Raw genomic sequence first — 277,847 nt, 5'->3', positions numbered from 1 at the left:
GAAAGCAAGTGTCTGTGCTTCGAGTACCTTTGTATGTAGTTGTAATTGTTTCATAGTATAAATTCATGATAATTTTGCACCACAGAGGAAGCGGGGGGCCGACAATAACTAAGCCTAGTTGGGTTTTTTTACTATGCAGATGTCATTTGTTCATTCGAAATATGTATCACGTTTGAACTTGTTTGGCTTTGAAAATGGAGGAATAAAAATCCTAGACTGCTGAGGATGAGCATCATTCAGTGTCCCTAATTTATTCCTCTAACTGTAGGTGTCCTTGCTGGGCAGAGGATGAGAGCATTTGTGCCCGGAATGTAAACAATGAAGTGCACTTCTTTGAAAACAACAACTTCAGTACGCAAGTATTTCTGTACATCTCCCTGCGTTCTACAGAGGCACCTTCTTTTGGGGGGGGCGGTTTCTTCTGAATCTTTTCCTCATTTCTTCTTTTGCTTGCTCTTTATTTTAAATAATGCCTACATTCTGTTTGAGCTTGGAATTCAGAATTGTTTAATGAAGTATGTTTTCACTTTCTTCTTTATCTTTTCAGTGACTTATCTAGTATGAAATGCATCTAATTTTCAGTTAAAGAGGCCTGATTCTGTATTGTTTCTCATTTAATGAGATCCAGGAAACTGTCAATAGAGAACGTGATCTATGATTACTTCTTTGGGTTGTGTGTCTTCTGTCAATGAACTGTTAAAGTGTCTCATTAGGAAATTTATATTGATGGCAGAAATGAAGTTGTGAAGCTAGAGCGGTTTTTTAAAGGAAATTTAATACTAGTAGTAGAATGTTTGGCATCCATAGAGGTTGAAAAGGGAAAGGGGGAGAGAAGAGCAGGAAGATAAAAATCAATTAGAACAAAAACTGAAAGGAATAAAAGGAAACTGCTGGGGGGTGAACAGTGGTGTGTGGTTTTGGTGGGGTTTTGTTTGGGGTGGGTTTTTTTTTTTAAATATAAAGCTGATACAAGAATTATTCTGGGAGCTAAAAATGCAGCGTGTGAGAGGTGCAGTTTCCTGAGGGTTAGCCCTGCTGATGTTAACGAAGCCATACTCGGGAAGCTTGGAACGTCTGTTCAGCACGAGGTCTGCTGCCCAGCGGGGCCTCCTTGCTGCAGCGAGGCTGTGGGTTGCTGCTGTTCGTTGGCTCTTTAAATACACCTTCTGTGTAAAGGGGCAACGTTCAGCACAGAACACGCCTTTACAAACGCTTCCTACCGGGAAGGATCATCCGCTGAAGTTGCGAGGGGAGAAGCCCCGGCTCTGTGGGATGGACATGACTGGCGCTGCTTCCTCTGCGATCAGCGCGGAGAAGATGACGAGCGCTGCGCCTTGCTTCAGACGCGAGTGGTGTTCCCCTGCGGTTCAGAGCCTTCCTTGGTGTTTGACCTTCCAAGTACTAAATACCGGATTTCAGACCAGTTGGTTTTGTAAATAAAAATGTGTGACGAAATAGGAAGGTAGCGGTTGTTGGCCTAGTGAAAGAAGTCCTTTGTCATTGTGTGGGCTGTTCTTCATCATCCACAGTGCAGACCCGTGAAATGGGATAGCTAAGTGATCCGGGCTGGCGTCGTTTGTCACTAACGTCATCACGTCTGCGACTTTGTTTTGCAGATACTATTGCAAATAAACTGCATTTGCAAAAGGTTAACGATTTCGTGCTATCTCCAGGAGCACAGCCGACCAAGGTACTTCTGATGTTGTTTGAAACTTTTTTCTTAGTTTTCGTCAAAAGATCCCTGTGATTTTAGTACAAGGTACTAGTAGTGAATAGACACTGTGCTACCGAGAGGATCACTTGCAGTGAGATCTCCTGGCTCTGTTCTAGGTGGCTGTGTACGTCCCGGGCAGCAAAGGAGCGCCGTCGTTCGTTCGGCTCTATCAGTATCCCAACTTCGGTGGCCCTCAGTCTGCACTAGCCAATAAGAGTTTCTTTAAAGCTGACAAGGTGACAATGCTGTGGAACAAAAAAGGTAAAACAGATGTATATTTAAACTTTTACACACCACCCATTTGGGACTTAATGACTTTGTTTGCTGCATGGGTTTTGCGTTTAACCTGCGTGCGCAGGGGAATGCTGAAGGTGGCCATTGGTGCCGGTGCCGTGTCAGCGTCGCAGTTCCGAATACCCCAAAGTGCTCGTAGCTTTCCTGTCTTGACTTCTGTGGTCAGTATATTGTAATCGAGAATATTCTACGTGTTGGTCAGTTTTGCAGTTGAACAGCAAATTCGCGTTTGATTTTGCATTCTGTGACGGTAACGTCTTTAGACTGTAAACGTACGATTATACCAGAGCGTAAGCTGTTCTTAGATAAAATCGTGTGCACACAGGTGTGTCACTTGCACAGTCCCCTGTGTGCTTTGCTGTTGGTTAGCAATGAGCTGCTTCAGCATAATTTTGTAAAAAAGTTTTACTTGAACCCACGTTGGAATACAGGGAAGGCCTTAACATACGTGTAGAAACCATGTGTGGGCACGCAGTTTTGGTTAAAATAGGTGTGCCTACAAAAGCTGCTGATGAAATGCTTTGTTCAAGGACTGATCAGGGCGCTGGGTTTCTGCCTTAGAGGAGGAGTATCTTTATGATGGCTGCAGAAGCATATTCACTTCCTCGTAATTCAGCGGTGAATGAATAGACTTTGCTTGCGCTTGTTGCCTGCGGAAGGCAGATCCCTGTTCTGTTTAGGAAAGATGAAGCGCAGAAGAGAGCAGCGACAGCGCTGTTAGGCGAGCAACTAACGAGAATTCACAATCAAACTGCTTTCTCCTTGTCATGGTAGTGTGTGGGATAGTTTATGTAATTTGCAGTAACTGCACTGAAATAACTGTGTGTCTGTTCTGTCAGCCACTGCTGTGCTCGTGATAGCGAGTACAGAGGTTGATAAAACAGGTGCTTCCTACTACGGAGAGCAAACCCTGCACTACATCGCCACAAACGGGGAAAGCGCCGTCGTCCAACTGCGTAAGTAGCTCTTGGCTTTTTTCCTTGGCGTTATAGCTCTCGGTAGTGGGCTTTGCTGTGTCACCAGCTTCTGTGTAATGTGTGAGGGGGTTTTGTTAGTCTAAGGAAGTAATTAAAAAATTAAGTACTCTTAACAGAAAAAATCCTTCAGCAGATTTTTTTTTTTTAAATCTGGAGTAAGGGGTGTTTGTTTTTTTTTGTTTTTAACAGCTGAGTTGTCTTGCCATCTCTGGTACACTTGTCTTAATGTCAGTGGCAGAGGGCACACGCTTTCAGTGAATATATACAAATAATTTGCTTGGGAGGGTGCTCACGTGCGCAGAAAGGGCGTTGTGTGTGTTTACTGAGGAAACACCTGGGCAACGGAGAGTCTGGAATGGGCAGGAAGGTGTGTAACCACGCAGAATAATCCTGCCTGTGCCTTTAGACATGCAGCTGATCCTGTCACACAAGGAACTGGGGCAGAGTGAGAGCAGTTTTTTGAAGTGTATTGGGAAATAGAAGTCCTTTATTTTGTGTTGTAAAATGGAAAGTGTTCCAAGACATAAAAATTACGTGTTGGGGAGAAGCAAGTGGATGTGCTTAATTTCAGGGTTGTCTGTGCACTGGAAATCCATTCATTACTTTCCCCTTGGTGGTGTTTGTTCGTTATCTTGAGGTGTTGGTGTTTGTGTTAAGCGCGTGTCCTGTTTGGGACTGTCCCGAGGGTAGCTTGTTGTGCTTCAGAACTTTGGGGATGGGGTGACGTAGACTGTCGATGCTTGAGAGACTGTGAATATGTTCTCTTCAATACTGGTGCTGGCTGGGAGAACGTCTCCAGTTTGCTTTTTGCAGCAAAACTTGTGGTATCAAGTACTGTGCCCCATTTTCTTGTGCTGCTGACTTCTCTGGGGAAAAATAATTTGGATTATAACTCGGTGTCTGGAATCTCTCTGGGAGCAGTTTCCTAGATTGAGAACACGAGTTGTTTAATCACATGCTTATCAAAACCTTCTTTGCCTTTTGCAGTTATTTTTTTCTGATGCATCTTTGTTTAACAGGAAGTTTATCGTTAATTTTCATTTAATTTAGCTATTCTTTTTCAAGGAAAAAACCAAACTGGTGTCTGTTTTGTAAAACTCCTTTCCCACAAAAGCAAGCGGTGGGCACTTGGAGCGAGCGGTGCCTCCTCTCCTGTGGGTTTGTGTCTTCTGATCGCTTCTGAGGTCCGGTTTCGAAGCTCTGGTCACACTGGTGTTTGCAGAGGGTTTCGGTTCTGGCTGGCGCGCGCTCACGCTGCCACCTTTGCCGTGGCTGCTGGCGCCCGCAGGAGCCGCCCTCCTCCCTCCGCCGCCCGCTGCCGTGACACGGGCAGACACGTGGCTTTCTGCCGCAGCCCGTCTGCGGTGGTGTCTGGTTAGTGCCTGGACAGCATGGTTGCACGGCCTGGTTTGTGGAGGTGACGAGGCTTTAGAATGCCAGCAGGAGTGAACAACTTGAATCTGCTTGGTGTTTTGGGCCAACACCTGGATTTAGGAATTGGCAGCAAGGCACTTGGTGTTTGTCTGAAATCGAGGTAGAGATATCCAGACCATGAATAGTTGTAACGACCCGTGTGCCCTTTTACATGAGTTTCCATCACTGATTTGTCATTCTTCAATATCTCCTAATGTTCTAACTCCCAGAATGGATTCTAACTTTATTGAGTTTTAATCATTATGTGTAAAACTATTTTTTGTGCGTTCTCTCACTTTAAAATCTGCCTTGTAAAATACCGTGCGTGAGCACGGTCCAAAGATCACTTAGGTCAGTATTTCTCAGCTCTGCAAAGCTGAGCTGTGCACTATGTCGTAGATTTAAGAAAGAGGGTCTAGTACCCAGCTAGTACAAAACTCCTGGGTTTGCAGGTTTCCAGTGGGACAGTTTCAGAAGGTCCTGAGAGATCATACTTGAATAACGAGGCGGGGAATAAAAGAGGGATTTTTTTTACATGAAAAAAGTATGCTTGCTGTTACCGTGCTGACGCTGACCCCGCAGAGGTAATTTGGAATGGCTGCAGTTATTGTTGCAAACCCTAACTAAAACTATCAGAAGATAACACGTTGTTCCTGCCTCTGTTGTTAGCAGAACTCATTTTCAGTGTCAGTAATTAGGTCACAGCATTTTAGCAAAGCGTGACGTTAAGAACTGCCATTGATTTTGGCTTTGCTTGCACTGGAAAGACACACGCTCCTACCGACAGCTGCCTGTTTTCCTCTTCCTTTTAGCAAAAAACGGCCCTATTTACGATGTTGTTTGGAGCCCAAATTCTGTTGAGTTCTGTGCTGTGTATGGGTTTATGCCTGCCAAAGCGACAGTTTTTAATCTGAAGTGTGACCCTGTGTTTGATTTTGGAACCGGTCCTCGCAATGCTGCCTACTACAGCCCCCACGGACACATCCTGGTGCTCGCAGGATTTGGAAACCTCAGGGGACAGATGGAAGTGTGGGACGTTAAGAACTACAGACTCGTTTCCAAACCAGTAGCCTCGGATGCCACGTACTTCGCTTGGTGTCCTGACGGGGAGCACATTGTCACGGCTACGTGTGCTCCCAGGCTGCGCGTCAGCAACGGGTACAAGGTATGGCACTACACCGGCTCCCTGCTGCACAGCTACGAAGTGCCGTCGAACGAGGAGATGTGGCAGGTTTCCTGGCAGCCCTTCTTGGACGGAGTGTTCCCGGCGAAAGCAGTGAAGTACCAGGCCGTGCCCAGCGAATTGCCCAGCGCCGAGCCGAAGCCTGCCCAGGCGTACAGGCCCCCAGCCCTGCGAAACAAACCTGTGACGAGTTCCAAGCTTGTAAGTGGCCAGTGGCACAGAACCACCGAATGGTTTCGTAGATGACCTAAAGCGTGCTGTTCCGTGGCTTTGCCCGTCTGTATTTAGTGAGAGACGTTGGAAGAGTCATCAGACTGGTGACAGTGGTGCGGTGGGTGTGGTGAGAGGTTTTCTCGGTAATCCTCTTCGACACTTGGCTCGCCGCTTGCAGGGGTGTGTGCTGGAAGGCAAACCTCTTTGGTCCCAGCACTCCCCTTGCACAAAGTCATTTGCAAACTTCAAAAACGCTCTGCACGGCGTGCGCTGGAGCAGTGACCCGTAAATTTGGTTTGCGGTGAGATTGGATACGCAAGGTAGAAGCCCCTGATGTGAGTGACCCGCCTCGCCAGTCTAGACCCAGCTAGGCAGGTGCTTGGCTGTCCTCCCAGCAGCTTTGTTGGGTTGCTTTTTAGGTGAGTTTGCTCGCTAGGAGGAGATTTGATTTGTTACCAAGTCAGCTGTAGTTGAACAGGTTTCAGTAGAGCGACCTACTTGTCTAAGGAATTTCTTCTCTGCAAGTTTTCAAAGTGGGCTGAGCAGCGACTAATTGCATTTAACAATTGTGCCCTTGATGTTGAAGTCTTAGCTTTGATTTTGGGCCTTGTGCTTCTGAAGGAAAGGCTGCTGCTCGGCTGGTGAGGAATCTGTTAATCGTGCTAACGGCTGATTTTGCAAATGACCAACAAGCAGAGGTAGTAGAGAAAAGATCTGTTAAGTAAAATAATTCCTATATATATGGGCAAGAAATCTTGTCATATGCATTAAAACAATCTAGCTCCCCAATTAAGAGTTACCTTAAAAGACCAAAAGACGAAAGAACCCCTCCTTTTCACCCCCACCCCCTCCCAGCAACCCTTTTTTCCTTTCCTGTCACTAGGAGTTTCAGTTAAAAAGCTGTCAACAAAAGCAAAATGCCGAGCTTCAGTCATTTTGTGCCGGTTTGTTCCTCTTTGATTTTATTTCCCCCCTGAGATGGAGAACATGATGATTTTGTTATTTTATCAGAAATCCATGACATCTTTAGGACATACAGGATAGTCACATCCAAACTTGGGCATGGATGAGTTGGAAACTCATTCCACGCTGTCTTCTGCTCCTCGAAAGGGAAAGGGCACATGCACATACTTCTTTTTTTTTTTTTTTTTTTTTCCCTCCTTTCTTTGTTTTTCCTTCCTCTTTCTTTATGGTTCACCTTTGCACATGCTGGTCTTGCCGTAAGGAGGTTTGGGGGCTCACTGTTGGGTGTTTGGTACCAACGCACTTGCCAACGTGGAACGCGAGTTTCATAACTGTTCGTTTTGCGTGTCCTGCAGCATGAGGATGAGCCACCTCAGAATATGAAACCCCAGTCGGGAAGCGGTGATAAGCCACTCTCTAAAACAGCTCTCAAAAACCAAAGGAAACACGAAGCAAAGAAAGCTGCTAAACAGGTACTGCGGGAGCGCTTCGTTCGGGGATCAGTTAATTACTTTTCACCAGCAGCACTGACCAGTCTCAGAGCAGCGACCGTTGGGTGCGCTGAGAGCCCTCCACACGTCTTGCACGTGAATCTCAGCTGAAATCGGTGTTAGGACTAAGAAATTCCGACTTTTCACCTTCAGGCAATGCGCACAGTTGTTCAGCGTTGGGTGAGGGGTGAGAACGGACGTGGCGCTTCGGTGCGTGTCCCCAGCTGGTCGGGGCTGAGGCATGTTCCCAGGGCAGACCAAAGACAGCCCGCTCCGTGTCGCCTCTCTGCTTGCGGCTCTTGGGCTCGGTAGATAAAGATCAGCTTTTGATGTTAGCTTTTCAGATTTCTGAAGCAATCATTTCTTAAAATAAGATTTTTTTGTTTTAATTTCTTACACTGGTTTTGGGGCCTTTTTTTTACTTCAGAGAGAATGACCCACCTCCACTTTGTAAAATATTTGTGCCTGTTTGTCATGTCATACTCACTGAGGTTTCCCTGTGCTATGTATGGTTGGTGTCTTGAGGAGGTAGAAATTCAACAAAAAACAGCATGTGAGTGGTTATAGATAACCCCTTTTTTTGTGGAAAGCCCATATATAGGTAATGCAGTACATCAAAGCAAGCCACTTACGAGTTTTGGAGTATACCAGCCAACTAGTGAAAGCAGACACATTAAATGGGTCCCTGAAAATGACTAAAGACATTCCTTAGTCCCTTTGTAATCACAGGTATTTTCTAGATAACGTGTTTATTTTATTTGTCTCCAGGAGGCCAAAGCTGATGTGAACCAGGAATCTACACAGTCCTCGGCGCCACAGAACGCACCACGGAGTGCTATGCCTGCCGTCACATCGGGAGACCCCGAAGTTGACAAGAAGATAAAGAATTTAAAAAAGGTGAGGGGATTCTTTATTTCATTTTTTTTTTTTAAAAGCAGATTTCTCTAAGAGATGGTCTGTACGATCCAGTCTGATTGTAAGGTGACTTGAGCCCGGGAGGACAGCATTTACACGGACGGCACCTTCCTGAGTTTGTGACCCAACTTTGCTTTTCCATCTTGTGAGACAGTCGAGGTCGTTGCTTGCCAGGACGCTGGAAGCTCTGACCAGAGCGGCGTCGGGCAGCACGGCGGCCACTGAAGGCGCACAGAGAGCGTTCCGGTCTCCTGCTGGGGGTGGTGGTGCTTGTGCGCCCGCCGCTGAGGGGGGGGGTACAGCTGAAAGGTGCTCGTGGGCTGCTTGTTCACTGGGCCTTGGAGCTGAGAAGGGAAGCGCGCTGTGCGGGTTTGGGTTCTTCTCTGGCTTCTGCGTGGTAGGAGTGCAAAGTGTGCTGCCGATCTGGGAAATCCTTGGATTAAATAATTTCGGAATGGAAGTTGTTTGGTTCAGGGTAGAGAATCTTTCCCGTTTCTGCGTAACCCATCAGGGCTTTTTTCTCTTGGCTGCCTCCTGCTTCCCGTGGTCTCCGTTGGGGTTAATGCTCCCGGCTTTCTGGGAAGAGGGTGGTGAAGGGGGACAGCGGTAGTGGAGGAGCCATTTCCAAATTTGGACCTGGCCCCTCAGTGAGATAAGGCATGGTGTTTGTGTTTCAGAGACTAAGAAGTGCTTCTGTTCTCTAGGTTTTGTTCTTGACAGAAATGTATTTTCTTGGTGGGAAATTCTGGACTGAGCAGCTGGAGATGCTTAAATGAAAAGTGCTCTCCACATGGAGACCTGCCTCCTCGCAAATCGGGCACTGGTGGCTGCAGGAACTTCTAAGACTGTTTTTTATCTTCTTGGTTCACCAGTATTTTTGTGTTAGTGTGGTTTTTTTGTTTGTTTTCACAGAAACTAAAGGCAATTGAGCAGCTGAAGGAACAAGCAGCTGCTGGCAAACAGCTAGAGAAAAATCAGGTACTGTTAAGATGTGTGCAGTTTATTCAAGTTTCGTTTTATAATAAGGTACATCTGTGACCTCTTGTGCTTTTTTGTTCTAGTTGGAGAAGATTCAGAAAGAAACTGCTCTCCTTCAGGAACTGGAGGACCTAGAACTGGGTCTGTAAAACTTCACGGAAATCCAACACGGCGTTAACACAAAGCTAATGAAAAATGTAGTTCGTATTAATTTGAATGCAGTAAAACGTTCCAGCACATGCCCGAGGATGCAGAAGCCTGCAATTCGCTGCCCCCCTGCCTTGGAAAAGCTTCCCTGAAGGGTTTGTGCCCACGAACAGCTGTAAACGAGTCCGCCGGTCAGCCCAGGGACGCGCTCGCGTTGCCTCAAGACCGGGAGGGGCCTCTCGGTTTCCCCTCTGGTGTGGGGGGAGGAGGGGGGCGATGAGCTGTACCCCGGGAGGGCCTGGCTGTGTTCAAAGAGGCGCGTGATCCCCCTGCAAGGGCGGCGTGCGGGTAAAAGCAAAGAGCATTCAATAACGAAAGTGTTTCTGTTCTTCTGTGACGCGGGCGGAGTCGCTAAAGCAACGGGGCCGGGCCGCCGCCTGCGGACGCGGTTCGCCGCTGGGTTTTGCTGCGCCGCCTTTCCCGGTTCCCCCTTCCCGGCCCCTCCGGGGACCGCTAGCCCCGGAGCGCGGCGGCCCCGGCCCGGCCCAGGCCGCTCCTGCCTCCCGCAGGTAAACCCGGGCCTGGCGCCGCGCCCCAAGCCCCACCGGAGCGCGGACGCGGCGTAACGGGGACCCGCCGGGACGGACGCGCCGGGGGCGGGGCCTGGCGGGCGTCACGTGGCCGGCGGCGCCTGCGCGGAGCGGGGCGGCGCTCGCGTGACCTTGGTGCGGCGGCTGGCGCGCTTCCGCGGCGGCGGCGGCGAGATGCGGGCGGCGGCGGTGGTGGCGGTGCTGCTGCTGGCGCTGGCGGGGCCGGGCGGCGGCGCGGCGGAGCAGGGCGGCCTGCCGGCCAAGAAGCTGCGCATGGCCTACGCCACCGGGCCGCTGCTCAAGTTCCAGATCTGGTGAGGGCCGCCGGCAAGATGGCGGCGCCGGCCGGGCCTGCGCCTCCCGCCGCCTCCCCGTCCTCCCCTTAGCGCTGCGGCGGCCGGGTCCGGCTTCGCTCGCGCCTCCCGTCCGCGGGGGAGCGCCCCGGGCGGGCGGCCGAGGCGCCGCGGGCCGCCCGACCCCGGCTGGGGCGCGGGATGCGGCCGGGCCGGCCCTGCTCCGCGGGCGGGGCTGGCGGCGGCGGCGAGAATCGGGAGCGGGGAGGCGGTGGGGAGGCGGGAGCACCGGCCCTCGCTTCCCGGGGCCGCGGGGTCCCCTGCGCCGGGGCCTCGGGCGGGCTGTGGGGCGGCGGCGCTCCCCGGGCAGGAGGGCAGGACTCGGGGAAAATGGCGACCCGCGATGAAAACGCTCTTTTCGGGCCCTTTTAACATAAGAGCTGGCAGTTCAGTGGCTTGAGGTTGCGTTTAGGAGGAGTTGATATGTCAGCAGAGACTGTAATGAAGGGTTTTGTTTGTTTCTTTTTTTTTTTTTTTTTTTAAAGAGGGCGTTGCTGGCGGTCGGGGGGATCAGGCGCCTTTCTGTCGCTCTGAGAGCAGCGCGGGTGGTGTCAGCCGCTCGGAGCGGAGCGGGAGGAGGGAGGGGTGGGGCAGGTCCAGCACATGCAGCTTGTTGGCGGGGAAAAAAAAAGCTTTCAGCGCCTGTCAGCCGTGTTCGTGGGGTGCTCGAGGGCGGGGGGGGTTGGGGGGGTGGGGCAGCGCCGCAGCCGCCCCCAGAGCTCCGTGCACCGGGCGGGAGCGACCCGCCGCGGCTCCGGGGCCTCGGCGGCGGGGAGGGGACGAGAGTATCCGCTGCGGTTCCCGGAGCAGGGCCTGGTCCCGGTTGTGTCCGGGGATCTGTGGGCACGGCGAAAGGCCTGAGCAGTAGAAAGGTCTTGGTTTGATCCTTGTCTGCGAGCTGAGGGTCAGTTACGACAGAGGCAGCTGGTAGGAAGGTGAGCCGAAGCACGGCTCTGTGGCGCTTAACTCCTGCGTGGGGGGTCTGGAGAGAGAACTGGGAGGCGTTACCTGGCGGGGGCAGTCCCAGAGCGAGTTAGATTGAACGAGTGCGGATCGAAACGGCATTGTGAAACTACTCCTTTTGGACACGGAGCAAGGTGAAGTTTACGCTGACTTTCTGACTTGGCAGCTTTTTAGGGAGGAAAGAAGTAATTCCTTGCTCAGTGGACTTTACCGAAACATCGTGTCCGCACTAGCACGCGAGAGGTGTGCATAAATCCAAGGGCCTGGCCAGCTCCCTGTGGCGTGTAGCTCAGCTGCGCATCAGTTGTCTTCCTCGGCACGAAGAATTTTAGTTTTGTTTTGAACTGGGGGGGTTCTGAGCAGCGCGGGTACCGGTGCTGCCGGCTGAGCAGCGGCGCTTGCATACAGCGCTCCAGATTCAGTGACGCTCCCTGTCTGCCTTTAGTGTCTCCTGAGGCTACAGGCGGGTGTTTGAGGAGTACATGCGGGTTATCAGCCAGCGGTACCCAGACATCCGCATCGAAGGGGAGAACTACCTTCCACAACCTATATATAGGTAAGCAAACGGCTGACAGTGCTGGTCATCTTTTTTCCAGGAGGTGCGCTCAGCGTGGGGAGCAGTGGAGGTGTGCATTTACACTTAAATAATATTGAAAATGGAAGGGATTTTTCCGTTACGGTTACAGACAAGCTTGGTTATCCTCTCCCTTCCAGAAAGCCACCTTCGTTTACTGTGCAAGTATTGCCATTCGGGTGTCTGTGTGATGAGGCCTGTCATGTTCCCATCTAAACTAAATGATGTAATGGACTTTTTTTCACGGTGGATGTTTCCAGCTTTCCTTCATGATGTGTCTGGACATAAATTCACATTTGTGGCTCAGGGTTACGCACTTAGTGACAAATTCCTGTGATAGTTTAAGGTTGCAGAGGAGGGAACAGGGTTTTTTTAACACCTAAGTCAGGGCAGAGCTAACCTCACCAGGGAGACCACCAGGAAGGATGTCCTTGACTGCAGTTTGGGGGTGGGTGGGGAAGCCCAAGGAAATCTGGAGAAACAGAAAACACAAAGCTCCTGTTACTTAAACCGTTGTGTACGTGCTAGAGAGTGATGCTGTAGTTACCATGGTGGCTTCTGAACCACTTCTTGACCCAATTACTGCAGTAATTACAGTGGTAAGAATGATACAGGTTGGAATACCTCAGTGTTAATTTGCTCTCTGGCCATAGGTTTAATTCTTACAAAAAACTGGGGTTTTCTGCGTCTGCTGGGAAGATGCTTCACGAGGAAGCAGCGCATGTCAGTGAAACACGTCTATAACACAGAACAACTTCAGGGAACTGAATGCATTATCCAGCTTAGTCACGGATAAGTTGAAAGCAAATTTCTATTTGAGGCCTGCTTAGAAAAACCCACACCTGCCTGCAGGGTGTGCAGGAATGGCGTCCTGCTGCGGAGGTGGGCTGTTGTCGGTGTGGGCGGCTGGTTTGGCTTGGTTTTGCCTTTTGTTTTACAGCGAGAGAAACTTGCTGAAAACTTTTGTATTTCCTCTGAAACACTTGATTGTATACTGTTAAAATTCTTCTAATTAGATGAATTATAGCTGTATAGTGGTGGTAACTGAACCTTCTAAGTGACTTTTATGTGTTGTCTTTTGGCAGGCACATAGCATCCTTCCTGTCCGTCTTCAAACTAGTATTAATAGGCTTAATAATCGTTGGCAAGGATCCATTTGCTTTCTTTGGCATGCAAGCTCCAAGCATCTGGCAGTGGGGCCAAGAAAATAAGGTAAACGGAATACTTTCCTCTTTTACTTGGAAAAAGCAGTTTTCGAATGCCTTCCTGAGAGTCCTCCGCGAGCACGTCGCCACTGTTATGGGTGTGGCTTTCGGGCGCTGCGGCCTTGACACGACCTTTAGGCTTCTCTGACTAAAGATACCTGAGAGTTTTAGCGTAGCCCAGTTGTTCTTAACAGTAGTGCTTCATGGTTTTGACAGGCCCAGGTTTGATTCTCGACCCCTCTCTTCCCAAGCTGATCATGCTGCAGCGGGACAGCCAAGGTTAACGTTACTGACAAAGATGATAAAAGATGTCTGTTGTTTGTTTGGGTTTTTTTAGGGCTTGAGAGTAGAGTTTCAAGCCGGTGTCATTGGTGTTAAAATTACAGCTTCCCTTTTCTGTTGTCTCGTAACTATTTTGCAGTTGTTGCTTTTAGCAGACTTTTAATAGATTAGCCATGCAATTAGATGGTGGTTAGAAGAATCAAGCTGAAACTTTGTGGGTGTTTGTGCAGAGCATATTCAGGCACGACAGACTGTGCCATGTGGAATGAGTATCCCCCTGCAAGCCAGTACTGGTGGTGCTAACAGATGGGTGGTGTCATGCTCCGACTTACAGTAACCTTATTCCAGATTTATTTTACTAACCAAACGCAATTTATAGGTTTTATTACCCTGTTTTATCGCTGCACAGACCCTCCAACTGAGCTAGCAGCGTGCTGGGTCTCTCACCAGTCAGTCTGGCCGTGCAGAAGCTGTGATATATCCTGTGTAATTCAACGGGCCGGGTATGCTGCCGAGCTGGGCTGGCCGCGGTACGCCTGTGAGCTGTGGCGGTGCGAGCGGCGAGCGGCCCCCCATGCTAAACGCTCCGGTGTTGCAGTAACCCTGTGCCTGTGCCCCTGCGCCTGCGAAGGGGGTTACAGAGGTGCTGGCGAGGGGCGGGGGGAGATGCTGCGTGCCTGGAGATGGCGTCATTTCATCCCGATAGGGCACCAGTTGGGAGGCACCAGAGCACAGCCAAATCCGGATGTGTACTGTGAAGAAATGCTGGCGGGTGGGCAGCTCCTGCGGGCCAGCGCGGTGCGGCTCGCTGTGCTGTTTGTGCCGAGGGCTGCGGCTCTGACCCGAGGCGTTCCTCTGGCCGTGTGCAGGAGCGGGTGTGTTCCCTCGCTGTCCTGCAAGGGCTGTCACAGCCGCATGCTCCTGCGGGCTGGCTGCTGGGGCGGGCACCGACTCGTGGAGGAACGGAGCGGGAGGTGGCACGTGGTGTGAGTTGGGTGGTTTCAGAGCTGTTTTGATACCTACCTAGGGAGGGCGACGTGCACAGCCCTCTGAAAAAGAGGGCGAAAAGAGCGTGCTGGTGCGGTTGGGAGAGCACTTGATAAGCTGCAGAGGGGAGTTCAAAGACACCCGTAAACTTCCAGAGTGAATAAACAAAGTTGTGGCTCGTGTGGCTGAAGTGTCGGGGATTCTCTCTGTTCTCTTCTAGGTTTATGCTTGTATGATGGTCTTCTTCCTGAGCAACATGATTGAGAACCAGTGTATGTCAACGGGTGCATTTGAAATCACGTTGAATGGTGAGCCGAGAGCTTTCTGTTTAAGGGGCTCGCGTGGCGTTGCATGGGTGCAGACAGATTTGTGGGAGCTGTTGTATGTGGGGGGGGGGTGGTGGCGTGAGGAGATGTGGTGTGTTTCAGAATCTGGTGGTGTGTGGTAGCTGCTGTGCGGTTTGAAACTCCAGGTGTTAGATACCACAACAAATGACAACCATAGAAGTCTCACAAGGCAGTTTACACAGATGCCAGTTCCGTCTGTTTTAAAATAGCTGCATAAAAAACAGCTGAGAGGAATGCTTGTTACTTGGAGTACCTGTGTTACGTCCTTTCTTTGCATGGGGTGTGCATTAGGAAAGAAATGATCAGTTAGGGAGGCGTACTCTCCAGTTAATAGCTGCTTTCCCTGTCGTGTTTCTGATGTGGTTTAGCCTCAGAATCCTATTGCATCCGTGGCTGCTCCCAGATTTTCGGTGCCAGTGGGCAGCAATACTGATTTTTCAGGTTAAGAGTGTGGACCTTTTGCCTTCAAATAATTTTATGGTTTTACAGATGATGTAAGCTTGATGGAGTACAGAATTTTCCAGGCACCGTGTACGAGTATGTGATGGGCTCTGCGCTCTAATCTGTATTTATGATGGTGCAGGGCGCATTTCGGTAGAGCGCTCCAAGTCAAGCCGTACGCTGCAGAACCTTTTAAAGGCTGGCTGTATCGCATCGGAGTACTTGAACACGATGCGCTCCTAGTCCTCAGTCTCAGGTTAGGGTTGGCAGCAGAGCCTTCCTGGGGCTGAACGGTCACGCCTGGACTTCTGTAAGTTCTGGTTCATGTTTTGGGCAGCGTGGTTCCAGCGTGGCTTTTGTTTTGTGGAGGTGTTTTTCAGTGTGGGTTCATGAAGTGCTCTAGTAGTGAGGGACATTGAGGGAGTGTCTGTCAACGTCAGACCTGAACCTGTGTTTACCCTGAAGGACTCCTGGGCTGTGCTGCCTTTTGTATTGCCAGGGTGGGGGGCGGGGAGCAGAATAATGGTTGCAGCTGCTCGGAGTGGAACCTTCCAAGGCAGATCTTGGTAAGCAGAACTTTCAGGGGTCAGCCTTGGATGAAGATGAGCGACACCCACAAGTTTCAAAGATTTAGCAATGATTTAAAAACTCTTGTGTGCTCTTCTGCCGCTCACTAATCTTATTTTTAGACATTCTGTTAATGGATATTTTGAACCTCTAAATCCCTGTGGTGTACTTCTGAATGGAAGCATCAGCCTCTTTGTGCTCCTAGTCGGACTGGGTTTTAGCATAGCCAGAGGCTTTGAGCATTGCTGACCCAGATATTTTCCTCCATATAAAGCAGTACTGACTTGCATAGCTTCCTAGATCTTTCAAGTTTCATGTTTAAAGTAGCCCGACGTGTTTTCTGACTCTATCAGTGTAACGGTGCTTTTCTCCCCTCCCTGTGTTTTGTGATAGATGTTCCAGTGTGGTCTAAGCTAGAGTCTGGCCACCTTCCTTCCATGCAGCAGCTTGTGCAAATTCTTGATAACGAAATGAAGCTCAATGTGCACATGGAGTCAATGCCTCATCATCGATCATAGCCCCATCTATCAGCACTGAAACTTCTTGTAAGTCTTCTTCCAGCTACCAGCGGTCCATTGACTCGGATGTGAAGGGCTGTGTGTTCCAGGTTGAACACCGTAATCCTGTATTTGTCCATTTGAAAGGGTGTTGCTGGAGAACCAGCTCTAGTGACTTGAAGTAAATAGGCCTGTGTGATTTCACAGGTACCGTTTTGGTGGGAGGTTTTGGTTTGGGGCTGGTTCTTCCTGTTCCAGCGCTGCACGCTGGCGTTCCCTCGGGCAGAAGCGACGTGTCCCTGCATGCAGGAGGCCTTAAGCTAGGGAGCCGTGTTGCGTGGAGATCAGCGAACTCGCTGCCTTACCTGCCGTAAAACGGCCTGTGCGTCAAGGATTTCTCTGTGACTCGTCACCTGGTTGCATTGCACGGCCCTCAAAGCGGAACGTGTCCTCGCTCCCGCCCGTGTGCGATGCTGCTCTAACCTGTCGCAGCGCTCCCTGACCGTGAGGAGCAGAGGGTTCGCATCCGTGCTTGGGTGTTTTGTCACAAACTAATTCCATGTTCCCACGTCACCTGTGGCTTCCAAAACACTGAGCTTGGGATTGTTCCCAGGAACACGGATGGGCTACAGGCAGGCTGTCTTGGGCAAACAGGGGCAGTTGATGCTTGGGAGAGCACTTTAGCGAAGCCTTGATCTGCTGCGGCGCCGTTCTTGGCGCAAGGACCCTTTGGGTTGAGAGGCCGGTTTGTTGGCGTTACCTTGCCGCCAGACCCCCCCCAGTCTGCAGTGGCAGACCCCCCCAGTCTCCCGCACAGGTTTCCTTTGGGGCGCCCTTTAACGTGGTGCAGCCTCTGCCAGTCCGTGTTTACATTAGCGGGGACGTGGCGCACGGTGGCGGGCGCTGGGGTGGCCGGAGCTCCCCCGCCGTGCCAGGCAGTCTGGCTGCCAGTAGGAAACCCCGTGCTGCGCCCGGGGCTCGCTCTGCTGTTTCTTGCTGCTTCAGGGCTCGGGCTTCCCTTTTTCACCCTGTCAGTCTCTCCCTCTGTTGGCGCGCCGGCGGCTCCCTGGAGTGGGGAGAGCAGTTTGGAGAGATCGCTGCCTCAGAGGGAATGTGAGGGACAGTTGACTTGCAATTCCTGCAGGCGGGTCCTGTCCGTTCAGTTAAATCTGGCTTGTCCTAGGAATTCAGCGAAGGTCATCTCGTTTGTGACATAAGTTGTTTCATATTTTTAAAATATTATTTAGTATTAAAAAGTTTGGTGCTTCCTGCGCTTCTCAGATGGGCTCGCTGAAGCCCAACACCCGACGCGTATGGGCTTGGGGGTCTCGGGCGGTGTTCTGTGTTGCGAAGTGGATTGATGTCACTTGTGAGCTCACAAAGCGCGCTGAGCCTGTTCTACGTAGAACTTTCCTTAGTGGGATAAGGGTTGAAAAACAGCATCAGCCCCCATTCGGTTGCGTTCCCATCCACGTGGGGAGTAGCGCCGCGGGCAGGAGGGTCTGACAGTGAGACTTGGTGACGTCACGTTTTAACGTCCCCTTGGGTCGGTTCATGCCAGCGCACCGTCCCTCCGGCGGTGTCCCCGTCGGCAGTCGCCCAGAACAGAGTAGGAGCAGCGCGCTCCTGCCACGAATTGCAGCCTCCCGAGAGACAGGGCTCGTCGCTGGGGTCTCGCTGCCCGGTGCCCCGCTGTCCCCTGGCAGGTCCCTGCCCCGGCGGCGCTGGAGCTGGTTGGCTCGCTTGGCGCGGGAGCCGTCGCCGACTGTAACGCTTGTGTCTCCGTTTGCAGGCATTAAGTGGCGGTTTCCCAGGGCCACGCGGCTCGGACCCATGAAGGCCTGTACTGAAGACAGCCCGCTGTTAGTACAGACTGGATGCTTCTCTCGCAGCCGCGTTGGGCCTCCTGAAAAAAACTTAATGAAAGACCCCTTTCAGTGCTGGCGCGTTCCCAGATACTGCACAGCCATGGAGTGCAATAATACTGTATAGTTTTTTTAAGATTTCATTCGACCAGTTCATAGCTCAGCAATGCAGGCATTACTAATTGTAACTTATTTTATATTCATGTTTCACACGATGGCAGATTGAGTTGATACCTAATTTTTCCTTGGAAAAAAAAGTTTGTTTAATCCGTTGTATTTTCTATGAATTTATGTTCTTTTTGTAGTTTAAAATGAAGTTATAGGAGTGTCTGGTATTGTCCCAAACTGTTAAGTAATTGACAGCTGTCTGTCGGGTATCTCTGATGTGGTTAAAGCAGGTTTGTATATTTTTCAAAATCTATGGCAGAGTTGAACAGTGCATTATATACTAAATTATATAAACAAAATTATATGCGGAGTAGTTACATCGTTTTGTGACTTCAGTGAGAATTAAGATCAGCTGCTCTTTCAGTTGTGCTGGCCCGCTCAAGGTTTGTCCTTGACCGCTCTGAAGAGATGAAAAGCTGGGCCTTCCTACTGTCTGAAAGAGAAACCAAGAAAGTTAATTTAAATAAAGGGTTCTCATTAACTGTGTGAAGTACCTTGTTTGAGTCGCTGATGGACATTCCTAGAACTGCAGTTGAAAAAAATGCATAAAACGCCTACTTTCCAAAGTCATCGATCCTGTGTTTGTCTTGTCTGAGGCCCAACAGCCTCCCTTTGCTTGCTGCCCCTCCCCTCCCCATGGCCTGTCGGAGTGCGAGTGTCCCTTAAAGGCACCAGAAGGTTTTTGGTTGGGGCGCAGGCTGGGCAGCGGTTTGGTCCTGTCCGTGCTCGCTCCGGGGTGTTGGCTGGGCCGCACGGGCTTGTTCTGACGGGCTGGGCTGAGCCCCGCAATCGCCGTTCATGGAGCACTCCCAGCCCGAGGAACGGAACGGTGGTGTGGAAACGGAGAGCCGCGTGTTGTCTGGGACTTAAAATTGCAGCTTTTTGCGCTCCCCTCCTGTGCGATGCTACTTCATAACTGAAATGAAGGTGTAAAGACCCATTTATCCACAAAAGCCCCGTTTGAACACTTGATTGATTCCACCGGCGTGCAAAATGGATACTAAATAATGAACCTGAGGGGCAAATTCAGACTTGTTGGTCTTGGCTTGTTAAGCACAAGGGTAGATGATGCCAGTCTGGTGGAGTTGCTGTGAGCTGGGCACGGACTAGGGGAGGACAGAAAAGGGACTTGTTTCCCACTGCGAGTGCAGAGAAACGGGCTGTTACACATAAGCCGTTTGCAGCAGAGGTCTGTGAGCAGGTCTTGTGTCGTGCTGGTGTAAATCACATGTAACCTGCTTATAACCCTGCTAAAAACCGGGATTGCAGTGGCATACAGGTCAAAATCAGACTCGCAGGTGTGATTTAAGTCTTTCTAAATCAACGATTTAGAATCTAGAAGTTATTTAATCAAAGATTTTTGCCTGAACCTGCAGTTTCCCAGGAGCAGGGCCGTGTGGCAGCAGGACGCTGCTCTGGTGTGGGGGGGTCTGTCCTGCACTCCAGCTTTTGGAAAGCTCTGAAATCGCCTGGGCACGGAGTGGCGAGGGCAGGGCTGTGTGCTGATGCCCCGCTGCTTCTGATCGTTTTAGTACATGATTTGGCCCAGCGGACTGCGTTACAGGCTTTGGTGTGGATCTAAACCGCAGTTGTTCCGTTGAATGTCCAGTCTGTGCCCGTTCCCCAAGGCCCTGCACCCCTCTGACGCGCCTGTGGTGAGACCAGTGCGAGCCCAGTGAGCAAGCTGGACCCATCCCCTCCACCGCCCCTCTCCTGGGGATGGGGTGTCTCTCGAGGCTGGCAGGTGCCCTGCAAGGCTGCCTGGCTGCGGCGGCACGGCACGAGCCCCTTCCCAGTGGTGTGTGCCGTGCTATGAGCAGAGCCGTCATGCTGCTCATTAACAAGTACCTGCAAGTAGTGTCTGTCTTGGACTGGTAGACTTCAATTCCCAGTCTGTAATAAATGTGAACTTAATGAATATAGCACGTTTAGCCAGAGCCTAATTTGACATGAATTGGATTTAATTTTTTTGGATTTGTTTACTGTGCAACTTCCTACTAGTGTTGCGGTTGCAGCTGTATAGAGTAAAAGCCTTTTTCACGTGTGCTTGCTGACCTGTGGCCAGGAGGACCTGAGAGAAGGTGGGACAGCGAGGAACACTCCAGGCATCGCCCTGCTCCCGTGCTCCCTCCAGTCTGCCCTGACTTCCCATTGCCTGAGCAGGCCGACCTTCAAGGTTTTCTGCACCGGCCAGGGCAGCGCTGCCCGGCTCCCCCTTCCCCAAGTGCTCCCATCCGTGAGCAGCGTTGGAGGCTCCGAGGTGTCCCCGCGCGCAGCAGCCTGGGCAGAGGGAGGCTGCTCACAAGCGATGCACTGACATGGTGCTCGGGGTTACTCTGCCCCGAGCAAAGCTCCTCTTCGTGCCTCCGTGGCCAAGATGCGCTGCAGTGTGGGCTGACAAGAAAACGTGGTCTGGTACTCCTTGCCCCGCAGCCCCACTCGTGCTGAGCGAGACCCCCTTGGGGCGGGATGGCCCCAGGAGAGGGGCCGTGCAGGACGGACACGGGCTGCCCTTTGCTGTGCACCGCGGTCGGGCAGGGCTGCAGGTGAAACCTTGCTGGGGGTGTGCAGGTGCTGCAGTGTCAGCGAGCGTCTCTGCCTCATTTTGGCTTCACACCCCACACGTGCTGGTCAGACTTGAGCATTTACTATCGCCCTGACGGAGCTGCGTAGCTCATCGCTTATGCCAGAGGTTGTGCAGAGCTGTAAGATCTTTAAAGTCTGTGTGATGAGGTATGCTGGTGGCTTGATTTTGTCCCGTTGCTCATTGGAAGGAAAGTTTAAGCATCCACGCAGTCTGTCAAAGAGCCGCAGGATCCTCACCCTGAAGGCAAGCAGCAGGAGCTCGTCTTCATCCAGCTGGGCAGGGGCAGGCAGCCGCCCGCCGTCACTGACCTGGGGAGCGGAGGCAAACGGTGTCAGCAGAGCCACAGCAGCGTGGAACGGGGCTTCGGGGCTTTGGTCTGTCCCCAGCAGACAGACCTGTCCATGGAGGAAGGGAGCTGCCACGCACCCTGCCCACATGGATCGCAGCTCTCCTCCCACGGCAGAGCCAGGGTGACCCTCGGGGATGCAGCCCGGGACACCGGGGACCTGGCCGGGACTGCTTCCCGTCCTGCGCAGCCCCTTGCAGAGAGCCAGGGCTGCGGGAGCAGGCGAGCCCCGATCTGCGTGGGGCCAAACGTGGGTACATCGCCAGTCGCTGTTGGGGGGGCAGGACTGTGGGGCAGCACGGGAAGCACTCACCGCAGGACGAGTTCTCTTCCCCACGGACGGGAGCGTCCCTGGCCGCCCCGCTCCCGCTGTGGGGAGCGGCTTTGCGTGGAGCTGCCTGTGCCCTTCAGAAATACCTGCACTTTGGTTCCCACGTTGAATTTGGCTTGTTGCCCTATGGCGAGGAAGGAAACGACGATCTTGTCCTGGCCCAGGATCCTGACCCCCACGTGCCGGTTCAGGGAGATGAAGATGGGGCTCAGCGGGACGTGGGGTCCTGATGACGTGATGCCGTTTGGCCACATCCACCTTCTCACCCTGCTGCCTGCCTGGTCCAAATACTGCCCTCCCTGAATACTCATGGTTATCCTAAAAGAGAGGAAAATCAAAGCTTTGCACCTGGCGGCTCCCATGGCCAATGTGTCTCGTTCCCCAGAGGGGAAGGACTGAGGCACAGCTAGTTTGGGATCTAACCCCCCAGCTCAAGACACAGCTGGGGTAGCCTTGCTCCCCTGCGAGGCACCCGAAGCAGGGCCCACGAGCTGCTATATTTGTCTTTTCATTTTTGCTATTAAAAATACCCTTTAAGATCTTTGACATTTAAAACGCGCAGTGGGGAGCAAAACTGCTCTGACCAGCCTCAACGTACCACTCGGCTCCGTTCGGGTAATAGCAAGTACTTCTGCCGTTGGACTCAAACACCGCGCGTACTTTGGAGTTACTCGGCTTGTCTTCCTGTACTATGCAAGTGAGCTGGTTTTTCTCTCGTATGACAATGATGGCCAGATTTCCAGACGGATAGCTGTCGTCAGATAGGTGTTCGTAACCCCTCGGGTTGGGCGGTCTGTTGTTACACACTAAATATTTCAGAGCCCTCTCAGTTTGTCCCTGCACCCGGTACATACTCCTGCCCACAGGACAGAGCCGTCAGCGCTGTGCCGGTGGGAAACGTTGTGCTGGTTTGTCCCCAGGGGAAGAACAGGGCTGAGCGCTTTCGGAGCCCACGCTGCAGGGACCCCTCGGCCAGCAGCGCCCTTCCACGGGCGGCCAGAGCTCGGGAGCGGGTCTGAACGCTGGGATACCACGTTCCTAAAGACACAAGGGCCCGTCCTTTGTCGAAGCTACTGGCTGATGTGAAAAACTTCAGACCAAGAGCTACGTAAGCGGTTTCACTACTGCTTTGTTTTGGACTCTGAAAGCGAGTCTGAGCAGAGGACCGGGTTAGGACACCCTTACGATTAGTGACAGCCCTGGGCAAATGGGCCCGTGAAGGATACAATAACTGCGCTGTTCCATCTGGAAGCATGGTGAGGAATTTCCCTCCATGTTTGTAGTATTTTTCCAACAATTCGTTCTTCAGCCCCTAAGATTGGAAAAGAAGCGGCACAACGGGTGAGAGCCGCCCCGCACCAGCTGCCGGGGACGCGGCGGAGGCGCAGCCGTCGCCATCAGGCCGCAGCTACTCGCCTGTCGGCCCACGGGGACGAAACCGCAGCAGGCGACGCTGCAGGAGACGGGCTGCTCCGAGGGCTCTGCCGCACTCTCACCGGGCACCAGCGTCCAGCCCGCTGGCGAAGGGGGCTCCCGAGAAAGCAGGTAGGAAATGGTGCCGGCGCGGGTGGAGCCTGGAGAGCGAAGGGAGGGTTGGTGTGCGGTGGGCAGGGCTGGCAGCGCCGGTGACAGGGCTGCCTGGCTCCTCTGCAGGGGAGCGGGAATTTCTGGCTGAAATGCTCCATCCTGGGAGTCCGTCTTGGGGTATTTTCTGTCCGTAAGGACAGTCGAAAGTGTTCAGCTATTTCAGAGAACAGGATTATGACAAAAGATGCATTTATTTCAGTTATGTGTATAGGCACATCTGTGTGAGGGAAGAATGACTTTTTTTGGGTAGCATTTATGGCTCCATGCTCTGGAGGACTGACGATGTGAGATCCTTAGTGCTGCAAAAGCCTCGGTGCCCTGCCATCCTCTGGGAAAATATGCCCATATTGTAAATCTAGTTCCTCTGTTCTTAGTCAAAACACCTTTGATTTTATAGCTAGATCCAAAGGGCTGCTCAGTCATCCGCAGCCTGGGCTAGGAATTAGTGGAGTGTTCCCCTCATGAGGCAAAACACTGATCACCCTCATTCTGGCAGTTCCTACCTTCCAGGGGCTTGGCTTTGCCAACTCACTGCTCTCTAAGGTTGGTTTCTTGTGTCTCAGCTGGAATGTTCAGATATCAGCCCTGAAAGTCACAGCGAGGAAATCCTCTCTGTATCGCACAGGGAATGTAACTGCTTTGGTTTTCTCATGTGAGGGGTTATTTAATACGGCAATATCTGATTTAATGGGATTGCACACTTGACAATGAACTAACACTCGCTGCCTAAATCCTCCTGTTCGGTTAGAGAGCATTAGAGACAAGCGATTCCACTGAATTCATTGTTGTGGTAAATAGACAAATAAATACATAAGGAAATGCAAACTCACGTTCAGCTGCACTCGTCGGCTCTGCTGCCAGGAAAGCCAACTGTCTGGCCATTTCTCTCTCCTGCTGCCTGCAAAACGGAAGCGTTCCTGATACACATTTCATATGTCCTGTTTTGAAAGCTAGAAGGACTGGACCTCCTCGCTGTAGGAACACAAGTTTCTGAACCTGTTTTTCTTTCCACTCACACAATTGCAAATAACAGTTAGAGGCAACAGAATAGCACCAAAATAGAATATCTCAGCAAAAAGGAATTGCTCCCATACAGAGGCTTCAGTGAACAGACTGCAGTTGCAATGGCATCAGCTCTGCTGACAGCAGAGCAAACGTGTAATGGATTTTGTATCAAGATTTTATGTAAAAGAGGAGAGCTGCCCACGAGATCAAGAAAACAGCTAATCTCCAAGAATATTTTCACTGTTTTTCTTATCTAGCTTCCTCTAAATTTGACCGTGTCTGACAATGGCTTCAGTTTATGCTCTGTATGTAATACGAGGTACTCACGCCATCAGACCGCAGAGGATCTTCAGGGATCTATCGATTTACTTCCAGATTGCTGATCTACTTTTCTTTGAGCCTACGCCATACGCTTGGATATTTGTATAAGCTTTGGGGCTCCTGCTACACAGCCCAGCAGAAGCCAAACTGGCAGAGTTCTCGTGACTCTGGAAATCGGAATCCAAATACGTGTCACAGTTTGTGCAGCAAAACAGAGCTTCGTTTCAGCACCTGAGGTAAAGCTAGACCCAAACACCGTCCCCCCACAGCTGCAATTACGGTTTTGGCTCTGTCTGTCTCCAGGTATTACGTCTGTCAGCAGCAGAATTGATGCTTTAGCACATACCTCGCCACCTTCTCGATCAGCCTGATCAGAGAAGAGCCGAGAGGGTCCAGACAGAATATGAACTCGTGTTGCCTAAAGCAAATTTTTTTCTTCTTTCATTCCCTCTTGCTGCAGTTCCATTTTCTGAACGCGTCTTTCCCCTCCCAAGTCGCCTGTTGTTCCTACACGGGCCCATCCCCCGCTCCCCTGTACCACTTCCCGGTACCTCCGGTACGCTCTCTCCTCTGCCAGCAGCCCGTCAGCACCGGGGCCGTGGGACTCGCGGGGGCCCGCAGCCACGGGGACGCTCCGGGCCCCTTCACAGTTCCTCCTCTCGTTCACGATGAACTCGTAGAGGTCTCGGTTCCGCTCACAGCAGAACTGCTGAAAGGCAGGAGAGCGGTGCCAGGAGCGGGCCTTTCCGCAGCCATCCGCTCCTCGCCTTTCCCACCGCCTTACGGATTGGTAATCCTGTGGTGGCGGGCAGACGTCTTCGAGCAGGGGGAACGGCTTCAGCAGGCTGCCGCAGTACTCGCACCTCGGAGCAGAGTCCTCCTCCGTCTGCAGAGGGGGGGAGAGAGAACACGGGGCGGACAGAAACACGGTATCAGCAGGCAAATCCTTGGTTTAGCTTGGGGAAAGAGGGCTCTGCTCAAAATGCGATGCTACAGAGCACCGAAGAGCGCTTAAACCAGATCTGTGTCTGTAATGTCTTGGAACGACTTAACTCCAAACATTAGGTTCAGGACATGGCCACAAAGAAAAGCAGCCAGTAAATAAATAAAGACCCTCAGAGAAATGGAATGGTGGTAGTACTTAGGAGACCCATTCCTTCCAAGGGAAGGCTTCAGAGCACGCAGAACGCTATAGTTGAGTGCTCTGATGCACAAGCCCTTTCAAATACGTTGCCTGGGGCTTCAGAGGGAAAAAGCTGCCAGGTTGTTGCACTGCTGATAGTAGGAAATTCTGTGGGGAACATGATGAGGGACCACCAGCAGACTTGTTGACAAAAGAGCTGAGCATATGCGACCAGATGCAGATCAGGGCTGCTCCAGGATATATTTTGAGGACGGATACTAGATATTCTGAAGGAATATCTATTTTTTTAAAACATTTTGGAACATAGTTATAGAAGGTGCAGCTGCCAAGAGGACACTGCTGAATTCCGTGCCCAACGCCTCTGCTGCCAAGGGCAGAACACCCGGCTCAGCACTCCTGGGGGAGACGGCAGCCACCCCGCCGCCGCCGCAGCGAGGGGTGAAGGGTGCGTGCTCCGGGCCCTGAGCTGCTGCGCTTTACTGTGGTACGTGTTTAGCACTCTAATTCCAATCCTTTTCTGAACGTAGTAATTTGAAATACTTGGTTTCTCTGGAGCAGTTTCTGGAAATTCCCTCGCTCCCTGCCTTGTGCCTAGGATTAACTCTCTGTGATGACTTTACTCTGCTAGGGCTTGTGGGGAACTCTATGCTCTGCTTCTATTCTTTGACTGCACGCCTAGTATTTACATAAATTTTGTACCCCTGTTTTAGCCAAAGGGCAAAGTCTTCTGCTCGGAAATTCTCGACACTGATGCAGTGGGGGGGAGGAGTTGCAGAGCCTCTTGCTGTTTAGGTGTGCCCAACAAGCGTCGTTTCAAAAGGAAACCCCTTTGATAACGGAGCACCTGCACTGGCTTGGCAAAGGGCATTATTTTGATTTTTTCTGCATGGGAATCGTAGGAATTAAAGTCAAGAAAAGAAGCCAGGCAGCAGGGAACACCCACCGCCGACTCACCTCAATCTGTACATTCTCTCGTGAGGAGTCCCGTCTGTAGGCCAGAAGGGTGGGCAGGCCCACGGAGGGGAGCGTGCGCAGCGATTTCTCGAACAGCTTCACAAAATCTTCTTTGAACTCGAAGTGGAAAATAGCAAAAGCAATGTGGAGTCACACCTTTGTTCAGGGGTAAAACCCTTAGTCACAAAATGTACACATGCAGCCCGGGTGAGTCCTTACCTCCATGTCGCACAACACATCCAAGCTGCCAAACTCTTCCGACAGGGCTGCAAGGAACAGCGACAAGGAGAATTACTGAACAGCAGCGCCATGTTCTCAGACAGCTCATCTTCCAGACACCTCTGGTTTGCTCCTTTTTCAGCGCGCCAGCCTTTCCCCACCAACTACATCGGCCGCCCGAGACCTTCTTGCCGGACTTGGCCCTACGCTTTCAGAAGGGCGGCTCTGGATCTGCGCAACACCCTTCCCAAATGCCTGAGGGGCTGGAGCCAGGCACTGACCCCGCATCAGGGCTTTACAAAGCCGTCCCACTGAAGTCACGGAGAGGGCTGGTTGCTTAGGGTCAGTGGCTGGTAGCACTAACCTAACATTGCATTATCCTCTAAAGCATTTCCAGCCTCTCTTCCCCTACAAAGAAAGAGCTGTAGAGGTGAGGGAAGTTTTTTCTCATTGCCAAGCACAGTCCGTGCCCCGTGAGTGCCACGAGGGTTTGTTGGCCTCTGGGGCAACAGGAAACACCTCAGATGACCGGGTGACAGTCGCTGTCCCCAGCGGTCCCAGGTCCCTCTCGGCAGGCAGCGCTGCCGACACCCAGCTGCCCCAGCGCACAGCCGCGAGCTGCCCCGCGTGCACCACCGTCGGCTTGAACGCCCGCAAACTCGGCGCGTCCCCAGCTCTTTTAACCCTGAACGTCAGGGCCCCTTGTTGCCACCCGGTTTGCCTTGCCCTTCTAAGCTTGCCCTGCTTCCCAGAAAATACTCAGCCAGGTGAAACTCTGGGCAGGCTGAAATACCAAACCCTTTCCAAGTCCTTCGCTTGGAAAGTATGAAAAAATGAGAACATGTGTTTTAAAAGGATAGGGTAAGAATCACGACAGCCCCGGCTCAAACCCCAGCTCCCAGGGCTGCTGTGGGAACCACAGCTCGGGAACGCGCCTGGGGGTGAACGCACCAGCACAGGAGGGGGAGAGCAGAAGGCGATGCTACGGGAGTCACTTACACTTCTAGACGGCTGAATGATGCGGCTGCTGGTGCGCTTGAACTTTGATTTTTACATTGCAGAGGTGTAGTTATTGCCCTCCGCAATCCAGCGGTGTCACACAGAGTAACTGATCGTAAACCCCACCCAAGAGGCCATGCAGGGAGCGCACCAGCGGGGCTGCGCCGCTGGGGCACGGCTACGGGTGCACCGTGGCACAGGGGACGCAGGGAAGCCTGGCAGCCAGGGCGCAGTGCTCCGAGTGGGTGGACATGCTGCCCTCCCTAACGCCCTTCGCAGCTTCTGTATCGCCTCTATCTGCCACTGCTGCCTCCAAACCCAGGGAGATGATTTACCACCGGCACAAGCGTGGTTGTTCTGTACTCTGACAGTCACCCCAGGGACTCGTGACGCTCCACCTAAAGCACAAAGCCTACGATGTTTTCGTCCTGCCAACACACTTGCAGTGCGTTTCCAAACAAAGGAAGAGCGCGCCCTGTATCTGTCCTGGGCTGTCCGTGGCCCCTGTCTGTTACAGAATCACAGAACGGTCAGGGTTGGAAGGGACCTCTGGAGATCACCTAGTCCAACCCCCATCTCGCCTCCCTTTCTGTTGGGAGGGATCTGCACGCAGCTTCCCCAGTACCTCCAGCTGGTGTGCTGTGTTTTGTGTCCCGGATCGCTCCTCCTGCTCCCAGAGGCAGGTGAGATGTGGGAGACGTTCTGCTACGGAGGAGGGCTGCCTGGCATTGAAAAGGGAGCACAAAGGCTGTTCGATGTGCTCAGAAGGGGTGGGATCGGGCACCAACTACCACGAACATGCCGTGTGCTGCGGCACAATGCTGTACTTCAGCGGGCAAGTGATGGAGCGGGTTGCTCGGTCAAGTGCCAGGGTGACTCAGCTGAGCAGGGGGAGAAAAAAGGTTGATGATTTTCAGCCTTCCTTAGAGGCTTTGCCAGTACCTCCCGCAGGAACACACTACGCCATTTCTGCCACTGCTGAGCCCCCCTACGCCGGCTGGCTGGCAGCGCATCTCCACATGCGTAACGGGGACCCAGCGGCTCGTTTAGAAGCGGCTCTGCAGAGAAGCTGACGAGGGGACAGCAAAGGGGGATTCCTGGGGGCTGCTCCCGGGATCTGCCGCCACTCTGCAGAAGGATCTCCAGGAAACTGCGAAAGTCACGCGTTTCCTACGAAAGACACGGGGGTACGAGGCAGCTGGAGCGAAAGGCAACGCGAGCGAGCAACCCCGTTCTTGAGCAAAGCTGTTCCTTACTTGGTTTTCTGGGGGCGCGCTCCTGAAGCCACCCAGCTCCTGTCGGCACCGGCACCTCCCGTGGCGCACTGGGCTCGACGCTGCCCGACGTTTCCATTTCCCCTGATTTAAGGCGCAACCCCCCGTTAGTCACACGCGATGACTTTGAAGCACTGCCCGGGCCCGTTACACGGACGAAGGGGGCTCTTCCAAATGCGTTCCACCGACAACCCCAACACCTCGGCTACGGCGAGCGGGCCTTGGCCGCCGCCTGCCTCCTCCCGGGCGGCCCCGGCCCCCGCCCGCTCCCCTCCCCGGCTCTCGGTGGCGGGGCCGGGGGGTCGCTGCCCCGCAGCCGGCGCTGCCGGCCCGTCCGGCCTCTGCGGAGCGCCGAGGGCCCGTCTCCAGGGCCAGGCCCGTCTCCAGGGCGACGCGGCGGGCGCGGGGGCTGCCGGGGCGGCGGCTCCGCCTGAGGCGCGGCAGGGGCGGGCTGCGGCGGGGCCGGGGCTCCCGCCGCGGGGCGGTGGGCGCCCAGGACGGCTGGGCCCTGGGGAGGAGCAGGGGCGGCTGGCGGGAGAGCCGCCCCGGCGGCCGGGCCTGGGGAGCCGAACTGGGCCTCGGCGGGGCCCGGGGGCTGGAGCAGGCCGCGGCCGTGCCCCTCGAGCGAGCGCCCGGCCTTCGTCCGGCCGCCTCCTGCCCGCCGCTGCGCCGAGCGGGGCGAACTCCCGGGGACGGGCTGGGGGCCTTGGGCGGAAGGTGGGACACCGGTCACAAACCCCGGGCTGAGGCGCCTGCTTGGGCGTGAAGCACCTGCACCCGAAGCACCTGCCCGACAGATTTGGCGGCTGTGTGCCGTGCTTGTCACGCACCCGCGGCTGATGTCTCCTGTAGGACCCGGTGCTGTTGAACCCCTCCGAGGAATTTGCCTGGAGAATAGAAGCAAGCAATTTTCTTCAGGTACGTCCTTCGCAAGCGAACACAGGCCTTAGGGTCGCCTTAGGACAAGGCGCGTGTGCTGCGGTATCAGGACTTGGTGTCAGGATTGGCAGTTGTCTGACGAGCACATGAGTTCCACAACAAAATACCTAAGTCCTACTCATTTTTAAACATGGAAAGAGTATATTGAGGCATAGCCCGTGGTATTAGTGCAGCGTTTGGACACGCTGCTCAACTGGTGTTGGTGCTGGTAGCACCAGGGTCCTGGGGAATGGCTTCCGTGGCGGGTTGGTGCAGGCCCTGGCATTGCCAGAGCTTTGGCTTCTGGCTGCGGCGCAGCTGGTGCTGCGGCACGGGTGGAGGCGAGCGCCTGTCCTACAGCACGCGGCCCAGTGCCGGCACAGCCACAGGCGGGAACCGCTCGGGTTGTGCCGTACTCTTGCTATAGAGTCCCCGGTCCCTAGGAGTTTTTGCGGTTTTCTTTGTGCTTAAAAGTGGAAATTGTTTTTAGGGAGAACAGTCAAAACTATAGCATAGCGACTCAACACAAAAAGTCCTTCACAGGCACAGCTCTTGGTCGCTCATATCACCTTCTGCGGCTGACCGCTCCCAGGGGTGCTGGCGTCGGCCAAGCTGTGCCGTCTGTGGCCACCTGGCCGGGCGGCAGGTGAGCTCCCTGTGGCAGGGACCTCGGCCTGCTGCGAGCTCTCGCTGCTGCCGGCTCCCAGGCAGAGTGCTCCCGGGGCGCTTCACTGTCGTTTCGAAGTCAGGTTGCTTTGTTGGTGGTCAGGAGTTTCGTTAAGAAAACCAGGAACGTTTTCCTGACTATTTTGAGGAACTTTCACACATTTACTGATGTGCTGCCACTTGCCTTGGCAAGGTGCTGGTGCCCTGCAAGCCTCTCCTGCCTTTGGCCCTCGGACATCGCCCTCTGGAAGTCGTACCAGCTGTGTGGGGAAGAAAACCTGAAACGCTTTGATTGAGTGCAGGAACAAATGTCACCTGCTCGTCGCTGACCTGAAGAGGAAACACATCACTTCTTGGCAGTACCAGCTGAGGTATTTCTTATCCTAAATTCAGTTTCAGTCAGAAGATACCGGGTTCTTTTGGGGTTCTTTTGCTGTGAGATACAACAAAAGTTTGCCATTCCTTCACAACTGAGTGGTGCAGAAAGGCCTAATGAAATAATGTGTGTTAATCTAATGTGAGTTATAGGCAACACTGGAGTAATTAATTTCATTAATCCTGCTATAATCAAAGACACGCTTCAGAGTTTTGTTTTACACAAAAGATCTTAGTCCCAACTGTCAGTAAGAAAAATTATCTTCCACTGAAAATGTTGCTGAAATATGGGAAAATGAATCAAATCCTTAGGGAATTCTTGCTTAACAAGTTCTGCTGAAAGCACAGGTGTTAACGCCTGCCAGAGCCAGAGCCTGACTTTGATCCTGCTTAAGCAGGACTAAATTAGTTCGCTTGGCTGATGCCACTGGAGTTCTGCCAGCACAGTGTAAATGAGATCAAATGTAGGCTCTTTATAGGAACGGGATACAAAAAGATTAATTCATTGGGAAGCTTTTCTCCATGGTCACTTCCAGATTCTCAGGGCTGGAACAAGCTTCCCTTTGCTGATACGGTCCTTGTCATTCTCTTGTGTGCTTTTCTGGGGACTGCTACCAGGCAGTGGGTGACATTTGCGTAGGACTCTGTGTCGTAATTCCAAAGAACTTTTCCCTGGAGGGATGCAGTTAGGACTCTTTTTTCCTCCCTGTGTATTATGTATATTCACACCAAGCTTCAGCTGTCACTTCACATGTAGTTTTCCACTATCGTGAGGCTTCCTACCGCTGAGTAACTCGGCAGACTTGTATCACCCCACAACTCGTTGCCTCTTCCAAATGGCAAACATCTTAATATTCAGCAAAGCCACACGCGGAGCCAGCATTTTCCGTGAGCGATTCAGACAGAAGGCGCTGGTCGCAGAGGGGCAGCTGCAGGCAGGTTCAGCTTCGGCAACAGACTGTGATTTTGGTTGCACGAGTCGGGCTGTCGCCCCTGGGACTCAAATCCCCACCCGGTTGTCCTGCTCGTGCTGCAAAGCGGCCCTCTCCGGCAGCAGGGCTGGGCGGCGGCGGGGGCGAGCGCCCCTCGGGCATCCGGCCCCTCGCCTGGGCGAGCTGGCCCACGCTGGGGGAAGCCCAGCAGACCCAGTGAGGCAGGGCGTGCAAAGTCACCGGGAAGCAACAGCCGGCGCCACGCACATGTGTGTTAGCACAGCACGCTACGCAGCGTAGTTTTTGCAAAATATTTATTACAAAATAAAAGTAAATATGGCAACGAAACTTAAATAGCAAATGACGCAACACTGGCCATAAAGCTCTTGCTATAGCATTAGTCTTTTACAATAATCAATAGTCAAGTATGTCTCCAAGGGAAGCTGCATGTGGACAGCTTGAGTATATTTCTATATTATTGGGTCTAGCTGTTTGAGATACATTAGAGGTGTGCCTCCTGCTTTCACCTGTACCGGGCTGTGCGTGGTTGTGCCGTGTGCTGGGCTCACTGATGCCCCCTAAACGGACAGGAGCCGGCAATTCCCAGGCCCTGTGAAACCTGCCGCGCTTTACCCCAGCCCCTCCTCCCTTTCCCTCTTTTAAAACCACAGCAAGTGATCCAACACCCATCCCTTTTCCCTAAGGTCGCAGGAAATGGAGTATCAACACTGAAGTACCTGTTGTTCTCCTTTGAGTCACAACTTCTCTGGAGAGAGGTTGCTTGGGTTTCTTTCCTTTCTCGCCTACTAAAAACTGTTACCGAAGCTCCCCAGCGAGAGAGCAAGTCTGTGTTCCTGCTGAAAGGGCTTTCAGGTGCGCTCCAACCAGGAATGCGGTCTTTCAAGTCTCTTAAGCCACATGTCTAATGGAAGCACTCTTTAAATAAAATATAGTTAAATTAAAAAAAGGTGACTGTGTGTGGGGAATCTTCCTAAGGCACCCAAGAATTTAAAAAGACCTTTTCCCACTCATTACTTACAGGACAGTCTTGTTCCTCTTCTCTCCAAAGTTAAGAATGTTGGCTAGTTAGGAACCTTAGCATACACGATGACATAGTTGAATATCTTTAAAAAAGCCAGAACAAAAAGAAGACCCTTGCTGAATGTAAAGCACTATGTCCAGACAGCCTAGGTTTCGCTAGCTACGCAACTACGTCACGGACAACACGTAGAAATTGTCACGTTAATGCCGAGGTTTCCGTTGTCAGCAAAAAGGTGTGCTATAGCCGTATCGAAAACTAGGCAGTCGCTGTTGAGAATGGCCGCAGCCACCCCGTCGTGGATGGAGCGGGGCGTTGCCTCCCAGGTCAGCCGGCGGCGGTTGCCGTTCAGCTCCAGTCTATACGCAAAGTTCTCCGCTTGCTTACGGGTGCCGATGAGCAGCACGATGGCAAAAAACTGCTGGTGACCCTCATACTTCTCTTGTTTCTCCAGCACCAGCATGAAGTGGTGACCGAAGCACGACTGCATCATCACCCAGTCAACCGCCCCCGGGAGGTTAATGTCTGTGGCAAGAAAAACGATGTCTTCTCCCTGAAGGGTGGTAATGCTTTTGTGGGCGTGCATGAGGTGGGACATCACGGCTTCCAGGGATCCCTGCCATTTACAGGAGGCACCAGGGCATGGGCAGGAGTAGGGACGATACTCACAGATGTCTTCGTGTTCTGGCTTTTCTGTGTGATGGAGTGTCAGAGAGCAGCCTGTTGTGGCGTACTGGAAAAAGACCAAATACAAGCTGTCAGGAAAGGCACCAGCACTAGTGTTCGCCGCTTCCACCTGCCAACTGGAAACTCTGGTGATCAACCAGAACTCTTGTTCTCATTGCATATTTTACATTAGATATTTCTATTTAGCCCTGGATTCAGAGCTGAGCTTTACTTATTTTTGTTTCCACTTATGGATTCTTCTTGTCTTTTGTGGTTGTTTTTTTTTTCTAATGCAAGCACTTAGATAAAACGGACTGTAAGGCTGAGTTGGAATTAGATTTGCTGTTGTAGTTAGATCTGATCGGTCCAGATCAGCTGCAGTGGTCCTGGTTTGGATTTTTCTTTTCTTTAAAAAGAACAAAGGATTCTAGTTTCAGCAAATAGCTACTATAGAGTGAAGTATTTTAATAGATGTACCTTATTACCATCACAGAGCAAAGCACTCCCATTAAATTCAAATGCAGATTCCCCACAGCTTTTTTTTTTAAACGCTGGAACAGTTTCAGCACTGCAATTGTGAGAAGCGGAAAGAGAGAGCACGATTTTTCACTGAGCACAAAGCTGGCATAGCACGCAGAAAAGTACCATCTGACTTCTCTTAATGTCACTGGGCAACTTCAGAGGGTTAATTTGCCTTAAACAACTAGGGACGCTTTTCCTTTTTCTACAGTCATAGAATCACAGGATGGTTTGGGTTGGAAGGGACCTCAAAGACCATCTGGTTCCACCCCCCTGCCATGGCAGGGACACCTCCCACCAGACCAGGGTGCTCAAGGCTCCATCCAACCCGGCCTTGAGCACTGCCAGGGATGGAGCATCCACACCTTCCTCCGGCAACCTGTGCCATGTTCAGTCAGTTCAGTTGTCCACACTGACCATGTTGCTTTCACGCTGCCTCTGTAGAGAAAGTCTCTCCAGTTCTCCCCAAGAGCCCAGCTCCCCCAGCCCGTGGGTACCTGTAGCGGTACCAACGCCGCTGCTGGCACTGTCACGCAGGTTACAACGTGCATGTGTGGCTGCTGACAGATGCCACGACACTTCCTTGAGGACAGATATAACCAAGGAATAAATTATTATTTCTGGGCTAATATGTGCGCAAGAAGTGTCAGCTCAAAGGCTGAAACGCCCAAGATGCAAATCACTCACTGTGCAACACCGCGCTAGGAACGCTGGGACAGAAACTCGACCTTGTGCTTTTGCAGGAGCTTCTTTTATCAGCCATAAAGAGTTAACACGAGCCTTCGCTCACCGTGTCTGCCCCTGCTGCGTGATCCTCCGCGAACGGCTTTACTACAGGGCGCTGCAGTGGAACAAGGCTTCCTCCTGCCAAAAGCAGGGGCCCCACCACGGCACGCCGGCGCTCTGCCACGCCGCTGCCCTGCCGCACGATGCAGCGACCCAGGTATGTGTGGGGGTACTGGTACGCGTCCAGCCCCGCCGGCCTACTGGCGCTCCCCACGCTCACAGCCCCGTTAACGCTGCAGTCGTGCCAGGTGTTGAAGAGCGGCCCCGAGTCTGACCTCTTTAACACCAGTAAGCACACAGGAGCTGCTGATGGGCCGAAACCAGCCATCTACACAAAAGCGACCGGTGGCGACTACGGAAGCGAGAGCGTAAGAACGAGACGAGCAAATGGTGGTGGCTTTGCCCGTCACCGTGACAAGGAAGGACCTGCGCTCGTGTGCTCCCAAACCCATCGCGGCGGGTTTCGCTTGGTGAGGAGCCCTACCAGTGCCCATGATGGGCGACCGCGAACAGCAAAAACTGACTTGCCATCTTCGTGCTGCTTGGCAAATGTCACTGATTGCTATCAGAGCCCTCAAAAGCTGCCTCGCCTCTCCCTGTGTACGGGTTCTACAACACCTTTGAGCTACTTGGCCTGTGCACCTTTTCCACCTCTGCCATGTCCCCGAGCCAGGGCTGCGCACGGTGTTAACCTTGCAGGCGTGCCACTGACACCTGGGCTGGCGTGAGTCTTTTCAGCTTTTTCATTGCCCTTCTCCTCATTTCTAGTAAGCCGTGCTGGAAGGCATTACGTACTTGTTTTCACAGTCGTTTGTCTAGCGCTGTATTCTCTTTCCTCAGAGGAAACAGTCAGCTCAGAGCTCATCACCATATACACCACTTAACGTGCCGTGTTTTTGCCACGTATGTCACTCTGCGTGCGCTGCTCTGAACTTCACTTTGACAGGACAGCTTTCTGAGCGTCCTAAAGCATTTGGAAAACATCGGTTAAGCTTGAAAGTGCTCAGCAGAGGCAGGCCAGCATTATAAGCCCTGTAAATGAAGGCAGGCAGGGACACAGGATTAAAGTCACTTGTCTGAAGCCACATGGGAAATCAGTGGCAGAGCTGGGAATAGACAGCCAAGGCCAAATCCCTCCTGCTCTTGCCAGCAGGCTCTCCCTCTAGTATACAAGTCATTGGGACACAAATAATGCTTCTGGAAAGAAGAGCCCTGCCTGCTCCTCTAGGTGTGCCAGCAGCGTTCAGGGACCCAGCGAGGACCAAGACCCTCTCGTGCTTCTCCCTCCTCCAGCGCTTTGTAAAACGGCTGTCCCTGCTTTTAAGATCCCTCCAGCCTGCCGAAGCACTCCCTGAAGCTTGGGGGCTGAGCATCTGGCGTACAGCAGCAATCCCAGGGAGCTCCCCCGGGGACGCACGGCGAGGTCCAGCCCAGAAAACAGCGAGTGTCTGTGCCTTCCGGAGCCTCGCACCGGTGAGGAAACCAGCTCTGGCCACAGCCAGCTGCCCGGCAGGGCGTACTGGGAACCGCTCTGCCAGCAGCGCTGGCTCTGCTCTTATGGTCCCTGGGCAAGGACCAGCGAGCGCTGGGGCGTTTCCCACAAGCTCTCTGCAAGCGTGCAGGCAGGGTGATGTATGCGGAGCTCTGTCTAAGGCATGTCTGTTCAATTAAAAATAAAATAAAATGCATTTTTGTCAGGAAAAAACCTCACTGCTTTATTGGAGTCTACTATATCTTGGAAATAGGAAGTGTGACCTTACCTAGGTTTAGTGTATTTGCTTAAAATCTTTAAAATGACATCATTTTTTTAAAATTAAAAAAAAGCTTGGAAGAGGCTGTAGAGTCAGCATTGACAGTATGCAGGGGTAAGTTTCTAGACAGTAACGTGAATCTGCAGTTTCGGTTTGCAGGTTGCTTACGTGGGAAACCTGTTGTGCTTTCCCTTGAGCTGACGGTGTAGCAGCAGTGCTCTTAAGGACACAGAGCAGTTCTGCCTGCTCCTAGCACCTGTCCAAAGAAAGTGATTAGTCTGGTATTATTTAAGACTAGTTAGTTTATGTACAGTCTCACTATGCTTTTTAAATGCAAAGTGTTGGTTGTGAGGTGCAGAAAGGCTCTTTGGCAAAGCAAAGCGTAAGAGGACAGTACAATGAATTTACTGGGTTCCCTTGTCTTCAAAAGGACCAGACCACCTGGAGGCTCAGGAGCGTGGCAGTGTCTCCAGTTAGGGATGGCTGTGTTCAAGGATCTTGGAAGAGTCTCTTCATGCGAGGGGTCTGTCCTAGCTTCCACGATGCAGAGCATCGCCACTCCTAGAAAAGCTGGTAAGAACGGGGTTTCAATCCCCTGAAAAATCAAGCCCCATGTACTTAGATTTTTTTTTTTTAATGTATGTAGTAACTAGAAAAGTAATTTCATTTATTATAAGTAAAATTTATTGTTAGGTTGAATTAATCACAGCAGTGAGAATTCACTGGTGTACCTATGCAGGAGTTGGGGTTTGTTTTTTTCTTTTTGCTTGTCGTGCCTTGCTAAATGCCATCCATACAGCTGCCCAACCGGGCTGCTATCGGCGGGTAAACAAACGCTGAATTTGGATATGCTTTCCTTCGTGCTGGGCTAGCTTTTGCCCGTGTATGTTGGAGGTAAGTTCTACTCTAAATTGAAATGCAAGCAGGAACCGCCTACATTTTTACACAGGGCACATGAGGAGTGCTGGGCCCACATCATTTCCATGGCCATGCCAACACCACTCAAGCATGAACGTCTTTGTTTGTCAAGTCCCACCACAAAAGGCTAGCAAAACACGGCAGGGCGCAGATCTCGGCTAATACTCGTGGTTACACACCGAACGCCGTTCTGCCGATGACAGCAGAGAACACTCAGGATTCCACTTGTTGTCTCGTAGCCTTTGGATGAAGTGGTTAAATCGAGAAACGCCTCTCCCGCCCTATGCTGCTCAGTTGGCCAGGTCACAGTTCCGAGTTTAGCAGCTATCGATCACAGCGTACCGCACACAACTGCTGTGAAAATGCATTCTGCTGTCTGTTCAGGAAGCTTCCAATTGCTAAGATTTATTTTCTCCCGGAGCCAGTATGGGACAAAAACCCCAAAGTGACGGAAGAACCTATATTCAAATTAAGTCAGCTTCATAACTAGAGAGCACCTTTGTATTATTTTCCACTTGCACTTATTTAAAAGATGAAAGAAAACAACTAATTCCTTTTGACAGTCATTAATTAGGAGTTCAAGGTGTTCATGATGTGCATTTTGTCTTCTGCAGATGGCTTAGAGCACCAAAAGGCATTTTATATTTTAAGTAACTTTACTGTGACTTTAAGATTTAAATCCTCCTATGGATATTTTTCCAGAAGCCCTGTAAAGTGCAGAGATGCAATAACTGTAATTCTTTCTCAAAGCATTTTAAGAACAGCTATAGCAAAGCAGCTGTAGCCATGGGCAGCACCAAATCCCCATTTTCTGTTGGCTCTATTGTGCCTCAACCCTGCTTATTTCCAGCACTGTTCACAGCTGGCTCCAGAAGGGCAGGGACCTCCTCCGGACAGACCACAGTCTCTGTCCTTTCACATTTTCTGCAGCTCAGACTTTCCCCGCCCCCCCCAAAGCTTACGTCAGGTTCCCTTCACGTGGTGAAAACCACCGGCGAGCGGGACCAGGGCCGGGCCCTGGCGCGCGGTGAGCTGTGGCGCCCCAGCTGCAGAGCGGGGTGGTTCTTGCCGAAACCCCTGGTGCTGCTGCAGCCCCCGACGGACGCCCACCCCTGAGGGGCACGGTGGGCCACCTGCCCGCTGGCTGCCTGTGACCTTCCTAGCACCGACCGAGAATCACAGCCCTGACGGCGTGTTGCTGTTTCTGGGCCCAAGAAGCGAGAGTGAAAAGCATGAACGTGGGCCAATTTCGCTTCGCAGCTCCTGGGAACAGTGAAAGCAGCAGAGCAGGAATTGCTCACGGCAGAAAAAATCCACATAAAAGAGAGGGCGTGTGAGGGAAGAGGAGCAGAGACTCGCTTACGCCTCTGCGAGGAACTTCTGGGTGCCCAGGGAGCGGAGAGCTGGCGAGCGGACACTGGCGTGCGGGGAGAACGCACGCTCCCGCATGGGTCGTACCATGGCACGTGGGGCTCCACGAGCACCGTGTTTTCGGGTCTGAGCTAGGCAACTCACAGGCACACGCGTGAGCGTGCTGTGGGGGAACTCTGCATCCTGCCGGCACCGCCACCCCCTGTGCTGCCCCAGCCGCCCCCTCCCATGCACCGCGGCCCAGCGCTCCTGCCTGCACTCACATCTCACCGGGCAGCTGCGAGGTGCGGCACGCCGGCCGGCTGCTGTCAGTTCAAGTCACTCTCCAGCTCTGAACCAGCTTGCAGGTGCTGTACCGAGAAACCAAACCAAGCCCCGACCCAGAATGATCCCAGTCCCCGGCCTCCTGCTTGCTGCAGCCTCTGACATGCCGACCGGCACAGACCCACACCGTGGGTTATTGCAGAGACCACCAAACCACTGCCGGGTCGGAGTCAAAGCTCTCCCAGTCCCATAACCAAGACATTGGGCTGCCTGATCCCCAGCGCTTGCTCCAGCCGTTGCAAACCTCACCAGCATCCCTCCTTCTCCGAGTCGCCGCTTCAACGAGTGCGGCCTCAACCACAGGAGCGATAACCCGGAGGAACCTTTGGAAATGCTGTTTTCTTGACTGGCTGCTGCCTTATTTTATATCTAGAGAATGTCCAACTGGAGAAGCGTTTCCAGCTGATACACCTCAACCAGAACTTGCCCGACAGACGCAGCCGTTGCTGTTCAGTTCTCCTGGGAGGGACATAACTCCTCTAACCGCGGAGCGAGCAAAACATCAAGGGGAAGATCCCATCCTTAAGATCAGAGGGCAGGGGGATGGGAGTTCCCCCCCATCCCCCTGCCAACCCCCCTCCTCCTCTTACCTTGCAGGGGAAGAGCACGGCCGAGGCCACCTTCTCCATGGCCAGGTTCCTGATGCTGGGGGTGAGGGAGCCCCGGCAAGTGGGGCAGAGGCTCAGCTTCTGCCGGCATTGGTTGCAGACCAGGTGCCCGGCCTGGCACTGCAGGATGGGCGGCAGCACATAGTCGAAGCAGACGGGGCACTCGAAGAGCGAGGTCAGTTCGTGATGCTGCTGCTGCGGCGGCGGCGGCGGGGGGGGGGGAGGAGGAGGAGGAGGGGGCGGAGGCGGCGGAGACGCCCCGCCGGGCCCCGGGAGGACGGCGGCGGGCACGGCGGGGGACGGGGCGTGCTGCTGCTTGCCGCAGGGCTTGCTAGCGCCGGGGCCGGCGGAGGACGGGCGGCTCATCGCGCCGCGCCGCCGCCGCCGCCACCACCATCGGGCCGCCGGAGGGAGGAGGGAGGGAGGGAGGAGGTGGCGCTGACGCAAGCGGCGGCTGCGCGCGGCCTCCGCCCCGGTCCCGGCATGCTCCGGGCGGGCGGGGCCTCCGCCGAGCGGCGGGAGCGCCGGGGGGGGAGCGGGGCTGCCCCGGGGAGGGAGCGGTGCGGTGCGGCGGGGCGCGGTGCGGCGGGGCGCGGTGCGGCGCGGCTGTCGCGGCTGTCGCGGCTGTCGCGGCTGTCGCGGCTGTCGCGGCTGTCGCTGTCGGCGTCGTTATGTGGCGGAGGGTCGCAGTCACGGCAAACTTCCCTGCACCGCTGCAGAGCAGCCGGCACTTGTGTATTGCAGCGCTGGGAAGCACGGGGGATGGCTCCTCCTGACGCGCTTCAGAGTTACATTAAAAGTCAGCATTTTTATATCCTTTTTCTCGATCTTTAACATATTTTAACATAAACGTGCATGTTATGCCCGCTATTAGTTTTGACATTTACAGTGATTGGTCCACCCTATTAGATGACTTTATTAATACTCCTATACTACTATAATCATTGGTTATTTTACTGATCAAGATCTCTGATATACAAATCAGGGTGGGGAGGATGGGAGAGTCTTCACAGCAACATTCCTTTGTTTCTATGGTTTCATCTCATAAGATAAGATAACTAGCTGAGAATGTACAATTTCACTGCCTGTACCTGTCTCCCTGCCTCCCTGTTCTGTGTTCTGTACAATTTCACAATCCGCAGCAGCTCTAGCTTTGGCCATTTTCATAAGGCTTGCATCTGCTGTCTCTGAGCATAAGTGAGGTTTTGGATATTTCTTACCATAATGTAAATTGATTGAATCAGGAAATAGTTAAATATAAGACGTTAGTTGTTCATTAAAAACAATTAATTATCAATGAAAAGTAATTAGCTATTCAGAATTCAGATCTGATTTTAAGTTAGACACGTGTCCCTGTCGGTCATTAAACAACACCTGTCCCTGTCGGCGGTTGTTGGACACGTGTCCTTGTCAGCGGTCACTGAGCGCATGTCGTTGTTGGCGGTCATTAGACACGTGTTGCTGTCGGGGGTTGTTAAATGTGTTGGTTTTGTCAGTCGTTCAACATGTGTCCTTGGCAGTCACTGAGGGTTTGTCCCTGCCGGTGGTTGTTAAACACGTCCCTGTCGGTCATTAAACAACACCTGTTGTAGTCAGCGGTCATTGGACGTGTGTCCCTGTCGGTGGTCACTGAGCGCATGCCGTTGTTGGCGGTCGTTAAACCCATGTTGCCGTCAGCGGTCATTAAACGTGTTGGTTTTGTCAGTTGTTCAACATGTGTCCTTGGCAGTCACTGAGTGTGTGTCGGTGGCAGTCGTTGTTTAACACGTGTCCTTGTTGGCGGCCATTAAGCACGTGTCGTTGTTGGCATGTCCTTGTTGGTGGCCGTTAAACACGTGTCCTCGCTGGCAGTCACTAAGCACATGTTGTCATTGACATGTTGTTGTCGGTGTCCACTGAGCACATGTCCTTGCTGGCGGTCATTAAACATGTGTCCCTGGTGGCAGTCACTGAGCAGGTGACATTGTCGACATGTCACTGTCAGTGATCACTGAGCAGGTGTCGTCAGTGGTCATTAAACACGCATCATTGTCGGCGGCCGCTGAGCGCATGTCCTTGTTGGCAGTACTTAACCACGTGTCGCTGTTTGCGGTCACGAAACACGTCTCATTCCGTACCCAAACCCTTCCAGCCAGCGGAAGGTGCCTGGCAGGGGGGTGGGAGGTGCGAGGGGCGTCTCCCCTCGGGGCTCACACTGGACTTCGAGGCGGGCAGGTCATGGCCACAAGAATGACCCCACCGGTGTGTGTGCAGAACAGCCAGCGGGACCAACCCGGGGTGACGGGGGTGAGGGCTGCAAACGCCAGTGTGCGTTGGGAGGGCTGGGCGCAGGGCAACGCGATGCTTACGGGTGTTCCGGCAGTGAAAATGTGGGAAAGAACAGTAAAAGGTGTTTGGGGCTGGTTTAAAATGTTGTTTAGAACAAGATACTTTCTTCGTTCTTGTTTTACATGGGGGACCAGACAAGGAAGGAAGTCGGGCTGTTTTCATTCCCCAAGTAAAAGAAGTTTGGGGGGAAAAAATGTGCGACTTTAACCATCTTCTGTTTCAATAACACCGGAGAAGTGAGGACCCTGAAGCCTCAGGGCAGAAATCTTCCAAAATCCCTTTCCTGCCGTAGCAAGATGTAGGAGCGAAGAGGAGTGGCCGCTCGCAGGTGATGGCGTTACCGTTGAGTAGGTGTGTTTGTGTACAGGCGTGTGGTGCAAGGCTCTGCTCGCCTTGGCCGTGGCTGTGGTTCTCACCTCCTCGGTGCCAAGCGCTGCCCGGTGCCCCTGTGCAGCGCACCCGGTCAGGGTGACCCGCCGTGAGCTCTGTCACACAAGGTCACTTCCCATCAGTAAAACGGGCGGGTTTTTCTCGCACACATTATTTTTCTCAGAGTTCTCCTTGCAATTTGGCTCTGAGGCTTGTTGTCCTTAAATGAGCAATGCTTTCTTCCGAGATACCCCCCCGGGGCATTTTTAACACTTCACTGCGGTGGTGTTGCTGTCAAAGATCCATCAGCATGTGCCGCTGCGTGACTCACGCTTGACTCCAGCCTCCCAAACTGATAAACTGAGCAGCTGTCTGTACTCCATTAACAAGAAGGTGCCTTATCAGCTGAAGTTGGATTTTTTCCTCATGTTTGTAAAGTTCCACTAAAACTTGCAAGATGGCACAGGCCAAGAAATGAGAAAAAATCCTTTTGCATCCAGTTCTCCTGCCAGACCATGTTACAGGTTGTTTTCCTCTACCAGTTTGAGAAACCATTCAGTAGTGTCCCGTGCATTCGGGTGTGATGAAAAGGCCTTGCGCTTCGTCAGGTACGAAGTAACAAGATCATGGGCTGGACCTCACTGGGCGAGTTTTTACCAGGAGAGCACAAATGGGAATGAACATCTGCATTCTTGCCGGATTTTCATAGGGCCCAAGCGCTGCACGGAGTGAAGCCTGTGCCAGCCGTCCCGCCATGAGCCCTGGCAGTTGGGTGGCACTGAGGAAAGATTTGTGAGTTGCACTGAGTGGTTTTAAAAAAAGAAATCACTCTCAAAGAATGATGGTCTCAGAATAAAATTAGGCTTAAAATCTTCACCAATGGTTTATCAAACTGGTTCCAATTAAAACAGAATTCACAACAGAAAGCCAAACTCTTGATCACTAACTGCTGGGGAAAAAAAGGTGGTTTATAGATTCAGACGTTGCATGATTCAGATGATTGTACTGTTTTCTCTAGAAATTCTATGGCCATACAATATATAGTCTAAAAAAGGCTACCAAGTTATTGAGATTTTGAGAAATTTCCTTCCATCTTTTTTTATCTATAGGTTTTATCAAAACAAAGCAGAGAACTTGGGTTGTAAAAGCTGTTGAGAAACTTTGCCATAGGCATATGAGCATGTCTTTTTGAGACTGGAGAATCAGAGTTACTAGGGCCTGAGATTCTAATCTCCATCCGGGAATGCCGAGCCCTTTCCCCCCTGATCCCGGGTCTGGTGTGAAAACAGGGCCAGAACAGTCCTGTGGTCTGGCAAAGACCTCTTCCTGGGTTTGGGGTTAATTGTGTTCTGTGGTATAGGGAAGAGGGAAAGTAAGAGCCTCTTCACAAATAGACTGGAACTGGTGCGGGTGTTTCTACAAATAAAATGTGATTTTTTTTCTGCGCTTTCAGTAATACAGGGTAATTTATAAACATGTTATTTAAGCTTTATATATGTATATAATTATTTTTTCAGATGGCAGAATGTGGCCATCCCCCTTTTTTTAGCAGCCCCAAAGACTCCTCTTAAACAAATTAAGTGTGAAATAGTTTTTGGAAGGTTGGTGTCTGGTTTAAAGATACTCTGAACATCAGAGTCCATTTGTTCTGCATGGGCTTAACGGGAAAGCAGAGGTCGGCCTCTGAGCTGGTCGAACAAGTGCCGGAAGGGTCTGAGGCTGCCACTGCCTGCCCCAGTTATTGCTCCTCTGCTAACAAGGCACAGGTCATTGGAGATAACCATAGCCCAGCTCCCTCCAACGCCGTAGCTTACCGTGTCTGCGCCAGAGGAGTGATTGTTTGCAGTTTGCAATTTATAAACCAGTGGTAAATGGAGAAATGAGCGCAGGCGGCAGGATCCTAAATCAGCATTCCACGACAAGTGATTTAAGAGATTTGAGTCACTCATCTGCGACATCGAATTACACAAGGTGCCAAAACGTGGCATGAGTTTTGTTTGCGTGTGTCTGGATTTGTTGCTTGCGTTCCTTGCCAGCTAGCCCCTGATCCCCCCAAATATACCTGTATTTCAGGGCATGACAGCACCCCTGAGTGTCTGTGGGATGTGGCTGGGGGCGATTGCAAGGTTTATTGATCTCTGCAAAGGAATTTCCAAACTAGAAGTGAAAATCTGTAGCTCACGAGGACACAGCTTTCTGAGGTGCCAGAGCTGTGGGAGTTTTTCAGACAAGGTTGACTAATAGCCAGGTTGTGTCATTAATGCTTCTTATTTTTAAAGCATCCATAAGCGTGATGCTGCCTTGCAGAAGTGAGCAAGGGCTTTGTTCTCATTGAGGGAAATGAGCAGCTTAAATTTAGCCCTGTACTGCCAGAAGGTTATAAAAAGACATGGAGACGTGGGGGCAGAAGGATGAAAGCCCGAGGGAGGTGGCGAGGGCGTGCGTTCCTGCAGCTGGGTACAGCACACTTTCTCTTCCTTTTTCTGTCCTGAGCGATCGGACAGGCGTCTGCTGCGCCCGCTTTCGTGGGCGGGACGGGGAGCAGCAGGGTGTGGGCGAGAAGGGGACAGGGTGCGAGGTGGGGGGGTCTGGGGGCGACGGCACGGCCGAAGGCACGGGGGACCCTGCTCCTGATGCCCTGTCCCGCTGCCCGCGCTGGGGTGGCGGGAGTCAGCGGTGCGGTCATGGCGGGGTGACGGGCTGGCGCAGGCCTGGCAGCCCTGGGGCTCCTCGAGAGCCGGCGTAGGCAGGGCCGCACGCGCTGACCGTCCCCTCGGCCTGCGGGAGCAAGAGGGAGGCCGGTCTCTGCGCCATAACCCGCTGAGCTGTTGCACGGCAGGCATGGCCTCGCAGCGCACCGCCTTGCGCTGGGGGCCCAGCTGCGTTAGCATTTACCGCGCCGCTTCCTTCGGTCATTATTGATTAATTCATCGTTTGCGTCCGCGCACGCCGGCACTGCCCGGTTAAAGTCCGCGCTGTCCTGCGGCGTCTCGTTGCAAGGCCCCTGCCTTGGCGCGGGCCCTTCTCCACCCTCCTGTCCCCGGCTCCGATGCGCAGCCCCGGGTGCAGCGGGGCCTCCCCCGTCTGGCAGGAGGCTCTGGTGGGGAGGGGGCACGGGGTGCCCTCCTGCCTGCAGGCAGGCTGCCTGTCACCTGCCAGCACCCTCTGGCTCTGGCTCGTGCGGGCAGCTCCGTGGCCAGTGCTGGGCGCTGCTGTCTCGATAATGCCCCCCAGGTTTTGGGTGCTCCCGGCCGTGCCCCAGCCCTTCTGCACGGTGCCTGTGCCTGGGTGGTGGTGGCACGCCTGCCACGGTGTCACCGGCGCTGCGGGCACCCGGGGACTGCAGCTCTTCGGCTGACTCGCAGCTCTGCAGTGGGGATGGCAAGTGCTCGGGGGAGCGCTGAATTGAGCAGAAATTGAAGAAGGGGCAATGAGGAGTGCAGGCCCCAAGTTAGCTTGCCGGCCAGGGGGCTCCTTGCCCTGGCTGGGCTGAATCCCAGGCTGGTTGTGACCACTTCTTGTCTTTTTTTTTAATTCAGAACATTTAAACCAAACTGCTGGGTCACTTGCAGAAAGGTTTATTGTTCTCAGTACAGTTGTCATTAGCAACACACATTTTGGTATGACTCACAGGTCTTTTGGGGTGATGTCTATAAAAAAGGAAGTGGAAGGTGGTTAACGTGAGCGACAAGGACATGCCCTGCCCGCGCTCACCGAGCTGCTGCAAGGTGCCAGGACTTGGCCGCGCTCAGAGTCAGTAAAATCACCGCATTCACAGCGAGGAGCACCTCGTGGGACTGCCCCAGTCCCCGTGTAGGAGCTGTGCTTCCCCGCCGACATGCAGGGTGCAGGGCAGCTCCGTGCCCTGCAGGATGCAGGGCAGACCCGGTTGCAGAAGTCACAGCTGCAGAGAGCTGGGAGGAAGCCTTACGCGTTGCAAACAGCTAAATTAGTTGCTCACACTAGATTAAATGAATCAGATGCACACAGTATTGTCAGCGCTTTATATTGATTTCACTCGCACTTTTAAGATAAGACACCTTGATTTCTTTGCCTGGCACAGGAGGAAGGCAAATTGATGCCCTTTCCTTTCTCTGCCAGCTGTTGTGGGAAGCAGAACCTGCATCTCCCACCACCTGGAAGATGTGTACAGTGAGGCCGTGTTGCTAGCGACTGTTCCTTCCACGGCTTTCACCGGGGGTGTGATGCTTTGCTGGACAGGGCGTCCACTCAAGGCACCAGAGGCTGTTTGTTGGTGAAACTGTTTTTACTCCTCCAAACCGCAGTGTTTGGTGGAGTTAGCAGCCAGTGGGAGTTGTGGGGACCCCTCAAAAGAAGGGGTTTGTCCTGTTTGACCCCTCAGAAGAAGGGGTCTGTCCCGTTCCAGCTGACGGTCGCACCTGCCCACTTGGTCCTGATTGCCATCTCCATGGCTGGACGTCTCCTCCCTGGGCTGCTTGGGTCTTCACTTCGGTCCTCTTCCCAGTGGTGCGAGTGAGTGTCTGAAAAGCAAATGCAATTATGAAAAAAGGTCTAAAAAACCCAAAAAAGTTTTAGACAAGGTTAAAAGCCGAACTGGCTGGACTGCAGGTGTGCTGCCCGCCCTGCCCCAGGAGGGAGCTCGGTGCCTCCCCAGGCTGGTGGGGGCTCCCCCCGGACTGTGCAGCCCCCGCCTTGGGAAATTCAGGTGCTATAAATGCAGCTCTTGACTCATCGTGGCCTGTGTTTGCATATTGTTTTTCTGAACAGACTCGCACATCTTTATCTGCGGCCACGCTGCATATCATGACTGTGAATCTCGGTTCACCCTTCTTTCCTGCAAATTTAGCCTTTAGTGTGGTGTTTTCAAGTTTCTTGCTTTACCTTAAATGCCATAGTGAAAGGAGAGGGGGGAAAAGGGGCTGGGCGTTCAGAAAGTGAAGGTAAATGGTGTGCAATGGCACAGCAGAACAAGAAAACCTCATCCTAAGCGTGCAGCCTGGTTTGCAACCCGTTTGATGTTTCAAGTTGCAGCTTACTCCTCCTGGTGTGGATTTAAAACTTGAGGGGGAATGCGGGGGCCACGGTGGCACCTGGCTGCTGGGCAGGAAAGTATCAAGTCTAAGCTAGGTGCCAAAACCAGGCTGTTAACCCCTCCTGCATGCCAGCATCGCTGCCTTCGAAATAGGTTTATTCAAAATTGTGAATTAATAGTGAAACAATTCTGCTCCGTTATATCTTAACCTTGCAGTTACAGGAGCATTCTGTCCCGGGGTTTGTCCTGTGGGAGGGGTGGGTGTCTGTGGGTTTCCCTTCTCCTACTAGTTGTTCTAGGACACCTAGTCAGCAGGGCATTCGTACTGGACTGGTGGGGGCTGAACAGCAACAGAAGAGGAAACATGGTTTTAAACGGAATGTCCGTATTGAGTGTTTAACACAGAAGCCACAGCTGCATCTTGTATCCTGAAAAACTGTTTCTTCTCCAGTAAAAACTCTTTGGCCACATCTGGGAATAGGGGAGAAAATGGCCAAGTCCTGAGCAGCCCCTGTGCTGGGATGAGACCGTGAGGTCTGTGCTCGGGGAGTGAGCCCGGTGGCCATCCCCGCTGCGTGCTGCGTGGCTGGGGTGGACCCTGTCCCGCTGGCAGCTGACCCGGCGCCTGCCCGCCGGAGCCCCGCTCAGCCCCTGCGCTGGGGAACAGCATGGCCTCGGCTTCGCCCAGTGCCCAGCACCCCCGTGCCCAGGGACCAGCGGGGGGCTGGGGGGTCAGCGCGCCGCAGTCTGCGCAGGGGCTCAGGAGTTACTGCTTCTGCAGAAAATACTCGTACAGCGCTTCCCAGCGAAGAGAGCGTTACCCCTTCCGAAACGGTCGCGGCCTTTCAAAGCCGCGTTTTTATTCGCGTCTTTCACGCTGTTGTTTGGCGTTGGCTCCTCGTGTGCCGCGAGAGGTGGATATTCCGTACCTTGCCTGCGTGTGTGACACACAGAACGTTGAAGTGGCTGTGTAAGTGGAGCCCCTGGCTATAGACACGGGCGGTTCTCTGCGGGGTCTGCGTGTGACACCCCCCCGCATCCCTCCCGTCGCGCTCGGGCCGTACCTATGGTCAGACGGGCCGTTTCGGTCTGCTCCCGCTGCCCGCTGTAGAAGTGCAGGTGGAACACTCTCTCCCTTTTCCAGTCGGAGAGGAGCAGGCTGTCGGTGCCGAAGAGAACGCCGTGCCTCCCGGGGAGCCCGCACAGCCAGACGGGCAGCCGGGGCGTCCTCAGCTGGGGGCACACCTGGGCAGGGGGGTCAGCGCTGTCCTTGTCCCCGCGGCCCTGGTGTCTGGCGCGTGGGTGGCAGGTAGGGGCCTGCCGGCCGCGGGGCTGTGCCCGCTCTCACCTGCTGCTCTGCCGGCCCCCTGCCCCAGCGCAGGTAGCCCACTGGGCCCCGCTGCCGCCATGGCTCGCCGCCCGTGCCGCTGGGCCCCGGCTCCCGGCCGCCGTCCAGGTCGCACGGGCTCGCTCGGCCCGTCAGGAGGAGGCTGAGCACGGCCTGCGGGGACACGGCGTGTGGTCATGCCACAGGGCAGCGCAGCAAAAGCCCTCTGCAAAATGGCAGCCGGTGTCCCGTGCCCAGCTCCATCATGCCTGCCGTGAGCAGAGGAACGCCAGGCTACCTGCGGCTTTATTATTATTGTTGTTATTACTGATATTGTTGTCATCGTCATCCGTTTTTTGAAAGGACAGCCGTGATTAGAATTTGCAAAATATTTCTCTATGGCCTTATGCTGTTTTTTTCATGGGGTTAACAAGTGAGAATTTTTTCCTAAATCAAATGTGGGAATAATAAGAAAACTTGAGACGTGAGGCTAATCTCACCTGTGTACAGGTGATGTTTCCAGCACTGAATTTTAACAGAGGAGTTGCTGTGCAGTCCAAATCTTCCTGGACCCTGTAAGAACAAGCACAAAGTGTTACGGTAGTGCCTGGCTCGGTGCCTGAGGTGGTGGCTGTACATCCCTGTCTGATTGACAGGAAATGGGGAGAAATCCCACAGACTCCCCTGTTTCCCTTTGCTTGTCCTTTTGCAGTGCTATCCTGACACCATGGTGCTATCCTGACACCACAGTGCTGTCCTGGCACTGCGGTTCCATGCTTGGATGGAGCTCTTGCACTTCAGATCTGTTCCTATTAAAATTCCAGCTCAGGGTCCGGTTCAATCCCCTGCAGACAGAGCTGGCGTTTCCCTTGGGGCAATTTCTTCCGAACAGCCTCGGCGGCCCCCGGGCACAGCCTGAGCACAGGTACGTGAGGTCGCAGTGCCATTTGTTGCTAAATAGCTATCGTGGCATGAGTATGTTTTATATTGGTGTCAATGTGCCTCTGTACCTTTCTAAAGCAGCTTTACCCAAGCCCAATGACATCGGGTTTGGGAAGACCCTGTCGTTCCCGCTGCCGGCACAGTCCCCCTGGCACAACCCTTCTGTGTTTGAATAAAGTTCTCGATATTTTCCCGTCGGAGCGTGGCTGGCTGTGCCAGCGCGTGCTGCTGTCAGCGGGTGACCCCTGGCTCTGCACGGTGGTGGCTGTGGCTGGGTGCGCGAGGGGCCTCTCTCCTGCTGCTGCCCCTCCCAGGTGCGGGAGGCACTCGGGGGTGCAACTCCCGTGGGGCACGGCCAGCGGGTCTGCGTCTGCCGCTGGGGCAGCTGCTTCCCCACGCTCGACTAAGCGTGGACACTCAGGTAAAACAGGAAGACCGTTTCAGAAGATGTAATTAAACTAGAGGAGAATGTTTAAAAAACGAAATATACCTTTCCAGTGTCCTAGAGAAAAGTAAACTGTATAAAAATAGGATCACTCCGTGGCTCCCTTCGCCTTTGAACTGGAAAGAGAAATAAGTAATCACAGGGGAGGAATTGTGTCAGGTATAGGATGCTTAATTAAAACAATCCCTCTGCTTAAATACAACTTTAGGTGAGTATATTGAGCCAAACGAGTAAGGTGTTATTCTGGCAAGATTTTGTAACTGACTTGGTTGAATAGGATCAGGTGAAAAAAAAAGAAAGAAAAAATTTCCACATATTGACTAAACTGGGTTTGTACTCTTTTTTCCCCAGATTTTTGCTAAAGTTGCAAGGAACAGTATTTTAGATTTGAGTGATGTACAAGATGCTGCCCCTGTTTCCCAGCGTTTGTGGACTGAGAGTGCTGATGTCAGTGGGTAAAGTCCCAGGTATTTTAGTGGGAGCAGGATCTTTTCCTGTAGGAAGGTTAGAAATGATCCATGAACGAACGGTACGTTCACAGTCTGAGTGTCCTGCTGAAGGTGATACTATTGAGCTCTGTAAGGTCCCCCTTTGAACGGCAAATAAGACATAAGCAAGCAACAAAATAGCTCAGAATACAGCAAATATCCCATACTTACACAGTTTATGTGGTCAAAGATGAATTCCTGAGCTGTTGCTTTCTCGGAGAACTCAAACAGCTGAATCTGCCGGGCACAAGCGCAGGGGAAGACGTTGAAAAGGAGACATTAATTATATCAAAAAGCCAACCTTTTTCATCCAGTGTTTCCTTTAGACAAATAAAAGAATAATGCAAGAGTCTGCTCTGCCCCTTCCTCAGCTGAGGAGTTCAGCTCTACACAAAGAGTCAGAGGAACAGCTCTACGTTAACTGGATTCTCCTTTTTGCAGGAGAAGAGAGGTCAGCTGTTAACGAAAGGGAACGGCACCTCTGGACCCGCCCGAAGCCCCTACGAGGAGGCAGAAGTGTCTTACAGGCTGCGGCTGGGACGTGGGTCTAAAGTGCTCACAATTAGTGGTGCGCCCTAAGTCAGGGAACAGGCTTAGGAGGTTTTACGTTTCTTGTCTTTAAAAATTTCAGGCCAAATGTGTCTTTAAAGAAAATCCTCTTTGCAGAAGGCGTTTTCATACTCACTCTTTCCGTGAAGCGGTCGGCTTTGTAGTCTCCGCTCGGCACGATGTGGAGGGCTGTGGTGACGAGGCAGATCACGGCTCTCCCACCTCCGCCCGCTGCCCACAGGCGGTCTGCCAGGGCCGCGGCCAGCGCCTCCCCTTGCTCCTGCCGGCTCACCCTGCGCAGCCTGTGGCGGGGACAGGGGCCTGGGGGCTGTGCTGAGGGTCCATCCTCGGGGATGCTGAGAGCCCCCAGCCCCAGCGAAACGGGCCCCTTCCCAGCGAGGGCTGGGTCAGCCCTGGAGCTCCTACCCGGCCTGAGCGACCCAGTGGCCGGGAGGGCTGTGCAGCCACCATGGGTGGGAGTGCAGAGACCCTCCACCTGAGGGGCTGGTGGAGAAGGCAGCTGCACGTCGAGCCGTGCCCATCGTCCTTGAGATTTCCACCCTTGGCTCAGCGCCGGCGCCACTGCTGGTGCGGACGTGTGTGCTGTGGGGGCTGTCATCCCGGCCGGGGCTGCCGTGTGGATGTCGCCGGCACCGAGGGCTGAGCTCTGCCTTCCCCCACCCCACGCTGCCCACGCTGCGCTGGGCACCTGGGGCTGGCGTCGGCCGGAGCGGCCGTGCCGTGCCGACACTGCCCGTGTGCTGCTGCAGGCTGTGACTGCGGCACCAGGGAGTGGGATGAGGGAGCAAGTGCCACCGTTAGAAAAGTAAAAGTTTTGGTGGGAAAAAGCCTTGCCTGGGAGTCAGCCGAGGCTTTTCTCCTGGGTGCAAATCCCCACCGGTAGCTGCGAACCTGGACAGGGGTCTAGTTCGGTTAAGCCCAGAGGTTGGTGCTAGTCTGTCTTGAGTCCAACTAGTGCGAGGAAACAGTTTCCAGATGTCCCACGGGCAGGCCTGGCTGCTTACCTCTCCAGGTGGGTGTGTTCCGTGTTTCTTACGAAGAGCAGGTATTTGATGATGTGCGCTTGTACAGCCATCAGGATGGCTCCTGTTCCCCCCTGGAAACAGAAGGACAACACTGCCCAGTGCGAAGGAGCCTGGACTAGCGCGTGCTGTGTCGAGCTCCTGGAGCTCACAGCAGTCCCTGGCCAGTGCGAGCCTCCCCCTGCCACTGCCAGGAGGGGCATTTGTCTCCGCGCCATGGGAATTCAGAAGCGCCGCTGACAACTCTGGAGGTAAATGGAAAAGTAAGTTGAAAAAGATCTTCTCTGCCTAAAACTGAGAAGCCTTTGTGCAAGCAAAGGCTCCGGGGTAGCCCTGGCTGTGTGCTCCCAGGGAGGGAAGGTCCTGGGCGGGGGTCCCTCCCTTGCAGCACTGCAGCCGCAGGGAAGGGCTCCGAGCTCCAGGTACCACGTGCCCAGGTGCACCACGGCTTATTTTTTCTCTCCTCCAGCCTCGCAGCAAAGGGATGGGGGGCTCGAGGCAGCATGGGGCTGACGGGGGGCCGTGCACAAGGGTCACCATGCCTGCTACCCGCCGTGCTGGCTGCACGTGTCAGGGCTGTTGTCCTCTCTGCAGTCAGAGCCTCTGAACTCGGAAACTTCCCCCCACATTTGTAAAAAGCATTTAACCTCCTGACAGATTACGGATATTTGCAATTCTAAGTGTATATCTTGGTCTGCTTTTTTGGGGGTGGTATTATGGTGGTGAGTAAGGAAAGAGAAAACCTTCCCCTTTCAGTAAATGAAATGTAGGTAAATTCACTGAACTGATTTCCAGGTGGAGCCGTAAGAAGCGGGTAACTCCAATTCCCCCCAAAACCGGGCAAGTACCACCTATTTGTGCCCACCTACAAGAACCTGCTGCTTCTCTCTTGAGCCTTCGCCTTGGAAGCATTTCATATTGTGGTGCTTAACGTTTGTGCCTGCAGCATGCTGCTGGGTCAGGACAGTTCATCCCACTTCCAGACACGCTTCAGCATCTCCACTGCGAGGACAGCCAGAGCTTCGCTCGGGGCAGTGGGGGAGCGTGGCTGCGGTCGGAAGCCCCCAGGACCTGCCCTGCGGAGCAAGCTCAGCCCGGCAGGCTGCAGAGCACAGGGCGCAGGCATGCGGAGCGTGGAGTGCAGGTGTGGGGTGCAGGCGTGCAGAGCACGAGGTGCAAACGTGGGGTGCAGCTGTGTGTGCATGCAGAGTGCAGGCTGCGTGTGTGCGGGGTGCAGGCGTGCAGAGCGCAGGGTGCAGGCGTGTGCACTGCTGAGGCACCCAGCGCTGGCTGCCAGCTCCCGTGAGCGGGTGGGACACTGAGCAGATGGTGCCAGTCGCTGCGCCGAAACATTTACCTTTTCTGCCTCCAAAGCATAGGCCAGGTCTGAGTACGGCTTGCGAAACCTGAAGTTCGCTTTTGCCCATTCGCAGCTGAAGACGTGGAACACGTTTCCAAACAGCAGCTTTCGCAGCCCCTGAGGAGGAGGAGAAGGACGGGGTGGGTTCAGCTCCCTTCGCGTCCCAGCATCATGGAGGACCTTTAACATCAGCAGGGCCTTGGGATGCAGGTTCAGCATGTTTGCTCGCAGCCAGAGCAGCGTAAAATCACCCGCTGAGATCAGGCCCCGTAGTTTAAAGCACAGGTGATGTTTGTGGTCAGTTCAGGGGCTGGCTTCGCTCAGCATCCAGCCACTCCTGTGAGGTACAGTTGTGGTGCGTAAATAATTTACGTTTGAGCACGCTACGCCTTTCAGGGAGAGACCTGGGCGAGGCGCTCGCTGCCGTCAGCTGCGCCTCTGGGGACAGAATCAAACATCTGCGTTTCCCCGTGCAAACCCCCTCGAAAGTGCCTGTGCAGCAGTGGCCGGGGCGGTGCTGGGGAGAAGCAGAGGAGGGGTCCCCTGTGGCCTCCCCCTCAGAGGGCCGGCATGGCCATCGCTCAGCGTGCCCGTGTCCTGGACCCCTCCAGGCATGCACTGCCAGCTGTTGGGTTGGCAGCTCCCGGCACTGGTGCTCCCAAACCCGGGTGTTTGGGGGAGAGCAGAAGTTCCTCACTGAGCGCCTGAACTTCAGCCTCCCGTTCCGCCGCTGTTCACTAGGGAAGCGCCGAAGAGCGGGGAAACATTACACTTTGTCATTTGACCTATTGTCTAATGAGCATTATAGTATATCAGTTTCAAGGTTGTGTTGCAACCCTGTTCTTTAAAAGCCTCATAAATAACTCATTACGGCTGTACCCTTCTGTCACAGCTGACAGCGGGCTGCAGCCGGCAGCCCAGCCGAGCCGCCCGAAACGCCGGGTGAGGTTCCCGAGTCTCTTTCTTTCAACGAGGTTAAATTACAGCTCGTGCTTAATTCAGCAGGCCTGCTCACCAGGGCCATTTCCAAGGAGATGGGCCGCCCGCCCGCGTCTGGAGGGACCAGGAGGGGTTCGGGGACGGCGGAGGGGGGCTGAGGCAGCTGCGGCCCCGCTGGCTCTTCAGCTCCGGGTGGTCCATCGCCCGCGCTGCCCTGGCCTCGCTGCATGGGGAGAGGAGCGTCGGTGCGTCATCCCACGGCTGCTGCCTGCGCGCGCCGAAAGTCGTCGTCCCTCTCCCCAGCGTTGCCAAGGGGGGCTGGGCAGAGCGACCTGGCGATGAGCTGCCGGAGGGCAGGGGACTCCCTGGGTGACCCCAGCTCGTTTCAGTCGTCCCAAATGAACCCCTGCCAGCTGGTGGTTGGAGTATGTGGTTGTCTGAATTATGGGGAATGAACTTCAGTGCTTTTCAACCAAAGGGCACAGGAGGTTTTCCAAGTAGTTATATTTAAGAGATTAATTTGTTATGTTTTTTTTTCACATGTTCTAAATTTGACCATAAAAACCATCACTTTTAGACAGAAAGGTTAATTTATGTGGGACTACTCTGCCACTTTGATTTAGACCAGGAAGATGTTCCTTTAGAATATCTGAAGAAAATGCGTATTTCTTAAAGGAGGAGCAGGAGAAATAAATCTCCACAAAACTGTCTGCTGTGCTGCCTATATAGATGTGTGATTTCCTTGACGGGCTAACCTGGCAGAACAGTCGCAAAACCCACTAGATAAATACAGAATATTACCTTTTAGAGAAACAGTTACCTGGTGAGTTGTACTACTGATTTCCAAACTGAAAAGGGAAAATAAAATAGAAATTAAAAAAAAAAACAACAGAGGCATATCTAACAAACAAAGAAACAGACAGAAAACAACCCCAAAAGAAAGGAACAGTAAAAGCTGCAGTACCTGAGTTACTGAGTACATGAAGACCTTTTTCCATGGTCACAGAAGTGTTGCAATAAAACATAACTTAAAAAATTATATTAAAAAATCCCACCTGGAATGAAAAACGTGATAATGAAACAGCATAAAAATCTTACCTGTGGAAACTAAAAATTTCTCTCCATTTGTTTAGATCTGAAATTTTGGTGGCGATCTCCTCTAGCTCTGTCCGTGGCACGGTGTGCTCAGCCTCCCGGTCGCCCATCTCCAGGCGATGCTGAGGGATGCGGGCACTGGGGTGCTCAGGGTGGGAGGCAGCCGAATCCCCTCTGCCTGCCACCCCCGGGGCTCGCTGTCAGCTCCCACCCTCACCCCCCTGTTAAACTGTCGTCAGAGCCCGTCATGGTCTGTGTTTTCTGTTTGTCGAACAGGGAGCATGAATGTTTAATGCCGGGCACGGGGCTGGGCAGCTGACCGCAGTGCCGTGCCCGCTCCGAGGGCGGGCTGCAGGCTGGCGCAGAGCAGGGGGGTTCCAGCAGCAGGGTGCAGCTCCCGCGGCCCCGGGTGCGAGGGCTGGGTGGGAAGCACGTAGCTCAAGGCAAAAAAAAAAAAGCAGAGTTAGCAGATGTCTGTAAAGTCGTGTAAGTTCGCTGGGGAGATGAGCCAGAGAAAGGCGAAATCCGCGCAGCGACGTTCCCTCGACTTCTGCCGCTCGCTGTAGCGCGGCTGGCATGGGAGGGCACGGGTCAGGCACTGCGGAGCTGAGCGGGGTGAAACCCCCTGGTTTGGTGCTGCCGGCGCCATGGAAATCTCATGGTTTGTTTTCGGTCTGTGAGATCACACCGACCGGGGGTGTCTGTCTGAGGTTCGGTAGAAAAAACGCGAGGTTGAGCTGGTGTTAATGACCTGAGCCTGGCTTCCCGTTGCGCACCGGGGAGCTGCTCTGGTGTGTCTGAGCTGGGTCCGGCGCAGCCATGTGGTCCGGCTCTGGCGGCTTTGGCCTCTCTGCAGGGTCGTTTGGAACAGCTTGGCTCAAATCTTGGTTTATGAAAAGGGAAACTACGCAGGCCAGCCTGCGCGCAAGGCATCAAATGCCCGTTCTTTTTCCTCCAGCTGAAGGAGCCGTGGCTCTACTTGGTAAAAACAGCTGCTCTCCTTTTTGGCTGCGCGGGCTCCAGTCTTTCAGCTTCCTAAACACTGACATAGAATCCCTCATCCCCTTTGCCTCTATTGGAGCAGCACTTCCTTACAGACAGGGTGGAGCATCCACTGGGTTTCCCAGCAAAGTGAGCTCCGTGCCGCGGGGTCTGGCCGGCGTGCGTCCGTGCGCGGCTGCGCTTCATGGCACTGCGTCTGCCGCTTCCAGCGGCAGTGTTTCGCTCCCGCCGTGCAGGGAAGTCGACTGGTTCTGTTGCTCATGCTGTTCCCGAATGATGAATGATCTCTGCCTGGGGTAGGAACTTTGACAAGAAAACCCATTAAGGGGGATGTGCTCTAGAAGGGTCCGCTGTGGGAGCAGCAGTGCAACCTCCAGGATCCCTGCCCAGGGCGGTCACAGCAGCGGGCTGCAGCACGGGCCCAGAGAGCACGGTGAGCTCCACGCCCACAACACGATGCTCCTCTGTTTGCCCCACCATCAGCATCGTGGGCCAGTGGTCTACGCCAGGGACACTCCCTTGTATAGGTGTTTGTATTTACACGCATGCGCCCTGCATGCACACACACACACACACACACACACACACATACTAACTTTTTATTGGGATATGAAAAAAATCCAATTTTTCAAGAACCTTCAAAATATATTTATGTATTTCTTCTCAGTATACAATTTTTGTTATTTTTTACATCATGAAATATGCTAGCCTAGAAATGGAACAGGGCAAAACGTCTTCAGCTGATGCTCACGGATTACGAGGGAGCCACAGGGCACGTGCTGGTGCTCACCCAGCAGTGCAAGCCGGGCAGGTCCTGCTTGCGCCGTTACTTTCAGCTGGTCAAGCACACAAATACGGTCTCAATTTTGTTTTGCTAGTAAGGAGTTGTTACGTTTGCCTTGGGAAATGGATGTGAATGAAACTAATGCTGTCCTGGTGCTGGTGAGTGGGGTGGGTTGTGGGGCGAGCGGTGGAGCCGATCCCCCTGTGAAACCACCCAGACCCCGAGCCAGGGGCTGCTCCCTCCCGCACAGCAGCAGGGATGGGAACGGGTTTATCCTCTGTGCGGAGGCAGGTCTGGGCAACTCTGCATTTTGCACACATGGGCCAGCTCCTTCTCCAGGACTGGCAAGGGTCGCCCAGGGCGGCGCAGGCACACGGGCAGTCCGTGCGTCCGAGCCTGGGCGCTGCTGATCACCAGCGCTGCTGCAGAGCTGCGACACGGAGCAGCTTCCTGAAACGTCGTGAATAAGAAGGATGAAACATCGCTCCTCAGTTTTTGCTGTGTAGTGAACGCTGCCATGAGATGCAATACAAATGATGCATTAAGAAGGTATGTTAAGAAGATACATTAACGTTGAGAAGAATATGCGTGTTAATTAAGAAGAAAATGATGCAAAAAAGTTGGGGGCCGTGGCAACTTGCAGTAGCCCTTACACGTCGTTAAAGTCTAGGGAGGCAGGGTACCGTGCGGGAAGGCAGAGCTGCTTTCTGAAAGGGTTTGTGGAGTAGGGGCACAGTCGACAAACTTTTTACAAAAACAACCCATCAATGTTTTGCCATTCAGAGTATAAAAAATGGCGTAAGAGTCAGTGAGGTCTCACAAGCTGCTGGAGCCTGAAGCATGCGCTTTCCAGAGGCGAGTCCCAGCAGGGACCTGATGCCTGACCCAGCAGGTGCCCCGAGGGGTGCGGGTGGGATTGCTCCTCGCCCGCGGCTCTGCGGGAGCAGGCTGCAGCCCCTGCAGACAAGTGGGCGGCTGAGGCAGCGGCTGTGCCCCCCTGCACCTCTGCTCGTGCTGGCTCTCCTCAGCGTCCCTTCCGTGTCCTGCAAGGAGCGCCTCGTCACCCAGGCACCCACGTAACCCGCGGAGGTTCTGTTTGGAGGCATAACGCTCTTTTGAGCGCTCTGCCTGTAAGGGGCTGGCTGAGCTGTGCCTGGGACGAGCGGTCCGGTTGCTCCAGCTGACCGGCAGAAGTTGAAGGGCGCCGGGGCTGATGTGTTCCTCCGTTCTGGCTTCCTGCACGCCTCGGGGCAGAGAACCTCAGGCATTTCTTCATCAGTCTCTGCTGGGCTGCAGCATGCCTTGTAAGCCCGTCCGCTGTGTTACTCCGTTGCTGCCCCTTGCCAAAGGTTTTGACTTTGTTTATTTGTATTGTTTGACGAGAGAGAGGCTGCAGGGCTGTTTTCTGGGCAAGGTCCTTGGTGCTGCTGACCGTGAGGCTTTGGGAGGGTGCCGTGCCACGTGTGCCTGGCCTCGTGCCTGTTGCTCTGCTCTGGGAAATGCTCCTTGCCTTGGGGTATGGCAGAGGGGCTGCTCGGCAGCGCCAAGCCGGGCTGCCTCCCCCCGGCAAGCAGGAGGAGTGTGTTCCCTCTCCTCCGCACCCTGCTGTGCTGCGCGCAGCCTTGAGCCGAGATCGCGAAGCCCCCAGCTACAGTGGTCGCACTGGGAAACGAGGCCTTTCGGGACTTTGGGGTCAAAGAGCTGCGCTAAACAACCCAAAAGGGAGCTTTATGGACAGAAGTGACGACGCTGCCATGCGTGTGGTGCCGGGTGTGATGTTAGTGGTGGGCTCAGGTGTTTGGGTTTTGTCCCTCGAGTGCTTGCTGTAGCGCCGTGTTCCTTCAGAGCACGAGGCTTTTGAGACGGAGCCTGACGGGTGTTACGAGCAAAGCCCGTCCGTTTTCTTCCCTCTCGTCTGATGTCTGTAGATCCTTGTTCCCCGCTGCCCTGGCGTGGTAACAACTGCATCCTCCCCTTCGCAAGGGACAAAGGGCAAAGCTGCTGCTGGTGATAGTGTGTGCCTCTACTGCAACCCGTTTGTTTTACCTTCCAGATCCAGTTCAATGATATTGATATTCCTAGTTTTCCTCATACCAGCTACTTTTCAAATAACTTACTGGAAAAAAGGCAAATGTCTCCATAAGGTCTTACCCCAAGAAAGAGAGAGGATTTTGATCTAGGCATTACCAAACAGCATGTCTCCTTTTGTTTACTGCATGTGCCATATTGATGTTTATTTGAAACCTTCACTTCTTTCAACTTCTTTAGAGCTGACCGTTTACAAGTTAGTGCAGCTGGTGGTTGTTGAACGCAGTAGTGATGAGCCTCTTTGCTTGGAATGTCCTTAAATTATGTGATTCTAATACATCAGGTCAACCGCTCCAGTGACCGTCCCTGAATCTTTTGATTTCGAAAAGGGAAATTCAAATCCAGCAAACCGTATCAGCAAGGCATTCAGGAATTGCACCAGGGAGCAAACCAGGATGATCCAGAACGAATTTGCAAACTGTTCACTGTGAGTCTTGAATGTAAAACTTCCCTCTTTGAAATTAGCAATTTTCTCTGAAAGGTGGTGGATTTTCACTTCTGAGGAGAAGAGAATCATGATGAGGCAACCGCAGGAACCTGAAACGGAGCGGGAGATGCTCATCATAGACAGTCCCTGCAGCAATGCCACGTGATGTACATCACAACCCAATGCCATAGCGATAGAGTTATTCTGGCCACTCTAACTTAGCTTTACCAGGGATTATTTTTAGAATCCAAGCCAACAGCTAGTGAAATTGGTGAGCTTTTCTAATTGCATTTGGCTTAGGACCAGTAATATCTAGCACGGCTGCTTTAGTGCCCTTCTCCAGCAAAGTGTCTGTTCTCTTTTTCGGCTTTAAGCTGCTCATTGTCTCACTGAACGCAACTAAACTGTCTGCATGTTCAAAGATAAATATGTGCTTAAGTCCCTTATTAAATTATGATTGTAATACCTTATAAAGTAACGGTAAATCTCCTGTCAGCCAAGGCAGCAACACAGAGAATGGGCTTTACCCCCTCTAAGTGCCAGAGGGACAGGCTGGTCTGTCATCCCCATTGGCAGTGTTTCCTCAGAGACTGCTTTCACAGCAAGTTGCTGTCAGTCTCTCCCCTCTGCTCCCCGTTCCTTCCTTCCTTGAGGAAGTCGTGCTGGTGTAGGTGGTGATCCCGCTTACATGACTGGAAACTTCCTGCCATGGTGAATACCAGCAGCTGCATCACTGACATTTGGATTTGGTTTGGGGTTTTTTTCCCTCCTTTTCCCCCCTTGGTGTGATTCCCAGTTCTGACCGTGTGCTGTGTGTCCCTGATGTGGCCCCAGCTCTGGGCCTCCGGGCCTTGTCGGCACCATCCCCTTATTCTGCCAGCTCACGCAGGAGGGCCAGGGGCAGCAGGGCTGCCTGCGCCCGCACCCATCCCACTGCCCACCCTTGCAGAGGATTTCGGCATTTTATCTTGTAACTCCAAATTGGGAAAACCAGGTTTTGATCCAGCAAAGCTGCCTGCCTTTCTGCCTAGCTTTATTTTGCCAGTTTAGAGACAATGCAGCCACAGTCCTTGGCACAGTCTCCTACGCCTACAAGTCGGTCATCGCGAGCAGCAGACACGGACGGGCACCAGCCCGGTGAGCCGAGGCGGGGGGGCACTTACAGGCGATGAAGCTCCAGAGGTACAACCCGACGGGGCCGTGCAGAGTTTCGTAAGGGCTGCCAAAAGCATTGAACATGAAGAAACCGGCTCCCACCAGAGCAAAGATGAGAAGTACTGTGCAGAAGAGAATGACACTAACGTGGATACTTGCAGGGATAACTTTGAGCAAATCTGGAAAAACTAAAAACAAAATGAACAGAACATTATTATACAAATTAGGCAAAGTTCTTTCAGAAGTCGGGCCAGGAATTTCTTGCTGGTTTGTGGTAATTGTTTTAAATCCTGCTCTTCCAAGTGCAACCAAAGATGAAAATGAAGTTATTAACCAGAAACGGGTTTTCATGGAGGCTTGGAAGCAGAAGCCTTTAGTGGCACTCGGAAGTGTAGACTGGCCAGGAGAGAAAGATCAGTGCCAGGGAGCTGAAAGGCTGCATTTTCCTGTGGAGAAGCAGGGACTCGTTAGTGGAGCCGCAGCGCTGGGTGCGGGCAGGTGAAACGCGCGGTGCACTGCGTGTTGCCAGGAGACATTCCAGGCTCCAGGAACATACGATATCTGGGGAGGAGAAGGTGTGGAGTTGTTTACGGTATGGAGACTCCCTGTGAAAATCCATCAACAGCTATTGAAAAGAGAGCTATGGACACCTAAAAGGATCAGAGGTTTCCTACCTCTTATCCTTTGGAATTTTTCTATTTTTAGAAAATAGAAAAAAATCGGTATTTTGAAAAAAATCCTTAAAAATAGAAAGGGCATATATTTCTGCACATATATTAATCTCAAATTATTTTTAAAATGAAATACAATACTAAAGAGGCAGAAATTCATAAAGGTTACATCAAAGAGTTATTTGCAATGAACTCTCTGAATGAAATTTTGAGAGATAAGCGCAGAGCTCTGCCGGACGGACTGTCGGCGGCGCGGGGTTCGGCCATGGAACGGCCGGTGTGCCTATGTACACAAAAAGTTGAGAATGCTTCATTTCAAACCATCTTATGCAGCTTTTTAGCTACGATTTCAAATTGTGATCCTGCTTAGCGAGGGCACAAGGGGATAGTCAATCAGGCTCGGTATGAGAGAATAATTTTTAATTATTCATGTTTGTTTGGCAACAACGGGTATTTTAGAAGGAATCATCAAATACGCTTAACTGCTCCTGATCCACAGGGGCACAATTAAAGCGGGGGTAATAACGCCTCGGCGCTGCCTCGCTGCAGCTGTAACGTGCAGAGAGTAAAAAAGCTTCACATAAATTACTCTACCTTGTAAAATGTTTACAGCAAACAGTGCTGCAGCTTGCCGTGCGGTAAACACGGAGAGGCAGGTAAGGTGGTGTCAAGTCAATCTATCCCCCTGGCTAAATGAAAGGGAAATTAATGAAGCAAGTGTTTGTGAACTGTTCCTGAAGCTGTGTTAAACAGACACCACCTCTTGTGCTGTTGCTGGCCGGTGGGGAGCAGAGTGGGCACCCGGTGCCCAGGGGGGACCATGGCTCGGGGACCCTCCCCAGGCGCAGGGGCAGGAGGGGCGTGCGAGAACCCGCCTACAATAAAGGTAGCTGCTGCTGCTGGCTGCTTGCTGTCCAGTTTGGCCACTGGTGCTTAAATTCCTTAGATCACCCTAGTAAAACGCAGAGCGTGTTTTGGAAACCAGCCCTTGTGTCCATTGGACGTAATACCACCTATTTCACGTGTTTACGGACACAAGAGGCAGTTGTGCTGTTAGTGTGGCACAAGGCACAATTTTGCTGGTGTGCCAGTCAGGTTAGCTGGGGAAAAGGCTGAAGAGTCCCAACACGTGCATAATTTCTACAAGGAAGAGCATCAGCTCTTGCAATGCTCCTTGATTTTTCGGGAAAACATGCAAAACTGTGTGTTTAATAATAAAACTTTGCACTGTTTATTTTAAGAAAACACGTTGCTGCCTTGTGTTGAATCTTCCCCTTGGGCATCTGCATTTATAGTTGTTTATGTCATTAAAATTTTATATGTGACATATCAGGAAAAATTAATTCCAGAAAAGCATTCCTTCGTTGCAATGAATGAAATTGTGTTAGGTATGCATGCCAGTGACCTTTAGAAAACGAGCTGCTGACCCAGAAACTGATGAGAATCAGCAAGAGCAAATGAAGCAGAAGGCTTTCCCCAGCTGAACTGGGTTTGCTGGCAGACCAAATTCATTTTACAATTAAAAGAGATATAGTGGTCAGAGGGGAGCATTTAACAGGAGAAAACACAAAACTAAATCATTTAGCCTATTTTCCGTGCCTTTCCTTCTCAGACGTGCTGAAGCGCACCTCAGTGCACTAAGCTCTGGCTGTGCCCATTGCACACGGCTGTCCTGCTTCCCGGGGTGCTCCCGGCGAGTTCCCAGCTCGGACGGGACGGGGCTGCTGCAGCCCCAGGGAACGTGCACCGGGCTCTGCTTTAGTAGAGGCATGTTCTGCCAAGCCACCCAACCATTGTTTCTGAATATAAATCCTGTCAAAGTAAGTGCTGCGTTTGCTTTTTAGGCTAAATAAAAGATGACCTGAGAACGCTTTGTGAGGCGGACGGCAATGCTGCCAGCCTCAGCTGCCGGTGGAAGCTGGCGGGAGCGAAGCCTGCCCTGCGGAGTGCCGTGGTCGGTACAGCTGGGCTTGTGGGAGAGTTTAGGCTGCAACGGGGCTGTGTTGGAGGTACACGCGGTGCCAAAGATCGCCTCGCAGCGTTACCGTTCCACAGTGCTAGGTACAGGATGCCAGTGCAGGCAAACAGGAGGGGCTTGTAATATTGTGAGTGCGACCTATTGAAGGATTTCACTGCTAATGCCTTGTTTGCACAGGAGAATAAAAGGCAGAAAATGCTCTAATAAGCCAGCCTGGGTTCAGTTTCAGGTCGGTCGAGGCTCTCGGGTTGTGTTTCTGACCCTGGTGCTGCAGCCCGGCGAGCTCTGCTACTGCGGGCGATGATCTGCTGTGAGCGATGCCCCACGGGCTGGGAGGCTGGGAGACGGGGAGCAAGGCTGCTCTCCAGGGAGGGATGCTGCTCCAGCGCGGCTCGTCAGCAGCTCCGCTTCTGACTCCAGGAGTCTCGGGCATAAGATTAAATCCAGCCTTGGTTTCAGACCCTGGGAACAGGCATTAAAGCACATGCTTCAAACCTCATTTTCTCTCTCTGAAAATGAGAATGGTGATATTTACTGGTGTTGAGGGAATTACGTTTTCAAGGTTGTCTTCTTTATGCAATTCCTGAAAGCCTTGGAGTTCTCTGAAGATGCACGTTAGGCACTCACGTTAAAGAAATTAACTTTTAATATTGTCCTGTGCAGTAGGATTCTGCAGCTCTGTATGAACACTCAGGTTTTGTTGGTTTTTTTACCATTCCAAAGGGGGTTGCTTAGCTGTGACTAATTAAAACCGTCACATTGTATTATTTCTGTTCTTTGGTTACATTCGTGTTTATGTGCTGCATTGAAATCATGTGTATGAACGCAGGCTTGGTAAACATTTGGGTAGGAAACTTGGTTGTGTGAGGTTTCCGTGAGTGTGGATAGAACGTGTGTGGCCATAGTGAGAGCAAACTCTATAACCCTGGAGTGCTGTTGGTTGAAAGTGCTCTGCAGTACTTGTGCAGATCCAGAGCTTACTTGTATGTGGCACCGTGAGATATTTAAAATACACGATGATTGATATTATCAAATCATCACAAACAAGCTCTGCATTTGTATTCTCTCTGGTACCTCTCATATTAATTCACACCGCCTGCAGAACTAAAATCCTTTCAAAACCATTGCTGCAATTGCATGGTCATATGAGAGTATTTTGGCCATAACCAGATGAAATGTGCCGGCGGGAGCCTGAACACAAGCCACGTCAATGAAACGGCTTAAAAGTACCTAAGGAACAAGTATGCGGCAAGAAAACGGCTGGAAAGAGAAGCCAAGGGGCTGCCTCGGCCGGGGCTTCTCTGGCACGGGGGCGCCTGTCGTGGCGGGGTTCAGTCCTGCCTCATGCGCTGAGCCGGTTCAGAGGGGAGCGGGAGGGGGCTGGTGTGACCCCGGGGCTGCGCAGCCGGGCTCCGTCCCACGGCCGGGGGGTGCGGGGATCGGGGTGCTCCCCGGGCAGGGGATGGCTCCGGACGCGGGCTGCAGCTCCGTCGTGTCCTCGTGCTCCCGCAGCCCAGCGGTGCCCCCCAGCTCTGTCACTGTAAGGACCCCGGGCCCAGGGCTGCTGATGGCCAGCGGCTCCCTCCGCTGCGGCGCCCAACAGCCGCGCCTACAGCAGAGGAGGAATTCCTTGGGACTTAGCAGAACCCTCTGAAAATTCACCCCAGCCTGTAACCTGGTGGAATAGCTGCAGGCTGTGACGGCAGACACAGCAGAACTTCAGCTGTATGAAGGGACTAGTGATGGAATTCAGTTAGAGACGGCAAAACATAATATTATGTTAAGTTAATTTGGTCTGCTACTTTGGAAAAATATTACATAGCGAATGATTTCTGGTACCTGATCTGCTAACCTTACCTTGCCTTAAATGGCTCACGTAAGCAATTTACCAGTGCTGTTCTAGCAGAACGCTCCTAAACTGTGTTTTGTAATAACTTCAGGTGGAATATTGTGTGCATAACAAATGGCTGTTTGTTATTATCTGTTTAATGTGCTGCTATCTATAAACGGTGTGTTCACTTGATCATTTTATTGATCTTCTCATCCTTGAAGATAAATACGTTATGAATATTACATGTAAAGCAAAACCATCGCTAACAGTCTTTGATAAAATTCTATGTGTCAGATGCCGAGTTCGACTTGCAGATCAGCCGGCTGAGCCTCAGCTAGCATCACCCAGCCGTTCTTCCAGCTAATGCAGCAGGTTGCCAGCCTTCTGGCTGCTTCGTTTCTCAACAGCAGCCAAACGTACCTATCGGCTCTTTCGTGAGATTTCTGCTAGTTTAGTGCATTCTTTCATGATGACACAGAGGACACAATGTTCACACACATGCACACACACACACACACAAAAGATGACAGACTGATTGAAAACCAAAAATACTCTTTTTTTAAAGTAGCAGTATAAATCTTCTGAAACGTAGATATTTGTGTAACTGAAATATAGATTGTTGAAAATGTTAGTGTGTCTTTATCAGAAAATGAGTTATTTGAGCCTGAAGATCAGAACACTGTAAGGGCAGCATTTGCTTTACAGTATTTCATGCCTGTTAGGCTCTGTGTACAAGCAAGGGGACACTGGGACAGCTACCCCCGACTCCCCCAGCTGCCCGCAGCACGGTGTTAAATAATTCAAATGCCATTGTTACTCACATGAAAACTGGAAAGGTCTCCCCCCGAGCCCGCACTGTCTCACACGCTCGCCGTACAAAAGCCCGTACTGGATTTGGCCAATAAACTTCTCCAGCTCCTGGCCGGTGGCGTTGACGAGCAGGGCTCCCGTCTTGCAGAGCACAGTCCCCTTCACCCACAGCTGCGTGCCGATGGCCGCCGCCGTCCCCAGCGCACAAGCGAAGCTCAGCACCCCGGCTACGCAAAAGATAATTTTCTTCTGCTGGGCTGGCATGGCGGCGTGCACCGTCCCCCGAGGGACGCAGCGCTCAGCCAGGCAGCGACGAGGTCTTCATCAGCCCCGTGGCGAGGAGCCGAGCTCCCCGGCGAGGACCACGGGCACCCGGCCAGCCCTCTCCTTGGAGAGCTCCAGCAGCGAGCTGCCGCCAGGCACCCTTCCCTGAAAGGTGCGGGAAAGGTTTTTCTTCCCCGTCCCCTTCCGTATCGCTCCAGCTCGCACGCTGATGGTTTAAACCAGCTGGAAAACAGAGCAGTCGGTGGAGTGCTCCAGTGCATCCTCTGTCACTTGATAACAAGGGTTTAAGGTGACGGAAGGAGCCTCTGTAATTCGATGAGTGCTCTGCTCTTCCCAGCCCCCGTCTGACTGGGCGAGCGAGGGATTTCAGAGGCAGGCTTGGCTGCCGCGTCCGATACCTGCTTTCCAAAAGGGCAGTTTTCAGAGGGTCTTATTTTGCTGGGTTTGCCTCTAAAGCCAGCAATGTCGAGCTGCTCTGTTCTTTATATATTTTTGGAGGGTTTGTTTTTCTTTTTTTGTTGTTGTGGTTCCTAATGCAGAGGCACAGGTAGCACCCAGCACCCCGCTAAGGCAGGAGGTGGGTTGCATCTGGGCACTTGCCCTGGCAAGGGCAGCGTGTCTGTTACACGTTGTGTTCTTTTGGCTGCAACGTGTAGATGCTCAGACAAACATCTCAGTACGCATGAATATGTTTCTTCTAACCCCTTTGCAGAAGGCTCGGTCTGCCCTGAGCTCAGCGGCACGCCGGCTCCCTGGGGTTCATGCAGGAGGGGCACCGCTGGGCTCCCGCTGCTGCCAGGACCGGCCTCGCTCTGCCTGCGACCCCAAGTCACCGGCATGAGACAGCCCGTCCCCTGGAGCGTGGCGAGCTCAGGGCCTCGGCCAGGGCCCGCAGCACAGCCGTTGGCATCGATCGGCCTGCCGGTGATCTCAGCAAACACGTGGCTGGGGTTTTTTCCTAACCAGTTCAACTTGGGAAGTGGTTTGTTAACTGGATGCATACCCATTGCAGGAGAACTCCTCAGTTGGCTGAAGTATCAGTCAAGCTTACTGCCTGAGTCTGGTTTAACTACGTAGCTTTTAAGACAACCTTGGAATTAAAATGAAGCAAGGCTGTGTACAGACAAATGATGATGGTTTTTTTAAGCTACTGCTTAAACAAAGCTGCTGTTCGTACTGCGATCATCGTACGTAGCCAAGAGATGGCAGACTGCTGTACCGCTGGGGTCCATTACCACGGAGCTTGCACTGCACACCGTGCTGAACACATACAGGTTTGGGAAAATGCTTATTTTTAAAGATGGTTTTGAATACTTTACTTGAGCAGAATCAATTTATCATTCCCTGAAGGAAGACTGTAATATTTTAGTATGAGTATCACCAGCACAACAGCAGTGAAAGGAAGAGACTTGAACATACACGTGTAAAAGTGACAATGCCCTAGGCAGAACTTGATGGGAGAAAAACAAAAAAAATAATTGCATTTATCTCTTTTGGTGACTATTTTTTTCAAGAGTTAGCTTTCTGATAGTCTTTTCATATGGAGCAATAAACCATGGAAAATGATGTAGTTTTCTGAACGAGCTAAGGTGTTTCAGAATCCCTCAGAAAAGCAGAGGTGGTGCTACCGGAGCTGCCGGCACTGAGGGGACTCTGCCTCGGTTGGGCTGTACCTTGCAGTAGGCTGGGCAGCGTGAGGGTGGGCTGCAGGTACCGCTGTGCAGGGACAACCTAGAAACGAGAGTGAAGACTTGGCCTGGAGTTTGCCCTGGACTAACTTTTTCTGGGAACGTTTGCTATCAGCTATGGATCCTGACTGCGTTTGAAAACAGTTCCGTCAGCGCGTGCCTTGGCAGACAGCACAAGTCGCTGCTTAACTCCAGCTGTGAATTCTGCAGCGAAGCTTCGGAGGCATCTGACAGGGTCTATCTGTTTGCGTTTGCACAGCAACACAATGTCGCTTTCTGGGCAGTTAAAATAATATTTTCTGGTACCTGGGGCGCTGTGTTTATCAAACAAGCACAGGGGAAAAAAAAAGCTGATGCTCTCTGATGTTAAAGATTGGCAGTTTTAGAAAAGAAGGTCTCCTTCAATGAACTTTTGACAGGTTATCGTAACATCTTCCCTCTTCTAAAGCATGTGAAGCAAATAAAGGTTTATTTACTGAATGGATAATTATTGGGTTATTTACTAATGGATAATTAACTGAAAAAGTGAAGCTGAAGTATCTGATGACCACAGAAAATATTTTATTGCAAATGCTGGGTGCCTCACCACAACAAATGCTGCTTTGAATGTATGACGAGAGCAAAGAGGATGCACCGAATTGCAAGATAAAAGGGGGAAACAGAAACATTGGTTTCTTCCCTCGGAAGCGTTATGGCTTCTGTTTGGAAGCTTCATTCACCAGAAGCTGGACTTCTGCCGACGCCCCGATTCCTGTCCCGCTCGGCCGATCCCCCGGGAGCGGCGGATCCGCCTGGGTGGCGCAGACCGGCCCCCGACCCCCGGGAGCCCCTCCGGCAGTGGCGGGCGGCGTGCCTCGGTGCCCGGGGCCGGGAGAGGCAGCGGGAAGGAGACGGAGCCAGCGGGTGCCCAAGGGCCACCCAAGGCCGCAGCCCCGGGGGGACGGGGTCAGTGCCGGCGGAGCGGGCAGCGCCTCCCCGCAGCATGAGCGCCTCGGGGAGCGGGGTCGGGATGTCTCTGAGCCCCCAGGCCGCAGAGCCAGAGGGAATGGGTGCCCTCCGCGCCTCTGCTTGGGCTGCGGCAGGGTGAGGGGCTGGCCTGGAGAGAGCGGGGGGTGGAACACGGCGGGAGGCTGTGCTGCACCCTCCTCCTCAGGTGCCAGCTACGGGCCTGGCCCTCCTCCCGGGAGGACGAGGGACTGCCGGTGCCTCTGGCGCAGCCGGGGAGGGCCGGCTGGAGCGGGGCTGTGCGGGAGCGCTGCCGGGGGCGGCTCGGCCGGGTGGCGGCCTCTCGGGAGCGGCCGGACCTGCCTCGTCCGCAGCGGGCCGTTGTTCTCCCGGGCGAATTATGTACCGGCTGAAATGAGTGGTGTTAAAAACGGGAACGGACGACAGGGCGGACAGGCGGGCGCTGTGTCTCGGCGGCTGGAAGGGCCCTGGGGGAGCCCGGCCGAGCGCTCCGCTCCCCGCGGAGGACTGTCCGCAGCGCCTCTCCCCCGCCAGGCCGGGCGGGCAGCGCTGCCTTCCCCGCGCCCCAGCCCCTCCTCGCCGTCCCCCTGCGGCAGCTCGGGGGTCCCCGGCCGCTGCTGCCGGCTCCCAGCGCTGAGCCCGCCGCGGCGTTCGGCCCCGCTGCGGCGCGGTGCGGTGCGGTGCGGTGCGGTGGGCAGCGCGGGGGCCGGGCCGCGGCGGGGAGGGCTAGGGGCGGCCCCGGCCGGCACCTGCGGCGGGAAGGCGCGGGGCGGGGTGGGCCGGGGTGGGCCGGGCCGCGCCGCCCCCGCGCCCGTCCGCCGCCGCGCCGCGCAGCCCGCCCCCGGCGCGGCGGGGGTGAGGCGGGGGGCGAGCCGCCGAGTGCTGCTCCCTGGCGCTCGGAGCCCGCTCCAGCGCCCGCCCGCCGCGCCGGCGAACATGAGCGATCATGGCCGCCTTCGGGCTCCTCAGCTATGAGCACAGACCGCTCAAGCGGCCGCGCCTGGGGCCGCCCGACGTCTACCCGCAGGACCCGCGCCAGAAGGAGGTGAGACCGCCCGCGCCGCGCCGTGCCCGCGGCGCCGGGGCCCGGCCGCCAGCGCCGCGCCCGCCCCCCGCCCGCGGCGGGCCGCCGCCCTCGCCTCCCGGCCCGGTGCCTCCCCCGAAACTTTTGAGCGGCGCCCGGCGGCCGCGGAGCCGCCCGCTGACTTGCATTTTCTGCGGCGAGGCGGGGGCGGCGGTCCCGCTCACCGCCATCGCGGCCTCGGCGCCCTCCCCGCCGCCCGGCCGGCACCTGGGCTCGCCCTGCGGGGTGGCGATGAGGGCAGAGGGGCCGGGCCGCCAGCCGTGAGGGTCGTCCCCGGCCCATGGGGGCTACAGCCACCTGCCATGAGGGTCGTCCCCGGCCCATGAGGGGCAGGGGCCCATGAGGGTCGTCCCCGGCCCATGAGGGGCAGGGGCCCGTGAGGGCTGCAGCCGCCTGCCATGAGGGGCACAGGCTGCCTGGAGGGTGAGAGGTGCTGCTGGCTGGGGAGAGCGTGGGCCTGCTGAGCTGCCCACCCGTGTTTCTGACCTGACAGCAGGCACCCAGGGTTGGAGGAGCGAAATGGCTGGAGGGGTTTGGAGGTCGGGAAGTGTGTCCGAAAACACAGGGTGGAGGCGAGCGAGGCTGTAGCTTGTACTCTTGCGTCAGGCTGTGGCTGTCCTACTCGTGGGTACCACAACCAAGCCCGCGGAGACCTGCCGTCGGTTGGTGCTGGGGGCGAGCGTGTAGCTCAGGCAGGCGCTGTGACTTGGCGGGCACGTCTAGCAAAGCTGCGGGGTTGGTCGTAGACTCTGCCCATCCTGGCTTCCCAGTCTCGCTTCTGGGCCACCAGCCCTCCAGAGGCGGGTGGAAGAAGCCTGTGGTTGGCTTTTGTGAACGGAATGTCTCCCAGCAAAGTCAATGGGTCTCTCTGAGATTGGCCTCACGTGCTGGGTTGTGACTCGTACACAGAGCCGTGTGTGCGAGATCCCCCTGCCTCTCGCATGGTTGGTCTGGGCTGTTGACTTCTGGTGTTTCTGGCTGTCTTCTGTCCCGGTGAATTCGGTACTCGTAGAAGTCATCAGTTTGCCATGTCTGGAGGCTGAACTCCAGTGAAACTGAGCAAGGGCAGCCATGCAGCGTTCTTCGTGTGCTCTTCCTCTGTTGTTTTCTTGTGAGGCTTCCAAAAAGGGACTAATTAAGGGTAGTTTGTTAGCTGTGTGTGAACGTTATCATCTGGTTCACGTAGGCTGGCAAGCGCTTGTCAGAATGACTGTTGGTCATGCTGGTTGAGAGGGGCTTGGACAACATGCAATAAAAGATGCGTATTCAAGTCCGTTACTAATCCTTTGAGACGCATCTCAATTTTTTGACCTCAAGCATCTTTCTGTCTTTTCACCCTTACGCCGCTACTCGTCATGCTTACAAGTGTGATGGTTATGGTAAACTAGAAATACTTCTTTAATGTGTATTTTTTATGTGCGATTGTGACCAGGCTTGCAGGACTGCATCTGAACTCGGCTATGACAATGTATGGACGTGAATTTTTAGCTCTGGACTGTTGAATGTTTTTAGTCAGGTGGTGGATTGATTATTGCAGACACATTTATAAATATGCAGCCAGTTACAATACGAATGGAAATGGCAAGTGCCTAGATGGTTAATATTTAAAATATCTTACAGGGTGCATTAGTAAGTAGAAAATAACTGCAACAGGCTCACTGTTATTTGCCATAACATAATTGATTGAAATGTGGCTTGGGGAAAGTCTTCGTTCCTCATGTGTACCGTGGTGTTAGTGTGTTGGAAGGGGCGCTGACAGGACACAGCCCTGTGTTGTTCCCGCCTTTGGGTTGGTGAAGTCTGTCAGCCGTTTGAAAAAGGAGACAATTGCGGAGTTACAAGTCCTCGTAGAGGTGGGAATGGGCTGTCTGGTGGTGTTGGTGTTGCCTGCTGCTGCCCTGTGCCTTTCTGAATTCCCTCTGCTAGGAAGGAGCTGGCAGCTCCAGGGCCCCTGGGCTCTCATGCTCCAGAGCCTGCTCACCTGAGCGTTGGGGGAAGTCTGCATCCTTCGCAAGGTCCCCTCCGGAGAAGCTTGGGGGAAGGCTTAGCCCCTGTGTGTGCCCTGCGTGCAAGATCCTCTCTGCAGAAATAAGGGGGTGGCGGAAGGGAGATCTTCAAATTGCCTGGCACATGGCTGCTGCTTGAATGCAGTCACCTGCTGGGGCTGCTTTTAACACCTGGTACTGCTCTAAAAGAGAAAGATGAGGAGGAGTTAGCTTTCCTTGTCTTTCTGCAATGTGTTTTCTTTGAACCTTCGACAGTGCTTTGCACATACTTGCTCTGTGTAACTGCAATCCCTGTTGCTGATTGTGGAGCAAAAGGTAGGTTTGGAGATCCTGCCCTGCCAGGAGCAGCTAAAGGCAGGTGTTAAAATCAACTTTTTTTGCAACACTTCCTGTGCTCTAAATTGTTACCATCTCCCTAAGATGGATAAAATACAATGTAAGTTGTGTTTATTACAAGCCAAAGATATGACCACTGAATGTACCATATCATCAGGGCCAGAGCCTGACGATTTTGCTTGTGAGTAATGCTTTTAACTTCAGTTCAGTTCCATTTCAAAGCACAAAAAAGCCCCATCAACATCATTTTATGCTGAGAATTAGCTTTCAGACAGAAGAAATTTCGTCGCCTTCTCTGCACATAGTGCACAGGATTTGACCTCTAAGGCTCAGTTCTCTGTTGTCTACAATCACCAGTAGCCCAGGCTGCCTTTTCACTGGTAGGATGGGTGAAGCAGTTGAAATTTCTGTCAGAGAGGCCTTTCCAGTATCATCCCCTTTATGCCAGCTGGGAGTCTTTCTGGGCCCTCTCAGTATCTGTTTGTAACAGTGTCTTGGCTTCCTGGTCTCTGGTGAAACTGCATTTGCCTGTGGTTGGCTGTTGGGTATGGCTCATCCTTGCTTGTGACTTCTCAGCCATTCATTTGGAGTGGGAAATGCTCCTCTACATACTGTCATTGCTCTCTTGATCATGAAATATAGCTTGTTTAGTAATCTATAACTGGCGCAGTGTTTTATACTGTGTCTTTTAGGGAGTTATTTTTTGATCTCGTCATTCAAACCAAGCCTGAGATGTGTCGTGTAAGCTGAGCGTGAGTGGAAGGCTTATGCTGCAGCAGCTACACCAGAGGCTGAAATCTTGGACCTTCCTGCCGAGGGTTTGGTTCTCCAAGCTAATGCTGTGGTTGCTCCAAGCTGCTGAAAGTAGGTGCCCTGTTGTGAGAAAGAGACGTGAAGCTAAACATGAAGCATGTGAGAGGATCTAAAAGTAATGGCTGGTTAAAAAGATTTGTTTTGTTGCTTTTGTGAGTTTAAGATGGAGTTCTTTTAAAATTCTCTTCTGAAGGAAATCTTTGAGGTCAGGGAGAAAAAGAATGTCTTGCAAAAATTCTGTGGTTTTGACTGTCAAATAGTTCTGGTATAGCTCTACACATCGTCTCTTTGTTCCGAATAAACCGGCCAGTTCCTGGTTTTGAAAAACCTTTAGACATCATTAGCTTTCTGCTTTTCTCTCACTGGCTTGGTGCTGCAGTAAGCAAGTGTTACTGCAGCAGTAAGGAAGCAGGAGAATGCTTAAGTTGAAAGAGCTCGTTCCTATTAATTAAAAGCAAATTAATCTGGAGTTATACAGTCCAGAACACCCAACAATAATGCCTCAATGCTTGGTCCTGACAGTCGGTTAATTTGTCCTGGGTCCAGTCTGAGCGCCCTGGCTGCAGCCGGCTGGGTGAGGGCGGCCTCCTCCAAACAAGCTGTGCGGGAGCCAGCGCTGCGGCGGGGCGCGGTGACGCCCGAGGACCTCGGCTGGGCTCTGCCTTCTCGCTGAGCAGCCGCTGCTCCGCTTCTGGGAGCTTTTGCCTGAACTTGCCGCCTTTGTTTCCGTAGGGATCCCCGGCCGGCCGCCTTGTGCCCACAGACGGAGCGCAACGGGTTCATCCGTGGGACTTCAGTACCCCGCACAAAACAAAAAACTCTTTCTGAAACAGATTCAGGGCCTGAATGTTCATTTGGCTATTGAAAATTGAGAAAGGGTTTTCAGCCTTGATTGGGCTCGCTTGGGGCCCTGCTTGACATTTTGAAAGGCAGCTTGACATCCCTGCGGGAGCCCGGAGGATCCGACGTGCTGCGGCACGGCGTGCGTCACGTAGTGACAGCAGCGTGCGGGGCTGGGGGCCTGTCGGTAGGAGAGGGCTTGCAGACCAAGCCGAGGGGAAGCGGGCTGAGCCCTGGGGCGTTCGGCATCGTACCCCTTGGCTGTGCTGGCTCCTGCCTGCGTGGCCGGGCAGCTTCCCCTCTGCCAGCGGAGAGCTCTGCTCTGAGCAGATGGCCCCGAGCCGTTAACGGGGCTGGCGTGAGCCAGGTGTAACGAGAGCTCCGGTGGACACCCATGTGGTTGTTAATTTGTTTGTCGAGGTATCTCTGTGCATTGTGTTCACAGACAACGTGTCTTTTCATTTCTTGTCGGTGTTTGATTATGCAACTGTGCTGTGTTCCCTGTTTAAAATTTCTGAACTACTGCTGAAGGCAGGGAGAAATCTGAGCTAATAATCTGAGCCAGACAAAACCAAAACACTGATGTGTTTGTGTTGTCAGTCCGTCCGCAGCTTGTTCCTACAGTAGTGGTAGATAAGCAGTACAACATACGGTTCTTAGTTATTTTCAGCATAATGACATCTAGACAGCTTTTTTCGAAGGAGAAGTTTAAAGATTTCGGAACTGGGGTCATCTGTGGAAATGGCACTAATGGTAACATAGAGCTCCATCTGTTTGCCATTTACCTTTTATTTATTTGCTTATAATAGGTTTGATCACTTTCATCTCTGCCTTTATTTGTGTTTTCCAGGCTGTCTGGGGGATAGGGTGGGTGGAGGAGTGTTCCAGCACTTCGTGTTGATTTCATTTACAATTCAGATAAGGCTTGCTAACTTCAGAAACCCTAGAGAGCTTAGATTTCTTCTAAATACATTACTGTCTTCTGTGTTACTCCCAAACTTTGCGGAAATACTGAAAAGCAAAAAGGCATTGCAAAGCATAAGAGAATAAACCGAATGGAAGCTTCTGGGTCGCTGTTTTTGGGGAGGCATGCTGCCCAAAATCTTCTAGTAAAACGATGACATTCTTAACTATTTTCTCCTATTTTATTTGCTTCGTTGCCCAGCAGTTGCTCTTTGGTTTGTATGTTGTTTCACAGTCATCTCGGGATTGTTCCAATATCTCGCCCACTACCAGTGGTCCGTGGACCGCTTTAGCTTGCGTAGCGTACCTTTGGGGGCAAGTCACTGATTCGTTGGGGGGCATCTGTGCCTTCTCCTCAGAGGGAGATCAAGAAGAGCAAACAAGCCAAGTTCCCCTTCGTCTGGTTGGGTAAACCTCAGTGTGACAGGCATGTGATCCTGTGTGAGTGAATAACCTGCACAGCCTCTGTGGAAGAGTGTTAACTTTGTTGGAGATAGGGAGTGAAGGCAGGGGAGGGAGGGCTCACTTAGGAAGTAATAGTTGCATTCGTGAAGACTCGGGTATGTGTTTGCACCTAATGCTACTGACCCCGCTTCTGTCTGTTCTGTGCTCCTGCTGCAAATGTGATCCAGCCAGGCTGCTCAAATACTGATCAGCAGCAAAAGGAAGGTGTGCTGATAGTGTGGTAGGAGACTTTCCACCGCAGAAGTAACTCAGAAGGAGTAGGTTTAGTTGCAGCAGGGACAGATGTTCCCTTGACTTTGTTTCTGCTAGAGGTGGTCTGTTTCTTATTTCTGCAGATATTCTCACGTGGTGGTTGTGGGGCCCCAAACTGAAATAGTATAATTTTAAACTTCGACAAAACAGTGATGCCAACATGTTTTTGTGCTGGGGGGAGGGACACGTAGGGTTCTGGTGGTAACGAGGGGGGTGTAGCAGTGTTCTGTTGTGGAGCGGTGGCTGGTTCCAGCGATCCCAGTGTATCTGGAGGAGAGGGGGATGTGCTGCTCTCCCTCCACTGGTCGGGATGGCTGGTGACTGGCACCACTTTCACGAGGAAGGTTTAGGGCTGGGTGCGGGGGAGCACTCCGGGTTTTACAAAGGCTGCCAAGGCCTTGTTTCCCGCTACCCTTCTCACGGGCAGCGATCCTCTTTTGGCAAAACAAGCAGCACCCTTATCAAGGAATGGCCTTGGAGCCTGTAGTGAGGTGAACGCTTAACGGGGACTGGAGGGTGGGAGTGGCTTTATGCTCCCCTTCGCTGAAACCCCATGAATGTGCAAAGTGCTTTGAGGGTTCAGGGGAATGCAGAGTGTGACATACTAGCAAATACATACATTTTGTTTATAAAAACATGCTCCTCCATGATGCGACTTGTTAAATTGTCATTTCATTTTTTTTTTCCCTTAAAACGCCCGTTGCAGGATGAACTTACTGCAGTGAACGTAAAGCAAGGCTTCAGTAATCAACCTGCCTTCTCTGGAGATGAGCATGGATCTGCTAGAAATATTGTCATTAATGCCTCAAAGGTAAGGCAGGGCTTTTCAGTCGGAGTGTGCTCGCTGAAACTGGAAACAAGCTGGCAGTGGTTGTGCTTGGTTCTCGACTGCTTTGCTTTCTAGTCTGAAGTCTTCGTATTTAAGTTAATTACAGAACGAAGGTAATGCTGAGCTGTGTTTCTGCTACCTACTGTTACCAGTCTTTAGAGGAAAACATGGATGCCAAGAACAAAATGGAACTAGCGCACTTCATTTGAGAGGAGACATTACTTTTTGTCCCTGTTCTTTTGTTTGCTTCACTTACAGAGACGCTAGTGACTCCCTCCCTGGAAGTCCCTAGCATGCGCACATCCTCCGCTTGCTTTGGTCTTGTATCAGTTTCATCAGGCTGTTTTCTGCCAGGAGAGCCTGGTCACTGGGGTCCAGGCCTCTTGGAAATTCCTGGATTCTTTAGTGAGATTTAGCTTAGCTCTCCTGTGGGGGGTTTTTTTGAGAGCCATAGAAGTGTGAGATACAAAAGAACATTAAAATCACTAAGAAGTTAGTTACTATCCTCCAAATGGAAAATAATAGCTGTTTAGAAAAAAAATTTTTTCCTGTATTTCTCTGAGGGATCTGTCCGGATTCATGTGCTCTCTTTTTTTCCGTTGGGAAAGGAGGAGGAAACTGTTTTGAAAGAGAATGTTATCAAGAAGCTTATAAAAATATTTTCAGACAAAGTAATTTTCTACTGTTTGAGTTTTAAAACATATAACTTCTGCGGCTGATTGGAAAATGTGAATTTACTTATACAGTGATGGTCTTTTATTTTAACAGAAGAAGAGATACAAGTAAATGGCAGGGTTGCTATTGTTGAAATGTTCAAGGTTTTCCTATTGCATTCTTCTCGTTTTGTTTTCTATAATTGTTCCCTGCAGGTGCTTTCTGTCTTATTTCTTAATTGTGTTTTGGCTATTGAACATAACTGTTTGAAAAGTGTAACAGAAATTCACGTGCAAGTCCTTGGAGTTATTTGGAGGGCTTAAGTGTAGAGTTAGCAAAAGCAGCTCAGTATTTCCTAAAAGCTTTTCATATATTATAAAATTACCCAGCTATGAATATATTTATTAGAAAATCAAACATCTTATTCTTACTGACAGGCCTAAAGATTAATTTCTATTACAGTAATTTTGAAAAGTAAATAAGCTTACATCAGAAGTAAGAGCTCTATTGGTGGGTTTTTTCTGCTGTTTTGGGATTGAAAGTACTGGGGAAGCAAATCTTGCAAAGCTTTTAATTCTGGAGTATCAAGTGGTAGCGGAGGTGTTTTGAATAGAAGTCAGAACACTTCCTGCCTTCCCCAAATCTTTGAAGTTTTGCTTGCTGTAACTGATGACGGAAAGACAATGAATGTGGTTCTTGTGATGGAGCTTGTTCTAAATAGAAGTGAAAAGCGTGTATTTACATGCTTTGTGCCGTGCTAAAGCGTGGAAGGGGAGGAATGTTCTGAGAATACACTGAATCGGGGCATAAAGCCGAGACACTTGTCTGCTGGAGACACGTTCGCAGCGACCCATCCTAAGTGGCAGCTGCATCCTGGGGATCTCTGAGGCCTGGTCGTCTTGGCTTCGTTTTGCTGACCAGCAGCTTCCACAGTGGTAATGCAGGAGTGTTGCACGGGTGCTTAACGTCATGAATCCCCATCTCCTGGCTGCAGGGCATTAAAGTGTAATCTTACTGGATTGATACCCTGGACCAGAGTGATGACTGCATCTATTCAGGTGGAAATCCTCTGTGCGTTAATGTACGGTAGATGTTTACTTGCTGGGTTGTCAATATGTTTTGTTTTTCTTTCCCCACCAGATTGGCGCTTACTTTAGCAGCATACTAGCGGAAAAGCTAAAGCTTAACACTTTCCAGGACACAGGAAAGAAGAAACCACAAGTAAATGCCAAAGACAACTACTGGCTGGTTACTGCTCGGTCTCAGAGTGCAATCCACAACTGGTTCACGGATTTAGCAGGAAGTAAACCATTGACTCTTTTAGCTAAAAAGGTACCAAAACACTCCCTCCTCTGTTTCTTGGATATTGGACTGTACTGGATTGGGCTGTAACAATAGGGCAGTATTTCTGAACGTGCTGGATGTGGAGCGGTGCTGGAGGCAGCCGCTGCTCTGCAGCGTGTTCCCTCTATGTAAGGAGGGTACCTGGGCGAAGGGCAACTTCTGATCTAGCTGGTAAAAAGTTCCTTTGAATGACTGCATTTCAGCTCAGGCATGTTTATCTTGTTGACAGCCAGATTCTTTGCCTGTACAGGTCACTTCAAGGGTCTCTTCCTGAAGCAAAGGAACAGTTTACAGAAATTCTCCTGTCTGTCACGGAGATGATCGGCTAGGAAGCCAGTGCATTCTTAAAAGAACCTGCCTGCTAACTCCAACCCCTTTGTGTGCTCTTCACATTTGAATTTGTATTTGTATTAACAATCTTTGTTAAATGGTCTCATTAGTTGCATTCTTGTTTAAGTTTCCAATTAAGGAGGAGAATTCTTGCTTTGTAGCAGTCTTTGTATAACTGGAAAAGGCCGTTCTGAGGGTACAGCAGGCTAAGAACAGCAGTACAAGATAAATTTGAAGTGGTCTTTAAAACTCATCCAAGGTGGTGTCTAGAACACGGTGACAAAGGTGCTTTTCTTTCCTGAAGCTCTGTGTACAAGCAGCTGATCTTGCAGTATCTGGGAGTTGTTCTGAGTATAAATTAAACTGAAGTAGGGAACTCTTATTCTAAGACTATTAAGCATAAATGAATCGAAATAAACAGAAGGTACAAGTTTCACCAGTTTTTGGTCTGTTGCTATGCAGTTGGTGAAGAATGTGTGCTGCTTTCCCACCAGTAGAGTCACCAGAAAAAAGAGCTTTGCTATGGCAAGCATGCCACCACCTTAGGTTTCCACCTAACTTTGAGACCTTAACTTTGGGACCTTGTTAAGAATACTGAAACTGATTCTGTAGAGTCCCTGGACTGACCCCTGAAGAGCATGACAGGAAAGGGGCAGTGCTTTGTTTGCTGCTCTCTTCAGCATTGATGCGCCTCTGTTCTCCAGGCACGTTGTTAGAAAGGTGGAGTACCTGGAAGCGTAGAGAGGACATTTTGGTAGGGGATAGTAAATGTAGCATTTGTGCCTCCACTTCCTTCTGTCTCCACTGGGTATGAAATGTCTTGTCCTCGTATACGTTGCTTTAAAAATGCATTTCAAAGTTATTCTGCCTTCATGCAGAAAGGTGTAAGGATTGCTGTGACCGAATAGGGTGACTCTTTACCTGGGATTCTTGTGGGACCAGCCCTGCTGTGTGTGTGGCCAGCGCAGGCAGTATTAGCTGGCCAAGCTGTGTTTCCCTGGTGTACTCTGGTTGTTACGGACTCCTCTGGACCAGAGGCACCCGTGAAACTGGCAGTGTCTGTGTAATTGAACCGTTACCCAAACCCTTGATGTATCTCCATTTTCCAGAGGTTCTGAGGATCAGCTTGCGGGGCCGTTTCTGCACTTTGGACATTTTTGGCTGTGTTGGAAGTTTTGCTAGTGGCCCTGTAGTAATCTCTGAGCCAGGGGAGGATGCTCCTAGTGAAACCTGGGGGAAGTGTGGGGCAGCATTTTTTTTTTTTTTTTTTTTTTTTTTTTTTTGGTCAAGTCTCTTCATTTCTACGTGTCTAGACAGTAGGTGTTGTCAGCGTAGTGGGTCGCTAGGTTGGGGAAGAGGAGGCAGTGCGGCGTTGAGCAGAGGAGGCCTGGGCTAAGCTGCAGGTGCTGTTTGGGCTGTGTGCTGTAACTTGCTTCCTGTTTCGTTTCAGGTTCCTATTCTCAGTAAAAAAGAAGATGTTTTTGCTTACTTAGCAAAATATTCTGTGCCACTGCTGCGAGCGGCATGGCTGATCAAAATGACATGTGCCTACTACGCTGCTATTTCCGAAGCTAAAATCAAGAAACGCCAGGCCACTGACCCAAATATTGGTAAATGGACATCTCTACTGTCTGAATGCATAATAACTGCTGAAGGGGTCTGCTCCTCCTGTTCATGGCTTTGGTGTTACAGGCGTCCAGAGAGGAATCGTTGTAGTGGGAGGGGGGATAAAAATTCCTTTAAATCAGTTTCACTTAGAAATGTGTGTCAAGAAATACAAAGAGCCATGCATCATAAATACTGCCCTGTTGGCTGCTTCTCCTCCCAGCTGATTCCTCCCTAAATCTCCAGGCACAGCATGTGAGGAGTTGACTGTGCTGCACCGTCACCACCAGCACCGGTCTCTGTGGGGTGGGCAGGCGTGGCAAAGGCTGCGCGAAGATCGGTGTTACCAGGGAACGAACAGAACTGCTAATTTAGACAGCCTGGAATGAGATGTGAATTTCAAATGATTTATCAGCACATAGGTGGCAATGGATTTAAGTACTAACCTTAAATGACGCTGTCTGGCACCAAGCCGGTGGGCCAAGCAGTGAACACCTTTAAGGTGTTCAAAGGTACTTTAACTGTTATCAAAGCTGTAGTTTTACTCGCTCAACTTACGTACGCTACCTACAGCTCTTCTGCTGTCTGCAATGAACGTTTTTCTCCTTTGTCCTCAAAATAACTGTGTTCAGAACAGACAATTTCACTGCTGTTTAGTGGCATCTCTGGACTGCTGTGAGAAACGTTTCCTTCTTCCTGCCAACTTCTTCTGTTGTTTCTTTCGAACTTTGCTTTGTGGTTTTTCTTTTTTTATTTGCAGACTCGTAACACACATTTTCACTTTGAGTTCCTAGTTAAAGCCCTAAAAGTTTATTTTCCACTTTTTAGTAAACATCCTGTGTGTGTTCTTTGGTGATAGTTTTAAAAATGTTTTAAAAAACAGTCTGATTTTTAGAGACAGAGAGCGTGTGCCTGTCAAGGAGAAGAGACACACCTGCCCAGATAGCAAGTCAGGTTGGTGCCTCCATTCGTGTATGAACTCTGGGAGGCTGCTGTGCTGGAGTTAGCTTTGCTGTAGTGAGGTCAGTGTTGTTTTGGTGGGAGATTAGCACAGTTCCCCACTCATACTTCTGATATCGGATGGGTTCAGGCTCCTTTGAGCTGTTTTGGTGCTATGGAGCAGGGATGGTGACTTGCTCCTTCCTTCTCTCAGCTTCATCTTCTATCCTTCACACCAAGGGATGCTAAACCAGCCCCTTTCTCCAGCCTCTCAGGTTGTCTTCCCTTTTCTCTTGCATGCTGTCAGCATTTTTGGGGGTAGACACTAGCAGGAGGCTCGGAGCAGGCAGCGAGAGAAGGCTGATTGCTTTCCTAAGCTGCCCTGAGTCCCTCTGCTAGTGGTAAGAGGGCATCTGTGGCTCTCCTGGGGAGACTGAAGTGGTGATGCTGTGCACCAAGACAGGGGATGTTCCTCTGCTTGGGCCGCATACTTGTGAGGGTGTAGTTAAAAGAAACGCCCTCTTTCTTGGTTGTCTGGGAGCGGGGGAGAAAGGGGAGTGAGGAGGAGGTGAGGAAAACTAAGGTTGTCCACTCTGTTGGTGATAAATTGATCTAGGCTTGCTCTGGCTGGGAGTAGTAGCTCTTTAAAATAAAGGTGTTTAGAGGTGCGAGGCGGTGGTGTGCGCAGGGGGACAGGCAGGTGCTTCTGCTCTGGCTCTGCTTCAGGCTGGCACCTGGTGGCACCCGCTTCACAGCGAGGGCGAACGAAGCCAGTGTCTGTGGGCTGAGGTGCCCGTGACTTTCGTCAGCGAGTATTCTGGGGTGGGGTACTGAAGATTTTTTTTTTTTTTTTTTTTGGCAAAGGTTGTTGAGAACTTTTTGGGAAGTAGTTTGTTGTGTGTTACTGAGCAGCCTTTGACAGTTCCCAAATGTTTTATATCTGTGCCTCAGGTAACAGAAAGACGATTGCATTGTTTCTAATTCAGTGACACAGGGATACTGGTAATTGCTTTGGGAAAATTATTCTTTCATACTGTTACATGAAACAAGTTTGAAGTAGTGGATTTGGAATTGTTTTTCTGAGTGAGTGAATGTTTGAAGTAAATGTAGTTAAACTGCTCTATGAAAACACCAAAACCCACTAGCTTCATACGGAAATTTCAGTGGGTTTGGATGGAAAAGCATTCAACATATAGTCTGTATATGTTGACAGAACTGCCAGTTACAAATGCAAAGGGAAAAAAGAATGAACACTCTAGCTGAAGTCTGAGGTGGGTAGTAAACAGCGAATATAGTTGTATTTGAGAGTGGTAGTTCCTGTAACTGACAGTAAACAGGCTTTGGTTGTCAAAGCAACTGCATTATGTATTCATAAAAGAGTGTGCTCTTCTAAAACATGCTGCATGCTGATTAAATACAGCTCTGTGAGATGTTTGTCTCTGAGATACTAACAAATACCCTTGGTTGTTCCAGTTACTGTTAAAAGAATGCCTTCCTTACAATTGCTGTTTTCCCAAGGCTTTATCTATATGACCAGGCAAGTTTGCTTTTGTTCACTAGTTTCTCCAAGTTATACTAAATAGAGGACTGCTGCTGAAGGAGAGAGAAAAGCTGGTGATTTTTAGTAGGTAGTATCCTACTGTAGTGTATAGTAGTGTATTTGCTGGACAGCACCTACTGACTTACCTAGGACAGAGGACGGATAATCAGTCTTCCTTGCAGACCTCTGCACTGTGCTGGTCACTCTGACCGAAGAAACTGCTCCTGAGCTTTTGCATTCTTGTCAGAGTAAAAACCTGGAGGAGTTGTTTGTTTCAGAGGGGCTGTAGAAAGAACAGTTTTGTATTCCATTGCTTGTGCAAAGTCTCTTTGAGTTTTATGTTGGCTATATTTGGAGGGGGAAGGAAGAGGGGAATAAAGGTCCAGATGGAAGGAAGTAATGAAGTGTATTTATTTTATCTATTTCAAGGCTGTTTTGTGGCCGAATGCTGAAATCTGGTGAGTGGGAAAGGTGATTCCTGAAGGCATACCTTGTGTCAGTGCGTTGTACGTCCCGCTAAGCTGGCAGGCTGCTTGCACACGTGGCAGTGTCTGTCCTTTCAGGCCAGGGCACAGGAGAGGCATGTAAGAAACCCATTAATTCACGATAGGTGCTGCATTGTTCAACTGGGGGTTAATGTTTTGGAGACGTGTTTTTGATGACAAAGGCAACATAAGTTCGCTTCAGTTCTCACTGTGGAAGAAGCCTTTATCACCTGGAGTGTTCTAATTGTAAACTTATTTTGTAGAATGGACTCAAATTGTGACCAGATACCTTCGAGAGCAGCTGGCAAAGGTTGCGGAGTTTTATCATGTGACTTCCAGCCCAGGCAACAGCTCTGTGGCCATGCCTCAGGAGATGGAACAAGCCCTGAAGCAGTGGGAATATAATGAAAAATTGTCGTTTTATATGTTTCAGGTAATACTTCAAGAAGTGCATGGATTTTTTTTTTTTTTTCTTTTTTGTGGTTACCATTCTTGGAAAGTTCAATTTTAGAACTTAGTGGTAGCTTTTGTCATAAGACTTGCATAAATTGTAAATGCTAATTCATTTTAAAGACTTGCTAGCTGAAAAAGCTTATGATTTGCTTGGCATGCTTGATTGCGATTGCAGCAACATACTCAGGTTTTTTTCTCTTCTGCATTATCCCATCTTTTAAGGGTGTTTTTAATGATTGTGGATCAGGCCGAGGTCACTGTGGCAGGCGAAGCCGTGGCCGTTGGACTGGTGGCCTGGCTGTTCAGTTCCACACGGTATAGCCCAGAATAACTCCCCAGTTGTTTCTACCCGAGGGTGGAAATAGCAGAAGGGCTGCCGGGAGGGAGTGTGCCGGTCAGCGGCGAGCTGGGCAGCCCGCTGGAACTGCCGCTGTCACTGGTGCTGCGCACAGCTGCGTCCCTGTCCCCAGGGCTGCCGTGATGGGCGCTGGGCCCCGCGTGCGCTGTGGTGGTTGAGGGCCTCGGTACTCGGTCCTGCCGTGGGTAGCGCCAGCCAAGCCAGAAATGGGATGGAACTTGTGGTTACACACCGGCTCCTTTAGTGCTCTGGGGTAATGTGTGATGTGTTATTTTAAATCCTTTAAGGAAGGAATGCTTGAGAGACACGAATATTTGACATGGATACTGGACGTTTTGGAAAAAATCAGACCCACTGATGATGATCTTCTGAAGCTTTTGTTGCCTCTGATGTTGCAGGTACACGCATGGTTTAAAGCCAAAATGAATGTAAGCTTAAATGATTTTAATATTTGTGGTGGTAAAATCTATATAAACATTTTTATTTTGGACATTTAGGGAAATACATTGCATGGTACATGTTTGGAATTTGTGAACACCTTTAAGATATTCATGCTTTATAATCCTTAACTTGAATTGGTAGAAGGATTCTGTTACTGTCCTGGAGGGCAGATGAAATTTTTCAGAGACAGAAGTATAGATTTGCATTTAGGCTGCTCTTTTCTTTTTATTTAACTACTGGACTCTTAAATACTGGAGGTAATCCCTTCTAGTTTATGTGTGTTCAATGTTAGATTGTTAAAGAAAATGAATAGATGGAGTAGACTGTGTAGTAAACTGTGCATTCTTTTTAAATTTCAGTATTCGGAAGAGTTTGTTCAGTCAGCTTACCTATCCCGTCGCCTTGCTTATTTTTGTGCCAGACGTCTGTCCTTACTGCTAAGCGATGGGCCTAACCTTGTAGCTGCGCACTCGCCTCACATGATTATCGGGCCAAGTAACCCTCCTCTGGCAGCCCCCAGTCCGACTGCCCCCGGTCCCGTGGTGAGCCCGGTACAGCTGGCCTGCTCAGATTTCCTCTCCTGCCCTCAACACCGTCCGCTGGTGTATGGACTCAGTTGTATGCTGCAGGTAGGCCGAGGTTCTGTTGCTCGTTGCCTTCAAGGCTGTGACCTTTTGACTGGGAGCAGGAGGGTGGGTTCTCTGCACCGGCTGAGGCGCGAAGGTGGAACCACCTGGAGAAGCTTGTGCCGTCCGTGTGTCTGTCCGCATCTCTGCTGCGGGAAGGAGCGACTGTGCTGGCAGGGGTGGCCGAGCCTTTCCTCTGTGATGGCGCGTTTCTGGTTGCACCATACTGAGTCCTGCAGGCTCTAACCTTTGAGGATTTCCTTGCTTCTTCCAGCTTGTCACCGATGCTTGGTGCCACTGCAGGCTGGTTCATTTTGATTTTGTCAGAATTAGGATCAGTTTATGTTGCTTTATCAACTTCCACAGTTTTTAAAACTGTGGAACAGAAGAGACTGTTGACTTGTGCTTGTTGCTCGGCAATAGCAGAATTGTCAAGAGAGGAATTATTTTCTAAAAAAGGGCTTGTATGATGAGCTGCGGTTGTTTGCCTTCTTGGGTGCTGACCTGGTGAGACTTCCTCAAACCCTCCTGCTGCTGTTGTCTGTCTCAGAGGGTTGCACAGGCATGTCCTGGTGGTGGTACCAGGAGCATCCTGGTGCTCATGGGATCCCAAAATCACCGAACGGGGGAGGTTGCCAGGGATCTCTTCAGATGATGTTGTCCAGGTGCCTCTCACAAGCTGTTCTAAAAGGACTGTTTTGAAGCCTGTCGATGCGAAGTCTTTCTTTTGAAGTAAATCTTAAGTTCATGGTGCGTTTCAATGTGTGCTTGTGCTTTAAAATCTTGATGGGTTAATTTTAATTAATTTCTTAAAATTTAATTTTTTACATGTAGCTTCTTTCTGTAAGCCGAACACCAAATTGACTTCTTTTTTCTAAAGCCCATTCACATTTCACAGAAAGGATCTGACTGAAATTAACCTTTGGTGATGTTCTTTGATGGCATTGTGAAAGCAATACGAATGGGAATTGAACACGTATATATTTAAATAATTTTTTAATAATGAAGCAGGAAAATAATACAGTAGTTGAATTTCCTCAAATGGATGTTTTAAAGTAGTTGTGCATAGGCCTGTCTCTGTTTCTTTCACTGTAGTGGTTAGACCAAAAGTGATTCTAGTCTCATGGACTCTCTTATTGTTGGTATTGTCTGTCACATGTATTTAGAAAAAGAAATTACTTCTGTTTTGTGCTATTGCTTGCAGACTGTAACTCTTTGTTGCCCAAGTGCCTTGGTGTGGAATTATTCCACAAATGAAAATAAGAACGTTAATCCAGGCTCACCTCTGGATTTACTTCAAGTTGCTCCATCTAGTTTACCTATGCCGGGTGGAAATTCAGCATTTAATCAGCAGGTAAGCTTTTTTCGTTGTCAGGTTATTAAGATCTGCTTTATATCCCAAATAGTGATTTGTGATCATTAGGACTACAGCCAAGTTCAGAAACTCCTGTACTCTAGTTTCCAGACCAGTGTTGTGCTAGTTTTTGATGACCTTACTTTGTACTGATTTTGTGAAAATATCAGGGATTTATTTATGTTCAGATATTTTATGTTATTAAACTGAAATTACGTCAGGGTGTACAATGGCAGGTGAGAGGAAGCTTGGTGTATTGTGAGGTGCGACTTCTCAGACACGCTGAAAGTTAACTGTTGCTGGATTGAATGTGAGGAGATGATGTTTTTCTGGTACAAGATGGTTTGTGACAGACAAAAACATTTGAACAGAACGTACTTCAGTTTGTTGTTCCCAAGTGTAGGGAGTGCTGTGGAACACCGTAGGGTACCTTGCTCCTGCTGAGAAAGCTGTCACAAGCTTGAAATGGAAATTGAGACTTCCCACCCCTAACTAATTAGCAACTCTCTTTTTTTGCAGGTTCGGGCAAAGATTTATGAAGTAGAACAGCAGATAAAACAAAGAGGTCGTGCTGTGGAGGTGCGGTGGTCTTTTGACAAGTGCCAAGAATCAACTGCAGGTAAGACAAACAAACATTGGGAGCTTTAGGTTTTACATCTGTTCTTCTTCTTTCAGTATAATCCTGTTGCACCATGATTAATTCTGGTAATAGATTTGACAGATGGATGTAATGCAATGTCTTCCTGTGCAAACCTTTTTTTGTTCTTTTTCCTTCCCTCCTCTCTAACTCCCATCTCTAGGGGTGACCATCAGCCGAGTTTTGCACACCTTAGAAGTGTTGGATCGACATTGTTTTGACAGATCAGATTCCAGCAATTCAATGGAGACACTTTATCATAAGATTTTCTGGGCAAATCAGAATAAAGATAACCAAGAGGTAATGCCTACGTTTTCCTCTCCCTCCATAATCTGTAGAAAACAGATTTTACTTTCACTTATGAGCATTGTGTTTATGTGTATATCTGATAGACAAGCTCTGTGGTTTCTTATTGTGTTTTTTCTTTACTAAGTGACTTTTGGTTTATTAGCAGAAAGCAGCTCTTTGCTGCTATAGTTGAGTTCTTCAGTTCTGTGTACTGTAAACCTCATTTAGAAGAAATGATCTATCAGGGTTTTGTGGGGTTTTTTTGAGTGCTGGCAAGTAAAATTCTGGATGATTGTTTGCTAACAACTTTTACATCTATTGTAGGAAGTAGTAAATTAATAGGTTTCTAAGTGTAGTAAAGTATTCTAAAACTACATACTCTTGTGTTTTTTGGTATTTTACCTGTGCTCCTAGAACCATTTTCAGAGATCCTGAAAAACTGTATCAGAAGTCTTAACATTTTACTCTTTTCCTTTTCTTTTTCTTTTTTTTTTTTTTTTTTTTTTTCCTGTGTAGTGCAATTAATAATGTCACTGGGCCTGTGTATAATGTCAAACTCTTGAGTTTCCTTGGAAAGTGTCTGGGGAAAAGAAGTAGCCGCCAGCTTTAATGATACACTGTTGAAGTAAAATTTTAAAGTGGAAAATAGTAGTGAATCTGTCATAGCTGCTCATGTTAATGTTCTAAAAACTTTTGTGCAAAATGGCTCGTTTTTTGAATACGCCTGGTTTTTGCTTGTGACTATATGTTCTCGGCGATTGATGGTCACAATTCAACACCCTTGTTGCAGGGAAGTACTGCATAATAGTTGTCAATCGGTGTTTTAGTGTCTTTGCAGTAAACAAGCAGAATGTAGTGTGGGGCGGATAATGTCTCTGGAAGTATTTCCAGAGAGAGATACCTGCCAACAAACTCTGCACATGGAGCTCGGAACCAGTCGGTAGGATTGAGGTGCTTGCCAGGGTTGTCTTTGTATTTCAAGTACACTGTTATGGCAGTGAGAGAGAAACAGAGGGAGCAGAGCTGTAACAGCAGGCAGAGGGAGCTGCTGAATGTTCTTAACCCCAGTGCTTGGATGAAACCAGGAGCTCAGCACACAAGTGTTTCTGTATTTGTAGAAGGGGTAAGGTGTGATACGCTTTATCGTTTGAATGCTGCCTCTTTGTTTTCATCTGCTGTTGCGGTCAGGTGATGTGGTTCTGTGCTGTTGCCCTTCTGCACTTATATTTGGTTGTTTTGTTTTTTTTTTTAACTCTCCTCACTGTGTGCGTTCCAAAAAGGTTTTTCTGACTTCCAGCTACAGTTGTACTAACAAACTATTTCTTTGTGTTTCAAAAGGCAGTGTTGGTAGGGAGACTTCTGAAAGTAAGGTGATTATTCTGCTCTTATTGTAGGTTGTCTGCTATTATTGCCTTTGTTTTATCGGACTTTGACTTGAGGTTGGGTTGCCTTGAAATCATGCCTGTTTTGGCCACTAAATAGCTCTCTTAAAGATGTGCTGCCCTGTTCTGGGTACCAAACATTTTTATGAAGGTCTGCCTAGTTGATTTGCAGGGCTACCTATCCTCTAGTGGCATAACATTTTACTCTGGGATGAAGAATGCTGAGTAGGAGTAAAGCATTATCATATGTAAGTGCTGATGTTCACGCAGCAGTCACAGAAGGCTGTAGGGAGAGCAGGAGCAAAGGAGGTGCTGGCTTCTTTCTGAGAAAAGAAAACTTAACTTTGGAAGTTTCAGTCTTGCCTTACTCGGTCTGGAACTGGTGTGAAATTGAATTATCTGCAGCTTCTTAACCTGCTCTGGCGTTTTCAAGACTGTTAGTTGTTGCGTGGTTTGAGCTTCACTTTTGGCAGCTAGACAGGAGCTTGCCTTGGGATGCTGAGTGCCCAATTGATGGTACTTGTGCATTTTGATATTTGAACTTCCGAAGTTACATTCGAGGCACCAGTGTGGTGTTTAGCTGCTGACCTCCTGGGCAGCCTGGTGGGGAGCGCCGGCGGTGGGTGAAGCCCTGCCCTGTGCCCTGGAGAGGGGCTGCGGAGCCGCTGGACGGCCGCTGGATGTCGGTGCCTCCCCACACTGACTGCGCATCGTCTGCGGCGCTGTGAGGTTAAGCACGCCAGGATGTGGCCACATGTGATGCTGTTTGTCTCCCTTTGTCTCCATTTCCTTCCCCTGTAATGAACTGAGGCTGATTTTTTGTCCCAGAGAAGGCCATCAGTTATGAGGTCATGTACATTCCCTTTTCAGCTGGCAGCTCATGTAAGCCTGTAGGGACTTCTGTAAATAAGGTGTCTGTCGCTAGGATGTCTGCCTGCTGATACAGTTATTTAAAGCAAGATGTACTTTGAGGGATGCCTGGCGTGGCTGGGACAGAGCCCCAGCCCAGCCGTGCCCGGCAGGCCGTTGGCAGGGCCAGCCAGCCAGGGCAGCTGCCCCGAGCGAGCTACGGGTGCAGCCCGTCCCGTAATGTCACGGTCAGCACGGAGGGGGAAGGTTTGCTGAGGAGAGGGGGAGTTCCTGTGGGAGTTCTGGCTAAGGTTCTGGCTGGGGTTCCTCCTGCTCCCGAGGACTGTGATGGCCAGACATCCCAGGCTGAGTGTAGCTTTGTATACTTTATTTGTTTTGCTGTTCCGTTAAATCTGTCATTGCTTTTCCCTTCGGATCTCCTCGCCTTTTCCCGATTCCTCTTCTCAACTGGAAAGGGATCATCGGGTGATAGAATAACTGCTATAATTTAGCCCCCAGTATGGGCTAAACATAGACAAAGGACAGCTATCTACTACCCCTGTTTTGATGTGAGCCGAACAGGAACAGGTTTAGAGCCTATTTCTGTCCATTTTTCCTGCTGGATTGCAAAATGTTGCCATGAAGACGGCGGTGATGCCAGTGCAAGTGTCTGAGTGGTGCTCCAGAGCGCTGGGCATGTGCTGGAATGGAAGGAAGGTGGCCCCTGCTGCAAAGTACTTGCGTTCTGAGAGAGACTGAAAACAGAGAGATGTGCTCAGGTTGCTGCTTTTATACACACTGTTGAATTTTCAGCATTGTTGTAGTATATAACTCATGACTTCCCCCCGCCCTGCGGGGGGGAAGCGTTGCTTTTCATCCCACGGGGAGAAGCAGAGGGATGGTGCTGAAGGCTGGGATCTGGTGATGTTGGTGACAGAACATGAGAGCGCAAAACGGACTAAAAGGTGGAGCGAGGGGCTGCGCTGCGGCCGTACGTTGAGTTTGAGTAGGACCCAGAGGGCAGGTGGACGGCAGGCAGGGAACAGAGCTCGGATTGTGAGTGTCGTGGTGCGTATCACAGAGGTGGCACACTGAAGCTGTGTGAGAATGCGGTCTTAAATCCACATTTTGACCAGGCCCAGGACAAAACCTCCATCTTTGACGTCAAGAGAGGCCACACAAGTGGAAGAGTATCTGGCACTTCTCCAGTGACTTGGAGCAGACTTAGCATGGAAGAGCACTAATTGCATTATTAAATGCTGCATTATTAAGCAGACTTTAAATAGGAGATAAGAATTGCATTGCAGTTGTAAACAGGACATCGACTGTCCCTGTGTAATCCCATGGGAGTAGCTTCGTCTGAGCCTTAATCAGGGATCACAGCCCGGGTGCTCCTGGGCGCGTAGGTCTCCTTCCAGGCCCGGGGCTTTCATCAGGCTCTGTGTGCAACCCAAAAAGTAGCACTTTTTACATCTGTCCGATGCTCAGCTTCTTATCCATGAAGTTCCAAATGATAATAACAGTTGTTGAATTCTTTTGGTGGGAAGGTCTGACAGCCAATAAAAAGGTAATATCACAATTGATCTGGTAAGAACGATGCCGCCTTGTGAGTATGACCGTGTGCGCAGTAGCACAAATGACCCTTCACTTCTCATTCTGCTGCTCTGACTTGTGTAGAGGTTCTCAGTAGATTTGGCTGAGTGGGAGGACTTGAAATCTAGAGATCTGTGACATGGTATAAAGCAGTAAATTTGCTTTCATTTGAGATGGTATGGCAGAGAAAACTACTGGCCTTGTTTACAGCTGCAGGTATTTTCCATCTGACATTTCCTTGACGCAGAACTCTCGTGCACAGCTCCAGAATGATTGCTGCTGTGGGGGTTATTGTGGAGGTTTCTTTGAATAAATAAATCCAGTAAACAGTTTGTATTGCTACCACACAATTTTAAATTAGAGTCAAATTGTGTTGCACTCATCCAGAGTGGGAACGCCTCTGATTCCTCTCCACCACCTTTTGAAGGTCGCTCCCTCTGAAGGCGTGAGCCAGGGAGTGCAGTAGCGACTGGTTAGCAGTGTCTGCGAGAACTCGTCTCCGAGTTCACCCCTCAGTTTCCTGGGGCTTAAACCCTCTCCAAACTCACCTGACTTTGGTCTGCCAATATTTTATTATCTGTCGTAGTCTTTCGCAGTTCCAGCTAAAGAAGGGAATTGAGAGAGGATTTTTTTTTTTTTCCCTCTAATTTGTTTTGTTTTAGAATGGTTGGTGAGACTTTTTAACTTGTCAGTCTCCTGTGTAGAAGAATACAATTTGGTTAAGCATAGCTTGACATGCAGCTCAGCAGTGGGTACTGGTAAATGCAGCTTCATGCCAGTATTTTCTAGCTAGTATGCAGTAGTGAGTGGATGGAAGGAGAGCACGCTTGATTTTTGAGGACTGATACTGAATTTCTTGAAATCATTATGTAAAGTCCTGAAGCTTCGTGGATGTTTGTGCACTCGATTGCTTTTAAAGTTTAGGTCTCTGAACTTGTATTTAGGTCTTGCTTCTCGTGTTGTCTTTGAAGTCCGACTGAATTCTTATGATGCCAAGAGATGTTTTTAGTTTTAGAATGAAAATGTCCTGTTTTGAACTTGGTTCTCACGAATAGGGCTTGTTACAAATGCAGAGAGTTAATATTTGTCTTTCTGAGATCACTTTGCTGGAAATGAAGCAAACAAAAAAACCCCAAACAACCCTGCTGTGTCTGTGGGAAAGGAGGGCTAAGGACGCCTTTCGGGTTAGTAAGCTGCAGTTTGTTACTGCGTAAGGGACCTGAGTCTGCCTACATGGGGGTGCATGACGGGTAAGAGACAAGATGAGCAAAATAAAATGTACTGAAATATCTGTGGAATCAGACTCTGTTTCCACAAACACTGAGAAAACAGAGCGTGTTCTGAGCATTCTTGTAATATTTGTGATAACGCAGTTCTCATTAGTTCAGTTGCTCGAATTGCTTAGTTATCTGAAGGTTGTTTGGGTGGGTGTTTTCACCATTTTTTATTTCACTGAATCCGACACCACATTCCTGCTCACCCAAGTGTCTGAGGGAGTTAAAGTACAAAATCTCTCAGGATGGGAAAAATTCATTCTGTGGCTTAAATACCTGATGGGGTCCTTAAAAAGAAGGCGCAATTTGTTTTTTATGTTGGACAGCTTCAAAGTGGAGGTTAATACTTTGTTGAACGTCATCTCATGATTTAAAGCAACATGCAAATTGCTTCCAATAAAAAGACGTTGTCTTGAGCTGTTGTTGGTGCTCTGCTGTGTATGTAGAGCTTGCCCACCCCCTTGTAAGGGCTCTGTCCCCCTGGGGCTGGGTCAGAGGCATTTCTTCATACTCCATGTTTTAGTCTGCACCACTAGTGTCAGTGCATTTAGTGGATTTAAAAAGCCCAAACTTTTGAGGACAGCTTTTCCACAGAGAGCAGTACACGTGGAGAGCTCCTTTGTTATGCCTGGGCTGATGTGTTTGCAAACGGAACGAGCTGTCCTGTTTCTGTGAGTGGAGCTAACTTGTGTGGGTTTGGGATTCTGAGCCAGGCGTTTGTGGATGGCACAGGCCCATTTTTCGTACAAAAATCCGATAGTGCTCTTGCTCCTGGCACTTGTCTTCCTTCCTCACCCATTCTCTTTAGAAAGGTGCGTTCTACTGATAAACCCTGCTGTGTTGTACCCCTTCTGTGCCTCTTTTAATGAAAATATGGCTTCTGAAAACCCTTTCTTGTCTTCTTTCCCGTGTTACTAACTGTGGTGGTTTTGTTACAAGAGTTGGTTTGGTTTTACTTTTTTCTTTTCTTCACCCACCTTCTGCCCCTGTTATAAATTGCTGGAAATGAGGCCTTTGGCTTTCTCTGAAAGGGTCTGACTGGTGGCTTTCGGAAGGTTACAGCTGTTCTAGGTCATGGCTAAATGACAAATGTGAGTTGTCTGAACTTGAAGTCTTCCTTCAAAGGTGTGTGCTACCTGGTGTAGGTAATATCTCCCATTTGATGCCACCTTGAAGTGTTCTTCTTTCACTGGGACTTGTGCAAGGTTTGTGAATCTCAAGGAAAGGTCTCGTCTGTGGGAGAGCCCACGGCCCGAGGGAGTTGCAGTCCCTGCTTACCCATGCCTGTTCTCTGCTCTGCCACCTTATGTCTTGTCTTCCCAACAAAGCACAGTCATTAAGTAACTTGTGAACTGAACTTTTTGTTTTCCTGCCCCTGAAATTTTGAGGGTGCAAATGCTATCAATATGCTACTCTTGAAGGCAGTAGTTAGAGCCCCTCTGAAACATGGTCTGTGCTTTTCCAGGCCAGACCACCTGCAGACACAAGACCCCCAAACTAGACAAATCCAGACCCTGATTATTCTGAGGCGTCACTTAATTGTGTTCTCAGCATGTTGAAGTAGACAGGGCGTCGGGAGGGAGGAAGCCGTGAGGTGCAGCGATGGTGAGCGCGCATCGGGAGGAAGCAAGCGGTGCGGCAGGGCACTGCGGCTGCGCCGCGGGGCAGGGAGCCAGCGCTCGCGCTCCCACGCGTGTTACCGGCCTCCTGGGCTGCTGCCGCCCCGGCGCCCGCAGCAGCACCCCCGTCCGTGCTCAGCCACGCAGCGAGCACTCGGCGCTGGGGCTTCCCGCGTCGGACTGGCTCATTTCCCAGTGGGTGGCTCTGCAGATGAGCTGTGGGTCGGCAGCACAGTCTTCCCCTGCCCGTGTACTGCTGTAGAGGTGAAATCACTGTAGGGGTTTGGGGTAATCGTTTATGTTGTGGGGACTTGATGCAGCTTTCACATGTGTGCATTCTTTTCAGACAAAATAAATGAAGTATTGGATGGTGAGACACTTCACTTCTCTCAGTGGCTGCAGGGCCCCGTGTTCCAAGAGCCCACGTATGGGAATGGCTCTGGTGATGCCAACTTGCCCAACGAACGTCTGCGTCGGAGGGTTCGAATACTTGCCTGCACTCGGACTGCTTTTTTTTTTTCTTAGCTGCTGCACGTGTCAGTTCTTGAGAACCAAACTTACTGGTTTTAGGCACTTAGAAGTGGTGTGGTTGAAATTCTTAGGATAAACACCTTGATTTTTCAAGTATTTATGGTGGGCTTTCTTCACTTCAAAAGACGTTATGTGCTGCGTATATGTGAAACTGCACAACCAACACTGATTTTTATGGTGCATAATCACTTCTAGGTGTTTGATTTGTGGTGATGGATTCTACGTGTCTGAAAATGTGGTTCTGCCTTTTTTAGGCTTAGAATTGGGGAGTTATTTTTATATTTTTGCACTAATAAATATCACAGTGTTAGTAGATGACTCTTTTAGAAACAGAATTAGCTGTCTGCATCTTCTTAACTGTAGAGCTGTCTCTTTCTAGTTGTTTAATTTTAACACCACCTCCACCACCCCCACCTGAAAAAGACAGATTGTCCCTTGAAAATAAGCTTCTTGAACCACATCAGTCATTCTGTGAAATCTCCTGAGGTTCAGGTAGAACAGATGAGGAATTAATCTGTAGTTAATTTATGTAGACCTCAATGTGGTCCTGACCAGCGTGATTTCACGTTACTTCCTTCTGAGTTGCACAGATATTTATCCCTTTTGTTAAGAGAATTTTAATACAGAGCTACACATGGAAGTGCTGTTCAAAAGTAAGAATTCATAGCATTTCTTGAAATAACTGAAATAACATCCAGCTTTAACAGGAAAGGGTCGGCATGCTATGGGTTTTCTCTTCTCTTTGGGCTATCAAATAAATAATTTATGCAATATGTAGTTTAAACAAAAAAAAGACAGCTGGCTTAATCTCTAAAATTCTAAATATGCTGTTGATCATGACGGTATTTAGTTTCCACTGTGCTCACTGTCAGTGAGCTTCACGAGGGGTTGTAAACCAGCCAACCAAACATGAAAGAAGTGTCTTGGGTAGATAATCTTAGCCCTTGATGGTAGACAGCTGGGTGTGCGATTCGAAGGAGGTACCCTGTGAATTACAACCCGTAAGTGCAGACAATGTGTCTGGTAACAAATGCTCGTGATCTTCTGGCCTCTGGCTTTGTAACCTGGGGGTGCACCGGCTCTGGCGAGGGTGGGAGCCCACCCAAGGTAGGTCGGGCTCGCATGACCTCCCTCCCTGATGTGCCCGTTTAGGGACTTGCGCGCTGGGGCACGGCGCTCCCGTGTCACTAAACAGAGCGGTGGCCGTCGGGGCCTGGAAGGCTCGGCAGCGGAGGTGAGCTGAGCCCGGCCCAGTCTTGTGTTCATAGTAGTCAGTGGTAAGTGGCACAGGCACGAGGTTGCAAGTCATACTCACTGGGACTCCAAAAACACAGGCACGTGAAATTTGGTTTGAATTTTGTTTGTGCCGTTCTTGCATACGGTGACCGGAGTCGTACGTTGGGCTGTTCTCACGTTTGCCGTAAGACTGGCCCGTCTGCTCCCCTGAGCAGCGGGAGCAGCTGCAGTGGAAGCGGTTTGCTCGCCGGCTGCAGGCTCCGGTGGCTTTGTGTCGCAGCGTGCCTGTAGGTGAGCCTAGTGCTGGGGGCAGTTGAGTAACAGGCTGATGTTCTTGGCTCAGTACCTCAGGCAGTGTCTGAAGGAAGTCCTTGTACGTGTGCCCATGCACAGGTATGCCTCGGTGGCTGTCGGCGTGCTGGCCGTGTGTGTACAGCGTGCGTATCCTGTGGAGGGAGAGCACCTCCTTTCTCTCAAGTGGAAAATAATTGAAAGCCAAAAATTTGTCTGGCTTCTGCGATTTGACATTTCCCCAGACAACCTAAGCTCTCTTTAGGTCAGAACAAAAGCACGTAGGAGCACTTTTATAACCATGTTTGCCTTCAGAACTACCCCACGTAAGCCTTCCTGTAAACCTCTCTGGCCAGGATTTCCCTCTCTCTGTTTGCCCCAGCACAGGGAGTTCTGACCTTAGGTGTTAGTGCCCCAGTGCTCTTCTGGGCTTTGCTTCTTTACAGTTCTGAAGGGATTCATCACCTGCTCCTTGTTTGAGAGGATAAGCTGCTTGGCATTCCCTGTAAGAAAGGGCGAGGGAGGTGCTGTGCTGCCGTCCCTGTGATGCTCAGGATGCGATGTGGGTGCAGCTTCAGGGAACAGGTGACCTGACGTGCTTTGCCCCAGCTCTGAGTTGGTGTCTCCTGCTTGAGGTACAGAAGCACTTTCTGGTTTTTTGTTGGTGGGGTTTCTCTTGTTAGCAGAAAGGTAAAGAAGTCAGTGTGAAGATCAGACTCTTTCAGGTATTCTGCATTGCATTCAAAAATATATAGTACCTGCAGTTCTGTTGTTAGCTGACTGTATCGAACCGCCACAGTGGTGACATTACCATGTCGCTGCATTTGGGTAAGAAAAAAGCGTTTTCCCCCCTGCCCCCCACTCCCCCGGCCCCAGTCATTTAGTATCTCTTGCTCACTCGTTGCAGCGTGGTTACAGGAAACTCCTTGGTGTGGTGTGTGCGCACGAACACACTGGCCTTGCTCAGCGTTCCGTTGGTTTTGTATTTCTTGGGGAGGCTGATGGGGATAGCTTTGGCATGGGAACTTTCACGCTTGTGGGTCTGTGATGCCTTGTCGCTCTGAAGAAAGTACCGACTTTCTGAGGGTGCTGTGCTTGGCTCTAGCCCTTCGGATGTTTACTTGTAAGCGTAATCTTGGGGAAGGAAGAAAAATCACATCTGTTTAATTGGCAGGTCAGCCTTACGTTTAAGTGTTCAGAGACGGGAGCGAGCTGGGGCGGGAGCGAGGAGGTTTGGCAGGTCCAGTTCAGTAGCACACAAGAAAAATCCTTCCAAAATGTGGAAACAGAGGTTGGATGAACACTATATCCCATGGCTTTTCTGTAAATACAGATTTTCTAAAGACATGTACTGTTTCTTAAAAATGTCTCTGTTGGGTCAGAAATAAACTGAGCTTTTGGGGAGATTTTTAACTTGGTTATCTTGTAGATACACCTTTAGAGGTTAGAGGTTTTTTTTTAATGTGTCAGTGGGATGCAAGTAATGGTCTGGAAACTGGCAAAGGAGGTTTGGAACAGTTAACGTAAGGGAAGCGTAAATTCTGTGTGGTTAATGGGGTTGAGAGGCTCTGTGTCATCTGCTTTTCCTGTTTCTCTTGCTCATAAAGTAGATCACCCTTTTCTGTTTCTGTGAAGCAACATTAAAATAAAAAGAAAATTTTATTTGAGTATCCGCAATGCCAGAACTGGGTTTTCCCTCTTGGCTACCAGATTATGTTTCATTTGACAGCACTACAAATAAAGCAAACGTGTGCATCTGTCAGTAGTAAAGAACAAACCCCAGCTTTTGTCTGCGTCCCCCAGAACGCTGGCTGCTGCAAGCTGTTTGCTCAGAAATGAGCCTGTGGGCTGTGTGGGTGATACGGTTTTCTGTCTTTGTTCTTGCCCTGAACAGGTAGCCCCAAACGACGAAGCTGTGGTAACGCTGCTCTGTGAGTGGGCTGTGAGCTGTAAAAGGTCCGGTAAGCACAGGGCCATGGCTGTAGCCAAACTCCTGGAGAAGAGGCAAGCAGAGATTGAAGCAGAAGTAAGTTATTTCTGCTTCTGGAATACTGTGAACAGCATGTGTAAAAAGTATGCAAATTGCGGGAATACTATATGCATTTCTGTGTAGATAACGTGCTTTTTTATTTATTTATTTAACTGTGCAGAGGTGTGGTGAATCTGAAGTCCTAGATGAAAAGGAATCTCTGTCTTCAGCCTCCTTGACAGGTTCCAGTCTTCCTGTTTTTCAGAATGTCCTGCTAAGGTTTTTAGATACACAAGCTCCCTCATTATGTGAGTATTGACTAATTTATATTCCAAAGTAGGTCGGAAGCAACTGGTCTGCTCTCTGGCTGCTGAAGTTATTGTTCTGCTGTAGCGGGTGTTTCACTGTTTCTGTGATTACATGTTCTGTTTTCATATGCACTTCTTTTTTTTTTAAGTCTCCTGCCTTGTTATAGGATCTTTCTGTGATTTCTATCCTTTCTTTTCACAACAGGAAAATTGGCAGAGACTATGTTTATTTCTGTTTAAGCTGTAAGAGATTTTGGGGAAATTACTTGCACTCTATGCATATTTAACACCAAACACTCGCCTCCTTTTGACACATCCGTATTTGAAGTGACTGGCTTGGAAATTACACACGAGTGTTAACGTAGAAAGCTGTTAGCTGACAAATAGGTGGATTGAAAAAAGGATCTTTGTTCATTGTAGGTTGTTCTATGAAATGTCTTGGTCTAATAAAACTGCCTGATACTATAGCTCATGTTTCTGGTATCCTAAGTACTCCTAGGTAGTGCATTTTTTTTTTCTGGGGCCCTTAAAGCAAAGGAGATTTTAAGTCATTTGAAACATGATACTGAAAACTCTCAACATCCGAAAAAAGGAGAAACTTATTAAAAATTTGTTACAGACTCCGAGGTACTGGCAGTGCTCTATTTTCGTGCCAGTGGTGACCCTGACTTTCATAAACCATCCAGACTATTTGCATTATTTAGACTTGTGTTTCTGATGTGCTTGGTTCAAGTGCGGTGTCGTCGTCCTTCACCCAGGTAGCTCTGCGAGGCAGGGCAGGGAGAGCAGCGGGGAGCGTTTTCCTTGCTTGGGATATTCTGTGGTATTTTTGAGCGTGGGACAAGTTCTGCGGTATGGTGGTGTTTTCGTGGGGCTTGGGCTGCTGTCTCTCCAAAGCTGAGAAGCACGTGGCTGCTGTATCGCGAAGGAGGGCAGATCCCCCCGTCTGCCGGTGTGTGTTTTACCGCGCCCCGCCACGCAGCACCCGGTCTGCCTCGCGCGTGGAGGGGTGGGTCGCGGTGGGCAGTGGGACCTGGGGGCTGCGGAGGGGAGTTCTGACCCGGGACTGGCGTGCTCTTGGGCTCGCTGTTGCTGCTCCTGTGCGACAGTGTAATGAGACCTTCGAAACAGAAGAGTGTGATGTGTTGAACTAATTTGGGCTTGTACGCACAATTTGCTTTTAAATAAAAGTTGATGATCTGATTTGGTAGTTCTGTGGCTGGAGGTTGTTGCTCAGTAGAGTTGGTGTGGTACGAAGCTATTTTCTGTTAACTGCAATGTTGCAAACTGCTCTGTGGTACAGAACAAGTCAAATTAAATATAGCTGTGATAAGTGGAAACTTAAGAACAAAGTTTTGTGTGTTGTATTTCTCTAGGCTTTGTATTGGCACTGGCAAAATAATGTGGATTTATTTTAGTAAACGCTTCCTGATGTGCGTAAGCACACTTGATAGATACAATACACTACGCTGTCAAGCTTTAGTGAAGTATGGCTTTTACATCTTGGAGGCCTGGCATGCAGAGATCTTGAGTTCTTTCAAAGTATTTTAAAAGGTTTTCTGTTATGATTACAAAAGTGCTGTGGATAAGACATTAACATTTACTATAGTAATGTAATTTGGGAGGAAAGGACAACCGTTGGGTGTTCTGTTATAATGCAAAGCTTCAGCTTTAATTTTTCTTCAGGCAAGGAATGTCTGCACCCTCTTCCCCCTCTTTTTAATTTTTAGAAGTATTTGGACATTGCACTTAACTGCTGACCCCCCCCCAACCGGGGCAGGTGTGCACGGGGTAGGATGCTCTGGAATCCACCGCTCTCTGAAGTCTGTCCCGTCTCTGGAGCTGATGGGAAATGTTTACACTCTGGAGACAAAGAAACCTGTGCAGGGTGCCTGAGACGTTGTAGTCGGCCTTTAAAATTAATTTGCAATTTGTCTAGTTGAAACCCAAATATTTGTAAGTTGAAACTACAGTGTAACTTTTTTTTTTCTCCTCCCCTGGGTAGCTGACCCAAATAGTGACCACGAGAAGACAGAGTTTGTGAATCTGGTGCTGCTTTTTTCTGAATTCACTCGACATGATGTTTTCTCCCACGATGCGTACATGTGCACTTTAATATCACGCGGGGACTTGTCAATCACTGCAACTACCAGACCACGTTCACCTAGTGGGGAAACTGTGGATGAACACTATTCGAAGGACCATGATGTGAAACTGGAGGTAACACTTCATGCTATTTCTCCCATGTTTGGTACTCTGTTTCGTTAAATGTAGATTTTCACCAAAGCGTTAGTATTTCAGGTAAGAGATACTAAGTTTTTAAACCTGTGTCTCCTCGTCTCTTTCTCTCTCTTTGAAAAGACCAAAAGTGATCCATTAGCTTCATTCTTGTTTATAGCTGTAAATATTGCTGGGTTGGTGCAAGTATGCTGAACTGACGGTTGTCTGGCGAGCTAAACTTGGGACTTCTAAATGTACCAGTGGAAACACTTACTTGCAGCTGTGCTTCAGTGAAGAGAAGGGAGAGCTTTAAGCAGGAGGGGTCAGTGGAGTAAGCGCCACGTCTCCTGCGTGGCATGGGGCGTGCTGGCCCAGCACGGGCGTGAGTGAGGCGCAGCCTCGTAGTCTGCTCGCAGACCCTCGGGAGCTCACTGTGTGCCCCGTGGCCGCCGGCTGCCCACTGTGGAGCCAAACAGCTCGTACGTGTGCGGTCCAGGCGCCATCCCGAGTCTTCCATCAGATGGGCGGTTTGTAACCTTTTCTAAAACTAGTGCAAGAGGAAAGCAACTTTAACCTCAAGGCTGCAGACGATGTTTGTGCTTGTGTGGTGAAAAGGAGCCTGTTCTGCTGCACAGTCAATGCGGAGCCTCTGGGCAGCTAAAGCATCCTCTTATATTTCTTTTTGATTTTTTTTGTGTATCTCTTATGTTGGTCACGTGGTCAAATTTGCCCTGAAATATAGGGGGTTTCTACAAGTTGCCTTTCGTGGTACAACAAAGTAGGAAATAACTCTTGGGAAGGTACAGGAGTCAGCTTCCGATTCTGTAGGTGTCCCTGGAGCAGAATGGCTCATGGGGATATACTGTAAAGTTTTGTTTTCCCCTTTGGCTCCTGCCCTTTTCTGCGTTTCTGTGGATTTAGGCTTGAGAAATACTTCTGTGAATTAAGGTTTATCATAAGGATTAAAAGTCAGTATCTGAAAACTTGTTACCATCATCACGCTTTTCTTAATTCTTAGGCAGAGCGCTCAGGTTTACCTGTGATCAGTTAGGTCGGTCTTCAGTACAATCTGGCTGATCTTTGTTTTTCTCTCTGGCAATTATTAGGATCATAGTATTATGGAACATATGGGCATTGACTCAGGAACCACTAGTATTTTTGATGATGTAGACAAGAGTGACTTTAAGGCAGATTTTGGTTCGGAATTTCCAGTAGGTTTAACTTTCAATTTTCTGCATGCCTATGCCTGTGTCTGCTGCTCGCGTTGGCCGCTGCATGTCTCCCCGTGCCCCTAGCACCATCCTGCTTCTTCCATCGACAGCCGGTGTCCTTTGGTATCTGCTCCCTGCTGTCCCCTGTGTCTGTGCGTCACCTCCCTGCTCTGCCTCTCTGCTGTGCACAACTTGCTGCTCTCCTGTGCTTCCCCTAGTTGCTGCCTGCACACTCGCACGCACGCTCCGCTCTCCCTCCTTCCCTTCCTCCCCCGTGCCCCCAGCATACTCAGAGTGCTGTGGATTACACTTAAGCATGAATAAATACGCAGAGCTCTCCACTACTTTGACATTGAGGAACTCCATTGAGACCATTTGCTTTTCAAGCGACTGTTCTATGTTTTGTCGCCGTCTTCTAAATCTGTTTCCCCCTCTCTTTCCTTACTGTTAGCCTCATTCTCTGTTACTCTTGAGTATCCTAGTTTCTTCCTTTGGACTGGTCCTCGTTCTGCATCCGCAGATCCACTTGCAGGATGCTGGGACCCCCGTTTCTGCCTGACATCTGTCATGTTGGTGGTTTCAAGCATATTCATGCCTGCCTACAAGTGTCTCTTGTCACCTCCCACTTCACCCTTTTCATTGTTTTACCTGAATCGGTGGAATATCTCATCGTGGTTTCTGTGTCACAGCAGCATAAGAAGTGTGGAGATTGCTCTGAATCGTAATGCTTTTTCTCCTGGCTGAATGCCACAACTGTAATGCTTGTCTAATAACAATGGAGATGTGCATGGAGATATAATGTGTATGTGTATCTTAAATTTCAGGCTTGGTTATCATTGCCCTTGCTTTGTCTATCTTTGGAAAACCTCAGATGTTTAAAAAGTAACTGTAAGCAAGAACGAAGTCGTATCTCTGAATGCAGTCGCTGAACGTCGAAAGCTAGAGGTTACACTTACCTTAAACATTTGTTTTACATGACTTAGATTTTTTCTCCGATGCCTGGGGAGTCTTGTGAGAATGTGAACTCTTCTTTAGACAGAAGAATTTCAGTTACCAGCGAGAAGTCGGTCAAGAGGGAAAGACTGAGAGACCTGATTTTTCCATCCAATTACGACCTCCTTCGCCATTTGCAATACGCGACGCACTTCCCTATCCCTCTGGTGAGTGACCCCTCTGCTCGGGAGCGCAACGGTGCTGCCTGCCGTGGCAGCAAGGCACGTGAAGGGAGGGAAGCTCGCCGTCCGAAGGGCGCGGGGCTGCATGACCCCTGCCCGAGGGCTCCGGCCGGGTGGCGCGACGCTGTTGCTGCCGGCGTGCCCGTGCCGTGCGCTGCGGGGTGGCTCTGGGGCAGCGGCGGCACCTCTGTGTTACCGGGAGGGGGCTGGCTGGGAGAACGTGTGAGAGGCACGGTGATGTCTGGTGGCTTACTGGGGTTAAGGAGGTGGGCACCACGGTAAAACCACCGTGTGCCAGGGGCTGATAAAAGTCTGCTGAAGAGAAAAGGTGCTGTTGTAGCTGGACAGCCAGATGGATACTGAAATGTCTGAAAGAGATAGTTCTGAAATGTAAGGGGCAGAACGGTGTGATTTCCTCCCACCCCCTCCGCGCTGTTTCTAGTGTGGATTTTTGGCGGCTGCTGCTGTCGTGTTTGTCTGTAGGCTCGTGGGAACTGAAGAAAGGCCCATGAATAACATTCCAGATCCCAAAGCCTCATTCAGATGACGACTTCTGTTTTCTGCTGTGCTGGAAAAAGGGCCCAGATACTGAACAAGCCTCAAACTGGAATGTATCTACTTGAGAATTATTATTTTTAAAACAGCAACAGTAATGACTTTTTAACAATATTAAATTCTGTCAATACAGGAAGTGTCCTGTGAGAGCATGATGCGATAATCACAGTTTTCTTTGCTTTAAATTTCTTACTCCACAAAGTTTGGGTGTGATTTATTGCAGGCGAATTGTTATGAGAATACTGAATGAGCTATTTCTGTTCAGGACGGTTTTGAATGCTTGTTTAAAGCTTGATTCGTGTTTTGCCCATTTAAAGGATCAGGAAAAAAGATAACTTGGTTTGGTTTACTTTCTGAAATATTTTTGATTTACAGATGGAGCTAATCCAGGTAGCTGGATTTTCCCTATGCAAATTGATTTTGATTATTGATTATTCTACATATGCATTATCTTTTTGGGAAGTAATTGTAAATTGGAATATTAATAAACTTAGTTGCTGTTCTATAAATTTTTATAAAAAGCCCAAAGAGAACTCACTGGATATTTATATTTACTCTTTATCTTAATTTTAAAATTTCTTTGACTTGTTGTTAGCTTTTTCCATACTCATGGAAGCAGCAGCAAGGAAAGGCAGTGGAACTTGGTAAGAACAAGAAATTTATTTATGAAAACTGCAGGTGTGATGCAAGCAGATACAGTAATTTTTAATCGATGCAGCTTAGAATCACTTTCTGGAGTAAATAATGCCCTCTAAAATGTGTTGGGGTTAATTGTGTATGTGAAAACTTTGCAGCTGAAAAACTGCTATTAAATAGTCTGTTCACTTGATTGCACCAAGTCATTTAATGTAGTAAGTATACAATATTTAACTTAGAAAAGGGGAGTTCAGGTGTTTACCATAAATAATTATACGGTATGTTTGAGTCTGAACGTGTTGTGTTCTTACGTGTTGCTGATCCCTGGTGGGTCATCGCTGGTACGCTGAACTGTTTCCGAAAGGCCTTATCGAACGCTCTGCTAGCTCAGACCTCCTCTGTGAGCGTGTAACAGGGCGATTGGCTTTGTTGAAATGTTTCTCCTTTTGCTTGGGCTTTCTTCAGCAGGATCCCGCTATGATTCAGTAGGAACGTTGCTGACCGCAGTAGTCACGCTCGCGATTGCACAACGGCCGTAAATACCGGGGGTTTGCACGCTCTTCTGGTGTGTTTTTAGAGTCACTGCATCTGCTGTTCACTTCTGTGTTGTGTCTCTTGGTCTGGGAAAACCTTCGCCTCTCTGTGTGCTGCAAAAGTCTCAGTAAATTTCAATTTGAATGATTTGGAAAGGTGGTAATACAGAATAGGGTCAAAACAGAGGTTTGATACTGCAAACAGCAAGGTAGATTCTTTAGCTTTAAAGAGAGCTTGTTTCAGAGAGCAGCTGGTTATGGTTTCGCTTTGGCTCAAAGTGTAGGGGATACGAACGATGTGGTACGGAACAAAGCACAGCAGGTAGGCTGCAGTTACCAGCAGTATGTTGACCAGGGCTTTCTTCACGTTTGTGTAACTCTCGCTGTATTTGTTTCGGTGGAGTTGTCTGACAGCGAGGAAGTTGGAAATCAGTATCACAGCTGAAAAATTCAGGAATATTGCTGTGCATATGAAGTTGGTAAAGACGTGCCAGTCTCTTCCAAATTTTGTTTTGAAATCAATGCATCCTGCCCCAGGTCTTTCTTCAATGGATTTTATTGGAATAGCCATGTTTGGCACTGTTATAAGGAGAACCATTGCCCATACGACTGCAGAGAGCACCTTGGCGAATCCAGGCTCTTGAATGCGGTAGATCTTACAACTGTGTGTGAGTTGAAGGCAACGGTCCATGCTTACAAATCCCAAGAATATAATTGATAAATACATGTTCAGGTAGATGAAACAGGCTGTAACTTGACAGTGGAATATTCTCAGTTTCCACGATGCAACTCCCAGGTCAACAACAATCTTCACTGGCAACGCCAAAGTCAACAAAAAATCCGCTGTCAAGAGGTTAATTAAGTAGATGCTCATACACTTCTGTTTCTGACCTTTTTGCGTGAATGCCCATAGTGCGAAACAGCTTCCAATAAATCCCGTAAGAAAAATCAAGTAGTAAAAATAGGTAAAAGGTTCCATTTCTTCACGGACATGGCATTGTGAAACATTGCCTGGCATTGTAAACTTCTTGCTCAAGTTGATTTTGCTGCTAGGAGATATCAAGAACCTAAAAAAAACCCAAGACGACGTGAGTGACATCAGCTTTTCCTGAGCAACAGTAGTTACTCTCTGAGAATTTTGTTTGATTAATTTCATAGACAAAATGCAATTGGGAAGAAATATTTTTCTCTCTCTTCATGCTGCTTCACAGATATTCGAGTGGGCTTTGTTCTCCTGTCAGGAAAGTTTGGAAATGTGTTGGGATTTGTTTCTGAAAGCATGTAGACTGCTGAGACACTTCTCTACCAGACCAGTCTTTCTGAGTAAGTGCTTGGTTCGAGTCCAGCTGCCCAGCCAACCAACCGAAACACCAGAGAAAGGTCTGAATCTGTTTAAGCTTCTAGTTGATAGTGGTCATACTAAAACGTCATAACTTTTGAATAGTTGAAACTATGCCTAAAAAAGGGTAATATTTGTAGCAGTCTTGTTCTGTAGAGGTGTATTAGGAGTTTTGAAGTTAATTCACCGTCAAACCGGTATGCGGATGTGTTGGATAGATGAGCAAATAGTTCTAATCAGTCAGAAGTTTTTTGCAAACTGTTCTCTCTTCCTACTTGGAACAGAGGATACATTAATCGCATATTTTAAGCCTTCAGAAAAAGCACATTTTGAAAGAAGCAGCTATTAAATAGTTCTTCTCATGTCCTTTTTAGACTTTGCTATATATATAGAAATTATAGGGGAGAAAAGTAGAAAATTTTGGTCTTATTTTAACTAAATATACTACTCCGTGACCAAGGGTGTGTTGTTTGGGTTTTTTTTTGGGGTGTTTTTTTTTCTTTTGCTACGCTGTCAGGCAGCTGCATAGAATGTCTGTGGGAAAGGAGATGTGTTGGTTAGACTCTCTTGGAATGTAAAACAATGAATAGTATCAGACTGCAAAACTTTTATTTCATTAATTGTTCCTAATTTTAATATACAATGTAAGCGAAAGGACTGCGTTTGCACACTTACTTTCTGCTGTGAAGTATGCATTCGCATGTGCGTAATTTGTAAACCGAAATGGCTGCAGATACTGCAGTGGTTTAAAATGGGGGAAACCCCAGTTTGTTCTTGCAGTTGGCTCTCTGGAGGTGGTCCCTCTTGTCCTGAAACCGTGTGACTCTGTTGAATTCAGTTTGGGGTCTGCGCAGCGTGGCTGCGGAGCGAGCAGGGCTGCGGGAGCTGCTGGGCTTGCCTCCGCGGTCCCGAGGCGGTGGGAGCCGCGGGGCGAAGGGCGGCCCGGCAAGCCGAGCCCTGGGAGGCTGCGGGAGCCTCCGGGGGTGCAGCGTGGCCGCAGCCAAGCGGCACTGCCCACAGGCAAAGCAGAGGCTGTTGTGCAGAATACCCGAGCCTGGCGCTCTGTGGGTCTGGCACAGCTATTGATCCAGGCGGTGCGTTTACGTGGATCTAGACAGGCTGGAACAGAGGAGGACTAAAAGCACGTACCTGTCTTAGTGCCCTCTGGGGTCTTCTCAGCGTTAGTCGGCGAAGGTCTGATGTCTCTCGGCGACCTCTCGCAGTCCGCTAGCTTGTTGATCTTTTCCTCTGGCTGCGCCTGCTGGTTTTTTTAAAATGGGTCTGTGGTTTTTAAAGGTGCTGATTGACGCAGTTAAAACCAGCATTCAAGTAACTAAACCACGTGGAACATAGCTAGAAGAGCGGTGACAGAAACACGTGAGTGTTGGCGGAACAGCCCGGAGAGACCTCTCTTTCCTGTGCTGGGGCAGGAGCTGGCGGCTGGGCGGGAGCACGCCGGGCTGTGCCCCTGCCCCTCTGCCCCGCGCCGTGCGGCGGCGAGCTGCCCCCCAGGCACTCGGGGCTGTGCAGGACGACAGAGCGCGATGGGGAGGAAAAGGGCTGCAAAAGAGCTGAGTTAGACACGGTGGTGTGGCCGGTAGCTTGGATTAGTACAGTTACTGCAATTCAGAGTATGTTTTTGTGGAGGAAAGACGGTCAGAATCGCTTGACCTGACGGCATCAGCGAGCCGACGGGGCTGCTGAGGGGCGCTGGGCGCGGACCTGAAGGCAGTGCAGCTGTCACTCTCTCCGCCTAGCTTCAGGCCTCAAGAGCTACGTTTAAGTGTTCACCGTGTGTTCCTGTGCGAAAGGGTGACGAGAGCTGTATGGTGTGGTCAGCCCCAGCCTGTGGTCTTTTTCCTGTAGTTCCTAAAACGTCATCAGGTTAGTCCCAGATTCTTGACCTGAGGCTGTAGATGTGACATGTCAGTGAGTGTTTCTTTGCTTTTGTTTTTAAAGATCTGGAAACTCTCTTCCCCCACTGTATGCCTTGCATTTAAAATCTGCCTGGAATCAGGGTTTTTCAGTGTAGTTGGCCCCCATTCTTGATAATATTCTGGCATGGAATTCCATTTTTTTTTTCTAGAGTTGCAACCTAATTTGCAGATTTAAAGACACACAGGGATTCTACTGATAGCAATTAAAATTCTAAACCTTTGGACATTGGCCAAGCACTATTAAAAAGCAAAATGACATGGTAGGGCTGTGGGAGAAATGTTTGTAAGTAAGCTTTTTCTTTTTAAGAAGTGTCTAACATCAGGCTCGGGGGCTGAGGTACTGACAACGATACCGAAACCCCAGAATGGTAGCACTTGGTTGTAGCTGAGAATCCACAAGAATTTACAAATTGCGTACCACAGCTTTGTGAAGAAACAAATTGAGAATGTCTGGTTTTAAGTTTAGTCATAAACTTAAAGTTCAGACCATATTTGTCAAAATGTTTGCAAAGCTTCATAATCTGGAATGATCCTATGTTCGGTTTTGAGCAAACATGGACTAGTTTTACGGTGTTACGCTCATCATGCAAAACTGATCTTTCTGTACTTGTATTTTTCTTTGTTTTTTTTTTTTTAAACTTGATCTCTAGCATTCAGTCAGCTTTTTCAGTGTGTGTGTTTGTGTCTCCTCTTTTCTATAGAGTCGGTTTACAGCTCAGAAAACTTTTCCAGTTCTGAAAAGACAAGGTGATGGTTAGGTGCTGAAAAATGCTCTACGCTTCCTACAGAACTGTTTAGGGAGGAGATGAAACAGGAGAACGTGAGTCTACGGAGCCGTAATTCAGTTTTTATTGTGGTTCGGTGTCATCCTCTTCCCTTGTCTAGATGTCTAATTTAAAAGGCCATTTTAGTTCCTAAATTACAGCTGCAGGTGGTAGATTTTGCTGTAATTAAAGTTGCTGAGCACTTCTCATCACAAACCCCCATTTTTCATGTTTTAAACTCTGCTGTGTTTTTTACTTTTGGTTTGAAATTTTCCATGATACATGCCAGCTTAGGCTGACTCCTGGGCTTGGGGCGTGCTGTAAGGAAGGGAAGGGGTGCCGCTGGGGGTGGGAATTCAGCAAAAATGATTTAATCATTCCTGAGAACAAAGCTAGGAAAATCAACATCTAAACCTTAACCCCTGCCCTAAACCTGATGAGCTTTAAAAAGGCATCAGGAGCTTTGTGTTTTGAGTTGGGCACACCAAAGATTTGTGTGGGTGTCAGGGTCACTTTGGATACCTCTCCACGTTTTGCATATTCATTTGGGGAAAGGTTTCACATGCAAAAACTCTCCAGAGGCTTTCTGGAGCTCTGCTGTTACCAGGCTTTAGCCCTTTCTTTTCTTCCGAGCGCCCTCCGCTCCAGGTGTGGTCCTACTGCTGGCTCCGAGCAGGGAGCAGTGCCCCTGGGGAGGGGGAGCCCAGGGCTCTGGCGTTGCAGAGGAGCGAGAGGTGGGACTCGCTCCCCAGGGCTGCGGGCTCGGTTATCCACAGGGATGCAGACGAGCTGTGAGAAGGGGAAGGGTGGGAGAGCAGCCAGTGTGGGTGGGGAGGGAGTTTGGGTGAACCTCAGAGTCCTTGTGGGTTCTGCTCACCTGGGGTTTGACTCTGTGAAACGCTCGGTCGCAGCGTTGCGTGCAGGGAGGGTTGGGGCTGTGTGGGGCGGTGCTGCCCCACACGTGGGGGAGCGGGCGTCTGCCCGGCCGGGCTCTGCTCGCTGGGGATGGACGCGGTGCGCAAGGCTGGGTGACATCCCCGGCACGCACTCGGGGCCTGCTGGTGCTCGGGTTGGCTGACGATTACCCCAGGAGATGCCACTTTCTGTTTTCTCCTCCCCCTTCAGCAGGTCGCTTCAGAGCTTGTTTACTTGAGGCTCCTCAGGTAACAGTCCTGTGGGACTTATTCAGGATTAAAGTTAGCTACAGATGCACTGTAAGGGGTGGAATTAAGTTTAAAAGGACAACTTTCTTTGATTTTGTGTTGGGGGAGCACAGACAGGATTGCAGGCAGGTGCATTTGCAGTATGTTTGTCCTTGCTCCTGTGGCTGCCAGGCGGGTGCGGTTACGGCGAGGGGATGTCTCGGAGCCCCTCGTTTTCGTGTGCGGTCCTTGCCATCAGTGCTGGAGAACACTGAATGTTAGCAAGCGCTGGCCAGGCCTGGGTGTTCAAGGCTCTGTGGGATCTCCTCTCTGTAAGTGAGGAAAATACATGACGGCTTGTTAGTCCGTCTGTTAGGGAGCTAACCTTTGAATCCGTATCGTTCCTATCCCTGTGTCTTTTAAATTGGGAAGGTTGTCAAGCTCAGAGTTTCAGAATTCCTTTCTATACGGTTTCTGAGCCTACTTTCTGTGCGGTTACAAAAGGAAGGCTTATTGCATGTGGTGCCCACATGGGTGCTCTCTGTCAGATTCCCCAGCGTCGGGTGCAGTGGGAGAAAACAGGGAGAAATTTTGCCTGTGCTGCGGTGGGGAAGGCAGCTGTAAGCTGCCTGCGGCGTGGGACACTGCTCGGGGAGCAGGAGACCTTCCCTCTCCCAGGAGGAGCATCCTTGCTGCCGCTGGGTGCGAAGCAGCCCAGGAGCAGGCTGCCGGCGGGAGGGGGTCGAGCCCTGCAGCCCCCGGCGGGAGGGGGGCCCGGCTGGGCCCCCGCAGGGTTCCTCCTCGCGGTGCCGGCAGCGACGCGCTCTCCCGCGGGCAGGTCTCCAGAGGCCTGGGCAGGAGTGGGCTGCGGTGGGAAACCTTTTGCGGGGGTTTATTGCGTGCGGGATGTGGCTCTGCCAGGTTTCGCTCTGTGTAAATGTGCCGTCACCGAGATTTGGGTTGTGATTTCTTCAGCGTGTGTTTATGTGCCTGCGCAAGCCAGGCAGACGTGCTCGGGTAGAAATTCTGCAGCTGATGTACGATAGAGAACTGATGGGAAACCCTGTTTTTATCGTGATTTTGTATCATTTACATGGTGGTAGACAGGAAAAAACAACCACCACGAAAACCCACTTGCAAACGGTTAATTTTCTTTCGGCTTATCTTCAGTTGTGAGAGAAGCATTCAGAATCAACGTCAGGCAGGCACAGCAATGAGCAGATGGTACAAATTAGTCCTGGGGGAGCTTTCCTCTCTTTCTGTGCGGGGCTCTCGCAGTCAGTTTTGGTATCGAGGTGTGTCTCTGAGGAGCAATCTCTGAGTGGGGTCTTTGCCATCCTTTAATCATGTAGCCAAGACGTTATTTTCACGTACAAACTAGCAATTTCAGTATTTTCTCTTGCTGCTTTTCGTGACTTTCATTAACAGATCAAAATTTTTCTATCCCGTTGTAATGTCTGCATTGTAAATGGAAAATAGGAGTGATCTTGCCCCAGAGTGGTTATGAATTCTGAGCAGAAATAGCTATTTCTGAAGAAAAAGCCGATTCATACATGTGAGCGTATGATTCAAGTGTGTGAGCATGACACCTTTTCTGTGCAAGTGTGTGTGTGTGTGTGATGTCTCTCGTCAGCCTGCGATGCAGGCTTGTTCTTCCCAGGGGTGCCGTGCCTTTGCCAGAGGTTCCAGGTTCAGCTGAATAACTTCTTTCTCCAAAGAATAAACAGACCAAACCCAGCTTCTTGTTCCTGCAGCGCCACGGAGGGAGTCCTGAGTAGGTCAGGAGGATGCCCTGCTGCTGGGAACTGGGTCACTGTCGAAAGGGAACCTTGTTTAGCTCTGGGTTACCTGTAACTTCCACTGCAAGAATTTTAGGGAAGTTCTCCAGGTGGTAGGTTGACAAGGCACGAGCTGGTACTTAGTGCAACTGCAACACTTCTGGGTGTCTGAGGAGCTGGTGAGGTTTGTCTGAGGCATCATGTGCTGGGAAAGGTGCGAAGGAATTAACTTAGCCTGGTGCAGGAAAAAAATTGTCCCCATCCCTTTCCCTCCCAGTTCATATAGCAAAGTAAAGAGCAAGGTTTGGGAAGTGGAGCAGGAGCTTGCTTTCATAATGGCGTTACCTGAGACTTGTCACACACGGGGGGGCAGATTGCAGTAGGGCCGGGGGTCACAGGAGCATTTTCTGGCTGCTGAAGCTATTGGAGGAAGACTTTTTCAAAGCGAACCAAAAGCGAGAAATTTAGTGTCACCTTTGAAAAAGTGTGTTGGTCGGCATCCTTCCCCCGGGTGCCTGTGTGAGGATTTTTGTTGTTCTAATACCAGTTATCTGGTGGGGTGAGGAAACAATTTTACAATGTAAATAACTTCAAAGCTTGCAAAGTAATTAAAAAATTATACAAACATATATTGTGAAGTGTTTTCATCTCTGTATGCCAGTGTGTTACCACAGCTGCAGTTCTTTAGATTCGCGTAGGCACATACCAGGCCATGCCATGTAAGGAGCTAAATGTTTTTGCCATAAATGACAAAAAAATCTCTCACAAAGCAACGGATTCCCTTCCCCAACAAGCTGTTTCCCTTGCTTGGAGGGAAGAGCCTGTGGAGTCTCAGCTTGTCAAGTGTCAGGGAGCTCTGAAAGAACTGTATAAATAATCTTTTATGTATTTTCTTTAAAAAACACAACCAAAGAGCCACTTTCTCCGGTAGTCCCTGAGGGCTGGTTTGGGCTGAGGGCCCCCCAGCCCTTGCAGTGAGACCAGCGTCCAGGCTCCCCTGGGTGTCAGGTGCTGGCTGCTTCGTGGGTTTGGGCAGGGCCTGTTCTTCAGGCAAGCGGCAGATAAATGGAGGTAAATACACTCCACGAAGGTGTGTTTAAACTCGGCAGGGTTGCTGGTCCTGTAGTGGAAATGTCATCCTGTGTGACGGGAGAATACTGTTGCTGTAGGTCGGTGGTCTTGGACCAAGAGAAGTTACCCACAGCCTTGGAGAAGGTTCAAAGACCGTATGTTTAAAAATCTTTCCCCCTGAGAGATTACTTGTTAGGACTAACATGAAACACAGTGGCAGAAAGGTGAAGCACATGTTATTTCTGTTTTCTGCTCCTATACTTTCTTTCTTAAGTGAAATGAAAGCATTTGGCTTCCAGAGCCACTGCCTGAAAGCTTTCGTGGATACTTTGTGCTGCGTGTTTTCCCTGTACGACAACAAAACCAATAAATAAATAAAAAAACCCTTCACTGAAAAATACAGTTAAAAAAGAGATGATATATAGAAGGTTGGTGGCTTTCAGCTGTTACCTGTGTCCAGAGAGAAATGCTTTGTCATCGTGCCAAAAGCATGGGAAAACCAACAAATCATTCTTTCTGGGTGTAGATGTACCGCGGAGTTTCTGGACAGCTGTATGTGTGTGTTGTCAGATGGCTCCTGGTGTGTTCTTACCTCCTGCTGCAACAACAGCAAGGGAGTGACTAAAATCTCAGTAGTTTGGTATGAACATTCGTGGTGTACACCGTGTTCTTTCAGAAAAGTCCTGAGGAATATAGTACAGGGTAGCTGTGGTTTATAGAAGGATCCTCTTTAAACCCTTCCTGATATGGAGCATCACGTTTTATAGAGATATTCTGACATTTGGTGCCCAAGGGTGACAAATAGTCATGTTTAATTCTTAGTTTTGTAGAATGTTTCCCTTAAGAAAACCTATATATACATATGGGGGGTTTTTAAATTATTTATTTTACCAAGGGTTTTTCAGGCTCTGTGAAGATCTTTGAGGATTTGATGTGTATGATTTCCTTTTTTGTTTTCCTTATCTGTTTGCCCTCAGTTGTTGCTGGAATAGAGCCCTCCTTAAGCTGCACGTTGCCTTCAGCCCTTCGCTTTGTGAGCTGGTAAATACAGGCAAGCACTTCCCTTCGGGGTCTCAGTCCCCTTTTGTGGGCTGGCGAGGCCAAGTCAGAGAGGCTCGTGCTGAACTTCCTCATGTTGCCCCTGAGGGGTCTGCTCCAGCCCGGGTGGAGCGGTCGGCTGCTCCCAGCCCCTTCAGGCTGGTTTGTGGATCGTCCCGTGTGTCGCGCCTGGCTTCGTGAGAAGCACCACCAAGTCAGTTTGATTATTGGGTCTGTTGGAGAATCCTCTCGGAGAACCGTGCCCTGGAGCTCCAGAATGTGGTGTTCCAGTCACTCCTCTCTCTTCTTTCGAGATCCAGCTAGGTTGTGCCACGCCACAATGCAATGACGCCATCAGCTGAAATAGCAGGTAGTAAATGTACTGGCAACATGCAATAGTGTTTTTGTACAGAGAAACACCACTTGGTATTTTGTGCTGAAACCCTTTTTTCTGTTTTATTGCTGTTCTCATCTGTTCAGTTTCCTTGAGACATTTGCGTTCTTGAATAACTTTCTGAAACATGCATTATTTTACAGACCTGAACCTACACTGTGTTTATACTTTCCTGAAGGGATCTTCTGGATTTTGAAATTTCAACCTCAGATGAAGTTTTCAGCTTGAGATGCAGTTTTTGATACAGCTTTTCTTTAAAGGGGAGGCAGAGGAAAAAATAAATAATGGGATCAAGGCACACATTTGCAGCAGACAGTGCAAGAGTAAACTCCTTTGCATAGAACAGGTTTTTTTTTGACTGGCAGTTGAATTGTGAGCTGGTTTGGCTTAGGGTGTACGGTATTCTGCAGAGGTGATAGGGTACAAAGCAAACTACAAATACAAACATGATACTGAATATGTTACGGCTGGTTTTTCTCTTGGTCATATCTGAGTTCCTTCTGAATTTTTTATAAGAGCTGTATATTTTTTTTGATATAGAAGTGTAAAAAATGATTAGCAGAAGAAAAACAACCCAGAAAATCCCTGTGCAAATATAACTGGACGCCTTGTGCCACTGTCTGCCAAGCTCACTTTTAAGACCTATACATTTCCTGGAGTAATTTTCTTCGGTGATTTCAGTAGTTAAAATCGTATTTGGAAGTGATATAAGCATTAACAGTAACCATATGATTATAGAGACCACCTTACTGTAGTGAACCGTGTGAACAACAGAGGTGAATAAAGGCTTTACAATTTTGTAGTATCTGTCAAAACCTATGAGGCCAAAAAATGTTATCCCAATGTACATGTTGGTATAAAAAACGACAGCGGAGTATCTGCACACGAACGTGTTGAGCTGTGGAGGCGCAATTTCTGAATCAGCAAGAATTTTGAAAGGAAATGTCAAGCTCATTAGGAGATCGGCGACAACGATGTTTTTGAGATAGACGATAAAGCTCTTTTTGCTGGAAACATACAGAAAGATCCACGCTGCCACGCCGTTCAGCAAGAGCCCTACTGTGAAAATTAAACAGTAGAGCAGGGGAATGACTGTCTTGGTTATCACTGTGCTGTGACTGCAGTTGCTTCCCGAGGAGTTTGTGCTGGAGTTGGACATCTTACAGTGTCTTTGTTCCTAGGACAGAGAAAGATTATCTCAGTAAGATAAAACGGTGCTGTGCTTTCCATGAATTAGTGCAAGGTTTGTACTCTCACTTCAGAGTGAGCTCGGCATACTTCTCAGACATCGCCACGTTATCATTTCCAGCAGGGATGCATAGTTAGTGTTTTCCAAGTGGTGCCATCTCACTGCTTGATGATTTTCAGAGGCATACTGCTGTTTTGAACAGAGAATCCATTTGCTTTTCTGTTTGACTTTAATCCATTGTCTTCAAGCCTGTGCTGCCCCTTTCCTGGGTGTATAAACCTGCGAACTAGGAGGGGGACTGAGCTGTGGTGGTTCTGTGACTCTAAATTCATCTCATTAACCCTTAAGGACCAGTATGTATTTTTAGCACTGGTTTACCAGGAAGCACGTGAGGGATATGAGTATTCCTTGCACAAGTGTTCTGTTTTGTATACAGGCATAGAAAACACTCCTGCGTTAGTCAGGGGTGGAAATACCGAGCGTATGCCAGTATTTTCTAACGTTCTCTTGAAAGAAAGCCTCACGGGCAGCTAGCGCAGTTTGCTTTAAACTTTTACTTTTAGTAGCACGACATACAGGGGTGCGTCCGTGTGTTAGCAGAATGTAGAAGCTAGAGCTGTCCTCTCAAGACATGCAGATTTAAATTTGAGAGGATCTCCCAGAAGAAACCGTATCTGCTGTCTGCTTTTGACAGAATGTTTACAGGGGTGGATTGTTCTCTGTGGGGAGGACAGACCAGATATAGATACAATGCTCCTGTATTTGGCAAATGAAAACCTAGGCAACTGGAAAACACATGCCATGGAGCTGGGAAAAAACCCCACCTCGTCTTATAGAAAAAACTGTGCTTATTGCCACAGTTCAGAGTCGGTATCCGATGCCTCGGTGTAGCAGATTGGAACCTGAATGCAACCTTGCAATAACTAGAAATGGAAATTTTTCTTTTAAATAGGTAAAATTGTTTCCTTTGGTGTATTGTTTTCTGTATCTCGTTTGCAGACACCAAAGGCTGACCAGCTTAGGTGCTGTTCTGGAGCTTGCGTGGATAAGTGGAGCAATGGGGCAGGTTTACCCGTGTTCACAGCCAAAGCCTGCAGTTAATCTCTCCCTGGTGGTTCTCCCACGCGAGGACCTGCCATCCTATCTTCATGTTTAAGCTCTAGCCATCGAGGCATTTGTTCTTGTTTGTTCGGTTGGGTTTTTAAAGGAAAAAAGATGGTATGGAGAGTGAGTGTTATAACTGCCGTGCGAATAGGTGTGTTAGGATTAGGAGGTGATAATGGGTAAGGGTTGGGGTGATATTGCTAAAACTAGAGGGATCTCCCTTTTCCCTCTCTATCCTTCAACCATCCACTCGCAACTGGAAAGCACCAATAACAACTGGCATTTGAGATGGGAACACGCTGCATTTGAAAACTGTTCTATTCCCACTGCCAAAGCCCAGGCTAGACGCTGGCTTGCCCTTACCTTTCTTGATTTGACTGCTGTGGTTTTTGTTAAGGGTCTAGAGTGCCTTCCGTTCCCAGGCACGGGGCCTCTTCTCTTGCTGGGAGACCTGTGTGAGAGACAGGAAAATACACCGGTTAAGAGTGGTGTGTCGTAACATGGGACAGTGTAACTGCAGTGCCGGGGGTTCCCACAGCGCAGTGCTGACGATCAGTGCTGCAGGCGGACTCAGGGCTTGCAGCAGGACTGCGGGTTGGTAGGGACAGTCACAGAGCCGTCATGCCCAACCTAGAGCCCGTCACTGCAGGGGTAAGACTGGAGGCTTTGTGTGTCCCCCTGCATGAACACGCCATTTGTGTTCATGATCAGTTTTAGCTGCTCTTTTGTCACCGGCTGTTTCTGAAAGGACTGGTCTCTAAGCTTAAAGATTCTTTTTTTTCCCCTTTTCCCCAGTTCTTAAAACATTGCCTTTTTTTAAATTTTTTTTGCTGCTCCATAGCTGCTGCTGTTTGGCCTGTGTTGGAGGGGGTGTGTTGGCACCCAGCCATTTGTGATTTGTATGTGAGAGCAGCCTTTCATACTTGAGCAGCATTTTGTGTTCAAATGCTTGGTCCAGCCTGAAGTGTATTTATTCTATGTAAATAATGCCAACCAGTTGTGCAAAAGCAGCAAACTCGATTCACCAAATGAACAAGATTGATTTGGTAAAATATATAAAAATTTTGAGCTTTCTCAGTTTGCAAATCATGTTGTCTTGGCAAAATACGCAAAAGGAAAGTTGTGTAAACCATTAAAAATGCTTAGTTCCTTCTGTATTCGATCTCTCATGCTGTCATTTGTGACCCTTCCAATTTCATTAAGGCACTTTCTTCTGTAACTTGGCTCTGAGATTTCAAAGTTCATGGCTGCTTTACTGAACATAAGAATAATATTTACAAGTTGGGTTTTTTTTTACATAGTGAACATAGTGAAAGTTCTGTAGTACTGAGTGCACATTTTAGCTGTTTATGGAAATTAATGCAGCTGCTTGATAAATAAATATGCAATGCAATTACTGGGTCAGGAATTGTTGACAGTGGTCACTGTCCCCAGAAATCTTTTTTGAACTGCAAGATGGGGTTTATCAGGGAAGATGACCATGCCAAATGTTATCTCTGATGTTACAAGAGATCTAGAGAAAGAGCAAGCGCGGTACACAAAACACAGCAATTGCGAATTGTGCCGAGTTGTGCTAAAGGAACGATCCATAAGATCTTCTTTCTGGTGTGGTAGGAGTGTCGGTAGTGGTCTGAACTTGCAGCCCCGGCCACGCTGATGTAACCCAGCTGGAAAGCAGCCCTCGGTCTGGACGTGTGTCCCTGGCCACCGCGGTGTGGCTGCCTGCCCCGCTCTCCAGCGCTCCTGCCCCATTTTCTGGAGCTCCTGCCCCGCTCTCCAGCGCTCCTGCCCCATTTTCTGGAGCTCCTGCCCCGCTCTCCAGCGCTCCTGCCCCATTTTCTGGAGCTCCTGCCCCGCTCTCCAGCGCTCCTGCCCCATTTTCTGGAGCTCCTGCCCCGCTCTCCAGCGCTCCTGCCCCATTTTCTGGAGCTCCTGCCCCGCTCTCCAGCGCTCCTGCCCCATTTTCTGGAGCTCCTGCCCCGCTCTCCAGCGCTCCTGCCCCATTTTCTGGAGCTCCTGCCCCGCTCTCCAGCGCTCCTGCCCCATTTTCTGGAGCTCCTGCCCCGCTCTCCAGCGCTCCTGCCCCATTTTCTGGAGCTCCTCTCTGCATGGAGCGTGCAGGCGGCCGCTGGCTGGACAGCATCAGGGCAGGCTGCTGTGGGTCTCCTCAGGGGGCCTGAAAGGGTGGGTGTGCTCCCTTGTGTGCCGGACGCCGGAGCAGCGGAGGGACGTGGAAGCAGGGCCTGCTAGCTGTGGCTTGCAGGCGGTGGCATCCTGTCTCTCCGTCCTCCGGGTTGCTCTCCGACGGCGCTCAGCTGGACGTTCGGGGGTCAGAGCTGGCAGGGGCTGTCCGAGGGAAAGCCCTCTCCTCTGGTCTCCTGGGCAGGTCTCAGGCCATGCGTGCTCAGGGCTGCTCCCTCCCTTTCTGGATCTCGGCAGAGCCGCCTGACCTGGCAGCTGGTGGGGCAGGTGCCAGGGTGGAGATGTCCGGGGTCCTGGTTGAGATTGCTGGTCTCATCTGGAAGGCATTTTTTGTGGTGACTGCGGAGGTAAGTTGGTACGTTTGACTTCTTGCAATTTTGCCAAAGGACTAAGATGTTGTTGTTTTTTTTTCCTGTTCTTACAATAACATTTGTCATAAGGCAATGTCTGGGTTTTAATACTTAAGAGAATAAAAGTATTCAAAATAAAGGGCTGAAATAGTACATAGTGTAAAATGGCATATTGGACAGTCGTTCTTGTTTGTCATAGATGCATAGAACGTAGTGGAGGAAAATGGGATGAGTAGTCGAATTAGAAAAAACAGAGTAGCATTCCTGTCAGGTGGCATCGTACGCGGTGGTGCTCGGTGCAGGCTTCCTCTGGCGTGGCTCGGGGGATTGGTAAGTGTGGCAGTGACTTCCAGAGGGTCTTGGTTCCTTGCTGCTGTGCCTTCCAGCTCTTGCTTTCAAGACTCCTTATGTCTGGCGTGAGAAGGCAGAGGACTGCGTGAGCCGTGTTTCCACTGAGGCTGCCCCTCGGGGTGCTGGTGGGAGCAGTGTACCTTGTGCAGGTGGCTGAGAGAGGCCACATGTCCCGTGAAGGTCGCTGCTGCTCGTCCCCATGCGTGGCAGAGGCTCCTGCTGACCCGGGCGAGCCTTGGTGATGCTGTGGGTATGCCCTGTCCGCAGCTACGGTCAGCAAGGGGAGGAATAGAAGTGTAAACAGCTCTTTACATCTTAACAGTACTTCTCATTTTTGAGCCAAAAAGGCAAAATTCAGGCTACTCTAGTGAGGAGGTAGCAGTTGGTGATGGAGGGAGGTATTTTTTCATGCTATGCTATTTTGTTTACAAACTCCTGACTTCTCCAATGTGCGATGAATCAAACAAAAAGGCTGGACTCAGGACCTCATCCAGCGCGGAACGCCATCCTTTGGGGCTTTCTTACGGTCGTGTGCTGGTCCTGATGGTGCTCTCGGGCCTTGGGAACCGCCTGCCTTGTGCACTGTCCCTTTCCTCCTGTGTGCATCACGTCCCCAGGCCCTACGCAGCCTCCCCACCTGCACCGCTAATGCCTGTGCAGGGACCGCAGCCCCTCCGGTGACCTGGTGGGCAGGGACCCCCGTCGCCTGGCAGGGCAGCAGCACCCCCACCGCCGTGGCATCCGCCTGCAGCCCTCTGCTTTGCGCTGGGCAGCAGCAGGTCCTAGCCTGGGCTGCCTCTTCTTCCTCATCTCTTAACTGAAGGGAGCAGTTGGCTTGCTCAGTTTGGAAGAAGCTGGCTATATCATCTAATCTTTGAAATGGTAATTTAACAAAAACCATGGAATAAAGCTGTGACACCTTTTGTGACGTCTCTTTGTGGGGACTGTATTTGCCCCGCCTGCCTGCGTTCTTTTGGTTGGTTATGTAATTCTTGTGTCTGTGTCAGGATTTGAACTTCTTTGTATAACACAGCCAGTAGTCATAAATCCTTCTGAATTAATGATTGTATCTGTGTTCCTCGTTCCTTGTGTTTGCAAAAGCAATTCCCAGGCTTCTAAGATCAGTGCGTTAGTGCCAGCGACTGGGCTGCGGGGAGTCCCGTCAACACCTTCCAGAAGTGTGCAGTGTTGCAGCAGAAAGTCTTGGCTTTTTTACGGCTGTGAATGAATTCTCATTTCCAGTTGGATACAAAACATCTGTTTCTGAAACTGATGCACATCTGAGTGCTGAGCTTTTGCTCTCCTTGCTCCCCTCCTTCCTTCCTCTCCTCCCCTTCTGCTCACCCTTTAAGAAAAGAAAATAATAGTGCAGGCTGACATTTTCAGGCAACCCGGCGATGAGGAAAATAGACGTTTTTGTCCCCGGGTTAGACCAAAGCAAGGCAGCGCCCAGCCCCGCGCTGGCAGCAGGCAGGGAGCGGGTGCACGGGTGAGCTGGGGGCTGCGGGGAGGTGCCGAGTCCGGCGCCCCGCGCCTTCCACTGCGCTGGCCAAGGGTGGCCCGGGCATGTCGCTTCTGCCGGGAGCACAGCCAGAGCTGAGGTGCCAGGCTTGCTGCGGTTAACTGGGCGGGAGAAAGGTGCCCCCTCAAACGGCACCGGTTAGTGCAGCTGGCGTTGGGCATCGACAGCGTTCTGTAACGGATCGTCCTGAGCACAGCTGTTAGGGGTGATAGGGTCATATGTGGGGTTTTCTTGGCCTGTACGGTTGATTTCTGGTGTTCTGAAGGACAAAGGGAGTGAGGAGAGCCCGCAGGTACAGAGAGCAGCTGTAGATAAGGTTGTGTATTTCTTGTTAAAACAACCGGCAGGGCAAGCCCCTTCGGTTGCAGCGGGAGGACACCTCAAGGGTAGAGTTTTATTTCAGTCTTGCAAAACCCGCCAGTAGTCGTTTCATTTCTTCTTACTGTCCAGGACTCCCTATGCTACTTCTGAAACCTGAAATTGGACAGCCTAATTTTCCTGATAAGTTAAATATTTCATTCTATTTTTATTTCTGATTTTTAGACAAGGGTCTAAATGGTTCTAAACCCACAACCTTTTAGCATTAAAAGGTTAGAGCCTATGAGGTATCTGTGCAAATCCTGACATTCACGCTGAAATCTGGACAATGCTTTGAGCTGTTTGCAGGTAGGGTCATTTTCAGATCCAACCCAAATATTCAATTTTTTTTTTAGTTAAGCCTGAAAAAAACCCACCGAGATCCTTCCTGTCTCCCATCAATTACAGTATCTGAATTAGGGAGTGGAGGATGTAAGAGGAATAGTTAGGACCAGGGTGTTAGGAATGGTCAGTTTAAGATTTGATATTAGAGGATTAAACAGACCAGCCTTTGGAAGCAACTGTCTTATCAAATTAGAATTATTTGAGTGTGTCAATAAAACTTTTTAGTGATTAGCTGTTTTATTGTCCTAAAACTGGGTATTTAAAAGTAGTAAGGTGTAGCTCAAATGAAGACATTGTTCTCCTTAATATTCTATTTTAATACGAACATTTGTAATAGTAATATTTGATTTTTAATTCTGTTTTCTGATGTTTTAAACTATGAGTTTTGTGTAGTTATGTTTCCTCAGTCATAAATTAAAACAAAAGTAGTTGCTTAAGAAAAATACCTGTTGCTACAATGCACACTACAGAGCGATCCTTACCTGCAGCTCAGCAGTCTTTGGTGGTGTAGCTCGGACTGTTCCCTGCCTCAGCCTCACGGGTGTGGGTTTGTCTGCCTTGGTTTTCTGTATTTATTTACGGTGACGACTGCTCCTTTGTGTTCCAAGTCATTTGTTTGTGGTTTGCAGAACGCGTGGATGATTTCCTGTTCACCTCACTTGCCAATTGAAAAAACCCTCAAACTGTCCTGGTAGTTATTTAAAAAGTAAAGAGAATGTTTGGGAGCGTTGTACCGTACAGAAGCATGTAATGGACAGGCAGGGTCTTTCACCTGGGAAGACTCCTAAAACCGCCAGCGTGTGCCCCTTCAGTCAGGAGACGGATTTACAGACTGAGCCTTTCACCGCCGCCCTGGGATCCAAACCGCCCCGACCCCGGTGTGAGCGCCGCAGGAGCTGGTACTTACTGGCGGGAGCGCGGTCCGTGCCTGCTCTGCTCGGCCCATCGCCGGCTCCGTCGCACCGGGCAGGCTTCGGCTCTCCGAGCGCCGGGCGGTGTTACCTGCGGCAGCAGCGGGTCGGAGCGGGACGTGTCTCCGAGGCAGAAGGCTGAAGAGCTGGCGAGCCGTGCCTTGCCGCTGGGCCCGATGCGGGCGGGAGCTGGCGTGCTGCAGAGGGCCAGAGCTATTTTTGTGCTTCCACGTGCTTCCACGGAGATCAGCGCTGAGCTGCTTTCACGGCAGGCGCGTCTGTGCAGCTGGCAGAGCAGTGAGCGGTCTGAAGCGACGGGCTGGTGTTTTCTTTTCCTAAGCGGTTCCCAGGCCTGGCTGCGACCTTTGCTGTGAGGCTCCCTACCCTGATAGCTGCGGCTCTTCTTAGCAGGAGCATTCGGGGCTGGAGCCCACGGGCTTATGTTGTAGTTGCTCAGGGCATGCTCAAAGGCGGAGAGATGTGTTCTCGGGATAAGTGGTGAATCTTTGGTGTATGCCTTTTTCCTTTTTTTCCTTTCTTTTCACCTTAATCACGAGTCTGTCTTCCTCCCTTCCTGTTCTTCTTGTACGTTTACTGGGAGGCTTTGAAATCTAGCACAAAATTAGTGGAAATGTATGATAATGGAAGAGCTAATATCTTTTCTATGAATCTGGACAAGTAGTATATTTTGAGAGAGATCTGAGGTTTGGGGAGAGAAACTGAGGTTTATATTTATATATTATTTATTTTTTTATTCAAAAAAAAGTGAAATATGTAAGTTGTGGATGTTAGCATTAATACACATTTACTATGTGACTTGAGCACTGCTTTGTAGTGCAAAACCCAAAGCCTCCGTTAAATCAAATTTCCTCATGGACTTCCCTTCTGTGAGTGTTTATCACCATACAAGAAGGGGCCCAAAGGCCTGGACAAAGGAATGTACATTCTGCGAACGCATTGCTGCCGCGTACACATCCTCTACTCAGAGCCAGTGCCTGTTGACCTGAGCCTGTGGGTCTTCCTTCCCCCCCATTCCATTGAACCTTTCTCAGTGCAATAAGGGGCTGTCCTCAGAGACAAAGGTGTCTGTGTTATGGCGAGTACTCTTGCCCCTCTCATTTCTGAGACTCCCAGATCAAAGCCGTAGTGGTCAATTATTCATTACCTTTGGGTGATGAGTTTGGACGGTCATTTCGTTGACAGTTTTTATACGTGCCTTACGTTCTGTTCCCGCAGCAGTGTGAGCATTCAGCCTTTCTGGGAATCTGCATCTGAGCTCTTTGGGTCTGGTAGGCAGAAGCTGTGGCATGAAAGTTTAAGTTACTTCCTTGGGTGGCAGAGGCAGAGGAGTGCTCTGGTCCTGTCTCAGCTGCCTGGCACCGGGCTCCTTCCTCTTTCGGCACTCTCCTCCAGCTGCGGCAGCTCCTGCGGGGATCCTGCTGATGGCAGCCTGCTTTCCTGGCACCGCTCCCCTGGGCCCCCCTGCACTGGTGGGCTGTAGCTTGGGGATTCACGTGCCATGGACTTGGTGCGTCACGCCTCAATGCCGACAGTCAGGCTTCAGTTTCAAGCAAATTGAAGAAACTCCATCCGCCCCAAAGAGTCGTAGCTCTTCATGTGCCTCAGGAGAGGAGAGGGTTAAATTTGTAACTTAAGAAGAAGCTCTGTTGAGTGCCAGAAGTTGCAGGTTTTAACACTCCTTGTGATGGCCTCACGCCCAGTGTCCTGGGAAGGCCTGGAGGAGCACTTGCATGTGCCTTTACCCTTCTCCCCCTACCCTGCACCCACTCACGAGCGTGACCCTTTCAGCACACCCACCCAGTGTGACCTGCCCCGCTTCGTTCCCGGTGCCAGCCGCTCCCTGCGTGTGTGTGCACACATCCAGCGTCCTCTTCTGCCTGTGCTCCGCTCGGGCCCTTTCCCCTCTCTCCTGGGGGAGGCTCGATGGAGGCCATCCTCCTCCTCTGCTCCGGTGCCTGGCACCGCAGGCACAGGCCGGGAGCAGTGGGGAGGAGCCATGTTGCTTTGATCGCTTTGCCGGACTGGGGGGTTTCACTGGGGGTGGCAGGGGGCTCTTGAGCTGCTGTTGTGGGATGTGTTCCCTTATGAGGCTCAACGCCGTGGTGAGGGTTTTGGGCAGGGCAGGGGGGCTCAGAGAAGCCTGTTCCTTCTCCTGCTCGCCATGGGGTTTTATTTTAACTGAAGCGTGTTTTGGAAAAAGACGGATTCTATTTCTGTACTCATTCTTGTTCCGAATGTGGAAATCGGCTAGAGAGGAATCGTGCCTGTGAGCTGGGAGCCCGGTTTCACACTGTGAGACACGGGTTGGTGGCAGCACAAGGTATTTCTGCTTTGCAGCTGGGCTGCAGTCCCGTGGCAGCGGACCTGGGCTTGTGCAGGCGTGGAGGTGGCCCAGGCTCTCGGCTGTGCCACGGGAACGCGGTGCCACTGTCTCCTCCAGAGAGTCCACTGCCAGAAGCCGGGGTCGGGGGCTGCCCATGTCAGCGCATCTCCTGACGGCTCCAAGCCACAAAGCCTGTTCCCTGGGAAGCCCCGCTGGAGCCAGCTGCGCTGCAGAGCGAGGAGGCTTGTCCAAGGGCAAGCTGCCCCTTTTGCCTCTCCTCTGGCAGACCTTCTGCACCGGGGGAGGATCAAGCAGGACGATGCACGAGGCTTTTCGGGTGCTCCCCAGAAGGCACCCAGTCAGCCAAACTTTGCATCTCTTTCCATCCACCCTGTTGTTGTTTATTGAAGCAAGGACAAGAGGAATGGGTCAGATAAGGCTTTAAAAACCTCTGGCCCTTTGAGACGGCGTTTGTAATTAATTCTAAAAAAAACCCTTTCTTTGCAGAAACAGCAGCAGAATCCTCAGTATCCCTTTTGGGACCAAGGTCAGCTGTCAGAGTGTGACCCATAATAAACTTTTTCCAATAGCTTCCTTATCCAAGCCTAAGATTAAAATAAGCAATATTTCATTTGTGTCCAGATGAAATCCTTGCAGAAGAGGAAGAAAAGCGCAATCTGCCAAGACAAGTGAGTTTGAGAGAGAAACGTAAAATAAAAGATAAGAGAAACTTCTTGGTAAAGCAAAATTGTTCACCAACCTCAATTAAATCTCTTCCTCCCAAGGGCAGTTCTCACTTTATGTGCAGCATCCAAGATTTGTGTTGAAGGAGGCCATCATTCAAAGACCTAAGAAAAGGGAAAATTTGAGCAGTGAGAAAGTAGCTTAAACACTGAAAAGTTATTCCAGTTGTTTCAAGCGATTGAGTATTTAGCAAAGAGCTGAATAACCTTTTTTGCTGATTCATCAGAAAATCAGGACTTGAGCCTCAGCCGACAACGGGCTAATACGGCAAACTTGTCATGAAGGACTGGGCTCTGGTAGAGTAAAATGCCACACAGCAAAACTAAGATTCTTGTTTGAAGCCCTAGCACCTCAAAGCAAACTGGCAGTGAAGTCCAGAGAACAGCCCAGGCTGGTAGCCAGCCTCTCCAGGTTTCTTTCAGCTTTAATTACTGATGCAGAATAGGTTGCTTTTTTCTGCTTTCTTCTCCACACCCTCTGCCTGGCTGTTTCCAGAGGCACCAGCACACAGGCTGCTTTCCCCAGTCTCCTGTGAACTGCAGTAACAAGCTTTTACCCCCTGATCCTGCTTGAAACGGAGCTGAGGAGGTGGTTACAAAGCAGACCGAAGAAACATCGGGATTTCCAAGGGAGACTGAGTCTATTATCGCAGCAGACCTGTTGCAAAGGGGTCAAAGGTGTTACGCTGCGGCAGCTCCTGCTGCAGGGGCCTTCTGTTCATGGGCAAAGTGGGGAGAAAGCCCTGTTTTGTATGTTGTTTCTAGCCCCAGATTTTTTTTCCAGTTTCCCTAAAGTGGCCCAAAACCACCTATGTGCTTTCTGTCGGCAGCAGAGGTGACTGTGCATTGTGGTGGACCTGAAGGTAGCGATGTGGCGTGGAAGTGGGACTCCTGCCAGAAGAATTGCGTGGTTTTCTGGAGGTGGCTCTTACACCTGAGCACGTCCGGGGCTTGTTAATGTTACCTGTGTTTGTGCGAGAGCAGAAGGGTCTTTGCCACGTCTGCGTTACCGGTGTCGGAGCGTCGCAGGCGTACTGCGGGCGTGCTGGGCTCACGGCAGGACGTGTAGGTACGCGGGGCCGTGCTCTGCCCCTGGGGACAGAAAGCTTGAGCTAGAGGTACCTCTTCTCTGCAGTGCAGAGCAGTGTCTCCCTTCTGTTTTTCTGAAGTGTGATGTTCCTTCTTAGTCTGCTTAACTGATTGACAGTCCAGTCGCAGGCTCCGTCTCTGAACGACTCGGTGGTACGTTGTTTCTAGATCTATCCAGTAGGCCTCTCCTAGCTAACTGGGGTGGATGTGAGCACGGGCAAGTGATCTGGAGTGCTTCGCTGCCCTTGCGGTACCCCTGCCTCGGGGGAGGCAGGGCTCAGACCCGGCCGTCCCGTCCTGCACAGCTGAGCTCCCTGGTTCTGCAGAGCAGGAGCTGCCCTTTCCCTCTGCCTGGTCCCGTCCTGGAGTTGCTTTTCTGCATGGTTTCATTGCTGTGGTTAGAGGGGGACATGCCTCATGCTTACATCTTCATCTGAGTATGAAAGAGATCATCTCGGTCTTCTCTGGGATGCCATCGGTGAATAAGCAGTCCTCAAGGTAATAACCAAGTGACGATTAGGAAACCCACATTTCAGTTCTGTGCATAGTCGTGTGTTGTCTTTCCTTTTCAATGGAAACAGCTACGGAAACTTTCAGTCATGGGATTCTGTTGTCCTTTCGTTATAAATAAGAACAGTAAACTTCCTCCCTGGTTTGCCTGCAGATTTCCTTTTTTAGAGTCGTAAAATCCACGGACCCAGACTCTGTGCTCAGCAGCGTCTGAATTGGAAAGTCTGTGAAGTTAGCTGTTGGTGCTCAGAGCAGTTGTGCATTATGTATCTTGCGCCATCAGGGGATTTGCCCGTTAGGTTTACGCTTTAATTTTCTTTACTAACCAGTGGTTTCCTGGAAATGTCACATCTGGCAGTCAGCAGCGCAGTGCCATCTTCCCTGCCCTCTGCCCTGACGTGCTGGTTAACTGATCCCGTAAGCCTCTGCGCCTGCCCAGAAGTGAAATGGCCAGTGGTGGGGGGGTCTTACCCTTCCGAGAAAGGTGGTTCTTCATGGAGAACCTGATTTTCGCACGTGGCAAACTGTAAATGGGAACTGCTTAAAGGGTTTGCCAACTCCGTGGGTACCAAAGCAGTAAGTCTTACGCAGCTGTCCTCTCTGGTTATGAACGTTGTCATCTGTCACGAGGTGTGCGCTTCTCAGTGGGACAGGACTTGTGGTTCAGCTACTGTTGGCTCTTAATGAAAGCACGTGGACGGAGTGTGACCATACTCCTTACCGGAGCCGGGGCAGGCAGAGCTGAAGCAGAGAGCTGGAGCTGATCTGCAGTGTGAGGCAAATTGTGGGACGGTTTTGATTGTGTGCTTGTGGCGTGTTTGGACTTTGATTGTGTGTTTATTGTTCCCTATTTGAAGGGCTCGATTTGAATTAAGAGTCTGACTTGGAAAGTTCCAGCTTACTTAAAAGGGGTTCTCAGTGCTTTCTAATGCTCAGTTCCATTCCTGGGGTCTCGTATCGGACCAGGAGTTGCTCTCGCACAGCCTAGAAATGGGGCTTTGACGTTGTAAAGTAGATATATCGCTTTATATATATTAGTTGGGATCACAGTTGTTTGCATATCCTTTCCCATCCCTCCCCCTGCTGCTGCACCCCTGCCCCACCGCCCCCAACGCCAACAAAAAAAGCCAGAGAATGCTTTGAAACAGAAAAGTGAAGCATCTTGTTCTCGTCAAGCCAGATAACATTAAGAGAAAGCTGTCTTGTGTAACGTGCATATGGCAGGGCTGGCTGTTACTTCTCAGCCGAGTGTAAAGAGACATCGACCAACACGTGCGTTGCAAAGTGTCCTAAATTGCTGCCTGTCCCGGCTTTCAGCTTTGCGTGATGGAGTTCTGGAGTCAGCGCTTCTGGGGCTGGTATTGGGTGAGCGAGTGTTTAACAAGCTGTGGTTTTGTACTGACTTCATTTCTCTGAAGAAAACAATTCTAGCACCGTGTTTATGACTACTGTAGAATATTATGTAAATAATTTGTAGTGAGTAACTCAGAACAGCACGTGTCCACGTTTAGCCTGTACCCGGGGCTGAGCAATAACATCGCTCTATCGCTGACCCCCCTCCAGCCAGGGAGGGGAATCGGGAAGAGGAGAGCAGACCCGGGGGTGGAAGCAAAAACAATTTAATGAAACAGCACTGGTACCACCAAAGGTGTACGGAGCTGTACTCAGCCCAGTGAATAGCCAGCCGTCACAACCGACGGGAGAGCAGCCCTCGGGAGCAGGGAGGAGCCAGAGGAACCCCAGCAGGAAGCCCACAGCAGCTCCCCCTCCTCAGCAAACCTTCCCCCTCCGTGCTGACCGTGACATTACGGGACAGGCTGCACCCGTAGCTCGCTCGGGGCAGCTGCCCTGGCCGGCTGGCCCTGCCAACGGCCTGCCGGGCACGGCTGGGCTGGGGCTCTGTCCCAGCCACGCCAGGACACTGTGTAAGCAGATTGATGCTGCAGTTGATTTCCACTGTTGCGCTAGCGGGGCCCAGGTTTGCTCCAGGAAGGGTGATTGCCTTTTTAGTGGCGCAGGGGAGACCAGAGCCCAGTACCCCAAGGAACGTCACACCTGCTCTCCGCACGGGCAGGCTTCGTGTTAATGCCTGGTTGCTGAGCCTAGTCCCGTGACTTTTCAGAGCAATGCCCGCTGACACTTCAGGAGGTGTTTTTAGAACAGTTTTTGCTTGGCTCTGCTTACGTAATGTAATTGCATCCCCAGAATGAGAGTATGGCAAAGCAGTTAAATGCAGCCTGCCTTTGAACAGAATTCTTCTAGAGGGGAAATGTCTTCAGGTTGAAGTCAGAAGCTGACCTTCGGTTTTTGCAAAGCCAAGGGTGATGTTCTGGGCTTTGCAAAATACTTCTGGGGAGTTGAACCCAAAATATTTTAAAATAAATTGAGTGGGACCTTCGGATGCGCGGTGTGACCCTGCTGCTCAGGCTTGCAGTTCAGTGCTGTAGCTCACTAACTTTATTGCCCAGGAGGAAGACACAGAACAGACTGCGTAAGCCCCTGTGAACGAGCCAGTGCTGGTACGTATACCTTAAAAATGGCTCGTGATGGAAATAGGTACCGAGACTTCCGCTGAGGGCAGAATTTTAATTTAAAGCAATACATAGCGCAGAGATAAGCCCAAGTTGAGAGAATGCTCTTTCCTGTTTAGCTGATTCCAGGGAAGGACATACCTGTGTGCTGGGAGCAGCTGCTTCTCTACGGCGGGTGGGGCTGGAGGGCTGTGCCAGCAGTGCTCCTCGGTGCTGCTCCCCTGCGGAGAAGCTGCTGCGAGCTGTGGCTGCCGCAGAGGTTTTGGGCAAGAGAGGCAGAACACCGCTCGCCAGGGGACCAGAAGCGAAGTGTCACTTGTCTTCCTCTCCGAAGATCACGAGTAGCCCATGCATATTGGGAAAGGAAGTACATTCTAAGCAGGCAAAGTCATCTCGAACATGAGTTAAAGTCCAAAAATGTGTGGGTGCTCTGTGGTTTTTCCCTGATGAGTTGTGCAGGTCTCATGATGCAGTGGACAGTTCAAGCTGCATAGCCATTGGTACGAAATGATTTTTAAAATGGTGATATGCTGAAAGGTAACAGAATCCAAGGGCGAGCAGCTTTGGGGATGACTTTTTCTTGCTTTACGTTTTGAAATTATGTCGTCATAGGATTGCCTAAGGCATGGCTGTACTCTTTGGTTTGAAATGTCATTCTTGGTTAAAACTTGTTTAGAATTGTTAAACTAGAACTAAGTACATCAGTCACAGTGCTGCCTCCAGTAAAAGATGGAAGCGTGCAGCTCCCCATGAGTATGTGAAGTCCCAAAAGAAGGAGAAATGCAGTGTTTTCAAGTGTAAGCTGCTGTTTTGTGATGAATTCAGTGTTGTAGCCCAGATGATTTTTTGTGTGCTTCACAGAGAAGTAAGCAGTTGTCCAGGGCAGAGGATTAAGAGCTTAAAGGGCGGGTAGGATGTCTCAGCTCTGTGTACAGTTTCACCCCGTTGGAATGACTCTAGGCAGCAGGGCAAACTGAAGGGCCGCTTTGTTATGCAAACATGGATATTTTTCCAAAATGCCAGCCAAAATTAGTATTTAAGGATCTAAAGATACAGCTGTGGTTTCCAAAGGGTTTGAAAGCAAGCAGTGAGCATGATTGCCAGAGGACCCCTGCTGCTGGTGGCTTAAGAACAACCTGATGTTGTATTTTGCCTTTAGCCATACAAGTCTTTTTCTTCCACCAAAATCCACAATTCACTTCTGCTGGTCTAGCTGTTGTTTTATTAAGAAAATAATTTTAACTTTACGTCTGAGTTCAGTGCCTATGAAAGGAAACCTTTTTATGGTCCTTCTGATGGACTTCTGCGTCGGAACTGGAGAACACAGATTTGTAGACAGACAGGAGAAAACTGACAGCGTATCAGAGCATATCTGGTGACTGAAAGGGCTGCTGGTGCTGATTGGGTTCTTCATGTGTCTGATGACAGAAGTGCAAAGTTGGGGTGGCAGCTCTGAAGCCTTCGCTGACGGGGATGGGGCTGACGAGTTCAGACTTGGTTTTTTTTCTAAATGAAGGATCTTACGCCACCAAACCATTGCCATATATAAGCAATATTTATGACTGCTAATCTTCTTATAGGTCTGTGCCACGTTAATAAAGCCTTCTAATGAAGTAGTCAGTGCTTCTGACCCTACTAAACGTGAAAACACACAGGTTGTATTATATCTGTGGCCAAGCTCTGTGAATTGATAAAAGCAGGATGACCAAGACAAATATTTTTACAGAATAATCCCACTAGGAGGCGTACTAATTACAAAAGCATTGCAGGGCTTCTGGATTTTGGTTTTTTACCCTCTCAAAGCTGCTGGTAAATGCTTTCTGCCTGGTTTTGTTTGGCCTACGGGTAGCTGGCTGTGCAGCAGTGTTGAGTAGCCTTCAGAGGCCTTGCAAGGATCTGTCTGGAACTTGGTCATTAGGTCTTTGGCCGCATTCAGACGGCGCTGCTGTCGCTCTCAAGGCGAGCGTTGTGCCTTGCAGGGTGGCGCAGGGTGCAGTGGGGAGAGCTGAGGAGCGGGGCTGACGTACACCTGCATGAGCCCAGTCACGGTTGCCCTAGTTACGCAGTTGCGATTGCTTAATTCATGAGATTCTGGTGCACATCAATGCAAAGATACATTTTTAGAACTTTCGGGGTTTTAGTTTCCTTTTTTAAGGTGCCGAGGAAGTTGCACGGGTGGAGAGCCACAGTAAAGGTCATTGCTAGAGAAACCTCGAAAGTTATCAGCACAATATGTGTAGTGACAGGAGGCTCGCATGGGTAGCAGTCTGGAGCTGTCTCTTAAATATGTGTTCAAATAAATAACACATCTTCCCCAGTAGCCCCCTGCCATGGAAACTTCTGGCTGGGCTGCTCAGTTCCAATGTAATGCAAAGTTTCCTGAATGGAAAAGTTACCAGTGTTCACAAACTGTGCGCTCCTTGCCTTCTTGGGTCTGATCTGCTGTCGTGCCTCCACCTGGAGAACAGTGTTTCACATACAGCGTCCTGTAAAACAATGGGAGTCTCAGACGGCACAACCAAATGTACATGTACTTCTGTCCTGATGTGGGTCTCTGGAACGACGGCGATAGATCGGGGCCTGAGACTTTTCCTGTGAACGTTCTTGCACCTTTTTCTTTCAAGGTGTTTCTTTCAAGAAGAACTTCTAAGGACCAAAATTCCATGTCAAATCCAGACATTAAATACAGTTATCTGGTATTTGGGGACTAGGATATTGTTTTATGATTAATTTTTAGCCCTGGGAAAATATTTCACAAACAGCAGCTTCAAAGAACAGTTGTATATTTAAGTGCATGTATAAACTAGCAATAAGGGATTATCACAGCTGGTTCCTGTCAAGATCAAGTAAACTTTCTTCGTTTTACAGTGAAGTGTTGTATGCATCCAAGTTGTCAGGCTTCAGAGCAGAACCTTGTCCTGGCTGGCCTGTGTGCTGGAGCGTGCGGCTGCGCCTTCCCTTCCCGGTGTGGGATTTCGTACGGATGCCCCACTGTTCCCTTGTGGGACCACTGTGACAGCTTCCCAGAAACTACTGGTTTCTTTATCTCTGTGGTCCCCTGGGAAGGGTGTCTTTAGGCTGCTCTTTGAAGGCCGTCACCCTGGGTGCAGTGGCTTTGGGTAATGGATTTTTTTGGTATAAAATTCTTACCAGGGCACAGCAGTACTGTTTCTCCTAGGAGGAAATCCTGTGTAAACGCAGCCTTTCATTAAAAAATAAGCAGGTAGTGAGAAAGCATGGTATGTGCACATGCGGCTCCTCTGAGGAGGGCAGGCAGCCTCTAGAAGAGGTGTGGGTGGCCATCTGGTCATGTTCTCAGCCATCACTGAGCTTCGTTTGGTGTGCAGGCTCCACTGTTGTGCAAGGAGAGAGTCCTGAACCCTGTACGCCTGGTTTGCAGCCTCCTCGCCTCTCCTTTGTGCCCCTGGTTAGAGACAAACAGGGGTGTTTCTGCTGATGGAACTCTTTGGGCTTTGCCAGAGTTGGGTAGCAAGTCTGCCATCCACCTGGAAAAAGGTTATGGTTCTGAGAGGGGTTCAGGCTTTCTTGCTCTGCCTGTGTATGATGAATCCTATAGAGTCTGTGCGTCTGTACACACATTATGTATAGAAATACTCTGCTATACTGTTCATTTAAAATGTTGTCTAGTAGTCATATAGAATATTTGAATTTAATCTTAGGAGGTGTGTGCTGCTTCTGTGATCCACTTCTGGTAGTGGGTAGCTCAGTGAGGCGTGTGCGGCACGGAGTCACCTGTCTGTGTGCATGGTCAGGAGGAGCTGGAGCGCTGCTGAGCGTGGAAGAACCTGGACGAAGCCAGGCATCAGGGAGACTGGTGGAAGCGTGTAGCCTGGCTGTGGTCGAGCAGCCTTAAGTCTAGCAGGCTCATGAGCTTCGGTTCCAAACGGTGCAAGTGGAGGGGGTTTCTCAGCAGGCGTGGGCAACGAGGACGGGAAGAGCCATCTCATCTGCAGCGCCGTTAGTCTGCAGATAGATTATTCACTAGTAATGGGCTTGACTGCAGGTCCGTCTGGTGAGGGATGGAGTTGTTCCCAGGTTGACTGCAGTCTCGCCTCTGTCTCCAAGCAGATGTAAACCCCGTTGTGATGGTCTGCATGGCTTCTTGCAAGGCAAAAGGTGTTCTCGGGTACATCGAGGTAGGCTTTCGCGTGCACAGGGAAATTCAGCTCAAAAGATTAGTACTGGAGAAGGCTGTGGGAAAGTAAAGATGTGGTGATACCCATCTGTTTTGCGTGCTGAGCCCATGGAGCACAGCAGGGAAGGTGCATGAGCCACCTGCCTTAGCCTTGCGGCAGGGTGATGTGCCCGGGAGGGGAGGGCACAGAGTGGGGTGGGGAAAAGTTGCAGCCTCCTAAATAAAGGACGTTGTTATTGCAAGATTTTGTGTAGCCATCTCCCTTGGTGGGAACGACAGGCTGTGTGTGCTTGCCTGGTCCTGTGGCTGTGTGAGTGTTGCAAAGGTGTTAAAAGGGGAATAGCTGCAAAGCAGAGACCGGGGGTGGGGGGTGTGCGCACGTGTGTAGATTAACACGGTAATTATTGATCACAATTTTAACAAGCCGTAAACCCTTCTGTGATTTACTATTACTTGCATTGTAAAAGGGAGACCAGAACCACAAGGTCTCAGTTTTCTTCAGCCGTGTAAGACCTACTGAGAGGGTCTTTGGTTATTGATGTCTGTGTGTATGTAACGGATCTTCCAGTCCTAAATATTACCATTTCACAAAACCAACCCAGTACGTTGTTCTGTTTAATTGGTGCTTACGAGAATTTAAACTATGCAACCCAGTCCCCCAAATAGTTCTCTTGATACGGTTTTGTATGTGCATAGACCCCTAAGAGTACAAAGTGGCAAATTTGATCCCAGAACTAGTCTTTGAGGTGATGTGTAAACATAATTTTCTACGGAGCTGATTGGAATACAGGGTTTATTCTGTGGTATTTTAGCCATTTAAAATACTTTTATTTAAACTAGGATAAATACCCAAAATATCCTGTCTTCCTTTCCAGAAGTGATCCCCACTGAACAATGTAAGTAGTTTTGTAATACTTGCATTAATCTAAATGTGATAATACTTACACTTCAGCTTTTTCATTATGCATAAAACAGAATCTAAAACTAAACGGTTAAAAAAACACCCCAAAACTTGTTGCAGCAGCAAACTTCATCAAAGGTGTTCTCAGGCAGTATTTTATCTTGTTATTTGGATGCTGCATTTTCAGCATTTTCTTCTCAAACAGTTTTTTTCCCTATATTAAAAGGGAAGTCCTTATATGAATAAGGCACTTGATGGGACTGTTGCCATCATCCTCTGTTTGTTGCATAAGATGTGTATAAAAATTGATTGCTCAAAACACACGTCAGCTCCTTACAATCTGTGTTTTTTGAGTTGGTTTATTTTTTTGTACGAACAGCTTTTACTCTAAACAAATCTAATTTAATCCCTAGTGAAGTACGGGACAAAATGATTCACGTAACCATTGTTCCCTTTATAGGATTAAACACAAACACATCCTGGTAGCCTTGAGTGGCCCAGTATACCCTCACTGCTGGTTGGCCAGCCACGCTGTGGGCCCTGGGGAGGTTCCAGAGTGAGGGGCGGAGGGGCCGGGGCTGCGGGGTGCTGCGCGGGCTCCGCTCGGTGGGCGAGCCGCCTGAGCTGGCTGCGCTTGAGCGCGGTGCGTTCAGGGTGGTGGTCTCCGCTGGCTAAAGGCAGCTGAATTCTCGCTCCTGGGGGACAGTTCCCTGCCTCCCTGCCCCCCTGCAAATCCTTCTCCCGGCCCCTGGGGAGCTCGTCCTGGGGAGCCTGCGCTCGCCCTGTCCCTGCCTCCTCGGCTGGAGCCCCTGGCCGAGCCGCTCTGAGTGAGCCAGGAGCTCACCCCGGGCCTGCGCCCGCGCTGTTGGGTTGGAGATGGCCTCCTCTGTGGAGCGCGGCCATCAGAGGAGGAGGAACTTGTCTTTCTGCCGCACCCTGACGGGTCCCCACACCCCGTCCCGGGGTGGAGGAGCTGCTGGAGCAGCCTTGGACCCTGTTGTGGCTCTCGCTGCCCTGTTGGCCTGGGTGCCCTGGCCAGCTCGGCCGCCTGCCCCGCTCCGCCAGGGCTGGCTGTTGCGAAACCAGCTCGGGAATGTTGGTGCAAGCAGCTGTGACAAATGGTTTTGCTTTCTTCCACCCCTGTGATAAACAAATCTGGAGTGCTGTCAACTGCTTGTGTGGTGCAAAGCCTGCCAGAGTCTCACTGAAATGATGTGAGGTGTCCCAGTCCATATTGGCTTGGGTGGGTCCTCTCCAGGGCTTGGTTTCTTCTTTTAAATAATGGTGGTGTTAGTCAATGCTTTCTCATGTGGCACCTGCTGTGTTGGTCTTTTATTATTCCTTTCTTCTTGCCTTGATTTTGGATGCTCTCCTTTAGTATTTCCTCTGCTCTCGTTGCATGTGCCACGGTGCAAAATAATACCCTGAAGTTCTTGCCTGAACTGCTCTCCAGAAATGAAGTTCACCTGCTTATCGCACACAATTATTGTTTCCAAGAGTCGAAAGCAGCTGAAGTGGTAACTTGAGCAAAAAATTCTTAATGCTTTAAGTCTTATTCCTGTTGTATTAAGCAGGCGTAGAAAGTGCTGGGAAATGGAGTTTTCAGCTTGGTGTTGATTGCTCAGTCTTGTCACATGCAGGTCTGTTGGGACATTCTTCATTGTGTCCTCACTTAGAATGAGGTTAATGGGAATTAAAAGCACTTTTAACAGTCTTTTCCTTTGTTACTTTTTCTTTTTCTTTTTTTTTTTTTTGAGAAGAGGCTTAAACTAGGGTTGTATTTGAATTTTTTGTGTTTGATGGTTTGATCTGTGGACAAGCCAGCGCTGCCAGCACCACAAGTGCCCGAGAGGAAAAGCTGAGCCGCTGTCGGCCGGCGGCAAAGCGCCGTTTCTGCCGACGGAGCCCCACGGCCGCCCTGCCCCAGCAGCCGCCCTGCCCGGGCGCACCGAGGGTCTCCGCAGGAACGTGCGCCGCCACCTCCCCCCCACTTTGCCTGCTGCCAGCCCCTCATCCGCCGATCCCTGGCGGCGTTGGCTCGTCTCGTTGGATCCTGGTTCGAGGCCAGAGCTTGTCCATCTCCACTGGAGCTCCAGGTTGTTTTTGAGCTGAGGCATCCTTAGCTTCTGTGGCCTTTTAAAAAAACCAACCAGCACAGCGCCCCAAACCCCTCTGAAGCGAGCCTGATCTCTGTGTGGATTTAAGCTTTTGAATTTTGAGATGGATATAAGCAAGCTGAAATGGAAAAGCTGTACATGTCTGCGCATTCCCGAATGAACTTCCATGGTCAGATACTCAAAGATACGTTTTATTTACATGATATACAAACATTCTCACAAATTTAGCGAAAGTCTCTGTGCAGGTGACTTCAGACGTCAGTGTACTCGTGGTATATGCGCACTTCTGATCTTCTGACGCTCTGGAGTGATCGAATACTCTCACTCCTGGTTCTCATATTTGATTTTCTGAACAGCCTTCGTGAGAATGATCTACACATGAAAAAGTAGATTATTGGATCCAGACAGACATTACATGCGGACAGGAACAGTGTCATTTCCTTACAATAATACAAGATTTTATGTGCAGAGTCATCTAGAATTTTATCTAGATGGCTAAAAGTAAAGGGTATTCTGCACAAATGGTATGGCAGAAAGCAAGTGAAAAATACAGCCACAACAACCCTTATACTTTGATTATGCTTCCGCTTTCTGCTTGATGAGCTAATGAATTGTTTGCTCGATTTATAAATGTACCTGGATATCGCAATATAACATCCTATCAGCACTATCAGCACCACTACAAACGTGCAGGTGTTGATGTAGACGACGGCTGTGTGCCACTTGACTCCCAGGGGAGACTTCAGCTTCGTGCAGTCGTCTATGTTTCTCTTTGTCGGGTAGCCGTTGGTAAGGATCAGGTTTGGTAAAGCTAGGAAAGCCATTACAACCCAGACACAGGCGGATAAGATCTTGGTGAAGGTGATGCTGTACATCCTGGAGTCTCCAAAAGGCTTCACTACTTTCAGGTAGCGGTCGATGCTGATGAGTCCGAGGAACACAATCGTGGTGTACATGTTTGCGTAGAACAGAACCGTGGTGTATCGGCACAGGAAAGAGTTGAAGTGCCACGGTCCCAGCTGCGAGTCCTGGATTATCTTGAATGGGAACGTCAGTGTCATGAGGAGGTCTGCAACCACGATGTTCTTGAGGTAAAATATAAAACTCGTCTTATTTCTGATGTGGAAGAAAATCCACACTGCTAGGCCATTCAGCAGGATGCTTGCCAGGAAAATGATGAGGTAAAGCACAGGCAAGACGATGGTGGTGAATTCGTTGTGCGTGGCGTTCCCGAGCAAGCCTGCTGTGGAGTTGGGTGAGGTGCTGTTGTCTTGGCTCAGACGGTCATCTGTGGAATGAGGGAAAACACCAAGTTTGAAATATGTTTCTAGGGTTTTACAAATGGGGCCGTTTCAGAACTGTCCCCTAGAAAATGTCCTGTCTCTGGGCAACTCCGGAGGCTGATGGGATTAACCAGCGCAGAACACCGGAGTTTAAGACAGGGCTGCGAAGTATTGCACCTGTCAGAGTAACCGTGCCTGTGGCTTGCTGGCCTCCGCGCGCAAGGTCTGTGCTTCCCGCTGAAACACAAAGGGGCTTCTGCAAATACTTGGACAGGAAAAAACCGCAGGGTGTGCGTGCATGTGTGTTCCCGAGGTTCCCGTGCCACTGACGCCCTCCTGGCCTGCCCTTGCTGCCGCCTGGCGGGCGAGGGACGGGAAAGCCCAGCTTGGTGGGGTGCCGGAGGCATGGCGGCGGGCTCTGGGAGGGACCCGTTAGGCGGGATCCCGGTCGGGCCCTGCACAGCCTGTGTGGGGCGGCTCCCTGTCACCAGCTCTTGTCTAACGCCGGTGGTGCCCTCCCCGCCGTGGCACGGGTCAGCACCCGCCAGGACCCGCTCTGCGACGTGGGGGTTATGCCTGTTTTTGGGGTCTCTGGTGGTCGGGGCAGCGGTGCAGCAGGGCAAGGGGGCGCGGGCTGGAGCAGCGCTGGGGCCGGGGCCCGCAGGGCCTGGCCAGCCTCACGGCGAGGGGTGTGCGAGGAAACATTTGGCAGCATGTGAAGAAGATAAATAGCCTGGAAGTTCTGTGTTTGGTTCCAGTTCCCCTGAGCGCCTGCCGTCCCAGCGGAGCTGGGCGCTCCCCGCGCCGCCGGCCGAGGCCGGCAGTGCCCGTCGCTGGTCTCGCGTCAGGCTGCGGGCGAAGGCGGCTGCGCACCAGCGTGTTGGGAACGAGCGGTGCCTCAAAATTGCAGGGTGTCAGCTCTTGGCTGTCGTGACAGAGCTCAGCTGGTGAGGTGAGATGATCCGTTTGTCAAGGGACAGAACGCTGGAGAGACCCTTTGGGCCTATTAAAACACTCATTTAAAACTTAGCTTAGTTAAATGTATTTAAAAATAACAGTCTCTGGGGATTTTAAGATTTCATGTGTAAATGTTTGTGAAAAAACTTCAGACTTATAAATTCTCTCATAAAACAATTTCATGTTGTTTATACTCTGATCTCGGCTGGTGTGGTAGGCCAGGACTGACACCCACTGGGTCGGCACTTGGCAGTATTTAGACAGCCTTTTCTGAAATGGCTTATTTCTTTAAAATGTTGGTAGGAACTGATAGTAATAGAGTAAACACTTCTCAATCACTTAAGTTTCCAACAGTATTTTACCTGGCAGTCTTCCATAAGACAAATTATACCCCATCATTTGCATTGCTGTTGGTTTTCAGCTGAAATGCTTTTCAGGAGTCCCGCTGGCAGCCGTAGATCCAGGATGCGGCATGGGCTGTGCCACCATTACATGCTGGGGGAAATAAATTGTAATTAAAACCAAAGCGAAACAGAAGACCCCACCTTCCTCTCCCCAGCATGGAGAGGAGTTTTGTGAAATGAGCGTCCTCCAGAATTCCCGGTGAAAGGGCTGAGCCATGCTGATGGCTGACCTCCGCATACCGCACTGCTGCTGTGCCACAGAGGTCTTCCCTGCCACATTTCCACTTCCTTGCAGGCAATCCTGCCACATTAGTTTTCGTGAGCCTATCAGTTTCACTGGTAAAGCTGTTTCCCTTCCTCCTCCTCACTAACAAAGCTGTGCTGGAGCATTATTGCTGTAATAATCAGCAGAATTATTCTAATTTCCCGCCTGAACGTCTCTGTGGCCGCTTTGTCTCCTCTATTCTTGTACCAGTGCCTTTCATGTAAAGAATCTGTCTCCATCGCTGATCCTTAGCCCTCTGCGTGTGTTTCTTACTCTACTGACACGTCATGTACAGTGATGAAGCCCAGACCCTTCTCATAGTTCTGTAAGACCTGAAGATAACCAGCGTTTCTCTGTATCTGCTTAAGATGATCTTCCTTGAATCCCATTGACAAATACTGTGTGCTGTGTTACAAATGTGGTTCAAAAAAAGCTTGTGTCACGGTGGTTGGGTTCCTTGTCACCACTGAAACACGTCATCTAACATTTTCAGGCATCCCGGTTCCTCAGTTCCTCCTCACACCTGCACCAGGAAGCCGGCAAATGGCTGCGCTGGGACCAGCTCCAACACCCTTTCTGTCCCCTCGGTGCTTTGCAGGGATCAGTGTCAGTGTGTAACTGGCTTTTTTATTGTCTTTAGCTGCGTGATCTTGTGGGTTTTTCTCGTCCCAGCAAACTTCAGTTCAGGTTTGTTAACCTCTGTAAAAATATGTTGGATTTCAGCTTTTTAAAACTTGTCTTCCTTATTTTGATTTATTCAGAAAAATTTGGGCTAAACCTTTGCAAAAACCTGGACTGGGACTAGTGAGCCTCCAACAGCCTGGCCAAGAATGTTCTTTTCTTAAATTGGTACTGGATTTGATAGTCTCCAGGCAGGTATTTCTACACCACCTTCTCAGCTTTGAAGATTAGGTTAGGGTACAAGCGTTGGCAAACATACCATCCCGCTTACTGCAGCAGTGGAATCTGTCTCCTGACTGCCAGAACACGCTGGTTTAATGGCTTCACAACTTTGTCACGATCTGCTGCTGCAGCTGGTTTCTTGTCCATGGTAAGGGCCCTTGACCTTACTCCCAACATCTCTTACTTGGACATTGTCTTTGTTTATTTCAGCTTGGACATTTCAGTGAGGGATGCCTGAGAATGTTTGGGGGTTTTGTTTGTTTGTTTGTTTAAGTTTATCATCTCTCGCTTCTTGAAGTAAAAAAGTTTTGTATGTAATTACGAGATATGTGTGTATATAACGTATCCAGCAAATTGGGGTGGAAGTTTTAAGTTCCTGTTCCTTTCTCATGGTTTTCAATGAGGTCCTTCAGAAGCCAGCCTATAGGGAATACAAAAACCTGCAGAATCTAATTTATGCTATGATGGCATTGTAATGTTTTGGCACTGTTCAAAGAAATGGTGACAATACCGATTCGTGAGGCTACAGTCCAGATTATTGGTTTGCTCTTGCAGTACACAAATGCATTAATTTTTCAGTGCTTTGCTTTCTGTTGACAAATTTTGATAGGAAAACTAGCAAAATAGTTCAGATCTCAGCAGTTACACTAGACTTGACTGTGCCTCGTGTGGGAATGACTAGATGATAAAACTACTGAAGCCCTTTTGCAGATCTAAACTTGTTTTATGTGATTATCGCTGTGTTATGAACTGCGTTGAATTGTCACTAGATGGCAGTAAAGCAAATCATTGCATTTTAAAGCATCAGTAAAAATTTTAAATCTGGTATTTTAAGCCTTTTATCAGTTTGGCTTCTTGTCTGGCATTGCTTGCTCTGAAAACAACTGGTGTCCAGTTAAATATTTTGTTTTTTTCTTGGTCTGAGAAGCAGTAACCTATCGCTCTCTTGCTGTTGTTTATAATTTGCGGCTATCCTTTTTTGCTCAGGAGGCACGAGATCAAAAGAATATGTGAATTTTATGAAGAGATGCATATCTGTCTTCTTATGCAAATAAGATGCTTATTTCCCTCCTTTTAAGTCTGCATAATTCCTGGTCCTGGTCCCTGGAAAGCTCCCTGCTCTCAGGCTCTTCAGGCAAGTACTCTGCCGGCTCCTCCGTCTGAAGGAGTCAGTAAAGCCTCGCTGCGTTCCTGGGAAGGGAGGCAGTGCCAGTGCTGACTCCCACGTTCCCATGCTGACACCCTGGGAAGTGCTGCAGGGTTCGATGGAGCTGGGGATCAGATCTCTGCTAAGTGGGCTGTCAGTTACTCTGGGTCCCAAAGGGATTTGCTCTAAATCCTGTCAAAAAAGGCTCCTTCCTCTTTCCACCTCTGCCTCCTTCCTTTTGGGTAGATGTTGTCGCTAAGAGACTGTAAAAATCCAACACCAGGTAGTATCTGTGAATGCCTCTTCAGGTGCAGGCAGCCCCTACGCTCTCGGAAGATTCTGTCTCTTGTTTCACATCAGAGAACTGGTGGATGCTTTCTGGCACTGGTGAGAGGGCTGCCTTGCTGCAGGGGATCTCTGCCTAGCTGGCCTCTGGCCTCTCCCTCCAGCTGGCGTTCCCGTCTGCATCCTGCGCTTTGCTCTCGGCGCAGACGGGCCATCCACCACACCCTATAGACTCTCAAGCCCCTATTTGGTGTGGATCAAAATCCAGTTTCCTTCCTCCTTGGGGGTCGTGTCTTGGTTCTTGGGTGCTGTTACGTGGATCCACGGGGCTGTTAGTCTGAGTCTTGGGGTTTAGACTGTCATGTCATGGCTGAAAACTGCGGCAGAGGATGGACTGCAGTCACTTGGACCAGAAATGTCACTGTCACAGAAGGCTCTGCCTGGACAGACGTGTTTCTTACTACCCCAGGGAGTGTGTCACAGTCCCCCGTCTCCGCTGGGCTCACCAGCGCTTCTTGGGGTTTGATAGTAGCAGCACTGCTCCTGTGCTTGCCCTGCAGTTCCTCTGCTCGGGTGCAGGCTGCTTACCTCCTCAGTCTGTGCAGAACCTGTGCTTGCCGAAGCAGCCTGGCTGCATGGTTGTTGGGCTCTGTTGTCCCTTCCGGACGCAGCAGGGGAGGGTGCTCCGCGGGTGGCAGGAGCAGCAGCATCCCTTCTCTTATGCTTTTCAAGTCAGCGCTGCTTAGTTTTAGCAAACCCCGTGTGGGCTTGCTGATTCCTGCCCAGACTACTGACCATGGGTGATTCCTGCTACATGCATCCTCCTGGCCAGTGAAGACGTGACCACACCCTTAATGGCCCAGGGAAATCCGGGTCACCTGGAAGCCATACTGGGAGCTTGCTCATTGTTCTTGCAGACCAATTAGGACCAAGCCTCTGAGTGGATATCTTGGTGCCATCTTGGTTCTGATCGTTTTAATGTTAAAACATGTTCCAAAAATGTCCCAACAAAGTATGGGTTGGAAAAAGAGATCAGGAAAGTCTCGACAAGTGTGCACCGTGACAGCTAAGCTACATGAGCAGTGTTCTGTACCCTGCCTTGCTGGCCCAGCTGAGCTCAGCGGAGAGGCTTTGGCGCTTGCATGGGGTGGAGGTTAGAGACAACACCTACTGACAGCTGCCCTAATTGTGTGCTGAGGACTTTCCCTTATGCTGCTGTGGCTTGAAGCTTTAAAGTCTTAAACAAGTTTGTGCAGAGCAGCGGAGAAGTGCAGGCACGATGGCCCCTGCTGCACGGAGCGGGTCGTGTGACAAAACTTGGGGATTCGGAGATGACCCTGCTTAGACTCACTAGTCCAAAACTGTTCCCTTAGTTTCCTACCTAAGTCTATCAGGCTAAGGGGTACTGTGGTAGGCAGAGCACTTGGAGTAGGGTGGCTTCATGCTAGGGTGTGTGAGCAGGGCTCATTTGAGTTGAATCTGGGGTATCCCTGTACTCCAGAAGCTTTGTTTTTTTTTCTGATAAAGGCCACTATATTGCAAACCTATTCTAGGGTTAGGAAGAAAGTTACCACGTATGGAGAAGTCACCCTTTTCCATGTGTTCTCTTGGAACGGGAGATGAAGACTGCTTTCTCTTTAGAGAGTGTTTAAAGATATTCCATAATCGTTCACTGACTGAGTGCTCTGGTAGTGGTGTTTTTGCTTGTTTGAATATGGTGTTTCTGTGCTGGGCAAGGTTGGTTTTCCACTCCTTGTCCAGTTCTCTGGACACTTTTCTTCTGGCCAGTTTCATCCTAACCAGCTGTCATCTCTTTCATATAAATATAGTCTGCTTGCATGGTTTTGAAGCTGCCATAGAAGCTGCTCCTTTATTCAAGCAGCTTTTTAAACCAGAATAATCTTTGCTTCTTGTAGTTTATGCACTTGGTTGGTGGTTGTTTTTTTCCTGTCGTTCCCCTAAAGGCTGTCAACTGCACTAAATACAAGTTAAGTACATACTGTTTCTCAGATGAGGTAATCTTTTACTGCTAGTGTTGATAGACTGGTTTACATGCATGACTGATATAACCTCAAATGAGAAATTAAATAATAGGCTGCATGGCAGACTTGAGTGTCATACGGGTAGGGAATGACTGTATAGTTTTTCTAATGACTAAGGCTTTTAAGTTGCCTGACTGTTTAAAGAAATTCTGTATCCTCAAATCGAATTGCTCTTTTTTCATCTTATTTACGAATTTTGAAAAATTAGAACATTCTCTTTGTGAACTAGACTGTATATTCTAGGTTGTGGGGCTGCAGAGTTTTAGGTGTGGATTTTTTAATTTGAGCACATAGCTTTTTGATGTGTGGTTTCTTGCCAGTCAGTCAGCGTTCATCGCTGTAAGTTTGGTATATGACAGCGTTAATGTAAACAGTAGAAATGTGAGGCAGTTTGTTGAATTTGCTGCTGGCTGGCTGCGATTATGCTCTTTCTTTTGCGCATCAGAACTAAATCACTGAGTTAATTGTAAAGATTCAGGGGAAAAGAGCATCAGTATAGGCTACAGGGCAAGTGTATGTGTGCATGCAGCTTCTGCAAGCAGGCAAGTGGAGCCTGTGTCCCTGCTCTCTATTTCCGTCCACTCCAATACTGCATCACCTGAGCCAGCCTTAATGTTCTGCTTTTCCTTGCTTGTGCCTATTTATCTTCCTTAGTGCTTTCCTTGTTCGCTAAAAGACAGCCCAATCCCAATAACTAGGACACCACCACCTTTTCCTTCCTCGGAGGCCTCTCTTAGGAGCTGTCCGTCTCCCTTGTGGTAAAAGTGTATGTTAATGTACTGTTAATGCAAAGTGGAATAACTCGATATTCCTGTTTTGGATTTGTACCCGCAGCGAGTGAGTACGCGCCTCGCACCCTCTTGTGCTTTGCACACTTCCTTGTTTCTTGCATTTCTCCAGCTGCCGCATCCCCGTCCTTGGAACTGTGCTTGTGTGCCTGTTGTGCCAGGAGATGCCACGCTGCGGGCGGCAGCGCAGCGGTGACAGGGGCTAGCGTCACGCCAGGGTTTGCGTTAGTGACAGACTGCTGTGCACCGCAGGGCCACCGCCGCCGGTGATCATGCACCGTGTATGAGTGTCTTTGGTCTGCCAAGGGGCTGGGGGAGCTGGCGCGGTTCAGCCTGGGCCCGGGAAGGCGCAGGGGTTCCTACAGTCTGCGTGGCTGCCTGCGGGGAGGGAGCCCGGCTCTTTCTGCTCACTGCACCCGCTGACCTGACAGGAGGCAGTGGGCCCAGTCTGAAACACCGAGTTACATCGAAGCACAGGACAGTGCTTTTTCACCGTGCGAGTGGTCAAACGCGGGTGCAGGTGCCCGTGGAGGCTGTGGATCTCCCTCCTGGGGGGTACCTCCCGGCTGGGCAGGGCCCCGCAGCCTGGTGTGGCTGGCCCTGCCCGCGGCGGGGTGCGGAGCTCCTGGGGTGCCCCTGCCGCAGCCACGCTCTGCTGCGGTGGTGGAGCCCCGAGTGCCCGCTCCTGCGTGCCTGCCAGAGGCCGGCCGAGCTGCCTGGTGGTGTCTGCCGCCCTGCACGCCTGACCCAGCCAGCCGGCACGTGTTGCCTGCTTCAAACCGGGAACTGCTTCAACGGGGGGTGGCTGGGGAGAGGCTGAAAATAGCCCTCCGTGGGGCTTTATGCCCTCGGTTCCTGGTGCCGCCTTCCTAGGAGTGTGGTGACGGAGGGACATGCAAACAGCATGTGCCACTTCCCTATAACATGGTAACGCTGCCGTGCTTAACTGACTGAACTGTGGAGAGGCTGGAAAATAAGAACTAGGGTATAACTGTCTTCGGCTGTGGCTTATGGTGCTTGTCTGGTTACTCATATCCAGAAACAGGAACCACTGTCTCTGCTCAGAAAGCTTCTCGTCTGCTTCAGTCTCTAGTGCAAAACCCCCTTCTTGGTTTTCAGGTTCCTCCTTGAACTTCCCCCTCAATTCCAGCCTAACTTTTCTCTCGTGCGTCTCTGAACAGCACAGCGTCCTGGCCCCAGGCAAGCTGCCGTGCAGCTTGCTTCCATCTCCCTTCAGCTGGTGGAGCAGCTTCTTTTGTCTCCAGGATCCTATCCTGCCCCTGCCCTGTCTTACTCCACGGAAGAAGCCGGTGGGTAGGGACCATACCTCCCCGTGGAAGCCTCTGCCGAACAGGGAGCTGAGATCTGTGTCGGTACGTGCGTGAGAGAAGCAGTCCCCCCACATCCGTGTTGAGACACGCAGCTAGCGGGGACTTCCTTCCCCACGGCCGCTTTGCCCAAGGGCTGTCTGAGAAAAATTATCTGTACGCCGTTCCTGCAACCTCTAGAGCTTCTCACTTACTGATGGTCGGGGTTTAGTCTTTCTCGGTACAGGGCAGCGACAAGGGCCGTGTGTGTTTGCAGCGCCTGTGCTAGATTCCCCTTGCGTCAGAGCGACCAGCTAAGTGTGCCCGTTGACGCTCGCTCCGTCAGCCTCTGCCCGTGCCTTACTGCAGGCGTTGCCTGAAATCTCACATTCGGTTTGCACCTGTAGCTCAGTTGTTCTACGGTTGCAGGAGAGACTGAACTGCGTGTTAGCAGAATGCTGCAATAAACATTAAATAATACTGTTTGATATGCAAAAGTCTCAATTTTGGGGGAATATGCATTTAGGATAACATGATTTCTTCACTTAAAAAAAAAAGAATATGATCTGGACATATCTACTTCCCTCAAAGTCACTTTTGGAATATGTCATCCAAATGTAACCATTTTTTTCCCCCTTCATTTCAAGTGAATGATTATGAACCCTTATATGGGTTCCCCTGTATACAGCTTCCCCTGTATGGGATAGCTCTGACATGAGACCTTTTGGGGATGCTGCCTGAACTATCCAGTTCGTTCTTTTTTCTGTCTTTTGAACTGTTTCGCCTTAAAAGTTTGTGGATTAGCATTACTTGCTTTGAGTCAGATCTTCAATGCAGAGGTTGCAGAATCTAGTAAATGTCGTCAATCATTCCGGTAAGACTGTTTTTTAAACTTATTTTCAAAGATGCATGAGTTCTCTTCCCTCTTGAATATGCATCGTGGTCCCTAAGAGATGTTGAAGAAACGCTCTCCAGTCCTTTGTTGCATTAATGCCAAGCATGTGCATTTTCAATGACTAAAAAGCAAAAACTACTGTCAGGCCTTTATTGTGGCTCCTGGTCTTGTGCTTTGCTCTTTGCAGGCTGACTGCAGTGACGGGCTGGACGCAGGCTGCTCTTCTCTGGAGGAGAGGCCAGCGCTTCGGCTGCCCTTCCTAAAGCAGTGTAGTCTGCAGTGCAGTGCTAAGGTACGGCTCCTTGGGGCTGCAGCTGCTTTTACAGGAAGAGTTACGAGAGAACTGCCAAGAGAAATGGTGTCCCGTTGGGCAGCAGGTAGATGGCTGCTGTTGGTGGAAGAGGGGCTGTGTTGCAGTTGCTTGCTTAAAAAAAAAGAAAAAAAGGCACGATGGTTGGCAGAGTTGGGATTAATTGTTTTCTCAGTATGGCAGCCTCTAATTAGACAGGAGAAAGGATTAACTCTGGAATGTTTCCTTTGCTTCTTTCTAGAAGATGCTGCTGATGGTTGTTTCTGGTTGCACAAAACCTGCTGATAGTGGAAGCTGTGTTGTAATCCTACAGAGCTGCTCCTTTGAACCCCCGTTAAGAATATGCCAGGCGAGGTGCACTTCCATCCGCAGCGCTCCGTGCGGGCGAGGGGCAGGTGGCAGTCCCGCAGCTCGGAGCAGAGCGGTCCTGGGTGCTGCCCGGTTAGCCTCCACCTCCACCTGCAGCCTTGCAGCTCCCCCCTGGCACTGTCGCGTGCAGTGGCTCATCGTCTCCCGCTCCCTGCTCGGAGCAGCATCAGCTGCAGCTGGCTGCCCCGGACCGTGTCCGGTCGGGTGGTGAGTACCTCCAAGATGCCGCAGCCCCCCTGGGAGACATGTTCCAGGGCTTGACCACCCTCATAGTAGTTAAAAAACCCCAAACCAACAACCGAAACACTGCCACCAACAAAAAAAGTTGTGTTCGGATGAGCCTCCTGCGTGCCAGTTTGTGCCCACTGCCTCCTGTCCTGGCACTGGGCGCCACTGGCAGGAGCCTGGCCCTGTCCTCTCTGCCCTCTCCCGTCAGGTGTTTGTACTCACTGGTAAGATCCTCCTGAGCCACCTGTGCTCCAGGCTGGCCAGTCCCAGATCTCTCAGCCCCCCCAGTACATCAGATGCTCCAGTACATTAGGCACACTGCTGGCTCGCCCTCGGCTTTCCCTGCGGAGCTGCTTCCCAGCCGGCGCCCCAGCATGTCCTGGTGCAGGGGGCTGGTCCCCCCGGGGGCAGGACTTTGCACTTCTCCTTGCTGGACTGCACAAGGTTCCCGGTGTCCCACTTCTCCAGCCTGTCGAGGCCCCTCTGAATGGCAGCATGACCCCTCCGAGGGTATCAGCTGCTCCTCCCAGTTTGGTGTAGTTTGCAAACTCTGTCCCCTTTCCATCCCACTGGATTATAGTTCTTTTGCTGCTTGGAAGACGTGGTTTTAATCTCTCAGCAGGTCACATTTCTAGTCTTTCCTTCCAAGGGGGAGAGGCCAGAAGCAGGTTCACATTTACATGTATTTCTCCAGAATAACTTCAACTTTCCCCTCTTTTAAGCTCTTCCCAAGCTTCTCTCCCAGCCTTCCCGCTCCTGTGGGCTCTGTTCTTGGCACAACGGGCAGCATGGAAATCTTTGTCAAATAATCACCCTTCTATTCCATAGGCTGTTCCTTACTTAGCCGGTGTGCCTTATTATCCCGAAGTCGTAGTTTTTTAAATTTAAAATTTTATAAACACAGTAGTTTGGGTGAAAAGCAGAAACTGGTTATTATGTTCCAGCACGTGGTGCTTGGGTGGTCTTGAGCTCCTTCCAGAGGAGCTGGCTTCTGCCCAGGCGAGCAGGCGGCCGGCCGCTCCGCTCGGTGCTGCCGCGGAGCGCGGTGCCACGCGGCCGCTCCCGGCTTGCTCTGAGCACAGACGCCTCCCGAGAGGCCTCTGCTCCGCAGCACGCCTGCGAGGCGAAGGCTCTCTTGGGCGTCGGGCTCGATTTGTGGGAGCATTTTGCTGAAAATACTAGCCTTTAGGTTTGATTATTGGTATTAGGCTATGAAAAACAGAAAGTTAAAAAGCTCATAATGAAACTTTAAAAACAATCAGGATGTTGTCTGGGTCACAAAGAAAAAAAAAGTGAGGGTATGTGATTGATTGCATTACACCATCATGCGTTGTAGCTGTGGCTATTGTGCATCTGTCACGTCTCTCAAATGCTGCAGGGGATACTGTGGAAAAATAGCTCATGGTATTATTGGTACGTGCGTGTAGACAGTGCCATTTAAACTTTGAAGTAATTCTGGTCTCACTTTTAGGTGTTTTACTTTGCATTGCAACCATTTCTATTGTTTTTTATATGCAATTCTAATTCAGATTGCAAAAGGACGAAAAAATCCTCGTTTGCTGTTGTCAGCTGGGGTTTTTCTGAGTTTCAGTCTATACTGCTGCGACACAATTGACCATGTTAGCTACTTGCAGAACTCCACTGTTTCGAAGAGGAAGGAGAAGGACCCACGGAGATTTGGGGTATGACTGGGAGAAGTTCAGCCTGGTGCAACCCTAGTTTTTCATGAGCAGCCTGGAGAGTTCCCGCTCTGTCTGCCGTCCTCAGAAACAGATGGAGTGCAAATCCTTGTGGGGTTTCAGGGTGCCGGCTGTGCAGAGCTGCTGCTCTTCCACTGACCCAGCTGCCTTGCTGGCTCTTGGCTGTTCCTTGAAAGGTGGCAGGAGCTGCTGCTGCAGTGAAAGTGATATAAGCCTGATTTCTGCTGCTCGTCATCAGTTGTCACTGATCCATCACCGACATTCTCCCACGGAAAAATAAGAAGTAGTGGTTATTGTTGTATTTCATGTGAGGTTCAGTGTTGGTCAGATGTGGAAAACTACTTTTGATAGTCAAGGGTGCGAATTTTTTTTTTTTTTTTTTTCAGACAGTGTGCTAGTCTGTGTGTCGGGAAGGGTTCAGAGCACTGACACGTAGGAATCGGTATCGCTGGCTTCCTCTAGCGCTTTCTTGGCAGCACTTGGGTTGGTAGCTCTTGCAGCCTGGTTTCCTACAGAGCCCTGGTAGCGCACAGCAGCGGGGTGGATCTCTAGCTCATGGTTCTTGTCAGGTGCATTTTCACTTCTATCCAAACTTCTAATAAATATTGCACACTTCAAGTTTAATGCTGTGGTCTTACTGCAGATGTCTCAACTGGCTTTTCCTACTGCTCCCTTGGTCGAAGAGGTCTTTCTGAACTCTGCTGTGCGAAGGGGAGCAAGGGACGTGCTGTAAAAAGAGGAGATGAAACTTCCCCCTTCGGTTGTTCCTGGATGTGTCTCATCCGGGGCTGTGTGCAGTGAGGGCTTCCCGCTTGAGAAGGAGCTTCCAGCCCCCGAAGGACTGTTTGGTGCTGGACAAACTCTGGACTGTGTCTTGCTGCCTCCCTCCCGGTGCTTGCTCCCTGCCTGGCCGCCCTGCCCAGGTGCCTTCCCGGCTCGGCTGTGCTCCCGGGATCCACGCGGCCAGACGGCTCCCAATGCCCCCCATTGCCCCGGGAGCTCTGGAGCCCCAGCACCCGGCGTGGGTGCGTGCGAGCACACGGCAGGGTGCGGGGTGCTGGTGCTGGGTGAGCTGGTCTCCCCGCTCCCTCCCTGCCCTGGGGGGGCCCCGGCAGCTAGGGAGGGGAGCCAAGGGTGAGACAGCAGGGCTGGTTGGGAAAGGCAACCCTCCGTGGGGAGGGAGGAGGAACCGGCGGCTGGTGCTGCTGCGGATGTGCTGCTTTCTCCTCACGGCCCCCTTATGCAGACAGATGCTTTCTGTTTCTGAGGTCCCTGCACGCCCTTCGGCCTCGCTCCCCTCCCCTGCTCTCCTCTCCCTCCTGCAAGGGCTGACCCTCCAGTCCCGAGGGTTGTCCCCAGGTGCTGCCGGCTCCCCCTCACCATGGAGTGGGGAGGGAGGGGAAGGTCTGGCTGGTGCCTGAGACCTGGCTGCCTACCCCGAGCGCGAGGTGCCCGCCAGAGCGGGCTCGTAACCAGAGCAATGAGCTGGTGGCTTTGGTGTGATCCGCGGCCTGTGCTTTGGGAGTGAATCCATGACATCAGCTGAGTGCTGGCCTGAGTTTCCCGGTTTCCCTTTTTAAAAGAAGATTGCAGAATCTTCTTTAAAAAGAAGGAAAAACATGAGAAACACTACTGGAGTTCCAGACCAAGCATGCGTAGTGAGAAGGCAGATGTCTACAGTCCCTATAACGCACAAATGGCAAGTCATTTTTTAACATGCAAAAACTCAAACTGCACTGCTACTTTCAATTCCTCGCAATGAAGAATAACCTTTTCAATCTAAAATACTCCTTAAATGACACAGGTTTTTGAAAGCTCCTTACATATTTCCCAAACTTTTGAGACCTATCAGGCGTATAGTTTGCAAGTTGCTTGTTCAGAGCTATGTGGTTTTTCCAGTGAACCTGACAAGTTTTAACATGATCTGAGTGAAGTATGAAGGAAGAGAACCTTCATTCTGTGTAATATAATTAAAACAATTCGAGTATGCTTTCCTTTACTGAAAGAGGTGAAAAGGAATACAGTACAAACCTTCTATACCGAATTCGGATGTTACAGTTACTGAACCTTACTTGATATGAATTAGGCTTTGTCAGGAAGTTACTGAAACCGTGAACCCTCCTGCACTTCGATTCGTATCTTAGAAGGAACGATTAGTAAAACCCTGGGTTTTTTCCATTAGGAAAAAGATAATGTTTAATGAATGAATAAAAGGTTAGTAAAGTCGCGCTATTTTAAGAACTTTTCACACTTAAAATTCATCTGATACCTAGTTTATAGTTCCAAGTCTGGTTTTCAGCAACTGTATATTAATTCCTGTTTTCTTTTCCCTTGAGGGTGATTAAGAGCAAGAAGGTTCACAGAACAACTTATCAAACGCCTTTCAGATGGTCAAAGATCGCTTACCTGTCACCATTGTTGCCTTCCGCTTGTCTCTGAGCTGCATCTCGAAAGTGCCTCAGACTCCTCCAAAATGCATCTTGAAACTACAGTAGGCAGGAGAGTCTTTGTGGCGATAAGGTGGTTAAATAAACCATATCTGGAAGTAAGCTCTTTTGCTTCCGATGGCTTTTTTTGCGATACCTGATCAGAGAGTCAAAATTCCCCCGGCCAGGAGCAACTGGAGCAACTGGCTTTCTCATTCCTGGGAATGACTCACATGCCAGGGTAGGTGAGCGGCGCGCTCCCGCTCACTTCCTGGCTCCGGAGCAGCTCGGGCGCCCGGGACGCAGACAGTGATTCACCGGAGAGGTGGGTTAGTGCCTGTCAGAGGCAGCAGCCTTCGTGCAGGGAGATGCTGCAAACGGTCTGGAGTCGTGTTTTACTGCAGCCCGCGCGACCGTGCCTGTGCCTTTCGGTGAGCGCGGGCTTGTCTGCAGGGTGAATGCGAATTTAGTGTGGTACTGGAAAGTGCTGGATCTGGTAATTGAGATTATCACGTCAATTACTAATTTGACTATATTTAGACATCTCTAATGTTGTGCTTTGAACAGATCCTCTCTTCTAAATAGCATGTAGGATGAAAGCAAAACGTTAAGTCTGTAACTAAATATTTCGGCTGAAATGACTAGACTGTCTGTTTACTGCATACTTCTTACCGTCGTGGTGTTCCTTAAGGCTCTGCCTGTGAGCCCGCTGACCTTGCAGTCCTGCTGTCGGTGGTCCCGGGTGCGCACACATTTAGAGTAAGATAATTCAGTGTCTCGAGCATTGAAATAATCATGGCAATAGTTACGTCAGGACAAAGTTTTGCTTCCTGTCAGTAGAGGATGAAGTGGTTCATTTCCCATTTCTGCTGACTTCTTAAAAAGGAAGCAAATATCTGTCTGCCTCGTTAAATCTTGGGGAGAAAAGGAAAAACAATCGTGACGCTACGAGGGCAGTGGCTGCCAAGGCACTTTTCTCGGACTGTTCTGCCTGGATTTCTCCATACACATTTTTTTCTTTTTTCCTCAAAGGTCTGAGGGACTGAATCCCCAGCCCCCTCTTCTGAGGCTGGGTAACCTTCTGCATCGCTGCCCTGGGCAGCCGTGTGAGGGGCCGGAGCAGGAGCGGGACCCACCAGCTGCCTCCCCGTGCTGCTGAACAGCTTCCCCTGGCCATGCGTCCAGGGGTGCCCCGGGCTAGTTTCCCCATTTCTGCTAGAGGGCAGACTGTAAAATTCCCACTTGCCTCGAGACCTCTCCCTCGAGTCAGGCACAGTCCCTGATTGTAGGAGACTTCTGACAGCTCGCCTTTGAAGACCAGCTTTTGCAAGGCAAAGCAGGCGGCGCGGGCGCAGCCGGCAGGAACACGTTACGCTGCTGTCATATGTTTTCGGCGGCGTTACTACCAGCTGCCAAACCGATCTCGGGAGCTGGATACGCTGACGTTACGCGATGGTCCCTGTTGCATCCACGTGCTGGAGCGCACGCATGGCGTCACCTGAGGATGGAGAAGGGGTTTTTGCAGTTTGGGAGAGGAGACTTGACAAAGTCTCTGCCTCTCTCAGACCTTGCACATGGCTCCGTAGGACAGGGGTGCCAGCCACCATTTCCCCTTCTTCCAGCTGTCCCTCGTCCTGTTTCTAGACTAACTGTGCCCTCTGTTTTTTTTTTCCAATCTTTGGTTCACCTCCTCAGTGGCTTTTGGTCATTTTCCACCCTAATGTTACTAGTGGTGATCCAGTCCTCTGTTCTGAGTGGAGCCTGTGTAAGACAGGAGTGTGTGCCTGAGTGATGGTCTTGTAGGCTGCTCCTTCGAGCTGAGAAGTTACCCCGTGGAGAGGGCAGTGAGAGCTGCGGTGGGGAGTGCTGTCGTCAGTTAGCGCGGCTGAGGTACGGCACAGCTCGCTGCATAGCCACGCAAACAGCTTGATTTCTCAGCGTTAAATCTCTTTTAAGGTGTTTCTCTCCTGTCTCTGTAAATCACTGTCTTTGTTCTCCGTTAAGTGGAGACCTCGTTCTTCCTCTGGGGAGCGTACGAGGCTGTTTGTCTTGCCCTTTCTCCTGTGGCCGTGCGGGAGCTGGGAGGCTCCAGAGCTGTGGGAGTATCTGCCGTTGTTCATCGTGCCCTGGATGGGCTGTGAGCTCTTTGGTCAGCTTTCAGCACGGTCTGGTTTACCTGAGGACAGGGTGCTGCACTGATTTTGGGGTTGGCCTCATCTCCTTCCTTTTGAGAATTTGAGGGATTTCATTTAAATCTATCTCTGTTTCTTTGCCCTTCTGGGGATTTCTCAGACCTCTTCCCCAATACCAGATACTTGATGCTGGAGTCAGACCTGTTCATACTTGGCTTTGCATCTTACCTTAGCACTGCTTTTTCACCCCTGTGGGTTCCTCTCCAGTTGGTAAAACAACCATTGGCCAAGGGGTCTATTCTTTCACTTCATTGCAGCTGAGACCTGTCAGTACTTGTGTCAGAGCTCTGACAAGGTGACGACTTCTTGGTCGTTTCCCGTGGGTATTACCAGTGGTGATTTTCTGTCTGTATCTTGTAGGGCCTGATTGTGCAAAGGACTCCTGCACTAGGTGTGCCTGAGTAGTGTCATGGTGCTGTTCTGCACACAGGTTGTCTTCACCATATGTCTCGGGCCAGTTTCCCATCCGATGCTGTTTGGTTCACCTCTCGGATCCTGCATCCTTTCAAGGAGCCGCTCGGAGGTCAGGCTAGCTTGTAAGCGACTTGCTGCCGGCAGGCACAAGGGCCCTGGAGATCTGTGATGTGAACAGGGCTCGCAGTCCTAGTGCTGTCAAGTTGCGTCCTGCCTCTGGATGTCTCTTCACAAGGGAATGCTTTGTGAAGGTGGCTTCTTGTGCTGGCTTCTTGAAAATTGGCTGGGATTAGACTCTTCAAAATTTCCGTCTTCTAGAAAGCTGGCTCTCAAGAGCTATGTCTGAACACTCAGCCAGATGCGATGGCGGACACCCGCTTGTTGGAGGCCGCATAGGTAGTCCTTCAGGCTTCCTGAAGAGAAGCCCTCTGTTTGATGTTTCTGGAGAAACGTTGCAGAAGTGGCCAGGGAAATGAGCCTCTCTCTTCTATCAAGATATGTTGTAATAGATGCTCCTTCTCTGGGATGTTTGGACAGCCCAGAATTCCAGCGTCAGAGGTCCTTAGACGAGCAGAGGCTTCACAGCTTGGGCACTGACCGAAGCATTTACGCTGTGTTGGCCTTGCTTCCAGTGTTGGTGTGCACAAACCGCCTGACAGCATGTCCCGCAGCCGGGGGGTGACAAGCTCCGGTCTCTGTGCTGAGGAACAGCAGACCCCTGGGACCAGCGACTTGGGACCCTGGAAGTCTGAGTGCCGTGGCTGAGGGCTGGAAGCAGGTTTGCAGACAGATCACAAACAGCAGGTGTGACACTTAAACCTGGGAGTTACACGCTTGGCTTGTGTTTCGCACGAGACCGCGCGCTCCCAGGCTGGGTGCTGTGCTGCGCCCCCAGTGCGGGGCACGGTTCTGACGACGGGGTGGTGCTGGCGGATGCGTCCGCTCCTCTGGTCTCCATCCTGTGGGCTCAACAGGAAAGAAATGGTGCTGCAGGGCGTGTCGTGGGGAAGGAATCAGTGGTGAAAACTGGAATGTTTAAAAAATGGAATTTAATTTCTTACAGAGATCCAGGACTTGAATAGTTGGTACTCTGTGAATGGAGTACACCCACCAAAGTTTGTGTATTAATATTGACACAATAATAATAAAAATAAATAGATTAATAAAATCTACATGAGAATGGGGGTGTTTTTTGATTGTTTTTTGAATGCAGTGAAATGGCACATTGACTTTTCTTTAAAATCTCAGTATTTTGGTGTATCAGTAAAAATGGGTTAGAAACCACTGTACTAGCATCCCATAGCAGGCTTTTAATTCAGACATGTTGTTTGGCTGTTCTCAGGCTGGAGCAAGTCAGGACTAGCCACCACATGAAAAGCAAATGCTGTGGAGCTTGTCGTAAAAACAGCGCGAAAGACCTGTGAAGCTCTGATGTAAAGAAAAGCTGAAAGCTAACCTATAACTTCACTATTGTTCGCGTTATTTAAAGGTTGGATGTCCCTTTTTGTATTCTGGTGATTAGAGAGCAATTCTCAGGTTTCATAAGAGCCCAAACAACGTTATTACAACAATTACTGTGTTGCTTCATTCTAAAGCTCCTTTACTATGATATTTAGCAATGGGAACTACAGGGTTATTTTTAAAGCAGATTAGCCACCTGGTTAATATATGAAACTGGCTTTTTCTTCTTTTTGAACGCAGAAAAGTGGTAGCAGGATCAGAGCTTGCAATACTGGGAGGATTCCCTGAGCGTTCTCCCTTCAGGTGTGCAAGATGGGGGTGCTTTTGTCAGTGGAAGTGTGTTGGAACAGTTTGACACTTCCCCTTTCCTTGGGTGGTTTACTTCGATGACTCTTTTGATGGCTGTCCCTAAAAGGGAAGGAGGGAGGAAAGGAGCTAATTACGAACTGACTTTTAAAAAACCCATTTCTTTTTTCCTCTATCCTCGAGTTCCTCACGTTATGTTGATAGTAACCCGGAGCTACTCTGTAGACTTAGGTCTGTTTTCCTGCCTTTAGTTTTCACAGCAGCCTGCTGGCTCTGTGCGCTGGTGCGTCATCGTATGGGTCATATCTTGGTTGCTTGACGTGGCTTCCCAGCTCTTGTTTGTGATGCAAATTGTTGGTTTGCATTTCTAATTAACTGAAGTAGTGCTGTATGTTATGAGAGTTTTCTCTGTGCTTGGAGTTGTCGGAGCCTTGACGGAGGGATGTGTTATCACTGTGTCAGAGCTGGGACATGTATGAAGCGCAGAATTTGTCTCCAGGCATTCAGGAATTCACTTGCTGTCCCTCTGAGGAGAGGCAGTCCAACACAAAATCAGGATGGCTAGATGGTGCGTGTATTAGGCAAAGGTGTAATATATTTCCTTTTTCTGAAATGCAAGTAAAATAAAAAAATACAAAGAAATGTATGTAAGGCTTTGTGTAAGATTGATCTCCAACAAAACTTGACTGCCTGGTGCCCTATAGTTCCCCTTTTGGAAACCCAACAGCCTGTGAAAATGTTTAGAGTAAGCGTCGGTAGTTTTTGTGTGAATCCTGGGCCATAGGAGTCTGGAATAAGGTTCATTTGTCTGAACAAGTTCGAGGCCTGGTGCCAGTTTTCCAGTTCCTCGGTTGCCTGTTGCTTCTGGTCTGGAGCGTAGACAAGCCGAGCAAGTGACCATTTGGATGCAGGAAGGAGAAGCCCTGCTGCTGCCTCATGCTGGTGGTGGACTGGAGTAAGCACGGGTAAGGTGGAAACATTCCATGCCTTCGCTCTGTCCCGTACAACTGCTGAACCTGGGAAAAGCAAAGGTTTCTCTCAGCAGCTCCTGGGTGTCACTACCAGGCTTTTTGAGTTAAGTTGGGAGAAAAATCAGGTTTGGAAAAATGGTGACTGTTGTATTGAACATGCTGGTAAACTTTACTGAATTACATGAATTCCTTGACTGCACTAAGGAAATCTGGAGAGCCCAGAAGAGCAGCTTTCTGTGGCATCTGGGCTGGTGGCTTCCTCGTCTCTGAGGGAAGTCTGTTCTCAAAACATGTCTCCATTTTGGTCAGGTGTGAAACAGAAAACATTGCTGTGACCATTTTTTTTTTTGAGCCTTAAAAAGCAGAGACCTAAACTCTGAGGCGTTTTAACTGTTAAGATTCTTACTTCCATCTGGAGGCAGGGATCTAAAAACGTGCAGAAAAAAATGCAAAATCCCAAATGTTAGAATTTCGGGGACTTTTCCTTTTCTGTAGGTGGATCAACCAGATGTCCTATCCTTGCAGTCACCTTGCATTTCTCTGCTGCAGAGTTTGGTAACTCTGGCTCCCTTTTACCTACCTAAGAAGCAGCAGCTGAAAAACAGATGATTAAGACTCCTCTGAAACCTTTGGCACACCCCTTATTTAAGGAGCAGCTCAGCCCATTTTGTGGTTACACCCACCCTTACGTGCAGGCTCTCAGCACTCGGCTGTGTGTACTGCCAGCGAGTGTTTGTGCACAGCGTTAAATGAGCCTTGTGTTACAAGCAGCAGAAATGAGAAAATAAAAAAAACTTCCACAGTGGAATCAGTTTTCTGTTCTTCGGCATTTTCGTAGTTTATCATTGCCGTATTGCTCATTTTTTTACTGTCTTTCTCTGTAATAACCCCCAAAACGGGCCAGAGTTCCACTTTTAAATCCAGAGCTGGGTGTAAGTCTGTGCTGAGGGTCCGGGGGACCTCCGTGTGAGCTGTGCTGGTGCGATTCGTTCGGAAGAGGGAGGGCTGAGCTGCAAGGCTTTGTGTGCAATTCTTCCCTCATGTACCCAAAGCTCAGGAGCACGGATTGCCATGGGCACCTGCCTGGTGGAAGATGGCAGCTGATTCACGAACCATCTTCTCCTGCTGTGTAGCTCTGGTCACTCCGTTAATTGCTGTGCTATGTCAATAAGCTCAGAGAAACATTTTCAGACTCCTCGTACGTTTCTTTAAGCAGTTGCTACAGTGGTGACTATTCTAGCAGCTAAGAATTAAATATATGTACTTTTACTAAAGTAGCCAAGTTAATCCTGTTAAACACTGGTGTGAGGAGAGAGGAATTAATTCACGAACAGCATTTAATCCTGAGAGGAAGACACCGTTTGAGATGATGTTGATTAATAGGGAGGTTCAGAACCAACTGGAAGCTGATTGGGGATTAGTTCAGTTTCCAGTCGTAAAAGGGTGTTACAGTAATGGAAAGTATGTAAGGTGCCCAGCGGAGAAGGTACAGTTAGGAGAAACTGCTAAATAAGGCATAGCTCTACCTGTGTGGCAGAGGCTGGGGAATCCCACAGGCAGATGTAATTAATGCACAGTAATCTAGAAACAGCTTTGGGCAAAATCAGGCTGTATGGAGCAACCTGCGCGATTGTATTGGGCTGCTGGTTGTAAATATTTAATTTCTAAAAATAGCAATCAAGTGGTGGTCAAAGTGTCTGGCACGTGAGAAGGCTTCAAGCTAGCAGGAGAGCTGGAGAGGAGGTGACGTTTGTTAATAAGGGACGTGGCTGCTTTCCCAGCAAGGTGCTGGGGACGCTCACCCTTCAGCTCCGCGGTGTGACGGAGCGGCAGGAGGTGCGCGTCGGGCAGGAGGGCCGGTGGGGTCGCAGCGGCAGGAGGGCCGGTGGAAGGGACCGGGTTGTGGCGCTTTCGCTGAGGCCCCTTCTGCAGCGCGGTGTCTGGTGCAGAGGCAGTGCTCCGGGTGGCTCAGGGGACGAGTGGCAGCAGGAGGGTGGTGTTTGAGAAGCAAGGAGGCATTGCTGCGGGCTGAGGGAAGTTTAACAGGGATTTTTTTCAGTGTGCTTTATAGAGTTGGAGTCAGTAAATGGTTGGTATCTCTTTCATGTCTTAAAATAGTGAAATAAATTCCAGGGTTTTGGGTTAGAAAGCAATGTCTCTTCAGGCACGGTCCATTTGGACTTCCCCTTGGGACAGCTACGGGAGAGCTCTGCGAGTGGTGCGGTGAGCCAGGTGGAGAGGGGTTTTCTGGTCGGGGAGGGTGAGGCAGCGTTGCTTGCTGCCTTCTCTTTGCCCATCGTTGGGATTGGGAAAGGTGAGCGTGCCACCGGGGGGGATGTATCTGGGTGTTCCCTGCTGGCAAGTGGTAGGGTCAGGGTGAATGTTGCACGGCTCTGGGCTGCCCTTTGCAGGGGAAGCAGCCCTGGCTGCTCCGCTGGCCCGGCCGAGGATGCTGAGGGGGGACTGGGGTACTGCCAACCGCATCTTCCACCCGGGTCCCTGCTGGGAGCGGAGAGGAAGGATGGTGAAACAGTGTAGGTGGTAGGAAAGTAGTTACGTGTGTGAGAGAGGTGGGGAGGGATGGGGAGGGACCGTGTCCTCTTTCCCTCTGTCAAGTACGGTTCCTCCTTTTCCCTGCCCTGCGATGTGCCAGCCGAGCTGACACCCAGCCTGAGAATCACTGACATGCAAAGTGAACAGCTCTGGGTTTGAATCCCAAAGAAAGCTAAACCTTCCTTAGAAGCAGCCGTAGTCAGTAAGCTGCTTAAGTGTTAACAAGTAAGGGATTTTTGTTTAAAGCAGACAGAGTTATTCCGTAGGTTGTCTTAAGTTACGTGAAGGTGTTTTAATTCATAGGCTACGGGTTGGCTGTATTCTGTGAGGCAGACACGATTTAGTGACCGAGTCGGAAAGACCTCGGTTGTTGTTCGTTCTGCAGAGCCAGCAGAGCAGCGCAAGACTGCAGACCGATGGTGGCTAGTTTTATGCATCATCAGTGCTGCCGTTCCGTTCAGACTGGCGTGGTTACGGCAGCGAAGTCGCATGAGTGACTCCGAGGTAATAGAGATCTCTGTGGTGTGAGCGCGGCGGTGCTGTGGCTGGGCAGGCGCAGCCGGGGCACGGCTGGCTGCATCGGTGGTGGTGGTGTCAGTGAGAGAGCAGAGCTCCGGGGGAGGGTCGGGGTTAGATCAGGGGTTGCACTTTGAGGGACAGCTTTTTGTCTGTTAAGTCTAAGCAGCGAGCGTAAATAGGGAAATCCCTTGTGTTGTTTTTATTAAGTATTAATATTACAGTACAACCCCCCTTGCATTTTGTACAGCAGAAGTAAAACAAATTATTTTTTAACTTGTCTCTGAATGTGCAGAGACTGTAGGGTGTGAAGCTGCAGAGTCAAGGTTCGGTAGGAGACGTTCGTGTGTCCAGTTCGGTTTTGGGGTTTGTATGAACTGTTTTCTGAAATGTCTGTATTCTCCTACATAACACCTTCTCTACGAATGGTTTGCACAAGAACAGGTATATCAGGGGGTCCATGCAGACGTTCGTGGCAGCCAGCCACAGAGTGCTTTCTTTCGCCACAAAGAGCTGGTTCTGCAGCCGGCAGTCCATTCGGGTGGTCGTTTGACTCAGAGTGTAGGGAACCCTGCTAAAATGAAAGGGGGCAAAGCATAAGAAAAACACAGTAAAAATGATGAATACTTTCCCCTTGATCCGTTTTTCACTTTTGTTGTCTGTCTTCTGTGTTTTTATGTAAGAGTCGTATACCTTTTTGGCAATAACTGTATAAAATAGAAGCATGAGGATGAGAACAGTCCAGAAGATGAACTGACAGATATAATTGACAGCTTCATGCCATTTGAGTCCAAAATAATTCTTCAGCGAGGCACACTTCTTCACGGATTGGGGTGTTGCTTTCTTGTTCGATAAGATCATGTTGGGCAGAGAGAGAGCAAAGAAGAAGAGCCAGACCAGACCCGCGAGGATCTTTGCTGAGGTCAGGTTTTGCACCCAGAATTTCCCAAAAGGTCTCACAATCTTGAGAAATCTGTCAAAAGCAATGAGACCAAGGAGCACTATGCTGATATACATGGTGTTGTAAAATACTACGGCTGAGAAGCGACAGACGAAGGCTTTGAGTTGCCAAGGTCCCAGGCCAGAGTCCGTCAGGATTTTCAGAGGAAGCATCAGGGTCATTATGAAATCAGAAACTAAGATATTTTTCAGGTAGACAACAAAAGTTGATGTGCTTGGAATATGGAAGAAAGCCCAAAAAGCCAGGCTGTTCAGTACGAGTCCCAGCAGGAAGATGAGTGTGTACAGCACTGGGAAGAGCAGGTGGGTGACTGTGGTGTCTCGGTGGCACTGTGTGGAGGAGGGTGCTCCGCTGGCGTTACTGACAACACTCCTGTTTGCAAAGTCTCCCATTGTTCAAGATCGACTTGGGTGAAAAGGAGAGAGAAAACATACAGCATTCTGTATTTGAAATCGCACGTTCCTTACGACAACTGGCAGGTTTACCCAAAGAAACACAAAACCTCAACATGCATTAAATAAACTGACCGATTTCTCTTCTAGTTCATAGAGAATCTAAATCTTTGCCTCAGTTTAAGTTGTTTACAAACGAGCGTCTGATGGGCAGTTCAAATGGTATATATTCATTGTGGAGGCCTAAGACAGTACAGTAGCAAGGTGTAACAGCAGATTGCCTGGAGCACCATGTGTCTTCACATGGAAATGTATTTTAACACGGAATAGAAATTTTACAGTTGCGGCCCAAAAGCAAGGTGCTTCTGGGGAAGTGACTTCCAGTATTTCTTACCAAGCCCACATCGTTTTTCCTTTCTCAGCAGAGATTTAAATAACATTTTCAAGATAAGACGCGCACTGCTGGTTATCAGGCTCTTACATCTGAAAGCCAGATGACCGAGTGCCCCGTCACACCCCATAAACGCTCCGATCGTGCGAGTACCTGAGCAGACCTGGCAGCAGCTGTTTCAGAGGGTCTTTGGCTATCACCGCCGGTTCGTCTGCTGTTCCTCTGCTGACAGAAGCCTTGAACAAAGTATTAAGAATGGGGAAATGTGTAGAAAGATGAGACTTTTTCTGTTGGTGTGTGGTAGTGTTTCCTTCCTCATTTTCATGTATCACTCGAGTTAGTTAATCATGTTTGCTGTTGCTTTTCTCTCTTCCTTTTACTTCTGTCAGAAAGTATACTGCCTTCTCCTAGAAAGAAAGACCCTCTCCATCAGGACAGGCACATTTTCTGGCTTTTTGTTGGTGTGGGGCAGACCTGATGGCACCTACATTGTGCTGTTACGATTTGGCTCCTTTAGAGACGTGGGATGAACAAACACGGAGTGTGTCCTGACAGCTTTCCAGGATAATCCTCAAATGTAGCTCTGAGTTCTTGTTTGTGGGTGTGAATTCCCCTGTTCTGGACAGCACTATCATCATCAAATGCGTGACCAGGAGGTCTGCTCAGAGCCGCCCTTACAGTGGGTTCCTTGGCTGCAAAATCGTGTGCACAGACACCTTCAGAATCTGCCCTCCCTCTGTGGCCTGTTAATACTGCCACGTGAGCCGGAGCTTGACTTTTAATCTCCAGAACGGGATTTCTGGTTTATTTTGGTGTCGGTGTAGCCAGGTGATCCAGTGTGCTGGTTACAGCCACTTTCTGGTTCTGGCAGAAGCTGCTGCCGCTGCACGGTCTGCTTTGTATTTAGTGTGTGTTTAGGATGTGTAATGTTGCAATCCAGTGCCTTTCTCTGTAAACAGAACTTTTGTATAAGTTTAACTCAGTCGTGATTTGTCTTGTGTTTTCCCATCAACTGGTGTGGCTTAGGGTTCGGGCTCCTTGCTCGCTGCCGTGCGGGAAACGGCTCACGCTCAAGCCGTCCCCTCGTGGGCAGACCTGGATCGCTGCCTGAGGTTCTCGGGCTGCAGCTGCGTTGGCAGTCAGCGCCTGCATTCGTATCTACGTCGTGGTTAATGCAGGTGTGCGTGCTGATGTCAGTGTCAAGTGGCAAAGAGCCCTGAGGGTGACTGGGATGAAGGTCACCCTCGCCATTGTCATCAGCGTGACATGTCCCTAGCTGCCTGACCCGACTTCTGTTCATTCATCAGTGTAAAGCTGAGAGCTCCACTGCTGTACCCCAGGGCTGATGTCCAAGGCAGCATCTTCCACGTTCTCTTCCAAACTGACCCCTTGACGCTGTTCCCAAGTGTGAGAGGGAGGCGCCACCTGCCTCCGCGTGTCCCGGCGGCGGCTGCGCTGTGGTACGCGGGTAGCGGGGGAGCCCCTGGTCTGAGCGGGAGGAGCAGCTGCCGGGCGACTGCCACTCTCTGCACGTGGGGGTGCAGAAAACGTGGGGAATGAGCGTTGGGTGGAAGTGGGGCATCTCACGCGCCCTGTTGGGCATCAGTGGAGCTGATCCGTCCTGGGCCCCGTGGGGCTGGTCGTGGGGAGTGGCCGGCAGCGCTGGTTCCAGGGCAGTAAGCGGTGCCCTGTTTTCTGTGGCATAACCCAGTTACTGAGTGTGCTCGGGGTCGGTGCGTATACCAGCATAAGCAGTGCACAAAACTTTTTGTAAAATATTTAATTCATCCAGGCAGGTTATGCATAAACTCTGCAGGCTGAGTGCTGCAGTAAGCGAAAGTCTTTTGGCTCCTTAGGGTTGGGTATCAGTCCTAAAAACGGCCGGTGCCTGCCAGGCACAGAGGAGTACTGGAGAAGGGTAGACAGGCAGTGGCTTTTGGCAGGACTGAGCCTCTTGCACGGTGGAGAAACATATTTCTGAATTGAGGCTGTTTTGCAGTGGTGATAAATGAGCCATAATTTATTACAACAGCCTTTGGTCTTTTTGGTGTGTGGTTGTTACGATACCTGAAAATGTTATTTATCTGGAAATACTTCCCTGTTGTTTTTTTTTTTTTAACTATTCCAAATGGAAAAGGGGAAGTGGTTAGGTTTTTTGTCTAGGGCAAAAAAGCTGCCCTTCATAATCAGTAAAGATTTTACCACGCGTCAGTCTTTACCTGAGATCTAAGTGTTGTGCAAGTTGAGTCTTTGTATATTTTCTAGTGTAATATATATTGTTCTCTATAAAAATATACATTTTATTTTATTCATATGGTAAAGTGAACTATTTGAAGATTTAAGTCACATCAAGATAAGTCTGATTATGAAATAATTTCCTCTGACATACAGCTATTAGTTATTGGTCAATGGATTAAGAATTGCAAGCGTATAATGAGATAAGCAAAATGTTATTCTGTTACCAAAAATCTGCATAGATAAATAGCTTACCTACGTGTGGCCTATATTTCTGTTTGTCTGCCGGTTGCGTACAAGGTGAAAACTCCCTGTGTTTAAGAATCACATTTACTGTGGCTTTTATTTGTGTTTCCCCGGTCTTGTGTTGCCGTGGACTTTACTTTGGCCCAAGTTAAGCTATTTCTGCAAAAAGTTTCCAGTTCATAATTTTATCTTGTAGCACTTCATGACTCTGTTTTAATTTTTTCCTTGCAGCTCCAGCTGTAAGTTCAAACTTCTTCCTAGCAGTGCTGACAAGTGTGGCAGCTGTGACCAGGTGGTGCTCTTGTTTTATTCAGGCTTTCTAGTTCCACCGTTTGTGCAGCCGCTGATGTTGGTGCCAGGGTGCTTGTGCTTCGGCTGTAGGACAATTTCTGAAGTCAGGGAAATACTAGATATCTCCTGCAGGATTTGTGCTGCTTCCACCCACCAGTAAACGTCTGTGGCCAAGAAGGGGTATGGGTATAGCTCTTAGCTCTAGAGCGGCGTCTCGTCGGTGTCGTCTCCTTCGTTCTGCTCCTTCATCCGTGCTCTGAGTTCTGACGACGCGGTGTACTTGCACAGCATGTCTAGCAAGGACTTTCTAAAAGATTTGCAAAGGAAAAAGTATATGAACGGATCTAGGCACGCATTTAGCGATGTCAGCCACAGCGTGCTCTCTTTCAAGTAAAACAAGGTGTTCTGAGCAGAGCATTCGAAAACGTCTCTTGTTTGGCTCAACGTGTAGGGGATTCTAGTAAAGTGGAACGGCACAAAACAAATAAAGAACACTGCGATAATGATGAAAACCTTCAGATTTACAGTCTTTTTAGATGCCTTTCCCGTGGATCTTGTCCTTTTATAGGATTTGTACAGTTCTTTACTTATGAGTATGTAGCATATAACTATGACTGCTAAACTAACCCAGAAGATGAGTTGGCAAACATAGTTTACGATTTCGTGCCAGACTAAGCCGAACTTGGATTTCAAGAGAGCACACTTTTTAACGTTCTCCGGTGTTTTCTTCTTGTTTGTTAGAATCATGTTGGGTAGTGAAAGAGCAAACATTGACATCCAAATTGCTGTGGACAGGATCTTTGCGCCTAAAAGGCTCCTTGGTGTTGATGTTCTGAATGGCGAAGTAGCTTTCTGGTAGCGATCGATAGTTATTAGACCAAGAAACAAAATGCTAATGTACATGGTGAAGTAAAATACAACCTGGGTGACCTGGCACACAAATCCTCTCAGTACCCATGATACCAACTTTGCATCGCTGAGGATTTTAAATGGAAAAGTCAAGATCATGAGGAGGTCAGAAATGACAGTGTTCTTGAGGAAGATGATGAAATTGGATTTACTGGATATTTTAAAAAAGACCCACGTTGCCAGGCCATTCATGGTGATACCCACCAGGAACAGAACTGTATAAAGCAAAGGAAAAATGACTTGACCGATTCTGTTGTCGCTGGTGCAGTTACTGTTGTTTCTAGGGTCGCTGAAGTTGGTTGTGGCTTTCATTTGCACTTTGTCTTTTCCCCTCTTCCTGTAAGAACCAAAAAGAAAAACAATGAAATTGCGAGTTATATCTGTTGTAAGACTTCACCCTTTTTAGTCTACTTTTAGTTTTTGTGTTGGGAACATTTCTGTGGTGATTTTGTCTGCTGTAAGTTGTGTTTTATTTTACCGAAGATGTCAGATTTCTACCGGAGACGAGCGCTAGATGTAGCCGTGTTCGTAAGGTGGCCTGGTTTGATCTTCCGTGACTGAACTGCTGCGGTGACCTTCCATCCCAGCCGCCTCCCGGGCTTCCCACACAGCTTCCCGCAGGGGTGGGCGAGGGGCCAGCCTGGCGGTGGGCTGCGGGGGCGGCGTGGCTGGTGTCGCGCCGCCTGTTCCCTGGCGTGAGCGTGCGGGTGACGGCGCGGGGCTGGGGGCCCCGACGGGCATCTCTCGGGCCCTGCCGCGGGCGTTGCGGCCGGCGAGGCCCGAGCTGGGCTGCGGGCCCTGGCCTGGCCGGGCTCGACCCGGCTGCACCGCCTCGGGCGATGGCCTGGTGGCAGAGGGGAGCTGGCGGCGGGCAGAGGTTTTGCGTCTCTGGCCCACGTCTGCCCAAACCACCCCCTCCTCCCAGGCAGCAGGGAGAAGGGTCCCTTCCTGCACCTGCCTCAGTGTGCAAAGGGGTAGCATTAAACTCGTTTTGACTGCAGATGTAACAGTGCCAGGCGGAAGCAGGAGGAGTGAAATGCCCCTTTTTACGGTCTTTCTGCTGGGCTGGCCGTCGGTCTCGCCCAGTGGTGTTATTTCAGCCTTGCCTTTGGTTGTCCTTGAAGCAGATCTCCGCCTTCCCCTCCCTGGCCCTGCTCAGACCCTGGGAACAGCTGCTCGCGGGCTGCTGCCAGTTCCCCCGGGCACTCAAAGGGTGGATGTGGCACCCCACAAAGTCACTGCTTGTGCGTCCAAGGGGAAGAAAGCGAGAGAGAAGTGCCTGCTCCTCAGCCCTGCGTGTTAGCGCTCGGACAGCTAGCGGTGCCTGGCACTTCAGTGGTTACGCATTTGCCAGCAAAGCCTGAAGTTACTTGCAGTTTTATTTACGTAGCTACTCATGTACACCTACCTTGACAGTTTATCCCGTCGTTTTCCTAAATTAATTGCTTTACCGGCGCTGTGTTGCAAATAAATTTTACCAAGCTAGTAAATCCGAATAAATTTTACCAAGCTAGTGAAGGATTTGGAGCGTGTCTCGTATGAGGAACGGCTGAGGGATCTGGGGCTGTTTAGCCTGGAGAGGAGAAGGCTGAGGGCAGACCTTATTGCTCTCTACAACTACCTGAAAGGAGGCTGTAGCAAGGTGGGGGTCGGTCTCTTCTCTCTAGTAACAAGCGACAGAACAAGGGGAAATGGCCTCAAGCTGCACCAGGGGAGGTTCAGGCTGGATATTAGGAAGAATTTCTTTACTGAAAGGGTTGTCAGGCATCGGAACAGCCTGCCCAGGGAGGTGGTGGAGTCACCATTCCTGGAGGGGTTTAAGAGACGGGTGGGTGTTGTACTTAGGGACGTGGTTTAGTGGTGTTGGTAGAGCTGGGACAAAGGTTGGACTCGATGATCTTGAAGGTCTCTTCCAACCGAAACTGTTCTGTGATTCTATGATAAAGGTAAACCTCACTGATTTGAGCCAGCACACAGGAGCTGCGTGAGAGTTGCAGCCTCCCGTGCTCTGCAGTGAGTGCCCGCGTGAAGTCCCCTGCCGAGGCCCCTGCGTAGCGCTGCACCCCTTGGAGCCCCCTCCTGGCATGGGACCGAGAGCCCGTCGGCCGGCCAGTCACCCACAAGCACTGAGCGGCTGGCGCCCGCCGATCCAGTAACAGGGGCTGCTCTTAGCCTGAAACCCTTGATCAGGTCAGGTCTGGTCCGAACGGGTCGCCTGGGAAAGCCGGGCAAAGATACTGAGTCAGTCAAAAGGAGTAACTTTCAGGTGGGTGGTGACGCGCTTGTAAAACCCGCTGTGTTTCTGTATGAGCTCTGTCTTTGTAAAATAAGGCACTTGGGGGAGTAGATGCTTTGTCAGCCAATGCCTGAATATCCCCGACATCGCCCTTACAGTGCTGCAAAGTTTTATTCTATCTGTAAGACAGAAATAAATTGGCTTATGCTTTGAAGCACGTAACAGGTTCAGCTGCCAGGTCTAATCCGAATGAAGTAGGTATTCCCCAAGCATGCAAAATCAGAGACCTTCCCCCACCCCAAAGCCGAAGAGAAGATTACCGCAGCGTGCTGTTGAGAAGCGCTGAAAGGCCTGGGTATTTCCCGCGGTGGAAGCTGGTATTGCTGATGGAGGGTCGGCGGCGGCTCCTCTAGCTCCTCACTGTGTGAGCAGGCGGCAGTGTTCATGAGCGAGCCCCGCGGAGCGGCTGTGCATCCCCGGTCTGAGACTTGGACCTTCCTCGGGCTTTGAACTGGTTTCTGAGCCAGAGACAGCTGCAAATTCCAGGTGACGCTCTCAGTGCTTCTGCTTTTGTTTCCTCTAGAAGACAGAGAGAAACAGAATTTTTAAAAATAATTGGAGGTTTACTTCCTGCTTTTGAGCTACTAACACAGGCACTATTTTTAAAAGAGAGCATGTATTTTGTAAGACTTTGCAGCTTTTCTGAGTGTTGAGTTGCGGTCCTGCCTACTGCCTTTTTGCCTTGTGCTTTAGCATTCTTCTGTGCACAGCCTTATTTTTTAAGAACTTCTTAAGTAATTGAAAGTAGTAGTGATTGGTTGGTTTGGAGAAAGTAAGTATGTTACTGAACAAAATATTTATATCTTCTATGACTTGCAGAGCAGTGCTCCAGGTTTTTCAGTTATATACAGTGCGTCAACATTATATGATACATCTTATTAAAAGATTAAATATAACCAGTTACAATTTAAATCAATTATGCATATTTCAGTTTCTTTGGGATGCGCAAAACAGGATTTTAGGACTTGAGCTGTATCTTTTTTTCAATGGTCTTGTACCTAATAAGAGCAGTGTCACTCAGTTTCTGTCTTCTGTTTGCTCGTCTGCTGCTGAATATCAGTCCTGGGGACAGTCAGGAGGGTCATCCGTATGCGTCCTCTGTCCTCATAGATACTTGCAGAATTCCTAATACCAGATTACATTTTTCCCCTCTGTATTTTTACCCTACTCTTTAGTGATTTCATTCGGCACTGTTTCCTCCACACCGATAACCACGGAAGATGCTTTTTGTGATGAAGGGTTGGTTGGTGTTTATTGCAGCCCGGGCTACTTGGGTCGGGTTTCTGCAGGGGATGACGGCAAAAAGAAAAGGGGCTTCACTCGTGTCTGGTCTTTTCAGGATGAATCTTCAAGTCATGAGTGCAACCAGCGCATGATTCTCCTTTATGGTGTTGGGAAGGAGCGTGATGAAGCGAGGCATCAGCTGAAGAAGATTACCAAAGACATCCTCAAAATTCTGAATAAGAAGAGTACGACTGAGATGGGTGGTAAATGCTTTAACGCTGCTGTGCAGTAGCCCGTAGTGAAGCTCGCGGGAGCTGTGAGGTGCTGAGCCGCGTGTCTGGAGCCGTGCGTGTCGATCACACAATCCGGCTTTCAGCCCCTCCGCAGTCGCGGGGGGAAGCGCAGCGTGCAGCCTGCTGGCCTGCCTCACGGCTGTGCCGGGGGCTGCCTCACGGCTGTGCCAGGGGCTGCCTCACGGCTGTGCCAGGGGCTGCCTCACGGCTGTGCCGGGGCAGCCACAGGCCACGGTGTTAGAAATCCCCGTCTTCCCTTATAACGACTTGGCGGTAAACACTGACGCTCGGCTGAAGCCTGGAACATGAGATACTGGCCAGCGAGCGGTACGTACTCCTTACCCTCCCGGTAAAACTGTGCGACTGTGTTTCAGTCCTCCTTGGGCGTCACCTTTGTGCGTGGGAATAGCCTTGAGGTAGCTGTGATACTGCTACGTGCTGCAGCATGGGTTTGTCCCAAGTGTAATGGAAAACTGAGGCAAGGAGGGTTTTAAGTAGCCATGGGTAAAGCTTACTAAGATCTTTATTGCCTTTTAAATCAGTAATAATGCAAAACTAGTAGGGCTCCATTAAATATGAAATGACCAAAATAATTTTGTATCTGTTTAGTGGGGGATGAAGGGCAAAAAGCCAGAAAGACCAAACAAGAAGCGTTTCCGACCCTAGAGACCGTCTTCACAAAACTACAGCAACTGTCCTATTTTGATCAACATCAGGTGACATCTCAGGTACCTCCCTTGTAGAAAATCACAGCCTTTTACGTTCTGCTGTAGGGGTATCAAACAGGGAGCAAATCCAGGTTTTTACAAGTGTTTTGTATAGACCAAGAGTTTTCAGTGCAGTGCTTCTTCAAAGGCAAGAGAACAAATGCTGCCTTGGGTATCCTAAAGCACCTGCTTCAGTAGATACTTGAGTGTTTGTCTGGGTGGTTTGTTTGTTTTGCAAGAAGCTTTCTGGGTTATTATAGATGTCGTGATTTTTTGATTAAAAATTTGAAATAAATTTTACATAAATTTCCATTAACAGCATTGTTTAGGGCTTGTTGGTAAACGAGATCCTTATTAACCCATCTCTTACAGTAACATATCTTGTGCGTACGTGTCTGTTCATGAAGGACAGTCCGTGGTTTTGTGCACAAACAGGGTATGTCTCTGAGAGGCTGGTGGAAAATACAGTTTGTTCTTTTCTGGGTGTTAGAATTTATAGTCAACATTCACTGTTAAAAAGCTGTATCAGTGGCTGGCTGGACGACATAAATAACTCGTTTTAAATGACAAGCCTAGTTTTCCTGGTTTGTATTAGGACTGGTAAGTGCGCGAATACATCAACATAGGGTTTCATCACTGTCAGGTGTTGCTCGGTTTAAGTGTATTTTCATAACTAGGGGATAATATAGGAGACAAAGTAGGAGAGGTAGATGTTTGATACTTAACTGATAAGACATCTTTGGAACTGGTCTGAATGAATTTATTGCATGTTTTGTTTGCAGGATAGCGTGTTATTAATTATCTGAAAACCATTGGTAGAAAAATCACAATGACATAAGATGAAAGGGAAAATTATTTTGCCTCTTCTTTAAAGCAAAGTACCCCACAGAATAAAAATCAGTATTGTGGGTGTTAAGAACAGTTTGACTCTCAGCTGTAAAGCAGCAGAACAGCATTTTCTGTGTTGTCGGGTTTGAAAGTAAGAGGGCATTCTGAGTGACTTGCAGAATAGCAGGTAGATATACCCGTGGATGATTTGTTGGTGCTTTTATCTGCAAGATCCTGTCACTTGCTATTACAGCTTAGAAACCAGGATTTTCAGAGCACGAGTGTGTCTGAGAAGCCCTCAGCCACCGTATGACTTTCCAACATCTGTTTTCACAGATCTCCAGTAACGTTCTCGAGCAGATAACTAGCTTTGCCTCAGGAACATCCTATCATCTTCCCTTGGCTCACCACATACAGCTCATTTTTGATCTCATGGAGCCAGCACTGAATATCAATGGACTTATAGACTTTGCAATACAGGTAAACGGAGTTCGTTTCTGGGGGTTGTGTCAGGATAAAGCTGTGATACATTTTCTGTAAAAGCAGAAAAAACCCAAGAGCTGGACCGCAGGTTCTCCTGATAGGCTGCCATCTGTTTCAGTTTCCTGACCTGTGAAACAGAGTGCCAGATACTTCCCCTTCTGTCTTATTTTGACAGTTATGGAGAATCAATAGATGTATTTTATTTTTAAATCTTTCAAAATTTAATTAAAATTCTGGATTATTTTAGCACAAATTATTTTAAGGTGGGCTTCACTGTTTCAGACTGAACCATGGTGTTGCACCATAAAGCATCTGGGTGCAGAAGTGTCATGTGGTTCTGAGGAAGGTTGTTCATACTGTAACAGTTTATTTTGCTCCCTCTTTCCCTGGTTCTGTAGGGAGTAAGGAATTTAATTTTTGTTTGCCATATTGTTTTTCCTTAATGGTTTGGGGTTTTTTTTTGGTTTTTGTTTGTTTGGTTGGTTGGTTTGGGGGCTTTTTTGCGCCTATTTTGCCCGTTTAACTTGGAAGTTATTTTGAATTTGGTATTTTGGTGTGTACGTTTGCAGCTGTTGAATGAGCTGAGCGTGGTGGAGGCAGAGTTGCTGCTGAAGTCGTCCAGCCTGGCGGGAAGCTACACCACGGGGCTGTGCGTCTGCATCGTCGCCGTTCTGCGGCGTTACCACGCCTGCCTCATCCTCAACTCGGAGCAAACTGCACAAGTCTTCGAAGGGTTTGTGGCCGCTGCCGTTTTCCAAAAAAGCATTTCTGGTGTGTTCTCTTTAGCGAAAGCCGCGTTTAGGTTCCAGCAGCGAGACCAGCTGCCGCAGTGCTGCTGGGGGGCTGTGGGTGAGCTCAGGTGAGTGGAGCGGCTGGCTGCCCTCTGCAGCCTGCTCCCCGCTGCTGGCGGCTGCTGGGGGCTGCACGCCGTGTAAGCTAGAGAAGCGGGAGCTGCGTGTCTTGATTTCCTGCCCGCTCGCCCCGTTCTGCCCTGGGCTCCCCGAGTGCCTCCGTGCCCTGTCCTCCCTGGGGGCCAGGCAAGCGCGCAGGTGGCACCGAACTTCAGGTGAGCCCCGTCAGCCTGTAGACACAAGGTCCGTCGTCACGGTGGGCTCTGCGCGGTATCTGACCAGCCGAGACACCTTTCAGGGGTGCGTTGGAACAAACCCGGAATGGTTTTGTTTTTGCAGGTTGTGCGGGGTGGTAAAGCACGTCGTTAATCCCTCGGAGTGTTCCTCCCCGGAAAGGTGCATTTTAGCGTACCTCTATGACCTGTACGTGTCCTGCAGTCACCTGAGGAGCAAGTTTGGAGACCTCTTCAGGTGGGTGGCAATGGGATTTTTCTCACCACCGCCTAGCCTGTAGGCTGGCGCGGGCTGCCGTGGTGTCAGCCCGTCTCGCTTTCCGCGCCGTCGCCTTTGCCGCGTTGCCTTCGCGGATGCCGTTCTCCCGGCCCCGGCAGCACGGCCTGTGCTTCGGAGCCAGCGCCTGCCGCGGAGGAGCGAGGCTGAGCCCTCCCCGCACGCCGAGCTTCGCTTGGCGGGGCGCTCGGCGCGGGCACCGCCAGCCTCGGGGCGGCTGCGCCGCGCAGCGCCGGACCCTCCCCGCCCACCCCTGCTCTCGCAGGCTGTGATGTGGCTGCCTTGGTTTCTGCAACGCAGCGGCGAGTTGGCTGTGACACGTACAGTGTTGGGTGGAAAACAACAAAATCTCAGCTGACGCAGCTGTAATATTCTATTAAATCTTTCCTTTGATGTGGGGAGAGGCACAAACATGTTTGAGTTTGTGAAGCTTTATGCTCAAAGGTTCAGTTTCTTGGTTTTAAAATTAAAAAAATATTTTAGGTACCCTTCTGCTGTATTTTTGTCTCTTAGTTTTTAAAGGCGGGGGGTGGAAACCTTTAGTATGTAAATAGGCACCTTGTGAGACTTACAAACCACTTCAGTTACTGTTTCCCCTCCTAGTTTGTATACCTGGCTTTGGTTTGTGTTTCAGATTTGTGGTTTTCATTTCACAGGGAGCAGGAAAAGAGTCCTCAGTAATAATATTTTAACAGGTTTACAAACACATGGGAACAGTAGCATTTCGTATGAGAAACACTAGGAAAAAGAAACGTGGACTATAGAAGAGCTACAGAAGTGTCTTAACTGTATGCTCATTTTTCTACTTAAACCCCAAAGTTCAGTAACACAATAAAAAAGCCCTTTTTTACTAATACTAACCTACAATAGCATATCAAATCATCTAGTAATATAGAGATATTTAAGGTCATCTGTTAAGTATATGATACACAGCACTTGATTTGAAGCTTCTTGTTTCAGACAAGTGGAGTTAGAAATTCTCTGAAAACTGATAATAAAATTCATGTACACATTTTTTAAACAGCTGTGTATGATGTAATACTGCGCTCATTTTCTTCTTGGTTTCCTTGCTACAGTTGAAACAAAACCAAAACCAGTTGTCTGCACACGGCAACTTGTTTAGCTCCCTTTTAGCACGCTCTAAGTCCAGCTATTTCTCTCCCTCTAAGTCAATTTGAAGCAACAATAAAGTACAGCTCGCGAATGTTCAGATTTAAAGACTCACCTTCTGTGCAGTGCAGTGCTTCAGAAATGGCTTCTGGTGTCACCTGCAGTGTTTCCCATGGCCAGGTTCTATGAAGCGAGCTGCATGTTTTGGTTTAGTGTGCTTGATGCTGTTGTATTCGCTAAACTTCCTTTTTTGAAATCATTCCTTCACTTCTTTTTTAAATCTTATCTCCTGACCACTCCCCCAGCATTACTTCTTGTGCAAGTACAGTTTCAGAGGCTGCTTTGCTCACGTACGTAGTGTTGTACCCTGTGGGTTTTGGACCTTTCTGTCTGCGGCCCGTGGGGTCGGTGCAGGTAACCGCTCTGTCGGCGGAGTGCCGGGGACGGACGCGTGCCCGTTTGAAGAGCGCCTGATGTTTGAGGGGGGGGTTGTTTTCCACGACTTGGTTTTCTTTCCTTGCCGTCACATTGGCTGTCAGAGCAAAGGGCTCCAGTCAGGCATTACCCTCCGTGCCGGTTAACTGGCCTGCGAATGGCCTCCTCTGCCGGCGCCGGAGCAGCCCTGGGCAGTGCTTCGGCGGGCAGGGTGTCCCCAGGGCTCCCTGCAAGCCCCGAGTCCGGGCGCTCCTCCCTCGGGTCACCGATGCCCTCCAGGCAGCACAGGGCTTCCTCTGCCTTTTCCTCCTGCCGCCAGTGCAGTGCTAAAAAAATTCCAAACGTTTTGTGTATTTTAAGTTGATTTCAATTAATAGATTATTGGGGTTTTTTTTTCAGTAAGGAGGAAGTCTTCCCAGTTGGGATAATTAGTGAAGCTTGTCCATGTGGGTGTTGTTTCCAGCTGTGGTATAAAAGCCGGTGCTTGAGAAAAACACTCCTTAGAACATTTTGTGTGTGAAATTTGCATTCTTCACTAACACCTTTTGTCTTTGCCCTGAAGAAAGCCAATGAATGTATAGGCATTCCTAGCCTGGAATGTTTCTTGACATTTTGTCACTGTTATTAATGTCAAAATACAACCTTTCAGTATCTTTTCTCTGTTTACTGATTTCACATTTCAAAGTCGTCTGTTACGTCACATTATTACAAAATGTGGAGGTTTCAATTTAGATAATTTTTCTCATTTTCCCTCAATGAATTCCTCTTATGGCCACTGCAGTTCACTCAGTCATAGCACATACAGCGGGGAGCAGCGTTATGAAGCACTGTTACAGGTCACTGTTGAGGCATCCAGTGCTCCAGGAGGTTATTGCTGGTGAGGAATGGGTGTGTGCTCCTTACCCAGCCGCTCACAATTTCAGTCACAGAAATGTCAAGGAAGCCACTTGGAAACTTGAGGCTTAATTTGTGGGAAAACTGGAATGAAATTGATGTATCAGCCTTATCTTCTGGTAGATGCTCCTTACCAAAAATGAGTTTCAGAACGTGTACGGAATGGTAACCAAAGCAGGATTTTCTAATCTAATCACACGTGTTCAGCAGAATTCCTGCAAAGTACGTTTTTTGGCAACTGTTTTGTTTTTTTTTCTTTTTTCTTTCTGGTCCTCAGTAGTGCCTGTTCTAAGGTGAAGCAAACGATATACAGCAATGTCCAGCCTTCAAATTCCAATTTACTGTGGGACCCAGAGTTCATGTTGGATTTTATTGAGAATCCTTCTGCTCACAGCATTAACTACTCGATGCTGGGCAAGATCCTGAGCGACAACGCAGCCAACCGCTACAGCTTTGTCTGCAACGCGCTGATGAACGTGTGCATGGGGCACCAGGATGCAGGCAGGTGAGGCGAACCGTAAGGTGTTGGAGCTGGATGGGTTTTTACACAGTGTGTGTGAGGTTTCCTTCCACCTTTTTGGTTTGTGTCTTTTTTGCCGTTGTTTTCATTCATCAGTCTTTCTGCTGGCTGAAAGTTTATGGAGTAAGTTTCCTCTGAGTTATTTCATTAAATCGATCCGCAAGATTGAACAGAAGGGAGTAACAAGTGGGAAGGCCTCGCTGGAAGACAGTCAGTAAGCGTTTTGTGTCAGCAGCGGTGCTGTTTCAGACAGACCAGCTCAGCACAATCTTCGCTTGTTAGAAGCCTGTAAATGAGGGAAGGTTCTGCGTGAGGTCATTTCCTCCTTCTGATGCAGTCGGTGTTTAATTTATTAAATGTGTAATTTATTTATTAGGGATTTCATCTTCATAGGTATACGTAGATTTTCCAAAATTTTTTTACAAGTGTCACGAGTTTTAGTGGGTACAAGTACTAGAGTTACAACAGCAGTCGGTTGTACCCAAGAGTGGCCGGGACCTCATGGCACACAGTTCAAGTCAGTCTCCGGGGATCAGAGTTTTGGGTGAGATCTGCACTTCAGCAGGTTGTGCAGCACTGTCTCGGTGTGGTTGTCTTCTGACACCAGCCGGTGCTGGCTCCTGGAGCTTCGGTCTGATCCAGCGTGATGCTTCTTGGATCCGGGGTCTGTGTTAGATCTTTAGATGGTCTCCAGGGACTGACAAGAAGTGTAGTGAAGGACCCTTGGGGTAAAACAACATCAGTGTCAGGGTTTTACGCTGACAGTAGGTTTTCTTTCATAATTCAGACGTTCTTCTCTCAGTTGCTTCCTCCTTCCAGTGTGCAAACACCCAAACTCAGCCTTCTTGTGCAAATGTGGCACTGCAGTGTCGATACTTTTTACCCTGGTTTTCCATTCTGCACAGTTTGCGATGCAGAGTGAAAGGGACCCTGGTTTTCGGATCTAGCCTTCACCCCTGCCCCCAGCACCTCTGCTGCTCTTAGAGAATCGAAACAACCAGAACTTGGTGTTCTGTTCTGATTCCGTTCCAATTTTTCTTATGAAATCCTTGGGCTTGAAATTTAGGCCTAGGTGCAGCAGTAGCTGACAGTCTGTTTTAAGGTTGCTGACACATCACAAAACTCAAGGAAATTGTGGATTTTTTTTTTCTTTTCTTTTCCGCTCGACCCCTGCCCAAAGTGTGCGCAGTTCCTATACCCTTCTCCCTGTCCCCAGTACGAAGCCATCTCTGAAATGTCCAGAGCGGGTCCAGAGGAGGCCACGAAGGTGCTCAGGGTCTGGAGCACCTCCCTGTGAGGACAGGCTGAGAGAGTTGGGGCTGTTCAGCCTGGGGAAGAGAAGGCCCCGGGGAGACCTTACAGCGACCTTCCAGGACTTAAAGGGGGAGAAGAGAGACATTTTACCAGGGCCTGCAGTGACAGGGCAAGGGGTAATGGTTTGAAATGGAAAGAGGGGAGATTTAGTAGATTAGCTGTTAGGAAGAAATTCTTCCCTGTGAGGGCGGTGAGGCCCTGGCACAGGCTGCCCAGAGCAGCCGTGGCTGCCCCCTCCCTGGCAGTGCTCAAGGCCAGGCTGGATGGGGCTGGGAGCGACCTGGTCTGGTGGGAGGTGTCCCTGCCCAGGGCAGATGGTCTTTAAGGTCCCTTGCAGCCCAAACCACCCTGTGATTCTATGAGATGTGGGACATCCTTGGCAGAGCAGAGCAGCTGAGAGGAAGCAGTTTTGTAAGAGCAGCAAAGGGGAACATCTAAATGTGGCCAAACGAGTTTCACTGTGGAACAGAGAAAAAATAACTTGCACTGGGATGAGTCAACTCTGCTCTGTTTTTTAATGGGTTATGTAACTCTGAGTCATGCACCGAGTCTCACACTGCAGTGTGCCATCGGTGAAGTGCAGTTCATTAATGCCAGTGGATTTTGGTGCTCCTCTCCCTCCTAAACAGTAGTGCTGGCCTGGCACGGGGAGAGAGGGCTCCTGCAGCGAGGTGCCACCGGTGGCCCGGGGGCTGGGGAGGTGGGCACCACCCGCACCACTTCACCGTGACGTTTTTGCGTGAAAGAGGATGGAGCTGCTGCTCGTGCGGCAGCAGGGGAAAGGCCAGAGTGTGCCCCTGCGGGGAGGGGCGGGTCGCCTGTCCCGGTGGGTGCAGGCACCGGGGGCTTGGGGGCTCCATCCCTCTTCCTGGGCAGCTGGTGGGAGCACAGGGCATACAGAGTAGGGTTTACACAAGGTAAAGGCCCTGTGCTACTGTAGGTTGGATGGGTGCAAGTTCTGGGGTACAGGTCACGTACCGTGGGTTTGTTTCCAGATGCTCCAGTTGTCCACAGCGGAATAACACTGGGTTATATCTACAGTAACGTAATGACATGTGGACATAAACCCCCACCTTGAGTGAGGAAACACCAGTTCTTCTAGCAAGCGTTGATCTGCTTTGGCTTAAATATTTATTGTTTACAAAATATCTTGCTTCTGTATTAGTTTTTCTCTTCTTTCCTAGGATTAATGACATAGCAAACCTCTGCGCGGAGCTGACGGCATGCTGCACGGTGCTTAGCTCAGAGTGGTTAGGGGTCGTAAAAGCTCTTTGCTGCTCTTCAAATCACGTCTGGGGTTTCAATGATCTGCTCTGCAGTGTGGATGTAAGTTCAGTGTCTTCTGAAGTACCTGTTAAACTTACTTACCTGGGGTGTGCTTAGAGGTGCAGGGGGGTTTGCATTCAGTACCAAATGCTGAGCACAAATTTAGTCCTGTATCCGTTTCAGCTTTCGAGGCTTTTAATGAGATTCCTGGTTGATTTTTGTTCTTTCCTTCATCTTCAGGGTTGATGTAGAACTTGGGCAGTGCTTAGAGTTTTCTCCTTGTAAATTTTTTTTTCTGTATTACGGAAGGATATGGAGTATCAGAGATACTCTTTGAAAGGAGCAGCCATGTCCATATACTTTTTCTAAAATGCTGATGGATGTGGAAATAACAATTTTAAAGACGCTGTTTCGGTGTTGGCTCATAGGTTGCAGAAGTGGTGCTACACTTTGCTGTTCCTTACTCACCTGGGCTAAGTAACCGTAGTCCTGTTAAAGTCAGCAGCGTTACAGTGACCAATGTTATCCACTATGTAATTCAATGTATTTATCTACAGTTTGATTACATATGTTTTTAGGAATAGATTGAAGCTGTGTCCTTTGGGGGCATATTCTTGTCCTGAAGCTAAGGAATGAGTATTAATGTTACCAGTCTTTATAGAATGGTAAAATTTTCTCAGATTTTTATAAGACTAATGTTTTTTATTTCAGAATTTGTGATGGTTCAAATAGGTAGTTGTTAAAATTAAGTTAAGAGCTGTCAGTATTTGCCGTAAAATGTTTGGGAAATGCATTAAAACGTAGACACAAATAATTAAGTGTAAACACTTTACTGTTTTTTTTGTTATAATGAATTTCTTAACAATCATGGCAGTGGTGTGTGCACTGTTATGCGAAGCCTTTGAATGTTTTTCCTTCAAGGTGAGTGACCTGTCGTTCCACGATTCCCTGGCCACTTTCATTGCTATCTTGATCGCCCGGCAGTGCTTTTCTCTGGAAGACGTAGTGCAGCACGTTGCGCTGCCTTCTCTTCTTGCAGCTGGTAAGGAACTACCAAGAGAAAAACTTAAAGGGACGAACTTAAGGCTGCTTAGGAGTAAGAGCCGTGTTCTGAGCTGTGCCCTGGCACGGAGCGGCACCGGTTGTGCCTCGCAGCACGGGTGCCCCTGCAGTTCGGAGGGAGCGGTGCCGCTGGACGGAGCACCCGCGGTGGCAAGGGGTGACAAGGGGTGCCGGAGCTGCTGCCAGCGCGCTGTCCCCTCCTGCTGTGCAGCCTCACCTCCTGCTCGCAGCGCTTTCTGCTCTGCACTGGGTGCTCAAAGCCTGCCCGATCTGCTCCGGTTGTGCATTTCCTTCTGGCACCCACCTGCCTGACAGTGGCACTTTCTCTCTGACCTCTTTGTCTTTGCCTCCAGCCCTGCACTATTGTACTTCTGGTCCTCTTTGTTGGCCACTTCATACGTTTCTGCCCGGGTTTGTGTTTCTTATTTCTGCTTTGTCTATCAAAAGCAATTTTAACCCTGTGTTCTTTTCTGCCACTGATTAGGTCTCTTGCTTAGCAAAATCATACTGTTCTTACCTGGTTTTTAGTGACTCAGGGCCATAAATGCTGATTCCTGCTGATGAAATTACTGTATTCCCATTTAAAATGGGGCTGTGAGGGGGAAAATTTCCAGGCCTGCTGTTGGGACTTGTGAGGTCCTGGGCAGATACCTTACGTCCACGTTCTATCTTGCGTAGCCTGCGGAGATCCGGATGCCGAGCCTGGGGCGAGGATGACCTGTCGGCTACTCCTGCACCTCTTCAGGACACCCCAGGTCTGCCTCTTTCCCCAGGGAACGGGTAGGTTGCCTTTGCTGCATGGTCCTTTTGTTTCAGAAGGCGAACCCAGATGGTTTTTGATGGCTTCAGATTTCATGTGTGAAAATATCCATAGTGCAAGCAGAACCGAGAGCCTGTTTAAAATTGCGGATGTTTTGCTAGTGAAAAGTTAACAGGTACTATTCTTGCTTGTTTGGGAAATATCTCATAGGCATGTGAAAGTATAGGAGTTTGCGGATGCTTAGTCGCTATCAACACCTGGCCGCCCCGGTGTGGCGTAATGTTCACATGAAACTCAGCCATGTTAATGTTACATCTTAAAAAAGAAAATTCAGTTTTAACACAGCACCTGTGTACACTTCAGCACAGAGGAGTACATTTAGAAGAACTGGTCTGTTCTGGTAGTTCCAATTTTGTTTTGGAACTTCACTGAAACAATCATGTGAGCCTGGGACCTGTTAATACTGGTTTTGTGCCAGCGCTGCTGCCGGCAGTGGTAGTTCTTGTCGTAGTCCCCACCTTCCCTTGTACTACGAACTGTGGGGGCAGTGACAGAGTGACAGCTCAGGTAGTGGGTCATCTCTCAGCGATACACAGACTGGTGGGGATACTCGTCATGCAGTTTGGTAGCCATGCACATAAATAGAAATTAAATGTAATTTTAAATAGAGTGTAATAAAGCATCTGCTACAGCAGAAGAAACATGAGGAAATTAGTTCTCAGACTATACTAATGTAGTTCTCCTTCCATTCTGTGGCATGACCTGTGTGTGCGCCACAGACCAAAAGAGGAAGGAAAAGGGCAAGGAACAAAGACCTAACAATTAAAAGGAAACAAGGGGATAACCTGTGTTTTGACTTACAAGTATTTCAGCAAATTTGATGGCAAAACTACTTCTGTGGGAAAATGAAAGAAAAAAAAAAATCAGCCCTTAAGTGGTGCCAAGTTCTTCCATCTAGAAGTAATGTTAGTTTCTTTTGTGACCAGAAATGAAGGAGCTGCTGTTGCATATTTGAGCACAACAAGTAACAGCTGGGAAGAATACAGTCTGAGCGACAGAAATACGTTATGTGGTCCCAGGCGTCCCTAGGAACAAAAGTGGGTTTGAATGGAGAGGAGACATCACGTCTGAACTGTTGGAAGCAGTGCAAATGAAAGCAAATGTGGCCACATTACAGACTGTTCTTGCACAGGGCTCAGTTAACCACCTCGGGAAGGTGGTGGATTTGTCCTCCCTCTCTTTCAGTCTGTTTATCTTCTCCTTCACGTTAGAAAAAGCACTCACCGACTTCGTTTGCAGTCTGCTTCTGAGCTGCAGAAACAGGCTTAGCTGTGCAACAGGCATTTCTGTTAATTAATTCTGCCTCATTTGTTATGAAGACTCGGTGAGGGAAGTCATTTCCTAAATCTGTGAAGTCAAACCCAAAGTGCACTTCAGTGTCTTGTTGTGGTTAAATTCGCTGTTCGCGTGGACACACTGAAATGACAGGCTGCTTTTTCTGTTTAAATGATCATAGCTTTTTTTGGTAGGAGTACATCCTAACCAGGTATCCCAGCTGATTTTAGTGACGTACCTGTTGGTCTTCAGTTTCCATTTCAGAAAATCCAGTTCTTCATTCAGTTACTGTACTTCTGTAGCTATTCTAGATGAAAAGGATTTTGTACAAAGGCAATTTTAGTTGGTAAATAACAACCATTTTCTTCAAGATTTACTCTTCTTTCCATAGGGAAATTATTTCCTGGAATTCGTTCTTCTTGCGATCGTCACCTCTTGGCCGCTGCTCACAACAGTATAGAAGTAGGAGCTGTGTTTGCAGTCTTAAAAGCAATTTTGATGCTTGGTAAGATTATGCAGAGTCACGTGTAATGTTTCTGTTCTAGTGTTTGGGTAAAAAACAGATCGTGCTAGTTCACTTCCCTGGGAATGCTCCTGGGAAAGGAAAGCCCCGATGACAAGAGAAAAATGAGGATGCTTTCCGTGCTTCTGTAGCATGTGAGTAGCATTTCCCCCACAGGTCAAGAGGCAGAGTGCTTCTCTGGTGAGTCAGCCCCAGCTGATGAGGATTTAAGCAGATGTGACTTTCTCACGTTTTGACCCCTACCCCTGCCACCAAGTCCCCGTACACTTCAACCTCAGGCGAGTCCATCTCAAGTACAAAGAGGAAATACGGTCTGAGATCATTTTTCCCACCTTCTTCTGTGTTTTACTACCAATCACGTGTGTCTGTCATTGTGGAAGCTGTAAAAGAATCACCGCTATGCAACTGTCCGTGAATGCAGAGTGTGTTATTTTTCCAAACAAATAACTGCCTCGGAGCTTTGGGTTGGCTTATGTTCAGTTAAAGCTCTTGTGACCTGTGGCGATGTGTGTTTTTGGAGCTAAGTAAATGTCCAGTTAAACAAGCAAGATCTTCCAGATGTGGACATACCCACAGGGGTTTTCCTCCAGCTAGAGCGCCATCATTAAATGGCACAGTATTATATGACTCTGTGGGCCACTGTCTCAGAACTGCCTTAAAACCCCCGTGATCCTTAATCGTGTGACTGTATTGGGAAAGATGTTAAAGGCATAGCTATGTGGGACGGACTGTGGATTTGAGAGTGAGTTTGAAATACATTTATGGCCATTACCTAAGTTCAGAGTGCTGAGGTTTCCTGTTTTTCTTTATTAACAGTGTGAGTGCCTGTTGTTTCACCTCTGGGCAGGGATGTGGTTTGGATAGGGTCTGGTGCAGGGTGGTACAAAGGGAGGTTCGGGCACCCAGTTTATTTGTGCCTTCGCTGCAGCACATCTCCTGTACCCAAAACGTTCATATTTGGAGATGTGTCTTGTTGGCATCCTGCATTGGTTATGTAAAAATTGTACTTGATTTGCTGAGGAAAAGCACCAGGGAAATGATAGCTGTTGCAGTTCTATGCTGAGTGAGTAGAAATCTGTGTTAGAAAAAAGTAATCTTTACCCACAGTGGAAGACGGTGCTGCAGTCAGCTGCTCTGGGGTGTATTAAATATCTTCCCAGGTTTTATCAAAGCATTCGGGAATGGCTTTAGCTTCATGTGTGGCTTGGTATCAGTCTCTTCATCATGGTATTTGCCTGCCAGGTTCTTCCCTCTTGTCCTTCACGGGTACGGATTTGGGCTTGGTACGGTTGCACTCGCAAGCTCGTACGATGCTTCAGTGCAGGGCGGGTGTGGGTGGGCTGTTGGCTGCTGCCGCCTGTTCGCGTGTGTTGGGCACAGGCTTCCGTCAGCTCGTTTCCCACGCTCTTCGCCGTGAGCCTGTCCCGGGCTTTGGGTTCTGCAGGGCTGGACGTGTCTGCTCCGCGCGCCGCTGGGTCGGCGGTGCGGGGCTGCGGGGACCTCGGGAGCAGAGGGACTGTGACGGCTCTCACTCCGCAGGGTGCGTTCTGCTGCGTTGCTGTCGGCCCGCTTACACACAGTTTCTGTTCCGCCTCACGCCTGCCGGCGCCGTTCGTGCCGTCCCTCCCCTCCGGGCAAGGAGCTGGTTCCTTGGGCTGCCCTGGGCCGAGCGGGGGAGGTCGGGGCCGGAGCGCTGGGCGACCTGCGGGCCGGCCGGGCAGAGCTGGCTGAGGGGTCGGGGATGGGACTGGCGCCCTCGGCTCACAGCCACCGCCGCCACCCGCCCGGAGGTGCTGTCTGGGTCCGGGCTGGTCTGCCGCCAGTCCGGGCTCTGCTTCCGACCAGCTCTCAGGTACAAGTTCACTCTGGGTAAGGGGATTGTACGCTGCTTACTTAGGAGTAACTGCAGCAGCACGCACCAGGGTGGGGGCACAGGCGCTGGCTGTTTTTCTTAGCAGTAACTCTGATAAACCCTCGTGGTTTTTGTGGACCAGGGTCATGCAGTACTGGGGAACACAGGAACGGTGGCAGGAGAGCTGAGGGTGCAGGAGGACCCGGTGCACCGCGGTGTTTCGCGCGTTCTGTGTAAATACATAGTAGTCCAGGGACGTGGCCGCCGCTGCTGAGAGGCTGTCGGTCTCCTTGGTGCGGTAGTTTGAAATATTTGCTGGGAGTTGTAGATCTTAGCAAAAAAATCCTTGTGTTTGTGTAACCAGAGGCCCTGGTGTGGGTGTGCGCGTGTTTGAACGAGCGGCTGGAGCCAGCCCCTTGGTCTGGTCACTTCGCGTCGGTTGTTGGTCTCGACAGTGAGCTGAGGGGTTTCCTAGGGGATGGCTGTCGCACGTGGTGCATCAGTTACGATCCACACGAGTGTCTGATGACTTAAACTTTGGGCTACGTTAGCCCGCTTCTCATGCAGGCTGTTGTCATGTGCAGTCCTGGATGGCCTCGCAGGCTCTGGAGTGGTATTGTGTGCAGCAGTTTGGGCTGTTTTCCCCACTGTTACACGCTGTAGTTGCATCTTCTTCCTTGTCCAAGGTTTCAGGCCCAAACCCACATAAAACGTGCACTGCTTCAGGTCTGGTTTTTGCCTTGTGTCCGAAGTATTTTTCCTTGCTTCTCTGGTCACCCCTGCTGGTTTCAGCTAGGCGGTGGTTGTAGAGCCGTGCTGGTGCCTTGCAGAGAGGAGAGGCTCACCAGTGTTTGCCAGGCTCCCTCAGTGTGCTCTGCCCTTTTCCATTCCCGGGAAGATCAGTCACTTGTCAAGAAGTTCATAGTGAGGTGGGCTAAGGGACCGCTGCTCAAGTCTTGTCTCTTGACCTACGGAGTGTTAGTAAATCAAAGTAAGAGAGAAGACTTGGAAAAGGGGCATCCGAGAAGAGCGAGGAACCCAGCTCTTCCTTATCTGCCAGAGCAATTCCGTACACTCCCATAGCTTTTCCTGTCCGGCACGTACTGGCTTTCTTTGTGTTTGATTTGTAGAAACCTTTTCCTACTTCTGAACTATCCGTTAAAAGATGCTGTGCAAAACGGAGGACAGCGCTTGGAACATGGTGATTTTCGGAGTCAGTTAGTGCTGACCAACTTTTGAACGCGACTGCCTCACTCCTGCTTTACTCCTCAGCTGGCCTGTGCCTCCGAAGACGTCCCTCAGCGGGTAAGGGGTCTGGGGGCACGGGGGCTTGGGTAGGCGTTCACCTGGTGCTTCTGTGCTTCTGCTGTACAGGCGACGCCGAAATTGGCAGCAACAATGCCAACTCCTTGAAGAGCGAAGACTTCCATATGAGAGGCTTGCTAGATGAACTCAACGAGGATGAAGTCTGGGGTTCCTCGCACACTTTGAAACCATGCGGAAAAGCTGTTTCCATAGAAACGGCTAGTTTAAGCGAGTATGCGAGATACGTGCTAAGAACAATTTGCCAGCAGGTAATCTCTAGAACTGCTCTTCTGTCTTCGTTTGGAGAAACAACGTTATTTTGTTTGAAAAGTGTGATGTGTATTTTGGTGCGGAGTGAATGCTGAAGTGTTTCAATATTTAAGTTCTGTTTGGGTTTCCCAGTTTGGACAGTTTATACACAGAGTAGTATGTTATTGGGGGGGGGAGTTGCTTTAGTTGGTTATTAGCACCTTCCTCTACTCTGTCAGAATTGAGGTGGTTTTCCTACCTGAATCTTGAGCACTGAGAAGACAGTCGGAGCGCTCCATCAGCTGTCTGCTCAAAGTGCTTTGCCGTAGCATTTGTTGTATTGCAAAGTTGCTTTGAAAGTACAGAAGAAATGAATTTTGGAAAACCTGTTACCGGTCTCACACTTTCAGCTGGTACCGAATGACAGAAGACGTTTCTGATCTCCCATGTTGCACGAACCATAGTTCACTTCAAGTTTTGCATATGGAAAAATCACCTTTCTGTTTACCTTACCGAAAGTTAGTATTGCCTTGAAACTGTCTTGTGAATCTGTTCTCCGATTCCTTACAGGAATGGGTTGGAGAGCACTGTTTAAAAGAACCTGAGAGGCTGTGCACAGACAAAGATCTTATTTTGGATCCCGTTCTTTCAAACAAACAAGCACAGAAACTCCTTCAACTTATCTGTTATCCTCATGGTACTAAAGAATGCACCGAGGGTGACAACCCTCAGAGGCAGCATATCAAACGCATTCTTCAGGTAATGCAGTGGGGAAAAGGTGGAAAAACTACCTGCGGTGTGCTGACCTGTCATTCAGCGGCACCACCAAGTGACGTAGCTTTGCAGCTCCCGGTGCAACGAAGCATTAGGATCTTTTTTAAAAGATTATATGTGCTCGGGCTCCCCCCTCTCTGTGGCAAACGATTTATAGTGTGACTCCTGGTGTCTTGTTACTTCTGATTCCACAGTCGTGGAGGAAACAAGCGTACAGCACGCTCATCGTTGCTGTTCGTCGTTGTCAGTCATTAGGAAGGCTCTGACAGCACTGTGGTGAAAGACACTCCTGCTCCGTGGAGTAGGCTCACAGGCCTTCACGGGTGGCCCTAAACTGAGCATTTCTTCACATGCAGCTGCGTTAGGGACACCTCATTTCTTAAACTACAAAACGGGTTTTCTTTGGACAGAGCTGTGAAGAACCGAGTCGGCAGTGTCTGGAGCAGGACTAGGCATCCGTGTCCTGCAAACCAGTCACTTCGGCTGCTGCGTTTACCTTAATCGTGTCTAGTGTCCTTGTGCTAGACACAGACCTGTCCCCTTGGATGGCAGTGCCGTGGGTTAATGGAATTACTAATGAAAGAGCGACTTGGTTTTCCGTATTCCTATGTCACTAAATTCAGATTTTGCAGAGAGCGAGGTTTTTTATTCAGAAAAGTTGTGTGGTTAAAAGTATTGAGTGTTAGCTGCAAAGGTGTGGAAGTTAATGTACAGTCTTTAATAGGTCAGATACTTCATAGGCAGGTCGTTAGACTGTTAAAAGGTGTAGTGGTTGTGATGGTCTGCTTGTAAGATGAGGCTTTTGCATGTAGCATATACAATTACGAGATTTTGGGGTTTTTCTGCAGACCTGTAAAGCATTAACACTTGTCCTTGTAATGTTAATTCTTACCTAGAACTTGGATCAGTGGACTCTCCGGCAGTCTTGGTTGGAGCTGCAACTAATGATCAAACAGTGCATGAAGGAGCCTGTGAGTATTTGTTTTCAAACTTTCTTATCTAAATATTTAATGCAAAAAAGTATGTTAAATTTTAACGTAGTCCACGAGCAAACATACCATGAATGTGCTAGTTTACTTATGTTTTACTGTAGGGTTCTGGGTCTGTGGCTGAAATGAACAGCTTGTTGGATAATATTGCAAAGGCGACAATAGAGGTGTTTCAGCAATCCGCTGATCTAAACAATAACTCTTCTAACTCTGGTATAGGCCTCTTCAATCCAAACTCTGTTGGAAATGCTGACACAAGTAATACAAGACAGAATGGTAAAAAGACATTCCTAAGGTATTTTTTGTAGCACCTTTTTAATTATTTTAGCCAACATGATGCTTAATTATGTGTAGATTGCGTAGCCTTTTTTGCACTTGAAACAGGAATGTACAGAAATGAGTTTCCTGAAGGTTACTTCTATGTACTTTTGTTTAACAATAAATATAGTTGCTATTCTTGAATTTTCTGGAAACCAGAAATTGTGACTGCTCAGTCCACGCTAGTTACTCCAGATGCATTGTGTCAACTGCTTTATTAAAGCAGTTCAGTCTTGTAACAGCTAATACTGGTTGCAAAACTGCACGGATATTTTGGCTAAAGTAAGTCTGTTCTGCTTCTAGTTCCTCTGAGCGGCGAGGAGTGTGGCTGGTGGCTCCCTTGATTGCAAAACTGCCTACCTCGGTTCAAGGTAGGGTCTTGAAAGCTGCGGGAGAGGAGCTGGAGAAAGGTCAGCATTTGGGGTCATCTTCTAAGAAGGAAAGAGATAGACAGAAACAAAAAAGGTACGACCTTGGGAAATGCCCGTACACAGAGCTGAACGGCATGTTTGAGGGAGGAGCTTACTGAGGACTGGGTTTGGGCTTCACAGAAGCTCATTGGTTCACTTCTGTGGAGCAAAAAGTTATCAACCCCAAACAGGGCTGAGGTTTCATTTAGTCTGAAGAAATATCATTGGTTTCAGAGGAAGAAATGTGTAAGCTTTGTAACACCTCTTCTGGTGGCTGTTCTGCAGCTTGGTGATGGGAAGTGTTAGAGGTTTAAAAGAATAGTTTGAGTGCATGTTGTCTCTTCCCTTCTCTGGCAATAGGCCACTTTTCTTTCTGTTATGGTCCCATAATTGTCGTAAGATGGCACTTAATTCCTGTTGGGAATTAAGCTTAAGCTCATCTCTAACTTTCCAAGTGCATGAGAATTTCAATGACTTCATGGTTCGTGATTTTCCTTTAGTAAAGTAGGCTGACACAGTGCTTGTAGTTCCTTTGTAGTTCTTCAGGTTGTGATAGAAATGACACTGAGTACTCTACACAACAAGGTCTCTTAGCTTCAAATACCGACCATCGTTCTTTTTGTGAAGCTCTTCCGGAGTACAGTTGTTCAAGAAAACACATCACTTCTTAAAGGCTTGTGGTGTTGGACTGCTGTGTATGGTCCCACCGTAGGTTTCTTGTTCTTACCCGCTACGAGTGTGCGTTGTCTTTGTGATCGCCCTGGATGTTGCCCATGCAGTGTACGTTCCCTGAGCCAATAATTGGGCTTTGCCACTTGATAGGACTCTTGTAAACCTCTGTTGCCTCTGTTGATTTTGACTTTACATTATTTTATCGTTAAATTCTGCTGCTTTCCAGCCTCTTCCACCTAGCTTGTTTTCCCTTTATGGTTAGAAGATTTACTGGTTTTTCTTTCCGTCATAACTGCAGCGTGCCCGTAGCTCTCTGTTATGCTGGGCTCCCCTAGTTCATCTGGGCTCTTTCTTTGGTGAGCTCCTTACGGCGTGTATCGACCTGTAGAAGTTCCGTTTGCCCTGTTCGGTTTCTGAGTTATGTACAGTTTGTATCAGCTTTGTGAAGCCCTCTCTTCCTTGTCCTCCTGATTCCTCTGCAATACCTGCTTGATCTGTCGTTAGGTAAAAAGCACATCTTGCTTTCTGGATCTCTTTGGTGGGTGTTTCGGAGCATTCCAGCACTTTTCCGTTGGTCACTGGCTCTCTCGCTGCTCGCATCCGTAGAGGGACTATGGAACCTCTCTCTGTCTTCCATCTCTTTCCCTGCGGGAGAGCTCCAGTGTTCAAAGTCCAACCCAAGCCTCTCTCAGAGCCAGAACAAAATGCCTGGAGAAGCTGTTCCTCACGGTGGTTCTTCTGTGCAGAAGGAGAAGCATTTACAAAGTTGTTGCAGTTCTAATAATAAATTATTTCCTTGTGTGCTTTTCGAAGCTTTTCAGTCTCTTCTTGATGGAAAACGAACGTTACTACTTGACAAAACCAAAGATACTGTGGGAAAGTACGAAATCTCATCTGACATATACCAGGTCTCTTTTTCTTTTTTCAAACTGCCTTGTGGAGCAGGGATAGCAATTGCAATAACAACTCTCTTGCGAACTGTAATTGTTTCTTAAGGAAATTAATGAGAAAAAGGTGTTCTGACCATGTTGTTCCTAAAATCTGAAAAATCACTGTTCAGCATGACTTTTGAAAATACAGACTTTCCGTTTTGCTCCTTTTATGAGACCTTGGGGTTTTGCCATTTTTTTATACTAATTGTCACCTAAATTGTTGAAGTCAAGTTAAATGCCAACTGAAAATAACTGTTGAAGTGGCTACTTGTAATAAAGACCCACGTGTGTGTGTGGATGTCTGTTTAGGTTGTGTGTATGGCTGCATGTAACTTCCATGGGGCTTATCTACCTAAAACTGCAAAAATCATTGCATGAGCTGTTACTCGGATCCCTTTGCTGACGTTTTTAACTTCTCTTCTACTTCACGTGTTGTGCTTCCAAATTCATCTTCGTGGATTTCTTTCAGTTTGTATTAATTTTATGTTCATAATGGCTACACATTAAATAGAATATTTAAAAAAACCATCTGAAAGCCCTGGCGTTGGTATGGCGTATCTCGTACAATCAGCTAAAGCTGCACCTCGGTGGACTAAGCCCACGTTAGAACTTCAGTGCAACTCAGGCAGCTGCCATCCCAGTCGGTGCTTGTGGGGAAACTTACTTGGGATTCACTTCAGGCCACTGCCACAGATTGGAAACTGTGGCTGCCTAATCTCCCCTGAAATTATATCCCTGGTTAATCAAAGCAGTCTTAAAATAATGTGTTCTGTTTCCCAGGCAGGCCTTCAGGTGTCCATGCAAGTCAGTCAGTCAGTGCCCCGAGCTGGGTGGGTTCTCAGTAACGACATGCGTGTTATGGGCATTTAGGCTGGCTGGTGCTCTGCCTTCTTCTGTGCATGTTCTTTTAACTCGTCTGGCAAGGCTTTAATTTACTAAAACAGGGACAGACATAGATGCAGGCAATGCCACTTCCAGGAAAAAAAGTAGACGAAACAAGGAAGGGAGCGAGGATGGAAAGTATCAAAATAACTTTACTAATTGACTTCTGTGTTTGCCTCTCTTAAAGCATGTCTCTCTTGAGTCAGCAACCTTTCCTTTCCTTGGTACTTACTTGCCTTAAGGGACAGGATGAGCAACGGGAAGGGCTTCTAACATCACTGCAGAATCAAGTTAATCAGGTAAAACGAGCACATAACCATGGGCACCCTTCGTTAGATGTTTTATGTGTCATCAGTTTTATGGGTATACGGTGGTGTAAAACCAGGAAAATGACAGTGCAATGGTGCGCCACGGGTAACAGTCTATGGAAGGAAGAATGAGGAGGTGTGTGTTCCTTTTGAGAGTGAAGGCGTCTGTGTTTTCTAAAATACGATACAGAGGAATATAATGAACTGGAGTCTGATTTCAGTTCTTTCCAGGAGAAACAGTAAAAGATGTTTGTCCTGAGAGGAACGGTCTTATCGGTCTGTAGCTTGATCATAAAAAGTTTTTGTAAGTTTGAAACTTTCCTGCTTTAGGAAAACCCTTTATCTTCTCCAGCTGATACGGACTAGGAGCTTTTTGTATTTTAAAACCCAATATTGCTAGTGCCAGCCTGGTCCGTTGCCCGCAGCTCTTCCTTTGGATCGCTTGTGCTTACTGCCAGCCTCTGCCGAGTCTGCTCTGGCCTTCCTGCTCCTGCCTGGTTCGTGCTCTAGCCTACACAGCTCCTTAGGACTGTCTGTAAAGTGCGTGTGTGCGGTGCCCGGTGGGGTGGGTGCGTGTGTCCTTTCTTCTGTCTCTCGTGTCTCAGCGTTACCGTGGCGGTGCAAGTGGATACCTGTAGGGCCGTTACTCTCCTGTTGCCTCTCAGCTCAGGTCCAGGCCGTGACGTAGGTCCGCATCCGAGGTGGATTCATTCCTTTGGTGCTTTTTATCCCTGCCGTTACTGCCACTTGGGCTTGCCTTTTGCCGTGTGGGTTCTCCCCTGGACTGCAGCTGCCCCAGGTTCCCTCAGCTGCTGGTCATCCCTCATCCAGAGATCCCACCAGATCCTCTTCGGAAGCTGCATCCAGTGCAAGATGTCTGTTTACTTGCCCGTGGTGAACAGTTAAATAGGGTGTTTGAAACAATAGTTTTAACAAAGGCGTAACGAAGCTGCTTATTTTCTTTTTGCCGCAACAGGAAGATGCAGTCACACAATTGGTAGCAGATTATCGGCTCTTTACGAACTAATTTTTTTCTCCCACTACTTAATCTGCTCTAAGCCTTAAACAGGCATGAGGATAAAAAGGTTAAGAAATCTTTTATGATTCCTTATAGATAATGGTCACAAATACTTAAGCTTCAAAGGAGAATGTTCCTCTACAGGAAGAAAACAACCTTAATGAAATGCTTTTTCTTAGATCCTCAGTAACTGGAGGGAAGAACGGTACCAGGACGACGTTAAAGCCAGGCAAATGATGCATGAAGCCCTACAACTTCGTCTTAACTTGGTAAGAAAAACTGAGGTGGTTATCCTGATGTTATAAAGAGATGCAGCAGCTACTCTGGAGTAGGTGGTAAGGAGCAAGAAGCACCACATCAGGGAACCGCAGGGGCCTGGGCTCCCTGAGAGCTGGCAGCTGAGGGTGTCCTTCAGCCCCCAGCTCTGGGCATCAGGCGCCTCCCCTGGGACGGGGACAGGTTGAGGCCACGCCAGGATGTCAGCCCATGGGGGCGCTCAGGATCGGGCCCGGCAAGGGGAGCCAGGGCCAGAGACAGCCCTGGCATGGCCAGGCAGGGCCGTGGGGACGGGGTGCTGGGGACAGCACGGGCTGTTAGTGCCCCCTGTGCCCTGACACGTGGGGTCTCTGCTCCTTTGCTGGTCGTCTCTGCTCCTCTCTTGTTTCAGCCGTGCCTCCTGGCCGTAGCGTTGGGATGTTGTTCGTACAGAATGAGTGGGAAGGATGGCCCATACCTTATTCATGCCCTTTTTTTGTGCTGCTTTCTTCCTTTCAGTGTCCCTGGAACCCCAGAAATGTATCATCCCTTTGTGGACATTCCAGGCCGTTGTCCACTGATGGTTTATCCCCATGTAACAAGCAAGGATTTGATGGAATTAGGCAGTCGATATAGTTCAGGCTGTCAGAGCTCTCCAGGGATGTAACATTTGGCTGTTTAACTTCCATGTGCAGTTTCAGTTGCTGCTACTTGGTATTAAGCAACTTAGAAAGTTTCCATCAAGTTCTCCAGTGTCCCCCATCTCTTGAAACCTCCGTAGCAGACGTCAGGGCCACCGCGGCTCCTTTAGCCCAGTGCAGAGGGTGTGCGGAGGCTGCACGTGAGGCCAAGTGAGGGAGCACCGAGGCAGGAGCAGCACGGCAGCGTGGTTCTCGTCCCGTCTCCTCGGAAGGTGCTTAGGTGCGGCCTCGCAGCTCGCGGGGGCACCACAGCCAGGGGCTCAGGCCAAGGGGCCTTGAGCCCGCCGTGACCAGCTTTGGGGTTGCTGCAGCTGCACCTAAAGTAAAGCAGCTCTCACCCGCCTCTGAGCACCACGGAGGCGTGCGCTTCGTCGTGGTGTGGGAGAGCTCTCGATAAGGGCAGTACTTGGTTTGTTATTGAAGCAGCAAAATTTTATCCTTTTGTAAACCATAAACGGCTCATGTAGTGCAGGGAGTGATCTTTGTAGACACGCACTCAGCGAAGTTTAGGAGCTCAAACCAGGTACTGGGAATTGAATCAGTCTCTTGTGTTTATTGAGCAGAACACAACCCTGAAATAAGCTGTAAGTACGGGGAAGAATTGTGTGAAGTGGAACAACTACGAGCACAAACGGTGAAGGGATATAGAGTGATCATAAAGATGACAAAATAAAAAGATCTAATTTTGGAAAGTTACAAAGCAGGAAACACCAGGAAAGATGATTTGCTGCAGATAGTGAGTGCAGGGATAATGTGTGAAACAGCGAAGCTGACGGCAGAGCAGGAAGACCCAGTGAGGAAGGAGCAGAGTCCTTCTGACCCGAGCTCCCTGAGGCAGCCTGTGGAGCGGCAGGGAGGCGTTTGCTCTTCGACAGGGCTGTCACTGTCCGAAGGCTTGAGCTGTGCTTCCGTTAGCTAGAGGTGTGTGCCTTTGGGATCTGGGGCTGGACTCTGTTCTGACTGTTTGGTAATGGGGCTTGCAGCCTCGGCAGGTATCTCGAGTTACTGCAGCTTGGTCCTTTGAAGGATGAGTTTTGGCAAAATGGGTCCTTCTCAAAGCCAAGGTGTATTTTACAGATTCATACTATTCTGGTAGAAATAGTGAAAAACTGTTCATAGGGTAAGATACATCTTTTAGCAGTTTTCATTGTCAATCAATGCTGTATTGTTCTTCATGTACTGGACATAATTGTCTAATTTTTGGATGTGGGAGGAAAGTGGTAACTATAAAGCTTTAATTCGACACCTTTTCGGTTTTGGCAGTTTTTTCACCAACTTCAATTTGTTGCATCAAATATGAAAGTGAAGATGTGAAACGGAAGGAGCAGTGTAATATACTTTGCTTTTCTATGGTTCCTTAGGAGGAGCAACTCCTGTAGTTGTTAGGAGAAGCCTTTTGCTGTGAGCATGGGGTGGGGAGGAGAAGTTATGTGCAGTCAGCACTCCAGGATGGCATTCAGCACACGAGCTCGTGGGGCTGGATAGCAGTTTTATTTATAAGTAATCCATCCGGTAAGGGAAGTGTGTCTTTGTGAGACAGGTGCAGAGCCTTGCTATCTGCTCTGCTGTTTTGCAGGTGGGTGGCATGTTTGATACCGTGCAGAGGAGTACCCAGTGGACCACGGACTGGGCACTTCTGCTCCTCCAGATAATCACTTCAGGAACTGTTGATATGCAGACCAACAAGTACGTCTGTGCTGTTTAAATAGCTAATTCATGTCTTTAGTGCTTTTAAGTTTGGATTGCGTGGATGTTATTGTTAGATTTTCCTTACTGTTGTGCTGCGACTGCTTGAGTGCAACTTCGGTGCTCAGTGCTGGTCTTGGTTGGGGAGCACCTCGGTCTTGGAGAGCACCGGAGCCACTATTGACACTCTTCCTTAGCAAGTGCTTCCCTAAGTCGGAGCCTGCAGTTCCGCATGACTGTCTGTAACTGTCTGTGCTGTCTGTGGCTCTGAGCTGGGGTTTATAGCGAGATTTGGCTGCACGTCTTGACAGCCCACTGGCGTGTGCACACTGGGGCTTACGCGTGCAAGCCGAGAGGTGTGTGTGCAGAAAGCCCTGACAACCTGGCGTGTGTGAAGAGCTGTGTTTGTGTCCTTTGCCCTGAATGTCTGTCCCCGGATCCCTTGGCAGTCGGCAGTTCCTCAGGGTAATGCTCGTCTTTGCTCTCAGCGAACTGTTCACGACCGTGCTCGATATGCTGGGCGTCCTCATCAACGGGACGCTTGCCTCGGACTTGTCAAACGCTTCCCAGGGAGGGCCTGAGGAAAACAAAAGGGCTTACATGAATTTAGTGAAGAAGTTGAAAGTAAGTGTTACGTCTTGTCATTTTCAGCATTTCTTTTGACTTGCATTCTATGCTCATCTTTTCACCCTCTCATTTCGTGTGTCTGGGAAGGCCTCTTGGAAACAGAGGAGAGACTGAAACAGCACTAGTGATAGTGAGGAGCAAAAGAAGAAGATAAAAATACAGGAATGTGGGGACGGAAAGACAAACTTCCAGTATTTTCTTCATATTAAATTAAAAGTAGGGACCCTGCAAGACACTTAGTTACTTTTATTCATGTTTGAATTTGTATTGTGTGTTTTCTGCATTCTGTTCAAACGAGAGATGAAAGGGTAACTTATGTTCTTAAAAACGTAGAAGAAAACAAAAGCCCCTTGCAAAGCCACTTGTTTAGATTTAGTAGACGTACAAGGAAGTGATTTGTCCAGAAACTGGGTGTGTTCTAACAGTGAAAGCAGTGCACTGTTTCTCTTCTTTCCCCGCCCTTTCTGTGTGCTGGATTGGTGTATTTGTTCCCTAGAAAGAGCTGGGAGACAAGCGGTCCGAAAGCATTGACAAGGTTCGCCAGCTGCTCCCTTTGCCGAAGCAGACGTGTGACATTATCACGTGTGAGCCAATGGGATCCCTGATCGACACCAAGGGGAACAAAATTGCCGGATTTGACTCCATTGATAAGAAACAGGCAAGAGTAAATGTTTGCTTTCGTCTCGGTTGTTCCGTGACTTTCGGAGCGTGGGAGATCCAAGCAAGCAGGTAGAGCTGGTGCAGTCCCCATGTTCACACGCGGCGTCATAAAGCGCCGTGCTGCTGGCATCCGGCTTTCTGGCGCGCTCCCGGGCGTTCCTAGAGCGTCAGCCACGGCCGTGCAGGAACGAGCCTGGGCTTCCTCTGAGCAACGGTGCCGAGTGAGGAGCGCTGGGCTCGTCGGATAATGCCTTTAAAAACAGGCGCAGGTGACACTCACCGAATGCATTTCTGTTCCAGATATTCGTGCACGGTTTTTGTTTGCGCGATCTGCGTGCAAGTTCTTAGGCAGAGCGTGAAACTGGGAGCGGGGTTAGCGAGGGGCACGCGGGGGGTTGTTCAGCCCCAGCCGAAGGGGTCCGAGCAGCCTCGTGGGACTTGGGCCACGCACCAGCACCGCCCCCTGCAGCAGCACCGGCAGCGCCTCCGTCCGCCACTCTCTGAAGGTTCGCTGGTGCTTGCGGATAGTCTCAGAGCCTCAGACCTGCCCGCGTCTTTAAGGGCAACTGTTTTATGCCACTCGTACAAATTCAAGAGTTTGAGTAACCTTTCATGTTCTGATTTGTTTAAAATTGAGTCGTCGTGTTTGCTGCGTGCCCTTGTTAAATCTGCCGAGTACGTGGTCAGAGTGACACTGCTGACGTGATGAGCGATGACGTAGCTGCTCAGTTTTGCTCTGTAGGGTCTTGACTGATACCAGCCGACTCCACAAAAGTTGCCAAAGAGGAAACTACATTTGACTTGGAGTTGAATAGCAGAAGCTCTTAGAAAAGCACTTGCTTTTCAAGCAGAATCCTACGTTTGAGAGCTCCTTTGGCATGGGAACCTTTTGGCCTGTTACGTGCTGGGAGGAAGATGGAGGGTGCTCCTGCTTACCAAAGGCAGAGGGAAGAAGGAGGGGAGAAGGAGTGTATTAGTTGTTTTGGGTTTTTTGGGAATACAAAGGGATGGTTAGGTTTTTTTTTGAAGTTAATTCGTTTAAAAGAGAAAGATAGACCTTGGGATAGAGCTTTTTATTCTGCAGATTGGGTAGGCATTTTTTGTGATACAGAGCTGAGGCTTTCTCCCCTTACTTGGGTGTATAATCTTTTAGCAAAGGGGTTCTCGGATTAGCAATTTTTGATAGATATTTGACTTTCCTTCCAAAAGTATGATAGACGGAACTTGAGATTTTTAGCATAGCTGTAAGCAAATGGTGCTATAAACGTATAATTGCTCTTATCTAGTGGCATCCTTGGGTAGAGGATAAAGTCCCACCAGTATGCATTTGGTACATTTTGTGGAGGGGAAAAATCCTTACTGGATTTTTGACTCAAATAATGATGTACAAAAGCAAGTCATCTGCTCTGGCATTCAACTTCCTTAAAATAGTAACTTCACTTTTGTTCTGAAACAGGGTCTGCAGGTTTCAACAAAACAAAAGGTGTCCCCTTGGGATTTATTTGAAGGTCACAAAAATCCTGCTCCTCTCTCCTGGGCGTGGTTTGGTACAGTTCGTGTCGACAGGAAAGTGATAAAATATGAGGAGCAGCAGCATCTCCTGCTGTACCACACGCACACCAAACCCAAGCCACGGAGTTACTACCTCGAGCCCTTGCCCCTTCCTCCAGAGGAGGAGGAGGAAGAGCCCACCACACCTGTGTCTCAGGAACCAGAACGGAAGTCAGGAGAGCTCTCAGATCAGGGAAAACTTGCCACGGATGACGAGAAGAAGACAAAGGGCAGGAAGCGAAAGTCAAAGTCAAGCTCAAGGGCTGATGTAAGTAGTCGGTGCCCCCTGCCTGCTCGGGCGTGTTGCGGACGGGGCAGTGCTCTGTCGGCGTCCGGCTGGCTTGTCAATGTGTCGCGTTTGGAGTAGCTGTAATTTCAAGATCACTTTCTCGCCTTTTTGATGTTTCAGTTTAGTTCTTCCTGTCATTTATATACTGATGCAGTACGCTGTCCTTGTGCTATGCCTAATTACAGCCTGCAGAAAATACTTGCTAATGAGGTAAAAAATGGATGGTGTGTGTATGAAGTTGTTAGTGTTAATTACCTGTGGGCAGCCTGAGACTTCATCTGGTTTTTACATCGTTGCAAACGACAATGGGAGCTGTCTCTGTCCTTTAATAATTTAGTAGGAAAATCGGCATTATTTATGAGTTGGTAAGGTATGAATGTCAGTAACATTCACTTTTACCGTCTGTTTTAAGGAATATCCACAGACCAACTTATACAGAGTGCCTCCCACTTACTCGCCCCTTTCCTCTCAAATGATGCACCACCCCCAGCCTGCCCTGTGGGGTTACAGCGTCCTGGGACAGCCGCAGCAGCCTGGCTTCTTTGGGCAGAGCCAGCCCCTGCCGCCAGGTACGAGCGAGCGCGGGGTCCGCCGACGCGGCGCCTTGCTGTTTGGTGGGTGACGGAAGTGGACTTCTTAGAACCGCGTTTTGTTCCCAGCCTCCTCCGAAGCGGCTGTGTCTGCCGGTGCCGATTGTTTTGTTCCTTGGATAGCGGGTGGTTTTGAAGGGCGCTCTGTGGTCGGTGGTGGGTCTGTCTCTGTTAAGCTGTTAAGCTTTTTGGTAGATAAGAAAAAAGGACCCACTGTGGTGAATAGTGTAAGAGAGCTGGTAGGAGTTCAAGGAGTGAAATAAGGGAGGGGTGGTTAAACGGAACAAATGACCTTGGGGTTATTTTGTCTTTGATTCCTACCGAGAACCATGGTGGCTAATTTAACATCTGCTAGATGGAATAAATAAATCCATGGGCTCGCATTTTTTCAGCATTTGTGATGTTTGCTTAATTTTTTGTAGGGTTGTTTTGTTTCTCCCAGTTACCATGTGTGCAGTTTAACACGGGCGTTTGCTTGCTCTAGGGGGCAGCAGTTTATGATGTTTTGGGAAATACGATTGTGTCCTTCTCAGCTGTTACGCAGAAGTTTAGAAGTTTGGTTCCAGTTATAAATGTTAAATATTTTTTTTCTGAAGTTCCAAATAACAACTAGATCTGTATTTTAAGTGTGTAAAAAGTCTTCAGAATATACCAGACAGTGGCTAAAAAGTTTAAGGAAATGGGTGATTTTAAAAACAATTGTATAAGATTGTCTTCGTAAGTCTGACTTGTAGATACCTGATTTTTATCAAATAGTGTAGAGTGCATAAATCACTGCCATCTCGCGATAAAATCGGCTTGACATGATAAGCTGTTCATATCATGCCTGTGCTCTGGCATGCAGCAGCCCACAGCCTTTTTACTTTCTGTGCTCATTTACAACTGGGAGCCTTCAAAATCATTTTGCCCATTTGATTTTTCAGGCCAGTGATCTGGTTAAATCCAGCTCGTTGTCTGCCTTGACAGAGATAAGTTTATCCTCGTTACTGAGAGCTAACGAGTTAGCGGTGACCTGCACCAGCAGCGCTCCTCTGGCAGGCAGAGAACGCCTTTGTGTTTTGGGTGGTTTTTAGGTGGTTCCAGGCTGGATCTGACAGGCTCCTTTGTTCCAACGAACACGAAGCAAGCCCTGTCGAACATGCTGCAGCGGCGCTCTGGCACCATGCTGCAGCCCCCCGCGATCCACGCCATCACGCCTCAGCAGCAGTTGCTCCAGATGAAACTCCTGCAGCAAGAGCAGCAGCAGCAGCAGCGGCTCCTCAGGCAGCAAGCACAGGCACGGCCTCTCCAACAGGTTTGTCCACACCCCTGCGTCCGAAGAGCAGCGCGTGGTTTTGCCTTCCACTGGGGCTGCTTGCCCTGTGCAGGCTTACGGAGTGGAGAGCCAGCTGATCCCTCCGATTGCAATAATTCCCCAAATATTGCTTAACCAGGGCCATCTGCTTTTAAACTTCGTTTGCCCTCTGGTCTCTTGGTCCCTTTTAGTTTTCCCCTGTTTCGTAAAATCAGGTTTTGCTTCTGCTACTTGATGGTATCCTTGTTCCCTGCTGTGTCACAGAGGCTTTCATAGTGGAATTGCGTGGTGCTGTGTACCACCAAGCTACAAGTAAGCAGCAGAAGCACAGCAGTGCTCTTTGCAATTAAAAGCCCAGGAAGTCCAGCAGGAGCCCTCTCCATACCCGTGTGCACGCAGACACCCATGTTCTCTAGAAATAGCTGGTGTTGCGGCTCCTCACGGTTTTGCAGAGTACAGCTGCTGTGTGCCAAACCGCACGTGGCTGTCGTGCAACACCCCGGGGAGCCTGAGCTAGCCTCAGTGCGGACACAGACAGGCTGCTCTTGCACTGATGGTGTAAGACCAGAAAATTGGTTTTCAGATCCCGGATAACCAGCCATGGGTGTGCATTAGCTGGTGGTAGAACCACTGACTTCTCACCTTTATTTTAAAGGGCTTCTGTACCCACCCTTACCCTCACTGCAGTACGTTACGTTGCCCTTATGCTATCTCACCTTCAGACTCTCTGATATGCCCTCTGTGCTCAAAATAGCCAAAATTTTCAGTAGATATCCTCATAGTTTCTCCAATGCTGTCTCTGTTTTGTTAGAGCTCCCTCGTTGTCCTTCTCCTCCCTCTTTCATGGTCTCTGCTGTGATGCACGCAAAGCCCTCTGTAGTGCTTAAACTGCTGACAGGCTACAGTAGTTTTATATGGGGCTGTTCATGAAAGTTTCCCTCTATGATGCTGTCCTCTACCTTAACACACACGCACAAAAGCAGACCCCAAAATCTCTAGATGTGTGTTTTAGTGCCGGTGATACAGTGGATATTTGATCCCTCTTTGGTGTCCTGTAGGCAGCAGAAGTACCAAGGATTGGTGCCCCAAGTGTTGGGGTACGGGGCTCTACAGTTAACCCTGTAGTGTTTCTTACGTTAGGCAGTATCTCTGTTTTAGTGTTAGGTCCAACTGACTTTCAATTGCTGGGATAGAATACAGGCTTAAGTAAGAGCCTTGAGTACACAAATGATGGTCACAACTTACGGCTAGGTGGATCAAAAAGCAATAGTTAAGATCTAAAATAACACACTATTCTCACACATAAGGGATGCTGCTGTTTAACACCGTCACGGTGAGAGGACAAAAGATGTTGCATTTCCCCTTTGGTTTCGAACAGGGACAGTGTCCGAGGTGTTAAGAGCAACGGCTGGCTTCTGCTCCGAAGCGCTGCGCGGGCAGGCTGTCAGTAAGGAGAATGCTCTTGGGGGGGGCCTGAATCCCTGCCCAGATGAGATTAGTAAGGTGTCTGTGATGAACTTTTTCATAAAATTCAGATCGAACTTTTATGATGTAGAAGTTGCACTAAAATTCCGCAGGGTGGGTTCAGGTGCCTGGTTCAGGTGACGTGCGACACGTGCTTGACGTCCGTCAGTCAGCGGTTCCCTATCAGCCGTGTTTGTATTGCAGCAGTCAGTCGGTCTAAGTTAAACTGGTGTTCACCAAGCCAGACCAGACCCACCCAAACCCAGCCTTTGCTTCCCAGTTACCTCCCCACAGCGGTGTGCTGGGCAGCACCGCAGCGACACGCTGCTTTCTGGCTGCTGCGAGCATTTGGCCTCAGTGGACCCTTGGGAAGGTTTGTTCAGCCCGGGATGTGAAAGGTTCCACTGTGACAACGTGAGCAATTCCCCAGGCCCTCCCGTTTGCTTTCCTTGTTGCCGAAGCACGTGCTGGCCGTGCCAACGGCAGAGAAACCCCTCGAGGTCCCCGTGGCGCTGGGCTTGGCGTGCTCCGTGGGCTGCCCCAGCGGGACGCCCGCCTGCACGCCCGGTGCTGCAGGGCGGAAGCGTGTCCCTGGGGAACGCGCGCCGCTTCGCCCTGCGGTCCTGGGTTTCGAGCAGCAAATGCTGTGGCGCTGTATGAGCCTGAAGGTAGTACCCGAAAACTCAGGACCAGAGTGGTTTGTAGGCATCGCTGCTACGTGGTGTATGTCGTGGGGCAGAGCTCAGGTAAGGAAGGTTTCTTCTTCCGTTTTTACGTTTCTGCAGCTGCAGGATGAAAGTACCCACTCAGCTTGAAATCCCTGGCACTGGCGTGGGCAGTTCTGTTACACCAGTCCAGAAGGACTCTGCTCTCTCGTGCTGTGCCGTACACGCTGTGCTCTTGAAAAGGGGTAGCTGTGCCGCAAGGTCTTTGAGGACTGTGACTTGTTAAAAAAAATCTGAGTATTAGGTATGCAATTAAGAGGCTCCTGTGGATGGTAAGGAGTCCTTTCCCTGTTCAGAGTTTCTGTTCATAAATGTCATCAAAGTATTGAGGTTCATTAGCATAAAAAGCACCTAAAAGGACCTTGTTAGCGTTGTTGAGCACCAGCATTCCTTGAGTCCATACAGGTGAGCTCTGTAAAGGTGCTGTCCTGCTCCACTAACAACTGCTCCGAGCCTGATTGTGTATATTCTTTGTATTGTTTGCTATGTTCTTGCCTGTCCTTTTCCTTTAGGATGTCTGTAGCACAGCTGTGTCCCTTCAGGACGGCTTTGACAACGTAATGGTAACCACTCTGAGACCGTGAACTTCTCATTATTTTTTCTTTCGCACAAACATGCATTTCTTTCAACACCCAGGCTGCACACTTTGCTTTCGATGAGAATGGTACGCTTTGGCACTCCTCTCACCTCGGTAGCGCAGCGGCTGCATGTGGGAAGGCTGTGAATACACTTGCACACATACAGTATTTTTTTCTTACAAATATTTCCAACAACTGCATCATTGATCAGTTTTTTTTCCCTCTTCTGTTGTGTTTCTCGCTGTGAAGGATTAGAGTAGCTGCAGGACGTGTCCGACGCCACGTCTGTCTAAGCACGGCTGGCGCGTCCCCTTTCTGCCCCCTCTCCCCGCCGGCGGCTGGGTCTGCTCCTCCCTGCTGCGGTGACTGCCGCGTCGGGGGAGCGGTAAGGGAGGGACCACGCGTCCTGGGGGGCCAGCGCGGGCCATCGGCGCTTCCCAGCAGCGCCTGGAGCCCTTCCTGCCGTGGGCCTGTCCCCACTGCGCTGGGACGCAGCCGCGCCACTCGGGCAGCGAGGGCCAGCGCCCCGGCCCGCGTGAGCGGTGGCTCCCAAAATGCTGCTTGTCCCACCGGAGCAGGACAGTGTTCTGCCTGACGGTCTGTTCCTGTGCTGTGGCAGGGTGTGCCGTGATTCGAATAACCCTTATTGTTACTTCCAAAACAAGTAACAGCTACCACTTACCCCTTAAATTGTTTAGTTTCACAGGATTCAGTTGTTTCTGGGGAAAAATAATGATGGCGTGAAGTTTCATCCCTAATGTCTGTGCTGGAAAGCTTTCCAGATACTATGAACGCAAAAAGCTGTTTCAGAGTTCGCTTGCGGGACTTTCTTCCTGTCCTAGGCACACTGCAGTGCTGTTAAAAGCACTGATTGGAAGGACAAAGCAAAACGTATTTTTAAAAAGGCTTTGCTGCTTCCCCTGTTGTCCCTGTTTCATGTACGTGTGGTCGTTGCTGCTGTTGCTGGTAGCACGTCAGAACAGGGGGTAGGTCCCCGTGCTCGCGGTGGATGAGGCACACCCGGATACGCCGCGAGCGTGCAGCGAGGCCTCTCAAATCTGTCCTCACCTTCTTGTCTGCAGAAGCGTTAGTGTTTCACGACCTACTTTGGATTTGGTCAGAGTTGGTCAGATTTTGGTCAAAACCAGCTGACAGTGCCATGGCTGCTGCAATCGCCTTGGCCAGTCCCAGCCCCGCCTAGAAAAGAACATTCCTTCCAAAGCCGCTGGGGTCACGTACGGTGACAGGGAAGAGCGGTAAGTGCTGCCTCAGTTGAAGGTGCGAGTAGGACAAAGAGAGCAGTGGTTGTTACTGTAACATGCATCAGCATTGAATAACAGTGCTTGGGTGTTTTCTCCTCTTCTTTGGTTCTGTTTTTGTTCGACGTGCATGCACAGTCCTGGCTTGCAGCAGTTGCATGTTCAGTTAACTCTTTACTAACCTTTGCCCGGAGGCAGAAGTCCCTTTGGATTTAGCGACGTCTGCTGCGGCTGCTCAGGGACACAGAGCGCCCTCAGCGCGGGAGCTTGCGTGGCGGCCGCGTGCTGCCGTGGAGCAGATCGGTCTGTCCCCTGCCTGCCGAGCGGCTCTTCGCTTGCGTTTCCCGTGCGGCTCTGCGCGCGGTGCTTGCCTGGCCTGGGCGGTGGCGCCTGCGGAGCGGGGGGTGCTGCTGCTCGAGCCTCGCACCCCGCCAGCTCCGCTGCTTTGGGTGCGCTTTCGGTGGCGGGGGACAGGTCGGCGGGCAAAACTCGCTCTGGTGCTCTGCCCACTGTCCGTGGCTGGGGTCACGCAGCTGCTTCTTCAGTATTTTCTTACAGAATTAGGGCCCCGTCCAATTTCCATTGACATAACTGCTGCTGACGGCAGAGGGACGCTGTTACGCTGCATGGCACGAGCGGACGCCTTTTGCTCTGGGGCTCAGCAGGGTGGCTGCCGCGGGGAGGAACCGAAGGACAGCAGGCGGAGCGCCGCTCGACAGCCCAGCTGCCGCAGAACCCACCGGGCGGGCGGTATTGCTGCAGGGATAGCTTAAGGCACTGGTTTTTCTGGAAATCTGTCATGGTTTTACCAGATTTCACCCTTGGGTGACCTCAGGTTACATCTTGTCCTTGACCTCTTCCGTCTGTTCTCCACCCAAAGCACAGGGCGGTTGATCCAGCCCCGGTCGTGGTTCGTGTCTCTGGGGGCTGGATCAGTTGAAGCTGGAACGCTTTCACCCTACCCTACCGCTTCCCTGAGCAGTTCCTCTTCACCATAGGTAGCTCTGCGTGTTTCCCAGGTCTGGCGGTGAGGACGCACGGTTTTTAAACCCAACCCAAAATAACAGCTGCACTGCCGGACCGCTGGTTGTGCTTACAGCCTCGTTAACGGCTGGTGCAGTCACCACCCAGGGGATGGCAGCAGACAGAGGAGAGTTCCAATGGTGCTTCAGGGGTTTATCCCATGTGAGACTTTCTTTTCCACCAGGTGGCCCCGATGGTGATGTTGCCGCTTGCAGTGTGTTACCAAGGTCACTTTTAGCCTTAGGTTGTACCCCATCTCTGTAAGGATGTCCTGATTAAAATGGCAAAGGCTTTGTTGGAGCGCTGGGATTTTATTTTTTTTTTATGGTGAACTGGGCAGCAGCAGGGAAGGAGCTTCCAGCTCACCTCTGCCACTGAGCTTTTTTGAGTACAGTGGTTTTCAAAATGATCATGTGCAGCATCACAATCACACAGACAATACACAGGCTTGATACTGTCCTTGGCAAATTCTCATTCGCCAGTTTTTTACAGTCTTGGTCCTGAAATTAAGTCTGGCATTTTATTCTTTCCTTGTTTCTGGTGCTTCAAAACACAGTAATGTTTTGCCATTAATTGGGCATAAAGATTGAGGCAATTTGAAATGAACAATCTAGGCTGTCTGCTGATCACAAATACGGAGTGTATTTCCAAGCTGTGCTGGTTGGGAGCTGGAGGTGCTTGTTACCCATTTATCGTGCTGGTATTTTGTATGCCATCATAAAATTTGCTAATCAGCATTTTGCCTGCTTCATCTGGGGGAAAGCCAGTAATCAGGTAGCTTGAGGAAGACATCACCTGTGTATTTGTACTAGAGATTATCATTCACTCTCTGCTTCCTGTGTCATTTAATGTACTGTCTTTGAGACAGCTAGAATATTTTTTTTTCTAATCCTTTGCAAAGCCCCATTTTAAAGGGTGTCTGCAACACCTCTGTTCAGTAAATGGCTGTTTCTTCACTGCTGCAGTGTTACAGGAGTGTCAGAAATCAAACAAAAGTCAATTCTTCCATCTCCCTCTGAGTAAATACAGTTCAGCAGTTTGGCGCTGAGCAATGGTGCTGTCTTGAAGGAAATGGTTTGGTCTTTTCTGGACACAGCTTGGTGGGGTTTGTGTCCAGAAGTGGACTAGCTCGGGGTGTGGAGGCTGTCTCTGACAGGTGATGTGTCTTTCAGGGTCAGCCAATGGACCAAGCTGCTATTTTCACTCCGCAAGTTCGACCCCCGTCTCAGCTTCCCCAGTACCCAGGGTTACAGCAAGCACAGGTACTGTGCTGCTCCCGTGGAGTGTCTGCATCGCCGTGCTCTCAAACAGAGCTCCTTTCCCTCCCAGCCTGCTGCTCTGCGCTCGGGACGTGCCCCGGGCGGGTGGCCTCGGGTAACGGTGAGGCTCCTTCTGGGATGCCTGGGGTCTCCGCGTGCTGTAGCACGTGAACGTTTTTAATGCGGTCACTTCCCAGCTTCTCCTGACGTCGTTGCTGGTAAAGGCACGTGTGCTTCAGTGTTAAGCCTGAAATTTGGCCAATTTTTGGTGAGGTAGTGATACCAGTAACTCTTTATTATGACATGGTCATTCTGGTACTCGGAATTTTCGGGGGGGAACAAAGAAAAGAGAGAGGTGGAGCAGAGCCCCGCTCTGGCTCGGTGCCTCTCGGGGAAGGGTGGCACGGTGCAAGTTCCAGCCTGCTGCGTGTGACCACGCTGCAGCTGCCTGAGCCCCCAAACCGAAGCGGGGTGAAGCCAGCGTGGGGGACGCGCAGGTCGGTGCGTGGGTCCAGCCCTGCCTCTCCCTGACGTCCCTCCGGTTGTCCGGGCTCTGGCTCTTTGGCCAAGGCCATCTCTTCCTTGCCTAGCTAAGCTAGTTCAGGTGGGGCACAGCGAAGTGACTGTCTGTCCGTTTGCCCTGCAGAGCATGCCTCACGGATACACGATGTACAGCACCCCGATGCCTTTGCAGCAGCAGCAGCCCGGCGGCGTCGTGCTCTCCCCCGGCTACGCCCCCCGCGCCTACGCAGCCGCGCACGCCGGCCCCGCGCTGGTGGAGAGGCTGCGGCAGATGCAGCAGCAGCCCAGCGGGTACCTTCAGCAGCAGGCGGCGGCGTACGTCCAGCCCTTGGCAGGCACTCAGCGGTGAGCCCCTGCACGTCTCGTGGCCGGTAACACTGCGGGGTTGTAACGGCGACTTTGCTCATGGGTCTCAAGCTTTGTCTAAAATAAAGTGTATTAATTGCAGCGAGGCTAACGCGGGGTCTAATTATGCCTTTCTCTCCAATTTCCCCCTGGTTTTTCCCCTCGTTTAATTTTTATGTTAAGTTTGTCTTGGCACACGTTGCAGCCCAATTGTCCTGTGTGTTTGTAGAACACAAAAATTCGTTGAAAGGTGGCTGTTGGGTCTTCTTCCACCACACACACAGATACGGTATCCATGTTATGCAAACACATGTGGCATTAAACAATAAATATTCCAGAGTTACCAAAGGGTCGGTAGTCAAGAAAACACGAGACCAACTTTAGTGATAGACAGATGAATTTTGCTTAAGCCTGAATAGAGTAAGTTGACTTCAGTTTGGAAGCACAGCTGAGCTGCAGTGCCTATGAGAAACAGGAAGAATTCATTGGTAAAGAAATGTAATGAAGCAGGACAGAAATGTGTAAAAGGGAGTGTTGCAGAGTCAGCAGAGTGGGAAACTGGAGTTCCCAACGACAGTCTCAAATCATGTTTTTTTTCAGCATCTAGCATAGTCCAGCTCTGCTCTTCACTGAATCAGAAGTTTTGCTACTCTTAATTTCCACTGCCAACAGACCTGTTCAGTAGAGTGACTCCCAAAACCCACGGGCTTAAATAGAAGGGGTGGGGGGGTGGGGGGGTAGGGAAACCCCAGCCCCAACTTGCTGCCCCTGCCCGGGTCGAGGTTCGCTGGCCCGGCACGGCAGCGCGCGGTGTCGGTCATCGCAGGGCGGCCTGGCCCGTCAGCGGGGCTTCAGTCCTGCCCCGCTGATCCCACGTCGCTCGTCCGGGAGTACCCCTGATGGGCTCCGCTGCGGAGTGGAGAGGTTCTGCTTCGCCTCTGATTTGGTCCCAAACCCCAGGTCTCCTTTAGGGGCTGAGTTCAGGTGTACTTGAGCGACTTGCTCATCAGTTGCTCGCTGTAAGCAGAACGTGACAGTGCCAAGTCTGTAGCTGTGCAAGTCAGCCCTTGGTAATTTTAAGGACATAGAGCGTTACCGTATAGTCTGCAGTAATCACTGGTTCCTTAACTTCTTCTAAATTCTTGCAAGCCAGGAATCGTAAGAGTGTGCTCAGTTTCAGGTTCGGTTGCACCTCTTCAAAACCTTTGGCCTTGACTTGTGTGACAGCCTTGTACGAAAGCCTACAGAGTGCCTTGCTGCCAGGCTGCAGTGCCTTGTCTTCACTGACTGCTGAACAGCTAAGCTAAACTACGAGCTGGCCGACGTGGTTTTTCCCACGTGTATCTTTCTGCTTTGTCGACGTTAATTCCTCCCATAACATCCTAGGAAAGTATTTCCTGCTTGGTGTGGGTTTTTCAGTATTTTAGAAAGTAAAAAGTGTTCGTAACCAGTTTTAAATTCATGGTAACGTAACTACAAGATGTTTTGGTCTGGACAACGTTTTAGTGCTTATGTGGAATTCTTGCTTGAGCTGTAGAAACTCATCGCTCTTCCTGGTAAAGCAAGAGTTGAGTGCTTGGATCTGTCCTTGTTTAGAGGAACATGGCGTTACCTCCATCAGTGGCTGGGCAGTAGGATGGTACGGCTTCTCTTACGGAGTGTTTTTCAAAGCATTTCTATTCACAAATATATTCTTCCTGTACAATGTAATGTCTTTTAAATCAATGGAAGCCTAACGTTGGAGCTCACAGTTGGGTACTGCTAAACTAACCTGTGCTCTGTCTGTAAACGAAGCATAATCTGTTATTTTTTTTCCCCGGTCAGTCTGAGCCATCAGCCTTTGCAGCCAAGCTCCCTGGTCGGAGGGGGACTGGACGGTGCGTCGGCCGCGGGTCCCCACCCGACCCTGAGCTCAGTGCAGCTGCCGCCGGAGCCCATGAGACAGAGACCGCAGCAGATGCGACAGCAGAGGCTCTTCCAGGTGAGGGGCTCGGCTGTGCTGGAGGCCGGGGACATGGCGGCGCAGGAAGGGGGGGTCGCCATCGCTGCGCCAGCGACGGCGTTACACGCTCGCTTGCACGTGTCTTCCCATCTAAAGCAGCAGGGCCTGGTGCTGCCAACCCAGACTGGGGGTGCTGCCAACCCAGACTGGTGGTACTGGGGTGCGGGAACACGTTGTTCGCGTTTGGGACTTGCAAGAGGGAGCGCTGGACGCGCACGTACAGCTCGGTACTTCGGTTTTTCAAGGTTGCAGAGTGCTCTGGAGAAGGTACCTTTGAGGGCGGCCAAGCTGAATGGGCTGAGACGAAAGCAGTGGTTGTGCTCGCCCTGTCTGGCCTTGTAATACGTACTGGAGTTGAATCAAAGGGCGTGCTGCCTGGCTGGCGTATTTCCTGTTTTCTGGTTTGGTGGTCTTTTTTTAATTTGGAGGTAAGAATCAGTTTGTCAGCTAGATATGTAGGGCTTGGCACAGGGCAAGTAAATGACATTAAAAAATCCTTCCTGTGGCCCTTTGATGGTTGGAATTATTTTCACGTTTTCATTTTCACGCAATAGCTGCCCGTGCCGGTTCGTCTCGAACAATAATGCATTGCGTCTAAACACGTTGGCGTTGCAGTAAACTAAACGTACCAGCTTTTGAGTATTTTTTTGGCCGTTAACAATGCTGCTTGTCAGCCTTGGTGTGGCCGACGATGACAGTGGAGAGCTGTGAGGCTCATCTCCCAGCGGGGCCTTCAGTGACCGGTGCTGTGAGCGAGCCCAGGCCCTGTGCTGGGCGCCAGTCCCCAGCAGCCGTGCCGCTCGGCCCGTGGTCCGTCCCCGAGGCAGCGTGCGTGTGGCGTGGCTGTGCTTCAGTGCCCGTCTTCTTCCAGATGCAGCAGCAGCCGGGGCAGCAGCCGGGGCAGCAGCAGGCGCTTGGTCTCCAGCCCGTGCAGCCGCAGCAGCCTTTGGTGAGCAGGGGCGAGTGCCGGGTATCCCGGGGAGGCGCGAGGGTGGCGCCAGCGGGGTTTGGTCGCCGGCGGAGACGGGCAGCGTGGCAGCCTGGGGAGAGGGTTTGCAGACGCTTCCCTGCGCCACCGTCTGCCCGCCGGCGCTGACGCCACGGTGCCTGCCGTGCCGTGCCTCCAGCGCTCTGGACGCCGTGCGAGCGTGTGCCCGGCGCCGGCGGTGCCAGGCTGCTTTTTGGCCGCGCCCCGAGCTGGCCGCAAGCTGCCGCTGCGATAACTGAGTGCGTTGGCTGGGGCTCAGCCCCGGCTGGGGCTTCCCTGGCTCCCGGCTGTGCCCGTCCTGACCGCGTCACTGCGTCCGTCTTGCCAGAAGGCGTGTGCCGGGGTGTCGCTGGGGGAGACCTCGCCTGCTGGCTCGGGCGGGAGGGAAGGGCAGCTCTGAGCACAGGCCTGGGCAAGGAGGGCTCGTGCAGCTGAGCCCCCGGCGCCTCTGCAGCTCAGCGACGCTCCAGGACCGGCACGTGCTGCCGCCTCCTGCCCTTCCGTGGGTCATTCACCAGTTCGGCCAGAACCGACACCAAAGTTGGGCCAACGATGACACGTTGTTTTGGCTGAAAAAAAGACGTGTTTGTGTGTGTGTAAGAAAAGTTCAAATGCTTCATTGCAGCGTGCCTTTTTGATGTTACACTTGCCAGTATAGATTTCAAACGAACAGTTGATGTCCCAGACAATAAAATAACCACCCGTAGCAGATCTTTTGAGAATTACTTGGGGATACAGTTAAAAAATGGATACTGGTGCTCTTCTAATTGTGTACTTCTCTTTCCCATCACCAGTACAATAAGACTGCCCAGACTAAATGCCTTAAATCTCTTTGTGTGAATTCAGAGGGGGAGAACAAGGAGATGCTTTAGAGTCATCCTCAGTCTCACTCCTAGCGCAGCGTAAACAAATGACTGTTTTGAAAATCTGATACAGAGCCGAGTGCTGTTAAGCCCCGCTGAAAAGTCAGGGACTTTTTTTTCTGAGGGCCTGAAGATGCCGTTCCGGAGTCCCAAAGCAGCAGGTTGAGGCAAATTAACACCTCACTGCTGCAGGAATGAGTTTTTCCTGTTTGTGCTCACTGTGCGATGCGTTTTTACAAGTGTTACCCTGATTTGTACGTCACAGTAATAATGAATAGCCCTTGCTAACCTTAAAAACTTAAACTGATGAGAAATCTGTAGTTGCTGCTGATGCATATAAATTGGTGGGGTTTTCATCCGTTTTTGAGCTTTTCTTAATAGTGTTTCTGTCTTTAAGAAACCGCCAGTGCGCGGCTGTGGCAGAGGCAGAGCGCCTGCCCTCCTCCGGCACTTCGCGCGGCAGGGAGTTTTCTGTGCGTCGGCTCCGTGTCCCCAAGAAACCCTGGGGGGGGTTAATGCTTTTGACTAACCTCAGCACTGACTAAGGACTGTTGGCCAGAAGATTACACAACGTATTTTAAGTAAAGGATTTGGTTTCAGAAAAGGAAAAGATGCTTAAGTCTTGTAAAACACTGAAACTCCCTTCGGTAAGCAAAAGGTTTCACTGGAACAAAGCACGGGCGTCTTCTGTGGCGCGTAGGATGTGATTAGAGTACCGAATTACTCCGGTTTTGTGCAGCACATCAGGTTTTCAAACTGGTCAGGCGTAGTGTGCATCCCTGTGCAGAAGCACAAAAAATCACTTAATTAGAAGCGCAAATCACTTAATTAGAAGCCGATGCATTTTCACCAGATCTAATGAGAGGGAAAACTCCAGGACTTGGGAAACAGATCTAGAGAGCGTAGAGGCCCTGGGGATAAGAGACGGGGCACGGCGAGGCTGGGTTGGCTGTGCTTGCCGGCGTAGCAGTGCCTCCCGGGAGCCGGAGCCGGAGGGAGGTGTGCCGCCAGCCCTCTGTCCTCGGGAGGCTCAGGCCGCTGCTGCACGGGCGTTTGTCCCTCATGCGGGAGACGCCTTCTCCAAGGGCAGAAACGCTTCTGGAACGCGCAGCCCCGTGGCACCAGAGGCGTCCCTCCCCCCACAGGCGGTCTGTGCCCCGTCTGCCTGCCGCGGTGCGGGGGGCGGCGCGCGGGTTGGTCAGTGCTCTGACGTACAGGTACGTGATCGATGAAAGTCACTACCAGAGATCGGGGTTTTCTCTTAATGACAGCCAGAAGAGCGGAAGGCAAAGCCGTGCTTTGCTCTCCTACCTGTCCTCGCTTCAAAAGTGGAGTTCGTGGGTCAGCTGGCTGGGGACTAATGCATGCTGTCAGATGGACCGATTCAAGACTAAATGGTGCTTTGCAAGCGTGGATCGGGTGTGAACGTCAACGCATTTACACCAACGCTTTCAGAGGGATTGAAGCCATGATTTAATTCGTTAACAGCAGACTTCTTTGGAAGCTTTTTGTGCCTAATCCCGTTGTGCTTAATGCCACGGACTGGAGGGGCCTTGGCTTGATCCCTGTGGGCTTCGGGTGAGGATCAGAACGATGACTGTGGAGGAGGTGGCCCGGTGGGCTGGGTGCTGATCTGTCTCTCGTTCCACTGGAGCCAAGAATTGAGTGCGCGGCTACAGCCCTGCAGCGGGTGCGCAGCCCAGCGAGCAGCCTGTGCTTGGTGCTCCCCGGCTTCTGTCTGGCGTGCTGTTGCCCTGGGAAAAGTGTTCTTCTAGAAGCTCCTTTTGACTGTTGTGCTTCAAGTACATGCAGGTGTTTAAAAATGCTAGAAAGGCTGTTACTGTTGATTGGCAGTTTTGACTTGCCTTGGCTTTGAACAGTGCAGCCAGTGAAGCTGCTCAAAGTGACTGGCGAGATGAGGGCTGGCCTCTCCGGAGGTGGCAAAGACAGAGACTGGCTCTGTCCCTTGTGCCTGCCCGGACAGGCAGGATGCCTGGGGTGGCAGGGAACGAAGAGCAGATGTTCTGAGAGCTCCACGCGCCCTCGCCGTGCTGTTAGGAGCCGGTTGGGACCTGCCGCGGCGGCTCGCCTGCCTTCTGCTGCCCCCTCCGCCAGCGGCCGACAGGGCAGCGCCAGCCGAAGGCTCCTGCCGCCACCCGGCGTGGCACTTGGTGGCGACTGTTTCTGTCACCCTTCGTGTTTGTTTTGCAGTTCCCGAGGCAAGGCTTGCAGCAGACGCAGCAGCAGCAGCAGACGGCGGCGCTGGTCAGGCAGCTCCAGAAGCAGCTCTCCAGTAAGTGCGGCGGTAGCCGTGTGGGTCTGACGGGGGATGACCTGTCTGGAGGTGCTCTGCCTGATTCAGTGCCGCCGTACGTGCGTGTGAGCAGTTCACCGACCGACAGCCCATGCCGGTAGTACCGGTGCTAGCGCCCGCCGCGGGTCTCTGCTGGCCTCCAGAGAAGCCCGCGGCACCTGCAGGACTGGGGCTGGTGGCCAGTCACCGCCTGCTGCGTGTTCGCTCCCCCGACTTCCCCAGCCCTGCCGCGGGCGCAGTCCCCGAGGAAGCTGGCCCCTCCGGCGTGCGTTCGGTGCGCGAGGGCGCCTGTCGGCTGGGGCCCGGTGCCGCTGCCTGGAGTACCGGCGCTCCGCCTGTGTCCCGGCAGGTGCCGGCCCGAGGCACTGATGTTTCCCTTTGCTTTGTCAACCAGGTAACCAGCCACAAGGAGTGAGCCAGTACGGGCACCCTTCCCACTTCTAGCTCGGAGACGGGAGGGAGGCGTCGCGTTACGTTTGCACTGAAGAACAGAACATTCAAAATTCAATGCACTAGTTATTGCTAGAAAGCAGACTTTAGTTTTCTTATCATTTCAATAATTATTTTTGTGCTGCAGTTGATGTGAATATGTAACAAGGTGGGGGTTTGGGTTTGGGGATATTTTTTTTTTTTTTTTTGCATTAAACTAGATTTAAATGTCTGGACTTGTGGGCCTATTGAAGAATGTTATTGCAGATTTTATGAATTTGGTGCTTTTTAGGTCCTGTTACTTCTAAAGAGGACAAAGAATGCTGGACTTATTTATTTGTGGGAAACATTTTTTTGTTGTTTTTTTTTTATTCTTGTTTTGTTTTTTTTGTTGGGGTTTTGGTTTTGTTGGGTTTTTTTAAAAGAACTGCACTGGACCAAACTACTGAGCTGAAAGGCACTTCGGATTTTGGCATAAAAGTTAATTTGTTCATTAAAATGTTCACCTCTTTCTTTGTTGGTAGAACAGGCATCAATTTAAATTGTGTTTATTTGACTGTAATTTTCATATGCACTTTATAAAGTTCTTTGTTTAAAGTACCAATTTTCTCTTGCTCTTATTGTGGTAAGAAGGTGCTGAAGTGGGTTTATTGCTTGTATTAGAACTTCTTAAAGTTTATATTAAAAGCCACAGTATAACATTAATAAACCTACTGGAAGTAGCAGTGTTTCAGATTTGGTCTTTCCGATACGATGTCGAGTGGGGATCGATGCTGAAGGCGCGCACGGCGCAGCGACCAGGGCTGAACGTCGGAGCGGGTTTTGCTGCGCTCACGGGGGGGAAATCTCCGCGTCCCGGTAAAGCCTCGCGGGAGACGAACCCCCGCGTCGCGCTCGGTGCCTTCGCTCACGGCTCGCGTACCAGCTCCCGCAAGGCGAGGGTGGGAAAGCCGCCGGCGCCCCTGCTGCGGTTCTGTGGCCCACGGCTCTTCGTGCTGAAGTCGCCCCAATTGAGTTATTCCTGTCGCCGGCGTCTGCTACCAAGGGCGTGTGGTAAGTGTGTCGAAATCCGGGGCTGAGTCTTGGTTGCTGGGTGAGTTTCAGGGGTGCAGTCGGAATTCTAGATGTATGTGCGGATTGATGCAAGTGTTTTCTAGTGAGAAATCTTTATAAAATGTTTTTGTGACGACAGGAGAACCATACCAAACGAGAGTGGCTCCGCGTGCGGTCTGTGTGCTCTGCGGCGCTGACCAGAGCTCACAGTCTCATTTAAAAACGAGAACAGAGTTGTTCTGTGTGCGTCAGCCCAAAGTTCTGCAAAAAACACGGTGTGAAACAGAGCTGTATGGTTAAGAATACTTCACTACTTGTTTCACCATTGAATATTTATTTAGAAAACCGTACTAAATGTTCAGACGTACTAAGAAGGTAATCTGCATCACAATAAAATCTGCTCTTTGGCTCTCGGGTACTCTTGCTTTATCTGGTGGCGGTCACGTGCTCACAATAGTCACACAAGGTGGACAGTATTCAACTAATATGAAAAAGTCTATCCTTTACTGAAGATCTCTGGGTACACTTCCAGAAAGTAATTTGATTTGATATTCAGTGTTTGGTGGCAGAGCAGAAGTGCCTTAAGTTTGTTTTAATTTAAATCCATTTCATCATGGAAAGGACCACTGCGAGGTAATAAGGGTGTAGAGCTAATTTGCCCCAAGCCCTCCCCTCTTCTGGACAGGCAGTGCAGGCTGAACACTGCACGTGTATTTAGGCACTTGGATTAAACTTATTCCAAGAAGGAACTCAGTCCAGCTGGGACCTTGTTACCAGTCGTTCATGCTGTGTTCCTGACTTCCAACGACGTGAATGTACGTTACCGTGAAGTCGCTGCCGAGATGGTTCTTCGCTGTGCACTTGTACACGCCAGAATCCGAGGGTCGGGGATTCTGGATGAGTAACGTCCCTGGGGGGTGCAGCAGTTCACTCCCAGCTGCTCGGCCTCGGTGGCCGGTGGAGAGCAGCGAGTGGTCGGGCAGCTCCCAGGTAATTTCTGGTTTCGGTATTCCCAGCGCTGCGCAGCGGAGCTGGACTGCTGCACCAGGCGCCGTGCGTACGGTCCGCGGTGGTCCGTCCACGATCCGGGGGGGATAGGCGACGACGACGACGGGAACAGTCACAGAGGACTCTCCGGCGTCATTGTGGGCCCGGCACACGTAATCTCCTCTGTCGTGGACGGTGGCGTCTCGTATAACCAAGGTGCCGTTCTCCAGCAGCACGTACCTCCCGCTGATCTGCGGCCGATCCAGCACGTGGCCGCCTGGCAGCGTCCACGCTGTGCTCGGCTTGGGGCTCCCGTCAGACAGGCAGTGAAGCGACAGTGGCTCCCCGCTAACGCCCTTCGCTGGCCCCGCGGGGCGAGTGAGAATGTGGGGCTTCCGGCCGACCTCCAAGACGATCAGCTTTTCGATGTAGCCAACCTTGTTCCTGGCAGCACACCGGTACTTTCCTGCTTTGTCTGCACCAGGACTGTAGATGGTGAGGGTGCCAGTGCTTCCCGTGAGGAACTGGGACGTCTTGATGCCACTGGAAAACCACGTGCCATTAGGCAACATCCAGCTTATGTCAGGTGGAGGGTTTCCATCCGCAGAACAATTCAACGTGGTAGCTTTCCCAGGTTTTGCTATTATTTTTTCATTGAATGGATTTTTAAACATTGGTCGCCTGAGCATTTCCGATACCTCCAGCTGCACCACCAGCATGCTCTCTCCCCCATCGTTACGTGCCACACAGATAAAATCCGCTGTGTCGGAGGGCCTTAAGTTCCGAATCTCGAGTGTCCCGTTTTTGTGGACTACAATCCTGCTCCCGTAATACGGAGCTGTTAGGAAAATATTATCGGGCATGATCCACATGATCTGAGGGGGAGGTGTCCCTTCTGCCCGACAGTCGATTTGTTTCTTGGAATGCCTCACTGCCGTCACTTTCATGATTGTTTTGTTCACGTATAAGCCATTTATGATCGGTGGTTTAGCAGCAACATCCAGTTTATACAATTTTGTATCGTCCCCCCCAGCATTACGAGCGACACACATGTACTCCCCGGCATCCAACAGTCTGACGTGACTGACTGACAGAGAACCATTGACGTGCAGGAAGTGTCTGGCTGTCGACGAGGAGATCATGTCGCTGGAAGGAAGCAACCAGAATATTTTTGGTTTGGGTTCTCCGACGGCTTCACAGTCCAGTAATGCCGTATCTCCAGCTTTCACTTTGATGTGGGTCTTGTAACTGTGCTTTATCTGAGGGGCTGCCACGACGACCGTGACGCGTATCTTCATTTCATCTCTTCCCAGTGTGTTTTGAGCGTAGCAGGTGTAATCTCCTCCTTCTGCTACTCCAGCTTGGTTGAGATACAGAGTTCCGTTGTCAAAGAGGACGTACCTGCGAGACCTGCGGCCGCTGTCATCTGCCAGCATCGCATTGTTGATCACCGTCCCGTCTGGCAAACTCCAGGATATCTCTGGTGCGGGTGACCCAGAGGCCTTGCAGTCCACTCTGAAGTCTTTTCCATATGGCACCAGTTTCTTGAAGTACTGTTTGTGGTCGATCTTGGCTGGTTTCATTGTGACGCTGACTTTCATCAGTATCAGGTCATCTCCAATCTTGTTTCTTGCAACACACAAATAGTCACCTGCATCCTTTTCAGTTACTGCCTCGATCACCAGGGATCCGTTGGGGTAGACGTGGATTCGACTTCCCATTCTGTTGTGGGGGGAGAAAGAGGGAAAGAATTATGGAACAGAACTCTGGAGGTGAATACTGAGCATTGGAAAGGACTGACGGTTATTAACAGCACGATACGATGCAGAAGTTCTCTCCAGAGGCGCCGTGTCGGCAGCACCCGCAGGCCCAGCGGGTTTTAACCCGATGCCGTTGCCGCTTTTGCGGTGGACGTGCACGTGCTCGCTGACTCGACGCGGGTGCGCGGAGCTGCACGATGCCGCCTCTGCCTGGCTGGAAACTGGTCTGTGAGCAACCGAGCCTGCCGAACCTTACGTCCCTCATCCCACCAGCCTCCGCTCCCCTCCCTCGTGCTTCTCCTTGCAGATAACCCACACCACTTGCCCCTGCAGTGCTGCTGCCTGTTATCCAGAACGACACTTGGCACCGAGCGGTTACTCTCTGGCTGCCTTTCCTGCGGCACGGCATGGACCTGGGTCTGCCTCCTCAGCCCAGCTGCGACTCCTCATGAGCCTGCCAGGAACATCCCAGTCTGGGCCTGTCTCTCCCAGAGCGAAGGTGAAGTGTTACTGGGGCGAGGAGGGGGGGTGTGAGGAGTGAGACCCTCAAAGGTAGACTCGACAGAAGCCCCTTCCTCCCATGCTCTGCTTCACAAATCTCTGTAAACAGCTTTTCCTCCATTTTGTAATGTCTAACCTACAGCCCCCACGGCGGTGAAGGCCGTCACTGCACGCTGCTGTAACAGGCAGCTGTTACCCGGTATCAAACCTTCCACTTCCATAAATCTATAAACGTTTGATTGTTACAGACCTAAACATCTGCATGTTGCCAGCACCAGTACCTTGAACCATCTGGCTGTTATGCTGGAAGTGCAAGCGCTAGTCACATTCTGTGGTTTTCATAGTTATAAATTAGTTGGTTTCTGCAATGAAGAAATCATGAATGTGTATCAGATTTACGGTGGCAGTGCTCTAAATGTTGTGTATGTGGCTGTCAACAATTGGAACTGAATTATGTTAATTTTTTTATAAGTCGTGGTATGGAAAAGTCTTGCCATGTCTAGAAATACTCAAATAAATGCCCTTTATTAATGTCAGTTTGTATTAAGATGCAAGTCATGTTCTAGCACAAATTAAGAATTCCTCCTAAATCACAACAGGCTAAAACGACCAAAATTCAGCCCATGTATGATTAACATCCATTTCCTTAATTCGGGTTAGACTTGTATCCGTTTTGGTAAGACCTCAGCCAGTTATGACAACTGGTGTGGTCTGTTATTAGATGTGTAATAACAAGCCATCGCCGCAGGTGCTTCACCGCTGTTAAATGTTTAAAAGCGAATTTAGTTCACCATGTATTGTTTCTGCGGTGTCACAGTCTCTATACCAGCACCAGAGAAGACGGTGTTGGACATGTTAAAGAGGGGGGGGGGGGGGGAAAGCGCCTCCTACCTGTGCCACTGGTCAACGACTGCCTTGGAGGGCAACCTCCAGATGATCCTGGGCTTCGGCTCCCCAGTCGCTGTGCAGTTCAGAATCAACTTATCCCCAAAATTCAGCCGAGTCATTTCTTGAGAGGCAGTAGCTATTTTTGGCAGCGTGTCTCTGCGTTCCACCACGAGGCTCACCACCCTCCGCTCCGAGCCCGTCGAGCTCGTGGCTATGCACTCGTAATTCCCGCTGTCGGACGGGGCGATGCTGCTGAGGTGGAGGGTGCCGTTGGAGAACAGAAACAGCTTTGCGTTCACGAACTGCAGAGGTTTCACCACTGTGCCATCGAAAAGGACCCAGTGGACACTGGGCTGAGGATTCCCTTTCACAGTGCAAGGGAGTTTCAAATTTTCCCCCATCGTTCCCTCAACACGTTGCCGCTTCTCTTCCAGGATAGCGGGAGGTGCCGCAATGACCTGCAGTTTTACAGCCAGCCTGTCGGTGCCCGCCGCGTTCTCAGCCATGCACGTGTAGAGGCCCCTGTCGTAAACGGTGACTTCCCTGATGACTAAAGTGCCATCTGGTTCCACGTGAACCCTGGGGTTTCCTGCGGAGGAGCTGGAGATGTGTGTCTGATTCGCCAGGACCCACGAGATGGTGGGTGCAGGCCTGCCCTCGGCTCTGCACTTCACTGCCGCCGGCTTTCCGGAGTGAGCGGTGAGGAGCTGCCACCTTCCACCAGTGATGCGGGGCGGGTAGGCCACCACCGACAAGGTGACCAGGAGCCGCGCCGCGCCGTGCGGGCTGGCCGCCGTGCACAGGTACTGCCCGCGGTCCTGCAGGCCCACCCGGGCGATGGAGAGCGTGCCGTTGGCGAACACCACCCACCTGCCGTCGCCGCGGCCTTCTGGAGCACCGGTCCCTACAGAAGCAAGGGGACAACAGCGCGGCGTGTCAGAACCTCTCTTGTCTGTCCCTTCTCACTCAGCCCCCGAAAACGCTTTCCCTGTCCTGGTCTACTCAGCCCAAATAACCAAGACACTGGTGATAACAGAGGGAGAGATAATGGTGTTTTGCGTGTACAGTCACAAAGCTTTAAAGCAAAACCCAACACTCATTCCTCAGCAGTGACAAAGTTTGGATAAAGCAGCTGGGGCTTTGCTTTGGGTACTTTGGATATTTGGATACTCCGCGAAGTATCCAGCATTACTTCAGTGTGGCTGTGACTAGGCTTTGCCTACTGAAAACCCTTTGGGCGTAGCTTTAACTTGACTTGGTGGTTTGTTACCACAGACAGATTTTTCTTTTCACTTGTCTCACTGGTCTGAGACGGCAGGTAACGTACACAATAAGCACAGAATTACAGTTAAATATAGATCATATATTTCTTTTTGGTTTTATTTCCCTCAAGAACTGTTTCATAACTAGCAGTAAGACACTCCAGCAAGTGTGCTGGGATATCTTTCTTTTTCACTGTTCCCAAGTTCATCTTTTCACTGATAGCTCACAGTACTCCTCAATGAAGCGGTACTTGAGGGTGGCACACAAAACATCTGCCAAACACAAGACAGAAAGTAAATTCTAGAGAGGTTTATCAAGCTTACCTGACGATATCTTGGTCCACTGTATTGTTGGACGGGGGTCACCGGTAGCTTCACAGGGAATAAAAGCGTCTGAATTAGCTAGCACAGTAAAAGCAGCTAATTTGCCTCCAATTATTCTGGGTTTTGCAAAATGATTTCTGCTTGAAGAGCCCAAGGCTACAGGATTGCTGGTGCTTGTTTCTTGATCTGGTCTCTTCTCAGACCGGCCTTTGGCAGAACTGTCCTTGTCCCTTCCCCACGGCGGAGCATGCGGCGTCGCGATCTGCCACGGCGTCGGTGTGGTCGCTGCAGTGACAGCTACGGCGTCGCCCCCCTCCGTGACTTTTCTGGGCGGCTTCTGCCAGAACCCGGTTTCCCCCCAGGGAGGGGAGGTGGGGCGCGCGGTACGTGCGGGTGGCCCGGCTGCTGTTCGGGCTGGCCGTGGGGTGGGATGCTGAGCGCCGGCAGGAGCGATGTCCGAGGTTGCAGCAGGAGCTCCGGTACTCGACGGGCTTCTTGCTGGGAACGTGGGCTGCGCTACGTGGTTTTCTTGAACGACTCTCCCTCCCGTTTTCGGGTGTGAGCTGTCGCCTGCCGTTGCGGCGGCTTTGGTTTGCCGAGCAGGTTCTGACCCAGGTGTTGCACAGGCTGGGGCAGGTCGTGCGCCCGTGGTGCCGAAAGGCTTTGGCAGCTGTGGTGTGGGTTGGGTTGGCGTGGTGGGGCTCTGAGCAGCGCGGCTGTCGGGTGGCAGCGCGGCTGCCGTCTGCGCGGCTGCCGCAGGGACGTGCTGAGGCGCCTCTGGCGTGTTACGGACCCACAGCGCTGGCGCTCCTGCCGCGGGCACTGCGCTCGCGCTCTCGGAGGGAGGTTTTGCAGGCGCAGGGCTTGCGGGCGCGGTGAACGATTCAACTGCTGTCACGGCAGGCGTGGCCGAATTTGCCGAGGGAATTGCTGCAGCGCCGTGGCCCGCGGTCACGCCTCGTGAAGTCGATGTTTTAGGGGGCCTCTTCCTCCTCTGGCCTCTCTTTCTTCCCACTCTGAATGTTTTACTTTTGGTGATTTTGGTGTCAGTTTGAGGAGTAATAATAGGTGCAACTGTGGGCTTCAGACTTGTAACATCCATTTCTTCGGTTGCACTAGTTGGAAGGTTGGAGTCAGAACGCGGCTTTGCAGTGGGAAGGCGTTCCTCTGACTTACCTCTGCCGTCACCAACGGGTTTGTTTAAAGACCAGAACCCGCTGCTGGGATTGCCACCTGCTGACGGAGGCGTAAAGTGCAAAGGAGACACCTTGCACGTAGGTGCTGCTGCTGTAGTTTCAGGAAGCGTGGTCGGTACCTCTGTTGATGCAAATGGATCTGACTGTTGTGCCGGGTGCTTCCTCAGAACCTCTTGTTGTGCACCATTTTCAAAGAGCCGTTCCCAAGCAATTGTTCCTCTCTGGGAATTTTCTGGTGAGGTTCTAGGCTTGCTGCTGGGTGAGACCGATTGAAGGGTAGAAGGTATCTTGGTGCTGACGGCAGGTGTCATTTCTGTAGCCGTGTGAGCTGTGTGGATTGCCGTGGCTGGTAGTCTGATGCTAAAAGGCTGGACTCGATCGGTATTTGTCTGAGACGGAGCACCACCCTCTAATTTCCATTGAGGAGTATCTTGGGTGCCCTTTGCAATGAGAGGCATGGCTGTCGTAGCTTTTTGCCTTGCACTGGGTTCATTTTCCTCTTCCCTGAGGAATGCTGTGTTTTGATGAGCACCTGCTGGGTGCTCCAGCGGCGTATTCACGGTAGAGGGGGAGGACAGAGGTGCTTCTGGGCTAAATGGGCTGGTGGAGCTGCTTAAGGTTGGTAAATTTGATATGTATTTCATATTCAGCTGAACATCTGCAGCCACAGCTGTACTTCCTCTGCCAGAGCCTGGTCTCCCCAAATCGTATCTGTGCTTCTTCATACTCTGAATATGTCCTGGTCTAACAACTCGTCTCCTGCCAGAAAATTTCCTTCGTCTTCCATATTGCTGCGGGGCCTGGGGAGTTTGAGATGTAACGTCCTGAATAATCTGAATTTGCTGATGAGTAATGACAGTTGAGGCCAAGGGTGGCTTAGGAGTTACTTGTTTCTGAGTACTATGAAAATAAATGTGACCAAATTCAGGACTTGGTTCGCTGACTGTCACTAGAGATACCTGGTGATCTGTTTTGGTGGAAATCTCATCAATAGACTCAGTAAAAACATGTACCTTGTCCACTGCATGTTGGGAAGTCACAGACTTGCTGGTGTCTGTAACATCCATCACGGGCATCGTAGGCAGAGATTTTAAATGCTGGTTATTACTTTCCCCAGCATATGCCAACCTTTGCCCAGCAGGGAAGAGTGTAGATGTTCTACCTCCTCCATCTGATACAGTTGATTGTTTCCTACCAGTCGCTGATATTTGACCTAAGTCAGGTCTTTCCCATGAGTTTGTACTTGTAGGTTTTAGGTCTGTTTGTGGCCTTCTGCTGTCAGATGACACAGACTGTGAAAACGGAGCGGGTAGGGGAGTTACTGCAACCGGGAGGGAGGTTTTCCTAGCAGGAGTGTTACTCGCGGCCATCTCGGGCCCTGCAGTTATCACACTTTCCAGAGCTCTCCCCAGAGCAGAGACTGTGGCTGTCTCTGTTACTGGTATCATGAATTCTTCTTCTGGAGAGCTGAGATCACCAGATGTTTCCTCCTCGTCCCCAGGTCCTTCTGAGAACTTACGGACTTGAACAGATGGTTTTGTTGCAACTTCTCTTCGTTTTTCTACCAATGTCGAGTTCCTCTTTGTTTTTTCCAAAAAGGCTGCCCAGCGCTGTGGGTCGACTCTCCTGGCTGAGGAGACAAACTGTCGTCTGTGTCCTCTAAACCGCCTGCTTGTTTTGTCCCGGTAGTGCCTGTAAGTCGTCTTCCCGTAGTGGTTCCTTTTCTGCGCACGCGGTGCGCCCCGATTCCTGGCTGCTGCGTCAGCAGATCCCTGCGGAGCTGCTGAGGTAGCCGGGGCCGCTAAGGGAGGTTTCTGTGGCGTAGCAGAGGCCGGCATCGCGTGGCCAGAGCCATCACCTTCTTCCCAGTCTCCCACAGCTACATGCTTTTTCTTTAGAGTGGTTTTGTCCGTTCTAACTAGCACCTGGAAAACCAGAAGATCAACACCATACGGGTTGGCTGCAACACACCTAAAGTAGCCGCTGTCTCGCTCCGTTACCCCTTGTATTCTCAAGGTACCATTGTCAAAAATACGTTTGTTTCCTACAGAATGATGAAGAATCGCATGTTCAGGCAACACCCAACTAATGGCAGCATCTGGAACGGCCGTGGACGTGCAGGGAAGGTAGAGCGTGCTGCCAACAAATGCAGAACGTTGGGCTCCGTTTACACTGTTGTGTTCCACGTGAGGGTCGACCACAGTAACTCTGAACGTGAGGCTGTCTGCATCGTGGTCATTTGTGCCTATGCAGTGATAAAGCCCAGTATCAAAAGTGTCAGCTGTCCGTAACGTGAACGTTCCAGTTTTAACTACTATGATTCTGCCGTCCTCGCTGACGTAAGGAGCTCTAACTTTGCTCCCGTCAGCCAATATCCACTCTATTGCAGGAGCTGGTTCCCCAGTTGCTTGGCACTCCAGTTCTACGGTCCCCCCGACTAGAACAGTGCGCTCCGTTTGTGTGTCGTTGTCCCTGGAGATGATGGTCCAGTTATTTCTCACCTGGTTTCTGTCAGCACTGGGCAAAATAACCTGAGCCTCCGTAAAGTATCGGATGTGCAAGGTGTTCAGCGTGGTTGCTGTCCTGTCCAGCTGCAGCGCCACTTGGCTTTGCATTAACCACGGTGGTTCAGCTCTCAGCTCTGTCTCTACATTGGTAAAAAGTTCATCTTTTTCAGAGTAGATTTGTTTGTATTTGTAACTAATAGCGGGCGCGCTAGTGGCCGGGGCGTCCCTTTCCAGCTTTAAGGGAGAGTTGCTGTACAGTGCCAGAATGCTCCAGAGCCGCTGAATGTGCGCGTAATCGATGCCGCACACGAGAACGGCCGAGAATGACGCTTTGAGGACTGTACTGTTGCCATCTCTGTCGAGCGAGACGGGAGACGTTTCTTTAGGTCTTTGGATGTTGCAAACCAAGTTACCTCGACTTCCTGCTTGGTCAGTCATGTTCAAAACCACGGATCCTATAGGAGCTGTGAAGTCCTTGGGAGACACGGCACTGAAATCCCCGTCATCTGGCACTGTGAGGTTTTTAGACTTCAGGGAGTCACGTATGGCCGGCTTAGTGCAGGCTAGAGACGCAGAAGGAATGTCCACTACGCTTTTCCCTTTATGGCTTTTGGGACTAGCACAGACTGGGCATTGCTGAGCACCGGAACTTCTGTCTTTTTTGCACTTTATAACATCTGAAGGGAAGAAAAATGCAGTAAGGTGTTGTGGTACAGTTTTTAGTACTAAAAAGGACATAGAGCTGCCAGCAAGTTGTTCTCTTGAATAAAATATTAACGCAGTTTATCTGACAGCAACCTATGGAAACCTGAAGTAACCTGAGAAAACCTTTGAATCTGCTCTGGTGAAACTGCTGAAGGGCTGTTGCTGCTGCCGCTGAGGACGGCACGTGTCTGCCCCAGGGGCGTCGCAGCCTGCAAGGGGGCTCTGCCGCGGCACACGGCCGTAGCTTTGTCCCGAGAGAGACGGGCTCTGGCAGTCTGGGGTAATGCCACGCTATCGTGTGGCGCCTCTACGCAGGGCAGCGACAGAGAAGGCCCGTCAGTCCCGCTCCGTGTTTCTTTTTTGAAGAACCGAGTACGATGCGGTCTTCGCTTGCGCCAGTTACACTGGAATTAGCTTCCTCATTCCCTGGGGATTCTCCTGGGGCACAGAAGCTTTGGACTGGCCAAGGAAAACGTTCCATTATGGAAAGCTGCACTCGGGAATGGGTCAAGACAGCTAGATTTAGTTAGTCTGGGAAACTGCATGGTGTTAATTTGTTTATCCTGATTACCTGCACCTACAGCAATCCTGTCTTCCAGTCTTTTCTGGGAGAATAAAGAAAGAAAGGAAGGTCAGTTGCCTCCATCAGAAGGACTGAGGCTGTAACAGACCGTAGACCCGTAAGCAAAGCCTTCAGCTCACCTGATCTCTCCTTTGCCCACTCTGCAAACCGCTGCAGATTGCAAGCACAGGACCATGGGTTTCCATGAAGGTAGAGGCTCTCTAGCTCAGACGTGTAGGAAAACATTTCTTGTGGTAGCGAAGTCAGCACGTTGTCAGACAAATACAGGTGCTTGATGAAGGATATTTTAAATACTTGGCTGTAGCGCAAGGTGACAAAAGTATCTGGATGAAGCTGCTTAAGTAAATTTCCTTCCAGGTGGACCAGCCTCAGTGCTGTGAGTCCATAGAAAACGCTGGGATTTACAAATTCGATTTTATTGTGGTCCATATGCAGTCGAACCAAGCTCTTCAGACCATAAAAAACATCCTGCTGAAGTACTCTGACCTTGTTATAACTCATTTTTAAGACCTGTTGATGAAAAGGAAGTGTATAATATTAACCCGTGTTATATTGTTACAAGACTCCAAATAAATTTTGAGTGATGGCTGCTCTGTGAAGTGAAAGTACTTCACCAGACCAGTAATGTGAATGAGTGGAAAAAACTTAGTAGGAGGAATTAATTCTAAGTGCAATGCTAATTGCAGGAGTACAAGGACGCTTTCTTGTTCCAGCAGTCCGTCAGGGTGACACTTCTGCGGTCACGTTTACAAAATCCAGTGATTAAAAAGTACAATAAAGCACTGCTTGTTTCTCCATCGAAAATTCCCAGTTAAACCACGCTTGTGAAAAGGGCAAGCAGAACCTGACCATGAGCCGTGCCAGGGATTTCTGTTCCAGCCCGTCACGCCACGGTCTGTTGTGTTCGGCGCCTCGCCAGCAGCACCGCGTGTGTCCCCGCTGTCGGGATGCGTGCCACGTGAGACACGTACCTGCCAAACCTCAACTCCAGGTGCCGTTTGTGGCTGCCAGGTTAAAAGCCACGTTGGTGGTTACGAGAGGAACAAACCTGGCCTGTGGGTGAAGTATTAAATACGGTACCCAAGACACCCTTTTTGGTGTGGCTTTTCCCATTAGAATTACACCATTACAGTCATAAATTCTGGATTTTGAAAGTTAATGAGGAAAACCTCACAGTAACGTGTAAGTTTATTTTATTTGCCAGATATAATTCCACTGACACTATCTGTAGTCGTGTTGCCCTCCTGCTGTTCTCGAGAGGAGACACTTACAGGAGTCCATCGCGCTTGCTGTGCTAAGGCCGGTTAAGCAGCCAGCTGCCGGGCTCCACAGCTTGCCCGGTCTCCGCCTTTCCCCCCATCTCGCCCCCAATCCCCTAAAACCAGCAGCTGAGCCAACACCGTGCCTTCTGCCTGGACAGCTCAGGTCCCTCCTGCTCTTAGCTCGTCACGGCTACAGCATTATCACTTCACTATAGCAGTTCACGACGGCTCTAGATGGAAATTTAACTGGGGAGTAAGTGTTACCTGTACACCTGTTACCTGTACCTTGTTCCTAAAGACCCATGTGAGTGCTTCCTCACATGTGAATGTCTGCGCGGCACCAGGTAGCTCCAGAATCCCTGTATGACACCGCACATTTGCTCATCTTTACAATATACATAAAAATAGGTGATATTTTACAAGTAATACTTCAATTAAAGAACAAAACTGGCATCAAATATATTTTAAAAGTCCACAAATATACACTAAATTATAAACCCAAGGAACTGTAGATTTTTTAAAGCATTAAAAAGTTAGTATGTATTATGTTCAGTAGCTGTTCAGTAGGGGCCCTTTTCTAATGCCGGACTATACGGTCCTGACGGGAAGGGAAATCTGGATAGAACACAGTCCTTTAAAAAAAAAAAAAAATCGACTGAAAAATTAACTAAAGACAAGTCTCCTACCGCGGCTGCAGTACGTGGAGCTCTGCAGTCTTTCATGTGAAAGTTTCAACTGCAGTTGTGTCCTGGTTTGGGCTACATCAGGACTAATTCTGCTAAGATCTTGCTGACAGACACCTACCACTATGTTGGTCACGCTCTTTCACCAGCACCCGGGTGGCACCTGGGAAGGAAAGGCATTTCCCGTCAGGATACTGGTTCCTGAAGGCCCTCCCTCTCTTTCACATGGGTACAGTAAGAAACAGGCAACCCAAGGGCTACAGGCTGCCGGTCTGCTTCCAGTTATCACCATGACTGCAGATGGTTTAAAAGTCAGAACAAAAATTAAGATTAGGTCATCTCCTAATTAAGATTAGGTCATCTCCTAATTAAGATTAGGTCACTTAGTTCTTACCTGTAATGAATGTAAATCGCTGAACGCCTTATCGGGGATTGCATTTATCTCGTTGCTGTGCAGCATCAGTAACTCCAGTTTCTCCAGGCCAGAAAAATCTGTTTCCGTCAGCTTGAGCAAGCTGTTGTAGCTGCAACACACAGTTCATCCCAGACCGGGGCTCAGTTGGACAGCCAAACGGCTCAAGTTTTACAACCAGCAAATGAAACCAAGGCAAAAGAACAGCTCTTTGGAAAGGCAGATAGCACTTCTGGCTGCTAAGATGAAATTTTAAGCCATTCCTTCACGTTAGCACAGAATTCGGTGACTTTTCCAGGGCAGCTTTCTGAAGCCTCTGTTCACAGCGGACAGGGAAAAGGCTGAGGAGCGGTGCCGAGGACGCCGGTTTGGGGCTCCGCTGTGGAACAGCAAGGAGCTGCTGCAGGGGCAGAGGCTGGTGATGCCTCTTTCACCGGGGGCCTTTCCCAACCCTGCAGTGTCACTCCGTGAACAAGAGCCTCCTTCGCTGTCCGCCGGGAATGAGGTCACCCCGAGGGTCCCGGGGCTGACCTGTCTCCTGGGGCCGGCATGACGGCGGTGCCGCCCGCCCGCCCTTTCAGTGGTACCTCTGGAGTTTTGTTTCCACTCCACAGCCGTGCAGCGTGCACGGCACTTGTTAACGCAAACATAGCCCCAGCCTCCCCTCGCTTCCAGTACGGACAGTCCAGGCTGGATTCAAACTGGGAACCAAAAACGGAACGGAGGGACCCTTAAGCGAGAGCTGCCGCGCTGCAGGAGGGCTGACCATCGGCCGTACCTGCCTGGCCAGCCGAGAACGGACAGGGGTGATGCTGCGCCGGCCCAGGGTTAGGAGGTGGTGTGCAAGCCTCCTAATGCTGAGCGCCTACTCTGCGATGCCTGGGACTGCGCCACTGCTGTCACGCTGGCACGATTAGCTAACGCTAGGGCTCAAGTTGCCTCAAGTGGCACCAGGGGAGGTTTAGATTGGACAGGAGGAAATTTTCTTTACTGACAGAGTGGCCAAGCACTGGAACAGGCTGCCCAGGGAGGTGGTGGAGTCACCGTCCCCGGAGGTGTTCAAAAAACGTTGACAAAGATCAACAGGAGGAAAGGGCAGACAGGAGGCAGGAGCTGGAGTTCGGATTATTGCCCAGATGCAGAAGGCAGGTGAGGGGGAAAGACCTCAGTGAAATCTTCCTTTTGTATTTTCTGCACATGCATACGGATGACTCAAAGGTTAAGTGCACCAAAAGTGACATCAGCATCAAACAGTGCAGATCGGTCTTGTCATTTGACTGTATGGCACAGGACACTGGCTGGAAACTGCACTGAGGGGCCAGCTGAGCCTGGGAATAATCTGTTCCCTGTTCCTTCTGACCACTCACAGACCAGAACCATTTTGGAGGCCGAAGTACTCAGACAAGTGTCACCTCCATGATCTCGACAGACAAAAGCACAGATAGTAGCGTTGTGTGACATGCTAAAGTCACAGCAAGGTCTCTGCAGGCTTTATTACCTGCACTAATTTTCCAGCCCACTGAGCTCTGAACTACCCGCTCCCAGAAAGAATTCTATTTCAGACTCCTCCTGAGTTACGGATGCAAAATGTTCAGGTAATATAAAAGAATTCATTTAAGTTCAAAACTTTCTGAAACTTTTCCATGCCCCGTGATACACCCCCAAAATTTCCACTTAGTGTGGCAGTCTTAGGCTCTGCTAGCTGTGATTGCAGCCGCTTCCGAATACTACAGAGCATTAAGCTCCTGGGGTTTCGGTATTGCTTTGGTTAATTTTTAGCCCTAAATCTGGAAATTTACTGCTTTGCAGAGTGTTGAAAGTGGTCGGAATGTTTAAAATGTCGATGTTAAACATACCCCAGATTGATGCGCTCCACGTCTGGGGGGATGCGCGGCGGGACGGCCGTGAAGTACCGGAACGTGCAGTGCACCTCGGTGGGGACGTAGCAGGCGCAGAGCCGGGGACAGGCGATGGTGCCGGGGAGGGCGGCCAGGCAGAGGGCCAGGAGGGTCCCCAGCCCCCGGGCTCGGCCCCTGCGCGTCGCCTCCATCCTGCGGGAAGGTGCTACGCTGCCATCCGCCACGGCGAGAGCCCACGGACTCCGCAAGGCAAGGGGCACACGCCAGCGCCCCCGGGGACGCCCGTGGCTCGGGTCTGAGCTGGAAGGGCGGGGAGAATTTTGTCACTTGGGTCACAAGGCGGACCCGAACCTCTCGGCTTTCCCCTCGGTGCTGGGTGCCGACCCACGTTCGAGCCGCAGCCCCGCACCGCCGCCGCCCCAGCGCGATGCCGCCGCTCGCAGGGGCCGTTCGGGCTCCTGCGGCCACCGCTCCGCTCAGCCCCCGCCCCGGCCCGCCGCGCCCCCGCGGAGCGAACCCGGCAGCCCCTTTCCCGCCGTGACCATCCCCAGCAAAACCGGCTCCTGCCGGACCCCGCGGCCCCCGGGCTCCCTCCTCCCCACCTGCGCCCGGGCGGCGCCGCCCGCGCCCCGCCCGCCCCTACCTGCGCGCCCGCCGCCGCCGCGGCTCCCTCCGGGCCGCGCTGGCGGCCGCAGTCCCAGCGGGACCGCTCCCTCGGGGCACAGCCGGGCCGGGCCGGGCCGGGCCGGGCGGGGACAGTCCCGCCGCCGCCGCCGCCGCCTGCTCCTCCTCCCGGGAGGCGCCGCCGCGCTTGGGGGGGGGCGCGGGCCGCGGGCCGGGGGCCGGGGCCGCCCTACGAGCCGCCGGCCCGGCCCTGCCCCGCAGCCGCCTCGGCTCGGCCCGGGCTCGGCGGGGAGAGGCGCCCGTGCGCCCGCGGGCAGGCAGAGCCCCGCTCCGCTCCGCCGCGGTGCCCGGGGCCGCGGCCAGAGCCGGTCGGGACGGGCAGCCCTTGCACCCGAGGAGCGGCACAGCCAGCGCGGGGGGGGGGGGGTGAGGGTCGTGTGGGAACCCTCCAAAACGGCGGCCCGTCGGTCCGCGGAGGAGCGAGTGCTCTTCAGGCGAGGGCCGGCGGGGCTTGAGCCCCTCGGGCGCTGCTGAGCGGTGTCCGCGGCGGCCGCGCATCGACTGGCGGCGCGTTCCTGCTGAAGGTGGGCGCTGGGGAGGGTTAGGAGGTGCTTGAACCCACGGCTGCCTGGCGGTCTGACGGCTCTGCAGCTCCTCACCTTTATAGCTCTATTTTAACAGATGCTTTCATTAACGCCAAGTTATTACATCCTTAAGCAGTCAGGATCGAACGTTAAACACGAACCCTCCAAGCCGTGGGAAATCTGGTACATCGCTGCTTGCAGAAAGTTAAAATTTAGGAACTTTGAGGAAAATCCCTGACGCGTTCAAGGCCAGGTTGGCTGAGCCTTTGAGCAACCTGATCTAGCTGAAGGTGTCCCTGCTCGCTGCAGGGCGGTGGAACTAGATGGGCTCGAAAGGTCCCTTCCAGCCCAAACCATCCTGTGATTCTAAACGCATCTTCCAAACGGCACTGGGAGAAGCCCCGTAGCTCCTCGCTCCCTCCCTGCCCCTCAGCCAACAGCACTGCCTGCCAGCACCACCACGGACCAGCAGATTCCTGTCCAGCACCTGAATTTTTTTCCCATGAAGGCCCAAGTGCACTTCGTGCTGCTCCTTGTCTCTGGTTCCTTCCAGTTGCGTGTTCCTCAGAGATCAGTCAGTTGAACACGCAGCACGTCAGTAATTGCGTTAATATGGCTGCTAACAGGCCAGCCACAAAGTTCATTCTGTCTGTGTGTGGCAAACAGCAGCTGAGTTTAGGTACTTGTGGCGAGATGCCCGGGTTATTCAGCTGTCACTCAGGTTTATGACAGTTCTGACTGTGTTACCCACTTGTGACTCCAGCTCTGTGGTCCACATTAGCAAAGGCTTGGCATTGTTTCAGGAAACAAGTGCCTTAATGATGTCACATAAACCCCGCATTCTTTTGCAGAAATACTCCCCTTTATCTGAAGTAAGATGCCTCAGGAACCACCGGTGATCATATGTGATATAGTTGCTAAACATCTTCCACCCAAAAAACGGCTATAAAGAAGAGCTATGCCCGGTACAGAGTGAAGTCCCTGCGGCACGACACGCTGGGTTTGGGCAGACACAACCCGTTGCTGCTTTCCTACCGATATGTGGTCAGGCCATAAATAACTCTGCCTGAGCAACGTCTAATAATGTCTTGCTGCTGGTTTGCATCTTGCCCGCTGGCGATTTGAAAGATAACAACTGGCTTCGACGTATAGAGTGAGGTGAGAGGAAACCAGAGTGACCCACCTAACCCGAGTGATGCTGGATCGTGCTCTTGGTGTGCAAGGAAGGCCCCAGGGAACGGCAGTGCCTGGCAGCAGACTTCGTGTGAGCCTTCGTACAAGATTGTCATTTATGTCTGCAACCGAGAAGGAATTTTCAGCAAAAATGTGTTGTTCTTTTTTTTTTTCCTCAGATTCTGCACTTTCCACAGAATTGATATTTTTCTTGGAGAAACGTTAATTTTGCCAAATGGTTCAGTTTTCTCTGAGGAAAGCCCAAGCAGCTGAAGTCAGTGTGAATCTGCTTACGTCCGCCCATGTGCTGCGGTGCCAAACAGAAGCTGGAGTACGTGTACCCGAGTGTTTCTCTTTCCTCATCAGCCTCCTTCTAGGACAAACCAAAGCTGTTAGACCGCTTCAGCAAAAATACTTGAAGATCCCTGTTCTTGCAGAATCAAGAAATCTAATCAAATGCTTTACACTTGTCTCTACACCCACATCAGCAATAATTCTCTGAGAATGATATATTGAAAATAATGCTTTCACTTACTCGGGTGGCTTGCCCCTTATTTCCACGGGTGGAGTGTACTGTGCTGTTTTGATGACACTGCCACATTTTGGCACATAGACGTGTCCTCTTGTGGTGACTGTAAGAAGAAACCAAAACTACAGCTAGTCAAACATTTCTGAAACATCAGGTAAAATCTGTGTGTTTGTGACACTGAAATAGGTGCCCTGTGCCTGAGCTGGATGAAGTGTCTCACCACTGCCTGCTTATCCCAGCAGGCTGACAGTCTTGGTGCGAGGCTGTCTGAGGTTCTTCTCAGAAAGAACAGATTATTTGCTAAATAATGTTCTTCCAGGGGAAATAAGTAAGAAAAGCGTTTTGGAGTATGTATGAGAGTCCCTTCTTGGCGTAGTTTATCTAAAACCAGGAAGAGGGATTAAGCACGTACAGTGGGATTAATTTATTGGAATGACAAATTGAAAACATTTAATCCACAGCATGACAGTATTTTTCAATATTGACTAAACCTCAGAGTGTTTGGGAAAAGGTAACAGTAAGAGCCAAGCATTACAGAATTGAGTGAACAGTGGGTGTGAAACTGAGTCTGGTAATTGAGTCACTACCAGTTTTTCTTAAGATTAAAAATGAAAGACATAATGAGAAGGGAAACATGAACAATTTAGTGAATTCTTGCATACGAACTCAAAATTACTTTGTCTTTTTGTGTGGACATGGACATAGTACTGCCGTGTCTGACTGAAAAATAATTCTCTACATTTTTTCTTGGGCTGATTTGATGACTAAACATCCTGTTGTGAGCTAATGCTGTGTGTTCTTTGCAAATAGAAAATACATACTTGGAGCAGTAATGGTAAGACAATACTTCAAAAGATAAGACAAAGCCTCAAAAGTATCTTTTAAAGGTTCTAAAATTGTTCAGACAAATTTGAAATCAAACAAATGAGGGTGATCTAAATCCACAAAGCGGCTGCGTGTGCTTAGGAGTGAAGAACATCGCGATGATCTGTTCTTAAAACCCGAACTCACTCTGAAACTGTGAAATGTCATGAACAGAGTGAAGTCCAGGGAGCGGGTGGCGAGGGGAGCTTGTGTTGGGCGGTGCGGGGAGCTTGTGTATGCCCGCCAGAACGGTGCCCGAGGTATCTACCGGACAACGCTCACGATCATCTCAGCGGCCGTCTGTGTGAAACACGTGGGTGGTCTTAGTTCGATTCAGCGTGGGAGCTCACGTCAAGAAACACTAACCCGCTTGTGCTACCTGGCACTTCTGGTCTCAGAAAAAACCAACAACGCCTCGGTTGAGCACTGGCACTAAATTATGAGCCGACATTTTTAGGTGCCACCCTGAGAACGGGGAAGAACTCAAGAGATCCCACTGTCCCGGGTCCTGCTGAATTCTGTTCCCCTGGGCAGTAGAGAGAGGACTGCAGGGCTACCATTAGGTGTGTTTTTCTAAGTCTTAGTTACGGTCTGAAGGGCAAAGGATGAATTGCTTTAACAAGTTTGGTCTTTTTTTCTACTAGGTTACTGCGGTCGAGGCTTCTGGAGTGGCACATTCCAATGTTAGTTTTTTTGGGTGTAAACATGAGGTAAAAGACATTTTTTAATGATTTGTACTAGTCTCCATAATTTGTGGCAGAAAAGAGACTGAAGTTTCTTCTGAGAACATTTTCCAAAAACACATACTTGAATTTCTACATTAAAATAAAAAAAAATACTGTAAATGTACAATGTACCTTGTCAGAGTTTTAAGAAAAGAGTATTCATCTAGGGATACACTATATGTGTTGTAATTAAAACCCAGCTCTTACTATGCTTCTGAGAAATGGAGTATTAAATTACAAAAAATACAAAGCTCTCCTTCCAGAAGGTTGCTGAAGAACATGTGGAATATTTTACATTATAATGTGGTTGTGATTTAATGGGGCTGCCTTATGGAAAATACAATTGTTATACAAACCCATGCTGATCTCTGTGTTTGGCTGGCACATGTCTGGTATTAACAGACATTGCTTTAGATGGAAGTCATTATCGGGGAGAATCAAGGGAGCTTTTTGTTAAGTGAACCTATATTTTGGCAAGAAAGTGTGGTTGAGCGTGAACTCGGCAGTGCTAAGAAGAGGAAAGCTGAATGAAGGAAGTGCTTTCAAACTGGGTCTTCACAGCAAACCATCCCTACCAAAAACGGAACAGGATTTCAGTTTGGTTTTCAGCAGTTCACATGCGGTTGTACGATACAACCCAACCTCATGAAAGCAAGGAGGAAGGGCAGCATGGCGCCACGCTCGTTCGCACGGTTTGTGTGCTTTCCAAAGCACGTGTAATTCCCGGTGGGCCGGTGACGTTCGTCAGCGCTGTGTGCATTCCACTTGCCGGCATCCTGCTTCCAGCCCCCAGAGCAGCTCGGAGTCGCCCCTGGGGCAGACCTGTGGGGCAGGGGCAGCGGGGCTGGCGGGGCAGCGAAGTGGCGGGGGGCACACCCGAAACCAGAGGGGCTCAGGGGAGAGGGGGACACGTCTGCTGGGTGATCAGAAGGTGGCTTGGGCAGAAGTACCTAAATACCTGTGGTAGCGCGAGGACACGAGCCAGCTCTCCCGAGCCTCAGTTCGGTGTAAACCCCGTAGTCCCACGCCCAACACTGAGACCTTTGTTCAGGCAACCCCACCATTTGAATCGGGTGGAAGTGCAGGCCCTGGAGCCGAACACTGCTTCGTTTATTGTGTGCTTCATCATTACTTACAACTCTGCTTCCTTGAAGAAAGCCAGGCCTACGAAGGCAAATGTGCACGGACTTCTCAAGTGCTCGCATCAATCCACCCTGTGTTAGAGTTTGTAATTCGGTGCTGCTCTTCGCTTTCTAATTTTTCTGTTTACTTTTCAAACGAGCATTTTCTTTTTCTCCTTCCTCAGCATGAACAAGTCGGTGCACAATGATTCTAACTTTAGAGAATGAAGTTGCAGAGAGCAAATGATGTATGGAAGGAACGGTTCTGCGTTGTGGCAGGTGTTGCCAGTTAGCATGGTACCACGGAAAACAAATTGCATGGATGCAGAATTTGCTTGGGCAGATTGCTAGCACCAGTTGAGGTAAAAAGCTTTTTTTGATGTGGAAGTTATCACCTCCTGGCATCCATGTTGATGCTTCTTAGCTCTTTAAGACACTTTGGAAAGTGTTCAGCAGTAACAGTTGTGGGTGCTGCCCATGGCAGGGAGTGCCGGCTTTGTGCCGACTGCCAATTGCAGACAAAAAAATAAGGGCTTGTCAGGTGGGAATGAAATACGGCGTTCCCTGAATGCGTCTCCCAGCTGCCGTTCACAGATGCTCGCTGGGTCCTTGCAGGGCCTAGAGGGAGAAACGTGGGCAGGGAGCGCGGCCTCTGAAGGCAGGCTGCTCCGAAAGTCATGGCCATAAAATTAACATAAAGCTAAAACTGAATTAGTGTAAAATCTTACATTTATGCCTGCTTTCTCCACACAACCCTCGGCAGAAGGGCCATTCCCTGTCAGCAACGCTGCCTGGCCCGAGGGCGCCGACAGGCCTCACCGGGCCAGCGCCGACAGGCCTCACCGGGGCCTGCCCCAGTCTGCCCAGTCTGACACCTCTGGCTCAGCATCCCCATCCCTGTCCTCATCCTCATCCCCATCCTCATCCCATCCTTGCCGGCTGGTCGCTGGCCCGGCCTGCTGCACTGCCCGTCCATGGAGCGCGGGGCTGTGGCTGCCCTCCCCTCCCGTCCCGTCCCAAGCGGTGGCCCTGTGGTCACGGAGCTCGGTGCTCTGGCTTTCTTTTGTTCTTCTCACCCTTCTGACCGGTGAGCACCCCAGATGTGTGGTCAGGAGGTAATTAATCTTTTCTGGTCGGGGTGGGCTGTTGCTGATGTCTGCGCTGGGTCTGAGCAGCCAGGGACTCCCACTGGCCCTGCTTTTGAACTCCATCCAGCTCAGATGACACGGGGCCTGATAAATCACCCACCGTATTGGCAGCCACATCAAAAGCTCCTGCTTGGTGAACTTAATACAGGCATGCAGATAATAAACTATGTAGTTGAGAAAGAGCTATCTTTTCTTGCCTTGTGGAAAGCTGTAACATCTTTCACCTGGGTAGTTGTTAGAGGTGGACATGAAGAGAGGGATCATGTGTCACTCGAGTTTAGAGGAAAAGCTTGTTTAAAACTCGGTGTGCCTGGGGAAAATCTGCTATCCTCGTTACCGGAGCATATCCTCGAGCAGGGTAATTACGTTTGATCTACAACGACACATACAATCAGTAGTTCCCGTGCTTTCAGTGAGATCTTTAATCTCCTTTCAGACCACCTTGCAAGCAGAGATGTTAACCTGCAAATCTACTCAAGCAGCAGATGAACTGAAATACCAGACGCTCCTGTTAAAGTAGTATTGCAGGTGCAGACTGGATGTTTTCAATGCTGATCTCAAACATTGGCTAGAGTGCTTTTTAAGAGTTTGAATCCCTTTATATAAGGGATTTAACTCCCCTTGTTGTTTTGATATGAGCAGTTCATATATTGAAAAACAACAACAGACAACAAACCAACCCAAATTGTATCTTCTCATACCCTAACAGTCACTTGGCCATAAATCAATAGCTTTGATTAACGTGTGAGGTGCAAAAAGGTTCGTATAGTTTGCAGAAAGCACGATTGAGGTTTGAATTTGATTTGGAAAGCTTCACCTGTTTTCCCCTGAATATACCAGCTCGCCAGCAGCTTTGTTTTGGTTTTATGTGTTCCTTGTGGAATGTGACCAATGTGGTTTGAAATATATGTATTTGCAAATAGTTTGCAAACAGAGAACTTGTGAGGTTAAAGGATTCGTCTCCATTCTTCTGGAGCCACCACAGGGTTTTTTTTGGGACAGAGTGACTTTGTTGTTATTAAAGCCCTGTTCTCTCCTGGCTCACACATCTCCTGCGGCTGATGCACTTTGGAGAATTTCATGTGTTGTGGTGGAAACAGCGTACTGGGCATGATGTGAATGCAGACCTGTGAGTTTTCCGAGATAAGCCTTTCCCTCCAGTTCTTGGCCTGATTAGAGTCCTACTCTCATCTTCTGCCAAAATGAGCTGGGGTATTTCTGTTAACTTCTGCACACTTTGGGGTACACTTGTGTACTTTGAGTTGGAATGGAAAGTCCTAAACTTAGACAAGTGTGATAGTTTAGAAGTTACTGCCTATAAATGTGGTTGTTGTGAACTGAGAGTGCTTCACCACCAGGAGGCATGGAGCACCTGCGGGGCAGGAGAGAACAGCTCCTGGAGACAGCGAGAGGCTCAAATCCATTCAAAAAAGCATGATTCTGTATTTCTTTTATTCATCATGGTGCGCTGGGTAAAGGTCTACTTCATCACACTGTAAGATTAATGAAATGATGTGAACATAGTTCCTCTGATGCAAAAAAGGCGTGAATATATACATATGTCTTTAGTGGTGTAATGTATCAGTGGGAATTGGGATAGCATGGTTGTTTAACAGCTGATACCGTCTTTGACCATTTGACAATCGGTAAGCGTAATTAGCCGGTGTCTTAGGCAAAAAGAAGCGAGTCGGAAGGGCAGTATGTGGTTATGACAAACCCATAAGCCTACGTAACCTACAGGTGTAGCGCAGTGGTTAAAGGGAGATGTTCTGGCAGTTCATTAGCAAGAATCTTAAAACTTACCTACCAGCCAATTGAAACCAACGGGAAGGTGAAGCACTCCATGGGTAATTTTCGCTTGTGATGAAGTAAGAATTTGCCATCTTATAAAGATGGTCCTGCACACTGGCCTTTAACTCACCTTTTAACCAGTTGGAAAAATAAACAGAGAAATGCCCAGGGAAAGAAACCAACCCCTACCCTCTGCCCAAACGAGCAAACAGACACCTCTGGGTAAGAGAAACAAGGCATGGCTGTTTATGTCCAGTTACAGATGACAGTATGTTTCCGAATTATATTACGCTTTGTTTCCCAGTTACAGTGAAATAAAGTTTAAAGGCGGAATGCGGTAGAGTCATGTATGCTCGCTGGTCAGGTGCCAGCTGCAGCCTTTGTTCTGCTCAGCTGATGGGGTTTGCTCTGATTTGTCAGCATTTTTAATTAGCCAGAGAACTTCACTTTTTTCACGTGTTAGGAGGGTGAGTCACGCTGTGCCTAATGTTCTGCACCTGAACCTGCAGGGACTATTTAAAGGCAAGCATAGGTTCAAACCTCTTGCTGTTCTGTGCTCTGTCTAGTTAAACAGTTTTGAGGGTTGTGATTGAAGACCAGTAGTAGCAGGATATAAGAAGTCCTACAAATGTGGAAGTTCTTTTATGGGTCTTTCTAAGTCGAGGTCAATACCAGAAAGTTAGAGGTTTGTAGAGCTGAAATATGGGGAGGAGGGAAGAGAAGATACCTGTTCTACAGGTAAGAAAGCCTGAGCGCTATACTAGGTTGTACGAAGTAAGAACATTTTTAGCTAATACATGCTATTTTACTTGCTGAACTTGCCATGGTGGGTTGCATAAAATAAAAAAATATACTTTCCTATGTTTAACTTGTGATAGAAGGCCTTTCTGCTCCAGCTATGCAAGCAAAGAGTTAGTAAATGTCTGGACTCTGGGACTGAGTATGCTAAATGAAGTAACCTGGGTGTAGGCTTAGCGAGGGACTTCTGTCAAGAGGCTGACTAAGAAGGCAGGGGAGAATGCTCGCTTGGTGTGCCTTCTCAAAACCTTCAGCTTTAAGTGACTTAATTTCTGTCTTGAATAGCATCTGAAAAGTCATTTAGGAGGAGAAGATGGTGTAGAAGTGTGACATAGACCAAAAAAGTGAAAAGTTTAAACCTGTCGTTTCCTCATTTTTCACTGTTTATATGTTCAGCAGAGTGTGTGTCAATCATTCAAGGATAAAATGTCTAACTAAGTATGTTAAAAAATCTTTAATTCTTATAAAGAGGGCATGAGACTATAGCTAGATGATGATCTCTGCGTGTCTCTTCTGCTGCTTTTTGTCTTAATAATACTCTCTTGTGGCTCTGTAGTGGTACGCAGTGACTGTGGTGTGGCTGCTGTCTTTCTGAGGCTCCTATGACAAAATTAAACGAGAAAAGATTGGTCTGCTTTGAATGTGTTGTGGTTCAACTTTTAAACAATGCCAAAGCTAGGTGGTTGTTTATTAGATTTAACATGTTTATTTTGTGTTCTGGTTTAAAATGGATCACTGCGGGGAAAATCAAGGTCTCTTACAAATACAACTTTACGAACATCTAGAGACGAGATTCCTAAAGTCTGTGTTGTTTACTTGTGTTCTAGCATTGAATAATATTGTGCAGTTTCTTTTTGTGTGTCCTACAAAATCGTTGTCCAAAAGGTATTTAACCTAGTACTTGTGCAGAAAAGCACACAAACTATTATACAACCATACATAGTTCTGCAATTAAAAAATTGGGTGGTTTTGTTTTCTAAATGGTAGAAATATCTGAAGACTGAAAGTGTATAAACAAATTCAGTGTAACACTGGGCCGCAATTTGAATATCTCTGAGAGGTGACCTTGATAGTAGGTGAGGTGGGGTGTGCAGGAGTGTCCACTACAGAACTCGCATTAACACTGGTGGGGTCATCTCTGTAATTCCCAGTAAACTCAGTAAAGGTGATAGTTAAAAGCCCGTGCTGTTTGTATTGTCCTATTGATTTGCTGATTCTAAGGAAAGGTGGGAATTTTGTATTAATTATATGACTAAAGGTATTTCTAGAACATTTTGAGCTTTGTTTCCGTGGGGTGGCTCTGAGGTATGGGTGTATTGGCAAGTGCACAGATCTAGGCTCCTTGGGCTCCTTGTTTTTATCAGCAGAGTGAATTTCACTCCAATTCCATGGATCCAACCTGATCTATCCAAAGACGTTTATAGACTTTCACTTGTAATAGCATTTATTTACCCAGGGAATACTCTTTTAGGGGTTGCCATTGCTTTGCCTAAGGCAGGTGTGAAGTGGGGTGTTGCCCCATCGGTGGGCTGTTAGCTCGAGCTCTTCCTGTGTGAGCTGGCTCCGTCAGCACTGACTTCTGTGGGTGTTTGTCAGGGCAAGGGGCAACAGAGGAGGAAACGTCATCACGCCAGCTCTTCTGGAACAGCTTGCTGATCCTGAGCTAGAGAAGGAGATCGGGCCCCCTTCAGCAGTGCTAGATGGAACAAAAGACTTTCATATTGGCATGTACGTAAGGCAAGAACGGACTGGTGGAGGACGGAGTATTTCCTTACTGGTTTCCTCAGTGACCGCTATTATGTTTCATTTGTTTTGGAAATGTGCTGTATATTTCAGACTTAACTGTATGTTTCTGTTGGTTTGCGTTAGAACCGTAAGTCAGTCCCAATGACCTTTCCATTACTGAATGTAATATACTCTCCAAGGATGCATGTTGCAAACTATTCCAAAACACGGTTTTCTTCCATAAAATCGTCTCATAGAATATCAGTGTGCTGTGCTGAAAGTCAAGAAATCTGATGCTTTCATACAAATCAAAATACCACAAACCTAAATTTATTTACCCTACACCTTACTCCCGTTTCTTGTCTCCCTGTTGCTGTTGGCACAACCAGTAATGTGAATTCCCATCCTTTTGGGGAGCAGCGGGGAAGGTGCAGTGTGCCGGGACAGGCCCTGGTGCTGCATGGCTGCCGGCAGTGCTGCGGCAGCTCCCTGGTGCCGGCACTGCGGGGCAGAGCTGGGTGCGGGAGAGCAGGGGGCAAGCACAGCGCTGGGGCCGTTGCTGCAGGTGAGGCTTTTCGGGCTGGGCGGCGTTTCCGTGGGCAGGAGGAGCTGCAGGGTCCGCTGGGACACCTGGGGCAAGCAGGGATCATCTGGTGAGGAGTCAGGCGCTGGCATCTGGGATCCCTTGCGTTTGGCCCAGCATAATCTGGTTTTATTTTTTAGCTTTCTATTAGGGATGTGGAATAGAGAGAGCATTTGGAAGCAACTCAACAGTCACTAAAATAAATGTTCTTTTCTGTTTATTCCTTGGCTTGCATTCAGAAATTAAATGGTGATGCATTAAGAATCTAAAACTTTGACGTTTCAGTAAGTATTTAATTGAATACAGTTCAAAAACAAAAGCATGACTTCCTTTTTTGTTGGACTAGGAAAAAATAATGTCTTTAAAGAGGGTGGCTATATTTAATGCTGTAGATGAATCTGAATAATCTAAATATATGTGATTTTACTATTTTACTGGAAAAAATTGCATCTGACATTGTCAGTAGCTAATTTATATTTACTAACTTGATATAGACAAATTTCAGATGATCAACACAGCATTTTTAAAGGCCTGCCTTCCTTCACAGTGCAGCCTATAAGGCATGAACTCGCTGGGTAGATAGTCAGTATTTTGTTTTTCTGTTTCATGTTGTGCCTGTTATGTGTTTCACAAGAGTAACCAGTGCTAAGGAACCCTTTGTCCTGGGAGCCTGGGTCGCTGGTGGAGTGGGGAAGGGCAGGACCTGGGTGCAAAGGCAGGGCAGACGGGTGGTGGGGAAGGGTCTGGAATGCGAACTTGTGCGCCTTTCAGGGGTGTGTAGATGCTTTCTTGACACAGGGAGGAAGGATGGAGTTGTGTGTTTAAAAACCTGTGAAGGAAGAACTCGGCAAAACTGTGCCTTCAGGAGCGCGAGGTGGAAGCGGAACAACTAACAAAAGTGCAGCCGCAGCAGAACACCGTGCTGGCTCAGTGCTGTTGTAACTTTCCCAGAAATGCTGAAATGGATGTTCCTGGGCTTGGCTGCCTCTTGTCTGTGTTCAGGGCTGCTCAGCCCTGAGCTCTGGTGTTCAAAGGCCTGCCTGCCCCTCCTGCAGGGAAGCAGCACTCGTGGCCAAACCGCCGCTTCCCTGGCTGCGGCGTGGGCCGTGGCGGGCTGGCGGGGATCCGTGGGCTCCACGGCTCGCCTCACCGCATGGTGCATGTTCTCAGCCCTGAGAAACAGAGGCTGTAAGACTAGTTAACATGTGACCAGAGGGATGCCATATGAGCAAGGGTCTGCGCTCAGACAGCGAGAAGGGTCGCAGCGTGTGACAGCTCAGCGTAGTTCTTCAGGTGTGCCTGGTGTGCGGGGGGCATGCAGAAGGCTCCCACACCCCTGCGCTTTGCAAGAGTGGCCAAAACAGCACAACTGCTGTCCCCGTGGCTGCAGGCCGCAGGAGGGGTTGGTAAAGGTCTGCTAACCCTCTGCTTCGCACTGCTTTAGTTACAGGCGCAACAGAGACTTTAAGCTCTGTGTAGGAAAAGAAATGTGAGTTGTACTTCTTCCCGTTCTGGTGGCAGTCAACAAACTCTGGATGAGGAGAAATGTGCTTAGTATTTTACTGCCAAATGAACGGCCCTTTGCTTAACTATTGTCCTTTTTTCTTCTTCCTTATTAAACCTTTCATAAAGGGTGAACACAGCTTTTGATTACTGGTTTGTTTTGGTTTTTAGCATTCTGTGTCTAAACCAATTTAAAAAAAAATGAAGGTTATAGACTCCATCTAGATTATGGAATCTTACAAGTTTTAAGAATTATTTGGGTGCCTTATCTTAAATCTGATTAGTAGCTTGCATTCTGAAACAAGCTATGCTAAGTCCCACTCGGGGCAGTTCAGTGCTTGAGTAGGAAAGGTTACCCACTGGCTCTGTCCCAAGGAGGCCTTTGTACAGGGAGGCTTTGTCAGCTGCTTGTTTCCCTGAGAACTTCCCTGCATGTCTTAAGCTTTCTGTCCACTCCTGAAGATGAAGCAGTGCCCAGTTAGTGACGGCTTGGTGGTGGCTGTCGGGTCCCGGGAGCAGCGTCCTTGGCCTCTCCCCACTTCCAAGGACCCTCTCCTGTCGATTGTGACCACCACATATTCGTTGGGCTGAGCTTAACTTTGTATATTTTTGTTGGTATTAGTGCTGCTTCAACCCATGGGTCATCTCCTCTTTTCCTGAGTCCCTTCCCAGCTGGCGAGGGGTCATCGGGTGATGGAGTGACTGCTACAGTTGAGCCCCAGGTACAGGGTAAATGTAGGCGGTCTCTCCTGGTGGTGTTTGTCTGTTGTTTCCCGAGCAAAGGAGGGGTGTTGGAAATGGCCGTTTTGGCTGGCCATAAGGAGGTATCTCTAGGTGAAACATCACCACTGGACAAATAACCTTTTGCTTGGCTCAGGACATTGGCAATAGTTCTGGTTTTGAATGACTGAAACCAGTAACTAAACAGTTAAACCAATGAAGGTTTTAATGCCTGTCTTGGGTAAAACTACAGTGGATTGTGAACACTGGCTGAAAGTTTGCTATTAAAAGCTAGTAACTCTCTATTAAAAGCTAGTAAATATGTTGTCCTTCCACAACAGTAAGCTTAATACTGTAATTTTTATATGAAGAAAATTGTTGAATCAAGCTGAAAGGAATGTGCCCTTAATTCTTTCAGCAGTTCTTAAGCCACATGCTCAACAGCTCTGTTTGGAAACCTGAGCAATGTTTTTCTTATTTCTGCGACAACATTCGCCTGTCACTTTGGTGTTTTGCAGCGTTTTTCTTGGTATGAAGAGAAAATGCCTTTTTTCCTCAATGCTGTCTTAGAGCTTGGGTAATATACATGAACAAATAATATCCAAAGCGAGCTCAGCTCTCTGTAACATGATATAACATGGGCTCGTATTGTAGTTCTAAGCTGGAAACCTGGTGCCATAAACTGGTCTTCATCAAAAGGCCCAGATGCTGCTTTGTTGTGCTGAGCTCTTCCTCTGTCAGCCCAAAGCCAATGTAAATTTCTGAAATGAAACAGTCATTTCTGGCTGAGGTTTAAACACTTTCCAGCGTATTTGTAAAGTCTTGATTATGTTCAAAGCACTTGGAAAAAGCAAGTCTGTAAATACCAGATTTACTTCACGTAAATATTATATTTAGTCACAGAAGATTCTCATCTTAATTTGTGAACATTTTGCGTGTTTTTTCCTTTGTTTTGTAGCGGAGAATAAAGGCACTGGTTACACGTTGGAAGCAGCAAGTATGCAGTTCTAAAGCAGCTTCACTTTGCTGTTCCTCTTTTCTCTGTGCTTTGGCTTGCATTTGCACACAGGGTGGTACGTGGTGGTGTCCTTGTAGCAGCCTCTAAGCAATCCTTACCCTTTTTCTCCTTCAAACAGAGGCCATGTCCCTTAGAGCAGCTGAGGAAGGCAAGTTACCCACTCAGTGCTGAAAGCAGAGGATGGGTGGAAAAACCCAGACTGTACCTGACCAAAATCATCAGTTTTCCAGCATTTGAGCTAAAGCAGCCTTTCATTTTCTTGAAAATAATTTCAGGATTTTTTTGTTGTTCTTGAAAGGAAAGAATGAAAAAGTGGACAGCTGGGCTTATTTTTTCTTTAAAAGACTCTGTTCATTTCTGAATCCTTAGAAAAACCATCTATCCTGGAAAAACATTTTCTGACATTGAGATTAGCCAAGACCACAGAGTCACTGCCTGGAAGTACTTAGCTGTGAATTCATGTGCTCTTGGCTTCCAGCTTGTTTTATCTACTGTGTATTTAGCAGATAACCTCTGGCTTTGTTCTGTTTTTGTTTACAGTATGAAGTCCAAAGTGACCTCACTAGAAGGCTATGAGACAGTTGTGAGCAAAATCATGTGTGGTGGGCAAAACTGGAGACTAATGTGCCCCATTCATCCTGTGATGGCAGGAAGCATAACTAACACTTTGTCCTAATTTGGTTCTCGCGTCAATCCCGGAGCAATATCAAGCATCTGTGAGTTTCTTTCACTGGGAGCTGCAGTGTTGGGGCTTCACGTTGGGTCCAGGGCAGAAGGAGCGTGCTGTGGGCTGCCTGCAGCATGCTGCCACTCAAACAGCGAGGGTGTCGGGGATGAGGTGGTGCAGCTGCTGAGAACCCCAGCCCTTGTGAGAGCGCAGCCCACAGGCTCAAACTGCCCTGAGAAAGCTGCTGCTGTGACAGGTGGGCTTTGACCTTGGAGTGCCAGCCTCAAGGCGATGGTGGGTCCCTTCTGCCAAAACCCTCAGCTGCTTTGCCTGGCTGCGCTCTCTCATGGTGGCTTGACATTTGGACATCCAACCAGTGCAGTGTCTTACCCGGAGAATCACTGGGCTTCTGGTGCTGCTTTATAAGCAGTGGAAGAATGCCTCTCGGGGAAAGCAAGTGGAGCAACGCCTAGAGCAGCTCAGAGGAACCTTGTTCTGCAGTCTCAGCCTGAGGACAGCTTTTTTGGGGTGGGCAAGTGGGAAGGTCTGAGCCCAGGAGGACAGCAGTAGTTTCTTTTTCAATAAAAACAGAAGAGAATGTTCAGAAAACTCCAAGTTAAATGTATGGAGACCCTAGCTAGCGGAGCAGGTTAAATGACTGTGGAGCAGGAGGGGGAAGCCTGCAGTCTCCACAATTGCACGTGTGTCCATGTCAACACTCTCTGGCTTTCACAACTGAGCTCTGCTTACTTTGATGTTGTTGAAGCTCACGAGATTATCTCACCTGGTGGTAACAAAGCTACATTGATTTATAAAAGGTTTCATTGCTGCGTTGAGGAGTAGCACTACCAGCAGTTGTTCACAAGCAAAATTTTGATAATTATCTTCCAGATGCAGAAACCCAAAGTTAATAAACACCTCTGAAGGGGACTAAGACTTTCACAGCTTGTTTTGCAGCCCTGTGGGAAACAAGGGCGAGTTCACAAAACGCTGCTGAGAGCACGCAGTGGTGTAAATTCACCTGTCTTGCCTTGTAGCCGCTCAGCCTCGGTCTCTCGGGTCTGGACGCTTGTACGTAAACACGTCTTGCTGGTGGCAGAAGAGGCAGCCGTGGGCCCGAGTGAGTAACAAGCTGCCCTCCACGCATGTTGCTGTGCACAGTTAGCCACCGTCGCGGAGGCTGAGTCTGCTTTTTTCTGTACCTACTTTTTGATAGCACCTCATAATGGAGACTCGATTTTGCAGCAGATCAGGTTCTTGTCTGAGTTTTGGCAGGAGGGCCCTACAGCCAACACACCAGCATGGCAGAAATTTTTATGAAAACCTTTCTTTTGTGGAATATTTAGGTTTTGTGATGGAAACAGTTCTTGAATTCATGTAATCTTTTCAGGACTTCACTGAAACATGGTTAAAAATTTGCTTGGTTTAAAAGAAAGCACTTGGAGTTGAATGCAATTGTTTGCTCAACACAAACCAAAATGTTTCATGCTCTCATGTATTGAAAATTGTGGGGAACTGCAGTGATCCATGATTGACTAGTATTTGTGCCAAGCTCTGTGAAGCTCAGGTTGTCTCCAAGGGAGGCAAGAGGGAATACAATGATTTCTAGGCAGGCTGCTCTGACCGAAGAGATGCACTCTGCTTGTTCTCGCCCATCTCTGCTATAAAAAGAAATAGAAACATCTGGCAGAAAGGTGAAACAGATCAAATCTTGTAAATGCAGATGCTTTGGAAAGTGGTGTAAAAAATAAATATGGAACTCACATTTTCTTTGTTGTTGAAACACATTGTGCTTTCCCTTATGCTGAGCCTCTGCTCTACCAAACGTTCTTCTATGGATGGTCTTTTGATGGCTTTTCCCTTTCCCCTCATGATTTTGGTTCAAGTCTTCTAAAACAAAGCAAATGTGCCATATTGCTTCCTCTGCTCTTTCCGAAGACTTTCCCCTTGTGAATACATAGGGAAAATACCTGGTTAGTTGTGTATGAGCTGGATTTAGTTTCTAGGTCATAAAAAGCAAGGATGAGGGACCAAATTCTGATCCAGTGATGACATAGGCAAACTCCCACTGGTTTCCAGGGATTCAGAATTGGCTATAGAGGACTTAATTGGCAAATCCAAGTGCCTCTGACAAGCATATTTGGCTCACTTTCTACCAGCACTCCTTTTTTTTAAATTTTTTTTTCCCAGTTCAGATGTTTGTGAGTGCTCTCTGTCTTGAGAGACTGCAAGTGTCTTGGATCTATTTGAGGGTATAAACTAAATTAAATATCTAGCAAATGTCACCAACCCCACGCAGCTGGAGGAGCCTTATAAAGACCCTTATCTCAACCAGCTCTGCTCCTCTGTTTTCTCCTGACTAAGAGTGTGTGGGTTTATTGTGCAAGCTCCCTGTAGCTGCCTTCTTCATAGCACGGCTTTCCCTAACCTTCACAGCCCTGGGGTCCACAGGTGAAGCTGAAATGGGATCTAATTTTTTTTCATGGCACTTCCATTTATAGTGGGTGGAAATGCTCGGAGATGAAAACCTAGTGTTATTTCATATGGATAAAAGATTTTGAGCAAGACAAGTAGTCTAATATTAGTGACACATGTCTCTAATAAGCAGTGCAAAAAATATTTGGAGTGAGTACCTGCCCTGAAGGTCTTGCAGTGCAAGTATTGAACTAGTGTTACTTGTTTGTCTTGATATTGAGATAAGCAGTGTGTGCAACAATTTTTAAAATTTTATTCCATTTATTAAAAAGTAGAATATATCCTCATGGTTCTAAGAGGAACAGTAACCTCAGGAAACTTTCAGCAACTGGAGTACAGGAGTGATAGAAGGAGGAAAACCAAAAACATCTACAAGATGATTTTGCTTGTTAGGTGCTGAGAAGCCTGTTGTTGGATTCTGGGGCAGTACTGTGTCTCAGTGTCTGTCACTCACTGTGATAGATACAAACTTTGTGCTTGCAAAATCCTAGCATTGATTTTGCAGGGCATATCACAAAACTGATGTCAATTTAGTGGTCCTAGAAATTAAAGGAAATGCGAGCAAAACAATGACTCTTTCAAGTGTTTGCTTCAGAAATTTCACATGAATCAAAAAAGATAAAGACCTTCATGAAAAAAGTGTATAAAGTGAGTTTGCTAGTTTTCTAATAAATCACTGTAGGCAAGAGGCGGTCCTGTAACAGGGAGGTTGAAGCAGCATGATTTATTGGCTCAGCTGAACAAGTACACATGGACTAAGACCCCAGGTCTGTGGCTGAAAACTTCAAAGCAGCCTGTGCTGTGGGGAAGGACCTCAGCAGGCGAGGTTCCCCATAGCCCTGTTACCAAATGAGTAACGCTGCTGTAACTCACAAACAGGCAGGCTGGCTGTCATGCAAGCCTGGCAGTGAGAGTCTGAGGGGGAAATGTTTATTGAAGCATAAACGAGATTTTTAAACAACTTTCAGGATCACTAATATTTAAAATTTCATCATTGTTATTAGCCATAAATTTATAAAAAGATGAAATAAGTTTTAGTAGAGTGTAGAAACTTGGCATTTAAAAAGGATCTGGCTTCAAGAGAGACTTGAGTTTTCTGTGAGAACGGCACTCACTTTCCTGCTTAAAAATCCCAACTCTGCGGGATGGATCCGAATGTGCCATGCGAATGTCATTGGCCTTGCTCCAGCTCAGCTCAGCCTTCCTACAGCTCAATTCCTTTGTGTGTGCAGTGTCTAAAGGTGGGCGACACATTTAACCAGCTCGGCAGAACTGCTGGATACGTGACACTACTGAAAAACTTAGTTCATTAGGTAGAGTCAGGTTCAGCTTTCTGTCAAAACCTCACTGTCTTACACCTTGTTTTGCTGAAGTAGGAAAACACGTTTGATAGGCAGAGCTGAAGAAGTTGAGGACTGTTGGTAAGGAACTGTTGGAATGTGCAAATGTCTGACTTCACGTGCAACTACCAGACTAGTGCCCGAACCAGGTAGGCAAGTGCAAAGACTTTTGCACTGGAAGTTTCACAAATTGTTCCTCCAAATAACGTGTGTTCGGCGGCTCTGAACGGGACTGGGATGCCTGTACGGAGGGAATGTTTCAGCTTCGTTTCCTTTCTGAACCGGCTTCACAAGTGGGTGTGAAAACTTCCACTGTTTTTCTGGATGTACACACTGTTGCCTCCTGCTTTTTGTTGTTGTACACCTTTTCATGTATCGGCCCTGAGGATGCGAAAATTAGCAGTAACAGAAAAAGATTTGCTTTGGCTGTGAATATGGCTGGCATTTTCTCTTGAAGTTCATAGTCAAGGTGGGGGGGTGGAAGCAGTGGCATTTTGCCAGGTCTCTGGGTTAGTGCTCTTCGTATAGAGCTCTTGAAGGAGCTGCAAAGACTCCATAAAGGACAAAGAGTTTATAAGGGCTAGGAAACAAGACCAAACATCTGCAGCAACTGCTCTCCTCAAAGGGGACTACCCTGGGAGAGAAGCTCCAGCTGCCAGCCGAAGGCAGCCCAGGCAGAACAGCTGAAGGCAGGAGGTCGGGGACCTTTCAGAGGGAGGAATCTACCAGAAATCGGTCTGCAGAGGCCAGAAACAAGGGTTACAGCAGTTAGATCCCAGTTACAGAGAATTACAACAAATGTTTGAAGTCATTGATGCACAAGCCAGGGAGCAATTTCATGCAAAGTGCAAATAATAAAAATAAAAAAATATCAATGGTCCTTTAACAGACATCAGCTTCCCAATAGCTAAAAATAGGGATTAAATCTCAGAAAATTATTTCCTTACACATTAAAACATTAGAAAGCACCATATTAAAATCTTTCTGTATTATTTTAAACCCTTAGATACAAACTAATGTAAGCATGACAAGGTTTGTGCTCTCCGCAGTGCGTTGAGGTGCTCCTGTACCCCCCCTGTCCACATGGGTTACTGTGGCTCTGGTTACGGGACGAGTGTTTTAAAAAACCAGATAGAAAGCAAGTATGAGAGCAAAATCAACAGGTCTTCCTCCCGAGTCATGGGCTGCACTTGGAAATCTGGTGCCGTTGAAATACTTGTCTTAGTTACCCCTGAAGCCAACAGACAGGTCAGAATTTCCTGATTGTCCTGGTTTTGATTGGGGTTGAACCATGACACTGATACAAACCTTGCTGTTTTGGTGAAGTCAGCTGACTGTTGGTGTACTGTGGGTTTGTTGGGGTTTTTGTTAGTCCCTTAATACGGCAGTTAAATTCATCTTAACTGTGCAGATGCATGCTAGTGATGCTCTTCCTGCTAATGGCTCTGACTTGGGTCATGCTTTACACTCCTCCAGTGTAAAGTGTAAACATCCTTTAACATGGATGTTTTTAAATCCATAGCATACCCTGTTTTCTTGTTCATGCCTCTTGACTGCTGCTCGAAGACCGTGGTTTTGCTTTGCTTTCCAGCAAAAAGTTCTAGACAAATCTCTCTATCCAGAAATACCGTCTGATGTTTTTCCCGTGTGAGAGTACTCGTTTTGTCCATTTTCATGCTTGAACTGTTCACTGGCCTGGGGCAGGGAGCTGATCTGCTCCCGCGAGCCACTGGCTGCAGGCTTCTGCTGGTCTGCCCGGCCGGCCGGCTGCCTGCATTTGCCTTTCCCATGAGGTCTCAGGATGCCTCTGCAGGGCCACAGCCCACTGCCCAGGAAGAGTGGGGTTGTTAAACAGAGAAAAAGGTTGCAAATGTACGTTGTTGGGTTTTTCCTGACACTGCTTATACTCTGGCATACCCATTATTTCATATCAGTAGTAAGGGATTTCTATTGGAAAAACCTAGGCCCTAGATGTCCATGGAAACAAGAGGAGGGGTTATTGTAGGCAGGCTTTTGACAGTAGGAGTTACTGCATCTCTTCCTGTGATAGTCACTTATATTGTGTGTGACAGGAAGAGTATCTGTCTTGTTAAATAACAACACGCCTAATTCCAAAAACTGTGTCAACCAGTGCCCTAAAATGACAACAGCCTGCTTTTAGGGAGGCAGCTAGGCAAGGAAAAAGGCCCAGGGAAACTTTTTTCTTGTTTTCTTAATACAAAGTGACTGCAGGGACACAGCCCTCAAGGGCAGCCGGGTGCAGAGGAGGGAACATTAGCTGGGATGTTAGTCCGGACTCCTCCTTGGCTTCAGGTAAAGCCGTAAAGCCTCTGGGGTTGGGAGCTCTCTGTGGAGCAGACAGAGGTGTGGGAAGGCACCTCAGCATGTTCAAATGTACGTTCTGAAGTGGCTTTGCAATTTTAGAGTTTGAAGTTAGAGATGCAATGTGGGAGTGAAATGTGAAACGTATTTTTGTTGGGACATAATTTTGCAGGTTTGTCCTCCACATGGGAGTCTCTTGGGGGTCTGTCCACGTCTTGCTGCCCTCTCCTCACTCTGCTATGGAGGAGAGCCCAGAACATCAGGTGAAGGTTTTCCTCCTGAGCCTGTGGAAATGTGCTAAAAGGAGAGAGAGCCTTTCCCACTCGCACAAACAGGTTGTGTTTAAACTGTTTGTAGGTGCCTGGCGTGATGCAGGGTCATTAGGAGGAGGCTGCATTAAGTTTCCAGAGGTAGCTTTTCAAATAACTTATTTTGAGACCAAGAGAAGCCAGGGAGTCTGAATGACATATCTAACACATTAGCTCATTCCCAGAGATAGTAGTTTTCTTGGCTTTGATGGTTGACTGGGATCTAGTTCATGTTGCTGATTTCTTCTGAAAATCTGGCGAAATAAAGTGCTGATCTTGCTGAACCATTTGGCCACGCAGGTATCTGGGAAGGACTCTCGGGAGGCCAGCAAAGCCTGGTGAAACGCACTGGATCAAATCCACTCCTGTTGCAAATCCACTGACTCTAATGACTTTCAGGCCTTCCCTGCTTTTTGTTGGAGCAGCAAAGGAGCTAAATGCAGAAAATATCTAATTTGCAGGAACTAACAAAGAAAAAAATCAGAGATGGGCTCTCCAGGGGGAGGAGCCCCAGGGCTGGATGAGCAAGACCTGTGCGAGGCCTCCAGGGAGGCAGTGCCTGCTGCTTGTGGGTGTGCTTCATGGCAAGGTGCTGAGAGCAGCAGTAAGGAAAGGGTCAGGCACAAAGGGCCTGGGTCTGTTGGCCCGCTGAAGAAGCAGAGAAGGTTTTCCCCTCCCTGTGGGAGCCAGCCTCCTGTGGCCATGCTGGGGGTCCCTGCCTGGCAGGAGGTGATGTTCCTCTCTCCCAGCAGCAACCGGGATGTATGATGGGGAGAGCCCCTGCCCCTGGGGACAGGCCAGTCCCCAGCCGGGGGGCTTTTCCCCTCCTGGGTGCGGGGAGGCTGCTGCAGGCGGGAGGTCCGAGCTGTGTCGTGTCCTGAGGCTGCTGTAATTAATGGCCACTTTGGTTCTGGAAGTGGCTGCCAGCAACACGCTCTGCAAGGCTCCCCACTCCAGCAGTGGTTTGGGATCACCTCTAGAATAAGATTGCTTAGGGAGTTAAAGCCAGAATTTATGTTCCTAGCCAGAGAGAATTCAGTCTATGGAAAAACAGTAAAAGATTCTGGTTGTGGCAGGATTACAGAAGGGATGAAGTTTCTCAGGAACTCAGAGTTTCCACTTAAATACAGACTGTGATAATTTTATATTTGTCTCTTTGTGGCTTGAATTAAGACTCCTTCTGAAGCTGACTTTTCTGTTTTGTTTTGTAGAAGCTAAATCTTCTGTAACACATTTTGCAGTTTTAGAAATACTCTTTCTTGTAAAACTGCATTTTATTAGAGTTAACAAAACTGCAGGCAAAGATATTCTTATTTCAAAATTAGGTGTATCACAGTGTCACTCGGAATTACTCTGTTCAGCTTCAGTCCCCCTGGACTTAAAACTTGGCAGTTGTGTATTGCTTACTAAGGGCGAAAACCCCTCTTGCTACACGTGAGCTGTGATGCAGGTATGTGGCTCACCCTGAGGACAGTTCCCATCGACACCTATGAAAGCTGGGTGAAGCCCCAAACTAACATGCGTAACACAGGCTTCCAAGAAACGCTTTTTCCCCAGGATCAGGCAACTGCCCACCTTTCCCGTGCCCCACTCACTGCCTGTGTGGCCTCCCCAGCAGCCTCTCGGGAAGGCAGCACTTGCTGCGCATGTATGGCTCCTGTTCCCCAAGCGCGTAGGGGATGCGGAATTGGGGGATAACTGCGCATTGTGTCTTAGATAAAAACGTTACAAGAAGCTTGCTGAAGGATGTGAGCCTGTGAGGAGCTGAGACAAGAGAAGCTGGTTGCTAATCACTGGGATTACTTAAAAAGTAGGGGTTATGGTTCTTTAATCTTTGATACCGTTGACATTCTGAGACCATTTCTACGAAGTTTTTGATCAATCCTTTTTGGCCAGTCCTTGGTCAAATCCTAGCAGTATTTTCAGTCTTGTTAATATTCTGAGTATTTCACTCGGCTGTGTTAGCCATTGGCAATGGCTGTGGATTCTCTTGCAGCTTGTTAGATGGTTTTACACGAGAACCTGCTTTCCAAAATGCTTTTGTAACTGACTGGGCCACAAAGCAGCCTGAGCTGTGGGAGTGAGAACTACCTGGAAGTCAGTAGGTGCTGACATTCAGGTTTGCCTCTCTCACTTGGGCTGTGTAGAGAAGCAAGGCGCTTCCCATTCCTGCCTCCATTTTCCCACGGGCACAGTGCAGTGTCTTGGAACCTGTTTAATATTTAGAGAAGTGGTTTCAGAGTTATTCGCTTAGCTTGCACTATTATTATTAGTCGGAAATGATTTTTAAAGGTTTCAGTGAATTACAGTTGTAGATAGTTTTCACTTCAAAATATCCAGTGAGAAGCATGGGGCCTGGCTGTGCTCTAAAGGACAAACCTGAGCCAGAGAGATGAGCCTTATGGGCTCAACGGCATTATTGCAATTGCAAATACATTGAAGTCACTTCAGCTTTGGATTGAGACTCTCGAGTCTCTTGATGGAGACTGAGCAGGAATTCTGCAGTAGATGGTTTAAAACATAATAAATGTCTCTGTAATGAACCTCCACTTAATAAACACTAACAAGTGGCTGTTGCAAATCCATGTCCTTAGTGCTTATTAAAATTTTGATATTGCAACATTTCTCAGTTATTCTGAGGCTAAACCGTGTATGTATTCTAAGCACTAATTTACTGAGAATGAGTAAGATCTTTCACACTGACAATAGGTGTGTTACTCTGGCATTTTTTCTGGCAAGCAGATAGACCATGAAAGTACCGTAGAGAGAGAATCCTGATTATCCCTTGGTAGAGGCAGGCTGGCTACAAAAGGGACATTAAATTAATGTGTGCTGTGACTCTTCAAATTCCTTATGTTCAGTCAGCAGTAAAATAGGAATGAAGACAAGGTAAGAACAAAAATCCGCTTTATAAGGATTTACAGAGGGAATATCTAAATTTCTTTATTTTTTTTAACTTTACAGAAGACTTAATATTTCTGTTACGTATATTGGTTTTTGTAGTGAGAGTTCTTGTCACTGCATTTTATCAATATTTGTGGCTCTGAAAGTAATAAAATGTGAAGGAAGTGCTCTAAGAAAGCCTCATGTTTAGTCTGTAGGAAATTGTAGGTCAGAAGTTGCCATTAAAATAACAATAATGACAGAACAACCACTACATGAAAGCTCACCACTTTCCTGTTCTTACAGGCAGCCCGTGATTGTCCAGACTGCATTTCGGGGCAAATTTTGGCTCTCAAATCCCTAAAGCACTCTGTGGTTATGATTAGGCTGTTGGAAAGTGAGATGGTATCCAGAGCCGGGAGATGCTGTGCTGTTGCCTTCCGTTTGTGTTTGCGGATACTGTTGGGTTGACACCTGAGCTGAATGTTATACACGAAATATCCTGCGGTACAGGCTGGTCTGCTCTGTCTCTGTGCCACGTCGCGCACGGAGCTCTGACGCTAAAATGAATGTCCAAAGGCACGCGGGTGGGGTTTGCAGCGTGATTATGGCTCAGTAACGGCCATCTCGGAGAGTTGTCAGAAACTCTTTTAAAGAAGTGAAAGATGCGTCGCAGGGCAGGCAGATCAGTGCGTTTCCTTTTTCCCTTTCTGGAAGAGCAAGGGGAATTTTTGTTTCTTGTACTCTGACTCCAGCTGGCACCCTGTGAGTTTGACAAAATTCACTTTTTCAAAAAAAAAAAAAAGCTCGGAAGCAGAAGCTGCTTAAGGCGTGCAGTAGGGAACGCCGCTGGCTCTGCGGCCGGGCATGCTGGGCAGAGGGGCCGTGGCACCCGCCGCGGTGCAGAGGTGCGGCGCTGCTGCTCCCGAGTGGGACACCCGGCACCCCAACCCAGGTCCGCTGTGCCCGTGCCCAGCAACAGGCCCCAGAAGAGCCTCCGCGGTGGCCTGCGTCGTTGGCCTGGGCTCGGGCGGCTGCGCGGGTGTCCCGGCCGGTAGCGCTGCCTGGGCACGGCGCTTCCAGCACAGAGCGAGGGAGCGAAGCTGGGAGGGGCGCGAGCAGGGGACGCGGGTGCCCGAGTTGCACGCTGATGAGCTCACTCTGACCGAGGGCGGGTGGAGATGATGGAGAGGTCGGAGATCTGAGTTCTCAAATTATGGGATTTTGATAACATCTGATGTATTCTTTTTCCTACTTTTCTATTTAATTCTTTTTTATTCGTCATAGCTACCACTTCCAATTTCTTTCTTAGGCCCAAGTATGCATAAATAAAAATAAAGCGATGAGGTAAATGTCAATGTGGTATTGATGTGAATACACTCACGGAAAACATTTCTTCCCCTAGCAGTGTGTTTACTGAGGTAAGATATTTTCTGCTTTGATTTTAAATGGCTTGACTTTTAACACCAACAAAATGCTTTCTGCACTAGTATTTTCTTCTAGTTTTCACACAGGTTTAGTGGATTGAATGATGGACCTTGCTTGAACTCTTGCTCTTTGGACCTTGCGTGGTGATACTGTTCCAGGAGAGGTTTCTATCTGCTCAGCTCTATGAACTGTCAGAAGTAAGCCATGGTCCTAAACACTTTGCAGGGTATTTTGGGAAAATACTGGTAGCATTTTCTAGTATTTAACAATTTAGTATGACTGTGGGCACTCAGCTCTGGTATGTTTGAGAAGGGAAGAGGTGTTCAGAACCAATTTACTTCCCCTACTGCGTTAGCATTTGCTGCACGTTTCATGGCGATGAGTGAACATCAGCTGGTTTGTTCTGAATAATCGGCCAACATTTTGTGATGATTCCCATTTATTCAAACCTCTGTGGCCTGGACTTCCCTGAGATTTCCAGTGCTCCTCAGCTCCAGCCTGGCCACAGATGCTGGGAGAACATTGATTCAGTATGTCTGGGTCTGGCTGAGCGCAGGCGGTATGCAGACATGTGAAAAAACAGATGGGGGGGGAGAAAATATATACCCAAATATGAGTATTTTGGGTTCTAGTTTTAACTTTTGTGTTTTATTTTAGCTGAATGAATGATTTTGTAATAAATTGAGAGAATGAAAACTAGGATGTTAGTGTAAGACGGGCTTGAAAAATGCATTTATTGGGAGAATGGCATTTCGCAATGGCAATCTGCATAGAAACATGAGGAAATCTTCAGCTTTGCCAGTTCTATGAATGCAGTGCGCATGTCGTGTCTGTGGGACATGCAGCTACTGCTCAACTTCTCATGCTTTTGAATTTAATTCTGACTGAAAGTTAGCAACAACCTACAGTTAAGTCTTCATGACACAAAGTTGCTGATAAAAACAGTTCTTACAGGCAGGGAAATTACCCAGGCTTTTCCAGAGCACTTCCATGATTTAATTATGTTAGTACTTATTTCAAATACTATCATAGGATGGACCTTCTGTCGGCAGAAATTGAATGTGACCCATGTTTCTTCAGAGCATTAAGATGTTCTGAAGATCAATAAAATTATTTTACAGCCTTTCAGAGTTGTGTAACTTACCTTGGTTGAGCCTACATTTTTCCAACGAGCATAGAAGGTGTTTGAGTACATGCTGTGCTGGCAGCCAGCTGATGAAGGTATGACTTCAGGGGTTGAATAGTGGGTAGCCCAACATTTTTAGCTTCCTTTAAACTTTCTATTGCAAATACAAATGCCAAATATTTGTGGCACTTTGACTAACCTTCTCTTGCACAAAGAAATGTCTCTGGAGTCTTTTGTGTTAGTGTTTCTAGCAGCTGTTGAGAATTACTCCTGGTTGTTTTCCTTTCCCCCTCCTATTCATGAGAGGAACAAATTAAGAAAGTCAAGATCTGCTGCTTCAGAAATGAAAGAGAACTTTGCTAGAAATGAGGTCTGCACAGAAATGTGGTCTTTGTCCTGTAGAGCAGGACTTGTTTAGGTGAGGGGCGGTGCCCTTTTGCAGATCACTGCTGAAGGGTGTGTACATGGCACTGCTCCTGAAGGTGCTGGAGGAATAGCTTTGGGAAGAAATATAGATAAGAAACACCTTTGGGGGGAAAACAATCCACAAAATACACCTTATGGTGAGGGGCGAATTCTGTCTACAGTCATAGGAATCGGACAGCAAAACTGTTTCTGCTAGTTATTTTTCCTTCAGTATTTAAAGTGACAAACCGTAGCAGAGGTTTTCACCTGCTTTGTTGCCGGGTGTTTATAGGAATATTGCTGTGGCCACCTGTTCCTCTGTTATTAAAATGCCGTAAAGATTCAGCTAGAGAATTGTTGGGGTATACTGAAAGCTAGGAGGCAACCAGGGAAAGCATTCACAACCTTCAGAAAGAATTCCTGGCTAAGGTGTCTTCCTGTGGTGATTAGGCGTTTGGTATGTTCTCCTCTGAGAATATTTTTAGGTTCATTAAATTGCTAAACTAATGTTAAGCTCATTAAACTAATGTAATGACTGCAGATAGTCTCCTGTGCAGTGTCATTGATCAGTAGCTCAGAAGACTGAAGTATTCTGGCTAATGAATAGAGTGATAGTCAGCACAGGTCAGATATACAGGCACCAGAGAGCTAAAATCCAAAGCAAACGTACTAAGCTGCTTAACACAATGTAAACATCCAGGTATGTTAATTCCCAAAAAAGCCAATGCTTGCCCTAAGGCGCTGTGCTCATTCAGCACAAGTAATGTAACAAATCTTAGACTGAGAAATACTAGCTAGTAAAGCAGTATCTTCAAATGATATCTTAAAAACAATTCCATCTTTGTTACCTTCAACTTAACACTTCATGGGCTTTTCATACTTGTTCAAAATACAGCTAAGTATGGTCAGGGTAGGCAGCAAGCTGATAGAGCTGACAAATACTGGGGTCAGATTTGTGGTATTGCAAAATACGCTGTCTGCAAACATTCCTGTGAGACTAAAATGGGAAATTAAAAAAGACCATTAATATGGGGAAAAATGAGGTCTGGAGCCAAGGCTCAACGACTGATGCTTTCAATATGTTTTGTTTCATGTTCCATTTAATTTATCTTTGTTTATGAACCAAGTTGTAATTTGAACAGCAGACCATATGCCTTCTTTTAGTTCATGTGTAACACAAAGTCATTTTAGAATATTGGAAGAGCAAGTATAGCTATGCACTCCTTAACATTCCCTTAGTTTGACTGGGCAGCTCATGCTCTAGAGTCACTTACTTTTGGAGTTATAGTTTTAAATTTCTGATTGGAGTCAGTCAGTTCAAAGTGGATGCAAATGAAGATCTTGAGGGGGTGTTGAGGAGCAAGCTGGAAATCTCTTTAAGGGTATTGGATTGTTACCTCTGATGCCTCAGGTCCCAGGCACACTTGATACCGAGCTCCCGGTGGCTGCTGCGTGGGTCTGTCTGGGCAGTCAGGTCTGCCCCAGGACTGCCTTTACTCTGCCCTTGGCTGCTTTAACTGCACTGCTCCTCATTTCAAAGCAGATTTATGGGGAATGGTGGTTGAACTAATTTTCTTTCTAACCTATCATCTGAGATCTTAGAGTGTGCCTCCTGTTTTACTCTGCTCGTGTAGCTTAGCTTATGAATCAGTGAGGGCTAGCTAGTGTACATGACCAAGGCTCTGATGGGAGACGTCTTTATCTGTGCTTGGACTCTGCCTCGCACACTGTAGATGTTAGTGGAATAAAATTTTAAATATAGTAATTAAAATCAACTGCTCATACATTATACCTGTCAAAAATTGTGTAAAGTATAAATCTCAGGAGTGAAGAGCTCAGGGGATGAGAGGAAGAGTGCATATATCCTTTTTCAGCTGCTAACAGTAATTGTGTAAGTGTACATAACCTTTTTTCTAAGTGCTGCCAAGTAGAGAAACTGGGCTGGCTGCTGCCTCTCCCAAGTGCAAGTTTTCGCAATCAGGAGCTCTTTAACGAGATCCAAAGGACATTGAGCTCCATACAGCTCTATCGGAGGCACAGGCTGCTGAAAGAAGGGTGCTTAGACTGAGCTTAGACCTCCTAAACCAAACGCTGCAAATCATAGAAACACTTTAGAGAATTTGTGCCGTATTTTCAAGTGTCTATCTTTCTGTAGATACTTCATGTGGTGCAGAGAAGTAATTTAAGGAGTTGAAGTGTTTTCCCTTGGCACCATGGCTATGTACTGTCTGTATTTTTACAAGCTCCAGGAGGGTAGTAGTGCCTTGATCAATTTAATCTGTGTGACAGTCTTAGCTCCATCACAGCAAGGCTGTCTTGTTGGGGAAGTACTCCTGTTTGGCTCCCCTTCTCTTTTCTTGCCAAGAGGGACTCACTCACTTTGAGTAACCTTAAATTCAAAGTTCAGCACTTACACTGAACAGACACAGAGCAGTGTCCAGGCGGCAGACAGTTACACAGGCTGTATTTATGTGGACAGTGGGAAAAGTGCCTGGAGTCCCCAGAGTAAGGAATTGCTCAGGTAGCGATGTCCTGGTGCTCTTAGGATGATGGGCCGCACTGGTGTGTCCATGTGGCCAGGCTCAGGTACCCCCACGTGTCATCACTGCTATCTAAAGCAGACCTTTTAGGAACTGAGAGCAGGAGAAAGGAGGAGGTTTGTGTTTCAGCTGCTCGAGTACAGGTTTTCAGAGCAGGTCACAAACAGCCGTGCTGACTTTAGACAGCGTTACACTAACGGGAAAGCTGGCACAGAAGCCAGCCCCTATCCATCGCGCTTGTCTGGGAGGGACACAAAGCAGAGCGGCTGTGGCGGTGCACTACCTTGTGGACACGGTGCTCCGAACTCTGCAAACCTATGGTGTGTCTGCGGGGCTGGGAGCAGGAGCCGTGGGGCTGTCACCGCTTCTGGCAGCCGTGTTTTGTCCTCGCTTAATTTTCAGAGTCAAAAGCACGTGGATTTCCATGAGTGTTTGTGAACACGTTCTAGTGGTTCCTTTACCTCAGGCCATTCACTTCTTACTGCTGAAGAGTCTGACTTGTAAAGGCTGGCCAGGTTCTGAGAGGTGCCAACATGAAGAAAATCTGCTGGAGAAACAGCTGGGAACTTTCTGCTGAGTGCTTCCCTGCTGGCCAAAGGCTGCCTGGTCCGTGGTCATGCAAGCTGTGAACAGTTTCATACCATTCCTTATTTCCTTGTCAATGCGATTCCTGATACTGCTGCATATTTAATAAGTATTAGATCCAATATAAACGGTTACTTTGATAGTCCTGTTTGCTGTGGCTTTAGCTGCTTAATAACAGTATCTAAGAGTCTCTCCAGCACATTGAAATCCCCATCCTTGTTTTCCTAACTTTTTTCCTAATTCTGTAGAAAGGGAATGAGGGTGGTGAGAGCAACGTGTCCTCAAGCTGTGGAGCACTGGCTGCCTTCCACAGCGGGTTTGGAGAGGAGCTGGGATGCTCCCAGCAGAGTTGGAGGGGTGCCTTGGCAGGACAGGCTGCTTCTCTGCATGCAGTCAGGCTACAGCATTCTGCAATCCTGCTCAAGTGACCAGTCTTGTTGGACTTGATAGCTCTTTGACCCCTTGGATCTGTGCGAGTTGGGATTACCATGAACTTCCCTCTCTGAATTTGTAGGCTATAATATCAGGAAAGAACCTGCAATCATTTATCTGCCCTCATGCACAGCACAGGATAATCGGGGTGCCCCGAATCAATGGAGCAGCAGGGAAGAATCAGTCCCCTGCACCCCTCAGCAAATGGGAACTCTGTATCATCTTGTATACACTCTTCAGAAAAATCTTAAAGTGTTCATTTTGAAAGATAAACAGTGAAAGTAACTACATTCTGGTTTTCATCATGCCATTCTCTCATCTGCTATGGAAATTACGTTTTGGAGCTGCTCTGTTGCTTTAACAGCAGTTTAATCCCGCAAAATGCCATTGCAAATCGATTGGAAAAATATATAGACCTCTGGTTTGAATCATGTCTCTTCCATTCATCATCCTCGGCATGCCCATTGACTCTGCAATTGCAAAGCACTACTAATTTCAAAATCAGCCTTAAATATGTTTCTGCGTGCATACATGTGTGTACATGTACATTCATAAACTCAAATGTATGTTTGAGTAAAAAAATCTAACCACTCATTTGCTGAAAACGTTCACCGAATGGTTTCTTTCCTTGTTTGTGGTCTGTCAGGCAGTCATTCCACTTTCCCAAATGACTGCTTTGGTCTTAAATTTTGTAAGCACTACTTTAATTTTGTGTCAGATTCCCACAGGTCTCTTTTCAACTGGTCTCTGTTTGCCTGGGATGGCAAATCTAAATATTCAGCAATCTGCTTCTGGATCCTGTATTCAAGAGTTGTGCTGATTGCTGTAAAAATGAGAAACTATGTGAACATTGAGAAGCTGGAAGTGAGCGGTGTGAGCAAAACAGACTTCTTGTTACATTTGGGTTTCTTAAGTAGTTTGGAACTTAAGGTAGGACAGAAATCAGTGAAGGTGGCTTAAAGTATGTGCAGATTTCTGGTTTAACCTGAGTTTGGTAAGGGAGGCTACTGTCTTGATCCACCTCCAAAGCAGGCCCTGTTCTGGTTTGGAGTGAGATGGCCTTGTGAGATAGTGCACCCACGTAACAGCTCTGCAGCTTTTCTCCACTGAGTGTATTTCTTCCCTTGGGAGGGGAATGGGTATGGATGAGAGGAGTGAAAAAACGAGTTTCACTTGCTGCAGACTTCTATTTGACTCGTTTCTTCAGGGGAACGAGCTAAACATCCATCACAGTCCTCCTTCTCCATGTCCCCTCCAAGGCAGAGGGACTCCTCACAGGATTCCAGGGCTGAGGTTGCACGGAGCAGGAGTGCAGAGGCAAAGGCTTCTGGCTGCTGCCAGCCTCCGTGGGTGGTGTGCGGGGGTCGCGACGGGCTGCTCTTCTCCGTCAGTCCTCTTGCAACCTGCACATGAAGGAGACGCGAAGAACATTTCTCTTTGGGTCTCTGGGGTGGGGTGACAGTGGCCAAAGCCTCAGAGGACTTCCACTGTGCTTGCAAAGCTGCTCTCGGGAAGGACGTGGTGTTGCCGCTGCGCAGCAGGCGTGCCGCCGTCCTGGAGCTCTGGCCTTGGCCGCTGGCACAGAAGTCTGTCGGGGACCTATGGCAAGAGCCATCACCTTCAGTTGGGGTGTTGCGTTCTCAGGTGCATTGTGTGGTGATTTCTCACCTCTCGCTGTGTCTTTACACCAGTTACAGACTAGTAGCTTCACCTTTATCATCTCTTAACGTTATTATATGGACATAAATCTTGAATGGATTTGGTTTTGTTCATGGAAAAAACACCAGAATTCAGGTAACCGAGGAGGAGGTAAAGAAGAAATTCACGTCAAAACTTGATTATTTAATATTCCTCCATTCAGTGTTCGTGATGACTCCACGCTCTTACTAGAACTGAAAAAATAATTGGTTTTTTAATTCAGTGGCAAAAATGAAATCAAAGTTGGAAATCAGTATTTTCAGAACAGTGGAAAGAGAAAAATATTGCTGCTTTTCTTCCAAACAGTAAAAATATCTTCGAAAACAGTATTTTGTTTTTAAAACATCGAAAAAAAAATATTGACTTATTTGAAATCTTCTGTTATCTTATTCTGATGATAATATGCTTTTTAGACTGAGCTGGAAAATGCTTTATAGGATACGTTAACGCTTTGAACCTAGCGTGTTTCTGGAATTGCTGCTGTGTCATGTATTCAGAAATACAGCATGTTAAATTTCAGCTTATTTAAGCTTTACTGCATTGGTTTTTTCAGTTCAAAGTATGAATATATTCTCAAGTAAGACATTTGTTTCCATTTATACAATTTACAATCCAGTAATAAACAACAGATGGAAAAACAAGATCCAAATTTTCTTGTGAATGCCATCTCTTTGTTTTAGGAAAACAAGCCAAATTCCAGTTCTGTAAGCATTGTTAGGAAGTATGGGTAGTAAGAGTGAAGAAATAAAAGTAGAAATAACTGACAGAAGCTTAGTTAAGGGACACAAATTGTAGTATTACCTTCTGAAGGTCAAACCAAAAGCTGTCTCATTCCCAGTGGATCCCAGCATGCACGTTCAGCACTGAGCTGGAACTCTCAAACCTATGTTGTAGAGAATGGGTGTTGGTTCCTGGTCTGGAAGCAGTGGTAAGGGTAACGGTGCGGGGGCTTCTCCCCTCCTTGCCTGGTGCGGGGGCTCCCCTCCCCCTGAGCCCCTGCAGCACTTGGCCTTTCCCCCCTCCCCGGCTGCCTGGCTGGTTCAGAGCTGCCCCTGGCATGGACAGACCGAGCAGCTGGGGAGGCAAAGACCCCCATCCCCGCTGCCCGAGGCGCCTGTGCCCTGGCTGGGGGAAACCTGGCTTATGGCGTGTCCCCCAAAGGTGGGGTTGGTCGGGTAGGGGCAGATGGGCATGACTGTGTCTGCTCCCGGGAGGAAGGGGGACAGACGAGGGAAAGCTGCTGCTGCTGCAGAACTGGTGGCTGTTTCCCCCGTGCGCCCGGCAGCAGCAGCACCCCTGGCTCTCCACGGCACGGTGGCCTTGCTGGGAGCAGGTCTCCTCCCTTCGTGGCTGAGGGCTGAAGGTCCTGCTGGACTTTGCTGGCCTGGTGACACCTGGATCTCTTGCTGGTGCCCCTACTTGAGGCCTGGGTTCTCTCCACTTGCAGATGTGCTGAAGTTTGGCTTGCAAAGGATCTGTCCTCACCTTGGGGCAACAGAATCCTCTTTGGTCTCTTGTGCTGAGAAGTCTTTATCGCTACAGTGAAGCGCATGAGCCGCAGTCTCTTTTGTTTACTGAAGAAGACTGAAAGAACACCTGATTGTGGTGGGACAAGCAATATGGTACCATAAAGCTCTTGAAAGTGTTGGTATGAAATGCAGCAGTTGGAGCAATGGAAAATGCGACACCAGAGACTCAGGGCAACTTGCTGTTGAAACGCTTCAGTCTGCAGGACAAAAGGCAGCAGTTTAGTCCTCAGGGTCAGATGGCTTGGCAAGTCACAAAACATCCGTTGCTGAAATTCTTAATGACGGCATACCTGGGTTTCATGCAGATTTTCTTTTGTTTGCTTTGATGTTTTGCGTTGTCAAACTGGTTCCCCAATAGCTGATGTTTATGGGTGTTCTGGTGTTGGATGCAGACCTGGTTACAGCAGGCGTGGTGTTGCTGCCTTTTAAAGGGTATTTTCAGCCCCCCACTGTTCCAACTACACTGATGGCTTAGTCGATATCCATCAGAGGTACTAAAGGACATAAGAAGAAATTTTTGTTTTTTACTACAAGGTTGCAGCTTGTTTCACCAAATGCAAACATGGACAACGTTTGCTAGCTCCAGTGTTGCTTTGTCCTTTCCCTTCCTCTGGGTGACAGTCACAGCTGATCCTTGCTCTGCTGAGAGAGAAGGATTTGCAGAACGGGTATTTCTCACTGGGTTTTGAATGCCCTTGAGTACCGTTGTCTGGTGGAAGGGAGAACTTCTGCAGTGCTGCACTGCCTCCCGGTGGCTTTTCAGTTTATTTCCTAAAATATTGTGTTAGAATGGAGGAGGAAAAAAAAAGGCTTTGGTGTATAGCATAATTAGAGTATTTCTGCTCTTCCTTTTGTTCCCTGTAGGATGGCTACAGCCACAAGCACCAGCAGCGGCTGGCAGAGGTGCCCGGGACATCTGGCCACCTCCTGCTGAAGATGGGGCCAAGTTTCTGCCCTGCCAAGCTGGCTGCCCACGCCCTGTCCCTGGGGCTGCAGCTATTCACCCCTCATCCCCTTCAGCACCGTGTCTCCATCCTCTAACTCCCGGAGCCCTGCCCCGGTGGATCGGGTGCTGGTGGCTGGCTGTCCCCAGCCCAGCGTGTCTGCTCCCGGCAGGCACGGCGCAGCGGCGTGCCCTCACCCCCTGCCACCTGGGTGGGTAACCAGAGTGTGACCAACCTGCTGGGGCACGGAGCCTGCGTGCCTCTGCCAGCCTTTGCCGGCTGTTTTGGTAAGCTGGTACTCTGTACTCAGTGGAGACGTGGCTCTTCTTAGCGCCGAGGTATAAAAACACCATGGTCATCACAGGATCCAGTTAGTGTCTATCTTGGACAGTGGGGCCACCCCAGCAGCCCAGGGGGTGCTGTCACCACCAGGAGTACCCCTTTCTCCAGCCAGCGCCGCGCTGGTGATGCGCCCAGCACATGGGTGGTGCAGGACCCCATGACACAGCCGGGGCAAGGTCTGTGCCCAAGGCTCTGTGCCAGTGGGGCCTCTGGATGGTGGGCAGGGGCGTCCCAGGTGAGGCTGGTCAGGGCCACTAATGCCCATTAATGCCCCCAGGACAGGCACAGGTGACCATCCTGTGTGACCTAAGAGCTGTCACCCATCATCTGGTAAATGTGTTCCAGTCACGCTCTGGGTATGACAGCCATTCAGACGATCAGTCCTGGAGAGCTGCATGTAGGTCATGCAAATGATATGAAAACTACCATCCCACAAGCCAAGGGAAGGAAAAACACAAGACAGGAATGGGGTGAGCAAGGTAGGAGGTGTCCTCAGTGGTGCATATTGGTGACCTGCAGGAGCAGCACTGCAGCTGGTAGGAGAAAGTGGCCCATGTTTTAAAACTGCAAGGACATTTTTTATTCCAGAAGAAGCTGAGAATTAAAATCATAGGCATGAAAGAATTGTAACGATGGATACATAAACGTAATAAGCTTCTAGTGCTCTTGCATTTCAATGACAAAAACTCCCGAATGAGAATTATCTTTCCAGAGTGTGACACAAGGCTGTTCCGTGCTCCTGCTTTAGGGCTGCACCCTAACCCTGAGTCCAAGGACCACAGTGCTGCCACTGATCCTATGCTAAAGGACAAGGGAAAAGGATTGTTTTGCAGTAAATCAGATGCTAATGATTTTACCCAGATTGATCTTTCCCTGCCCCCCCCTCCAGAAATAGATCCTGCTGACAACAGCAGCCTTATGTGGATAAGAAGATTGTACTAGAGCCTTTGATCAATTGTTTGTTTAGGTCTCATATTTTGGACTATATTCTTACTAAGGGCTGAGTCACAACCAGGTTATGCTCAGTTGTTTCTCATTTAGGCTGGACAACACCTTTTTTGCTGGACAGCCTTGCAAATGGTTTCTGGTTTGAAGAGGTTGACTTCCTGGTGTGTTCTCTGAAAACAAGCAGTTTCCTGGGGGTCTGTTTGAGCAGGACCTGATTGACCTGAATGATTCTTTCACAGCGGTGCTGTGAGAGTGCGGCAAGCAGACAAGCAATAGGAGTGGAAGAGATGTGGAGAGGTATTGCTGTCAGGAGCAGATGTAAGCTGTAAGGCCACATGTTTCTTCCTTCCAAACCACAGATTGAAAATTCACTCTGATGTCGCAATACTTATTTTTAGCAGGACTGATTTATTGAGGCAGCAGGTCAGCGTCTGAGAGAGTTGAAGCAAGTCTTTCCGCAGCTGCACGATATGCAGTGACAGGCGATCCCAACCATGATCATCATCATCCATGCCATGGAGCACACGGCTGTAGGGGGTGCTGCCTCTGGGCAGGGCTACACTCCTACTACTGTTCTTTCCATTGCAGCTTTAGCTCTGGCTTTAGTCCACTTAAGTTTATATTATTTTTTTTCTCATTTTCTGGAACACCAGTAGCCTGGAATATGTGAGAACGCAGAAGTTAGGAAGGAGGGCATGCTGCATGACTTTGGTTTGTACACTATATGCAGCAGAACAAGGTTGGCTCAGGGAGCAGTGTGAAGTGGGACAGTATGTGATGCAACAGCGAACTGGCAGCGGTGGGTGCTGGGGCAGGGCTCTGGAAAGCAGCAGCAGGGTGGACGTTGGGGTGTAACACGAATGGTAAGTGCTGCATGGAATTGATCTGGGTCTCCACGTTCACGTGTTTAGTTTGGCATCCCATCCCCCCGTTCAAGAGGGGTCTTGTGGTGTCTCAGCTGGTCCCTTCTGTTGAAAGGGCACTAGTAAAACTGGCATGATATGGGCACTTCCACATTGGAGTTGATGCTTTAGGATTGCCTTGGGTAAACGGTGAATTCAATTTGTTATTCTCTGTCGAGTATCACTGAGTTAGGGTAGGTTGCTGTGGCAGTTCACTGGAGGGCAGGAGGGCTGCTCTGCCAGGAGATGAGATGTTGGTATCTGAAGGCTAAGCACTGTGAGCCCTTGCCTAAGCCAAAGGTGAACTCGGGGCAAGGACAGTGCATGGTACGTGCTGCAAAAGCACAGCCGTGCTTCAGCTGGACACTGGCGTGCAAGAAGAGGGCGAAACGTTCCTTAAGTGTAGTTTTGTGGTAGTTCCAGGTCTGGTCATGGCTTCCTCTGTGCTGTTTGCCCGTGACGAAACAGCAAGCAGTGGTCAGGCAGGGCGAGCTGTACCGAGCGCTAGTGTCGCTCCTGGGGAGGGGTAGAGGGAGCACAGGGCTCCTTCCTCTGCTCCTTTTCACCCGGCTGTGCCTTCTCTGCCCCTGCTGCCTCAAATCCTGCTCCTTTATCTGGGTTTTGCCTTGTGGCCTCCGAAGCCAGCCCCTGAGAAACAGGCGGTCTGAACTGCAGGAAAGAGAAGGTGGGGTGTGCTGCTCTGCGTGCACACACGTGTTGGTGCGTGCCTGCGTGCCAGGAATGCAGGCTCGGCCTTGCTGCTGCCTGGGCACGGGGCCGTGGCAACCTCGCCTCCATCGGGCTGGATTCAGCCACCCCCTCCCCAGCAGCCGGCACTGGCCTCCGGGACAGGCAAGGTGACTGCAGAGGTGTGTGTGCTCCTGGTGTTGCTGGAGTGATGTCAAGGACGGCAGTGGGCTTTGACCGCCTGCTGTGCTGCAGAAGGACCGGCGAGGGGGAACAGGGAGTCCCGTCCTGGGCTGAGGAGGGACAGCACAGCTGGATTTCTGAACCAACTGAGTATTTTGGAAGTGCACAGAACTTAAATAAAGAAAATGCCTGAAAGGGCCTACTCCTTCTCTGCATTTGGGCTGGTGGCACATGGGTCAGCTTTCTGTGATGCTTTGTGCTCTCTGGTCCTTCAAAGGACGCTCCACTCCCAAGGGCTGCTCAGTGTGAGGGCAAGTGGCAGTGCTGCTCTGCGCTTGGTGAAACTTCAGCAAAGGAAACCACTCCAATTGAGCCGTTTGCTTTGGAGATAAACTGAGAAGGTAGAGCTTTTAGTGCTGCAGCCCTTCTTACCCCTCCTTCTGTGTGTATGTGCCTGTGCTTGTAGTGGTTCCTTGGTGGAGCTATCACCTGTTTCTGAGTCCATCCCGTGCAGAAGTGGTTGCCTCTGGGAGACTCATAGAAATCTCTTAATCCTGACAACACTGGCAATCAAATCTGATCTTTGAACTATTAACTAGAAGTCCTGTTAAAGAATTTTTTTTCCTGCCAAAGCTATTATTGCACCACTGGTTTGGCATGTTAGAACGAGATGAAGGGTGCGCTTTGCCAAAGCAGGAGGTGCTTGTTATTGCCTCAGAAATGCCAGCGGGTTACACGCTGCTGATACCCGGCTGCATATCGCTGTAAGCTGGGCTGTGTTTGCACCGCTGCGTTACGAAGCAGCAGCCAATCGCTCCTGACTATTTGATGCATCTTTTTGCGTTCAAGTGCCACCTCGCAGCAGCCCTTGGTTCACAGGCAATGCTCTGTTCCTTATCTTCCAACCGCATCTTTCCTCCTGAGCCCTTCTGCTGGCTGCTGTTGCCCAATGCAGGAAAGGGCGTGATGGGGGTGCAGGAGCCTCGATGTTAATCTGGGGTTGAAGTGCCGGCTGGGCCGGCTCCAAGTGGCTGAACACCTTGCTGAAGAAACTTGTTTACTCAGGAGCTGCACAGGGGAGTAACCTCTGCCCTGGGTGATCCAGTGGGAAATCACCTCCTGGCTGGCACCCAAACAAAACAGGGGATTAACTTTGCCCTGCGCGGGAGCGCTGCTCTGGAGCTGCTGAGAGTCAGTGAGAGCGTGTAATCCCGCCAGTCTGGGAAGAGCCGTGCCCGCTGTGCCAAGACATGGGAGCCAAGCTGCTGTGCCTCTTCCTCACCTCTGCGCTCCTTGCTTACTACCTCTACACCCCCGTGCTCGAGGACTTTGAGGAGCCCTGGAAGGTGATGCTCATCGCAGCTGGTGTCAGGGTCCTCGATCATGTGGTGAGTTTGGTGCTGGGCTTGGTGCGGGGCTGGCCTGGGGGAGAGCGAGCTGTGGAGCAGTAGGTGTTCTCTGTGCCTCCATGGGTAACAGGGATATGACAATATTTGTCATATATGTATTATATATACAATATAGAGAGTAGTATCTGTAATTATATATACACAGTGGTACCTGTAAAATATATATATATAGAGAGAGAGTAGTATCTGTAATTAAGCATTAGACTTACTGCAACTGTGATTATAAAGAAACTGAGAAAAGATTTAATTGTCTAATCTTGAGAAAAGGACACCCACAGTAACTGGAAATGTGATGTGTGCTATGAATATAGACAGACGAGTGCAAACAAGTTTATCATGCTTTACAATCCTCTGCGGCTGGAGCACTGCTCCTCGGATTCTTCCTGTTTCTCAGAGCCTATATATCAAGATTCCTCAGAAGTATTGTACTGGGTGTCAGAAGGGAAAAGTAAAGCACTTCAATGTTATCTATTTTTGTGGTTTCATAGAAATCTGACAGAATGAGCCTAAAAACTACACAAAGCTAATTACAGGGGTGATAATGCTAATGCATGTAGAAATTAAGCTCTCTGTGTATGTGTGTGTGTATATATATATAAGTATATATATAAAAACTCTTTAAAATACCACTGTAATCTTGCCTACCAAAAAAACCCTACCTAGGCATCACAGCACCATACACCGCAGTCTGAAAAGGAGTGGTATTATGCCCTGTCTGTAGTTATATGACAATGTTTAGGGCAACATTGTCTTTATATTTTTCCACGTTATTTTTATAAATGTTACACCCCCGGCTTCTGCTTCATTTCAGTCGTGTTATACAGCCATTTCAAACACAGGTAAATAACCTGTTAGGCTGGATACTACACATAGGTGGGAACTACAGCACCATTATATCTTAAGTACATTAAACTGGGACCAGTTTTGAACCCAGCCTGTACAATGGTGGCTGCAGCAGTATAACAAAAATCTAAAAAGAAGATCAAAGATGAAGGCTTGGGGGGAGGAGGGTGCTGAGTGGTGCAGACGTCTTTCTGGGTGGCCACAAACACTCCGAGTCTGCTTTTCCCTCTGCCACTTACTATATTGAGAAGAGGGTCTAAGGAGCCAGGAGAGAGGTTTCTAGACTTTCTTGAGGGATGCTGCTGAAAGGCTTGTCTGCTGGAGGCACAAACACCCAGGCTCTTGCTCCAAAGCGTGTGAGTTCAGGATTTTGCCTTTTGTGGCGTTTCAGTTAAAACATGGTGGGTGTGACTTTCAGAAGTCCATGGGAGCCACCTCCTTTATGATTCTTCTGGTGGGGGCAAGGGCCTGTGTTTTCTTGGGATGTCTCCTGAACATCATACTCCTGGACAGTATCTGAAAGCTAATGCTGATCTCCAGAGCCACCCCTGTGCCTAACAGACTTTGTTTGCAGCAGAGACCTCTTGTTAGGTCTGTGCAGCGAGCAGAAGGAGAGAGGGGATGATTTTTTTGGTGTTTATTCATGGACTTGTTGCTGCTTCCATGTTTGTTTTGATCTTGTGGTTTGAGGTCTGAGCAGTGGGAGGTGAAAAAGTGGTGAGAAAAAAAACTGTAGCCTGCACTGTTGATGTGCTGCCTTGCTTCTTCCCCTCTTACATCTCCTTTTGGGGCTGCCCTGCGAGGAGGCTATGTGTGCAGATAACTCATTTCCCCAGGAATGTTTCCCTCGTGTCTGCTTGCTCAGTCAGACCTGTAGCCTTCAGCACAGCAGTGCTCAGCAAGCAGAATCCTTCTCTTTCGATGCTGGAGGATTGTGTGTTTTGTAACTGTAACGTGGAGCTGGTGCCTTTCATGGCTGTCGCGTTGGCTGCTTGTTAAGCCCGAGTCTGTTGGAAGCAGCAGTGGTGTGGAGGAAGTGTGTTTTGTAACTGTGCTCCGGTCTCATGCAGAACCATAAACCTGAGGGACTCCGATGAAGACAGCCTGCCTGGAGCTGCGCTGGTGCAATTTAGATTTGAGGTGGCTCTGAAGTGTCCTAAATACATTCTGAACTGTCATCCGCTTACAGGGCAATCACTTAACAGTAGGTCTAAACTTGTGGAGGGGAACCTATTTTAGTCTCTCTGACTCCCTGATGTTGGTTTGAAAAGAGCGAAACACCACTGTCACCCTCGAACACTCCTGGGCAAGAGGGTCCTTCCCCAGCTCCCAAAAGGACGCACCAAGAAAGCCATGAGAAGGCAAATCTCTATCTGCCTTTGTCTTTGCTTTCATTGCTCCTGGGGAGCTCTCCAGCTTCCAAGCCAAATTGTAGAAGACCTCCAGTTTCAGGTTTCCTGGCCTGGATGGGTGACTGGTTTGAATAAACCCTGTGCCAGTCACAGGCTGTTTGTCAAGCCTCTGCCAGGCACGGCAGCAAGTGCCGAGGGCTCCAGAGGCCTCCCAAAGGCTCGTGGTCAGGCCTTGCCCAGCCCTGGGTTACCAGTGCAGGGCTGCAGCCATGCTGGGATTCGCTGGGGTGCCCAGCCCGTGGCGTGCCGAAGGGTCCGTTCGTACCCGTCTCATTGCAGAAGGGAGGCTGGGAATGTCTCCGTCTGCATCTTTGCTATAATGTCTCACATCAACGTGCTGACTAGTTGGGGAATGGCCTCTGAGAATTAACCGTCCGGTTTCTGCGGTGCTTAAGCACAAAATTCCTCATGTATTTTCCGGAAGGGCCATGTACACACAGTCTGATAAAATGCACGAAGAAGGTGTAGAATATAAAGCAGCCCAACATCTTCCTGCCTGGCTGAGCGTTTCCCTGGCTGCAGCTCTGTGAAACCCTCCCAAAGCTGTCCCCATCCTGCCCCAGGCTCTCAGAAACAGTGAAATCTGGATCTGAGCCCTGTCCAGCCCCGCTTGTAAACTCATGTTCCGCGGAGGGAAGCTGTGCTGGGAGGGCTCTGCCTCCGCCAGAGCTGCTGCCTGCTTGGATCAAGGAGCTGCTAAACGCTGGGCTGGGGGCTCTGCCTGCCCCCTTCCTCCTAAATCGGTGCTGGGGCTCTCGTCCTCGCTGCTCCCCGTGGAACACGGAGAAAGCAGCTGCGGGCAAGGCTTTCCAAAGCACGGGAGCACAAAACCCCAAAGTGGCAGGTTTTCCTCTTACCCTGTAATATGCAGTAATCTCAGATTTGGGACAATGAGACTTTTCAGATGAGGGATTGATTTCCTGCTGGTTTTATATGATAATGGCCTTGAAACCACAGGCAGTAGGCCCGTGGTTTTCCAGCGTAAAATGTCCACTTGTGGAAAAAACTTCTCCGAGAGTCTTGAAAAGTCTCAGTCCTGAAGCTGAGGGAATTCCTCCCAATGCAGGGGGAGTTCACCAGCTCAGTGGAATTGCAGCAGGACTCTTTGACCTATATATTTATTTTTTTCAAGATGCTAATCCTCAGGGAGAATACAACAGCCGAGAAATAGTCATGTAAACTGACTCCAGACCGCCGAGCTTGGCAGAGCTCCTGGCACCGCTTGGTCCAAGCCTTCAGAGAGGTGACCTAAACATGGTGGAGATTGCTCTCAAGTGTTGTCAGTAAGGTCTTAGCTGTACTCTCTTTTCTTCTAACTTCTGGAAACGTAGGTTGTATGTAGAGGATGATTAAATAGTTGATTTAAAGAAAAAAAAAAAAGGCAAAACTAGCAGGGTTAGACTGTATGATTTACAATATCAAACCCTGGACGCCAGATCTTACACCTCTCAAGTGGTGATCAGTTAAAGTGTGTGGGGGGGTTGTGTGTGTTTTACATTCTTCCTGGGAAGAACAGAGGGTCTCCTGGGAAGCTAAACTTCCGACAGGTCCCTCATCGGGCTGGGCTGTTGTATTTCCTACTAGACTCAAACCTGCTTTGAGTTTAATTGGTTTTCCACCTTCAGGCAATACGCAGGAACTTGCTTTGTCACTTACTCAGTCCTATTGCTACGTGACAAGGCAGTTATGATGCTGGTGTGGGATGCTGGGGCATGTCCCCTGTCGCTGGGGGAGCTGCGGTGGCTCTCTGGTGATGCTGGTGCCGTCCCTGCTGGGGCAGGCAGGGCGCTGGCCTGGGGAGCGGGCTGTGGAAGTGACCTCCCTAAAACCCTGAGCCCGTGGGCGCACAGAAACCGGCAACCCTGATGTCAGCACTGGGGCTGCTTTTCCCAGGGCGCCCTCCTTTCTGAAGGGCTCATAACAGCCGCGGGACTCGGTGCCTGCTGAAAAGTTCCCGTCAGAGCAGCGAGCTCAGGCCCGTTGTCACCTCAGTTATCTCCCAACCAAGCGTGCTGATCAAAGGTACGTTGGGGCAACTGCAGGATTGTTTATCCCTGCCCGAAGAATTGTACAGTGGCCTGAAACTCAGAAAAGTGCTTTTTTTAACCACAGTGTCAGCTCTTAATTTTTTGGGTGTTTAACCAGAATATGCACAAGAGCAGTGCGCACTAAACTGAATACATACATGCAAATTAGCTTGAAATTGCTTCTGATTTTGCTTGAACTAGAAATCTTAGTTCACTTCCAGCGAGTCAGATGGCAAATGGCTTTCAAACAAATTTGAAGTTGCGTTCCTCATACCTCTCTTTCATCTAAAAAACCAAACTCCCCCCAAGGTGTTCCTTAATATATCATTAGGAACTGCATAATCTAATGCTCCCAAATCGTGAGGCAGCCGGTGCTGTTTTTACCTTCCAGCTGCAAGCAGCACCAGCAGCCCATTGCTGTAGCACCCTGTGCTTTAAGGAGGCTACGGCTCATGCTGCTGGCATTTCACACAACTGAGATCACGCTCTGCCTGCAGCCAGTCTCTAATGTGCCTAAATTTTTAAGGTATTTATCTTTCACAGTACAGAAAATGAAGGCTTTATTTTCCCTCCAGTCATTATGATGTTATTCTTTTACGTCATTTTGTTGTCTGTTATGGATTTTTAATGTGTTTTTAGAATACATTTCTAATATGTTGAAAGCAACATGAGAAGTAAGTTTCTTCAAACAGTTTAATCCTATGTAAGGGGAAAAAAGGGAAAAAGGCCAATGTATAAGGAAACACTGGTCACCTCTTTACTTGTCGCAGTGCCCCTGACGCAGCTCTGAGGAAATGTGATGCCTCCTTTGGAGGCTGCTGGGTTCGGAAGGAGTTGCTGGGGTCTGCATTTCTACTGCAGTCCACAGCACATGGCCCTAGAAATGTTTTTGCTTGGGTTTGCTTTTGTGCACCAAAGACTCAGTATAATGAAAGCTGACACAATTTTTTAAAAAAAAAGTTTTATGTTCAAGGTTTAGAAAGTGAAAGGGATTCTGAAACACTTTAACCTGCGTAAATTGTCACGATGTCAGAGAGGCAAAGCTGCCAAATGTTAATCTTTGGAGCTTATATTTCACCTGCAGGTTTACTTGCTAGGGTTTGTTTTTTGTTTTCATCTAATTTATCATCTTAGAAAAACTGCAATCTAATTTAGAACCACAGAATTTCATAATGTTTAAAACATGAATTTCAAAGGAAACTGCTCTAACAGTATTAAAAGTTGGCAATTCCTTGTTTCTGAACTCCCTGGATCACATCACTTTTCTTCTGTCAGGGAATCTCTGTGGAGCCCACTGGGAAAGCTTTCCCTGCTCTGGGCATAGCTCTGCCCGGGGCAGGGACGACGGACGGACGGATGGACACACCTGATGCCCAGGGGGTACCTGATGCCCAGGGGCTCTGATGGCCTCCCCTGCTCTCTCCCCTCAGAGGGCTGCACAGGGCTGGGTTTCCAGTGCAGCTGGGCCAGATTCAAGATTTCTGGGAAAAAGAACCTTTTTAAAAAGTTAACCCTACGTTTTTTTTTTAAGACCCCCAGACTAATGCACTTACCAGGCAGACAGAGATCCTGGTTACCTTCATCCTTATGGCCCCTCCTGGAGGATGCTCCTCCTGGTCCTGCTGAGTCTCTCTCCAGGTCAGGGAGTCACCAGGACTGTCCTTGGTCTGAGTCAGGCTGGAGCCAGCGCTGGGGGACGGCAGTGGTGCCACACCAGAGCTGCACTTCTGTTGGTTCGTTCGACAGGGGACTGCCTCGCGGGCAGAAGGCTGGTGGAAATTGGTGGCAGGGTTATCTTTAGCTTTTTATTGTGAAATGTCAAACAGACGTAAGGGAAGGATTTTCATGGCTTAAAGCTGGATCCTCCTCAAGGACGATGGAGCAGGAAACAGCTCCAGAAGGTACAGTGGCACATGTAGCGTGACAAAGTTGTCTCATCTGCTGACCGTGTGGAATGGGCAATAAACACACAACTCGACTCTTGTTCTGCTGTTCAGTAGGAGCACGTCATCATGATATAGAGAAACATGGAGGTATGTAACTGATGGAATTGTTACAGGTAAACTGAAGACATTAAACAGATGAACTGTGGTGAAGTGGCAAAAATATACTTCTGCCTTTTTAACGTTTCAAAGTAGAGAAAATATTTCATTTTACTAATGTAAGGGTGCTCATCTCTGGCTGCTGGGGTGGAACTGATCATGAAAAATTACTGTGCAGCTTGCAGTCACACTGCTATATCCTTGTATTTGTGCCACCTGTGTCCTTGGCACCCTGAAAGTACCAGCTGCTTCTGCTTCTGGAGTTCATCACAACATAGGAGCAGCTCTTGTTTGGTTTTGTGGTAACTGTCTGGAAAGGTGAGGAGGTGTGACTCACTGAGCAGACCCTCATGCTGGGTATCGGGGGCTTTCTTCCACATCCCCTGTGGCATCCTTGTTATCCTCTGTGCCTGTGCTTCCAGTCGTTGTCTTAGCAATGAGGAGCGGTGGTGTCCCCCCCCGGGTTCCTTCCAGCCACCGCTGCTGAGCGTCACTCGGAAGCGATGGGGGATGAGGGAGCCGGACAGTGAGACAGCGACTCCCCCGAGCCGGCAGCGTTCGGCTGAGCGGCTTTACAGACTTGTGCAGAGTATCACATGGCTTTGTGGAAATGTAATCTCTGACGGTAACTAAGGCTGTGCTTAAAATACCACTTTCCCTTGTCTTGGGCTTTAGTCTGAGGTTGCCGATCGGCTGGGTCTGATGCACTACATGGAAGCCACGAGGCTGATCACAAACATCGATTACGTCGCGCCCACGTCTGATGAAAACGTCACTGTGACGGACACAGAGTTCGGCAAGGTCCCTGTCCGTCTGTACCTGCCCAGAAAGGCGTCTGACGGGCTGAGAAGGGCAGTGCTCTTCTTCCACGGTGGAGGATGGGCTATAGGACAAGCAGGTAAGCTCCTGTCGGTCAGTGCCGTGTGGGGGTCCCTAGGGAAGATCTCAATGGCCCACGTGAAGCGCTGCCTTTTGTTTTATGGGAGTTGCCACAGAGAGGCGTAGGGAACTGGTATTTCACCAGTTAAAACCAGGTGGAGGTTTTGGGAAGCCACCTGAAAACTTCTGCAAAGAGGAACATGCTGTTGTGTATTTGTCTGTTCCCAAATTTACTGGAGTATGTATGAAGGGACTTGTTTCGTTTCAGGCGCGAGATCCTACGATTATCTGACAAGGAGGACTTCAAACAACTTAAATGCTGTCGTGGTATCAGTCAAGTAAGACGGGTTTT

The 277,847-nt window shown here is 49.6% G+C and overlaps 13 protein-coding genes across 17 annotated transcripts in view; 4 read left to right on the top strand and 9 right to left on the bottom strand.

Moving 5' to 3' along the window:
* The window catches only part of EIF2A (eukaryotic translation initiation factor 2A), a 15,504-nt gene extending 6,124 nt beyond the window's left edge, over positions 1 to 9,380 (top strand). For 2 of the 3 annotated variants that reach the window (XM_086467861.1, XM_086467860.1), the window contains 9 exons: positions 269 to 351; positions 1,617 to 1,690; positions 1,831 to 1,975; positions 2,848 to 2,964; positions 5,211 to 5,782; positions 7,114 to 7,230; positions 8,017 to 8,145; positions 9,076 to 9,141; positions 9,225 to 9,380. In XM_086467861.1, coding sequence (XP_086323987.1) covers positions 269 to 351; positions 1,617 to 1,690; positions 1,831 to 1,975; positions 2,848 to 2,964; positions 5,211 to 5,782; positions 7,114 to 7,230; positions 8,017 to 8,145; positions 9,076 to 9,141; positions 9,225 to 9,290 — 1,369 coding nt within the window. In that variant the 3' untranslated portion in view covers positions 9,291 to 9,380. The remainder of the gene's footprint in view (positions 1 to 268; positions 352 to 1,616; positions 1,691 to 1,830; positions 1,976 to 2,847; positions 2,965 to 5,210; positions 5,783 to 7,113; positions 7,231 to 8,016; positions 8,146 to 9,075; positions 9,142 to 9,224) is intronic. The other variant, XM_086467863.1, reaches the window with a different exon arrangement.
* Positions 9,381 to 10,052: 672 nt separating this feature from the next.
* On the top strand, positions 10,053 to 18,697 carry SELENOT (selenoprotein T). The gene is made up of 6 exons (XM_086468220.1): positions 10,053 to 10,192; positions 11,640 to 11,750; positions 12,854 to 12,980; positions 14,463 to 14,550; positions 15,991 to 16,142; positions 17,887 to 18,697. Exons 1-5 carry the CDS (start codon positions 10,053 to 10,055, stop codon positions 16,113 to 16,115), a joined length of 591 nt encoding a protein of 196 aa, XP_086324346.1. The 3' UTR covers positions 16,116 to 16,142; positions 17,887 to 18,697.
* Positions 18,698 to 20,758: 2,061 nt separating this feature from the next.
* On the bottom strand, positions 20,759 to 27,873 carry ERICH6 (glutamate rich 6). The gene is made up of 12 exons (XM_086468620.1): positions 27,803 to 27,873; positions 27,083 to 27,306; positions 26,622 to 26,668; positions 26,403 to 26,519; positions 25,089 to 25,190; positions 24,856 to 25,013; positions 23,809 to 23,876; positions 22,751 to 22,965; positions 22,618 to 22,703; positions 21,990 to 22,142; positions 21,478 to 21,709; positions 20,759 to 21,022 (listed from the first exon to the last, which is right to left on the bottom strand). The coding sequence occupies exons 1-12, from the start codon at positions 27,871 to 27,873 to the stop codon at positions 20,759 to 20,761; spliced, it is 1,737 nt and encodes a 578-aa protein (XP_086324746.1).
* Positions 27,874 to 32,082: 4,209 nt separating this feature from the next.
* Positions 32,083 to 40,133, bottom strand: SIAH2 (siah E3 ubiquitin protein ligase 2). The gene is made up of 2 exons (XM_009953334.2): positions 39,750 to 40,133; positions 32,083 to 33,557 (listed from the first exon to the last, which is right to left on the bottom strand). The coding sequence occupies exons 1-2, from the start codon at positions 40,131 to 40,133 to the stop codon at positions 33,000 to 33,002; spliced, it is 942 nt and encodes a 313-aa protein (XP_009951636.2). The 3' UTR covers positions 32,083 to 32,999.
* A 19,678-nt stretch (positions 40,134 to 59,811) lies between these two features.
* On the bottom strand, positions 59,812 to 66,676 carry CLRN1 (clarin 1). Of its 2 annotated transcripts, none has more exons than XM_086468336.1 (3): positions 66,424 to 66,676; positions 61,098 to 61,310; positions 59,812 to 60,077 (listed from the first exon to the last, which is right to left on the bottom strand). In XM_086468336.1, exons 1-3 carry the CDS (start codon positions 66,674 to 66,676, stop codon positions 59,812 to 59,814), a joined length of 732 nt encoding a protein of 243 aa, XP_086324462.1. The 2 variants fall into 2 exon arrangements, with proteins under 2 accessions (XP_086324462.1, XP_009953883.2); XM_009955581.2 differs by having other exon boundaries at positions 61,131 to 61,310.
* Positions 66,677 to 70,297: 3,621 nt separating this feature from the next.
* MED12L (mediator complex subunit 12L) lies at positions 70,298 to 214,266 on the top strand. 2 transcript variants are annotated; one of them, XM_086467963.1, is made up of 44 exons: positions 70,298 to 70,396; positions 76,817 to 76,921; positions 78,734 to 78,925; positions 80,718 to 80,877; positions 84,100 to 84,269; positions 84,935 to 85,045; positions 85,448 to 85,717; positions 86,919 to 87,068; positions 87,588 to 87,687; positions 87,869 to 88,005; positions 98,663 to 98,794; positions 98,919 to 99,045; positions 101,051 to 101,265; positions 102,372 to 102,476; positions 103,460 to 103,636; positions 170,343 to 170,490; positions 171,130 to 171,248; positions 172,392 to 172,535; positions 173,108 to 173,271; positions 173,729 to 173,860; positions 176,616 to 176,843; positions 179,357 to 179,498; positions 180,360 to 180,480; positions 181,179 to 181,280; positions 182,987 to 183,100; positions 186,345 to 186,544; positions 187,095 to 187,283; positions 188,195 to 188,269; positions 188,392 to 188,582; positions 188,909 to 189,070; positions 191,689 to 191,800; positions 193,007 to 193,096; positions 195,360 to 195,469; positions 195,958 to 196,093; positions 196,593 to 196,754; positions 198,213 to 198,575; positions 199,009 to 199,165; positions 200,260 to 200,480; positions 206,702 to 206,791; positions 207,435 to 207,655; positions 209,480 to 209,636; positions 210,541 to 210,606; positions 213,720 to 213,801; positions 214,217 to 214,266. In XM_086467963.1, the coding sequence occupies exons 1-44, from the start codon at positions 70,298 to 70,300 to the stop codon at positions 214,264 to 214,266; spliced, it is 6,498 nt and encodes a 2,165-aa protein (XP_086324089.1). The 2 variants fall into 2 exon arrangements, with proteins under 2 accessions (XP_086324089.1, XP_086324088.1); XM_086467962.1 differs by having other exon boundaries at positions 210,529 to 210,606.
* GPR171 (G protein-coupled receptor 171) lies at positions 105,396 to 106,393 on the bottom strand. The gene has a single exon (XM_009954654.2). The coding sequence runs from the start codon at positions 106,391 to 106,393 to the stop codon at positions 105,422 to 105,424; it is 972 nt and encodes a 323-aa protein (XP_009952956.2). The 3' UTR covers positions 105,396 to 105,421.
* Positions 114,990 to 115,997, bottom strand: P2RY14 (purinergic receptor P2Y14). The gene has a single exon (XM_009954652.2). The coding sequence runs from the start codon at positions 115,995 to 115,997 to the stop codon at positions 114,990 to 114,992; it is 1,008 nt and encodes a 335-aa protein (XP_009952954.2).
* GPR87 (G protein-coupled receptor 87) lies at positions 137,812 to 140,196 on the bottom strand. Its single transcript, XM_086467965.1, has 2 exons — positions 140,163 to 140,196; positions 137,812 to 138,848 (listed from the first exon to the last, which is right to left on the bottom strand). Exons 1-2 carry the CDS (start codon positions 140,194 to 140,196, stop codon positions 137,812 to 137,814), a joined length of 1,071 nt encoding a protein of 356 aa, XP_086324091.1.
* Positions 161,604 to 162,635, bottom strand: P2RY13 (purinergic receptor P2Y13). Its single transcript, XM_009954656.2, has one exon. The coding sequence runs from the start codon at positions 162,633 to 162,635 to the stop codon at positions 161,604 to 161,606; it is 1,032 nt and encodes a 343-aa protein (XP_009952958.2).
* On the bottom strand, positions 166,000 to 167,019 carry P2RY12 (purinergic receptor P2Y12). Its single transcript, XM_009954653.1, has one exon. The coding sequence runs from the start codon at positions 167,017 to 167,019 to the stop codon at positions 166,000 to 166,002; it is 1,020 nt and encodes a 339-aa protein (XP_009952955.1).
* Positions 214,267 to 216,074: 1,808 nt separating the features above from the next.
* Positions 216,075 to 236,829, bottom strand: IGSF10 (immunoglobulin superfamily member 10). Its single transcript, XM_086468619.1, has 9 exons — positions 236,697 to 236,829; positions 235,869 to 235,896; positions 235,375 to 235,554; positions 230,231 to 230,533; positions 228,357 to 228,486; positions 226,137 to 226,527; positions 221,027 to 225,406; positions 219,444 to 220,344; positions 216,075 to 218,013 (listed from the first exon to the last, which is right to left on the bottom strand). Exons 1-9 carry the CDS (start codon positions 236,827 to 236,829, stop codon positions 216,075 to 216,077), a joined length of 8,385 nt encoding a protein of 2,794 aa, XP_086324745.1.
* A 33,304-nt stretch (positions 236,830 to 270,133) lies between these two features.
* AADAC (arylacetamide deacetylase) overlaps positions 270,134 to 277,847 on the top strand; it is a 9,954-nt gene continuing 2,240 nt past the window's right edge. Inside the window, exons 1-3 of the mRNA XM_086468221.1 lie at positions 270,134 to 270,271; positions 277,292 to 277,514; positions 277,764 to 277,833. Of these exons, the coding sequence (XP_086324347.1) occupies positions 270,134 to 270,271; positions 277,292 to 277,514; positions 277,764 to 277,833 (431 nt within the window). The remainder of the gene's footprint in view (positions 270,272 to 277,291; positions 277,515 to 277,763; positions 277,834 to 277,847) is intronic.

The sequence above is a fragment of the Leptosomus discolor genome, chromosome 7 (assembly GCF_034619465.1).
Source record: "Leptosomus discolor isolate bLepDis1 chromosome 7, bLepDis1.hap2, whole genome shotgun sequence".
Taxonomy (NCBI): Eukaryota; Metazoa; Chordata; class Aves; order Leptosomiformes; family Leptosomidae; genus Leptosomus; species Leptosomus discolor.
The sequence above is the reverse complement of the archived record's forward strand: the minus strand, read 5'-3'. Positions and strand labels throughout refer to the sequence as shown.

Coding starts and splice junctions, on each gene's coding strand:
- P2RY13 (XM_009954656.2), bottom strand. CDS start 162,635: ATGGGAGACTTTGCAAACAGGAGTGTTGTCAGTAACGCCAGCGGAGCA.
- IGSF10 (XM_086468619.1), bottom strand. CDS start 236,829: ATGGACGGGCAGTGCAGCAGGCCGGGCCAGCGACCAGCCGGCAAGGAT. Junction 228,487..230,230: donor GTGGAGCGCATCAATCTGGG/GTATGTTTAACA, acceptor TGTGTGTTGCAG/CTACAACAGCTTGCTCAAGC. Junction 225,407..226,136: donor GTGGGCAAAGGAGAGATCAG/GTGAGCTGAAGG, acceptor TCTTCCCTTCAG/ATGTTATAAAGTGCAAAAAA.
- SIAH2 (XM_009953334.2), bottom strand. CDS start 40,133: ATGAGCCGCCCGTCCTCCGCCGGCCCCGGCGCTAGCAAGCCCTGCGGC. Junction 33,558..39,749: donor CCGTGCTCTTCCCCTGCAAG/GTAAGAGGAGGA, acceptor GTCTTTTTCCAG/TACGCCACAACAGGCTGCTC.
- GPR87 (XM_086467965.1), bottom strand. CDS start 140,196: ATGGGGTATAATTTGTCTTATGGAAGACTGCCAG. Junction 138,849..140,162: donor GTCTTATGGAAGACTGCCAG/GTAAAATACTGT, acceptor CTCATTCCACAG/ATGACCGTCTGAGCCAAGAC.
- P2RY14 (XM_009954652.2), bottom strand. CDS start 115,997: ATGTCCAACTCCAGCACAAACTCCTCGGGAAGCAACTGCAGTCACAGC.
- CLRN1 (XM_086468336.1), bottom strand. CDS start 66,676: ATGCCAGCCCAGCAGAAGAAAATTATCTTTTGCGTAGCCGGGGTGCTG. Junction 61,311..66,423: donor GAGACCTTTCCAGTTTTCAT/GTGAGTAACAAT, acceptor TTTTGTTTTTAG/TTTTTCCAGATTTGCTCAAA. Junction 60,078..61,097: donor CGCCTCGGCTCACCGGGCTG/GTGCCCGTCCGT, acceptor GCTCCGTTTCAG/GTTCCTGCGGTTGCCTCATC.
- GPR171 (XM_009954654.2), bottom strand. CDS start 106,393: ATGCCAGGCAATGTTTCACAATGCCATGTCCGTGAAGAAATGGAACCT.
- P2RY12 (XM_009954653.1), bottom strand. CDS start 167,019: ATGAAAGCCACAACCAACTTCAGCGACCCTAGAAACAACAGTAACTGC.
- ERICH6 (XM_086468620.1), bottom strand. CDS start 27,873: ATGTCCACCCACTCGGAGCACTGCGCCCTGGCTGCCAGGCTTCCCTGC. Junction 23,877..24,855: donor GAGGAGAGAGCGTACCGGAG/GTACCGGGAAGT, acceptor TCCGTTTTGCAG/GCAGCAGGAGAGAGAAATGG. Junction 21,710..21,989: donor TACCCGAACGGAGCCGAGTG/GTACGTTGAGGC, acceptor CCTCTCTTTTAG/GATAACCATGAGTATTCAGG.
- MED12L (XM_086467962.1), top strand. CDS start 70,298: ATGGCCGCCTTCGGGCTCCTCAGCTATGAGCACAGACCGCTCAAGCGG. Junction 85,718..86,918: donor GACTCAGTTGTATGCTGCAG/GTAGGCCGAGGT, acceptor TATTGCTTGCAG/ACTGTAACTCTTTGTTGCCC. Junction 181,281..182,986: donor CCTCTTTCCCCAGGGAACGG/GTAGGTTGCCTT, acceptor TTCTTTCCATAG/GGAAATTATTTCCTGGAATT.